The sequence below is a fragment of the Pristiophorus japonicus genome, chromosome 18 (assembly GCF_044704955.1).
Source record: "Pristiophorus japonicus isolate sPriJap1 chromosome 18, sPriJap1.hap1, whole genome shotgun sequence".
In the NCBI taxonomy this organism is placed as follows: Eukaryota; Metazoa; Chordata; class Chondrichthyes; family Pristiophoridae; genus Pristiophorus; species Pristiophorus japonicus.
Window position 1 is genome coordinate 15728966 of NC_091994.1, and position 288358 is coordinate 16017323.

General features: G+C 45.8%; 1 protein-coding gene, 1 non-coding gene and 1 pseudogene across 3 annotated transcripts; 1 reads left to right on the top strand and 2 right to left on the bottom strand.

Moving 5' to 3' along the window:
- Window positions 1-936: 936 nt before the first annotated feature.
- Window positions 937-159124, bottom strand: LOC139228567 (transducin-like enhancer protein 1). Of its 2 annotated transcripts, XM_070859692.1 has the most exons (20): window positions 158593-159124; window positions 150290-150402; window positions 141426-141489; window positions 127981-128025; window positions 83853-83915; window positions 82299-82403; window positions 66784-66982; window positions 64027-64043; window positions 47431-47535; window positions 37634-37687; window positions 35781-35936; window positions 34837-34966; window positions 33216-33391; window positions 25232-25308; window positions 22641-22890; window positions 19111-19358; window positions 13098-13245; window positions 10840-10990; window positions 3153-3229; window positions 937-1069 (listed from the first exon to the last, which is right to left on the bottom strand). In XM_070859692.1, the coding sequence occupies exons 1-20, from the start codon at window positions 158614-158616 to the stop codon at window positions 962-964; spliced, it is 2310 nt and encodes a 769-aa protein (XP_070715793.1). In that variant the 5' UTR covers window positions 158617-159124; the 3' UTR covers window positions 937-961. The 2 variants fall into 2 exon arrangements, with proteins under 2 accessions (XP_070715793.1, XP_070715794.1); XM_070859693.1 differs by lacking the exon at window positions 82299-82403.
- On the bottom strand, window positions 120932-121166 carry LOC139229423 (U2 spliceosomal RNA; annotated as a pseudogene).
- Window positions 159125-210465: 51341 nt separating the features above from the next.
- LOC139229460 (U2 spliceosomal RNA) lies at window positions 210466-210662 on the top strand. The gene has a single exon (XR_011587721.1). It is a non-coding gene; the product is annotated as a U2 spliceosomal RNA (small nuclear RNA).
- Window positions 210663-288358: the final 77696 nt, after the last annotated feature.

The following is a 288358-nucleotide window of genomic DNA, read 5'->3' on the forward strand; positions in this document are numbered from 1 at the left end:
ATTAAGTGCAATCCCTGTGCTCTCCTCCTGCCTCCTCAAAGATCTCCCTACAGCTTCCAAAAAAAAGATTGCTCTAGAGTCTTATGTTCACACTGCGAGAAAGTTCCTTTTGCACAATGGTGGAAATTACAATCCTTGGCACGGCAGAGAATTACCCATGTCAGTTGTTAGACAAGAGCATTGATCAATGATAAACCTTGAACCAAGAATGGGCCAATAAAACCGGGAGCCAAAATTTCAAAAGCAGGCAACTCCTATATTCACATTTGAACAGCTGCCTATCAAAAGCTAACATATAAACACTAGTTTATATTAATGAGGGGGTGGGGGAGGAATGGTTGGGAAGGAGAGGAGAGTGATGCTTCACACTGTTCTACAAATGAACAGCACACCATAAAAAGACGCAGTTTTATAAATATGGTTTAAAGCTTAATTCGTTGTGAAAATATTAGGATGGAAAGTTCCGTAGCTGCAAGGACCTTCGCCGATCCTGGGGCAACATGCTGTTGAGGAGTTACCACTGCCTTAAAATCAAGCAGCTTCACATTTCTCCCCATCAAATGACCAAACCCAACAGTGGATTTTAAAAGTTACAGATAACAAAAAACTAAAAACAAAAATGTACAATTAATGTGTTACCCTAAACATTAACATCAAATCTGGAGTTAGCTGAGCCATGGAATCTTGAGTAGAGAAACCCTTCTTCCTCAGGTGAACATCCGCCGCTTTGGTCTACTCGTGTATCCTCTTGTCAAAGCAAAGTCAAAGTTTAAATTTCAACATCCAAGTCAAGGCCACATCTGATAGTCTTCCAGCGAGGACTCCATTAAACGTGATCCTTGGGCAATATGGCAATACGGGTTCAAGGTATCTGTTAAAAGGCTCCCCTCCTCCCTTCCCTCCCACCACCCCCCCCCCATCCCACCCCCCCTTATCTCCCCCCCAAGAAAGAATTGAATTCTCAGTAAATTACTTCATACACCGTGGCCTTCTTGTCCCCTGAGCCAGTAACAACATATTGGTCGTCAACGGAGATGTCACAGCATAGCACAGACGATGATTCTTTGGACTGAAAGAAGAAGAAAAAAAAAAAGTAGTGACCACCAGGAATAAATAAAATCGAATACAACAAAGGAACGTGAAGCAGAAGTGGAGTACAGTATTTATACTTTTTATTGTAACGGAATGAGTGTGTGTGGTATAACCAACTGAACAGCTAGCTCTCCTCTCCTGAAGGAGCCGACTCTTAACAAGGGTATGGTTCCACAGGCATCGGCAGCCATCGCTGAAACACCCACTTTTCCATGAGCGAGCCCATACTGTGCATTGTCGGGCTATTCAATCCAAGGACGGTCTCGCCTCAGCTGAAACCTGCCATGCCTTTTCCATCAGAAACCAAATGATTACAAAAATCAGGACTGGGAGAGCTCTTGCCTGATTTTTTTCCTACCCTCCCTAATCTATCGGTCGATGAGACAAATTGCAGCAGCACAAGGATTCCTTCAACCGAGATCAGTTAACTCAAGTTACTGCTCTTTCAAAGAGCCAGCACGGGCACGGTGGGCCAAATGGCCTCCTTCTGTGCAGTATAAGCCTCCATGAACTCAGCACAAACCATGGACCAAATCTGGGGTCCTGTGTGAACAGCTTGGTGTCACTTGGAGCTGTGCATGTATACTCCCATCCTGGAGTCACATACTAATATTAATCTACAATTTAAGGAAAAAGTTACACCTTACCCGCCCTCCCCTCCCATTCTTTCCGACTGCTATTCTGGAAGGAAGTGGTGACATGCTCCTTGGTACTGCCTGTAAGTGGCTATACACCCATGGCAAGCCTGGATAACCATCAACAAGGTGTTCAACCAATGGAGAGCCAAGCCCCCTACACCACCCACTCTCAACAGAGGGTCATTGGATAGCAATCAAAAGCGTCAATCTTGGCGAAGGACACAAAAGGCGATTGTGGCAATCCCCGACCCCCCCAGCCACCTTGATTGAGGTCAGCCAACAGAGAACCGAATGGAGAGAGAAGCTGGAACCTCCTTGGAACGTATGGCTCGCTCAAGTGAGTATACGCATCACACGGTGTGGCAGTCATTGGATGAGCTCAAGTTACACATTGAAACCTTTGTTCTTGAAAGAACATCTTTAAAAGCAGGCAGAAAGCACAGCAAATCTTGCATTGCTGTTTTGCTGAGAGTGTGAAGCAGACACATTATCAGCAGGCCCCAAGCAAGAGAACTGCAATAAGCGTATGTTTGTATGATGGCACTTCGGGAATTTAAGAAAATATATCCCCTCATAGATCACAACACAATTTTTTTTTTCCAAAACATATGAAATATTCTTTAGGGACCGAAGAGAACCAGCAGTGCAGCTTACGTAAAATGTGCTATACAAGGTGGGTAATCTCACAGCACAAGTGTAGATATGCAATCATCCTGGCGATTGCCCACAAGGGGAGAGTTCCTCATCTCAGCAGAGTTATTGAGGGGGGGGGGGGGGGGGGGAGAAAGAGTAAAGAGTGGGAGGGAAGAAATCAGTGAGTAAGGATAAGGCTGGACAAGGATATGTTAACAGAGGACACACTTGCACATCTAACATGGTTCAAGAGCAACATCACCACAAGAAATCTGGTCAAACCTTTGATTAATAAGTATTTGCCAAACTCTCCTGAAGGTGGTGGCCCTTAAAGTGACAGTGCCCACAAGTTTTGATTTTCTCTTCAATCCCTCACCTCGTACAAATCAGTTGGCAGACATTCTCAACCAGGACACACTGATGTAAATAGTACAGGTTGGACCTCCCTTTGTCCAGGACTCCCTTATCCGGCACCACCCCTCGTCCGGCATGATTCCGGCGGCACATGTGCAGAACGCAGCTGATCTCCACCCCGACTCTGGGGCCGTGCCGGCACTTTGGGCCTACCTAGGAGGCTGACCTCCTTTCTCTCCCTACCACCACCCACCACCCCCCCCCCGACCTCGGGCCACTGACCTCCCCTCATCCAACAAAATCCCTTATTTGGCACAGGCCAGGTCCTGAGGATGTCAGATAAAGGAGGTTCAACCTGTATCTAAAACCGTCAGACACATGACGCCCGGCTGACATCCACTCCCAGTTAAAATCCCCCTCGTGGTGGTTTCCTACCTGGAATATACTTGCTCCATACGGTACTCTCCATGCATTTAGCAGGTTGTCTTTTCCAGTGCTTACAAACCATTTACCTGCAACGGACACAGTCAGCACACAAACGGTTTTACTTTGAACAGAACAGCAATAGCCCCGAGAGCCTCACCATTAACACTTTCGTGAATCACAGAGTAACTCAGTATCTCTGTCCTTCCCCACCCCCGGCTCAGACTTTGTTTTCTCTCGTTTAAAACCAATAACCTTGGCCGAGAGGAGTCACAAAGCCAGACAGTATGAAGCAGTTGAACATCAGCAGAGATGGTCATTAACCCAGGTCATTACAACACTGCCCGTGTTCATTCACCTTCCTCGCAATCTCAAGCTAAGTAATTTCTCCAAGTAATCCACAGTCTTCAGTTTACATTTAACTGCTTGATGGAAAAACATTTAATTGATGCTAACTTGATTCTTAAAAGCAGTCCCCATGGTAATGATGCTTTTATTTCTCCCCCCATCCCCAACCTCACAACGGTCCCTTTTTGGTGATCCCTGGTTTCATTCATCATCATCATAGGCGGTCCCTCGAAACGAGGATGATTTGCTTCCACGCTAAAAAGGGATGAGTTCACAGGTGTTTCAATGACGGACCCAATGGGCCCAAGTTTCCACATGATTTTTTAGGAGCAACTGGTGGAGAACGGACTATCTTAGAATTCGCAATTCTCCACATTTTTTTTTCTGCAGTTCTAGTCAGGTAGAACAGTTCTACTTTGGAACAGAATTTTTTCTTCAAAAGGGGGCGTGTCCGGCCACTGACGCCTGATTTGAAAGTTTCCACAGTGAAAACGTACTCCAAACTAAAGTAGAATGGAGCAAGTGAAGATTTTTGTAGAACTGAAAAAACCTGTTCTACACATTAAAAAATCAGGCGCAGGTTACAAATTAGGCGTCCAGAACGAGGTGGGGGGGTGGGGGGGGTGGTGAAGGGAACTCATTAAATTCTACAATCAATCCTTATACAAATAAATCCAACCTGAATAAACATTTATAAGCAAAGAAAAGATTAAATAAACCATCTTCCTACCTGTGTGAAAGTGCTTCAGCCAGGGAGAATGGTGCAGCAAGCCTCACAAAACGAGGGAGCCGACCGAACGCGGGCGGGGGCAGAGGGAAGGGAAGGGAGCCGACGAACGCGGGGGGGGGGGGGGGGAAAGAGAGCCGACTGAACGCAGGGGAGGGAGCCGACCGAACGTGGGCAGGCGCCTACCAAACGTGCCGGGGGGGGGGGGGGGGGGGGGAATGGAGCCGTTCCAGACGGCTGGCGGGAAAGAGAGAAGGCTGCAGGAAGCCTCAGAAATTGAGGAGCCATTTCCCGACGGCAAAAGGGGGAGGTCGTCGGGAAACGGCTGCCTCAACTTTCTGAGGCTTCCTGCAGCCTTCTCACTGCTACAAGAAGCCTCTGTGCTGATGGCAATGTACTTTTATTAAAAAATGTTCAAAAACTAAACAGCTACAAAGAACTACAAAAATGGCCGAGTGCCAATGTTTTTTTTCCACACTGAGCATGCGCGAACGCTCCAACGCGCATGTGCAGCGTTGCCGGCAGGAAAAAAACTAATTTAAATAGTACCCGCCCCCTCCCACTTACAAAATCGGCACGAGTGTAGGCTCCGCCCCCCTGGGCGCCACGCCAAGCAGACAAGAAGCTGCAAAGCGCTCCAGAATCGCTCGTTTTAGGCCCGAAAAACGGGCGCCCAGCTCGGAGGGGCGCCCGTTTTTTATCATGTGGAAACTTGGGCCCAATATTCCAGATCCCGAACTACATCTTGAATGGATTTTTTAAAAAAACGTGGGGTGCCATTGCACACCAGCCACCCCACCCCAAGGCGACTAGAGACCAGCTCTGCTGCACAGACCTAGTGCGCACACATATCGCAGTGTGTGCTGGCCCGTGCTGCTCCTGGGCCCCTGGCCCCGATCACGTCCCTCTACAGTCTCTCGCCGCTCCTGCTGTATCTGCCCACGCTCCAATCATCGACCTGGATCTCGAGGACATCACTCTGCACAGCCGTCGCCCTCCTGCACCAGCTTGCATTGTACCTTGAAGTGACATGCCCCCCCACATTGCTCCTGGGTCTCCGCAGGTCGCTCCTTTTATGGCCCCGACCTGCTGCTGATGTTCCCTCACAGGTCGGGGCCTCCCCATGAACCTTGCTGTCTCACACAATGTAAAGCCGTTGGCACCGCCTACCCGGCCATGCTCCTCCTTGCTGAAGCCAGCCCGAGACCTCCATCGCCTCACCAGATATGCCCTGCCCATCCGAGCGTGTCTCACCTTCTAGCTCCTTGCTCAGCCTGAGCCCACCTAGCAGCACCTTTCAACTCCGCATAGGCGGCCCCATTATTAACCAAGGGAGGGACAGTAATACAATTTACTGCCAGGCTTTACAAATGGCACCCAAGTAACATTGAACAAATCCCAATGAGCCTCATTTCCCTTCCGCCTAGTGGAGCCAAACAGTGGAAAACTGAAGTCACCACAACATATCAAAGCATCGCTGGTCTATCCAGTGGCACTGTTCTGATCAAGAGAGCGTCTAGTGCGGTTAAACAATTAAAGCTGAATCAAGCAATTGTTGCTCAGACTGCAATATAAAAATAGCTGATCTCTTGCAGCATTGCGTATAGTGGGACAATCTTTTTAAGAGGATTATTAAAAGGCTCAGTTTGGGGTGGTCACGTAATGTTAGCAATTGGGCCATTATACTCCAGTCACAATGTGTTCACAGCATCATCTACAGGATCCCAAGACCACCAAATTGTTTTTAATGTACAATAGATCGATTGAGCCAGAATGGACAGCCTGAGAAAAGGCCCCCCATCCTACTCCCTTTGTTCAGTCTTACTCCTGGACCAGCCAGCTGCCTGCACTCCATCACTCCGCAAGCCCTGGCCCCACGTCTCAGCAACGACTGACTCATTTGAAGCTCAGCTTGGAAAATGCAATATTTTAAAAAAAAAATTTTTTTTTTTTTTAAACTCTACACAGTAAAACTAAGCAGTCCATGTGTCAGCTTCGCAGAATTTGGGGCAAAAAGTGAGGATTTTGACCGATTAGATTCCCAATACCCCCGATCGGACGCAACTCACAGCTGCTCTTCCTCCACAACGGTGGAAGAAAATCGGCAACTGCAACATTTACTCTTAATTTTTTGGTATAATTTATCGAACTGCCGCCGACATCAGCTGCAGCGAGGTAAAGCAACGCTTCTGCTTCCAGAGGCCCAACAGCACCACAAGAGATCTGGCTTATGTGGATCTTCCTCAGCCAATGGGGAATCTTCCTCTGACTATGGTCACTTGTCCACTCCCCCACCTTCAACCAGCACTGACTATCAAGCCTTCAGCCCGCCCCCTGGAATTCCCTCACTAAACCCCTCGGCCTTTCCATCTCTTGAAACCCACCTCACTGACTAAGCTTTCGCTCACTCCCACTTCCTTTTAATCGGCACATCATCGATTTCCTCCCTTCGGTCTCTCCGCAGCGACTTGGGAAGGTTTTGCCGGCCGCAAAGGCTCTACACAAATGCGAGTGGTTGTTATTGTGCAGCAGGTAGCTACGATGCTGTGCACCCACGCAGGACGCCAATTTTCAAACATGTTTTGCAGAGATCTCTGCGCTCCTCCAATTCTGGCCTCCTGCCCATTCCCAATTTTTAAAAAATCGCCCCGCCATTGGCGGCCTTGGCCCTAAATGCTGGAATTCCCTACCTCAACCTCTCCATCCCTCACTACACCGCTCTCCTCCTTGGAGACGCTTCTTAAAACCTACCGCTGACCAAGATTTCGGTCACCTGTCCCAATAGCTCCTGCATGGCTTGACGTCAAATTATGTTCGATTAGGCTCTTGTGCCACGCTTTACTACGTAAAAGGCACTATATAAATGCAAGTGGTTGTTGTTGTAATTAGGTGCTGGCTGCTGAGGGAATGAAAGTGCAAACAAGACACAGTGAGCACTGCTTGCCTGTTAAGATGCACCCTCCTCGGAAACTGCGTTCCTATGTAATAGAAATGCATCACTGGTGCCTACCCATGTTAGCAGTATCAACGCCCCCAGACCGTATGTCTGAGCCATTGAATACAAAGCTCAAAACAACCCATTGTTTGTACACTGACACTTCCAAACAGCCTCCTCCCCAAACGCAATCTGAAACACAATTAGCGGGGGCAGGGCATTTTCCAAACAAAGTTTACAGTAAAAAAAATAGACTGAGTAATTTAAGAGAAATGTAAAAAAAAAACACAAAGCTTGCTGCTGCTGACGGAATGTGAACGTGGCACTTTAGAAATTGTATCTTTCGACAGCAAGGTCTCTTTGAAATAAAGCTTTCAAAATGTCTCGGTGCCGAACAATCTCAATCTTGTTAACTGCAAGATTTATGGCAAATAACCTCTATCAAAAAATATATTAGCTTGCAAGGAGAGCGCGGAGGTGGCAACCAATTTCGGAACAGGCTGAGGATTCAATTGGTAAAGCTGCTTTAAAAAGTTGCAATTGGTTAGGCACTGAAGCTCAGTGTCTGGAATGAGCCTCAGAATTCTGTAGCAGAATGTGGGGGAGGGGAGTGGGGGGGGGAGGGGGGAGGGAGAAGAGGAGACGGAGGTGGTGGATGGAAGGTAAGCCAGAAAGTGAAGCAATTCTGCAAACGTAATTTTATATAATTAATTAACCGCTGAAGTGTGCAATCAATTAAATTACTGGGCCATGCATAGTCTTTGGCCCGTAGCAATTTTAAAACCAGTGACTTTTTTTTTTAAAGTGACAATCGGAAACAAAATTGCTTCACACAAATGGAATAATAAAGCCAGCACGGCAAACACATAATTGCCCAACACAAGAATTAACCACAAATAATTTGTGGGGCAACTCAGTTAAGAATCAGACTACAAGCAAGACACCCAATCCCTCATTTTACGTGGCAGAATCAGCTTTTGTGAAGCGGAAGTTCCCTCTAGTGGCAGAAAGCTAGTACTTCAATTCGCTCAGCACATGTTCTACAGATTTTAGCTCTCCTCCTTGGCTTGGACAGAAGGCCAATACACAATTTTAACAAAAAAAAGGCTTGCATTTATATAGCACCTTTCACAACCACCAGACGTCCCAAAGCACTTTATAGCCAATGAAGTACTTTTGAAGTGTAGCCCCTGTTGTAATGTGGGAAACGTGGCAGCCAATGTGCGCACAGCAAGCTCCCACAAACAGCAATGTGATAATGACCAGATAATCTGGTTTTTTTGCTGATTAAGGGATAAATATTGGCCTGGACACCTGGGATAACTGCCCTGCTCTTCAAAATAGTGCCATGGGATCTTTTAAGTTCACCCGAGAGCACAGACTGGGCAATAGCCAAACCGTAGCATGCACAACTGTAGGACTGAGTTTGTCACTTTATAAACCTTGCTGCATACAAGCAACTTATTTTGAATAGGTGAAAGCCTCCTTTAAAGTAGCAAGCTAAAGCAGCAAGCATGCGTATGCTGGCATCCCGTGGGATAAATTCAGAGCCATTGTATTTAATGTGCAAATAAATATCATAATCCCTTTGCCTTCTGAATAAAAACTATCATTGATGTGCATCATGGCCACATTTTTCTACATGTTCAGTACATGCAGCGGTCATTTAAAGCTTCGGGACAACAAACATGCATAATGCTTCCATCCAAATGTTGTACAGCACGGGAGGGGGGATACGTTTGCTCCAGCTCAGACCATTCTGGTTTATAGGCGATCTGTTCTGTTCTTTTGATGCTCAGCCCATTCATTAGTACAATTTTGTTGGTGTACAAGGAATAAAATTCTGAAGTTGCCTTATTTTTTTTTTACTGCTTCAAATCTCTTTTGGCTATTTCTCTCCCCCCCACCCCCGCCAGCCATTGCACCATAGCTTTGCTTTTATTTTGGAAGGAGCGAGGAGAGAACTGGTGTAATTCAGCAGCAATGCACAGTGATTACATTGTGACATTACGGAGGAGCGCTGTTCTTTTACTCCATTGTCCTCAAGTACCACTTCTCAAATCACTGGTCACAGCAAGTTACAATGCCCGCTTAAGGCCAATGGTGAGAACCGAGGAATACTCAGAGCATTAGAATTGGCTCTAATCCGGTACTCACCCAGAGTGCGTTAGTGCATGAATGAGCCTGTCAGGCCACCTATAGCCCAACCCCGCATCCACCCTGTCATTCCAAATGGGCATAAATAGAATAGCAGGAATTAATCAATAGAAAACAAACTGGTAGGGGGCCATACTGGAACACGTCTTGCACCCAATGTTCCCTCTAAGCTGCGTGCGTGTGGCTGCGTAATAATCTGCAAGGTCCCTTGTAGGCCGCTCGTAAGCTTTTACACTGAGTATTGCGCATGCGTAGACATTTAAAGGGACCGCACATTGAAAGAAACAGGCTGTGCAGAACAAAGTGCAGCTTACAGGCAGCATTGTTTGCATCTACATTTTTTTTTTTTTACAAACACCCATTTTCAAATCCTTCTTTGGCTGTAAATAGCACAAATTCTGAAAATTGGAGGCACCACTATATCGCCGACAGTGGCCCAACTATAGTTAACAACCCAGGCCCAACCAAGCACAGAACCCCCTGCCGCCCAACCACAAGTAGTTCTAGAATTTTCACCTGCAATAAGCAGTTCTGCATCACTCCAGAAAGATTAATTTGGGAGAGTGGGGGGGGGGCGTCGGTGGAGGGTTGGAATACGGAGAAACCAGTTGTAATTTTCAGAATAATAAAACTAAGGCAGCAAGCAATAGGATGTATATTTTAAAAAGCTTTCCTGCCTCCAGACTGCTGGAGAAAGATCGAGTGAGTGAATTACCAGCAAAAAGAACGAAGGAGTGCTTTTATCCAATGTCTATGCCACATCCACCTTCCTACTGCTTGGACATTATAAGCAGGTCAGTTAAAATCAGCAGGAATGGTCTCACATGTACAGAGTTACAACAGTAAATGAAGGCCAGGCTTGGAGGCTCCGGCCCACAGATGTTAGAACCGTTCTTGAAGCTGCATTCAGTTCCAGGCACTGCAGCCCAGAAAGGATATATCGGTCTTGGAGGTGGAAGAGGGGAGGGGTGCAGTGCAGATTTACCAGAATGATACCTGGGCTAAAAAGGTAAAATTATGAGGACAGGCTACAAAAGGCTTGTATACCCTTGTACACAGAAGATTATGGGGTGGTCTAATTGAGGTGTTTAAGATGAAGAGAGTTGATGGAATAGGTGGAAACTATTTCCTCCGAACCTATTCCCACATTACAACAGTGACTACACTCCAAAAGTGGCTGTAGAGCACTTTGAGACGTTCGGCGGTCTTGAAAGAAGCTATATAAATGTGTCCTTCTGATTTGGGGGGGGGGGGGGGTGCAGGGAGAGTCAGAACAAGGGGTCAGAAGCTTAAAATTAGAGCTAGGCCATTCAGGGGTGATGTCAGGAAGCATTTTTTCCCCACACAAAGGGTAGTGGAAATCTGGAACAGTCTCCCCCAAAATGCTGTTGAGGTTAGGTCAATTGAAAAGCTTAGGTAAGGGTATTAAAGGTCACGAAACCAAGGTGGGTAGATGGAGTTACGATACAGATCAGCCATGATCTAACTGAAACAGGCTCACTATGTTCCTAAACCGCAAAGTTTGTTCTTACCACAATAGGCAAATTTGAGCGACAGAACACAACTCTCGTGAAGGTGAAGTTGATATTTATCCGGTTTGTTGACGTGTAAAACCTCTACATTGCTGCTCTCTGTGCCGACGGCTAGCCATCCCCCTGTTGGGCAGCATCCTAGTGCAAAGATCTGTGAGGGAAAAAGAAGTGTGTGTAAAAAGTTGGATTTTACTTTGTGTTCTGGTATCTCACACAATACTTTATCCACATGCAAGGCTAGATGCATATTGACGGGAACGGACAGGGAGAGTCCGAGTGAACTATAAACCAGACCACGGAGGTATTATCAAAGTACAAACGAGAAAAAGCAGAGGCCTGTATCTGATCTCAGAAATAGTCAGCATTAATGAAATAATTGTGCAACAACCATTTCAGAGCGGCTGTACCTTCATGTTTGTAGATTAAGAGATTTGTTTCCATGTAGACATCATCTAGAACACCTCATTAGTTCTAAAGACCTAATTGGACCAGAATACCAGGATTCTTGGGCGTATAAAAATAACTCATGACTGGATTAGAAAGAAGACTTGGAAAGTGGAGGCAGGGTCTGAAGAATTTGCTGTAAATAGTATATTTGCAACTATCATTTACATCCAAGAATAGCCTCTTGGTCATCATAGCTGTTCATCACAATGTTTTTTAAGCTGACCAGATGAATGAATTCATAATCAGTGGTTTCCAATGCCAGTTCACCTCAAATAGCATGAATTAGTTGGGGCCAAACATTTTAAAGACAGCATTAATTACAGAGTAAAAATACTACCTCTGTATAAAGCAACAAAATATAGCTGTATTCCCAATGTCATGGGACTGTCACTTACTACGGTCAGCTATAGGATTACAAGAAAATCATGGAGAGGAATAAACTTCAGTTGGCTTATAATACGTTGTTGTTTTTTTTTCTGCTTGTAGCTTCTAATTACTACCAATGTCTTATTAAAACAATCTGGCACAAGAACAATTCCAAATCTTTAGGCAGCCAACAGACCTTGAGTTTGGTTACATATGAAAGCCAAATCTCATGAACCCATGAGTGAGAGTGGTGTTGTTGACATCTTTGAATGTCTAGGCAGTGAAAGATCTCAATGACTACAAGGAATTAGCAGAGCTAGAGTCCTAGGATGGGGATTCCCACTAAAGACTACCATATGGCGAGTTCCTAATCTCCATGGCAATCATCAGAATCAGACACTGCTAACCATGACACAGGAATAATTGGCAGAGTGTCTACTGACACCAGTGCTTTAGCCAATGAGTTGCACTGTGTCAGCTGATGAGTTGGAGGCGGGGCAGAGCTTACAGCAAGATTCCCAACAAACAGTCCATTTTATAACCAAGTCTATGTACTCAGCAAACAGAGTCTATTTAAATAGTGCACTACAGCAAAGAGTCTACAGAGGCTAGTTAGAAAAAAAAGTGTGTCTCTGCAAACTATAGCAAACAGAACTCATGACTGAGGCAGGGCGATTACACCTCCCGTTTAACGCAGGGTGATTTCTCCAGCATAATTAGAATTACCCAATCATCTCCATTCTTGGCGGAATGGGGGTGGGGGGAGGGGGAACTGCACACTAAGCCCATTTTACAGACTTAGCAAGATACCCACCTGCCCTGTAGACCAGAAATATCAAAAACATGAGAAAACTCAAATTAGAAGATGGGCAGAATATTACCCCTTCTTAATTACTCTGTGCACATTGGGAACAGAAATCTAAGGTGGGGCTGAAAAAGAAAGGTCACTGAAGGTACCTCAAGATAGAAACCAATCTATAGGCATTCAATCCAATCCATTGTATTTATCCTAGTACTAGCAACACTTAATCCACTTGGACAAATGACTACCATTAAGGAGGAGAGCGAAGGTGCTCGTGAATATGGCAGCTTTACTCCAATTCATCGTGCTGCTTGAACACGGGATCATATTCACAACTCAACATTCTCCAGGTTTCTGATCTCAACTGTCCCTCAAGCTGAAGGCACGGACCAGAATACAGTCACTTCCATAAAAGGTGATAACTCAAGGGCGAGGAAGAGGCCTAATCGCCCTAGGCTTCTGCACCTCCGAGCAACCTATCCAGGGCAGAGCAGAGAGAGATTTAGTATTCCTGAGACAGGAAATGATGCATGGCTCGAGGAACCTGGGGGAGGGGGGAATTAAAGATGATATATTAGATGGGGGAAAGATGGAGTAGAGACGCTGGTGACAAGCTCACTATTAGCCAGTGGACATGGTGTACCTGTGATGCAAAATCATGTTGATGCACCTGACGCCCCTCCCTCAGGTCCCAGCACCTGACTGTGTTGTCCAGTGCTCCAGTCCATAACTTGGTCCCATCATTCGAAATGTCAGTGCAGCTGACACCATCAGAGTGGCCTTGGAACTGCCTAAGTTTAAAAATAAGAGAAGAGGTACAGTTTATGCAACGTTTAATTGTTAACATAGATTATAAAAGTGCACAATTTCACAACATTGATGTAGAGCATTTCTAAAGCTACTAAATACTACCCCACACCACAAAAATAAAAACACTCCACTTAAGTTATTGAAAATCAATGATCCCAGACCAAAAGTATGCCCTGCAAATACCATTAGTTTAAAGAATGTAAAATAAGAGGCAGAAATGTATTTGTCCTAATCCTACCTTAATAAATCAGAAGGCTCTCAGCAGGCATTCTTTAAAACACCTAATGACTCGATCTTAAAAGGGTCTTCCTCAAAGTCTTTGGATTATTGCCCCCAAGGCAGTGTTTGCAGATACTTTAGTGTTCAGTTTAGCATCTCCAGCTCACCAAGAACCATCAGATTTACAACAAAAAAAACGAGATCAAAGATGCCTGGTCAAATCTATTTTTGTTTAGCCCGCTTTAGGGAATCTGCCCACAATTGTTACAACAACGCTACTCTTACTCGAACCACTAGGAGGTGCAAGTGCACATTGCAGGAAAATTGCCCCTTCCCACTGCAAGGAACGTGCCTGATCTCACCCATCACCTTCCTGCTGACAGCACGATAAGAGATCAGGTGGGGGTGGAATTTATGAAGCAACGCATAACTGTATTGGACTGGCCATTTGGAACCTGCAGTATTGAACACAAACTTGGTGACCTGAAAAACTCTTGGACAGTGTGTACAAGCAACATTGCACTGTGCCAACTCAGGAATTTGGAAAAATATGAAGTTTTTAAAAAGATGAGAAGTTAAAATAGCAGAAGAGCGAGATGCAGTGTGGGGTGGGGGGGGGGGGGGGGAAATAGGGGGGAATGTTTTGGCATTAGTGTACAATTTAGAAAAATAATTCCCAACTCATCTTGTTTGGAAAAATTCCAAAAAGGAAAAGTAAGTTGTTGAATTAACCAATTGCCTCATGCAATTTCTGGCAAGTTCCATATTTAGAATAATATGCCCATCAGCCTCTACTCTTTCACCAGGTCCTTTCTAACTGTCTTTGGCCAGTGTGGGTTATTGTGTACACATGCCTCCATTGATTTCCCCATTAGAGCTAACTTGAGAAAAGGAAACTTTAATTAAATTGGATAATTTCAACAGCACCTCCCAAACCCGCGACCTCTAGCACCTAGAAGGACAAGGGCAGCAGGCGCGTGGGAACACCACCACCTTCACGTTCCCCTCCAAGTCACACACCGTCCTGACTTGGAAATATATCACCGTTCCTTCATTGGCGCTGGGTCAAAATCCAGGAACACCCTCCCTAACAGCACTGTGGGAGCACCTTCACCACACGAACTGCAGCGGTTCACCACCACCTTCGAGGGCAATAAATGCCGGCCTTGCCGACAACACCCACATCCCGTGAAGAAATATAAATAAATAAGAGGTATGGCCTATCAGAGGTACATGGTGATCATGCATAATGTGAATTGATTTATTTCAGCGAGTTGTGTATTTGCAGTTCACTGGGTTCCCAAAGATGGGACAGAACTCTAATCGGGCATGTCCACTTGGGTAGCAATCAGAACGCTACCTAACTGGCAGGAAAACCAAAAATACGGGGGCAAAGAAAATAAGTGTGCAAGCAGCAGGACATAACCCGATGACAACTAGCTTATGGATTTAGTGTTATGGCAGCCAAGAGCATAGATACATAGAAAATAGGTGCAGGAGTAGGCCATTCGGCCCTTCTAGCCTGCACCGCCATTCAATGAGTTCATGGCTGAACATTCAACTTCAGTACCTGCTTTCTCGCCATACCCCTTGATCCCCCTAGTAGTAAGGACCTCATCTAACTCCTTTTTGAATATATTTAGTGAATTGGCCTCAACAACTTTCTGTGGTAGAGAATTCCACAGGTTCACCACTCTCTGGGTGAAGAAGTTCCTCCGCATCTCGGTCCTAAATGGCTTACCCCTTATCCTTAGACTGTGACCTCTATTTCTGGACTTCCCCAACATTGGGAACATTCTTCCTGCATCTAACCTGTCTAACCCCGTCAGAATTTTAAATGTTTCTATGAGGTCCCCTCTCATTCTTCTGAACTCCAGTGAATACAAGCCCAGTTGATCCAGTCTTTCTTGATAGGTCAGTCCCGCCATCCCGGGAATCAGTCTGGTGAACCTTCGCTGCACTCCCTCAATAGCAAGAATGTCCTTCCTCAGGTTAGGAGACCAAAACTGTACACAATACTCCAGGTGTGGCCTCACCAATGCCCTTTACAACTGTAGCAACACCTCCCTGCCCCTGTACTCAAATCCCCTTGCTATGAAGGCCAACATGCCATTTGCTTTCTTAACCGCCTGCTGCACCTGCATGCCAACCTTCAATGACTGATGTACCACTACACCCAGGTCTCTTTGCACCTCCCCTTTTCCTAATCTGTCACCATTCAGATAATAGTCTGTCTCTCTGTTTTTACTACCAAAGTGGATAACCTCACATTTATCCACATTATACTTCATCTGCCATGCATTTGGCCACTCACCTAACCTATCCAAGTCGCTCTGCAGCCTCACAGCATCCTCCTCGCAGCTCACACTGCCACCCAACTTAGTGTCATCCGCAAATTTGGAGATACTACATTTAATCCCCTCGTCTAAATCATTAATGTACAGTGTAAACAGCTGGGGCCCCAGCACAGAACCTTGCGGTACCCCACTAGTCACTGCCTGCCATTCTGAAAAGTACCCATTTACTCCTACTCTTTGCTTCCTGTCTGACAACCAGTTCTCAATCCATGTCAGCACACTACCCCCAATCCCATGTGCTCTAACTTTGCACATCAATCTCTTGTGTGGGACCTTGTCGAACGCCTTCTGAAAGTCCAAATATACCACATCAACTGGCTCTCCCTTGTCCTCTCTACTGGAAACATCCTCAAAAAATTCCAGAAGATTTGTCAAGCATGATTTCCCTTTCACAAATCCATGCTGACTTGGACCTATCATGTCACCTCTTTCCAAATGCACTGCTATGACATCCTTAATAATTGATTCCATCATTTTACCCACTACCGATGTCAGGCTGACCGGTCTATAATTCCCTGTTTTTTCTCTCTCCCTTCTTTTTTAAAAAGTGGGGTTACATTGGCTACCCTCCACTCTATAGGAACTGATACAACAGAAAATACTTTTGAGTAACAAAGGTCTTGCATGTGCAAGGAGGAGTGCTTTTGTTCCTCTCCAGCTATTGATTAAGATTTTAAAATGCCTGTGTCAAGACACAAACACAACACATTATGGCTATTGCCAGTGTATAGAGGTCTCAAAAATCAACTCCATAGATCTACTCGGATACTGATGCTTTTATAGCGGCAGATTAGCAATCTCCAAGACGCATTGGGGGGGGAGGGGGGGAGTTGAGGCCCAGGTAACTTGGGGAAAGGAAATGAGCCAGAAAATATTGGTCTAGTCCAATCAGGATCAGCCATTTTTCTAGTCATACTGTATTAATGAATAAATAGGAAGCATAACATCCTCTTTTACAACAAACAGGAATCCCATTTCTCTGCACAACTTCTAGTACAGAAGCAACAATAGCGTCTGGAATAAATCACCACCTCCCCCCCACCTTAAAAACACGCTTAATATAGGGTTCAAAATTCATGATTTGCTCCGATTGCTCTGGTGGAAAAGTTATATCAATTTACGCAATAGAGTTCACAGATGATCAATTCTCCCATCTGGATTTTAGGATTACCTACAAGTTTGTTTTTCCCAAAATTGAGAAATGCCAGCCAAAGCCCTTGGTGCAGCACAGCACTAAGGTTGAAGACAGTAGGAGAGAAAAAAAAAGATTCGATAAATCCAGCAGCATTGGTTAGGTGACGTCCAGCATGGCTATTAAACACCTGCCCATTGCAAGGGGGCGGCAAACTGGAGGTGAATTTACAGCGAGATCGGCAAGGGGATGAAGTGATAAACCAGGAAACCGAAAGGCGGATCTCTCTCTCTCTCTCTCTCTCTCTCCCGCTCGCCCCCCCTCCCCCTTTCTCTCTCTTCCCCCGCAAAATACAAATTGTGTCACCTTTAAAGCACCCACCAGGTGTTGCGATTCAACTTTAGCTAGGGTGCAAAACGGGGCGTGGCAAATCCATTACAGAAGGGGGGAGAAATCAGGTGGGGTGTACAATAGATCTGTTTGTGCACCCCAATCTACAATCTCTTTTATTTTTAATGTGCGTGGATTACAAGATAGTCTGTGGTGCAAAAATAAATAAATTCACAAACTTTAGAAGGGTTTATAAAAAGACGCAAAAACAAAGTTTGGAGCAGACAGTTCCAGGGGCGGTCGTTGCTTCAACAGGACCCAGAGCCTGATGAAAAGCCACTCAAGTTCAGAGAACATTTAAAGCATTGCAGTTATTGCAGGGTTTGATATTTATAGACGATTTGATGAGAAGTGGTTAGCATGTCTAGCTTTCAAAAAAATGGACGGAGGGTTGGAAATTAATAGCAATTCAAATTTTCATGTTTTAGGATTTGGACAATTTTTCTCAGAAAGGGTTTGGAAGAGGATAGTGTTACATTTAAGAGTTTTGTTTTTAAAATAAAATGTATTCACGCAAGGTTCTTTATTTTGTTTAAAAAGGGCACTTAGATAAGGTGGTCAAAATGCTCTCGAGTTACATACGGAAGCGGTTTTCCAATGCAATGTAAACAATAAACAATTCGTTAATCTGTCTCGGTAATCGATAAACACCTCACACGCATTGTGTCAGGAGGTCCTTGGTCCCAAGAAGCTCAGAAGGGGCTGTCTGGCGTAGGCCCTCTGCTTGCGAGCACAGAGCAGTAAAGGACAGGGACAGAGACGCGTGCTTGCAGTCAAGACCAACAGCAGCGAGAAGCTTAGAAATGATTTTAAATCAAGTAAGGTGACCCAGTGATGTGGAGAAGCAGAATGTGTTCATTATGTTGGATTATAATGCACAGGCAAGTTGTATTGATTGATTTGAGTGAGTCGGATCATAGCTTGCTCTATATGTTGACTTTCTGCCTGTGAAATAAAGCAGCTGAATAATTTGCACTGAGCCTTGTTTCACCAAGTGCTTTCACGGACCACCTTTAAGACTGGAGAAGCACATTTGATGGCATGCGCAAAAGACCCTCACTCTATCCAGTTTGTAGGTCAAGTCATATTGTAGCATCTTCCAGTTTATGCTCTCTTCCGAGTGGATAAGGAGCAGCAATAGATCAGTTAAACACTAAAGTGTGATGGAGAAAAGCGACCCCAGGAAATAAAAACTTCCAGGAAAGTGCTTAAACAACTTGTATTTATATAGCGCCTTCAACGTAGTGAAACGTCCCAAGGCGCTTCACAGGAGTATTGAGACAGAAATTGTGACACCGAGCCACATGAGGAGAAATTCAGGCAGGTTGGTCGAAGAGGTAGGTTTGAAGGAGCGTCTTGAAGGAGGAAAGAGGGGTAGAGAGGCGGAGGGGTTTAGGCAGGGAGTTCCAGAGCTTGGGGCCCAGGCAACAGAAGGCACGGCCACCAATGGTTGAGCGATTATAATCAGGGATGCTCAAGAGGGCAGTATTAGAGAGCAGATATCTTGGGGGCTTGTGGGGCTGGAGGAGATTACAGAGATAAGGAGGGGCGAGGCCATGAAGGGATTTGAAAACAAGGAAGAGAATTTTGAAAAAAACCAGGGGCCAATGTAGGTCAGCAAGATATTTGCTAATACTTGGGAGTATAAACTATCGAGCCAATGTTCACAGCCACATGGAGTCACCACAGATTGAAACTCCCCTTCCCCTCTCTGCCACCACTTGCATTAGATCTTCAAACAAACTCACCTAATGAGTGTCTCGTTATGCAAATCCCAGACAAAAATGCTTCCATCGCTGCAGCAGGAGAAACAGACTTTAGCGTCTGGGCTGATAGCCAGCGCGTAGCATGCGGGGGCCGACGACGTCAGCTCGGCTTTTATCCGGGGGCTTGGAGCCGCGAGATCCCAGATGGAAATGGTGTTGGCTTCTCCACCCACAATCAGACTGCGGCCGTCCGGGAAGAGTTTACAGGTACGGATATAATTATCTCTGTTCTGGAGAAAGATTACATGCAACAGTTAGTCAACTGCCCTTTCGAGGGCACAGTAGTACATTCTATCACTAAAAACTACTCGCCATAAAGGTTTTAAAAATAAAATAAAAAAAATAAAAAAATCGCCCACAGTTGCAGAATGCTTCAATCGAACACAGTACGATGTTAAGAATAAACTACAAAGTGTCAACAAAAAATTGGGGTTGTCAAAATGACATATGCCACAAGATATTAATCGGGGTCCATTGGCTTTTCCTGGTGAGTAGCATTCTTACCCGAGTCAGAATGTTGTGGGTCAAGGCCCACTGCAGAGACTTGAGCACCAAATCTAGGCGGACACTCCAGTGCAGTGCTGAGGGAGTGCTGCACTGTCAGAGGTGGTGTCTTTCAGATGTGACATTAAACCAAGGCCCTATCTACCCCCTCAAGTGGGCATAAAAGATCCCACAGCTCTACTCGAGTAGGGGAGTTATCCCCAGTATCCTGGCCAATATTTATTCCTCAATCAACAAAAAAAAAGATTATCTGGTCATTATCACATTGCTGTTTGTGGGAGCTTGCTGTGTGCAAATTGGCTGCCGCGTTTCCCACGTTACAACAGTGACTACACTGGCTTCATTGGCTGTAAAGCACTGAGACACCCAGTGTTCATGAATGGTGCTATAGAAATGCAAGTCTTTTTTTAAATATATAAAAAGGCCAAAACCACACTTGTCTCCCCATGTATCACTTTTAAGTTTGACCTGCTGGCCAGATTTGGGCACTTTGCCCATTCGTCGTCTGGCTCCAATCACCAGGTCAAAGCCGCGCGGGCGGCCACGAATAATTTCACCTGGAACATTGCGACTGGTCAGCTGACTGTCCTGTTGGCTAGCTCAGTGTCGGCAGCTCGACAGTAAAGCCTAAACTTGGGCTGGAGTCCGAAAAATCCGCCTTTAGATCGGTTTACTATCTGGTGGTCCTCCTCCAGGGCTGAGCAGTCCACGGTGCTGACCAAACCCAACATCGGCACATTGAACTCGAGTTCGCCTAGCTCCAGGCAAAACATTTGGGAGGGCTAGATTACTGGGATCATTTACCAAAACGGTAAATACCCAAATAAATTAAACAGCGGAGCCTAGATTTGCTATTCTAATACTTAAGGTGATTAACGGACTGGGCTGGCTGCCAAAAAACCAATGGCATTATTAGGTGCAGTAATAGCTCCTGATAGCGTCTGGGGGCGGGTGCAAGGAATGAAGAGGAACCAAGCACTCTATAACAATGCAATCAAACATGACAAGATATTAAGTTCAAGCAGTTAGAAGCAAAGGACTCGCTTGTAAAATTGGGTTTTGCTCCTTTGCCCATAGCTTTAGATCTGCAGCCAGTCGCCAGAAAAGCTTTCAATTGTACAATGGAGCCATTTACAGGGACCGTCGCTTGGGTTTAAAAGCTTCCAACTTCCTCCCCCAACTCAAGCTGGTTCCTTCCCCCTCCCGAACGTGTTGTTGCCGGTTACTGGGGGCACTGTGGCCATTGACATCGATTGTCAGTGGGCCGACACGTCAAGCGCGCCCCAGGAGGGCAGAGGAAACGTTTCAAAGACACCTTCAAAGTGCAACCCCACAGGTAACTGGGAATTCCTAGCCCATGGCCGCTCCAAGTGGCGGAAAAGCATCCGGGCTGGCGCCAAACACTCGAGTCTCGTCGCCAGCAGCAGGTGGAAGCCAATAGCAGAAGGAGCGCGTGTCAACCCAGGCTCCTCACTCGCCCGTCCCTTCAACCACTACCTGCCCCACCTGTAACAGAGACTGTAGGGCCCCACGTTGGTCTCAATCACCTGAAAACTCAGTGTGGAAGCAAGTAAATCTCGACTCCGAGGGACTGCCTAAGAAGAAGCAGCTGTCAGCCAAGTCCAATCCCATCTCCACTTGGCATCCACCCTCAGCAGGACCTGCAGAGTGGTCATCAGGAACAGGAGCCTTGTCCCCCTATCCCAGGGGTGCGGAGACCACCTCGAGGATACCCACTGCCACCCTGGCGGAGGAGATCAGCTAGTGGGACAGGCTGGGGACTAAAGCTGGGCTGTTCTTGGTCTGCAGGTTCAGGGACTGACTGGTAAACTCAAGAGTCATCAAGGAGCCAAGCTCTCGCTTCTTGACCGGGATTGCCTGTGTTGCAAAGCGAGACACACGTGTGGCTGGCGTGCATTTGCCACTTGCCTCTGCTGGGGTAAATGCACCAGCTATCCGGTACCGTGTCCAAGCGACCACTTCATCGGATTCAAGCCATTTATTGCAAAATGATGATTCAACAGCATTGGGGTTAAAGGGTGGGCGGGTGAAACTTGGCTGAGCCCAATTCCATTCTCACCAACACCCACACATGTACTTTCCATAAGGAGTTACTCAGCAGTGAGGAGGAGGAGTGCCTGACTGATTTTTCTGCTCCTGGCATCACTTGGGTGAAGTACGACACAGGAACACAAGAAATAGAAGGCCCTTTGGCCCCTCGAGCCTGCTCCGCTATTCAATGAGATCACGGCTGATCTTCTCACTCAACTCCACTTTCCTTACTGAAGGATGACAGATGTCGATGAAACTATTCACCACAGAGTCAGTACTGGGGGGAGGGGCGGGGGTGGAAAGAGATGGACAAGGGGTGAAGATGATAAGGACATCTTGTGGATGCCAGCCAGATGGGCCTCTTGTTTTGGAACATCCCCCTCAGGAAGGGAAGGCAACTCCTCCAGTAATTCAGCGGATTTGTCCGGTGCAAAGGCCCCTCCCCACTGCTCCAACCTGAAACCAGCCAACTTAGCACATACGAGGGATCAATCTGAAAACTGTGCTCATTTCTCTCCCCCCCACTCCCTCGAGGGAGAAGGGAGTGGAGCAAAATGGAGGACCACCACTTTAACCCAAGGCAAGCTACTGAATTTGCTCACAGCCAGTTCATGGACTTGCCCTGTACAAAATCACCATTTGCTGCAGACAACCCTGCTTCAAACTGAATGCAACCTTTTCAGGGCTGGGAAAGCACATATCCAAGGCCAAGCCTGGGCTATGTGAAGTCTGTAAGCTGCCACTGAGCAGGAATGCACTGTAAACAAGCATTGGGGAGCTCTGCTGGGATATCCTGTATATATATATATATAACCTAAATAAACCTACCCTGCATGAGTAATGTTTATATGTACAAGGGCACAGTTTTATTCCTGCACTGTGCCCTCGCTCAGAGACGCTGCGCGACCCTTAGCAAGCTTAAAAAGAAAAAAAGATAAATAAGGACACTGTTTTACCAGACAATCCAGCTGCGAGACCGGGCTCCTGTTTCCTGGCTGGCTGATATCCCACACCTTCACGCAGCCTTTTCCCCCTGTGTACACGTGCTTTGTGAAGTTACTGACAGCCACAGCGCACACCACCTCGCCGTGGGGAAGGTTGTTGATCTGCCGAGCATGCCGTGGGATGCCCGGGCCTGTAAGAGCATCAGTCGGGAAAGCAACGGGTTGCATCTGTCTGTCTGCTCCAACGTGGAAGGAGTAGGCACTGTTAAAAGAAGACGGGAGGGGAGAAATAAAAGTCACGAGCAATGTTCCCTCCAATTTCTTTTTGCGCGCACAGCACCTTTAACGGCCCAAAAGCTCTGCGCATGCGCATTCTTTTCCCGTTTAAACACTGGTGAGCAGTCGCACAGCTCAACGGGAACATTGGCCAGAATAATCTTTCGATACTGGAAATGACCATTTGACCCAGAGAGCCTCCCGATAGATCTGAACGCCATTTACCCACTTTCACATGATTGCCCTCCCCCGCCACCAATCAATTCCTTCTCTCTCCAGAAAACAGATCCTATTAAATCTTGTTCCCACTCCCAATAGCAAACCCATCCTGATATCATTGACCCTGAACATCAAGGAATTCAAGTGAGATCAGACAAGAGGGCAAACATTTTGAATAACCATTTAACTATAGTTGCAGCGGCATCAGGCTTACTTATTCGACAACAATTACCCCTCTGTGTTTAAAACTGCCACACGACGTCTTAATTCTATGTTGGATGAGCTGCAATTTCCCCCTCCCAGTTAAATATTGGGAAGACCGAAGCTATCGGCCTAGAAATTGGGCCGGATAGCATCACACTGGCTCTATGACAATGTTTGAGGTCCAGTGTTTACCCAGCATCCCCCTGTTCGCCCAAAATTGGTCCTTCCCAAATTCCTTGCCCATCAGCTTTGGCTCTCACCAGAAACTCCATTTTCGTCACTGATTCCAGCCCTCTCCCTCAGTCACGGTCTCTGCGAACCGGATTGCTCGAAACCTCGGCCTCCTATTCAACTCGGAGCAGAGCTGCCAACCCCATATCCTCTCTCAAAGATTTCCCACTCTATCATCGCCTATCCCAGCCACCAGGTCAGCCCACCTGTTGCTGAAACTTCCATCGATGCATGTGTCACTGAACTTCAGCTCGTCCACAAACCCACTTCGCTGCCTGCATCCTATCCTGCCGTCCCATCGCTCCTCACCTTGCTGACCTACATTAGCCCCTGATTCTCCAACACCTCCAGTTTAAAATTCTCATCCTCAAAGAACATAAGAAATAGGAGCAGGAGTAGACCTAACGGCCCCTTGAGCCTGCTCCACCATTCAATAAGATCATGGTTGATCATCGATCGCAACTCCACTTTCCTGCCTGATCTCCATATTCCTTGGTTCCCTGAGACTCCAAAAATCAATCTATCTCAGCCTTGACTATATTCAGAGACTCATCATCCACAGCCTTCTGGGGCAGAGAATTCCAAAGGTTCACAACCCTCCGAGTGAAGAAATTCTTCCTCATCTCAGTCTTAAATGGCCGGCCCCTTATCCTGAGACTGTGCCACCTAGTTCCAGCAAGGGAAAACAGTCTCTCAGCATCTACCCTGTCAATCCCCTTCAGAATCTTGTATGTTTCAATGAGATCAACTCTCATTCTAAAGTCCAGAACCCTCATATTTAAAAAGGCCTTGTCCCTCCCCATCTCCGAAACCTCCTCTAATCCTCTCTGCCAATTCTGGCATCCTCCTTCAGCAGACAATTGATGGCTATGCCTTCAAAGTCCAGGACCCAAGCTGTGGAATTTTCTCCCCACATTCCTCCACCTCCCTCTCCCTCTCCTCCATGGTCACATCTCAAGTCATTGTTGTTGTTCTAACTTCAGACTCTTATCTGGCCTCCTCAAAGTCCCTTCTATTCGAGTAATCACAGAGATAAATAGATTTTTGTTAGGCAAAAGGTATTCAGGGCAAGAGTCAAGGCAGGTAGATGGAGTTGAGATACTGGCAGAACAGGCCAGGTCTCTTTTCCCTTGAAATAAGGCAGCTGAGGGAAGACCTAATATAGAGATCTTTAAAATTATGAAAGGTTTTGAAAGAGTGCATACAGAGAGAATGTTTCCACTTGTGAGGAAGAGCATAACTAGAGGCCACCAATAGAAGAGTCACCAAGAAATCCAATAGGGAATTCAGAAGAAACTTCTTTACCCAGAGAGTGGTGAGAATGTGGAACTCACCACATGGAGTGGTTGAAGCGAATAGCGTAGATGCATTTAAGGGGCTGCTAGACAAGCACACAAAGGAGAAGGGAATAGAGGGTTATGCTGATAGATTATGAGGAAAGACTGGAGGAGGCTCGAGTGGAGCATAAACACCGGCGTGGACCGGTTGGGCCGAATGGATATATGCACAGAAACAAACCAAGTAAATCCTGTGCAACAGGCTCAAGGGACTGAATGGCTAACAGAGGGTTCCAAATTCTATGTAAAAGCAAGCACAACTTTTAGCTACAGTTCTTGTAAGATACAAAGCCGCACTCGCGAACTGTATTCTAATTTTATTCTCTCGGTACTCACGGTTTTCCTGCAGTTGCTGCCGATAGGCTTCCGGAAAGTCCTGGGCCTCGTTTGTGAGAGTGAGGCTCAAACCCAGCCTAGGCCCAAAACAAGAGATAAACAGGACGCTTTAGATTAGAAAATGCAGGCCAATTTGTTTTTCTTTCAAATGTAGATAGACAGTTGAGGGAAAAAAAAAGGAATTTATACATAATATTGTAGTTCTGCTTTACATGTGACTAATAATCTCAGGAGTGGTTGACAAGTCAGTCAGTTCTTGGAGGGAAAGATCTTGCCTCTTTCCCCACTTCACCTCAATAGGCACAAAATTCACAATAAAGAGAAACATTTATCAGCAAATAATTCTTCGACTTGAATCTTCCTCCTCCCCCCTTCCTTCCAGTAGGTTTGACGATTCCAATGCTCTCACGGTCAGTCTCCCATCTTACACTTGAGCTCATCCAATATTTTTTCTCGTATCCTAACTCGCATCAAGTCCTGTTCACCCACATTGCTGAGCTATATTGGGTCCCAGTCCGGCAACACCTCGTTTCAAAAAAAAATTCTCATGTTTGTTTTCAAATCCCTACGTGGCCTCACCCCCTCCCTATCTCTAGCCTCCTCCAGCCCGGCAACCCTCAGAAAATCGCTGCACTCCTCCAATTCTGGCCCCTTGTGCATCTCTTCAGTGCCTGGGCCCCAAGCTCTGGAATTCCCTCTAAACACCTCTGCCCCCCTCTCCTCCTTAAAACCTACCTTTTTGACCAAAGCCTTTGGTCACCTGTCCAAATATTTCTTACTGGCTCTGTGTCTTGTTTAATAACTGCTCCTGCGAAGCACCTTGGGACATTTTACTTCCTTAAAGATGCTAAGTTGTTATGTCGTGGCAACTGCAAAATACATTTGCAGGTTTGGAACGTTGTTTTGTACGGTCTTAAGAAATTTTTTTTTGTTGGAAACCCAGACCGAATCCAACAAAAAAAAACAGCTTGCCACAAATGAGCACGAGTCAAGGGAAAAAAAAAAAAAAAAAGAGACCCTCTGCTGATACCCACAGCTATTAAATTGCTCAGCAACTAGAACACTGTCTGGCCTGGGTTTGCAAACGAGACACTCTGCTTTCTGTTCAAAGGCAGACCCAGGCACGTGGGAAAGGTGAGTGAACGCAAGACTGAATTAATTAGTGGGGTTCACAAGTATTTAATGTTCCTCTCGCCCCCCCTCCACCTATTTCTCAAAGGGAACTGGGCGCATAATGCACCGAGGTCTCCTGTGCATTGAGCAAGATGCCCAATAGTTTAAATAGCTCAGTTAGTAAACATTTCAGACACATACACAGAAGCGTCAGAAGTTCGAGAAACCAACTTTGATCCCATACGCGAGGAATCATTCCGTTCAATAATAAAAACACACCGCACATAAATCACGGCCTTTTGTGGAATGTGCTGGGCCAGTCTTGGGTCCCAAGTGATGGAAGCCCAGAGAAGAAAACGGCTTTGAATTTGGAATTAATTGGCAATCTCACTCAGCGGTCACAGTATGGCTGGTGAAGGAAATGAAAAAAAAATGTGTTACTCCTGCTCTACTGCATTAATGTATGAGCTTTTTTCCTTTCGTGAGCCACAGTGATGCATGCCACGGAACCTCAGGGGCTCCATAAAGTTAAAAGCCAGACTCCCATTAATTTGCATATCTCGACATTTGCGGATACCAGCAGATCTTGGGTTTTCTGATTTAAGATTTGTCAATGAGGCAACACAGCCCCTTTTCACATTTTCCGGCACAGAATATTGCAACAGGATAAACCAGCAAGTAAGAAGAAGCAGAAGCATAAACCAGGACAGACTTGACAAAGCATCGAAGGCCAGATTGCTGGGCCTTGGTCCGCTGTATGTTGGGGGTGCTTGGAGGCTGGGGTCAAAACCCATCATTAGAGCAGACTGGGAAATGCTTCACTCTGCATCACAAGGTATACACGACCTGGGGGGTGCTCGATGGCAACACCAGTCATGTATGTATGCTTGGGGTTACTCGCCATCAGGGGGCGCCACTGTTGGAGGTCATTGGGCTGTACACACGTGTGCGCGGGCCAGGTATATAAAGCAAGCCACCATGTAATGTGGGCACTTTGGGACCGAATAAAGTTGAGCCAGGTTTGCACTTGAGTGAGTTTACAGTATTCCGTCTATAGAGTTATTACATACAATATTATCTGAATGGAGGCAGATTAGGTAAAGGGGAGGTGCAACGAGACCTGGGTGTCATGGTTCATCAGTCATTGAAAGTTGGCATACAGGTACAGCAGGCGGTGAAAGCAGCAAATGGTATATTGGCCTTCATAGCTAGGGGATGTGAGTATAGGAGCAGGGAGGTCTTACTGCAGTTGTACAGAGCCTTGGTGAGGCCTCACCTGGAATAGTGTGTTCAGTTTTGGTCTCCTAATCGGAGGAAGGACGTTCTTGCTATTGAGGGAGCGCAGTGAAGGTTCACCAGATTGATTCCCAGGATGTCAGGATTGACATATGAGGAGACTGGATCAATTGGGCCTTTAGACATTGGAGTTTAGAAGGATGAGGGGGCATCTCATAGAAACACAAGATTCTGACAGGACAGGTTAGATGCGGGGAGAATGTTGCCGATGTTGGAGAAGTCCAGAACCAGAGGACACAGTCTTAGGATAAGGGGTAGGCCATTAAGGACTGAGATGAGGAGAAACTTCTTCAGAGTTGTTAACCTGAGGAATTCCCTGCTGCAGAGAGTTTGTTGATGCCAGTCGTTGGATATATTCAAGAGGGAGTTAGATATGGCCCTTACGGCTAAGGGGATCAAAGGGTATGGAGAGAAAGTAGGAAAGGGATAGAGGTGAATGATCAGCCATGATCTTATTGAATGGTGGTGCAGGCTCGAAGGGCTGAATAGCCTACTCCTGCACCTATTTTCTATGTTTCTATGTAACATTTGGCGACGAGGTAACTCAAGAACCTTCGCATGCAAAATGAGCATCATTGGAATTCTGGAGAGATTTGTGGAGGGAGGGGATTGGTCGGATTTTATCCATCGCCTGGACCAGTACTTCGTGGCCAAAAAAAATGGATGAAGCTACTGGCGCAGTTAGGCGCAGGGCGGTTTTCCTCACGGTTTGCAGTCCGAAAAACTATGATCTCAAAAAATCTCCTCTCGCCTGCACGTCCAACGGACAAGGACTATGAGGAATTGTGCGCTCTGGTACGTGACCATCTCAAAATCAAAAGGCGGCATCATCTCACGCTATCGATTCTACATGCATGTTCGTTCTGAGGGCCAGGATGTGTCAGAATTCGTCACCGACCTAAGACGTCTTGCTGGGCCACGCAAGTTCAAAGATGCGTTGGGAGACATGCTGCGAGATTGTGTCATAAAAGTTATTGGCTGCATAGATGCTGGATTTGAGCAAGGCCATCACAATTGCCCAAGCATGCATGACGACGGATGATAATTTAAGGCAGATATCAAAGAGTCGGTGCTCCACGGCAAGTAGTGTAAACAAGATTGCGTCGTCGTAGGGCAGAGCTGCTTATGGCAGGGCCTACTCGACCGCGTATGCGAAACCTGTAGCTGCTCAAAGTCCGCCAATGGGTACGAATCAGATTTCACCCTGTTGGCGTTGTGGGGGCAATTATCGACATCATCAGTGTTGTTTTAAGCAGTACATCTGTAAAGGTGGTTCGAAAAATGGGGCACCTTCAGCGAATGTGTCCACAACTGAGCAAGTGTGCTGCAACTCACCACTCGGATGATGACGACCAGTCCAGCGCGGACCTGGATATGCAACCCAAGATATCCGAGGAGGAAGTGTATGGACTGCATTCGTTCCTGACAGAGCCAACCGATAATGATTAATGTGAAACTCAATGGCGTGCCGGTATCGATGGAATTGGACACTGGTGCGAGTGAGTCGATAATGAGCCAAAAGGACATTCGACAAGCTGTGAGACACTAAGGCAGTAAAGCCTAAGCTGAGTCCAGTCAATGCCAAGTTGCGTACTTTCACTAAAGAACTCATACCGGTGATTGGCAGTGCAGTCGTCAAGGTGTCGTATGATGGTGTGGTTCATGATCGACCGTTCTGGATCGTTCCAGGAAATGTTTCAACGCTGTTTGGCAGGAATTGGCTCGAAAAAAATTAAATGGAATTACATAGAAAATAGTTGCAGGAGTAGGCCATTCGGCTCTTCGAGCCTGCACTGCCATTCAATGAGTTCATGGCTGAACATGCAACTTCAGTACCCTATTCCTGCTTTCTCGCCATACCCCTTGATCCCCCTAGTAGTAAGGACTACATCTAACTCCTTTTTGAATATATTTAGTGAATTGGCCTCAACTACTTTCTGTGGTAGAGAATTCCACAGGTTCACCACTCTCTGGGTGAAGAAGTTTCTCCTCATCTCGGTCCTAAATGACTTACCCCTTATCCTTAGACTGTGACCCCTGGTTCTGGACTTCCCCAACATTGGGAACATTCTTCCTGCATCTAACCTGTCTGAACCCATCAGAATTTTAAACGTTTCTATGAGATCCCCTCTCATTCTTCTGAACTCCAGGAATTGGAACGACATCAAAGCGCCGTCATCGGTGGATGACACTTCGTGTGCTCAGGTGCTGAACAAGTTTCCCTCGCTGTTTGAACCGGGCATTGGCAATTTCATGGGAGCCAAGGTGCAGATTCACCTGGACTCTGGTGCAAGACCCGTCCATCACAAAGCTCGGGCTGTTCCGTACATGATGAGGGAGAAGATCGAAATTGAGCTGGACAGACTCCAACGTGAAGGGGTCATATCACCGGTCGAATTTAACGAATGGGCCAGTCCCATTGTCACTGTGTTGAAGAGTGATGGCACGGTCAGGATTTGTGGAGACTACAAGGTTACGATCAACTGATTTTCGAAACAGGATCAGTACCAGTTACCGAAGGCTGATGACCTGTTTGCAACGCTAGCCGGTGGGAAGTCCTTCACTAAACTCGATCTGACATTGGCCTATATGACACAGGAGCTCGTCGACATGGTGAAGAAACTTAAGTGTATCAACACTCAAAGGACTGTTTATCAACAATGGGTGTCCTTTTGGAATTCGCTTGGCTGCAGCCATATTTCAGAGGAACATGGAGAGTTTACTGAAGTCCGTCCCTAGAACCAGTGTTTCAAGATGACATTCTGGTCACAGGTCATGACACTGCCAAACACCTGAACAACCTTGAAGAGGTTCTACATCATCTGGATAGTGGAACTTAGGCTGAAACGTTCGAAGTGTGTCTTCATGGCACCAGAAGTTGAATTTCTGGGGAGGAAGATTGCTGCTGATGGCATCAGGCCTACGAACTCGAAAAACAAGGCCATCAAAAATGCACCCAGGCCTCAGAATGTGATGGAGCTGCGTTCATTCCTTGGTCTACTCAACTACTTCGGTAATTTCTTACCTAGGAATTGAGCACTTTATTAGAGCCACTGCACATACTGCTCAGAAAAGACGACAACTGGGTTTGGGGTGTGTCTCAAGATATAGAGCTTTCGAGAAAGCTACAAATCTGCTTTGCTCTAACAAGTTGCTGGTACATTATGATCCGTGTAAGCATCTAGTATTGACCTGTGATGCTTCATCATATGGGGTTGGCTGCATGCTCCAACAAGCTAATGAGTTGGGTAAACTACAACCTGTTGCGTATGCTTCGAAAAGTTTGTCAAAAGCGGAAAGAGCCGACAGCATGGTAGAAAAAGCAGCTTTAGCCTGAGTGTATGGGGTTAAAAAGATGCACCAGTACCTGTTTGGTCTTCGGTTTGAACTCAAAACGGATCACAAGCCACTCATTTCATTGTTTTCGGAAAACAAATGCATCAATACCAATGCATCAGCTCGCATCCAGAGGTGGGTGCTGACATTATCTGTCTATGATTACGTCATTCGCCATAGACCTGGCACCGAGAATTGTGCCGATGCACTGAACCGTTTGCCTTTGCCCACACCAGAGGTGGAGACGCCACAACCTGCAGATCTACTGTTAGTTTATGGATGTTTTTAAGAGTGAAGGAGCTCCTGTCACTGCTCAACAAGTTAGGACCTGGACCAGACAGGACCTGATTTTATCGATTGTAAAACGTTACATCCTTAATGGTGATTGGTCTGCTATACCTATGGAAGTGTGTGATGAGACCAAACCTTACAACCGTCGCAAAGACAAACTATCCATTCAGTCAGATTGTTTACTGTGGGGTAATCGTGTTGCTATGCCTAAGAAAGGCAGAGAGAAATTTGTACGTGATCTACACAGCACTCATCCCAGTATTGTCATGATGAAAGCCATCGCCAAGTCTCACGTATGGTGGCCTGGAATTGACTGATCTGGATTTGTGTGTGTATCAGTGCAACACTTGCATGCAGCTAAGCAAAGTACCAGCGGCATCTCCGTTGAGTCGGTGGTCGTGGCCATCCAAACCACGGTCAAGGATCCACATTGCGGTTCCCTTCCTGGGCAAGATGCTTTTAGTTGTGGTGGATGCATATTCCAAGTGGATAGAGTGTATAATCATGTCATCCAGTACATCCACAGCTACCATGGAGAGCTTTCGTGTCATGTTTGCTACTCAGTCTGCCTGACATCGTTGAGCGACAACGGATCTTGCTTCACAAATCTGGAGTTTCAAGAGTTCATGAAATGCAATGGTATTAAACATGAGGTCAGCACCATTCAAACCTGCTTCAATGGTTAAGCAGAGCGTGCTGTCCAACCAATCAAGCAGAGTATGTAACTCGGTTCACTGCAGACTCGCTGGTCATGCATATTGCTTAGTTATAGGACAAGACCCCACATGCTTACCAGGGTCTCCCCTGCTGAACTATTGATGGAGGTCTCAAGACCAAGCTCTCTCGTGTCTATCCTGACTTGAACGATCGTGTTGCAGACGTCAAAATCTGCAGTGGTATCATGGTCGTGCTGCTGTGTCACGCGACATCTCTTAACAATCCTGTGCATGTGCTAAATTATGGTCAAAGTCCCAAGTGGGTCGCCGGTACTGTTACAGCCAAGGAGGGTAACAGAGTGCTTATTGTCATGCTCAAGAATGGGCAAACATGCAGGAAACATGTGGCACACGGAGAAATTGGAACAAGTTGAGGCAGATACAATCAGTGACCAACCAACCTATATTCATTCATCAGAGGACTCTGCCATCATCAATGAATCTGGACTTTCAATCTGACATGGTCATTGCCACTCCCATCAGATCGGCCACCCAGCCTCCAGGTCATAACTGACTCAGAACGCTCGCCCACAACTGCAGTTGAACTGAGACGATCAGTTAGTGAGCGGAAAGCCCCGGACTGTCTTAACTTGTAAAAAGACTGATACTAAAGATCTTGAAGGGGGATGTGGTCATGTATGTATGCTTGGGGTTACTAGCCACCAGGGGCACCACTGTGGGAGGTCATTGGGCTGTACACACGTGTGCAGGCCAGGTATATAAAAGCAAGCCACCATGTAATGTGGGCACTTTGGGACCGAATAAAGTTGAGCCAGGTTTGCACCTGAGCAGTATTCAGTCTATCGAGTTATTATATATGTAACACTGATGCCCAAAGTGGAAAGTCACAGTGCCAGCAAGAGCATTCTTTACCTCAATGGGCACAAACTTCACAAAACAAATGGGAGCATTTAAGAACACAAGAAATAGGAGCAGGCATAGCTCCGCCATTCAATGAGATCATACCTCAACTCCACTTTTCGGCCCCATCCCATATTCCCCGATTCCCTTAAAGTCCAAAAATCCATTGGTCTCAGTCTTGAATATGCTCATCGACTGAGCATCCACATTATAATAAAAATCATAATTAAAGGAACATCAGGCCAACAATCTTTGGATGTTTATCTTCCCCTCTCTCTTCCTTCTCGTGGGGCTGAGGTACATTTCCAGGTTGTGAGTTTTGTCTTAAGAACTGTCCGGAGAGCAAGAAAAAAAAAAAATGCACAGCTTACCACGGATGAGCGTCCGAATGTGGAGGCCGAGGCTCCACCATTGAGTTGCGGGGAGGCGAAGTGTAAGCCCGCGTAGGCATTAGCTCCAGCAATCCCCCCGTTGACAGCGGTGTGGACCATCCCGAACGGGACAGGGAAAGCACCCTGTACAGACAGGGGCGTTTTTAAGCCCAAGGCTAAAAGGAGAAAGTGTAAAATTAGTTCTGTACAGTTGCTTCATCCAAGCACACAATTTGTTGTGATATTTGATTTGTTTCTGCAGAACTTTAACGCAACAGTAAATTACACACGTGTTTTCTACGGCACTAAGATTTTTTTTTAAAAAGCAGCAAATATCCGTTCCCTACAAATCTAATCCAATTCAATTTAATTTAATGGTTAACCTATTGGAGGACTGTTTGAAACAAGGCAGTTTTTTGAGCAGAGTTATGCAGCAGGGGAAGATCAGCACAGTGGAGGAATGATATTTAGAGTAATTCTATAGAACAGGGCAGTGGGACTAATTGGATAACTCTTTCAAAGAGCCAGCACAGGCATGATGGGCTATAAATGGCTTTCTTCTGCGCTGTATCATTCTATGGTAAGTACAGAAATCATAAGTACCTGTTTTAATGGTATTGAATGAACTCAGAGGGGAAGAATTTTCTCTTCATATAAAAGACTTGGATTTATACAGCGTCTTTCATAACCACCGGACGTCTCAAAGCGCTTTACAGCCAATGAAGTACCTTTGAAGTGTAGTCACTGTTGTAATGTGGGAAACACAGCAGCCAATTTGCACACAGCAAGCTCCCACAAAAAAGATAATCTGTTTTGGTGATGTTGATTGGAGGGATAAATATTGGCCAGGACACCAGGGCTAACTCCCCTGCTCTCCTTCAAAATAGTGTCATGGGATCTTTTACATCCACCTAAGAGGTGCACTGGAGTGTCAGCCTAGATTTGTGTGTTCAAGTCCCTGGAGTGGGACTTGATCTTCAGAATTATGTCAGTGGGCAGCTTTGTAGAATCACCATGTGGGGCGATTCAGGATCCGTTCCTCCTTGCGCCTGGTTTGAGTCATGTTAAAGGTGCAATCGTCAGGCAAAGAGGAAATATAGATATTAAAATAGGACGCCCATGGCAACCACAAGTTGGCCAAAAAGGGCGGAGGGCTGGAGGCAGGCTACCCAACCTCCGGCCTGCTTGACCGCTGTTACAAGGGGGATGACAAGGCCTCAAAACAGAACAGGGAGCTCTTAAATTGCACACCCTTGCTTAAAAAAAAAAACTTGTGGATACAGAGCTTATTAAAAATATCAGAAATAATAGCTGTAATGTATTTGCTTCATGGGTTCTTTACTTAAGAATTCATAGGAACACATTGCTATTACGAACTAGTTGGTTTATTAGCAAAAGGTTTATCACACTACACATTAGCAGTTCATCCACCAGGCTCACAACTACCTGCCTTATCGTGGATACCCGAACACAACTGGCTGGGGTTTTGTTGAGTCTTTTGAACATCACATGACTGGCTGAGCCACTCCCAACTCAACAGTTCTACAAACCTGTGCGCATTCCTCACGGGTGCATACATTACACTAGGCATCAGATCAATAAATAATAAAGCTCAGATTACCCAGAGGATCAGCCCCCGCTTTGCCAGAAGCTGAGCAGAGCTGCGATGTGCCACTGGTGCTGGGGGTCGCAGAATCGCTCCGTGACGCTGGTATATTGGATTTCAGGCCAGGTGTAGTGCATTTCTCGCTCTGCCATAGAGAACACAAACAGCAGTTACAGTTTTTAAACTTGTATTTATTTAGCATGCAATCGTGCTCTCGGCCCATCAAAGTGCATCACATCCAATGAATTATTTTAATGGAAGTGCAAAGAAGGAAATTGCATTTATATCATACCGGTCACAACTTCAGAATGTCCCAAAACAGTTTACAGCCAACTAACTAAGAGCTACTGTTTTTAAGGAAATGCAGCAGCCAAATTGTGCACAGCAAGCTCCCACAAACAGCAATGAGATAAATCACCAGATAATTTGTTGGTTGAAGGCTAAATATTGGCCAGGACACCGGGGAGAACTGCTCTGCTCTTCTTCAAACTAGTGCAATGGGATTTTTTTTACGTCCACCTGAGGGGGCAGACAGGATCTCGATTTAACGTCTCATCCGAAAGATGGCACCTCCGACGGTGCAGCACTCCCTCAGCACCGCACTGGAGTGTCAGCCTAGATTACGAGCTCAAGTTACTATTGTTGAATAGGCAAACACAGCAGACAGTTTGCACACAGCAAAGTCCCACAAACAAGTGAGATGAATGATCAGTTAATCTGTTGGGAATTAGTTGAAAGAGGAATGTTGACTAGAATATCAGCGAGCGAGACAGCGAGAGCCCCGACTGATTTGAAAACACACCTTGCAGTTGAGCCGACAATGTATTTCAGATGAACCTATGGTCATTTACATTCAGCCACCTAGATGCTCGGGGAGTGGGGGGGGCGGGGGGGGGGGGGGGGGGGAAGAGCAGGGGATGTGGGCAACTGAGGAGATAGAAAGGGGAAGAAAGACTTACCACAACTGGGTCTTTACTTTTTAGAGGAGGAGGCGTGCTACTGGTGGAAACCAAGGATGTGGGACTATTGACTTGGTTCTTTCTCCTCACGTGCAATTTGTCCAATCCGTTCTCATGTGCGGCTTGGGAAGGGCTACTGTGAGGCGATGAAGGCTCCTGTAAGATGCAACACCGTGTCATCAATCAAGAGTGAGAAGAATGTCCGAACAACAAAAGTACCCTCGCTCTCCAGTCTGCACTGAGTTAGTTGACCCTAGCTGGGCCAGTGGTGGAAATGCTACAATTGGTCTCAATGTATGTAGACTTTGAGTGGGTGGGAAGGGGTTTGGCTAATGGGGGAAAAGGGAAAGAAAAAAAAAAAGGGGAAAACAGACTGATTCCTACTCCTGAACCCCCAATGCAAAGCACCTGCGTGGGGGACCATGGGGGAAGGAGCGGGTATGGCTCTACTGTGATGCTCCCCGTGGTTGAATAGCCAGTTGCCACTCACCATCAATTTTTGAGAGGTGACAGGCACGCGTGGAAACAAATCCCAGCACATGTCGGTGTCTCCGCCCGTGCAGCGAAGGGCAAGAAATCGGAGGGGGTCATTTGACAGCAACCTTTACTTCCCTCGCTTCAGCAGCAAGAGATCTACAACGGATTGACATTCGTGTCTGTACACAAGTTCACATTTCATTACGTAATCAGATATAGCCGCCAGGCAGTGAAGACCGACTGCCAAGGTTGCGCTTTAAGGTTGCATTTCCATCAACACTACAGAGAAAAAAAAAAACTGCTGGCAAGCATGTATCGCATTGACAGTCTGTGGATCAACAGACTCCAAGAACCACCACCTTCAAGCTGGGGCTAGACTCCATTTGGCTTTACAAGTTCGAAAGGCAGTCAGCCCCACTTCTGAATTTTTGCAAAATTTAACTATGAAAGGAAAATTAAAAAGACTTGGATTTACATAGCGCCTTTCACGACCACCAGACATTTCAAAGGCACTTTTGGAGTGTAGTCACTGTTGAAATTTGTACACAAGCAAGCTCCCACAAACAGCAATGTGATAATGACCAGATAATCTGTTTTTTTTTTTGTTACGCTGATTGGAGGGATAAATATTGGCCAGACACCATGGATAACTCCCCTGTTCTTCTTTGAAGTGCCATAGGATCTTTCATTACCATCAGAGGGGGCAACGGGGCCTCGGTTTACCACCTCCCTAAGCACTGCCAGTCTCGATTTATGTGCTCAAGTCTCTGGGGTAGAAATGGAGCGCAGCAGGCCAGGAATAGGGAACGGTATTGTGGTCTAGGCCGGGCCTACAAAGGGCTTGTCTGGGTGGTGAGTGAGGCAGACCATGTGATTGTGGCATTGCTCAGGACTGAAGGTGCGATGTTAGCTACACAAGAAACACAGTCAGCGGCCCTGGAGCCAACTTGACAAAAGGTTCAGCTTCAATAAACGCAGTTCTCACAGGAATGAGACAATTTTATGAGCAAGGTTTAAGTGAAAAATGTCAAAGCCTTTAGGTTTATGTTATAAATTGTACATTAACCTGTATTAATAGCTGGCAGACTGAATGGAAAAAAATTTGCAGTCAAAATAATTTGGGAAAAATTATGATGATTTGAGTTTGTTTTTATTGGTAGATTTTCTTCATTGCTCATGGTTAAGATTTCTGATTTGTCGTTTTAGGAACACACAATTTGAGTCACTCAACAGAGAGCGATGCCAGAACGTGACAACGTTTTAATATTTGTATGAAAGATGATGGACAAGTGGTCTACAACAGTGATGACAAAGCTTTGACCAATTCTAAAATGACAAAACCTGGTTTTACAAACATGTAACAAAATTGTACTGACCTCGTTGGAAACATCAACTACAAGATTATCATCACTCTTGTCTTCATCACTGTCCTGTTTAAAAGGGGAGGAAAAAAAAAAAGTGTTAGAATGCCTTCAGGAAGTGCTAGGGTGATGCTCCTGTCAATTCTATGATGGAGCGAACCATTAACTTTCAGCACGTTGTCCAATACAAAATACATCAATAATTGACCTGAGTCTTCGGTCATCAGCAGCAAACAGTACAATGGTTATATTTAAACGACATGGATAAATAAGCCACTGGTCAGCCACGGAAGCCAAGAAGGCCCGAGGCTTGCTTCTGCTGCATCTGACCCAAAGAGTGCAGTCCTATTTTTGGCAGCCATCTCATTACTCAAGTGTAAAAATTCATGTGTACATTGGGGAAGGAGATGGGTCATGCTCAGCTATGATGGTCCCCATGGTCAATGAGCCTGCTGACCAGAGTCTTTGCTCAGACAAGCATGGCCACTGAATAGATCCTCGGCCGCCTGAGGAAGTGTGTTTGAAAACCAGGCGCTCAAAACTGCCACCAAGCTCATGGTCTACAGGGCTGTAGTAATACCCGCCCTCCCTGTATGGCTCAGAGACATGGACCATGTACAGTAGACACCTCAAGCTGCTGGAGAAATACCAACGCTGTCTCTGCAAGATCCTACAAATCCCCTGGGAGGACAGGCACACAAACATCAGCGCCCTCGTCCAGGCCAACATCCCCAGCATTGAAGCACTGACCACACTATCAGCTCCGCTAGGCAGGCCACATAGTCTGCATGCCAGACACGAGACTCCCAGAGCAAGTGCTCTACTCGGAGCTCCTTCATGGCAAACAAGCCAAAGGTGGGCAGCAGAAACGCTACAAGGACACCCTCAAAGCCTCCCTGCTAAAGTGCGACATCCCCACTGACACCTGGGAGTCCCTGGCCCAAGACCGCCCTAAGTTGAGGAAGTGCATCAGAGAGGGCGCCAAGCACCTCGAGTCTCAACGCCGGAGAGCATGCAGAAATCAAGTGCAGACAGCGGAAAGAGCGTGCGGCAAACCAGTCCCACACACCCCTTCCCTCAACGACTATCTGTCCCACCTGCGAGAGTCTGTGGCTCTCGTATTGGATTGTTCAGCCACCAAAGAACTCACTTCAGGAGTGGAAGCAAGTCTTCCTCGATTCCGAGGGACTATGATGATGATGATTGTTAGCTGTGGAATTGTCACGTTATATGGAACAACATTTTCAGAAGAGGAGCGATGGAAATGGGTGGGTATGGGGTGGAAGACATGTAATTGAAGGATGGATAATCTAATTAGGGCAGTTGTCTGAACAGATTGGAACAATGTGCAGCTGCACAAAGGCATCCAACTGCACAAATTAGCAGCTCAACCAGATACAACCCAAGCAATTATCATTGCAGTGCAAAATGAGGAAGGAAATACATGGGAGGGGGGATTTAAAACTAGGAGACTATCGATAACCAACAAAAAGCTTCTAATCCATCAACAGAATTTATTTCATAAAAACAGAAAATGGTGGAAACACTCAGCGGGTCAGGCAGCATCTGTGGAGAAACAGAGTAAACGTTTCAGGTCGATGACCCGTCGTCAGATTTCCAGCATCGCAGTATTTTGCTTTTGTATCATTTCTGACGAAGGGTCATCGACCTGAAACGTTTACTCTGTTTCTCTCTTCACAGATGCTGCCCGACCTGCTGAGTGGTTCCAGCACTTTGTTTTTATTTCAGATTTCCAGCATCCACAGTATTTTGCTTTTGTAATAGAATTTTTTTTTTTTATTAGTCTGTCCTATGCCCACTTGGCAATAGTTTACGAGAATGATTCCAGGGATGAGGGACTTCAGTTACGTGGACAGACTGGAGAAGCTGGGGTTGTTCTCCTTAGAGCAGAGAAGATTTGATAGCGGTGTTCAAAATCATGCGAGGTCTAGACAGTAGATACCCATTGGCAGAAAGGTCAAGGACCAGAGGACACAGATTTAAGGTGATTTGCAGAAGAAACTTTTTTTTTTTTTAAAAACACAGCGAGTGGTTGGGATCTGGAACGCGCTGCCTGAAAGGGTGATGGAGGCAGATTCAATCGTGGCTTTCAAAAGGGAGTTGGATAAGTACCTGACAGAAAAAAAATTGCAGGGCTGAGGAAAGGGCAGGGGAGTGGGACTAGCTGAGGTGCTCTTGCAGAGAGCCGGCACGGGCTCGACGGGCCGAATGGCCGCCTTCCGTGCTGTAACTATTCTATGATTCTATAATGCTAGTTGGCATAATGCACAACCTCTGAAAACGACGCAACTAGCATGTGCTCTGCTTGCCAGTCACCATCAATACCTTTTAATGGTAGTGTATCCAATATACAAAATCACAATTTACAACAATTTCAGTGATCCTATATGGAATGTCCTTTCTCCACCCGCCTCCATTTTCTTTCCCCTCGAGTGAACTCTTATTGTTCCACAAACACCAACAGCTCACTGGTAGGATTGTCAATGCAGCTTTTTTCCATGTACATGCCTGGACAACAAGTATCACCTGGCTCAGAGACCACAGGGGCCATCACACAGAGGAGCCCAATCCAATACCCATGCATGTATACACAGACAGTAATGGTGCAGGGGGGGGGGGGACCCCACTAGATAGCAGAACCCGCTGGGCGTTTTCTCCAATCCTCAGACAGAAGCCAATTTTAGCCCACTGCTGCCACTTTGACCGGATCAGCATCAACCAGGAACCGAACCTGGAGCTTTGTTGCACTGCACGGCTCAGCTACTTTCTGCCTTAACCAGTCAAGCGATCAGGACAAGGCGAGGCCCTGAGAGTCAAGCCATCTCGAGTCACCCAGACACAAACCAACACTCCTTCCATTCCACCCCAACTTGCCTTAATCCCAGCCACAGAAGATCATCATCATAGGCAGTCCCTCAGAATCGAGGAAGACTTGCTTCCACTCTTAAAATAAGAGTCCTTAGGTGGCTGAACAGTACAATACGAGAGCCACAGTCCCAGTCACGGGTGGGACAGAGAGTCGTTGAGGGAAAGGGAGGGCGGGACAGGTTTGCCGCATGCTTTTTCCGCTGCCTGCACTTGATTTCTGCATGCTCTCGGCGATGAGACTCGAGGTGCTCAGCGCCCTCCCGGATGCACTTCCTCCACTTAGGGCGGTCTTTGGCCAGGGACTGTCGATGAGGATGTTGCACTTTATCAGGGAGGCTTTGAGGGTATGTCTCTGTCGTAGCGCTAGCTTAGTCTTCGTCTGACACCAAGCCACGCTCGCGTCCTCTTGGAGTGAGATGGCCGACGTTTGAGCCAAAAGTGTCGACAGTTTGATGCTGTTGCTCCACACACACACACACAGGGGCGTCACATCAAAATGTTTAAACTGATTTCACAGTGTCCTTGGGCACATCATACCAGCCTGGGCTGGATTGAAGAATTACTTCCCGAGGTGGAAGTGCACTGAAGCACTTGGTGTTTATTTGCAAGTTTAAACATTTATTAAAATCATTGTGGTCGAGCTGCAACACCTACAATAAAAATCAATGCATTGTAATACTTGCTCGCACACTACTGGGACTCAATACTAGCTAGGTTTTTTTTTATATCTAAAAATAGAAAAGAAAATCAAAATATTCGCCATTTTAACTGAACACTGCAGTGAACCATTCTGCAAATTAATAAACTAAGTTGATGTCTGAGTCCAGACAATTTAATTCTGATGAAACAAAAGCCGAGCGCCACACTTAGTGCTGCGGAGGGGTTGGGAAGGAGAGAATGGAATATACGTGTCCAAAAAGAGGGAAGGATTGGAGACAGTAAACACTGAACTATTTTTTCTTTAATAAATCAGTAACTGGGGGTTCAAACACAAGGGTTAGTAATCAAAGCAGTGAGGGGCTGGGAGTAAAACAGGAAAGGCTAGAAAATAATTTCTTCATCCAAGGGGTTGTTAGATTTTTTTTTTTGCAAAATAATCTCAAGTGGCTGTTGAAGCTGAAAAGCAATGAGGCACATACTTGAATGTGGGGACAGAGTGGGAAAATGTGATTGGAAGAGAGCGGTGTTGTTGATGGGCCAATTGGCCTTCTGTTCGGTCGTTTGGCATGCCGGGGTGAGGTGGGCAAAACACTACAACAACTTGCATTTATATAGTGCCCTTAACCTAGTAAGACGTTCCAAGGTGCTGCACAGGAGTGATTATCAAAATTTGACGCCGGAGCCTTATGTGGCTCGAGTCAGAAGGTTTTGGGTTCAAGTCTCACTCCAGGGACTTGAGCACGTAAGTCAAGGCTGACACTTCCAGTGCAGTGCTGAGGGAGTGCTGCACTGTCCGAGGTGCCATCTTTCGGATGAGATGTTAAAACCGAGTATGCTCTCTCAGATGGTTGTAAAAGATCCCATGGCACTATTTTGAAGAGCAGGGGAGTTACCCCTGGTGTCCTGGTCAATATTTATCCCTCAAATCAACATCACAAAAACAGATTATCTGGTCATGGTCACATTGCAGTTTGAGAGAGCTAGCGGTGTGCAAATTGGCTGCCGCGTTTCCCACATTACAACAGGGACTACATTCCAAAAGTACTTAATTGGCTGTAAAGCGCTTTCAGACGTCCAGTGGTCGTGATGGGCGCTATATAAATGCAAGTTTTTCTTCTCTTTTCTCTGTTAAAATATGCCACATATGAATCGGAGCTCACATTGGCACCGAGAATAAGGGGAGAGAATTAAAATAGCGGATTGCAAAATGAAGGACGAAAGCAAATTTCAAACAAAATAGCGTTTATAAAAGAGGAAAGCAGTTGGAGGAAGGAGCACGATATTGAAGGCCATTCCAAATTTCCCATCGGTGATCGATGCACCAGACTTCAAGTGAGCTTACAGCAGGTTTTACACAAGATGGCAGTGCAGAACTATTTACTTCGAGGCAGATAACCGCACAGCAGAGTTTGTATTCATGAGCAGCACCATTAGAACGCTGCAGGTAAATACATGACACCATTTACTTTTTAATGTTTTTACTCTAACCTCAGCTGCAGGTTTCTCGCGCCCCTTTCTCCAAACGCGACTAGTCTGTAAAAGCAGATACGTGATGACGTCACTTTTCCACCACACGGCTGAAGTAACACTGATGGGCAAACACTCTGCCCGAAACAACAAGACACAAGCAAGGTCAGACCCATTTAGAGACGGACTCTACCACTGAATTAGAGAAATGTTTCTCCAAGGTCACAGCACTCAGGGGTTGGGGGGGGGGGGGGGGGCGGGAAGGAGAGGGGGTTTTGGGCGTGGGGCTGGGACACAGGTTCCTTCCCACAGGCTCAGCCCCAGGGTTGTCAACCCTCCAGGATTGGCCTGCAGTCTCCAGCAATTAAAAGATTCATCTCCAAGACTCTGCCGCGAGCAAACACAGGAGAAAAATCGGGGGGGGGGGGGGAAAATCTCAAAAATTGTACGTCGTTGTAATTCTGCACGAGCACTTTGGTTGTAAAAACATTTTTGAGATGGGAAAATTGGCTGATCAAATCTGCTCACTTTTCTCTTGGTACGGGAAGGCGGTGTGTCGCAAGGCTCTACGTCGGGTGGCCAGTGGTGGGAGTGTGGGGGTGGGGCTAGTGAGAGGCGAGAGATCATGTGATTGAAACCTCCAAAAATTCACAGGGCAGTGGTGAAGGAGCGGGGGGGGGGGGCGGGATTAATCAGATAGCTCTACCAGTATTACGACACAGGCACGACGGGCCAAGTGGCTTCCTTCTGTGCTGTATCATTCTATGATTCAATGACTCCATCCAACCAGAGCTGGCAAACCTACTCGGCCCTTTTATTGAAAGCAGCCTCCATACCGGGTTTACTGGGGTGCCGTGCTGACTCCAGATGTGTGGGTCGTCGCAAGATGTAGTTCGGGATCTAGAATATTAGGTCCTTCATTGAAACACCGGAGATCCCTTTTTGGCGTGGAAGCAAGTCATCCTTGTTTCGAGGGACTGTCTATGATGATGATGGGGTCGCACACAGCCAGTAGTAGAATGCAAAATAGTACCTCGAATCATAAATCTTACAGCACAGGAGGCCATTTATCCCATTGTGCCTGTGCCGACACTGTCCAATGAGTCCCACACTTTATTTTTTCCCCCATAACCCTGCAAATGAATCCTCTTCAATGCATGTCCAATTGACTTTTGAAAGTTCCAGTGATTATCTCAGAGCACATTTGCCAGTTGACTAAGATTACTTTTTATTGATAAATGTCAGTCGTTGGCATGGACATCTCCATTGAACACAATATAAAAGCTGCCGTAGAGGGGAAAAAGTCTCATATAAGCCACCCTGGGCTGCTCTCTCACACCTCCTAGTGAAGGAATGTCAGCAATGACCTATCAACTTGGTATAGAAATAAAATTAAGAGAGCTCCACATTAAATTGCAATTTCTTGTTTTGGGTGTTAAGATCCAGAATTATTTAAAGGGATACTTCAGGCATGGCTCACAATATGGAGTTTCTCATGCCCTCCCCGGAGGGGTGTTGACTCCTTACTGGGGGGAGGGGGGAGGGGGGGGGGGCAGTGCAAGAGCAGAGGGAACTGGGGGTGCATATTCACAAATCTTTGATGGCAGCAGGGCAAGTTGATAAGGTATTTAAGGAAGCTTATGGGATACTTGGCTTTGTAAATAGGGGCATTGAATACAAAAAGCAAGGTACTTGTGCCAAACCTTTACAGATAACTGGTTGGGCTTCAGCTGGAGTATTGTGTACAATTCTGAATACTACACCAACACAAGAACGTGAATAGGAGCAGGAGACGGCCATTCGGCCCCTCGAGCCTGCTCCGCCATTCAATGAGATCATGACTGAACTTCTACCTCAACTCCACCTTCCCGCACTATTCCCCATATCCCTTAATTTAACATCTGTTTTGAATACACTCACTGGGGTAGAGAATTCCAAAGACTCACAACCCAACCCTTTGAGTGAAGACATTTCTCCTCATCTCAGTCCTAAATAGCCAACCCCTTATTCTGAGACTGTGACTCTGTTCTAGATTCCCCAGCTCGGGGAAACATTTTCTCAGCATTAACCCAGTCAAGAATTTTGTGTTTCAATTAGATCACCCCTCATTCTTCTAAACTCTAGGGAATATAAGCCTAGTCGACTCGCTCTCTTCTCATAAGGTAATCCCCTCATCCCAGGAACCAGTCTAGTGACCCTTCATTACACTCCCTCCAAGGCAAGTATGTCTTTCCTTGGGTAAGGAGACCAGAACTGCACACAGTACTCCAGGTGTGGCCTCACCAATGCCCTGTATAATTGTAGTAAGACTTCTTTACTCTTGTACCCTTTTAGTAACAAAAGCTAACACATCATTTAAGCAAGGATGTCAAAGAGGAAGTTTACCGGGATCATACCAGAGGTAAGAGACTTCAGTATGTGGAGCGATGGGAGAAGCTGGACTTGTTCTCCTTGGAGCAGAGAAGGTTAAGGGGAGACCCAATAGAGATATTCAAAATTATGAGGGGTTTTGAGAGAAAATAGGGAGAAATGGTTTCTTCTGGAAAGTGGGTTGATAATCAGGAGGTCATGGATTTAAAATAATGGGCAAAAAACTTAAGTGGAGACGAGAAGAAATATTTTCAGAGAGGGTTGTTAGAACCTGGAATGCACTACCTGAAAGGATGGTGGATGCAGAATCTATAGGAACTTTCAAAAGGCAATTGGACATGTGCTTGATGACTAATTTGCAGGATTATGGGGAAGATAGGGTGCAGGAGTAAGGTGGTCAGCTCTTTCAAAGAGCCAGCACAGACACGAGGGGATAAATGGCCTCCTTCTGTGCTGCAAAATTATATGATTCTAGGCACTATTTCATATTCTGCCCAATATCTCAGCCAGGCAACTGTTATTCAATTCAGAGCTGTGAGGGGGAGGGATGCTGTGTGTTTTTTTTATTCGTTCCAGGATATGGGGTGTCACTGGCAAGGTCTGCATTTATTGCCCATCCCCAATTGCCCTCGAGAAGGTGGTGGTGAGCCGCCGCCTTGAACTGCTGCAGTCCCGTGTGGTGAAGGTGCTCCCACATTGCTGTTGGGGAGGGAGTTCCAAGATGTTGATCCAGCAACGATGAAGGAACGGCGATATACTTCGAAGTCAGGATGGTGTGTAATTTGGAGGGGAATTTGCAGGTGGTGATGCTCCTGTGCACCTGCTGCCCTTGTCCTTCTAGGTGGTAGAGGTCACGGGTTTGGGAGGGGTTGCTGGTACACACTGCAGCCACGGTGTGCCAGTGGTGGAGGGAATGAATGCTTAAGTTGGTGGATGGAGTGATCAACTTTGAGGAATTGCAATTCGCCAGGTTCAGTCCTTACCAAACACATTTAGAACTGTATCTAAATATAGATATCGCACATACACACAAATAGTCTTAGCCGAGGTCAGCAGACAGCAATCAAGAGCAGGAAATGTTGGACACCAAGGGACGGTCCAAAATTAAATTTCTGAGGGTCATAAATTGAGTTTCCTTTCCTTTCACAAAACAGAGAATTGGGTAAACAATGAACAAAGTACAAATTGGAAATGATTCTACCATTTGGCAGCACAGGGAAACAGGTACAGTAAAAAGACCAAGTAAAATGGACATTACGGCCATTTCCAGGTCACACGGTTCAAGTACACAGCAGAAAGCTGAAAGTCAGGAGCAAAGACAGGAAAATGGGACTGTGTTGAAGATCGGCCATGATCTTATTGAATGGCGGAGCAGGCTAGAAGGCCGTATGACCTACTCCTGCTCCTAATTCTTCAATCAGAGGTGCCAGAATTCAGCATAAGAAAACAGGAACGTTCCCTCTCAGTCTTGTTTCTATGTTTTTTAAACATCCTGACAAAATGAGAAAGCCTCCTCAAGGAGAGGGACAGTGAATAGATTGTACTGAGTTACTCAAAGGGCAACATGAGAATCTGGTGGTTTATGGGCTTTCCGATATTGCAAATGAAATTATTTTCCATTCATCATATCACTGAGTCACATTCCTGTGTCTAATCAGTTCAGTGGGGGAAAAAAAAAAAAAATGTGCAGCAACGGTGTCGTAAGATTTACTTTTCACATCACGCTGACGGCAATCTATTACCTTATTAAACGCGACAGATAAATATTGCGCCAACATTTTTATTATATGCTTGCAAGCTATTTAACTGTGATGCTTCTTGCAGTGCTGGGATGGAATGTAAACTGACCACTGCATGGTTAACACCTTGCTGGATCAAACTCCAACCTCACTGCTCCCAGGTTGGTTAAGATAACATGAGGTGTAGGGCAATAAATTCAAATACTCATGACCTCTGGTAAACAGAGGTGGTGGGATGCACTCTTATTTCGTAGGTGGAGAGGGGGGGGGGGCGAGGGATAAGAGGAGAAAAAGAAACAAAAGGAAAATGATAATACTCACTGTTTAGGACACATGCAACATAGAAAAAGTGGTGAGTGGAGCCGGTATATTTAAATAGGATACAGCACCTCATTCATTCCAATTGTGTTGGGGCAGGGGAACATAACATACAATGACGAACGGGTACAGACCCTCTGGTCCATCGAGCCTGTCCCACACAATTGCGTCGCCTTGCACATCACAATATATAGACTCCGCACCCCACTCGAAACCACACGATCGCCTGGGAGAGACGAAAAACCCGATAAAAGTTCAGGCCAATTCTGGGAGGGGGGAATTTTTGGGAAATACGTCTTTGACTCTGCTGTTCCCCACCCCAGCACGATGGGTCAGAGAAAGACCCAAAATACCAAACACTAGACCTACGTAGTCGTTCACAGAGTCTCGCTCCTCAGTCTTCTTCTTCTTGAGATGGTTGGGGTATTCCGTAGAGTTTCTGGGTTTGTCCCCATTGGACGAGTGCACGGAACTCTGCAAAAGGCAAAACAAACAAATCCGGTTTAAACATTTGTGGGGGGGAAAACAGTCTGCTCAAACTCTGGCTGCGAATCAAGCAAAGAATTTAAAAAGGTCAAAGATTCCTTCAGCGCTTCAGACCACAGATAGCAGCAAAATGCGCACAGGCCCCTCCGGGCTGTGCAGGCAACAAGTTGGTAAGTTTTACAACGGATGCAAGTGGAAGAAACCGGTTTGCAATTTCACCCTGGTGATTCAGAAATTTTACCTGCAATTTTACCTGCCCCTTCCAATTGATCGCCTCTCAGAATCGTCAGTCTTACAGCACAGATGGAGGCCATTCGGCCCATCAAGCCTGTGCCAGCTCTTTGAAAGGGCTACTGAATTAGTCGCACTCCCCTGCTCTTACCTCTTAGCCTGCAAATTTCCCCCCTTCAAGTATATATCTAATTCCCTTTTGAAAGTGGCCAATGAATCTGCTTCCAGGCAGTGCATTGCAAATCCTAACAACCCCCGAATACAATGCTGGGCTGTTCGCCTGCAATGTTGGCAGCCCTCCCGTACCAGGAACAGGTTTGTTTTCACACCACACGGGCTAGATTTTCAGGCCGCTGACTATAAATGGGCAGAAAAATTGAGCCCCAAGTATTATGTTATCCAACTATGGGAGGCATCACAACTGAGACTGATCTCTGCTCCCAGCCAATGTCCTTGCACGTAGACTTTCCAGTCAAGTCACGAGAAAGCAATCACGAGCTGAACCCAGACTAACTGACCAGTTCGTCCATTTTTGGTCATGTTGGTTGAGGATGTGGGGGGGGGGGCCGGGGGGGTAGGCAGTGGTGGCAGGAAAATGGAAAATGCCTTGCTTTTTTTTTGGATAGTGCCTTGGGATTTTTGATGTCCACCCTTGAGGGGAAAATGGGTCCCCAACTAAACGATAGGGTCCTGCAACAACGCAGCCTCCCCTCAGCGTAATAGTGTCAATCTAAATGATGGGCTCAAGGTCACAACCTTCTGGCCCAGAGGCAAGAATGCAACCTGCCTGGGTTAAGTCAACAAAAGTCAGGCAGCTCCCTGGTTTGTAAGACTTGGCTCCATACCAAGCAGTGCATAAAGCAACTGAGCCACTGGGCTATCTCCCACCAAATGTCATCGCCTCAGGATAGTGGGATTGGAGAGATTTCTCCTCTCATACAACCATTTGAGAGTCTTGTAGCATAGAAGGAGGTCATTCGAGTCATTGAGCCTGTGCCGGTTCTTTGAGAAAGTTGTTCAATTAGTCGCACTGCCCTGCTCTTCCTCCATAGTGCTGCAACTTTTTCCCCTTCCAGGATATATCCAATTCCCTTTTGAAAGGGACTATTGAATCGGAGATAATAAAACGATTTCAGATTAGCTATCTATTTATTCATTATAGCATTTGTACTTTGGTCACCGTTTATAGGGGTTGGCACCAATACAAGAGAAAAAAAAAAGAGGTCGAACATTGGAGGGGAGGACAACAAAATTCATTTATTAAAACGCCAACCAACTCTAAACAACCAATCAGCAAATAGACACTGGAAACAAAACCCACTTAAACTGGGATTTCCAATTTGGATCAGAAGCAAACCCTCCAAAAGACTATTTAACAGCGCAAATTGTTCAAGTTACAAATGTTGAACTGGTGCCCAATAGGTTGCAAAGCCATATGACTTGTAGGTACAGAATTTCCATTCCCCATTAAATGTGATAGATGAATTCACTGTGTATATAGAAAAGGAGAACAAAAATAACCGCTCCAGCAGTGTAATCAAATTAAATATATATATGAGCAGCAACTTCATTCAATTCACTCGCATGGTTTCCAACTGGGCCTCGGTATAAACAGAACATTAAATAGGTCTGGTTAACTGCATTCCACTGATCCAAATATTCCTTATAGATGCAGGACTACGGCTGCGCTCATTAGTAGCCAGAGTGAAACCACTCGGCCATGACAGGATAAAAAGCAAGTGGCTGCTTTTAGCATCTCCCCTCACCACAAGACTGCTCCCACCACTGAGACGATCAGAGGGCAATGCACCCATGCAATGAGAATCGTGGTGAAGTATGATTGTGGAGGCCCGCTGGCACAGGACTAAGGCAGCTTTGGTTGAGTGCCCTCCAAGAGGGCCTTGGTTTGGGGGGGGGGGGGGGGGGGGGGGAAATCAGTGTTAAAATCTGTCCCCCACCCCTAAAATGCATTTCTATTCCCCCTACCCACCCCGAACCCAGAGAACCTTTGAATGAGCAAGTCGCTGACAAGTTTCCTTCAGTAACCACAGCCCCTTAATCGGATTCCAGAATTACAGACCAGGCCAGATTTGTAGCTACCCTTTCCTTTACCCCGGCGCATGTTCGCTTGTTGCACAACCTGCATTTTAAAAGCAGAGCAGCTGCCATTTACAAGACTCGAGTTCCCTTTCAAGAGCCGCGCACAGCCACTGAACTAGACGTCTGTACATTGTGCTGACTGCCGTTGTGCGATGTTGCTGGGAAATAGACCTTTATTGTCGCACAGAGACTCCTGGAAGGGCCACAGGCCCGATTTACAGCCAACAGCATCCTGGATTCACTCCAGTCACACCGTCAGTGGGAGGCATTAAGCGTTTAACTCTGTAAATCCAGAGTCAAGTCATCCGGCGTTCACACAGGGGCTCGAGTCACGCAGCAGAATCAATGCCAGGTGCGCCAGAGTTGCAAACCCTCCGAATAAATGGAGCTGTGAGAGAGTTATCACGACAAAAAAAAACCTCTGCAGAAAGTTAAGTGAAGTGATTCAGACGGAGTTAAATATTTTATGGTTTGGCTGGAGGAAGTGGATTCATCTGCATGTGTAAGCGATCCTGGAGGCCTAGGCCGTCTGTCAGATTCCTCACTGCTAGGGCACTCTGCCAGTCAGCGACCCATTGGTTTTCAGTAGTTGGAAATCACCGAGCTTAGAAAATCACTTGGTCCTCCTGTGAGGTCTCAAGACAGCTTCTCGCTGCCAATTGCTGCTTGGAGGCTTTAAAAAAAAAACTAGGCCACAGCCACAGAACAAAATCTTAATTCACGATAAATTAAATGCGCTGTGCTACCAGCTTCAGGTGAATTGTGCATGACTGTAATGCAACCCGATCTGCCAGGACCTCTGGCCTAACCTTTCAAGGCTGGCCTGCTGCCAAACCCTGAAAAAGCAGCTCGGCACTAACTTGGTCAACACAGGCTATATTAAAACACATTTCTCTCCTTCACTCACAGACACCGTCCTTTCTAAAGAATGGATAATGGTTTATGGGGACAAAACCTAACTGAGCTGGATGCTCTCTTCACATAGTAGATTAACCTTTTAAACACTCCAAAATCAAAACAGGACTTCTGGTTGCTCCTGCGCATTAAACACCGTCACGCAATAGAGAAAGCAAATGTAACGTGAAAAATAGACGCCAAATTAATCACTTAGCTTAGTACATTCTTGGGTGCACTCTACCCGTGCATGTGTCGGGCAACAGGCTATTGCACCCAGATTTTAAACTAACCCCGCCGGAAGCCCAACGCCGCCTGGGACGGGCTTTATCAGTGTGAAAATCCACACGTGCGCGGAACGTTGAACGGGCTGCGCAGCCGGTTAAAAATGAACGCGCACCCTCGTTTATAATGAGGGGGAACGCTGCCGAAGACACCTGGCCGGTTTGGGGTTGGACGCCCGATTCACAACCCGCCCAGTTTTACCGATTAGTTTGGACTGCCCCAGTAAAGGGCTGGTGCAGACAGGCTCAGCCAAGCTTGCAGTGCAGCCCTTCTGCACTGCAAACATCAATGGCTCCATTCTACAAAAAGATCATGCAAGAGTTATTGTTTTAAAATATCGGTCCTCTGTGACAAGGCTGCAGCAGCACACATGTCAACTGACTGACTGGCCAGGTCACATAGGAACTGAGTGCATGATGTGGTGCAGAAAACTCCCCCAAAACCAGAAGTGGCTGCGGTGGTAGACAATGCTTACTTCCTCATAGGGAGCGAGGAAGGAAGCGAGAGAGAGACTGAGCCAACCACTGGCTGGAAGCACAGTTATTGCTGGAATAGATTATCGGTTACAATATAGTGACCAGTTTTCACTATTATTTAGGGTATCAGAACTCCTCAGTTTTACTACAACTGACAAAATACACCCGGTGAAGTAATAGTTTAGAGACTTGGGAAATGAAGAGGATTGCAGTTACACATGAAGCATGACTCAGTTACACGGTTAAGCAACAGGACAACTAATGACTTGTTCAAAGAAAGTGATCGACATTTCAGAGTATCACATGTCTGCAAGAAAATGTCCCCTTCCCTCTTTCCATTGGGTTTTTGTAGGTGGTGGAGGGACCTAATGTAAAAAAAACTGGCATTGGATATGAAGCCCCCCCACCGGGCAGGAGGGGAGGGGGGGGTTAGGGGTTTAAATTGTCAAATGCGCAAAACATGCCTCTAACCCGCCGAGCACGTTGGCTGTTTCCACGACGACATGTTTTGTGGTGTCAGAGTGTCCCGCTGCAGCAGTGCTCCCCCTGGCCCCTCAAGTTAGCCTTCAGCCTGCCCTTCTGCCAATCGCGGCCTCTCTTTCCTTTCTCCTCCCACCACCCCCCCCCCCACACCCACGATGGCAGACCTCTTCCACCCACCACCCCCTCCCAATGATTGCCAGAGACCATCCCGAAGGGTCCGCGGCTGCTGCCACCAGTTATCCCTCCCGGCCACCGACAGACTGTCAAGCCGGGTGGGAAACGATCTATAAAAAAAAAAGATAACGAGGCTCTTCCGTGAAGTTGGTCAGGAGCTCCGCATCCTGGGCCTTGCCGAGATCTCTGGTCGTTTTCGGCCTTCCCCGCAAATATCAGGGAGGCTCTGACTTCTTAAAAAAACACACACTCCTGCATCATTTTTTCCATTTAAAAGCCATACACTGCTCAGTGCTCACACTCCCTTCATCAGCTTCGAACAGAAAATTGTTAATGGTTCCTCACTGGCATGACTCACACAACTATTAAACAGCAGGAGCGGCATAATGTATCAAAACGGTGATATGTTTATTGGATCCTATTATACCTCACTGCAGCTCATTCAAAATCACAGCCCCTGGAGTGCTGTAACATAAATTGATGTGGGGGGAGGGAAGGGGGAAAATGATCAGGAAAAGGTTCAGTTCCTGCGTGTGTGAGAGTGTAGATTGAAGAGTAACCGGCGACAGATATACACGCTCGCTTCTATAGCAATGCTTAAATAAATGAAGGCTTTCGAAATCGGATCGCGAAAATTGGGAAGGGAGATGAACATTAATTTTAAGTTATGCAGCATAACAGCATGCAGGGGAAAAGCGAGGATAATTGATGTCTCATTTAATTGACATTGGGTGCCGACCAGAAGCGCAAACGACCTAAATGAACTTATAACTGGGATGCTCGGGCCTGCTCCACAGCATGTCTCATTTTGCTCCTTAATTGTGAAATTACTCAGGCCAACAAAAAAAAATGGTTCATTTATTCTTAATCAATTCTCTGTATAGTCAGTTCATGGTCTGAAAGTTTTGCTATTGCTCGGTTTTGTCAATTTAAAATATGTATTTCCCACCCTCCCCTTGCCCCCCACACACTTCTAAGGAAGGTAGCGATACCGGGGTGGGGGAACCATGTTCAATTGGGAGCCATTTTGGATTTTGAGAATCAGACAGCCGGCAGACACAATGGGCCGAATGGTCTTGTGCTGTGAACTTCTGTGGCTCCTTTCCTCCCAGCATCCCCCACCCTTAAATTTAATTCCCTCCTCTGCTGAAGAATGAACACAGAGGTCAGAAATTTGCCAACTGTAATGATGGCAAGGAGGAATGCAGGGATTAGATTCAGCACCCCAGAAAGGCTAGGCCAAGTTTGGGTGGGCCCTGAGCGTGTGGAGGCCGCTTCCCAAAGAATCTAACGCACAGAGGCAAAGGGATGAACATTTCTCAGAATCCCAGATTAAAAATAGTCACCGAATCCTCGGCTGATTTGACTATGCTTCACTTGGTTGAAACTTCATCATCTAAATCTCTTCACCGCTGCTCCATCAGAGTCTGTTGGTTCATGTTCTACCCCCAATGAGCCTAATCGGACAAGGAAACACAGCAACATTGGGGAAGCATGGGGAGGCTGGGGGGCAGGACAGATGCTATGTCTAAAAAAAAAAATTGCCTTCAACTTTACAAAGTACAAAGGCCCCAAGCAGTATTCCTAAATTTGAAAAAAATATTCAAATTACAAGAGTTGAGATACATTAAGTTTGGTATGTGTCCAATTTGTTTAATTCCCTCCCCATTCACCGACACTCACTTTTCAAGTCAGAAGGCTCAACAAAACATTAGTAAGCGATAGCGGATTTGAGAAATATGTGAGTGCAAGTGGTGTGTGGGGGGTGGGGGGGGGGAACAAATTAATACCAGATGAGAACATCCTTAGGTTTGGATTTGAGTGTCTATAGAAATGCATTAAACTTATTAAAGCACGTGAATATTCACAGAACAGGTGGGGGTAAATGAAAAAAAAAATTGTGGCCCTCATCAAGGCTAAAAAAAAAAAGTGACAGGTTCCAGAATGCTCACTCAAAACACCAGCCAGTGAACCGGTGGTTTGCAGCCACAGAGTGATGCAGATGATGAAATATCTGCCAAGAATTCCAAGTGCAGCTGTTGATTGAACATCACTTCTGGCATTACCGAGGGCAGTACATAAACAGGTCTTTACATGCCCAGCCGGGAACGCAAGCCAAAGTCTGTCGAGGAGGGATGTTTTGTCGAAGGCTACACAAGTATTTTAAGGTTAGTAAGGTATCAAAAATCAGTGCTTTGGAGACAGATCGACAGGGCTCCACAACACACACACTTCTGGGAACGTGAATATGAAGAAGAGTCCTGTTGGAAATGCTCGTCAATGGCAGTGTTTAAAACTGAAACAGCTGCTCAAAACCATAGAACCACTGCAGCTTATTGCTGCTTCCGGCCTCAGTATCTCTGGGCTTGGAAGGAGGGACAAATTATAGGGTTCCTACTCTCGGAACGGTGTGTGGAAATCAGGTCAGGAATGTGGCTCAGTGGGTAGCACCCTCCCCTCGGTGTCAGAAGGTTGTGGGTTCAAGTCCAGCTCCAGGATTCTTGAGCACATGAATCTAGGCTGACACGCCAGTGCAGTGCTGAGGGAGTGTTGCACTGTCGGAGGTGCTGTCTTTCGGATGAGATCCCAGAGGCCCCATCTGCCCTCAGGTGGACGTACAAGATCCCACGGCACTACTTCGAAGAAGAGCAGGGGAATTCTCCCCGGTGTCCTGGCCAATATTTATCCCTCAATCAACATAACATTAAAAAAAGAGAGATTTTTTCTGGTCACCACCACATTGCTGTTCGTGGGAGTTTGCTGTGCGCAAATTGGCTGCCTCGTTTCCCACATTACAACAGTGGCTACACTCCAAAAGTACTTCATTGACTATAAAGTGGTTTGAGATGTCCGGTGGTTGTGAAAGGCGCTATATAAATGCAAGTCTTTCTTTCGAATGCTGCTCACCCCCTCCTCAGAGTCAAAGAGCCGACTGACATTCAGCATCTGGACTGGCACAGCTTCTTGGGCGAGGTACCAGAGAAAATCCACCCCTCTGTTGAACGGTATTTACCACGGCACAAGCTGGTGCCTCGAGTAAGAAGGGCAATATTTTTTTTTTAAACTGGGAACGCTAGTGAAACTAAGGATGGGGTTGCTTAAAGAGATGCACAGCAGTTTAACACTCAACAGGGGAGAGCTGAAGGACTGCTGTCTGAGACGTCATGAAGTCTAATATACTACAAGACATGTTTGGACTATTAAATGTGCACAAGAATTTTCCTATACTTATAATTCTATTAAAGTCCATTACCAGGGAGTCTGCTGACAATCATCATTTTGACAAAGTCATTCATGAAGCCGTCGCCACTACAGTAAATGGAACATTTATTGAGTCCATTCAAAACTAAAGCTTACTGCAAAAATCTCAAATAGTCCAAGCTGTTCAACATATTGACCATGCGGTTATCCAAAACCTGTGGCTGTCTGTCAATAGGTGATCCAAGGCCTTTAACCTCAGGAGAATACCAGACCAAGCGAGACAGTTTAAGTGCCTATTACTCCACTTCACATGCTGCGCTACTGATGCTTCACCCCTCCCCCAACAATAAATCTTTAATTAGTCTGGAAGGGTCACAATCACAGAAAACCCATCAATCAGCAGAATTTTGTTCATTTGAAAGGTCGGTCGCAAAATTCACACAAAAGCAATTGATGGGCATGGATAGATAGATATACAATCTCACACTGCAATTTCAGACCAATTATTGAACTTACTGTCATTTACTCAAAATAAGTGCATTCCCAGTGTGGCTTAGAGACAATAATCACCATCTCTGAACCACAACGATCAGAAGACCACCCCCATATTCTCTCTCTCTCTCTCTTCCTTTCCCCCCCCCCCCCCAGCCTCTCCCACCCACACACAAAGTTCAACCCCCAGTCTGTGCTGAATTGACGGATCTCAGACAGTGAAGCAGCACTACAAATAGACTTGGGTTAAGCAAGGCCAAGGAATAGATTACGATGGATTCCATTCCTGAAAGGGGAAAATTTGCGGGACTAGGGAAAAGAGGAGGAGTGGGACTAATTGGATTGCTCTTTCAAAGTCCCAGCACACACACGATGGGCCGAATGGCCTCGTTCTGTGCTACAAGATTTTATACCTCCCCTAAGAGCAGCATAGAAAAAAATAATTTATATAGCGCCTTTCACGACCATCAGATGGCTCAAAGCGCTTTAGAGCCAATTAAGTATTTCTGAAGTGTAGTCACTGTTGTAATGTGGGAAATGCAGCAGTCAATTTGCACACAGCCATCGCCCACAAACAGCAATGTGATAATGACCAGATCATCTGTTTTTGTTCTGTTGATTGAGGGATAAATATTGGCTAGAACACCAGGGATAACTCCCCTGCTCATCTTCAAAACAGTGCCATGGGATCTTTTACATCCACCCGAGGGGGCAACCAGGGCCTCGGTTTAACACCTCATCCTCCGACAGTGCAGCACTCCCTCATCACTGCACTGGAATGGCAGCCTAGATTTATGTGCTCAAGACTCTGGAATGGGACTTAAACACACAACCTTCTGACTCAGAGGCAAGTGTGCTACCCACTGAACCACAGCTGAACGGCAGTTGCAGGCATTATTAACTCTTAAGCTGACAGTTCAATACCAGATACTAATACTGAAGGGCTGCATCAGGGCTGGAGGTTTAGGAACTAGCTGCCCCAGTGAGACAGACCATCATTTCATTGAACTGCAAGGGTTAAAAGCTTCGTCTGCATAGACAGAAGAGGGTTAAAAAATTTTATGCAACATTAGGGTTCGGGGACATTAAACTAAATGCCCATACCACAGCAGCTGTAAATTCATTTTCCCCTTTTCTGGTCCCATGATCATTGTGTACATTGAGGCAGCTAATTATTAATAAGGAAGGCAAGCATGCGTGACAGATGCACTACATCTCTGTCAACACATTCCCTGTGGGCAAAAAGACACCGTTTTGGCTGTTGTAGCTATTGTCAGGTCAAACATGATGGATCTCCAGTCTTTTGATTACATTCAAAGAGATCATTTTACCTTCAGCCCACAGTACTGTTATTTGCAAGGACAGAGGAATTCGGTACACAGGAGGAGGGAGCTACAGAGTTTAATCATTCTCAAAAAGTGACATGACCCAGTCACGTGCGATTTTCAACTTTATCCCAATTCCTTGGGTTCACATCAATCCGATTTCCAGTCAGTCTACATAGTTCAGTCCCACACAGCTTTTGTTTTCTTTTTAAAACTAAACATACACTCATCAGCTGGAAGCATTCCAGTCCGGGAGGAATGAGACACACTTGTACTTTGTACTAGCATCAACCAATCCCAGGTCACTGGGAGCCTTTTGAAGACAATCTCCGGTTGCCTGCTTATTGAATTCCTCTTTCCACACTTTCTACCCTCGGGCACTTGAGAGAATAACTGCAGCATGGCAGTTTGAGATGGATTGTGTATCCATTGGAATTTGGATTCCATATACCAAGGGCCTTTAGTCAATGGAAAGTGACTTTCAACCCTTTAGCTTGGGTAAGACTTCAATTATGAACCTGAAGTTGAAGATAATACAGCTTCAATACACCTGAACACAGGTTTTCTATAGGCACACATACACATTGAATACTTTGCAACATCAACACCCAAGTCTAGTTAGACAATTTAGTTTAAGCAAAGAGCCAGAGGCAACTGGAGGAGAATTCATTTTGCTCTGAGAGTTATGATGCTCTGGGATGCACTGCCTGAAAGCGTAATAGAAGCAGATTCAATAGTAACTTTCGAAAAGGAATTGGATATATACTTGGAACAGAAGAACATTTTCAGGACTATGGGGATAAAGCAGGGGAATGGGACTAATTGGATAGCTCTTTCAAAGAGCTGGTACAGGCACAATGGGCCGAATGGCCTTCTCTGCTGCACGATTCGAAGATTCCAAGTTCAAGTGTGCTCGGCATTAGAAAGCTGGTGTTGTTAAGCGTTATCTTTAATTTTAAAAAGCTGTTCAATAAAGTGTAGTGTGAAGTTTGCAAAGAAAGATGAGGGGGGGGGGGGGGGGGAAAGCAATGTTACTTTAAAACATTCATTTCATTAACACCGACTAAAATTCTACCACTAACCATTCTGGCAAATTAAACTACTTCAAATACAGTCTACTCCCAATAACAACGCAGCTATTTATGCTAAAAAAAAAATCTCTAATCATTTGAATGTAAATAACAGTTGAAAATCACATGGGAATTCAAAACTAAAAAAAAAAGTGAATTATCAGACAATTTAAAATTAAGGCACTTTTTCCAATCAAGAAGTTAGGTCCTAACTGGGCCAAGGAAGTGGGAACTCCTCATGTAGGGAGTCCCCACCCAAGGGACTGTCCCCGACATCATGGGCCTTGTAAAGAACATAAGTAGGAGGAGGAGTAAGCTATTTGGCTCCTCGAGTCTGCTCTGCCATTCAATAAGATCATGGACTCAGCTCCACTTCCCTGCCCGCTCTCCGTAACCCTTTACTCCCTTATCGCTCAAAAATCTATCCCTGCCTTAAAATATATTCAATGCCCCAGCCTCCACAGCTCTCTGGGACAGAGAATTCCACAGATTTACAACCAAGAGAAGAAATCCCTCCAGATCAGTTTTACATGGGCAGCCCCTTATTCTAAGGCTATGTCCCCTAGTTTTAGTTTCCCTTATGAGTGGAAATATCCTCTCTACATCCACTTTGTCGAGCCCCACATTATATCTTACATGTTTCAATAAGATCACCTCTCATTTTTCTGAACTCCAATGAGTAAAGGCCCAACCTGCTCAACCTTTCTTCATGTCAACCCCCTCATCTCCAGAATCAACCTAGGGAACCTTCTCTGAATAGCCTCCAATGCAAGTATATCCTTCCTTAAATACAGAGACCAAAACTGTTCGCAGAGGTATCTGTCTTACAAGATCATCCGGGAAATCCCCCAAAACAGAGGACACCCAGAGCAATCCATCAAAATTCCAGGCTTAAATATTCAAATTTATAGGGAGCATTTAGTGTGCAGCTACCAGTCGAAAACTATTAAACTTGTCGTACAAGTACGCCCTAATTAATTGAGCTTCTCATTGTGCACAGCAAGGTTCCACAAACAGCAATGGGATGGATGACCAGATAATCGGCTGTCGGTGGTGCTGGTCAAGAGAAAGATGGCGAGGACACTGGAGAATTCCCTGGTCTTCTTCAAATAGTGCCACTGGATCTCTTCCATCTTCCTCAACAGGGAGATGGGGCTTCGCTTCAAAGTCTAATCCAAAAGAAGTTTCTGAAATTCCACAGTCCACCCTCCGCTCCCCAACCCCAGGCTAGAGGGGCACTGCTCTGACTCTGAAGTTGTAGGCCTAGTTCTTGCCAACAGTAATAGCTTTAAAAACCAAATCAAGATGAGGGCGAGGAAGCCTCATCCCAATGTCATAGCGCTCTCGCCTGTGAATTTGAAGTGGTGGTTTAAGCTTTAATCCAGAACATGAGCACAAAATGTAGACAGCCAATACAGGGCTGATGGATTGTTGCGTTGTAAACGGCACCATCTTTCAGATGAGATTTTAAAGCGGCTCCCTATTCGTGTGGGTGTAAAAGGCGCCATGACATTATTGAAAAGGACAAAAAATGGAATTCTTCCAATGCCCTGGCTAACAAGCGTCCATAATGAGAGAAAATAATTTGGCTATTTACCTCATCCCTGTCTGTGGATTCTTGCTGTGCACAAACTGACTGCCAGATTTTACCGACATGACAGTGACTACACTCCAAAAGTAATTCATTGAATGTGAAGCACTTTGCGATGTCGCACTCCATTGGCTACTTTTACGACTATATTTGAGAGCAGCTCCTTGCCTGCAATTAGAATTCCATTACCATTGCTCACAGAATGCTGGATGAATAATGGGAGCGATTCTGGGAAGATTGCTCAGCTGTGGTTTTTAAAATGAATGCAATGGTCATAAACTATGCCAAGGGGCTCTTGTACACTCTCCCATCAGCCACAAATTGGAGAACGATTGCACAAGTACAGATAGTCCTTTTCGACCAGATCTTCACTGAACCAAAGATAGCTCAGGTCAGAAAAGCTTAGCGCTTGCCTGTACGGGAAATGCATTTGATCCACAATAAAGCACAGAAGCTGAAGCTTTTAGAAACGGAAAAAGGAATGCAGAATATTGCAGGCTTTTTGGAGCAAAAAAGATGTTTTGGCCACTGATTGTTCTCACAGGTTATTATAAATATGAAGCTTTATATGGTCGGAAACTCCACTACTTGCACGCAGTTTTACATAACATATGAGCAGGAGTAGGCCATACTGCCCTCCGAGCCTACTCCACAATATCATGGATGATCTGATCATGGACTCAGCTCCACTTCCCTGCCCACTCACCATAATCCCTTCTCAAAAATCTGTATGTTCGCCTTAAATATATTCAATGACCCAGCCTCCACAGCTCTTTAGGGCAGAAAATTCCATAGAGTTAAAACCCTCAGAAGAAATTCCTCCTCATCTCAGTTTTAAATGGGCAGACCCTTATTCTGAGACTATGTTCCCTAGTTTTAGTTTCCCCTGCATCCTCCTTGTCGAGCCCCCTTATCATATGTTTTGATAAGATCACTTCTCATTCTTCTGAACTCCAATGAGTATAGACCCAACCTACCTTCATAAGTCAACCCCCCTCATCTCCAGAATCAACCTAGTGAACCTTCTCTGAACAGCCTCCAATGCAAGTATATCATTCTTTAAATCCAGAGACCAAAACTATACACAGTGCTCCAGGAGTGGCCTCACCAATACCCTGTACAGTGTAGGACTTCGCTGCTTTTATACTCTACCCCCCTTCCATTTGTCTTCCTGATTACTTGCTGTACCTGCATACTCACGTTTTGTGTTTCATGCACAAGGACCCCCCAGATCCTTCTGTACTGCAGCACTTTGCAATTTTTCTCCATTTAATTTTTTTTTTACTGCCAAAGTGAATACCTCACAGTTACACACTAGTTGCCAGGAAGTTTTACTCTTCCACCTCAAGTGGTAACCAGAGCAACCACAATCACCTTGATCAAGTTACTGGTGTGTCACATTAGGTCTCGATGATCAATACAAATGAATTGATCAGCTGTCGGAATGCTCCTACTATCCACCGTTAAAAAGGAAGTCCACTTCGATAGACCCTCACATCAAGTCTAAAAGCCACGTGAACTCAGTCTCCAGAATTCAATTACAAGTTGGGGAACACCCAAACATAATTTGGACATCTAGGGCTGGATGTTCGCTGCATTGCCGCCTCTGTTCACGCCACAGTGTGGCGGTAATGGAGGCAGCAATGGTTTCTGGGTGCAAATGTTACCACCCCGAAATGAGCAGAATCGAAAATCCAGCCCTTAAATCTCCACTATACTTTTCTCGGAGCCTGTGTTGAACAAGGCACATGTCATCACTTCCATGAAGTGGCCAAGTTGCTGAAAATTTTCACCAAGTGGCATTGCTGAATTGTAACATCTGAAGTTTCATAGAAATGCAGCCATCAACCTGCTTATTAGGACCTTCCATGCTCCAGACACATGGTGGGGGGGGGGGGGGGGGGGGGTAGTAATTTAATCTAACACCACAGGGATCAAGTGGAACAGGGGTTTTACACTCCGACCAATATTATTCCCCATTGACTTCAATGTACAGTAAAATATATGAGTGCTCAAAACCAGCATTGAACCCAATCCTGTCAGTGTCCCAATGGGCGGCTTAGGTTCAAATTGTCCCCGTTATGTCAGGACTGATCATTTAAAAACAGAGCTGCCCTGCAGACTAAAGGTGTGCATTTCTATCCAGTTACAGTTGAACCCCACTCTCCCAGGCAATGTGCAGCGGAATTTTAAGTATGATAGTGAGCCCTAACCAGGATTGGGTAGAGAGAGTGTGAGAGATGGAGGCTAACTGGATTGAAGGATTCAGTTTTAAATATGTACATGTGAAGAACGGATATCTCCATTAGGGACAAGGACATGTTAGAATCCCAATAAAGCAGGAAACTACTGCCGGGGTAGTGCAAGAGAGACAATGTACAGGTGGCCTTTCACCAACCTGGACTTTGCAGGGTGAAATTGCGCAACTTGTGAATTTCATAACGAGTTTCCATTGGTCATGTTACTGGATTTTCTTTCAAGTTATTACAACATAAATATTCAGTGTAGCAAGCTTTATAGCTTCCAACCGATAGTCCTTGGATCACATGCACCTCCTGCCCCCACCCAGAGTCCTGCCATTCTGGCTTCGAAGTCAAGCAATTCAGTCTTACTCATGCTGAAATTTCACTTTTGTGGCCCTATATTTGAAAAGGGTTGTTTTTAAAGCACTCTTGCCTCATTACTTGATAAATCCTAAATCAAAGCACCCATTAAAATAAGTTAGAAATATATGCAAGTTAATGGGAACATGGATTTAAATATTACGTGGGCCCCAAGTCGCCACAGTGCACACGTATGTGGCCCCTGAAGACTAAAGCTTGGAGAACCCTGCTTTAAAGCCCTTGTGGAATTGTTATTCTCACATCCGATACAAAAATCAGAATTCTGTTGGAAGAGTATTGTGAACCCTTCATTGGCAAGGTAAAGCATTCTGCTGTACCTTCCTCAGAATATCTATTGCGCGGGGATCTTTCTGCTTGCAATAAAATAAGACTGGAAATCCATACGACGACTACAATGTAGTAAACGTTCCAAGACTCTTCACAGGAGCGTTATCAAACATGTGGCACTGTGCCACAAGCAGGTGACCAAAAGCCTGATCAGAGATAAAATCAGAAATTTACAGTACAGAAAGAGGCCATTCGATTCATTGCGTCTGTGCCAGCCGACAAAGAGCTATCTGGACCGACATGGCGGGAGCTGCCTGTCTTTTACCAGGAAATCATCAGGGTCCTGGTAAAAGACAGGACCCTGATGAGGTCGCCTCCAAGCGCAGTTCTCCCCGGTCTGAAGCGGCGACTGTCCTTTGAGAGCCGCTGCTCAGGAATCCATACCTCCACGAGCGTGGTTTTAGTTGGCAGGCGGACGAAAGGGCTGTGTTTGGCAAGGTGACCAGGGTCAGGGACCTGCTGGATGGCAGAGGAACGGGCTGGATGGCATTGGAAGAGCTGGCACAGCGCCTATCCTGAGCCAACGTCTGGCACGCGGCCAATGCCACAGAGTCGCTAAAAACAGCACTGGGCCAAAAAAAAGCTATTCAGCCTAATCCCACTTTCCAGCTCTTGGTCTGTAACCCTGTTGGTTATAGCACCAAGAGATAGTTTTAAAAAAAAAACTCATACCAAGGGGAATTTAATTTTTATTTTATTTATAAAAAAAAAACTCCTAGGGGAATATTAATGAAGCAAATTTTAAATTCCTGCCTCGGGAGAGGAACCAGTCTACGCATTAGACCTCAATGCGGACCAGTATCCTATTGAGGGGCAACATTTATGGCGATCTTTGACTTTGAATGCCAAGCTACCATCTCATGTGCCAACAGGAGTTACAAAGCATTAGCTAAACATTTGATTCAGCTTCCATAAGCCTTTCAGGCCATTTGCCAAACGCCAGCTCACACTCCCCCCTCCAAAAGACGACATTTGAAAATAATTTTGATACCATTTCCCACGTTTGTTACACACGGCACACTGAATGCAGCTTTTTAAATTCTCTGCCGATTTACATTTCAAACACCATCGTACCTTGGCATAGCTCCAACCTAGCAACAAGAGGAGCCACCAACCCTTCATTATTCATTTATGGGAACAATCGTGTTGTTTGACCTCCCAAGTTTCCTTCATAAAATGGATAGCAACAAAAACGTGACTACTTACTGAGCCTTGATCTCTGTCTGACTCCGTTGAAAGTACGCCAGACCATGAGGGACACAAGAGGAACAAAAACCAAGTTAGTCATTTGCCCTTCAGTATACACATCATGTAAAACACAATCCATTCACTTTGTTTCATGATTACACAACAGAGGAAATGGCAAGCACAAAATCAGGCCAATTCAGCCCTCTTGTACTCCATCTCCCACTGCAACATCCAGCTGAATTTTTAAATGTTATGAGGTAACATTAGGGGTGCGGTAGCATAGTGATCATGTTACTGGACTAGTAAGTCAGAGACCTGGAGCAATAATCTGGAGATGAGTGTTCAAATCCCACCATGGCAGCTGGGGAATTTAAATTAATTTAATTAAATAAATCTGGAATAAAAAGTTAGTGCCAGTAATGGTGACTACAAAACTACCGAATTATCGTAAAAACTCATCTGGTTCACTAAAGGCCTTTAGGGAAGGAAATCTGCCGCCCTTACCCGGTCTGGTGACTCCAGACCCACAGCAATGTAGTTGACCTTTAACTGCCCTCTGCGGTTCAAGGCAGCAGCTCACCACCACCTTCTCGGGGATAATTAGGGATGGCAATAAATGCCAGCCTTGCCAGCGACACCCACATCCCATGATGGGAATCCCAATAAGGGAATTAAGGGTTACGGGGAGCGGGCGGGTAAGTGGAGCCGAGTCCACGGCCAGATCAGCCATGATCTTGTTGAATGGCAGAGCAGGCTCGAGGGGCTCGATGGCCAACTCCTGTTCCTAATTCTTATGTTCTTATGAATGAATTTAAAAATATATATATATTGAGGCTTGTGACAGCAGCAGACAAACACGCCTCACACACAACCTCGCTGCCTGGCATCCCAATGAATGCATCGACCTGCTAACTTCAAAACTGGTCAATGCCCTCACCAACAGCACCCGCACTGCACAGAGCAAGCTTCTTCCACTATCACGCCTGAAATTATTCTAAACCTTTAATCGCCCCTTTGAATAAAGAGGGTCATCCTCAATTTAAATAATGCCGCAGTCTCCCGCCTTATAGTAAACCCTGAATATTTTTTAAAATATCATTTAACGCAATATAATCAGAAGTCCCCACTTCACTCTGAACTGTACAATTTGATTTCCTCTAATCTTTCCTCATAGATCATCTTTCTCACACTTAGGATCAGTCTTCCCTCTAATACTCCGTATTACCGTAAAAAAAAAATTTTTTAAGTGGTTGGAAATGATCAATGGACAGGGTAATTATGTAATTGTGTTCAATGGGGTGAATATCTACCTCATTGAATTTTTCCATCTATGACTGATGTCACCTTTCCTCACCAATCTTGCCTACTTTGTTCCTTCCCCTTGAACCCCTTGTAGACTGCCACAGAAACGGGCCATTCAGCCCATCAAAAGCTGTTCCTCTACATGAGCCACCCTGTCAATATTCCTCTTTCAAGTAACTATCTAATTCACTTAAAAAATAAAATAAATATCTTCATTTTAAACAAAGGTTTACTGCGGAGAACTTCACATTCTAACCACCCTTCTGTGTCAACAATTTGTTTTTAACCTCAAGCTTAATTCTTACATTTGTGCCAGTTCATAACTGCCTCGTGTCCAGTGGAAATAAAGCGATCACTATTTACCTGATCAGAACCCTTCCATCACCTTGAAGTATCCAGTCATTTCTTAGCCTCAGTTGTAGTGAAACAAACCCCAACTTCTCAGGTGCCTCTTAACTGCAACCCCCTCATCCCTGGTAACATCTTTGTGAATCTGTGCTGTGCCTTCCATTGCTTTTGCACTTGTATTATACTGAGGTACATAATGCTGCAACTGGGGCCCCAAGGACTTGGACAGGTTCAACATTACCTTCTTGCTTTTGTATTTTATGTCTTGTAGTCTTACCCACTTGTCCTGCCAAATCTAGTGACCTATTTGTTTGCACGCCAAGATCCCTCCGCTCCTCTAGTCCCTTTAAAACCGTACAATTTAAGGTGCATTTCTTTCCCTGGCCTTCCTTCCAAAATGTTGGGACTTCACGTTTGTCTATAAATCGAGCTGTAGCTGCCAAATGGCACTTTTCCGAAGGGATGTTGTTAACCAAGTCCGAACGGACGTAGGGAACCTGGGCCGAGAATCTTTTGTTGTCAAGCAGCCAACCCCTTCCTGGAAAATGTGCCCAAGGGGTTATCTTGAGAACATTGGGGCTTACTTGCCAGAGAGGTTGAGTTCTCAGGGCTCATGTGGTTGGGAGCCATTTTCTGCAACTTTATCTTTTGTCAGCTACTCCGTAAAGCCACAGACATCGGAGGAGCCCAAAGCTACTTTCAACTTTATGCTACAAGGTCAGTGAAGTCCCACGCTGGGAATTTTCCAGTGATTTCTCCTGATCATCCGCGGAAACAGTGGCAGATCAGCGGAAACCCGGTCTATGCAGTTTATCAGACGTTACAACTGATCTCCCGCCAAAGATATGGTGGCGATTGGCAGAACATGACACTTGAGCGCGGGTGCTAACAGCACGACAAAGGACAGAGCGTCACACCTCACACAGGCATCACGTTAAAATCCCCCCACCTAGAGAGTAGCAATAACAAGAATTAAGAGCAGGAGTCGACCATTTGGTCCTTCGAGCCTGCTCCGCCATGCAATGAGATCGTGGCTGATCTGATCTTGGTCTCAACTCCACTTCCCCGCCCGCTCCCCAATCTCTCAACAGTTAGACTGCAGCTAAATAGGCAGGATGAGTTTACCTCTACGATGCTCCGCATCTTGATGATTCTTATCTTCTTTAAGCGCAAACTGAGGGTGAGCTGCAAGAGCGTTGGACAGGGCCAGGAGGCCCGAGCTTGCCCCGATTGAAGACATGGCAGGGAGCTGCAGTCCCGATGGATGAAGAGCGAGCGGGAATGGCGACGCATGATGGGAGAGCTGTTGGGGTTGGAAGTGGTGCTGTTCCAGACGGAGGGAGCAGGAAGGAAAAAACCATTAGAAATTAAACTCCACACACATTTATGCCCAACTTGCACAGCAAATCAAACCATCAACCACCCCCCCCACAAGTAGAATAGCATCCTAGAAATTTACAGCACAGGAGGTGGCCATTTAGCCCATCGTGTCCACGGCGGCCAACAAAGAGCTATCCAGCCTAATCCCACTTTCCAGCTCTTGGTCCATAGCCCTGTAGGTTACAGCACTTCAAGTGCACATCCAAGTACTTTTGAAAATGTGGTAAAGGTTTTTGCTTCTACCGCCCTTTCAGGCAGTGAGTTCCAGACCCCCACCACCCTCCGGGTGAAGAAATTTCCCCTCAAATTCCCTCTAAACCTTCTACCAATTACTTTAAAGCTGGTTGCTGACCCCGCGAACAGAAATAGGTATGTCCTATCCGCTCTACTAGGCCTCTCCATTTTACACATCAATAAAATTGAGGGGCCAGATAATAAAACGTGTTTGCATCAAGAATGATTGAATTTTATAATTTATAGTATCTAGCACTGCTGTCTCACAAGATCAGTAATTCTATCTGAGCAAAAGCAATATTATATAATTGGAGACAATATAAAATAAAATGGCATCTGCCCCAATGCAGGGACCCCTGTATCCCAAGTGATCTGGGGGGTGGGGGGCCACAATTACCATTTCTGATGATCAATCATAAGGTTTTGCACTTACCACACCATCACCAGTCAATACTGGATTACCTTGGTTGCCAGACTAAGATTTTATATATTTCAAAACGTTATTAAGGCTACAGTAAATGATCCACCAAGTTTTTAAATCATGAATGCAATAGCGACCTAATTAATGAAGACAGCTTAAGCTGGGGGCTTTCAATGGGCCTGCACCACCCCCAGCGTAAAACCGGCTGGCTTCTTCCTGACAGATGTTAATACATTGTTCAAAAGAGGCCATTCCTCAACACTTTAAGGCAAACATTTTAATGCTGTTTTCTTAATATGGTCCCTTAAGAGTTCAGAACACATTTGACAACTTTTAGGTGAAGTTAAATAGACCGCATCCACCATGCTGAGCACTGAAGAGAAGTCTGGGTAACATTTCTGATTGATTGAGATTATTTAGAGTGTTATCCCAGGAAAATTTATATAGGAGACAGCAGAGTGCGGAGCGAGCGAGAGAAAAAAAAAGAGTTATGGGGAGAAAGGCGATGATTTGGTTGGTACACTGGAATCTATGCTTGGATTACACATCGATTCAGAGTTCAATGGATTTCAACTTTTGTTATTTTGACCCATGTCAATCACCCACTGGGCTAAAGTCTGCTTTTAATTATTTTTAGGAAGCCCATTTAAAATGAGGCCTCGCTAGCCCCAGGCTTTTAGACGCCATTCTTTTCTCTTGTATACAGTCCCCTTACTTACAGCAGCTCCAGCACCAAGGCTGCCATCAACACTCCCTCAAGATGATGGATGTGATCCAGATGTTTGAAACCATGTCAAAGTGAAAACAAGCTTCATTTGGGGGGGGGGGGGGGGGGGGGGGGTGGCCGGCGGGAGAAGAGAGAAGAAATCCAACCACAGTCAGTAGGCCAGAAAATAATTACAATGACAACTCAGCTGAACTAGAACAGCAATGGAAATATGCAGACAAAAGGAGAATCTGGGTCAAATGTTGTGGTCTCGAACCAACCGTTTACCAATTACTACAACACTCTGCTTCAACTCATTCACAAAAGGAAGCCCGGTTAATCCCAAACTTTGGCAGCTGCCCACAAAGGAAATATGGAATGACGATCACAGAACCCTAGTCCGGTGATGTGTTTCTCGCTTATCTTCTTGCATCAGTAAATAGATTTTGATCTTTAAGCTCCCCTGCGCAATGTATGGTTTCTACAGTCCCGACGATAACCAGTGCACCATGTCACAAAGCCAAATCCATTGCAGTCTCAACACAAGTTTAGCAAAGGATTGTGATTTGATAGTCATGGTTGTTTAACAGGAACGGCCATACTAGTGGTAAATTAAAAAAAAGGGTGAAATGAAACACTTGATATCAGTGCAATTGAATGGTTGGCCAAAATCAGTCAGAAAACAGGCCACCAATATATTTGGTGCATTTTTAGCAAACTTTTACACAAACTGGAAAAACTCAGTCACATCTGATGTTAAGGGAAAAAAAAATAGCAGCTTTCACAACCACTTGATGTCTCGAAGTGCTTTACAGCTAATGAAGTACATTTGGAGTGTCGTCACTGTTGCCAATTTGCACACAGCAAGCTCCCGCAAACAGCAATGTGATAATGACCAGATACACTGTTTGTGTGTTTTGTTGATTGAAGGATAAATATCAGCAAGGACACCGAGAATAACTCCCCTGCTCTTCTAAATAGTGCCGTGGGATCTTTTACATCCACCCGAGGGCAGATGGGGCCTCGGCTGAACATCTCCTCCAAAAGACAGCACTCCCTCAGCATAGATTTGTGCCCCCACGTCCCTGGAGTGGAGCTTGAACCCACCACCTTCTGACTCAGAGGCAAGTGTGCTACCCACTGAGCCACAGCTGATAGAAGATTTGACGGGGATTCTCTGCCTTGTATGACTATCCTAGAAGTATTAGAATGAAGCAAATTTAGAAAAGCCATATACCTGTGAATATTAGAAAACTGGCCATTAATTCAAGCATTTACCACTTCAAATTCCAAATACAAAAAAGGTGTAAATCTGAAGGCTCACCCTCACATGGCAAGACAAAGATTTATTTTTAATTTTCAACTATTGAGATATCTTAAATATTACATTAACAGAGCCTTTTGAGGGTGGGGGTTATGCAAGCAACACTTAGTCTAACTGTTACAAAATATGCGTTAAATTAGAAAGGTTGTATTTTCAAAGACCACGAGTCGAACACCATGCATTTGCCAAAAGTAGCGTAGGGTGCATTCACCCATAACTTGCATTTCTATAGCACCATTAACCTTGTAAAACATCCCAAGGCACTTAAAGGTAGCTACAAAGTGGTTGCTGAGACGTTGAAAGATGGCATGTAAACAGGGCCAAAAGGCAGATAGATCTCCAGGCTCTTGCACTTGTATTCCTGGAGTATAGAAGCTCGAGGGGTGAGGCGTTTTAAGATTATTAAAAGGATGTGAGAGAGAGAGAGAGAGAGAGAGAGAGAGAGAGAGAGAGAGAGAGTACTTCCTTTGGTGAGGGACAAGGGGGCGTAACCTTAAAATTAGAGCTAGGCCGTTCAGGGGTGATGTCAGGAAGTACTTCACACAAACTCCCTCCCCCAAAAAGCTGTTGATGCTGGAGGTCAATAGAAAATGTCAAAACTGAGTGAAAGATGTGTGTTAGGTAAGGGTATTAATGGATATGGAATGAAGGCTGGTAAATTGAGTGAAGATACAGGTCAGCAATGATCTAATTGAATGGTGGAACAGGTTGGAGAGGCTGAATGGCCTCCTCCTGCTCCCAAATTGGCGAACCAAACAAACAGTTGGGAGCCTCATTATCCAATGCAAATCAGGATGCTATGACATGAATAGGATCCAAAACGCACCCATCGCCCCCGTGCTGACTGACCCACATTGGCTTCCAGTTAAACAACGCCTTAATTTCAAAATTCTCATCCTAATTTTCAAATCCCTCCATGGCCTCGCCCCTCCCCATCTCTAATCTCCTCCAGCGACCCCCCACCCCCCTCCCAACACAACCCCACCCAAAGATATCCGTGCTCTGCTAACTCGGCCCTCTTCCATCCCGGATTATAAAATCGCTCAACCATTGGTGGCCGTGCCTTCTGCAGCCTGGGCCCCAAGCTCGAACTCCCTGCCTAAACCTCTCAGCCTCTTTCCTCCTTCAACATGCTCCTTAAAACCTACCTCTTTGACCAAGCTTTTGGTCATCTGCCCTCATTTCTACTTATGCGGCTCGGTGTCAAATTTTCTCTCATAATATGCCTGTGGAACACCTTGTGACATTTCACTACGTTAAAGGCGCTATATAAATACAAGTACAAATACCTGTAGTTGGTGTTGTAGGGCCCCGATGCACCTTTGAAGTACCACTGTGCACGCTCCAACCATTGGTACTTGGCGCCGAACAACCCAATCAGGGGTCACTTAAAGGGACAGCTGCAGGCCAGTCTTTTTAAAAAAAACGACTTGTAAATTATTTTTATGGGGACACAAAAAAAAGCACCCCATCTCCCATTCCCTCCCTGATGAGTGAGCTTCTGTGGTCCTCCCTCATGATTCTCACCTATGCCCCCTGCCTTTAACTGCGCCGGCTGGCCCCCGTGGTTTGCCGTCAGATTTTTGGCCCTCTTCTCCCAACACAGGAGCAGGCTCTCTGCCGGAACGGCAGCGAGGCCCGACCACGAAAGGGAGAGTTCACACAGCATCATCACAGATGTATCCTGACCTGCAAGGCAGCAAGACATCCAAAGACATAAATACGCAAACAGCTCCCAGCTCTGATCGCAGCTCGTGGCAAAAGGTTATTCTGGCATCCCTGAAGTTAGAGGAGAATGAAAGGCCGTGTTCGTCTCTCAGGTCGGGTGGTTTAGGTAGTGAAGGCAGACAAAGATAGGGATAGCAAGCAAAACAAATAAATAAAGGACCTTAACAGATTGCGCAGAAAATGAACGTTTTACCCGACTGAGGCATAGTTTTAAAGCACATAAATCTCTCATTCCTCTTCGCACTAATCATACAATACAGAAGGAGGTCCTTCGGCCCATCATGCCTTTGGGAGAGTGATCCAATTAGTCCCACTCCCCTATTTCCCCATAGCCCCGCAAATTTGAGTGCGTCTTATGTTATGTTCAGCATTTTAAAAGACTGTTTAAAGTGAGACTGCGTTGCCACCTGGGGGAAATCTGCATCGTGGCTGCCTCGGATGGAGTATCTGTGTGGACCTTATACAGCAGACACCTCAAAGCACTGGAGAAATAACACCAACGCTGCCTCCGCAAGATCCTGCAGATCCACTGGGAGAATAGACGCACCGTCATGATCTCGATCAGGCCAACTCCTCAGCATCAAAGCACTGACCACACTCGACCAGCTCTGTTGGGCGTCCGCATGCCCGACACGAGACTCCCAAAGCAAGCGCTCTACTCGGAACTCAGACACCGCAAACGAGCCCCAGGTGGGCAGAGGAAATGTTTCAAGGACACCCTCAAAGCCTCCTTGATAAAGTGCAACATCCCCACCGGCACCTGGGAATCCCTGGCCCAAGACCGCCGAAAGTGGAGGAAGAGCATCCGGGAGGGCGCTGAGCACCTCGAGTCTTGTCGCCAAGAGCATGCAGCAAACCAATCCCACCCACCCTTTCCTCCAACCACTGTCTGTCCCACCTGTGAGACTGCAATTCCCGTATTGGACTGTTCAGTCACCTGAGAACACTGAGTGGAAGCAAGTCTTCCTCGATTTTGAGGGACTGCCTACGATGATGATGGGTCAGAGTTACACAACTCCCGCTCTCTACAATTAATCCGTTCTCTTCTGATGGGCATCACCAGAGTGCCTGAGCAGGGAGGGCAAGCCGACTGGAAACTAAACGTGTAAAAAAAAAAAATCAAGAAATTTCACAGAAGAGTATTTCCTAATATAGGACCCAGCTCCCTCCCCCTCCACCCTATGCAAATCACTGTCATTCTTTCTAATGGATGCCACCGGAGTGCCTGAGCAGAGATGACGGCTGAACATCAAATCTCATCACTGTTCAATCAAGATTAATGAAACAAATTGGCCTGTTAGATTGCTGAGATTTTAGATTGCAGAAGTAATTAAAAGACTAAATATTACACTTTACTCAAACAGGTCGTCATAGTATTACAGGAAACACCAGAGGGTTACACAAGATATATGGCACAGAAACAGGCCATTCAGCCCAACCAGTCCATGCCCGCATTTATGCTCCATTCGAGCCTCCTCCAGTCTTTCATCTAAATCTATCAGGATGACCCTTTATTCCCTTCCCCCTCGCATGCTTGTCCAGCCTCCCCTTAAATGCATCGATACTATTCACTTCAACCAGTCCCTATAGTAGCGAGCTCCACATTCTCACCACTCTTTGGGTTAAAAAGTTTCTTCTGAATTCCTTATTGGATTTCTTGGTGACTATCTTATATTGATGGCCTCTAGTTATGCTCTTCCCCACAAGTGGAAACATTCTTTTTGTATCCACGCTTTCAAAAACCTTTCATAATTTTAAAAACCATCATCATAGGCAGTCCCTCGGAATCGAGGAAGACTTGCTTCCACTTCTGAAGTGAGTTCTTTGGTGGCTGAACAGTCCAATACGAGAGCCGCAGACCCAGTCACAGGTGGGACAGACATTAGTCGAGGGAAGGGGTGGGTGGGACTGGTTTGCCGCACGCTCCTTCCGCTGCCTGCGCTTGGCCTCTTCATGCGCTCGGTGTTGAGATTCGAAGAGCTCAACGCCCTCCCGGATGCACTCTCTCCACCTAGGGCGATCTGCATCTGCGCACATTCTAAGGCTGAACTCCAGGATATGATCAACGTATTCACTGAGGCATATGAAAGCATGGGTCTTCCGCTTAACATCTAAGACAATGGTCCTCCACCAGCCTGTACTCGCCACACAGCACTGCCCCCGCAGTCATCAAGATTCACGGCGCGGCCCTCGACAACGTGGACCATTTCCCATACCTCGGGAGCCTCGTCAATAAAAGCAGACATTGTTGTGGAGATTCAACATCGCCTCCAGTGTGCCAGTGCTGCCTTCGGCTGCCTGAGGTAAAGAGTGCGAAGACCAGGCCCTAACATCTACCACTTAAAGACCATAATTATATTTCCCCCCCCCTGAAAAAAATAATGGATTGAAGGAAGTCTAACTTATTTTTCATATTATTATGCATAAAATCATATCATGGAAAGAAAAAATGCTAAATTACTGTAATGAAAGCAAGATGGAGATTCGTAAGAAACCTGGAAGCAGAAAAGAATAAATTGCCCTCAAGATTGTATCAAGTCAAAACTTCCCCTCAACTTGCCCTCACACTACTGGGACCATCAGTCCAGGTCCCACTTGCTGGCAACAAAGTCGTCCCGAAGAAACATAGAAACAAAGAAAATAGGTGCAGGAATAGGCCATTTGGCCCTTCGAGCCTGCACTACCATTCAATGTGATCATGGCTGATCATTCACCTCAGTACCCCTTTCCTGCTTTCTCCCCATACCCCTTGATCCCCTTAACCGTAAGGGCCATTTCTAACTTCATCTTGAATATATCCAATGAACTGGCATCAACAACTCTCTGCGGTAGGGAATTCCACAGGTTAACAACTCTGAGTGAAGAAGCTTCTCCTCATCTCAGTCCTAAATGGCTTACCACTTATCCTTAGACTGTGTCCCGTTTCTGGACTTGCCAAACAAACATCGGGAACATTCTTCCTGCATCTAACCTGTCCAGTCCCGTCAGAATTTTATATTTTTCTATGAGATCCCCTCTCATCCTTCTAAACTCCAGTGAATATAGGCCCAGTCGATCCAGTCTCTCATCAGTTCTCCCATCCCGGGAATCAGTCTGGTGAACATTCACTGCACTCCCTCAATAGCAAGAACATCCTTCCTTAGATTGAGACACCAAAACTGAACACAATATTCCAAGCCCTGTACAACTGCAGTAAGACCTCCCTGCTCCTATACTCAAATCCCCTAGCTATGAAGGCCACCATACCATTTGCCTTCACCGCCTGCTCTAACTGCATGCCAACTTTCAATGACTGATGTACCATGACACCCAGGTCTTGTTGCACCTCCCCTTTTCCTAATCTGCCATCATTCAGATAATATTCTGCCTTCGTGTTTTTGCCACCAAAGTGGATAACCTCACATTTATCCACATTATACTGCATCTGCTCACTCACCTAATCTGTCAGTCACCCTGCAGCCTCTTGGTATTCACTTCACAGCTCACACCGCCACCCAGCTTAGCATCATCTGCAAACTTGGAGATATTACACTCAATTCCTTCATCTAAATCATTAATGTATATTGTAAAGAGCTGGGGTCCCAGCACTGAGCCCTGCGGTACTCCACTAGTCACTGCCTGCCATTCTGAAAAGGACCAGTTTATCCCGACTCTCTGCTTCATGTCTGCCAACCAGTTCTCTATCCACGTCAGTACATTATCCCCAATACCATGTGCTTTAATTTTGCACACCAATCTCTTGTGTGGGACCTTGTCAAAAGCCTTTTGAAAGTCCAAATGCACCACTTCCACTGGTTCTCCCTTGTCCACTACTAGTTACATCCTCAAAAAATTCCAGAAGATTTGTCAAGCATGATTTCTCTTCCATAAATCCATGCTGACTTGGACTGATCCTGTCACTGCTTTCCAAATGCGCTGCTATTTCATCTTTAATAAATGATTCCAACATTTTCCCCCACTACTGATGTCATCCAAACACAAGGACCAGAGACCAGAACCTTATACTTAATAAAGATCTCATATACAAGTGTTACAAATAAAAAATTAATGTGATCAAATTTTGCCATCCCTGGCTATAATTACCAGTTTTCTCTCTCCCTCCTTTGTTACATTAGCTACCCTCCAGTCCATAGGAACTGATCCAGAGTCGATAGACTGTTGGAAAATGATCAATGCATCCACTATTTCTAGGGCCACTTCCTTAAGTACTCTGGGATGCAGACTATCAGGCCCTGGGGATTTATCAGCCTTCAATCCCATCAATTTCCCACCCAATAAGGATTTCCTTCAGCTCCTCCTCCTTAGACCCTCGGTCCTCTAGTATTTCCGGAAGGGTATTTGTGTCTTCCTTCGTGAAGGCAGAAGGAAAGTATTGGTTCAACTGGTCTGCCATTTCTTTGTTCCCTATTATAAATTCACCTGAATCTGACTGCAAGGGACCTACGTTTCTCTTCACTAATCTTTTTCTCTTCGCATATCTATAGAAGCTTTTGTAGTCAGTTTTTATGTTCCCAGCAAGCTTCCTCTCGTATTCTTATTGTCCCCCTCCTAATTAAACCCTTGATCCTCCTCTGCTGAATTATAAATTTCTTCCAGTCCTCAGGTTTGCTGCTTTTTCTGGCCAATTTATATGCCTCTTCCTTGGATTTAACACTATCCTTAATTTCTCATTAGCCATGGTTGAGCCACCTTCCCAGTTTTATTTTTACTCCAGACAAGGATGTACAATGGTTGAAGTTCATCCGTGTGATCTTTAAATGTTTGCCATTGCCTATCTGCCGTCAACCCTTTAAGTATCATTCACCAGTCTATTCTAGCCAATTCACGTCTCATACCATTGAAGTTACCTTTCCTTAAGTTCAGGACCCTAGTCTCGGAATTAACTGTCACTCTCCATCTTAAGAATCATAAGAACATAAGAATTAGGAACAGGAGTAGGCCATCTAGCCCCTCGAGCCTGCCCCGCCATTCAATAAGATCATGGCTGATCTGGTCGTGGACTCAGCTCCACTTACCCGCCCTCTCCCCGTAACCCTTAATTCCCTTATTGGTGAAAAATCTATCTATCTATCTTACCATATTATGGTCACTCTTCCCCAAGGGGCCTCACACAAGATTGCTAATTAGTCCTTTCTCATTACACATCACCCAGTCTAAGATGGCCAGCCCTCTAGTTGGTTCCTCGACATATTGGTCTAGAAAATCATCTCTAATACACTCCAGGAAATCCTCCTCCACCGTATTGCTACCAGTTTGGTTAGCCCAATCTATATGTAGATTAAAGTCGCCCACAATAACTGCTGTACCTTTATTGCACGCATCCCTAATTTCTTGTTTGCTGTCATCCCCAACCTCACTACTACTGTTTGGTGTTCTGTACACAACTCCCACTAGCGTATTCTGCCTTTTGGTATTCCGCAGCTCCACCCATACAGATTCTACATCATCCAAGCTAATGTCCATCCTTACTATTGCATTAATTTCCTCTTTAACCAGCAAGCTTATCAACCCCACCTCAGGTCCACGCACAATTACTCAATCATGCATTTCTCCCCCTCACCACCCATGGATCCACTATTTTAAAGCTAAATTCATTTCCCACCACCGCCCCACACCCCATAAATATGCAAGCAGTGCTAGAACAACAGAAAATGCTGGAAATACTCAGCAGGTCAGGCAGCGTCTGTGGAGAGGGAAACAGAGTTACTGTTTCAGGCCGATGTCCCTTCGTCAGAACTGGAAATGTAACAGATTTTTAAGCAAGTGCAGGGACAGGGAAAGCAGAAGAACGAACAAAAGGGAAGGTCTAGGAGGGGGTGGAAAGCAGGAGTGATTAAGTGACAAACGGAATGATGGTGCAAGGCTAAAGAAGGTGGTAATGGTACAAGTTAACAAAAGATGAGTCTAGATAGGGTGTAAATGGAGGTGGCAGAATCATCAACAGCTGCTGTAGGAAAGAGGGGGGGAAAAAAACACGGGCAGAGTTTATGGTTTGACATTGTTGAACTCGATGTCAAATCCAGAAGGCTGTAAAGTGCCTAAACGAAAGATGAGGTGCTGTTCCTCGAGCTGATGTTGAGCTTCACTGAAACAAACAGTGCTACATTCAACTTTAGTGGGTGTACTGCTCAGTCAGACTAATGCAGACCATGTCGGCAACTTGGAAAGAAGTCATCTGGTTCACAAGTCTCTGCTGCACTTTCTACTAGCGGAGGAGCAGGGTAGCGAGCGCCCCAAGCAACCTCGAAAGCAGCATCAATTTGCGAAGGAGGAGAGCGGCATGCGTTAGAGTGAAAAGGAAGTATGCAAATAAAAAAAAACTTGAACCATCAGAAACAAGGCTCAACCACCAGACATCTGTCCTTGAGACACGGAGACCAAACCCCAAAAGCTGCACGTTGGGAGATATAGAATGCTTTTTGTAGATACATTATAACCGCAAATACCAACTGCCATGCAAATTAAAGTCAGAATGAAATGGTTAGAGAGGAATCCTTGAAATGGGACTGCATGTTACAACTCCTGCCTCGCCACCATCGCAAAGCAAAGCACCACCAGGCTCCTCATTCATGAAATCTACCACAAACCCAGCATTACCATTGTACTGAGCATTTCACTCAATTTAAAAAGCCACATTCAGGGAGTCGTAATAAGCTGCATGCAATGGTAAATTCCCACACCATTTCCATTTGCAAGACATTAGCAAATATTGCTGGGACTGTTGCAGAAAGGCTCCATCTGTTGAACACGGGCAGGGTTCTGCACATTTTGTAATTTGAAACAGACCCAGTTAGAAAGCGCAGCTTGTGAGAGAGAGAAGGGGTCAAAACGTTTCTTCCCTTTCCTTCTCCCATCTGCCCCACTCCTTGCTGGGCCATGCATCAACTGTGGGAGAAGGGTAACTATTCTGCTTCTTGGCCTCTTCCCAACACCATCGCGCAGGACACGGGACTGCAAAAGGTTGGTGTCCACTAGTCAATTTCAGAGGCACCTCACCATCTCCGGACAACCACCCAGCTGAGATCATGAACTTGAAAGGGAGAGGAGGTGGGAAACAGAATTATATCTCCCACCAAATGGCCTATTAAAAGCCGCACTCTCTCAGGATGCAGCATTTCAAAAGATTTTTTTAAAAATAAACATTCCTTTCATACTTTCTACTTCCTTGTCCCCAGGAGGAAGAAATGCAGAGAGACATGCAAACAGAAACAACAGAGTGAATGCCAAGCACTGGGAGATTAACAGCGGTTAAGGACCCAGAATACAAAATCAGTTCAGTTTAATTGGATGACTCCACGACAATGGCATTGGATTTCCATTCCAACGCCCCAGTTTTATTGCAAGTAAATATTTGCAAGCAGTAACCTAGACCTGCAAGTTACAAACTACACCAGCACTCGGTCATCCACTGTCAAGCTGTGGCTCAGTGGGTAGCATTCTCGCCTCCAAGTCAGAAAGTCGTGGGTTCAAGTCCCACTCCAGACATTTGAACACAAAAAACTAGGCCAATAGTGCAGTGCTGAGGGAGTGCTGCACTGTTGGAGGTGCAGCCTTTCGGATGAGATGTTAAACCGAGGCCCCGTCTGCCCTCAGGTGGATGTAAAAGATCCCATCGCACTATTTCGAAGAGCAGGGGAGTTATCCTTGGCGCTCTGGCCAATATTTATCCTTCAATCAACATAACAAAAAAAAATTATTTGGTCATGATCACATTGCTGTTTGTGGGAGTTTGCTGTGTGCAAATTGGCTGCCGTGTTTCCCACATTACAACAGTGACTACACTCCAAAAGTACTTCATTGGCTGTAAAGCACTTCGAGACATCGTATATGAAGGTATACTAAGTGTTTAAGGCACAGCATTTGTTTTGTCGAGGGGCCATGGTTTGCAAGTAATCCAAACGTGGACATTATTTGTGCATTTTACTCGCGCTTTGGAGTCGACAATGAATCTGCCAATTCAATCCATTACCCCAATGTCCCCACCTCAAACCCTCTCCACAATCCTCCAAGGTAATCATGAATAATAGAACATTAACAAAAATAGAAATTTAAAATATTAAAAGCAGTGATTAAAATTTCATAGCTCAATTAATTTGTGTTTTCAGAAAAAGAAACCTTAAAGTTTTAAAAAAAAAACACAATTTAAAATATGTGACCCCATTGCTCTTTTTAAAATCTTTCAATTTTTTAATTAAATGTTGACATATTCTAATATATCATGTTAATTTAAAAGTTAAAAAAAATGACGGCACACTAAAGAGATATACACAAGTATTTTCTTTCCAATGTTAAATTGTTTCAGTTATTTGCTGAAGTATTGTCGACCAGGAGTGGACGGGACGAGTATTGGGGGGGCGGTTTGGGATTTTCCTTCTCCCCACTACTCCGTGTGGTCACAGCTCGCAGAGGAAGCAGGCGTCTCGCTCCGGCTAGAAGCAGCTCCAGGGCAGGTGATGGTCGAGGGCTTCCCCAGTCTCACAGCGGAGCCAGCCAAGTCCCAGCGGAGCGCTTACTGATCACGAGCTACATCACCGCTGCCCCATGCCCTCATTTCAAAAGACACGGTTCCTGCATCGCGAACACTTGGCGATTGGAGGGAGTGTTTCTCTGCATTTGAAGCAGCCTACATTCCCAGCTAACCCCAAGCTCACTCTCAGATACAAGAGGCACATCTGACACTGGCAAAAGTTACAAGCTACATACATATGCTCTTTTATATACAATTTACAACTATTCCCTGAACACCAAAGAGCTGACAAGCGTAACCATACATCAAAGCAACTTTGAAGCTGTACCCTCAGCCTTACTTACAAACCGAACAGAGGAAGTCCATTCCTTAATTTCACTTCCAACTGTCCCTCCAAACCCAGGAGCCACCCGAGAGCAGCGTATGCACAGTGCAAGGACTGCCTCAAGGAACAGCACATATAAACAAAGACAGGGTGGACGCTCAGAAGTTTCAGTGGCAGCTCGACAGAGACTGAAGTACAAACTTGTTTCTTGAACACATTTATTCTCCAGTTCAGTGACCAAGTGCATGCATTTCTGGGGAGAGAAGACATTTAGGGCCAACAGAAACGTGCATTTATATAGTGCCTTTCACATAGAAAAGTGCTCCAAGGCACTTCACAGACAAAAATAGTCACCATGCCAAAAAAGGAGATATTAGGTGGGGTGATCAAAAGCTTTGAAGAGTTGGGTTTTAATCAGGTTCTCAGAAGTCAAGGCGAAGCTGGGTACGTGGGATTAATCCACGAAAAAAAGAAGAACAAGCTAGCCGTTGATGGATTGTGTGTTCATCAAAGTGATCGACAGCATTGGGAATGGATAACTATCCATTCGGATTACCCGGCACTCCTGGCTATAGGTGCTTTATAGATTTCATGATTTGTTGTTGCCACCAGCTCCAGATCTGCAACATACAGCAAGTGAGAAACAGCGAGTGGGACGGACCAGACTTGGCGAGTCCCGTTGCTGGGGAGGAGCGAGGAACAAAAAAAAAACAAGCCGTCCCAGCAAGTTTACTTTGAGGTTGCTGCCAGCTGTGACAACACGTCAGGAGCCAGCAGCACTGCATCGCTGCTAAACTCAACATAGTGATTAGAGTCTCCCTCTCCTGTGCCCCCAAAACATAGCTCGACATGAAGGAGAATGGTCTTTACTTTTATATATATAAAAAAAAAAACAGGAAAAACTGCAGCTTGGAATAAATATACAAAACACACATGCAAGTTCACGAGTCCTCAAAAGTTAAACAGAGCTGCCAGTGAGGCGTTGGCTAGGCGAAGGGTGAGCAGTTTGCGGAGCAGGGTCGAGAGGCCATGTGCCCTATGCCTGCTCCTATTTCTTATCTTATGTGGGCTCCAGAGTGGAGAATGGGAAGGTTAGAGTTCAGGCTGCTCAGACCCATTCCATTCCTCTGCACATGGTTTGGATTTGACGAACTAAGATGACTTTGCACTGCCCCCTCGCAAATGGTCTCCGAGGTTTCTGTGCATGCTGACTGCCCCCCCCCACACAATCTCAAAATGGAGGATGCAAGGAAAAACTTAGTCTTGGGTTTGCACATTCCCTCCTTCCCCTATCCGCACCACCAAAAAGCACCTTAGTGGAATCATTTACATTGAGATTTTCTTCATGAAATGCACCAACAGAGCCAGGAAATGTTGAGCTTTCCACAGAACCAAGTGGGACGGCTGCTTTATCTGAGAGATGAGACAGCAGCACATTACACCCTTGAATAATGCAGCAGGATCGCCCAGTGTAGCCTGGGTGTCGACACAATCACTGTGCTGCATTGGTTTCTGTACTGAACGGACCCAACACAGCTTGCAGCTAGTGTACAAGCAAGGTTCTAAACTTCTCATTTTATTAGAAAAGAGGTGTTCCTAAATGGATCAGATAAAATGGTATCTGACTGCAGGAGAATTTTTTGGGAAGCAGATTTTGTGTCATAGTCCAGCCGTATGAAATGATTCAGGCTCAAATGATTCAGGGGGGGGGCGTCACCATTATTGGGAGGGAATCTCATCATCTCTTCTGAGGAGGGGGCGGCTCAACATTAAGGAAATCTCACCATCTCAGGGGAGTCTCACCATCATCTCCTCTCTAAGGGGGAGGGGAAGAGAGAGCGAGAGCGAGAACAGTCTCACCAGCTTTCTAAAGACGGGAGTTTCGTTATCTTTCTAGTGGTCGTCTCACCATCATCTCCTTTCTGGAGAGGTTGGGGGGGGGGGGGGGGGGGGGGAAGAGGGGGTGTCGTCTCATGCAAGAGGTGCCAGTTATGCAAAGCCTACAGCGCCCAAGTAAAAAAAGTCCATTGGAATAAAAGTCACAGGTATACATACTGGGGGTGGTAGAATAGGAAGTCCTCGGACCCCAATGGCAGCATTTAACTCGCCCATGGTCACTTGCTTTGCACGTTCTATGGTCTGGATTACCTGTTGTTGATGCTGGAAAGGTACCAAAAGGAAGACTGGTAAAATTGGATGGAATAAACCAATTCAATATATGCATTCGAAGTCTAGTAATAGGGTTAAGTCACCCTCAACAACTTGTATTTATATAACGCCTTTAACGTAGTGAAACGTCTCAAGGTGCTTCACAGGAGTACTGGAGACACAAAATTTGACACCGAGCCACACAAGGAGAAATTAGGACAGGTGACCAAATGCTTGGTCAAAGAGGTAGGTTTTAAGAAGCATCTTGAAGGAGAAAGAGAGTTAGAGAGGCAGAGAGATGGAGGCAGGGAATTCCAGAGCTTAGGGCCTAGGCAACAGAAGACACGGCCACCGATAGTTGAGCGATTATAATCAGAGATGCTCAGGAGGGCAGAATTAGAGGAGCACAGACATCTTGTGGGGTTGCGGGGCTGGAGGAGATTACGAGATAGGGAGGGGAGAGGCCATGGAGGGATTTGAAAATGAGGATGAGAAGTTTGAAATCGAGGTGTTGCTTAACCGGGAGCCAATGTAGGTCAGCGAGCACAGGGGTGATGGATGAGCAGGACTTGGTGCAAGTTAGGACACGGGCAGCCGAGTTTGCGATCATCTCTTGTTTATGTAGGGTAGAATGTGGGACGCCAGCCAGGAGAATGCTGGAATAGTCAAGTCTAGAGATAAAAAAGGCATGGATGAGGGCTTCAGCAGCAGATGAGCTGAGGCAAGAGCATAGGCAGGCGACGTTAAGAGTTGGAAACAGGCAGTCTTAGTTATGCTGCAATATGCGGTCGAAAGCACATTTCAGTGTCAAATATATCACCAAGTTTGCGAACAGTGTGGTTCATCCTCAGACAGAAGTTCAAAGAGCAACAGTCCAGGAGTGGCCATTACCATAATGCAGTTGTTTTAAAACTACTTCTGAAATATTGACACCCTCCTGGAGTCTTCATGTCCCAATATTTGAAATATAGTGCTAGCTACCCTACATTACAACTTCATTGGCTGTAAAGCGTTTTGCAGCATCCAAAGGTCATGAAAGGCACTATATAAATGCAAGTCTTTCTTCCGCCCCAAAAGATAAAAGTGTGAACACTACTCTGGTTTATTTCTGTTGTTGTATACCAAGATAGCATGCCAATAAATATGGAAAGATCCAAAAATCTTGGCTACAAACATACAGAAAAGGGTTATGACCTCATGGACTCCCTCGTAGTCCGTGACAACTTGGTCCAGGAACCCGATTTGAAACCTTGGCCAACACACTCCTTTCCTTTCACTAGCCCAAAACATGTGACCATTGCTTTTGTGTTAAGTATTAATTTAACTACTCCATAAACTGTAACAAACACAAACGAGGAAAGCGAAAACAAACTAGAGACTGTCTGGAAAGAGAGAATTTTAACGGATTTATATTTTTAAAAAAATAGAATAAATTTCACGGCTGTAAGAAGTCATACTTACTTCCTGTGATAAGTAAGGAAGGAGCTGGGCACAGATCACATTCAGTCTCTTCGCTATTTCAGTCTAGGAAGAAAAGGAATGGGTTTTAAACAAAAATATTCTAATACAGAGTTGTGAACATGAACTCATGCACATTAGTGCAACAAATGGATTTGCTTTTGCTCCAAAAAGGGAAGCAAGTATTGTTCTACATTTGCATCTTGCATGTTATTATACACTTGGAACAGAAGAGATATGTTGAAGACTCTGCTAACTAGTTCAGTGTGTGATCCAACAGCTTCCAATACGCTGGAATAGGGAACCTACATCTAATTAACATACTTTCAGACGAGATGTTAAACCGAGGCCCCGTCTGCCCTCAGGTGAAGAGAGCCCATGGCACTATTTCGAAGAGGAGCAGGGGAGTTATCCCTGGTATCCTGGCCAATATTTATTCCTCAAATCATCATCACTAAAATAGATTATCTGGTCATTATCACATTGCTGTCTGTGGGAGCTTGCTGTGTGCAAACTGGCTGCCGCGTTTCCTACATTACAACAGTGACTACACTCCAAAAAGTACTTCATTGGCTGCAAAGCGCTTTGGGATGTCCTGTCATGAAAGGCGCTATATAAATGCAAGTCCTTTTATTTGGTAGCTCGTGTAGCCGTTACATGGGCAAGTGCACCTCGACGCTTCGCTGAACAAAGAGAGTTCCAGTACGTTAAATTGTGTGTCCATACTCCTCCCTCAAGCACCCCTCTTGGGAGACCAAAATTGGCCAATGGCTGAGGACATGATAAATACAGCTGGTTTTAAACTTCATGTATTGGGACTGAATTAGAAGAGCTACTACCAAACTAAAAGAAACAAAATGCTTCATTTCTGTCAGATTTTTAAAAATAAGGTAAAGAAATGTATTTAGGATTAACGCATTATTTTTTTTAAAGACAGACAAAAAGGAGGAGATTCAAACCCTGGCAACAGTGGAGGCTCCAGCTTTTAATTAGGATTTGACGCTGAAGGGTAAATGCAAAGTACAGGAGACAGAGAAAGGCCTGGGAGACAGTGTACATACTCCAGAATTTCTCTGCCGCAGAACCAGTCAGGCTGACAAACTCATCAAGCACACATAAAGCAGAGAAGATAAAAACTGAAGCAATTTAATGCGACTTGCACTGGAAGGGAGACAAGAGAAAGAAAAAAAAAATCCTACAGTGCATGTGTAGCCAAAATAAACTCTTTAAATTAAAGTTATTTCCCCCCCCCCCCCCCCCCCCCAACCCAGTCTGCTCCCCTCACAAAAACAAAAATCAGGAAATTGAGATAATCAAGTTTCAGGTTAAAATGTCAATAAAACGAAGTGGAAAAAAAATGGTCGGGTACCACAGAAAACACTAACTGAAAAGAATCACACACACTGCGAATGTATGCTATTTTAGATTTCCAGTAATGGTGGTAACAACATCTCGTAAACCGGACTGTCAGCAGGTCTGTACAAAGATGGCCCTCCTTTGTGCCGGTACCCAGGCAGACTCGAGGGCCGTCAGCAATCACACACTGTGCAGTCTGCAGAGAGAGGTGAGTGGTAATTAGCAGCCGGCTCGAGCACTATAGATAAGGAGAGCCGACATACCCTGTATGATAAAGAGGAGTGAATTAAGCGGTCACGGTGCACTTTAAGATATAGTTACCTCCATTAGATTCTTGCTACCTATTGAATTTCAGAAGGCTCACAGAATATAGATTAACTCCTTAATAGTTAGTGACAGCTTCGTAAATGAGATTTTGTTTAAAAAAGATAACCTAATGAGTGAAGCTGGAAACTGAACAAATACAGAGAACGATTGCAAGGGAGCAATCCAAGCTAATGTGTGGGCGATGGCACCAACATCTAATCCATTGTATCCACCCCCTTCCCTCAGCATTAGCCGAGGTTTGTTTTTCCCCTGGGTTTTTTTAAAATCTGGTTTTTGTCTCTCCCAGGAGATCACATGGTTCCGGTTGGGGTGGAATGTAGAATGTTTTAGTGTAAGGGGTGTCGAAGTTGTGTGGAGCGGACTGGTTGGGCCGGGTGCTCTTTACCTTTCCGCCATTGTTCATTGGTTTATATGTAACCTTCAGGGCTGCTGACCGAGGGCCGTGGGGCTCTTTGTTGGCCGATGCGGACACGATGGGCCGAAATGGCCTCCTTCCGCACTGTATGTTTCCATGTTAAATCACAAAAATGCCACAGGAGGACATTCAGCCTATCGTGTCCATGTCGGTCGAAAAAGAGCTACCCAGCCTAATCCCATCTTCCAGCATGAGGTCAGTAGGTCATAGCTCTTTTTAAAAAAGTGCACATCCAAGTACTTTTTAAATGTGATGAGGGTTTCAGGCAGAGAGTTCCAGACCCCCACCACCATCACTGAAATTTCTTGTCCCCCTCATCTCCCCTTCCTCAGTCAGCTTCCAGTGCCTCAGTCAAGTGACCCATTCTTCATTCACAAGCTTAGATAGCGAGTGCCAGCGGGCTGCTTAACTGTGGGGAGCATCACAGCAAAGCCCAATCCCTCCTTGTGGGACTGATTTGCCGCACGCTCCTTCCGCTGCTTGTGCTTGGTTTCTGCATGCTCTCAGCGACAAGACTCGAGGAGCTCAGTACCCTTCCGGATTCACTTCCTCCACTTAGGGAGGTCTTTGGCCAGGGATTCCCAGGTGCTTACTTCATTTTTAAAGCCGAGTAAATCCGGGGTTAAATTAGCTCAAAAATTAAAACAAATTACTTCCAACCGGGATTTAAAGCGAGAGAGGGGTAAACGCTACTTCACATAATGACACAGGAGCACAGCGTACTTAAAGCAATTTACACCAAAATAAAACTGATGGCGTTAAAGATTACATTTTGTTTTTAAATTGCTTCATACCACAAAATCCACAGTGGTAGACGGGTCAATGTGAGACACTTCGCACACGAGTGAGCCAAGCAGAAGAGCTCTGTTGTTACTTGTGTGAGCCAGAGTTATTGGGTTGTATTCAGTCAGGGGACAAATGCAAACAAGGATCTGCCATGTATACTTCACAGAATCAATAGTGAGCCAGCAGTGAAACCCCCAGCGAGTCTGTTCTTAGAGACACTGTCGTAATGAGATGCGATGCGAATATTTCAAGGGCTCTGTGCTTTGAAAAGAACCCAACATACACACACCCTCAAAACCCTAGTCACGTGAAATTATTGCTTGGAATGTACAATAGCTAGGTAACCCTTGCCACTGGACCAAGACCTAACTCTGTCAAGCCCGTGTGGTGGCTGGTGTGCAACGGTCACCACACGTTAAAAAAATCCACGCACAGGCATCTTCCACCCTTCAGGATGTAGTTCGGGACCTGGAATATCAGGTCCCTCATTGGAACACCCGTGAACTTATCCTTTTTTGGCATGGAAGCCAGTCATTCTCGATATGAGGGACTGCCTATGATGGAGCTAGGGGATGCTACATTTGACGATTTTCCAGAATGAATACTGTAAATAAGTAATAAAAACGGAAAATGCTGGCTCTCAGCGGGTCAGGCAGCATCTGTGGACAGAGAAACAAAGTTAATGTTTCAAACGTTAACTCTCTCTCTCTCTCCACAGATGCTGCCTGATCTGCTGAGTATTTCCAGTATTTTTGATTTTTATTTCAGATTCCAGCACACGCAGTATTTTGCTTTTGTACTGCAAGTAGTAATTTAAAAAGTGGGAGTTTAACAACTGCACCACTCAGTGATGCAAGCTCCTATTTACTACAGGTAAAAATCGCAAATCCGGCAAACTTGGGACCGAGACCATGCCGGTTTTGGATTTTTCTGGATTTCAGACAAGAAAATCAGTAGCTTATCTTCAGCTTATTTGAATGGATAAGCCTAACAAGGAAGAGAGAAACTGTTCAGTTTTCGGACAAAAATTCCAAATTTTATTTTACTGAATATCAATTGGGATTCTCTCAAATGTCTGGTTTTCGGACAGCGGAATTGAGACGTTGTACCTGTACCTCCATACAGCCCATCACATGTGCTCAGCCGTATCTATCAAAACTCAGGTGGCACCCCTTTTCATGTCACGCAGACACCGGACTGGCTCAAGTTTTATATTCGTTAAATATAACAACCACAACTAAACAGGTGAAGGAATGCAGCAATCAGCAAGCAGGAATGAAAGTACCATTCACCGGGTTAAAGATAAAAAGGTCAGCAACAGCTACCAATTAAAGAACAAACCCAATTTAAAAACTAGTTTCCAAATTCTCAGTGGAAATGTACAGCCCGCCCCCATTTTCACACCCGGACACTCATCCCTTGCAACAACGCAATTTCTAATCCACCAGGAGCAACACCTCAAAATATCCATCAGTCTATTGGAAGTGTTGAGTCACACGGAGAGAGGAAAAAATAATCTGGAAAAAAAATACCCGGCATTTCTTCGTGACGTCTGAAAGCTACAAGAATTTTACGGACTTCTAACTGAGCAAAGGAATTTACAAGCACCTACCTGGATTCCCAGGGGAGGACTTGAGCGATGGCCTTAAGCTGGTCAGATAAGCCGCTAAACACCACAACCATGCTCGAGACCCCAGGTTGTGTGTGTAAAATGCCATTTTTGTAGAAAATCCTACAAAACTGGTCCCATCTACTCAAATACAGCAACATGCATTGATGAGGTTTTCTGGATATGCATCACTCCCCTCCCACTCTGCACGACAAGCCTACGCAACACCTCTAAACATTCTTCCTCTTCAACTAATCTCCCACAGCTTGTCTCACTAACATGGTCAACAACTTGTATTTATATAGTACCATTAACGTTCCAAGGCACTTCACAGCAGTATTACAAGACAAGAAGTTTGACAACGAGCCACGCAAGAAATTAAGGCAGGTGACCAAAAGCTTGGTCAGAGAGGTAGGTTTTAAAGAGCGTCTTGAAGGAGGAAAGAGAGGTAGAGAGGCAAAGGGGTTTAGGCAAGAAGTTCCAGAGCTTGGGGCCTAGGCAACAGAAGGCACAGGCACCAATGGTTGCTCGATTATTGCAAGGAGAGAATAATGAGCGCACCAAACTTTCACTGTACATCATTTCCCTTCCCTTAAATCGCTACACTGGACTATGGCTCTATAGGTGCTGCAGCCCACTAGTGGCCCACCCACCTGGCCATTCTTCATGCACAAAGTTACACAGCAAGTTGTTCCAACGGTGAGAATTTTTGAATTCAATCCTGACCCTCAGTGTTGCCACAAATCTAACTTCACAATTGTAGCAGCACCACCTGCCCCCCCCACCACCCCCACCCCCAAAATGCTGCTCAGTTAAGATCTGCTAATGTAGACCAGGGAGTGAACCTGGGACTTTTCTGTCCTTACAGTTCACACCACAATCCGCAGTGCATTTATCAGCTGGGTCAGTGGGACTGGGTTCTGTAGATTTGCTATGGGTGTAGAATTTAAAAAAAAAATCTTGCTATGGAGTCCAAAATATAGCAACGGCCAGATATGGCCAGAGAGCTAAACGGGAGAAAGGCAAAGAGCAGCAATAATTCCACAACACCTTGAAAGAAAAAGTTCCACATAAATAGCTATGCTATCATTTGTGTGCTTTTACTTTGCTCTGGGTCTGGATCTGGATCTCAGGACAGCAACCGACAAATTCCGCTCCCCTGTGCCGAGACTAAAGTGGAGCAGGCATCCATGCAGCCTAGCTCCCAAAAACATGAATTCCTTCTGCTGGCATGTTTGAGCGCCGACATGCTGCAGGCGAACTGGTCCAGAAATCAAATGCAGAACTGGCTCGGAGCAATGATGTGGTTGCAGCACCACAGGTTCCCAAGATCTCCGAAGGAACTCAGATTTCCAGAACAAGGGGTCGTAACCTTACAATTACAACTTGGCCATTTCGGGGGTGATGTCAGGAAGCAGGTCACGCAAAGGGGTAGCGGAAATCTCAAATCTTTCCCCCAAACAACGGTTAAGGCTGGTGGGCAAATTATAGATTGTGTTAGCCAGGGGTATTAAGGGATTATGGAAGCAAGGCGACTAAATGGAGCGGAGATATAGATCAGCCAAGATCTAACTGAATGGCAGTACAGGTGCGAGGGTTTGAATGGCCTCCTCCTGTTATGTGATAGATCAGGAAGCCCAGGAAAAACTGGCACAGTTGCTCCAAGTTGGATCGATATACATCATAGCGTCATCAACTGCATGTCAGGACTCAATACATCTTTAGTTATTTAAAAGCACCTTAAGCAATTGCTTTCAGGGTGGGGAAGAGAAGGAAGAGGAAAAAATACTTGCACTTCTATAAAGCCTTTTCATGACCACCGGACATCTCAAAGCGCTTTACAGCTAATTAATTACTTTGAGTGTAGTCACTGTTGTAATGCGGGAAACGCGGCAGCCAATTTGCGCACAGCAAGCTCCCACAAACAGCAATGTGACAATGACCAAATAATCTGTTTTAGTGATGTTGGCTAAAGGATAAATATTGGTCATAACTTCCCTGCTCCTCTTCAAAATAGTGCCATGGGATCTTTTACACCCAGCTGAGTGCACAGACAGAGCCTCGGTTTAACGTCTCATCTGAAAGACGGCACCTCCAACAGTGCAGCACTCCCTCAGCACTGCACTGGAGTGTCAGCCTAGATTTGTGTGCTCGGGTCCCTGGAGTGGGACTTGAACCCACAACCTTCCGACTCAGAGGAGAACGCGCTACTCACGGAGCCATAGCTGAAAAGGTGCCCATTGCTGTATTCGAGTAGATGGGACCAGTTTTGTCAGATTCTCTCCACGGTGGCGGTTAAGGGTTAAATAGCATATACATGTGGGATGTGGGCCAGGAAGACAGTTTGCCAACACCTCTGAATTTAAAGCTTCCGATCACTGAAGAGATAATTCAGAATTTGGCAGCATTTAACAAGGCGTTATTTACCGTCCCCAAGGACTGACGATGATGGATTTCCTACATTTGTCCTGTGTAAGGCAGCAGCACTTTTGGGCCACAGTTCCTGCTGCACTTACACTCATTAATAAATCATTCACAGGCTATTTGTGCTCACCATGGGAAATCAAAAATTCTCCACAATATCACAAATGGATTATTTGCAAGCTAATTTGTCTTTATTGTTTTTGCAGTCGGGCAGACAGTTAAATGGTTTTTGCATTATTAGAATCTCAAAGTTCAAGGCCAAAAAAAAATGATTCATAAAAATGGTATTTTCCTCTTTGTGGGAGGGAACAGCAGGTTTGGGCCACAATCAATCACTCATTAAAATCAACCATCCGAATTTGAACTCAGTCATTCCTTTCTATAATCACCACCACCATCATCATAGGCAGTCCCTCGGAATCGAGGAAGACTTGCTTCCACTCTTAGCAGGAGTCCTTAGGTGGCTGAACAGTCCAATACGGGAACCACAGTCCCTGTCACAGGTGGGACAGATAGTCGCTGAGGGAAAGGGAGGGTGGGACTGGTTTGCCGCACGCTCCTTTCACTGCCTGCGCTTGGTTTCTGCATGCTCTCGGCAACGAGACTCTCTGTGCTCAGCGCCCTCCTGGATGCACTTCCTCCACTTAGGGCGGTCTTTGGTCAGGGACTCCCAGGTGTCAGTGGGGATGTTGCACTTTATCAGGGAGGCTTTGAGGGTGTCCTTGTAACATTTCCTCTGCCCACCTTTGACTTGTTTGCTGTGAAGGAGTTCCAAGTAGAGCACTTGCTTTGGGAGTCTCGTGTCTGGTTTGCAGACAATGTGGCCTGCCCAGTGGAGCTGATCAAGTGTGGTCAATGCTTCAATGCTGGGGGTGTTGGCCTGGACGAGGGCACTAACCTTGGTGCGTCTGTCCTCCCAGGGGGTTTGTAGGATCTTGGAGACATCATTGGTGGTATTTCTCCAGCGACCGGAGGTGTCTACTGTACATGGTCCACGTCTGAGCCACTTTGCCCACCACCTCCATCACCACACCCTCTGCACTCACTTCGATTCTTGCATCATCATCATCATTACATCCGGTTTTGGGATGGCAACCACCATGCACCACTCTCCCACTTTTATTTTTGGAAAAGGAAGCCAGTCTCAGTCACGCTGGGCTGGATTTATATAGAGCTCCAAGCTGACCAAATGCACAGGCCCAGCTCTCATCCCAAAGCGCATCACAGCCAATGCAGTACTTTTGGAGTGCAGCCACTGTTGTAATGTGGGAAACGTGGCAGGCAAAGTGCACACAGGAAGTTCCCACAAACAGCAATGTGATAACGACCAGATAATCTGTTTTAGTGATGCTGGTTGAGAGAGAAATATTGCCTCAGGACACTGGGGATAACACCTCTGCTCTTCTTCAAAATAGCATCATGGGATCTTTCACATCCAGCTGAGGGCAGACTCGGTTTAAACATCGCATCCAAAAGTCGGCACCTCAGATAGTGTAGCACTCCCTCAATTACCCACTGAGCCACAGCTGAGGCAGTTGGTTCTTCAATCGTAGAGTTGTTCATACTATGACTCGAGGGAGCTTTGCCTGTCCACAGTTAGTTGCACTCCTATAGAGTAATAGTGCTTAAAATCTCGAGATTATTAAATACGGACACAACTAATTACCATTTAGCATGACATCCAGTTACCCAGTTTAAAAAAACATACAAATAGACTATGCAATTAAAAAATCGAGGAATCACCACTTCCTGGAGGCCAAGAGATGCCCTCAATTATTCATTTGCAAGCAGTTGTCACTTTTTACCAAGACCAGGACCTCAGCAGAATCCTGAGCTGTAGCCCCTCCTTTACAGGTGAATTCAAAGGCAGACAAGTAGCAATGCTATATGCAAGGAATGTGACCAGCGCCATTGGGGCATAACACACATTTCAAGGATGGGAGTTTGGGGGGGGGGGAACGACGTTAACAAGCACTTTCCATCACGGTGCTAATTAGTTGCTTAGCAACCAATTAGCACCGACAGGATCAGGCAGGTTATCTCAATATCTTTCAGGAGCTGAGACTCAGTAAAAAGCATCGCCAGGCTCAGCTATTTTAAACTCAGCCGTGTAAAGAAGCGCTCTCGTTGCATTTCACATGGCGCTTCAACATGTCCCCCAGAACACATCTCAAAAGTGAAGTGCGGTGGTTGCTATGTAGACAAAGTTTGGATGGGTGACCATGCCAGGTACCTTGGCTCCAAGAGGAACACTGTAGCAATACGCAGTCATTCCTAAATCCATGCAGTTATTACATTTGGGTCATTAGTCCTTGCCCAGAGAAGAGCAGAATTTGCCGAATTAAGCATCACACTAATTACCAACAGCACCTGATCCTCTGGCTTCTCCGCGCCCTTGGGAATGGACGTGGCGATGGCTAAATGGCTGGAGACCGAGGGTCTCACTTGCCATTTTGTTGTGGTGCACAGGCCGGCACGGAGGTTCTGGCCCAAGCAGTGCAAAAACATTTTTAAAGTGTGGGAAGAACAAACAACAACAACCGAGAGCAGCACAAACAAAACCCCAAAGTAAGCTCAGACGACAGCAAGTGACAAATCTGAGCACAGCCACTCCTCCCCATCTTTGTTGCCACTCTTTTGCTCAGTCAGGGAAGCCAGCCAGAAAAGTACCATGGGGCCAGGGGGGGGAACATCTGGTGTATAGGAAGTCTGGTCGTAACAGGAGAGCAACGAATCTCTCCGAATGTTAACAGCTGAGAAATGTGCGAGGCTGTTCCAGGACAACCTTCACCTTGGGTAGAAAGTCAACGGTCTGCTCGAGTTCAAGATCATAATGCGAACTGGGGGAAGAAACAATTTCGGATTTGAATCAAGACGAACTGTTTAAAGCGGTGTCGCTATTTATACAACCTGGAGCGCAATATACCAAAGACTTTTTTTTTAAATAAATGTGGGGAGTGGGGGAAAACAGAAGAAATTATTATAGGCCCCGAATTTGCAGGTCGGAGGTTTCCCGCAGGGAAATGCCTCCGATCCGCAAATAAGATGCCCGCGTACCTGGTGGTCCGGGAAGTATGGAGATTCACGGTCCTGGGTCTCTCCGGGTCCCCATGGGTCGAGGCCCACGTAGCTAAGGGATGCAGGCGGTTGGTAAACATCCCTGGGATCACATGGGCCAGCCCAACAAAAGATAGAAGGGAATCCCCATAGCAAGAATGAGAATACCCCCCAAAATACGTGTACACAAACAAAAACAAATTTAAAAAAAAACACATTTAAAATGCCATTTAAAACAAGTTCAATTTGAAAAATAAATTTAAATGTTTAAAATAACCTTACATTATTGTACAGCTTTTTAAGTGATAAAAATGCTATGTTTAAAAACTTTTACGTTGGTAAAAGCAGGCCTTTACCGGGCAGAAGAATTTCACGTTCGGTCCCAGATTTATAAAATAAATAGATCAGCCCTCTGCTCGCGGATGCACTTTTCCCAGGGATGCGTTGGATCGGTCAAGAAGATGAGAGCGCGAAAGTTCTGGATTTTCGCAGATACGCTTTGCGCATGAAAACCCGGAACTTGCACGGCCCTTATGGGCACGCACACTCGTAGGAGCCGCAAATTATAGGCCATTCTGTGAATAGAACACACCTGCAAATAAAGGAGTTCAGCAAAAGGAGTCATTATGGCTACTCCATTTACCAGGTGGCAATGCTGAAGTATCACCTCAAGCCAAAATAAAAATCAGTATGTTGGTCAAACAGCAAGGTTCTCTCAATCTGCAAATGTATCGTTTGCCCGAGTAGTCCCAACTATAGGAGAAGGTAGCAATTTTTTTTTTTCTCTGGCTTCTGGGCGACACTGGCCAATTTATTGCCCATCCCGACTTGCCCCGGAGGTGGTGGCTGGCCTACTCCATGAACCGCTGCGGTCCTTACGGTGATCGCCACCCCCCCAATGGTATTACGTAGCCCACACTGCGATGTGCGTGCACTGGGTCCGTGCAGCAGAGCTGGTCTCCAGTCGCCTTGGTTAATCCTTGCCACTGGACCAAGACCTAACTCGGTCAAGCCCGTGTGGTGGCTGGTGAGCAACGGCCATCCCACGTTAAAAAAATAAATCCATCCACAGGCATCTTCCACCCTTCAAGATGTAGTTCGGGATCCGGAATATTAGGTCCTTCATTGAAACACCTGTGAACTCATCACTTCTCAGCGTGGAAGCAAGTCATCCTCGTTTCAAGGGACTGCCTATGATGATGATGATGATGATGATGGAGGTAGAGATTATCAGGAATGTTAAACCAGCGATGGTGAAAGGGCAGCGATAGATGCCCAAGTCAGATTGGAGTGCTTTTTGGGAGGTGATGAGTGTCCCAACATTGGTGCTCTTGTTCAGCTTGGTGGTAGGCGGTTTAACAGTATGGGGGGAAACCCTCCATTTTCACAGACTTTTGTTGGGTAGTTCCTTTCTCCATTAACAGAGATACTACAGAAACCAAACCCACTCACTGCTTCAGCAGCTTCTTTCTGCGATGTTGCCACTTGTGAACCATGTATATTTTAGAACGCTTCCATTTGGCTATCTAGTTCACATTCTCTACTATTAAACAGGGATGAAGATCCACATCGACAGACTACATGAGCACTGGAAACAGGAATCTTTTTTAGATACTCCTCAATGTAAGCGATGTTAAGTGCTTGGAAATGGAACTCTTCATTTCAGGCACCCAGTGTCAGCGTCAAGAACTCCCAGGTCAGGTATAGCACAGCCAAATGCAGTGTAATGTATGCAATTTGCCTCAGCCCCAATCTCAAGTGTACCCTCTACTGCATTAGAAACATAGAAAATAGGTGCAGGAGCAGGCCATTCGGCCCTTTGAACCTGCACCACCATTCAATACAATCATGGCCGATCAGTGCAATATTTCTCGATTTCCCGCACCAGCCATTTGGAACGGCATTGTCAATTAGTGTCGAATCAGTAGCAGGTTTGATGTGTAGGCCCATATGCACCAGAAACTGGATCGCAACTGCCCAAACTCATTTCACACAGGATCCTTGCAACCTACAGACAGAAGAGGCTTTCTTCCCATCAGTCTCTACTGAACTTGAATCCAGATCCCCGAGGAGAATTAAATCACTTCAAAAGCAACAAAAAATAAAATCTGCTTTCCTCAGCCCTTCTCTCAATGACCGGTGAACTGATCATCTTTAACATGCCAACACCAACCACACCACTAGTCCTCCACAGCCAGTGAGCCCCAGGTGGGCAGAGGAAACGTTTCAAGAACACCCTCAAAGCCTCCTTGATAAATTGAAACATCCCCACCGACACCTGGGAGCCCCTGGCCAAAGACCGCCCGAAGTGGAGGAAGAGCATCCGGGAGGGCCCTGAGCACCTCGAATCTCGTTGCCGAGAGTATGCAAAAATCAAGCGCAGGCAGTTGAAGGAGCGTGCGGCACCCACCCACCCTTTCCTTCAACGACTGTCTGTCCCACCTGTGACAGAGACTGTAATTCCCGTATTGGACTGTACAGTCACCCAAGAACTCACTTTTAGTGGAAGCAAGTCTTCCTCGATTTCGAGGGACAGCCCATGATGACACCAAACGAAATCAGGTCTGAATTCTAAGAAATTTCGACTTCAGTTAAGACAAATTCAAGCTGCACTGGAAACTGCATTTACATCTTGGGGCGAGGCCTCGGCCTCAAGCCAAGCAAAACGAAATACAAGAGAATGCAATGTTAAAATCACAGCCGGCAGCACAGGTGGACATCTCTTGGCACAGGCAGGGCTGTGGTCTGATGCAACTAAACCAGTTCCGACAAAACCGTAGCTCAATTTCCAAAACAAAGCTCGTCTTTCCCCTTCAGTGAAAGGATAGGAACAGATCCCACAAATAAAAAAAAAAAGTCTATACAACCACTGGAGGATACAAAGAGAGCATCAAGGTATTCACACACTGACTCCAATGACTGAAGTCATTATTATTGCCTTGTGAAGTTACTAATGGACTGTATAATATTGCATAAGCCCACTTAATTCTATACACCAAGGATCTGTCATATTAACTTGACAACATTTTGGCCACCGTTCACAGTTAAAAAGACAACTTCATTCACCAATACAGTATGCTTGAGCTTTACCTGGATAAAGGCCAGTTCCTGTGAGGTTGTTGAGAATCACAGGTGAATTAACTTGGCAGTTTTTAAACCTTGGTTCCTTTAGACATGGGCAGAGATTGCTTTATAAATCTGGGACTGAACATGAAACTTGCTGGTCTCAAGATTGGCTTGGTTGGTAACAGATGTAAAACGTCAAACCGACAAGGTTGGTTGAGAGAAGGAAAAAAAAAGGCAGCGCTGCTCAAGAGCCAGAAAGTGTCATTCCAAAATCTCGGAAGTCTGGAACGATTTTACTCTCACCTTGCCTGGGCTGAGTTGGAGTGCTGTGAGCACTCCAAACGAAAAGGTGATACATTTGTAGAATCACTTCAGCTCTCAGGAAATTTCACAGGAACATGGCACACACTTGACACAAGGCACAAGATTACTGAACAGCAGTTAAACTGCATAATCAGGGCACATTATGCATCAACACATCTCTGCCCTTGAAATGCTTAGTATTCCACTACACATGGCAGTGTTTAGATCCATCCCGAAACCTGGAATTCTTTTGCACCGCAAACATGGAATCCAATCCCGCTCAGAATTGGCACGCAAATTAAACGTGAGCCACCGAGAGAGTCATGTCTACTTATAAGAACATAAGAAATAGGTACAGAAGTAGGCCATACAGCCACTCGAGCCTGCTCTGCCATTCAATATCATGGCTGATCTGATCATGGACGATCTGATCATGGACTCAGCTCCACTTCCCCGCCCGCTCCCCGTAACCCCTTATCGTTTAAAGAAACTGTCTATTTCTGTCTTAAGTTTATTCAATGTCCCAGCTTCCACAGCTGAGGCAGCGAATTCCACAGATTCACAACCCTAAGAAATTTCTCCTCATCTCTGATTTAAATGGGCAGCCTCCATCAAGGAGTAGAGTAGAAGTTGGCAGATTAGATTCGCCTCCCGTGACCTCACCATCATTCTTTTTCCCCCGCCTCGCTCACTTCCACATGCTAAAAATAACACTTTGTATCAGTGAACACATACAACAAATGTTTCCTTTTAGCCAAGGGGCCAGTGGTCTAAGGAAGTGGGTTGTGGCAGGGGCGAGGAAAACAAGGACTCTTTGGTGGCCCAGGAAGCATCAACTTTGAACGCCAACCCCCGGCTGCAACTCAGTATTATAGGAGCTCATTTTACTTTCAAAATGTTTGACCCAGAAGATCGAGGCAGTGCAGGACCCTTCTACAAACTGGGAGAAGCCATGACTTTTATACAGGACAGAAGATGAAGAATTTAATGGCCTTTCCCATATTGAAAATCAGTTGCCTGCAAAGTAAAGCAGTCGAGGTAGGCCTGCTTGTACATTGTTGGTGGTAGCTGGGGGAACAACAACAGTGGCACCAGGAAGTTTCTTTATGGGACTCACATTCCTAGTCAGTCAGTCAACAGGAAAACACGAGATTCATTAATGCTATGCTACATCACCTCGGAGAAAAAAAAGAGAAAGTTTTGCATTTATATAGCGCCTTTTACGACCACCAGACATCTCAAAGTGCTTTACAGCCAATAAATGTAGTCACTGTTGTAATGTAGGAAACGCAGCAGCCAATTTGCACACAGCAAGCTCCTACAAACAGCAATGTGACCACGACCAGATAATCTGCTTTTGATATGTTGACTGAGCGATAAATATTGGCCAGGACACCAGGGATAACTCCCCTGCTCTTCTTTGAAATAATGCCATGTGATGATCTACGTCTACCCGAAGGCAGACGGAGCCTCTGTTTAAGGTCTCCTCTGAAAGATGGCACCTCTGACAGTGCAGCACTCCCTCAGTGTCAACCTAGATTTTGTGTGCCCAAGTCCCTGGAGTGGGATTTGAACTCTCAACCTTCAGACTCAGCAGTGTGTGCGACCCACTGAGCCACTGGCTGACTCAGCTTCAAAGCTAAGTAGGGCAAAGTTGAAAATGCTAAAAGCCTTGGCAGTCCTTTCACTCACTTCCTTTAGACTCAGAGTGGTTTCCTGCATTTAACCAAACGCTGAAATCCCAGGTCGTTAAACACCTGAAGAGCTCTTTCCCCCACCAACCATTGCCCGATGTGGCACAACCATTGTGCAATATCTACCTGCTCAACAACAGAACTCATTTCGCAAGCAAGACAGAAGTTGAACTCCTGCGAAGAGATTGGTGTTTTTGTTGGTCCTGTTTGAACACCCAACTTCGTTCAGCAGGAATGTTAAAAATGTTTCCACTTCAGTAGATTTGCAATTAAAATTTTATTTAACCGGTTCCAAGGGTGAGGTTTCAAAGTCTGCCAGCTTGCAATTGATGTACTAACAGGTTCAATGGGAACTAACTAACAGCAGGGAGCACTTGAAATTCATCACACGCCCCACTAACCCCTTCAGCCATTTCTCTTATTAGACTGGCGTACATCAATTATTCAAATCATTATTTATTAAAAGGCAAACACTAAGTGTATGAATTAGGGAGCTCATATTAGTTAATGTGTTCCATGCATTCTCCTTAGGCCAAGCAACCGGGGAACACTAACTTTTACACCGCTCGCACCACGTGATGCTACATGGTTTCTAAAGCAATTTTATTGGAGACCAGTCAAAATGGCGACGGCAGCAGTTTTATCCCCTGTAGATTAAGACCATGGTTACTCGTTACAATTCATGCTCAGGAAAACAGGGTTTTTAAACATAATATAGGTTGTAAATCAAGCAAAGGATCTCAACATGTATTTATATAGCACCTTTAACGTAGTGAAACATCCCAAGGCGCTTCACAGGAGTATTATGCGATAATAAATATGACACTGAGCCACATTAAAGTAGAAATTAGCACAGGTGATCAAAAGCTTGGTCAAAGTGGTAGGTTTTAAGGAGTGCCTTGGAGGAAAGAGGAGGTAGCGAGACAGAGGGGTTTAGGAAGGAAGTTCCAGAGCTTGGGGCCTAGGCAACAGAAGGCACGGCCACCAATGGTTGAGCAATTATAATCAGGGATGCTCAAGAGGGCAGAATTAGAGGTGCACAGACATCTCAGGGGGAGGTGGTTGTGGGGCTGGAGGAGATTAGCGATAGGGAGGGGCGAGGCCATGGAGGGATTTGAAAATAAAGAATTTTGAAATTGAGGCGTTGCTTAACCGGAAGCTAATGTAGGTCAGCAAGCACAGGGGTGATGGGCGAGCGGGACTTGGTGCGAGTTAGGACACGGACAGCCAAGTTTTGGATCACTTCTCGTTTACATAGGCTAGAATGTGGGAGGCCAGCCAGGAGTGGGTTGGAATAGTCAAGTCTAGGAGACAACAAAGGCATGGATGAGGGCTTCAGCAGTGGATGACGTGAGGCAAGGGCGAAGACGGGTGATGTTACGGAGGTGGAAACGGGCGCTCTTAGTTATGCTGCGGATGTGTGGTCGAAAGCTCATTTCAGGGTCAAATATGACACCAAGGTTGTGAACAGTCTGGTTCAGCCTCAGACAGAGGTTGTGGTGAGGGATAGTCAGTGGCCAGGGACTACAGGAAAAGGGTACATGTAGGCAGAGCTCATGAAGAAGCTTCTTTGTAATCGCCATTAGAGGGGGGACAACATGCATCCATTGAAATATGCAGAAGCACTGGAGCCTACCAGTCCACGTCAGCGTTTACCCTCTATGCCAACAAATGGTCCCAATCATCCAGAATGGCATATGAGGTACTTCTGAAGCTGGGATTGTTCTCCTTCGAGCAGAGAAGCTTGAGGGGAGATTTAAGAGAGGTGTTCAAAATTGAGGTTTTGATAGAGTAACTAGGGAGAAACTGTTTCCACTGGCAGGAGGGTCGATAACCAGATGAGACAGATTTGTAAGAAACTCGGGGGAAGGGGAGAAAAAAAAAAGAGAAAAAGAGATGAGGGCAGTTTAAAAAAATGTTTTTTTACGCAGCGAGTTATGATGATCAGGAATGCACTGCCTGAAAGGATGGTGGGAGCAAATTCAACAGCAACTTTCATTAGGGAATTGGATAACTACTTGAAAAGGAAAACTGTGCAGGACTATGGGGAGTGAGACTAATTGGATCGCTCTTCAAAGAGTCGGCACAGGCAGAGTGGGCCGAATGGCCCCCTTCTTTGCTGTATGATTCTATGATTTACCTGCCCTGTTCCTATATCCCTTTATCCCTTATCTAATCTTTAAAATGGACAACTTCTGACGCACCCACCAAGTCCACAATCTCACATGTGAAAGAACAAAGTTTCTCTTGCTCTCCAATCTAAATTTCTTGCATTTAATCTGGAATGTATTATCCCTCACTCTAGGGGCTAGAAATTCACTTTTTGGCAATATCTTTTTTTTCCCCCCCGTCATTTTTCAGGAAAAAAAAACCCATTAAAAACATAGCCATTAAGAGGGTAAAATTGGCAAAATGCAAAATTGGCGTTGCACGAGGATTCGTGTGGCTCTCGCCAACATTAGCCCGAGGACCATCACCGTCAAAAATACAGGCCCTGGGGAGGGGAGAGAACACAAAAAAAATTGCAAAAATATATATATAAAAAAAAAAATCTGAAAAAATTCACTTAACTAATGAATCGCTAAAAAAGAATTAAAAAGGATAAAAACTTCAACTTAGCTTTTTTGTAGGTCTTCATACCCAACACTGTTTCTGGGGCTTCAACGCAGGCTTTTCTCAGGTGTTTTTTTCCACCCAGAATATGGGTTTGCCAAACGGCCAATTTTAGGCGGTCGCTTTTTTTTGGTGATGCACGTTGTCGATCCGCTTTGCCGATATTTCAAAACTGCCAGTCGTTAACTTTAGCCAATTTAGGAGTACCTTTTACCGGCAAAAAAACGTGCACAAGGCTGGCCAATTTCTCACCCGTATCTCCCATCTACTGAGAACTAACTGTCTGCTTCTACCTAATCTGTCCTACTCATTCACAAATTAAACACTTCCACCATAGCACCCTGTAATTTACATTGTTCCAATGAAAAAAAAAAGTCCAAATTTTCAAGACTTTGTATTTGCAATTCCTCATACCAGGCAGCATCCTTGTGAATCTGCATTGCATCCTTTCTAAAGCCTCCATTATTCCCAGTGTGAAGCCCAATACTGCCCAAAGTACACTAACTGAAGTTTTATTTAGGCTCATTATTTCTTGGCTTTTGTGTTCTATTCCTCTTGCAATAAAACTTAGAATTCTATTATTTTATTCATAATCACTGCTCCAGTTTCCTCCTCCTCCTCCTCCCCCCCCCCCACCCCACCCCAGACAGCAGGTGCTAGTAATGATTCTGCTGTTGAAAATTACACCTCCTCTAGACCCATTGTGTTTCTTCACTTGTCCCATTACCATCTCCTTTCACTCATCGCTTTTGTCCTTTAATCACTCCTGCAATCCACCACATCACAGACCTTCCCTTTTATTCCTTCTGTAATGTATACACCCATGAGGATGTTCATTGGTTTGTAGAGCTGTTGTACAGTGAGTGGCTTAGCCAGTCACGTGATGTTCACAAGACTCAATAAAACCCCAGCCAGTTGGGTCTAGGTCATCCACGATAAGGTATGCAGTTGAGAGCCTAGTGGATGAACTGGTAATATGTAGAGTGATTGTTAAACCTTTGTTAATAAACCAACTGGTTCTTAATAGCAATGTGTTGCTATGAATTCTTAACTAAAGAACCCATGAAGCAAATACATTCAACTTTCCTCCCCCTCTTTCCCTGCCTCTGTACTTGTTTAAAACCAATTACATCTCTTTACAGCACTGATGAAGGGTCATCGACCGGAAACGTTAACTCTATTTCTCTCTCCACAGATGCTGCCTGACCTGCTGAGTATTTCCAGCATTCGGTTTTTATTTCAGATTCCCAGCATTTTGCTTTTGTACTCTAATTCTATTCACTTATGACCTTATCAACCAGACGTGCTGCCTTTAATGCTGTGAGCCTCTCCCCCAAATCTCTGTTTGTCTGCAGCATCAAGCCAACTTCCATTCAGAACAAAATCGGTACTTTTTTTTTTTCAAGAAAGCAAAATGTTTCACGTCCCACTCACTTTGAATTCCACTCGTCACTTTTTAAACCCATTCCATCTCATCACTATTCGCTTGCAGTTAATTTTTTAGTCTTATGAATTAACTATATTCCCTATTTTGGCATCATCTGCAAATTTTGACAGCACGCACTCTAGGCCGATATCCAAATCATTGTACACTGAACAGAAGTGGCCTTATAAAAAGGAACTCTGGGTCACCACAACCCACTTGTGAAAATCTACCCTCAACGCCTACTTGGTTTTCTCTGTTCATTCGCCCGGATTTCAAAATTCTCATTCTTGCTTTCAACTCCCTCCATGGCCTCGCCACTCCCCATCTCTGATCTCCTTCATTCCTACAAACCCCCCCCCCCACCAGATATCTGCGCTCCTCTAATTCTATCGTTTTCAGTGTCCCCAATTATAAAATCGCTCAACCATTGGTGGCCGTGCCCTCTGTTACCTCGGCCCCAAGCTCAAACTCCTTGCTTAAACCTCTTTCCTCCTTTAAGACGCTCCTTAAAACCTACCTTTTTAAACAAAGCTTCTGGTCACCTGCCCCAATTTCTCCTTATGTGGCTTGGTGTCAAATTTTGTGTCTTATAATACTTCTGTGAAGGGCCTTGGGACATTGAAAGGCACTATATAAATACAAGATGTTGTTCTAACCAATCTTAATCCAGTTTGCTATCTTCCCTCGAATTATAATCAGGGACACGGCAAGTGAACCCCAGATGGACCAAGGAAACACTTCAAGGACACCCTCAAGGCCTCCTTGGAAAAAGTGCATCATCCCCACCGACACCTGGGAATCCCTGGCCCAAGACCACTCAAAGTGGAGAAGCATCCGGGAAGGCGCCAAACACAGTCTCTTTGCCGGGAGCAAGCAGAAGCCAAGCGCGCACAGCAATCCAAGCACCCCACCAATCCATCCCTTCAACCACCATCCGCCCCACCTGTAACAGAGACTGTAGATCCCGCATTGGACTCAGTCACCGGAGAACTCCGTGTGGAAGCAAGTCATCCTCGATTCTGAGGGACTGCCAAGAATTTCATACCCCTTAGTCTTCTCTAATAATCTGCTATGTGATACCTTGCTAAAAAAATTTCTAAAGTACATCTACACTAGATCCACTGCATCTTCCATGTCTGTTATCGCCTCAAAGAATTCTATGATGTCAAAGCATGATCATGTCTTTTGAAACGATTCTCTCATTTACAATCGAGATACGGGCTAATTTCATTGTTAGACGCTCTCATTTTCCTGAGTGACAGATGTTAAACTAACTGGCCTGTAATTAGCTCGATGTCCTTTTATAAGCATGGGTACTGCATTGATCACTCTGCAGTCCTCCAGCACACATCCACACTCCACAAGAGCCCTAGAGGGCCTTCGCTATTTCCTCCCTCATGATCCTCGGCTGTATCCTGCCAAGCCCTGGCACTTTATCCTCCTTGAGCTGTCAGCTGTGGCTCAGTGGGTACCACAGTCGCCTCAGAATCAGACGGTTGTGGGTTCAAGACCCACTCCAGGGACTTGAGCACATAAATCTAGGCTGACACGCGAGTGCAGTGCTGAGGGAGTGCTGCACTCTCTTCTTTCAGATGAAACGTTAAACCGTGGCCCCGTCTGCTCTCTGGTGGACATAAAAGATCCCATGGCACTATTTCAAAGAAGAGCAGGGGAGTTATCCCTGGGTGTCCTGGCCAATATTTATCCCTCAATCAACATCACAAAAGCAGATTACCTGGTCATTATCACATTGCTGTTTGTGAGAGCTTGCTGTGCACAAATTACAACAGTGACTACACTCCAAAAGTACTTCATTGGCTGTAAAGCGCTTTGAGGCGCCTGGTGGTCGTGAAAGGTGCTATACAAATCTTTCTTTCGCCCATTTCTGATTTAAAAACAAAAGGGAGATACATTCATTAGGCTATCCTCTGGATTTACACTAGAGGTGAACCAGTAGTGCAAACACACTTAGAGCTAAGGCCTAATCTGATTCTGGAAAGAAGAGGAGAAAGGCTCCCTCCTACAATAAATCTCTGCTGTGCTCGAATGTCTGATCTCAGGATTTAAGCTACATTTATACTCTAACCAGAGTCGGGGTAAAGCAAAACCACTTTGCACGGACACTACAGTAGTAGTTTAAATGCACCCTTTAACATGGAAAAGTATTTCCCAGACCTTATGGACAGTTTTGTTTGCGCATGAAGGAATGCTGTTATTTGATGCCACCCCATCGGGCCTCGTGCATTGCTCTCCCCTCTACATTTGGCATTAGACAGGAGCAACCATTGCAATGTCATTTAAAAACCTAGAGTACAAATGTGCAAAACCAACTTCCCACTCTTACTTTCCAGGAACATGCAGCTTTCAGCCAAAGACAGAATCACAGGCCCACATTTTGTTTGTCACCATCAGTTCCCTGCAGGTCCTGCTGTTTAGATTTGTGCACGCAGTTAACAGCAGGAGAACAATCATCAGTCACACTTCTAGAATGTCAACTCGTCTTGGTTAACCCTTGCCACTGGACCAAGCCCTTAAGCTTGGAGGGGAGCAACGGCAATCGTCATGCCTACAGGATGTTGTATGGGAGCATGTGTCAGAGTTACAGAGTCATGATCGCCAAACGCATGTTCACTGCCCCCATGGCTCCCCGATGGAATGCAGCATTGAGAGATTATCCTTACAGGTAAAAATCAGTTAACTGAACCTTGCATAGATTATCACACTACATGGCAAGAACATAATAGGAGCAGGAGTTGTCCATTTGGCTCCTCGAGCCTGCTCCGCCATTCAATAAGATCATGGCTGATCATCTACCTCAACTCCACTTTCCTGCATTATCCCCATATCCTGGATTCCCTTAATATCCAAAAATCTATCGATCTCGGTCTTGAGTATACAACAACTGAGCTTCCACAGCCCTCTGGGGTAGAGAATGCCAATGATTCACCACCCTCTGAAGAAATTTCTCCTCATCGCAGTCTTAAATGGCCGACCCCTTATTCGGAGACTGTGACCCCTGGTTCCAGACTCCCCAGCCAGAGGAAACATCCTCCCTGCATCTACCCGGTCAGAATTTTGTATGTTTCAATGAGATCACCTCTCATTCTTCTAAACTCTGGAGAATAAAGGCCTAGTCTACTCAATCTCCCCTCATAGGACAATTCCCCCCCCATCCCAGGAATCAGTCTGGTGAACCTTCATTGTACTCCCTCTATGGTGAGTATATCCGTCCTTGGATAAGGAGACCAAAACTGTACACAATACTCCAGGGTGTGATCTCACCAGGGCCCTATATAATTGCAGCAAAATGTAATGCACTTAGCCACCAAATAGCTCACGAGGAAATTCATTTTCTTCTTCCTCTAATATTTTCCCTTACTCACTTGAAAATGCTGAGAAAGTTGTCGAGACATTGGAGCCACAATCAAGCAACAACCACCTGCATTTATATAGCACCTTTAACGTAGCAAAATGTTTCAAGGCGCTTCACAAAATTTGACACCAAGCCACACGAGATACAAGAACATAAGAACATACAAACAGGCTTGGTCACAGAGGTAGTTTTAAGGAGTGTCTTAAAAGGAGGAGAGAGGGGTAGAGATGTTTAGGGAGGGATTTCCAGAGCTTAGGGCTGAGGCAGCTGAAGGCACGGGCATCAATGGTGGAGCGATTAAATCAGGGAATGGGCAACAAGAGGCCAGAATTGGGGGATCGCAGAGATCTCGGTCTGGGGCTGAAGGGAGAGTAGAGAAATTGGGAGGGTTGAGCAAACAAGAATGCTGAACTTTTACTTCCAAAAATCAGTAGCCCACAAGTCAGAGGATGCCACACTGAAACTGTACAGTGCTCTCGTCAGAGTCTCAAGGCAATTTGAGCCTCATCTTCAGTCTCTGGGATGAGAACTGGACGAGATATCCCAGCCCGGAGGGAAATGCAAGTCAGAGACAACAGGCCAATTCCCAGCATCAGAGAACTGAGTCACCAGGAAGGACTGGAGAATCTTGGGCTGAGTGGGCCTGGGGGAGGTACATAAAAAAATTAAAAAGGCACAGCAGCATACCACCGGGTCACCCATGGCAACACAGAGCAGAGACTGACCCTGAAACTTCCCAGTCTGTATGGTTCAGCAATACACCAAAATGGAGGATGGGAGCATTATTTTTGAATTCCCACAATATACAAGTTACTTTTATTACCAACACCATATCCACTACGGTGCAAGACTCCAGACTGTGAAAACTGCCACATCAACTCATCGTTCCCAGGGAAATTTAAACTTCCACTTTTTTAATAAAAGCTAATGAACCTTTCTGAAAATATAATCTATGATGATGAGGCAGGGAGGTGTTTGTCTTTTAAAATAATACACTTTGGTTCCTTGTCACAGCACAGTTATAAAACAAGTTTAGCAGTGGCTGCAGTCGCCCTTTCGTGCATCGCTTTAGGATAAAATAAACACATCCCTTACGAAGCAGGTTTCAACCCAAATATCAGCTGCTCTTGGAACCGGTTCGCTCTGGTTCGGCCGCAAGGAACGAGCTCAGACTCCAGGGGTGCTCTGCAATTACAAGGTTACAGCGCGGACACCGAGACCAGTGCCTGGCAGCATCTGGTCTGATGGAGTGTGGTCTGGAACACAAAACAATATTCCTCAGGGGCTTTCTGTATAGGCCCACTGCAGCTGTGGCTCAGTGGGTAGCACACTTGCCTTGGAGTCAGAAGGCTGTGGGTTCAAGTCCCACTCCAGGAACTTGAGCACATAAATCTAGGTGGACACTCCCAGAGCAGTACTGAGGGAGCGCTGCACTGTCGAATGTGCCATCTTTTGGATGAGATGTTAAACCGAGGCCCCGTTTGCCCTCAGGTGGACGTAAAAGATCTCATGGCACTATTTCAAAGAAGAGCAGGGGAGTTATCCCCAGTATCCTGGCCAATATTTATCCCTCAATCAACACAACAACAAAAAAAAAAAAAAATTCAGGTCATTATCACATTGCAGTTTGTGGGAACTTGCTGTGTGCAAATTGGCTGCTGCATTTCCTACATTGCAACAGTGACTGCACTTCAAAAGTACTTCATTGGCTATAAAGCACTTTGAGACGTCCGGTGGTCGTGAAAGGCGCTATATAAATGCAAGTCAGTCTTTCTTTCCAAACATACAAAATATGTTAGTCTTGGACAACTTTAACCTAACTGATAACAATAACTCATTGCTTCTGTAGTTATTAAAAAAGGACCATTTTTGTGCCCGCCACGGCCATCAATCCAGAAGCTAACTCTCAGCAAATTTCATGTCCTTGGTGTACAAGGACAGTGATGCAGGGACCACCAAATGTGCCTTCATTACCAGCAGTGTAATATCCGGCTGTGATTACTGGACAGTTTGCTGTGCGCAAATTGGCTACTGTGTTCCCCACATTATAACAGCGAGTAAACTGCAAAAGTACTTCATTGGCTATAAAGTGCTTTGGGAAGTCCGGTGGTGAAAGGCGCTATATAAATGCAAGTCTTTAACAGCCTTTTGTACCACCACCCCCCTCCCCACTATAATTAGTTCTAAAATTAGCTAGAGTTGCATGCTCTGGTTTGGAGGGGGGGGGGGGGCGTTGGGGGGCAGAACGTCCCTGAAATCGCAGTTCATCTCACTTTACACTGCAGGGCAGAATTGAGTCACAAAAGAACAACTTGGCACGTTCAAGCAGGCATGCGATATGCAGAGTTGTTTAAAAAAAAAAAGTCCCCATTTTTTCTGGTAGGGAGGGGAGTGGGGAGATCCACACATGCTTGAAGTGTGGTCGCTAGTCTCTAATGGGAAGAGCGAGCCCTCGGCCCACCTACAGCCGGAAGAGAAGACAGCTGCCTGCAGCAGCTCACGTGTCGAGCTATCAATTCCTTTCCTGGCAGTGACAGAGTTGGATGGAGGAGAAAAAAAAAAGGAACAGAGGCACAAAACAAACCACACACTGCATTTTGAGAGTCACAAGTGGTAGAAATTGTCCTGCAATCTGACCTCTATTTGCTTTTTATAGACTAGCTGAAGTCTCCAGTTTGTACTCATTACCAGCAATCAATGGGACCCACCTTAGCCGCAGAAATCACCTGCAGCAGTTCTGGACAGCTGCCAACATAAACTGGGACACACCCAACCCACTAGTGCTGGGAGAGGGAGAGAGCGAGCAAGCAAAAAAGAAAGAGAAAGCGAGCGGGGGTGGGGAGGGAGAAAGAAAGGGAGAAGGAAGGAAGGAAATACCTCGCAACTAAAAATATACACTTCTTGAATCCAGCTGTGCGGAGCCTGCGATTGCAGCAGGTTTTAGTGGTGCTGTGGTGGATAACATTGATGGATGGTTTTTCCTCAGGGTTGAGACGACAGTTTAAAAAAGGGTCACGGAGGTCATCGTAGATCTTCTAACCCGGGGAAACAGAGGTGAATCCTCAGCCAAATGTCAAATGTGCGCTGTGTATGCAAATTTGCTCCAAGCTCAGTGGCTGCTGAGGACCCCAGAAACTTTGGGTCATCACCTTGCCTATAATTTATTCTGTTTGGTACCAAATATCCAGGCAAAGTCATCAAAGTGAATAGTAGCAATGAAGTATCTCTTGCATAGGGCGTGCACCTCCGATCCACAAGCTTTATTTCCATCAACTTTTTGGTCACACTTTGTTTTCAGCCAACATTGACCATTCAAGCTTTCAGTCACAATGCCAAATATGGTGGGTGGGCCTGGGTCCGCGGCCGGATCGGCCATGGTCTTGTTGGGTGGCGGAGCGGGCCCGGGGGGCTGGATGGCCTACTCCTATTCCTAATTCTTGTGTTCTTGTGTTCTTATTAATGTTGGGGATGTCCAGAACCAAGGGTCACAGTCTAAGGATAAGGGATAAGCCGCTTAGGACCGAAATGAGGAGCGACCTCTTCACCCAGAGAGTGGTGAACCTGTGGAATTCTCTGCCACAGAAAGTTGTTGAGGCCAATTCACTAAATATATTCAAAAAGGAGTTAGATGTAGTCCTTACTACTAGGGGGATCAAAGGGTATGGCGAGAAAGCAGGAATGGGGTACTGAAGTTGCATGTTCAGCCATGAACTCATTGAATGGCGGTGCAGGCTCGAAGGGCCGAATGGCCTACTCCTGCACCTATTTTCTATGTTTCTATGTTTCGATGTTTCTATCTCCTCCTTTGGCTCAACGTTCATTTTTGGCTCAATTATTGCCTCCGTAAAACACCTTGGGATATGGTTCTACGTTGAGGCTCAATGAGTAGCACTGTCGCCTCCGAGTCAGAAGGTTGTGGATTCAAGTCCCACTCCAGGAACTTGAGCACAAATCTAGGCTGACACTCCAGCGCAGTGCTGAGGGAGTGCTGCACTGTCAGAGGTGCCGTCTTTCCGATGAGACATCTGCCCTCTCGGGTGGGCATAAAAGATCCCATGGCACTGTTTCGAAGAGCAGGGGAGTTATCCCTGGTGCCCTAGCCAATATTTATCCCTCAATCCACATAACAGAACACAGATTATCTGATTATCACATTGCTGTTTGTGGGAACTTGCTATGCGCAAGTTGGCTGCCGCGTTTCCCACATTACAACAGTGACTACACTCCAAAAGGACCTAATTGTCTCAGTGCTTTACAGCCATCGAGCGGTCGTGAAAGGCGCTATAGTCTTTATCTCTTTACATAAACACTTTATTGGTGTTGTAGTAAAGTGCTTTGTCTACTTTTTACACTGTTTTCCAATGTTCCTGGTCACAACAAAGTTGCAGGCTCTGTAGAGTTTAAAAAATATTTATTCTCAGGATTCAGCAACACTGGCATCCATTACCCATCCCTAGTTGTGCTAAGGAGTTGGCAGGCCTTTCCCTTGAAACACCGCAGTCCGTGTGGTGAAGGTGCTCCCACAATGGTGTTGGGTAGGAACTCCAGGATGCCGACCCAGCGGCGATGAGGGAACGGTGATAAATGTCCAACTCAAGATGATGGGCGACAAGGAGAGGAACTCGGAGGTGATGGGTGTTCTGATGACATCGCTGCTCGTCTTTCGGTGGCAGAGGTCGCAGGGGAGGAAGGAGATAGCGGGCAAATTTGGTGAATTGCAATCTGTAGATTGGGAATTACTGGAACACCGGAGACTAAAGGGGATGGATATTGCCTCTGGGAAACAAATGTAGTGCTTGCTCAGTCCTGGATCGTGTGAGCATCTTGAATGTGGTGGTAGTTGTACCCGTTCCAGGTGCACGCTGTGCATTCGATCACACGCTTTGCTGAGATGGTGGAGGGGCTTTAAAAGGATTCCTGCAGTTCAGCCCTACATTGCAGAGCACCCAGCCTGTCCTGGTCTTTCGAGTTTCTGAAGTCCCTCTACCAACTCAACAACCACCTTGTATATTTAAAAAAATAGCCACAGGACATCTATAAGCGACAAAAAAAAAATGCAGAGGATGGGTCGAAACGAGGACATCAGCTTAAAATTGGAAGATTGGTAATGTGTGTGCTGGCAGAAACAAAGTCCATAAGTTTGTTGGCAATTTTGAGGGCCTGGTCTTCAAACACTCTTCCTCAGGCAGCCGAAGGCTGCACTGGAGGTGGTGTTGGATCCCTTAATCAATGCCTGCTCTTGTTGATAGGAGGCTCCCGAGTTTTGAGAAATGGTCCACATGGTCCAGGGCCGCGCCGTGGATCTTGATAACTGTGGGGAGGGGGGGGGGGGGGGCAGTGCTGTGGGGACAGGCATGGTCTACAGGGCTGTAGTGATACCTGCCCTCCTGTATGGCTCAGAAACAAGGACCATGTACAGTAGACACCTCAAGTCGCTGGAGAAATAGCACCAATGATGTCTCCGCAAGATCATACAAATCCCCTGGGAGGACAGACGCACCGACGTTAGCGTCCTCGACCAGGCCAAAATCCCCAGCATCGAAGCACTAACCACACTTGATCAGCTCCGCTGGGCAGGCTACATAGTTTGCATGCCAGACACGAGACTCCCAAAGCAAGCGTTCTACTCGGAACCCCTTCACGGCAAACGAGCCAAAGGAGGGCAGCGGAAACGTTACAAGGACACCCTCAAAGCCTCCCTGACAACATCCCCACTGACAACCTGGGAGACCCTGGCCAAAGACCGCCCCAAGTGGAGGAAGTGCATCCGGGAGGGCGCTGAGCTCAGAGTCTCGTTGAGAGCATGCAGAAATCAAGCGCAGACAGCGGAAAGAGCGTGCGGCAAACCAGTCCCACCCACCCCTTCCCTCAACTACTATCTGTCCCCACCTGTGACAGGGACTGTGGTTCTCATATTGGACTGCTCAGCCACCTAAGAATGCATGCTAAGAGTGGAAGCAAGTCTTCCTCGATTCCAAAGGACTGCCTATGATAAATGAAATAAAGTCTCTAGAGCAGGACTTGAACCCCTCACACAACCTTCTGACACACCAACTGAGCCACTGGCGGACACATCTAGGGCAAGGCAGAGGAGGGACCGAACACAGTTCAGTCGACACCAATCTTGACTTTTTCTTTTCTCCTCTCCCCCCTAACAAGGACCTTTTAGTTTGAATGTCTCAGTGCCAGAATAGCTGTACAACCACACCTTCCAGATTATTAAACCCACTTGCTGTCTCTTACTGGAGAATGTATGATTCTAGACCTTCACCCCTTATCCATTCCTGCCTTTCCTGGTTTTGTTCCCAATATTCCTCCCACAGTTGAAGGATAGAAGTTCCTACGAAGGCAGGTCAGGGCCTTGGTTACTGAGCATCCACGTCCTAGTTGTTCAACTGTCGCTGAACACCTCGTGGTCTCACCTGGCTTTTCCACCCAAGGAAGAGACACAAATCATCGGCAGTCCATCGAAACGAGGATGACTTGCTTCCACGCCAAAAAAAGGATGAGTTCACAGGTGGGACCCGAACTACATCCTCAAGGGTGGAAGATGCCTGTGCGTGGATTTTTTATTTTTTTTTAAAACCTGGGGTGGCCATTGCACAACAGCCACCACACGGGCTTGACAGAGCTAGGTCTTGGTCCAGTGGCGAGGACTCCCAAGACGACTGGAGACCAGCTCTGCTGCACGCTGCTCCCAGACCGCTCACCTCTGCTCCTTTTATGGCCCGGACCTGCGTGAGAACACCAGCAGGTCAGGGCCATAAAAGGAGCAGAGGTGAGCGGCCCAAGAGTGAGACAACTAGATGCTAAGCGACAACGAGGTGTTCAGGAACAGATAAATCAACACCTGGTGCATCGATGCCGAAATGTTCCTGAATCCAAACGATATTGGATGACAACGATCTTCAAATCCCTATTGATTTGCAGCATGAAAAAAAAAATTCCATGCATTTCACACCACCCGCTAAACAGAGTGCTCTGCAAATGAAGTGTGCAAGATGTGAAATGCATGGGGATTAACAAGCAGCAAATTAATGAGCATTAGAAATAGCTGTCAATTGACTGTATTCAGACTCAACACCAGGTTGCATTTCAGTACTTTGAACACAATTACAGAAAGAGAGGCAAAACAACCACACGGGAATAAAACAGCAGGGAGAGAGATTTGCGCTGGAGGCAAAACTCCACAGTTCTTTCCGCAACCACAGTATTACGGTGCATAAGAGACCCCAATTATTGCTAAAAGTCAAATCCAGCATGGTGGTCTTCATTATTCATCAGGACTTCCAATGAAGCTCTGCTCAATTGGCCTTTTGATCCACAGTTCAGTGCATCCATGTGATCATTGGTTAGGCAAGGGCATGGGTAGTAAGGAACATGGAACTAAGGCAGGTAAATGAAGTTAAGATCCGTATCAGCACTGTTCTGGCGGAACAGGCTCAAGGGGTTGGATGGCCGACTCCTTTTTCCTGTGCATCATGTGCAACCTCAAATCAGGAGCTACCTGGATTCAAATGCTCCAAAGCACTTGGAAATACAACATCGGAGCAGGAGTAGGCCGTATAGCCCCCTCAAGCCTGTTCCCTCAATGCCCCAAAATCTATCGATCTGTCTTGAATATACTCAAAGACGGAGCATCCACAGCCCTCTAGAGCAGAGAATTCCAAAGATTCACAAACCTCAGTGAAAATGTCTCCTCTTCTCCGCCCTGAATGGCCAACCCCTTATCCCGAGACTATAGCCCCTAGTTCTAGACTCTCCAGCTAGGGGAAAGAGCCTCTCAGCCCAGTCAGGCTTTCGAAGAACTTTACAGGCTCTTCTAAATTCCAGATAATATAGACCTATTCTACTCAATCTCTCCTTAAGACAACCCTCACCCTTGGGAATCAATCCAGTGAACCTTCGTTGCACCGCTTCCAAAGGAATTACAGGTGCAGCGTCAAATATGCAGAGTTCCGGAATGTTCCAGAATCGGGACTCTGGACCGATCGATGGCAAGGTCGTCCGGAATCTGTAAAATGTTCCGGAATCCGGACCCGTCGAACTCGGGGCCCCACCACTGCCCGACTTCGGGCCTCCCCTGCCCTTACCTCGGGGCCTCCTCAGCGGGTCTCCCCTGACCCCGCTCTTCGAACGTTCCGGAAATACCCAAACCTGGGCTCGGGTGTTTCTGGATTCATGACATCCGAAAGGCAACCAAAAGTCTGGAAAAGCCCGTAATTTGGACCGGCCTCGATCCCGAGGGTTCCGTATTCTAGACTCTGCACCTGTATAATCCTTCCTGAAGTTGAACAAAACTGTACACAATACTCTAGGTCTGGTCTCACCAAACCCTATGTAATTGCAAGACTCATTTACCCTTACACTCCAACCCCCTTGCAATAAAAAGGGGAATGGAACATTTTGCAGCACTCCCCTGAATCGGTCAGTTTCAGACACCTTCTCAAGCTACCTCTGCACCAGTACTCATCATATCGTAGGCCTGTGAGCTGATGTAATCTCCCCTTCCTTGTGTGTGTTTCAGTCCCATTAAAAAAAAAGGCTTCCCAATTCCAACAAAGCACCCCCAGCCAAAAACATGAACTGGCTTTCTCTCATTTCCAATGTTGGTTGACCAGCTATCTTATTTCCAGGACAGATTGAAAGAACACAAACTATGAAAGCAGTCACTGACAGGATTTGCCCTCAAACACGCCACACTTTCCATAGCTTCACATCCAGCAATCCAGATAACCTTTTTGTGTCTTGCCATAGGCCATCCCTTTGAAGAACAGTGTTATTTTTAGGAACGGTATCATAATATAGGTACAAATCATAGTCTAGCATAAAATACTCTACTAGGAAATGAAATGCAAACATAAAATTTGCAACAAAAAAAAAGTACATAGTACTCTCTGGCCCAGAAGTCAGAAATGCATCACAGCACATTTATAGTGGACTTGGTCTTGTCCCAGCAATTGGGTAAACCAAACAAACTGAGCCTGCCAGGTCCCAAACATGGTAACACACATTTATTTTTCTTTGTCTGGACAAACAAACAGATAATCTTGTCTGGAAAACCAAACTCCACACATGACCTTTTGTCCAAATCTCAAGTTTCAATCTCCTGCCCAACCTTTTCCAAGTGCTCTCTGTCTGAGGCTTTGGATCCAGTTCCTCCCAGCTTTTCCAAACATTTGACTCGATACCTTATGATCCGAGACAGTACTTTTTTGGGGGAGAAAAGAGAGTATGGAAATGGCTGGTCTACAACACATAGACCAATTTGTAAAGTTTGCACAATCGATATAACTAGATTATACAATTATTATACCACTCTAGCTAGGCCACAGAAATTATACCTTACAATATACAAAATCAACTCGTTACACGCGACTTGTTCCTCAATATTTTATGGTTGCAAAAAATCTAAAGAGCACGCTCACATGATTCCCAAAAGGTACTTTTGATCAAATAGTCTCGAGGCAGCTACGGCATCCGTTAGAGTCAAACAGTCTGTAATTTACAGCATTAGTTGCTGCCGGTGCTAAATATTGATTAACTCCCTTTCTAAGTGGATTTCCAATACAGATTACACTGGAGAAAACTGATTGCTTCACTCAGAGAACCACAATCAATAGTTACTGTCAACCGAGGTGATGCGATTGTCAGAAGGTTGGTTGGGGAAGGGCTGGGAAGACTAATTTCATCACATTCCTACTGACATTTGATCTCCGTGCACACAGACCATCCAGAGATTGGGAAAACCGGCAAGATCAGGGGAAAAAAAAAAAAGATACGAGGCAAGTTTTTTTTTTAAAAAAAAGAAACTCGAGAAGATCCTTCCCTGGGAAAACTTGGAATGGGTGGGGGAAGATACAGGCCAATCCATTCAGGAGTTAACAGATAACTCATTTGGTCGACATATCATTTTTTACAAAATGTTTTACAGCCAATTAAGTGTTCTTGAAGTGTTGTCATCGCTGTATTTGTAGGGAAATGCGGCAGCCAATATGTACATCGCAGGATCACACAAATAGCATGAGATTAATGAGATAGCCTTTTCAATAGTGATGAAGGTTGAGGGATAACCCAGCACACCACGAACCACCACCACATGCCCCACATCCTCCTCGTCCATCTTCAAAGTAGTGCCATGTGATCTTTTACACACACCGTTCTCGGTTTAACATTGCATTCAAAAAGCTGCACCTCCCAACAGTGCAGCACTCAGACACTGAAAAACCATCCTCTATGCACTCAAGTCCAGGAGTGGGGTTTGAACCCCCGAGGTAAGGAGCGCTGCCACTGAGCCAAGGCAGACATCAGACGCTCACCATTTTAGAAGAAGATGACCAAATCAATCTTCGTGGGACATGAAAGAACAATTATTAAATGATTCACCTAGAGTGCAGGTTCCTACATTACAACAACTTGTATTTATATAGCACCTTTAACGCAGTAAAAGGTCCCATGGCGCTTCACAGGACTGTTGAAAAACAAAACAAATAAATCTGGCACTGAGCCACACAAGAAATTAGCGCAGGTGACCAGAAGCTTGGTCAAAGAGGTAGGTTTTAAGGAGCGTCTTGAAGGAGAAAAGAGAGCTAGAGAGGAGACTAGGTTTAGGCAGAGAGTTCCAGAGGTTGGGGCCTAGGTCGCTGAAGGCACGTCCACCAATGGTTGAGCAGTTATAAATCAGGGATGCTGCACAGGGCAGAATTTGAGGAGCGCAGACATCTTGGCAGGGAGGGGGTTGAGGTTGAAGGAGATTGCAGAGATAGAGAGGGTCAAGGCCATAGAGGGATTTGTAAACAAGGATGAGAATTTTGAAAATCGAGGCATTGCTTCACCGGGAGCCAATGTAGGTCAGCGAGCACAGGGGTGATGGGTGAGCAGGACTTGATGCGAGTTAGGACACGGGCTGCTAAGCTTTGGATCACCTCTAGTTTACGTAGGGTAGAATGTGGGAGGCCAGCCAGGAGTGGGTTGGAATAGTCGTCTAGAGGTAACAAAGGCTTAGATGAAGGCATTACAGCCCTTCAAATGTACTGCTTTGAAAGCGCTTTGACACACCCAGAGGTCATGAAAGGCGCTGTATAACTGCAGGTTTTTCCTTTTTCGATGAAATCTCTACTGAGATGAAAAATGTTGCCTTTGTCGTCAAAAAAAAAACCCCCACTTCACTCTGGATGTTCAGTTCTCAGAGTCTGTACTGTTCAGGAAATTTACCAGTCACAATTCCTGTATTTACCTGTGAGCGATGAGGTCACTGAGGCCAGTGTGACAAAGGTTTCACCACATAAAAAACCTCCCGTGAACCCTTGTACTGCGTCAAAGGAAAGTCAAAACGACTTTAACGCCCTGGCATCACACACTGTTTTTCCGAAACAAATGTGTTCCTATAACCTGAAAATAGGAAAGGTTAAAAATAATGCAAGCAGAAAGTACTTCAGTCTTTCCAGTAATGAAGTTTTGGGGTGGGGGGGGGGGGGAATGCCGGATTCATTGCCTCAACATGCATTGCAATTTCCACGTATACAACTAATTTTGAAACCAAGCCCAGAGAGCTGTAGAGAGAATTAAATAAGGAAACTTATTCATCAGGGTTACTTCCCAAACCATTCCCCACCCAGTTTTAACTCTACACTGACTTCACTGATTGCATTCAGGAAAAGAAAGCTTTCCCATCAATTGCTGCAATAAAAATGAGTTTACTTATTTGAAAGCTTCAACTAAGACACTCAGTGGGTAGCACGTTCGCCTGACTGAGAAGGTTGTGGGTTCAATCCCCACCCCAGAGACTGCAGCACAAAAATCAAGGCTGACATTCCAGAACAGTGCTGCACTGTCGGAGGGGACATCTTTCGGATGAGGCGTTAAACCGGGGACCTGTCTGCCCTCTCAGGTGGATGTAAAAGATCCCATGGCACTATTTCGAAGAGCAGGGATGATCATCTCGGTGTCTTGGTCAATATTTATCCATCCACCAACATTGCTAAAACAGATTATCTTCATATTGATGTTTTAGGGACCATGCGGTGTACAAATTGGCAGCCATGTTTCCTACATTACAACAGTGACTACACTTCAAAAGTACTTCACTGGCTGTAAAGCACTTTGGCATGTCCTGAAAGGTGCTATATAAATGCAGGTTTTGTCTTTCTTTACTACTGCCCCTTACGCCTCTGCCTCCCAACTACTATAGTCCAGCAGAGATCAATGAACTTGGGAATGATAGTGGCCTACATGGTTTATATGCTCAATACCATACAACTGTGCAGTAATCCATCGAACAGCCAGCCACTATTAGAATTTTACAGGACAGAAGGAGGCCATTCGGCCTATTGTCTGTGCTGGCTCTTTGAAAATGCGATCCAATTATACTATACCTTCTCCGATGCTTTGGCATTTTTTCCACTTTAAAAATATAAATCACAGCCTGGGAATCTGTTGCCAAAATACTTCCAGATACAATTCAAAATTGTATCTGGAATAGATTAAATCTCCCCCCACCCCTGTAAAGATGCCGCTGCCATGGTACATGTGACTGCCAGACATGGGCAAGAATATGGGAGGAAAAAAAAAAGAAGAAAATAGCTGACAAGAGTTTACGGCAGGAATTCTATCTTGTGGTTTTGGCAAGGCACATAACAATTCAGAACTGCTGTCAGAACCATTCAATCGAATCACTGTCCTTATTGCTAGCTATTTATTATGTTACATATTAGGACAGTTAACCCATACCCTGCTGAATACATGTGAATGTGGGAACAACTTGCATCTGGACTGTTGGAGACAGCTCTAGCAGTCATTGCAAAAATTGAAAACCACCACTAGACAGCAAAATAAAGTTTGTTTTCCCCAATTAACAATTTCACACATTTCCCTTGCTCCCTCAGGGACTCAAGTCCTGCTGTGATATTCCCAGCTCGGTAACATCGCCTGTCTCCACCCTTGTCTCAGCTCATCCGCTGCTGAAACCCTCATCCATGCCTTTGTTACCTCTAGACTGGATTATTCAAACGCACTCCTGGCTGGTCTCCCACATTCTACCCTACGTAAATTTGAGGTGATCCACAACTTGGCTGGCCACGTCATAATTCGTACCAAGTCCCACTCACCCATCAACCCTGTGCTCAACCCTGTGCTCGCTGACCTACATTGGCTCCCGGTTAAGCAACGACTAGAATTCAAAATTCACATCCTGGTTTTCAAATCCCTCTATGGCCTTGCCCCTCCCCATCTTTGTAATCTCCTTCAGTCCCACAACCATCAACGCCCCAACCCCGCCAGAGATATCTGCGCTCCTCTAATTCTGCACTCATGAACATCCCTGATTATAAATCGCTCCACCATTGGTGGCCGTGCCTCATGTTGCCTAGGCCCCAAGCACTGGAATTCCCTGCCGAAACCTCTCTTTCCTCCTTCAAGATGCCCCTTAAAACATACCTCTTTAACCAAGCTTTTGGTCACCTGCCCCAATTTCTCCTTATGTGGCCAATTGCATCACCTCTTGCATTTTCACATTAAAAATAGAATCACATAGCCTGGGAATCTGTTGCCAAAATATATGCAGAGATCATCTAACTCAATGCAGACAAGAGACTGATCTGCGAAGTGTCCTGGTCTAGATGGCTCAGCTTCACACCATAAACGTCAAGACAAAAGCACTTTGCATGACCTCAGGATGTCCTAAAGCACTACAGCCAAATTGTAGTTACTTGTAATGTAGCAAACTTGGCAGCCAATTTGCTGTTTGTGGGACCTTGCTGTCTGTAATAGGATAAAGACCAGATTGTTAAATTCAAAATAACTCCACGAGACTGTATTGGAAACGCAAACCATTGTGACCTTGGTCTCTTTAATAGAACTCCAAAGTGAGGCAGCAGCATGGTGGACTGCCTTTTCTACCTGCTTGTCCCAGGGTACACAGGTGACCCTTAGGTCTCCCACAGGTGTGCCCCCCCCCCCCCCCAGGGCAAGTCTTACACAGTGAGGTTTGCATGTATAACAGATAATCTGGGGTTAATTAAAAAAACTAACCAACATCTTCAGATCAAAAAAAAGACAGACAGTCTCTTTTCCCCCCCTCCCCCCCCCGCCTCCCCCATAGAGGTTGGCACCTCTAGGATGGTTCTGATTCTAAACCTATGATATGTGAAAACATAGAATTACACCAGCCTTGTGAAGCTGTAGGCATACCCAATATTCCTTCACTTGCACATGAAGGAAGTATATGAAAACCCAAAGATAAAATCCAAATGTTGAAGGCACAAAATTAGTGGCGCATTGCTGGGGGTTCCAAGAGAAAAAAAATAGAATGTTTGCATGATGCTTCCTTGGCTAATTTCAATTTCACAATTGATTATTTAGTGGCATTTAGATTACCAACAGACTAAACCAGATTATTAGTTCCTCTAAAATTAAATGGTCACTCACCCACAATCAAAATCCTCCCCCAATTCACAAAGACACTATCCGTAGAATCGCATAGCAGTTACATGACGGGAAGATGGTCCAGTGTTTTTTTTTTTTTTTTTAAATTCGTAGCCAATCGTTCCAATTCTTTGTCAAATCACAAACGCCAGAGGTCACCTTGCACATGCCAAGGATCACTCTGCGCCAATGCTCTTAGCCAAAAGGCCTAGAGCCACTGCACCGTTCCTGGAAGTACTGCAATACCAGGTTCGTGCCATGGAGGTGGATGGGTCAGGTCCCCCACACACCTCCGTGGAGGTGGATGGGTCAACCCTCCCCACCCACCTCCTGTTTCCAAAAATGCAAGCATATACCTTCCTGACCAGGGAGAAACCACCCGGAGGTCATGGTGGCTGGTCAGAAACGGTACTACACTTGATCTTAGCCAAAAGGCCGAGAAGATGGTCCAGTGTTGGTGTTTCTCCTCCACATGACTAGTTCTAATCCCATGCACACTGTGCCTATATCCCTTTTTCTTCAACCACCCATGTAACCTATTCCTCAATGTTGTCATGGTCTTTGCTTCAGTTACTAACTCAGTCCAAAGTCTCAGAGCCCAGCCCTCGGTTAAAAAAAGTGTACTCTTGCCTTTGTCGTAAATATTTATCTATCTAATGAAACAGAGTCTCATGTCCCCTTGATCATCGGCACAATATTAATTTCACGTCACGGAGTCCCGCTTTGGCTACACAGCCTGGCAGCAGAACCATGGTAGGAAGCATCAACGGGGCAGAAGAAACCAGTGGCAAGTTTGAAACATTTGCTTCAGTTTAAAAACTCCTCGTGGGGCTGGAGGAGCAAGAGCTCTCCCCTCAGGAGACCTTGGGCCTCCTCAGCCCCGGCCTCTGCCAATCGCGTTGAAATGTTCCACCAATAACCTGCAGCCCCACTGTCTCCAGGCCCCACCTCCCACTGATTGCCAGGGTTGGTTCCCACAGGTCCCTGGCGCCAAATTCCCACTCCCGCTCCCGGTAGTGAATCTGGTCGCTGTCGGACAGGATTCTGCTAACTTGTACTTTAAACGAGGCCCTGCTGTCGAGACCCGCATTGAGGTTCCCACACACCGTTTCCACTCAGCTTTTAAAATCGGCACCATGATTTCAGTGAGTGAGTGGTAAATCCATGCAACTGGCACCAGAGAGAAACGAGAGAAGCAGAAAATGTTTTGAAACACAAATTAAGCAAGAAAATTATAATAATTTGGGATTATAGCATACAGGTAATTTGAGACAGTGTACATCAAGAGTCATCATCACAGGCAGTCCCTCGAAATCGAGGAAGACTTGCTTCCACTCAAAGTGCGTTCTCAGGTGACAGTACAGTCCAATATGGGAATTACAGTCTCTATCACAGGTGGGACAGACAGTGGTAGAGGGAAAGGGTGGGTGGGACAGGTTTGCTGCATGCTCCTTCCGCTGCCTGCGCTTGTTTTCTGCATGCTCTCGGCGACGAGACTTGAGGATGCTTACTAGGAACGGGTGACTTTGGAGCTATGAGTCCCGACGCTTTTCACCACAGGGGGCGTTTCCCCACGCCTTGTGTAGACTAATTAAAAGAGATTGATTGCCACGATTAAACAACAACTCCATTATCAATGTACCATGCCACCACCAGGATGGCAGACAGTGAACTAGATGGACCATGGTCTTATCGTCTAGCAATTCACATGTTCTTGCATCAAGAACTGAAGCTGTAAGCACTTAACACGCAATGGGCAAAGTGAGAAAGTACCAGGGACAGGAAGGGGGGCGAATAAAGCTTCAATTATTAAGGTCATGCAGTTAAGAGCTCATATTAGCTTCATGGTTCATTTGAGGTTCTGATGGCCCTTTAAAAATGATCACTTAAGGAACTTTAAAGATGGCATCAAATTACCACTGCAGCTTAAATGATACAATAGGGAGTATTAAAGTGCCCCAAGTGTTAATAATCACCATTAAAAAGTAGTTTACAAATATTTTAATATGCAGTACAAAAACAATGAATAATTAATTTGTCATACTGAATAGCTGGTGTTCATGCAAATGCAAAAATTCAATAGATCCAACAAGAGCAGCAACTGACCGTATGTAGTTAGGTACGCAATAGGCTCATGCAGTCCAAGATATTATCGAGATCTGCACTGACATCTCAGTCACCAATCGGAGGATTCAGACCTGCAGGTCTGTGGCCACTCGAGATTATAACTTTTACCTTCACTCTGACATTCTCCAGTTTCACGCGCTGGGCACAAATTAAAAACAAAAAAGACTTGCATTTATATAGCGCCTTTGACAACCTCAGGCCGTCCCAAAGCGCTTTACAGCCAAAGTAATACTTTTTGAAGTGTAATGTAGGAAACACAGCAACCAATTCTGCACACAGCAAGCTCCCACAAACAGCAAAGTGATAATGACCAGATAATCTGTTTTAGCAATGTTGATTGAGGGGTAAATATTGGCCAGGATATCAGGGAAAACTGCCCTTCTCTATACTGCCATGGGATCTTTTACATCTGCCCGAGCTGTTTAATGTCTCATCAGAAAGACGGCACCTCAGACAGTGCAGCAGTCCCTCAGCACTGCACTGGTCAGCTTAGATTTTTGGGTTCAGGACCCTGGAGTGTAAAAGATCCCATGGCACTATCTCGAAGAGGAGCAGGGGAGTTATCCCCAGTGTCCTGGCCAATATTTATCCCTCAATCATCATAACAAAAACAGATTATCTGGTCATTATCACATTGCTGTTTGTGGGAGCTTGCTGTGCGTAAGTTGGCTGCCGCATTTCCTACATTACAAGGTGACTACACTCCAAAAATATTTCATTGGCTGTAAGAAGCTTGTAGACATCTGGTGGTTGTGAAAGGTGCTATATAAATGCAAGTCTTACTTTTCTTTCTTTTTATGACTTATTTCCTTGTAGGCCATGATCAACTAGGCTCAGTGGAGCACGACGAGCAAGTTTATTAAAAAAAAGCAGAAGCATATAGAAACCAGAAAGAATGGAAACGTTAATAAATGTGCAGATACGTGAAGCTTAAATCCCTTAGGACATAGCAATTTAGGTGAACAGTTTTCTCCCTATATTGCAGCAGGCACTGCAGCTGTTGTGTCCATACAATCTGCAAGGTAACCTTTATTAAACACGTTTTCTGCCTACTTGTAATTTTTTTTCCCCCAATACTCCAGCAAATTTGATCCGCATGCACAAAATATAACAGCAGAACCCCCTTGGCAATTGGCACCGTAGGGTCACTGACAACACACGTCACATCCGTTTTATTTACATGCAGAACATTTGATTAATAGGCCTCAAGTGGGTTGGAATGACTCATTGCAGGGCGCTGCAGTACAGCGTCACATTTCTTAGATCATCATCAGCACTCTCATCTCAGCATCAGGTCACGAGTTCAAACCTCAATAAGGGACCGAATCTAAACCAGTACTTCCCAACGCAACACCGAGTACTACACTGACGGAGGTGGTGTGTTGTGGAGGAGTCAGAGGCACCATTTCCCTCTTCCAGTGAGCATCAACAAGCCCAAGACACTATTTGAACAGAGAGTTGTCCCAGTATCATGGTCAACATTCTGACCACAAATGAAGCAGAATATTGGGTTACTCATCTCAGTTTCTGGAATTTTACCGAACTCAAAAGTGTCACATTCACCTACAGAACAAGACACTGCAGCAAAGTCATTCTTTGAAGCTAAAATGCGTTGGGACATTTCTAAGGGACGTGATAAGGCACGAGAAGACGATGACTTGCATTTATATAGCAGCTTTCACGGCCACCAAACGTCTCTCAGCCATTTTTTGGGGTGTAGTCACTGCCATGTTTCCTACATCGTATCAGTGATTACACTTGCAAAAAAAAAAAGACTTCATTTGGCTGTCCCAAGGTTGGGAAAAAAAACACATTTTCTTCCAATCTCCCCTCGCTGTCGTTGGGTACCTCACTTCCAACATCACCACAGTGCTGGGCACCGCCATTCACTGCAGTGCGAAATTGTGCCAATCTCCAAATGGTGTGTGAGGCATCTGTACCCAGCAGAGGTGGCAACCTCCAGAGGCAGCAACCTACTGAGCTCATCATCGTAGGTAGGCCCTCGAAATCAAGGAAGACTTGCTTCCACTCTATAAATGAGTTCTTGGGTGACTGAACAGTCCAATATGGGCATTTACAGTCCCTGTCACAGGTGGGACAGACAGTCGTTGAGGGAAAGGGTCGGTGGGACAGGTTTGCCGCATGCTCTTTCCGCTGCATGCGCTTGTTTTCTGCATGCTCTCGGCAACAAGACTCGAGGTGCTCAGCACCAGCTACCGGAGGAAGAAAGGGTTTTAAAAGAGAGAATTGCCTGGAGACCATCCCTCAGCTGAAAAACGGATAACCAGCAGCTGACGATCAGAAGGGAGCATTGGCAGCCCCAGACACCCAAAAGGCTCAGGCAGGCTGTAAATGAGGGAGCCACCTACCCTCCTGAAACCAGCGGAAGGCTGCTTGAATGTGCAATTGTTGGAAACAGATTGTAGTCTTCAGGGACAAACTGGTGGTGTGTGACCCATACACGCTCCATCCAGTTGTGCCATGTGTAACAAACAAACCAGCGGTCCTTAAATAGGGTCCACTCAAAAACATCCTGTGCCCCACCACCCTAAAAAAAACTCCGACCCGCTGCCGGCCTGGACAAGGCAGAATTTCTTGCTTTTCTTTATATAAAAAAAAAGTAAAAAGTCATGGGCTCTTTTATATCCACCTGAACAGGCAGGCAGGGCCTCAGTTTAGCACCTTGCTCTTTTATTTTTAAACAACTGCATCGTCAAAGAGCACCCGCTACGGAACTGAAGTGCCAGCCTAGATTACGTGCTCCAGACCTCAGACTTGAATCCATCACGCTGCAGCTTGGAAGTGGGAGTGCTCCTGACTGAACTCAATGAACACACGGCAGCTGACCCCATGCCAACAGATGATGTTGCCAAGAGGAGGCATGTAGAAAAGGCAGCTTAGTTCTTCTGGTTGGGGCGTCAGTGATGGGATGTCAGTAACATCAAATTGTCACCAAAGAGCAAGTCGAGCGGTTAGGAGAAATGTCTTTACACGGAACGGTTGTTGAAGCATGGATAGTTTGAACACTGGGGTGGTAGGGAGATAAGGCAAAGGCCATTACCTCTTTCAAGGGAAAATTGGGATAAATATTTGTTGGACTGTAGGGGAGTTGAGGGTTATCAGGAACAGGCAGGAAAGTGGAGTTGAGACCAAGATCTGATATGATCTTATTGAATGGCAGAGCAGGCTCGGGGGGGGGGGGGGGGGGCATATGGCCTACTCCTGCTCCTATTTCTTATGTTCTTGGGTTCTCAAACAGAGGAAGATACAAGGTTATGACCACAGGCACCATTCCTCTGGTACAGAAATTATGGCACATAGCCTCCTTCCCTGGCTCTAGAGAAACTACAACGCAAGACAGACTGGATTTGGTAATGGAGATTGGAGCAAACAGGAAGATCAACAATGGAATCTGCATTTACAGCTGTAAACGTAGAATTTTAAAATAGTTAAAATATTAGTTTGGGAACCCAAGATAGTGGACCATCACATGCTGAGGGCTGTTTGAACCCAACAAGGAGAGCAGGGATACACATGCCCAGAGCGCTTAAAGGAAATATCATACGACTTGTAGCATAAGGAAAACAAAATGCCATGAGGTTTCAGGTCCTCAGCACAAAACTGGTACTAGGTGGTGAATTAAACCACACAAGCCCCTAGGTTCGATTCTGGTCTATGCTGAGGAAACAGATCGCAGGTGAGTTAGCGAGAGAAAAGCGAGGGGAGAGAATGGAAGACGATTGCACTAAATAATGTTCATAGAATCTAGAATTATAGAAATTTACAGCACGGTAGGAGGCCATTTTGGCCCATTGTATCCACGCCGGCCAACAAACAGCTATCCAGCCTAATCCCACTTTCCAGCTTTTGGTCCGTAGCTCTGTAGATTATGGCACTTCAAGTGCACATCCAAGTACTTTTTAAATGCTATGAGAGTTTCTGCCTCGACCACCCTTTCAGACAGTGAGTTCCAGACCCCCACCACTGGGTGAAGAAAATTCCCCCCTCTAAACCGACCAATCACTTTAAATCATTGGCCCCTGGGTTGTTGACCCCTCTGTTATGGGAAATAGGTCCTTCCTATGTTCAAAGTGTCCGAGCTGGGATCCTACTCTTCATTAGTAGCCATACGCATCCAGCAGGGGTTCCTGGATATCAAGTGAGCGGATTTTGCTCGGTAAGGATGGCCCGTCAACATATGCCATGTTGAGTTATGCAAGAAGAATGGCGATGGCTAGATGGGGGAGGTAACCGAAGACACCTGGGAAACCATTCCCACCTTCAGAGAAGGAAGAACACTGGAAGACAACATAAGTCAGTCTTCACTAGATTTTACACAAACAGTACATCATCATAGGCAGTCTCTTGAAACAAGGATGACTTGCTTCCACGCCAAAAAAAGGATAAATTCTCACGTGTTTCTATGAAGGACCTAATATTCCAGGTCCTGAACTACATCCTGAAGGATGGAAGATGCCTGTGCGTGGATTTTTAAAATATTTTTAACGTGGGGTGCCGTTGCACACCAGCCACCACACGGGCTTGACAGAGCTAGGTCTTGGTCCAGTGGCAAGGGTTATCCAAGATGACTGGAGACCTGTTCTGCTGCACGGATCTCGTGCGCACACATATCACAGTGTGGGCTGGCTCGTGCTGCCCCTAGGCCCTCGCCTCTTCTGGGCCCAGTACATGCATGCACTAACCACATGATCAAATAAAGCCATTTTAGAAGTAATATGAATTTTACATTTAAAATGTCCAGCAAGTAGCAAACAGATTATCTCACCATCTCCCCCTTAAAATTGAAGGGTCTGCTGACTGCAATTTGCTGACTGCAATTTGCTGACTTGAGTCTCTCGCTTTCCACCCCACTCCCTCCCATCTGTTCTATAATTACCAGAAAAACTGTTTCCTATCATTACAAAAACACAATTCTTCCAAAATGAATGTGAAACAGCCATCTGCCAACGTCTAGGCCTTGCAGGCCAAGCTTTGGAGGAGGAATTGCAAAACCAAATACTGATTTACATTCATGCTACCCACATATCCTTGGTTTCGTGTGTGAACTGCAGATGACAGGCAATTATTCCATTCATTAACCTCATCAAAGGCTTTCATTTCCTCTTGTACTTACTTGTTTATGCATCTCAAGATTGAGGCCATATGACATCTCATAGTACTGAAATAAAACAAAACCACACATTAGCAGAGCAACAAACATTCAAAAGTAAAAGCCACAAATACTGGTTTTAATGCAACACAAAGGAGGTAATCTGCAAACCGTGAATGGAGGGATTTTAACCACTGGTCAACCCATTTAATTCAGAAGACATCACACGAGTTCAGCAACATTTTCAAATTCACACAACTCTAAGGAGTTTATTGCAAACAGAGATGAACATAACGAGAATTGTTAGATTAAGCAATCAGACTTGGGACTGAGGTTCTGACTCATATCGTAGTTCAGCTCAGTTTCAGACGTCCTCCTAGCTCTCCAGTGTGTCGCCTAAATTGCCAAGTAAAAAAACACACACACGCCTGGACATTGAGGGGCTGAAATTGCCCCTTTCCACCGGAAACTGGCGGCCATGCTGCGGAGAGCAATGGCCGCCATTATCAAAATTCCGCTCCTGTGGTATCCCAGCGATGACCCGCTCCCCCCTCACCCTTACCGCTCCGCTGCTGCCGATCCATCCTAAATACGTCAGCTGAGTGCACACCACCGATGTAATTCCACCGGAGAAAATGTTCCTCCCAATGGGCGCTGCCAAAAGCTGCTTTTCTCAGGCGGTCCAGTGAGGCTGTGGCCTTCTAAAATGGCGGTGCGGCTCCCATTAAAGGGGAGGGCGCACTCCCGCTGCCATGTTTTTTTTTTGTTGGCCGACTTCCATGACTGGGCCGACAATTGTGCCCCCGGGTTTGGCCGGGCCACCAACAGGCAGCCTGGCACACCCTCTTGGGTGCCAGGCCGCTGGCCCAGCCGAAACCCTCCCTGGTGGCCCAGTGGACTGAACTTTTAAAATCGCGCAGGCTCTCCCCTTTAAGTGAAGGGGAGAGCCGCGGTGACGCGATGCCGATGATGATGTCATCAGCGCTACACTGATGACTGACAGCAGCAGACACGACACTACCCCCAACTTCCGCCCCGCCCCTCTAGTGTCCTCACCGCCGCACGACAGGCCCCTTTATGAGCGACGTCCGGACCGCCGGAGGAAAAAAAAAGCCAATGAGCGGAACCTCGCTCAATAGGCCACTGCATCCACAGCACGGTTAAAAACACTAGAAAGGGGATGAGTGTGCCTCATTTCCAGCGATGCACAATTTTGGCACCCGCCCCCCCCCTCCCCCAAGCATCATCAGGAGGTTTGTCCGGCGTGGGATTTCCTCTTGTACCAAAACCTCCGCCCCCAAAATCCTATCCTCATGCTCACTCGTCAATAATAGACAACAACCATAGCCAGGCATAAAGACTGGAAGGCTGGAGTTTGGCTCACTTTAACAGCACTAAAAACACAAGCAGACAATGAAAGAAGTAGATTGTCCCTTCTTGGTGGAGCCAGAATGTGGGAGGTAGAAGATGTAAGCAATTATTTCAAATATTTGGTTCCCGGAAACAGAGCGTGTCCAACTCCACTTCCACGCAAAGTCCAGGGTCACATTTTTCCAAGTTTAAATTTACTTTTTAAAATAAAAACCTCATTTTTGGCTTCTGTGTTTCAGAATACCCCCAGAGCCCCCATGTCCCAAGAGTGCCTTGATAGCTAGGTCAAATTAAAGGGCATGGGTCAGGTAACACAGCCCATGGTTCCATCCTGCGTCTCCAAGAGAGCCGCCTTGCCTTTGGAATGCGGCAGACTTCATTTTAGGCTTTAACAACAATTTGTATTTATATAGCACCTTTAGTGAAGGGGACGTCATGTTTGACAAATTTGCTGGAATTCTTTGAGGATGTAACAAACAGGGTGGAAAAAGGGGAACCAGCCGATGTGGTGTATTTGGACTTCCAGAAGGCATTTGACAAGGTGCCACATAAAAGGTTACTGCACAAGATAAAAGTTCACGGGGTTGGTGGTAATATATTAGCATGGATAGAGGATTGGCTAACTAACAGAACAGAGAGTCGGGATAAACGGTTCATTCTCTGGTTGGCAACCAGTAACTAGTGGGGTGCCGCAGGGATCAGTGCTGGGACCCCAACTATTTACAATCTATATTAACAACTTGGAAGAAGGGACCGAGTGTAATGTAGCCAAGTTTGCTGACAATACAAAGATGGGAAGAAAAGCAATGTGTTAGGTCGCAAAAAATCTGCAAAAGGACAGACAGGCTAAGTGAGTGGGCAAAAATTTGGCAGATGGAGTATAATGTTGGAAAGTGTCATGCACTTGTGCAGAAAAAAAAATTCTGAGTAAGTTATTATTGAAATGGAGAAAGATTGTGCAAAGTGCTGCAGTACATCAGGACCTGGGGGGTACTTGTGCATGAAACACAAAAGGATAGTATGCGGGTACAGCAAGTGATCAGGAAGGCAAATGGTATCTTGGCCTTTATTGCAAAGGGGATGGAGTATAAAAGCAGGGAAGTCTTGCTACAGCTATACAAGGTATCGGTGAGGCCACACCTGGAATACTGCGCACAGTTTTGGTTTCCATATTTACGAAAGGATATACTTGCTTTGGAGGCAGTTCAGAGAAGGTTCACTAGGTTGATTCCGGGGATCAGAGGGTTGACTTATGAGGAAAGGTTAAGTAGGTTGGGCCTCGACTCATTGGCATTCAGAAGAATGAGAGGTGATCATATCGAAATGTATAAGATTATGAGGGGGCTTGACAAGGTGGATGCAGAGAGGATGTTTCCACTGATGGGGGAGACTAGAACTAGAGGGCATGATCTTAGAATAGGGGGCCGCCCATTTAAAACTGAGATGAGGAGAAATTTCCTCTGAGGGTTGTGAATCTGTGGAACTTGCTGCCTCAGAGAGCTGTGGAAGCTGGGACATTGAATAAATTTAAGACAGAAATAGACAGTTTCTTAAAAGATAATGGGATAAGGGGAGCGGGCGGGGAAGCAGAGCCCACGATCAGATCAGCCATGATCTTACTGAATGGCGGAGCAGGCTCGAGGGGCCATATGGCCTACTCCTGTTCCTATTTATGTTTTTATGTTCACAGTGGAATGTCCCAAGGCACTTCACAGGAGTATTAGGAGATAAAATATTTGACACCGAGCCGCACAAGTAGAAATTAGGGCTGGAGACCAAAAGCTTAGTCAAAGAGGTATGTTTTAAGGAGCATCTTGAAGGAGGAAAGCAAGGTAGAGAGGCAGAGAGGCTTAGGCAGAGAGTTCCAGAGCTTGGGGCCCAGGCAACAGAAGGCAGGGCCACCAATGGTTGAGCGATTATAATCAGCGATGGTCAAGAGGGCAGAAGTAGAGGAGTGCAGACACCACTGAGATGGGGGGGGGGATTATAGAGATAGGGAGGGGCGAGGCCATGGAGGGATTTGAAAATGATGAGAATTGTCAAATGTATTAAGCACCAAGAACAATTTTTACAATAGACATTATCTAAAAAATAATTATTTGCAATTCCTATGCTGAACAAGATTAATTTTCTGGCATAGTGGTCCTTTTCTCATCAACTATGGAAGTTATCTGGCTTAACTGTTTGATGCATCACTACAATCACATCATGAGATTATGGAACACACAGATAGATATACTATTGAAATTAAAAGTAGGACCTTACTTTCCCAGTGATGATAGGCCCCAATTTGAATCTTAAATAGACTCAGAATGATTACACCACGGAAGGCAGCCATTCAAACCCGTGCCAACTCTCAGCTAGTCCCAGTCCCCCGTCCTTTCCCTGTAGCCCTGCAAATTTATTTTCCTTCAGATACTTATCCAACTCACTTTTGAAAGATAAAATTGAGTCCGTCTCCACCACCCTTTCAGGCAGTGCATTCCAGAACTTAACCACTCGCTGCATAAAAGAGTTCCCTCTTAGGTCACCTTTGGTTCTTTTGCCAATCACCTTAAATCTGTGTCCTCTGGTTCGCAACCCTTCTGCCAATGGGAACAGTTTCTCTCTATCTACTCTGTCCCGGCCCCTCATGATTTTGAGCACCTCGAACAAATCTCCTCTGCTCCAAGGAGAACAGCCCCAGCTTCTCCAGTCCATCAATGTAACTGAAATCGCAATCTTTTCTGCTCTTGAAGACCTCACATCCTTCCTGAAATGTGGTGCCCAGAACTGGACATGGTACTCTCGTTGCCTCACCATTGCAGAGCACCTTTCAAACAATGAACTTCTTCAAATTGGAGTGTTAGAAAGGAAAACTTAAGCATTCTTCTCAATGAATGATCAATCAACTCGTTTTATTTATTGGTTTTGGTTGAGAGAAGCACGTTAGGCAGGACACTAAGAATTCCCTACTCTTCTTCAAATAGTGTGATTGTTAATCTTCACCTGAAATGGGAGCAAGGGGATGGGACCCTGGGTATAAAGGGATAGAGTTTCTGCTTTGGGCGCAATTGACAATCCGGACACAATTTGCACTAGTTTTCCCGAGGTGCAGTTACGGTTCAAGTTGCCACTCAAATTATTTGCATAATCACAAACTTAAAACTGTTCATGCACCAGTGCAATCGGGCAGTGTTTTACAACGTAGTGTTTATTTTTTTCCCCTCCCTTGCATTAAAAAAATATTCCGTTTATATTTAAGAGTGGTAACCCAGTGCAGTCTTAAGAGCTGAAAACAGGTAGATCACAAAAAAATATGCATTTTTAATAAAAGAGTGTCCAATCCACCACCTGAGTGTAACTGGAATAACCAGAACCATTTACTAGTTTCATTAGTGTACACGAGTCAGTGTTAGTAAATTAAATTTCATATTTAAAGACAAGTGCCCTTGTGCCTAAAAAAAAAAACAATTTAATTTTAAGAGCCTCCTCGAAGGGCTGGAAATGGGGCAATTAGGAGAAACTCGCCATGCTAATGGATTTGATCTGTAGCCGTGCTAGTTTTGTGGGTAGGGCCGGCTTCCATAAACTTTTACATCAGCACAAAAAAATCGCGGCAACTCTATTTACGTTGGACGCAATGTGCGCATGAAATTCCTCGAAGCTTTTGCGCTGGTTTAGGGTGAAGTACGCTGGAAAAACCAGCGCAACCTATTGCAAACTTTACCCCAAAGTCTTATTTAAAAGGCAGCACCTTCAACAATGCAGCATTTCCTCAGCCGCACTGGAGTGTCAGCCTTGAACATGAGCACACCGTGTTGGGACTTGATCTTCTGGAGCAAGTGGTGAGAATACCACCAACTGAGCCAAGTAGGGCATTAAAGCAAATTAACGTGCGTCTATACCTTCAAGCTTCAAAACACAAATGGAAGCTGAGCCAACAATTACGTGACTTGAGCATAACCTCAGTCCAAGAAAGTCCCACGCAAACTTCCCCGTCATTTTTTGGGTGCCTTTAACTGGTTGCGCGGCCCAATCAAATTTTTTGCACACGTGCAGTTATTCCAGTTGAAAAGTCTGAGCGGCCTGCATGGGATTTCCGCATTGCTGCGTAGCCATGCAGCTTAGCCGGAACATTACTCCAAAGTGTACTTTTTCCCTATTTCCTCCATCTACCTCAAAATTGCATTAATCAAATTTGAATACTTTAGGACTCCAACATTTAACCCACTCAATTCATTGCCTATAGACCCTAACTTCCAATCCATCCCACCCCCAGACTCAACATCCCCTCCTACCACTACAAGCATTTATATATAGCACCTTTAACGTAGTAAAACATTCAAAAGGTACCTTAAGAGCGTAATCAGGCAAAATGGACACCAAGCCAAAGGAGACAACATTAAGGCAAAATGCTGGTGACCAAAGTCTGACAAAAAAGTCATCAGCCTACAATGTCAATTCTGTCTCCCCAACCCCCCCGCTCTCTCTATGCTGCCTAACCTGTTGAGTATATCCAGCATTTTGTGGTCAAAGCAGCAGGTTTTAAGCACTTAAAGGTGGAGAGGTGAAGAGGTTTGGGGATAGAATTCCCGAGGGCCTAGACAGCTGAAGGCACAATGGTGTGACAAAAGAAGTGGGAGGTTCCACAAGGGGCCAGAGCTGAAGGAATGCAGGCTTCACAGCGGCCTGTAGGAGGTTACAGAGATAGGGAGGGGCAAGGTCATGGCAGGATTTGAACAGTTTCCTTTCTAATCCCTACTGTATGCCAGTTATCCTACAAGGGACCCAGTCACCGTTTCCAGGGAATGAGCATTACCTGCTACAGCAGCCTCTGAATTGGCCACTGGAGAAAACGATAAAAATCGCTATAAAACTGCTCCAGCGCAAACTACTGCAATTTATTTTTTTGGCACTGGCAGACAACTTTCAAATTGGGTTTTAATAAAAAGTACAACATGCTGTACTTTGATGCGTCATTGCACACCTCTGTTTACAAGTCTGGCAGTGTGCCAAGTGTCAACATCCTAAGGAGAATACTTGCCTTTTAAAGCCATCTAAGCTCTTGGCTCAGGACCCCCTCCTTTAACAAATACTTATCTAACTTTGACTTGTGCGTCAATCATTATCGGGTGGGAGATGGACTTAGCCCAGCTTTTTTTGAACCCTTTGGAGAAGAGTATCTGCCAAAAAACACCACAAGAGATTGTTGCTGCCACATCTTTCAGTCATGCTTTACTTTATCCAAAGCAAACAGCAGTATGCTTAAGAAAATTACCATATCTCCCTCTCGAACTTCCAAAAATAGCTGAAACTTCAGGAGACACTTTTTTCCCCCCCCAAATAGGGAAAAATTGTTTTAATTCGTAGGTGGTTTACATGCTGAATTTCTATGGAAAACTTGGGAATTCCTTCATGAGCTGAAGGCTACTGGAAGCCGTTCAAGTGACACTGCACCCTTGTTCCAGGGCCAGCTAGCCTACTTTTTCCAATCACACTTTGCCACGCGTCTGTCCCCACACATTAATTCCGGCTCTCCCGACAATTTCAGCCTTCAGTTCAGAAGCACTAGGTACAAGGCCGAATTTTAGGCCCGGGGTTTGGGGGAGGGTGTTCATTGTGCTGTCTAAACAGTTCCCTCACAGTCTCAGGCACCCACCTGTGTATTTTGTTTTCTGGCAGAAGTTAGCACAGGTCGGTTGACTGAAGGTGCAGGGTTATCAGAGCTCGGTGCATGAAGGATCCACCAGCCACGAACGTTCAATAAATAAACCCTCCCCTCTCTTCTTCCCTCCCCCCCCCCCCCAAATAAAAGCTGGAAACACAAGTCAGGCAGCATCTGTGGAGGGAACCGACAATTTGACATTTCAAGTATGAACCCAGCCATCAAAACTCGAGTTGGTTCAATACCTGAAATGTCAACATGTCTCCAGATACTGCCTAACCTGCCGAGTGTTTCTAGTGCTTTTTCCCCCTCCAGATTTACAGTTCCTCGTTTGTACCAGCTAATTTTTGATGCAAAGGGCTATGTCCATCTTGCCTCTTTATAACTTCCTATGAATTTGTATTTTAAACATAGAAGTTCTCTGGTGGTCGAATGGACAGCGTTAACACTTTTGGCTGGAGTTGTACCTCAGCAAGCTTAAAGCTGTGCAAGACAACCTCTTGGGAGGGTTTAAAAAAAAAAACCACACTGCTTGGCTTTGACGTGCTCGGATTTCGAGATAGGAACGAGCCACCTGGATTTCTACTCACTTTCTGCATAACGATGCAGGTCCAAACCAAGCTTACTTCAACAACCCAGTTGACCTCTGCCACCGAGAGGTGCAAGAGCAGCATTATCATCATGGGAACACGCTCACCGACAAGTTCTCTGCAAAGTCACACACCATCCAGACTTGGGCATATATTCCAGGATGCACCTTTTGGCTAAGATCATGCGTAACTGACCTGACAGGGGAGTAACCATGACCCCAACGTGGTTCTCCCTGGATCAGGAAGGTGATTCTCCTATGCTTTTTGGAAATGGGAGGTGGGTGGGGTGGCTTGACCCATCCACCTCCACGGAGGTGTGTGGGGGGCCTGACCCATCCACCTCCATGGCACGAACTTGGTATTGCAGTACTTCCAGGAACGGTGCAGTGGCTCTAGGCCTTTTGGCTAAGAGCATTGGCGCAGAGTGATCCTTGATGTGTGCAAGGTGACCTCTGGCGTTTGTGATTTGACAAAGAATTGGAAAGATTGGCAACGAATAAAAAAAATATATATATTCCAGGATGACCATATTTTCTAAACTGAATCCGGGGACACACAGGGTGGGAGCATAGCAAAGTAGCCAGGACGGAAAATGGAGGTTGTGCTGCCGAGTGAAATAGCAGCCTATATTTTAACAATTGCACATACATACTACAAATGTGCATATCATTACCGCAGATTTGACGTCACACTATTGAGGCACATTCAGATACCTGATATTCCACGCCACCCCCCCCCCCAGTGTCTAGGAGTAGTTTACCCCCCCCCCCCCCCCACAGTGACCAGGCCCCCCATGGCCTCTCCCTAACCCACACCGTTTGCCACACTCCCAGGAACTTCTGGCACGGACAATCCAGCAGCACGAGCCCTGCCAGAAGCTCAAACAACCGGCACATGCGGAGAAAAGATCGCCCAGTTGGGCATGCCAAGCAAGTCACTCTGGCTGTTTACTTGCTGTTTAGCCTTAGAGCCGCAAACCAATAGCTCGGATGGGGGGGGGGGGGGGGGGGGCGGTTACCGCCCAGGGGTGAGTTTTGTGAAGCCGGGAATCATCAAGGGTCATTGTTTGCCCGGTGACACAGTACCTCATCAGGAGACTGTCCCCGGAAAACAGGAACATATGGTCACCCTAATATAATCCTATCCCTTTATTGTCGCAGAATCTAAATCCTGGAATTCCCCAATACCAGCATAGGAGCACGTCATAAGAGAACTGCAGCAGTTCAAGGTGATGGCCTGCCACTATCTTTTTGGGCAATCCGCTCATGTCCTACATTGGCTCCCAGTTAAGCAACACCTCGATTTCAAAATTCTCATCCTAGTTTCCAAATCTTTCCATGGCCTCACCCCTCTCCATCTCTAATCTCCTTCTGACTCAACTCCTTTCCCCCCCACCCCAGATGTTTGCACTCCTCAAATTCTGCCCTCGAGCATCCCTGCTCAACCATTGGTGGCCGTACCTTCAGCTGCCTGGGCCCCAAGCTCTAACTCCCTCCCTAAACTTCTCCGCCTCTCTTTCCTCCTTCACGACACTCCTTAAAACCGACCTCTTTGACCAAGCTTTTGGTCAGCTGCTGTAATTTCATCTTATGTGGCACGGAGTCAAATTTATTGTTTTGTCTTATAACACCCCTGTGAAGTGCCTGGGATGTTTTACTACCTTAAATGCGTTATATAAATACGTCGTTGTTGTTGTCCACTGAACACACTTTTTTTTTTTAAAAAACACTTTGCAAGAGAGCAGTTTAAGTTATTTTCTTCTGGGTCCATTGCCTTATGTTTATGGGCAAGGCCCTGCTTTCAGACTCTGGACAAGTTATAGCACACTGATTCTCTATGGGCGACAGTAGACATGGCCCACCATTCAGATATTATGTTCAGTGCTCCATAAAGTGTGATTCCTGGGCATTTTCTTCATGTAGGCCTTATTTATTTATTTTTAATATTACCATACATCACAACCACAGCACAATAAATGGTCATGAATCATGTTAAATTAGATGAATTTACAACCAAGATGTCCATAAGTTTACACCAACTTAAACTCCTTTGACCCCCATCTTTAATTGCTCTCTAATTTCAAGCTGGTATCCAAAGCCTCGCCTAGTCACCATGATATAGCACAAGACCGCTGCAGTGGACTGCCCATGTATTGCTCATTATTCTGCAGAAGGAACTATTTGGTCAAGTTGCAAATGTTCAAACGGAAGGAAAAGACAGGGTTTTCCACTTCTGAACCTCGCAATCACCGGTCAAAAAGAAATGCAGATGACATCTTGGGGGGTGGTGGGGGGAAAAGGTCATGTACCCAAATAATGTGCTCAACCATTTTCCTGAGAAAAACACATGGCCCAATTTCCCACACCAACTGTGCCATCGTCCTTCCAGAGGCAGAGTCCAATTAAATACACATCATGAGCAATTACGACAGGAGTGTCCAAGCATTTTGGCCTCGGCTGCCAATTAGCTGCACACCATGGAGACTCCTAAACCACACACGAAAAGTTTAAAATGAATGTTCCTATTAATTTGCATGTATCCCAACCTGCCAATACCAACAGATGTGATGTTCCCATTTAGAATTTGGCCATCAGTGAAGCAATGGCATTAAGAACAGCCCTTTCCAAACATTCAGGCCCATAAAATTCATACAGGGCAAACCAGCCAGGAAGAAATACCGAAATAGATGGAGTTGCCTGAGCTTTGTAGCCCAAATTGCCAAGGGCTTATGGGCTCTAGTTTAAAGAACCCAATGTTTAAATCCACTCCATACAGATTGCCCATTTTCCTGCAAACTGTTACCAAGGAAAACAAGATTCATGCCAGCAATCTCGTTCAATTTGAAGCCAGGAGATGGAGCTTAAAGAATATTTCAACTGGTTCACAATACCCAATATAATTCAGTCCTAACACAAGAGACCAGCTCGAGAGAGTTGTGTACATTTACGCCAGTAATGCGTTCACGTGGATTTGCTCCCCTCCCCCACAGAAAGACCAGGCATCTAGAATGGGCAAACCCCGCTTCTGCATAATAACGGAAGAGGAGCTGCAGACAAGAGAGGCTCGGAGAGAGAGAGGGGTCAACAGCCCACTTATTGTTACCCCCATCGCTGGTGATGCATTGGATCTATTGGGCAATAGCAGATGAATGTTTAATACTTTACTCAATGGGGAGGAGGTTAACTCACCTTGCAGATGGAGAGGCTGTTTGCCCTCGTGGGGGAATCTAAAACTAGGGGGCATAGTTTCAGAATCAGGGGGTGCCCATTTAAAATGGAGCTGGAGGAATTTCTTCTCTGAGGGTCGTAAATCTTTGGAATTCTTTACCCCCAAGAGCTGTGGAGGCTGGGTCATTGAATTTATTTAAGGTGGAGGTGCAGATTTTTAAACTGCAAGGAAGTCAAGGGTTATGGGGAACAGGCAGGAAAGTGGAGTTGAGGCCAAGATCAGATCAGCCATGATCTTATTGAATGGCAGAGCTGGCTCGAGGGGCCAAATGGCCTACTCCTGCTCCTACTTCTTATGTTCTTTAAAATTAGGTTAACCTCTTAAAAATAGCAGACAGAAGGCTATCCTACAAGCTTGCTTCGCATTCGTCTATCATTATCAACGGCAATTTCCAGCCTCATATTAAAAAAAGTTGTTTGAAATGCACCAATTAACATCTGAAAGAAGAAAAGGCAGAGGGAAAAGACGTGACCCATCAGAACTCAGTCTTAAGGGTTCTGTGTAAATGACATGGGCTCATCCTTATTCGTCCTGTTGTTGGGCATACCAGCAGCTTAGCCAATCACTTTCAGTCTAACTTTTTTTTTTTATGTGGCACAAGGTTTATATTTGGCTTATCAAATTTTCTGGGCCTGCAAAGTTATTTATTTACAGTAGTTAAATCAGCACACCTGCATTTCATGTAATCCCACACCTGCTCCTGGGCTGCTCTAGGGTCAGGCTCAGACAGTGAACCACTTCAGTTAGTGGCCGTAGAATGCACGGCTGTTTGGATAATTGTATGATGGATTATTGTATGTATGTGTTCACAAATGATATAGCTGGGGTCAGATTTCCTGCACCCTGCAAAGTTGTACTGAAGTCCTGGCAACTATATTTATTTTCGTATTTAAAATACCTGCCAATGATTCCAAGAGAAATTATTTTTGGCTTGAATGTCTGAACTACAGTACAGCAACCACTTGTATTTATATAGCACCTAGAACGTGGAAAAACATTTCAAGGCACTTCAGAGGCACAAGACAAAGTGGCTGACGAGCCAAAGGGAGATATACGTTAAGAAGGTTGATCAAAAGCTTGGTCAAAAAAAAGTTGGCTTGAAGATGGTTTAAAAAAAAAGGAGAAGAGGGGTGGGGGGGGGGGGGGGGGGGGGAAGGGGGAGAGGTAGAAGATTTCAGAGAGGTCATTCCAGAGCCTGGGGCCTATGTAACTGAAGCCATGGCTGCCAATGGTGAGGGCGAAGGGAGGGGGGGAATTACACAAGAGGCCCGAGTCAGAGTTCTGGAGCAGGTTCTAGAAGTAGGGAACTGCAAGGCCGTGAAGGGACGAGAATTTTAAATTGAAGGAGTGGGAGGCAATGTAAGCCAGCAAGGACAGGAGTGCTGGGTAAGCAGGACTTCGTGTGGGATAGGATACAGGCTGCAGAGTAGGCTCAAAAATGTCGGTAAACCGCACCAAATAAAGTGTCAAAATGTTTTGGGAATGGTTCCAGAGTCACCCGTGGAAATAAATCTCATGCCTTCAGCACTCCATTCAATAATCAGCAAGCTCCAATTCTATCATTGCTGCAAACTGCTCTTTGGTGTACTTTAGAATTTTTTTCCCCTCTAATAAAGCGATGCAACATTGGGTAGATCTACAACTTAAATCACGACAAGCCTGTGTCCACTGCACTCAGTTGAACTCTTCATTTTCACTGGTTGTGGGACGGTTTCTGGTGGTCTTACTGTTTGCTCAGTGGTCAGTTTTTAATGTTGGCTTGTATGTGGTGAATCTGAAGAAATAGTACGGGGCCAAAATTGCCCCTTTCTTTAAGAGCATTGACCGCCTCAAAGAGACAGCCACGGGTTGGTATGGGCTCGCTGCTCAGTCGGTGCAGAGTCACCGGCAGTTCTGAAATTGCCCTCCATTTCCCCCCCCCCCCCCCACGCTGCCGCCCCAACAGCTCCCTTTCGGCCCCGCGGGAAATTGCCCCGTGGAGGCGGATCGGCCCCGCTCGGTGCCCCCGACAGCTTTCCCCTGCGGACCGCTGTCCCGACCAAAACCCTCCCTGGTGGCCCAGTGGGTGCCACTACCATGGCTGCAGAGTTTGCAGCGGCGCTCCCCTTTAACTGAAGGGGCGGGACGTTGTGACTAGTCAGCGCGATGCGACACGTACATGGATTGGGGCGGAGGAAAGAAAACAGTAGGTGCTCAACTTTTTAAGTTGGGGAACAATTTCAGCCCCAGTACATCTTTTAGTTGCGTTCATTATAATGGGCCAAAAATGCAGACAGACCTAAACAACCCATACTACAGTGCCAGCAGTGGCTGGAGGACTGAATAGCAAGTGTTAATGTTTGCTAAGTCATAGGAGGTACAGTGTTACCATTCCATTTTACACATTAGCAACGTCACATGGCGTTACTGAATTGTGAAAGAGACATGAAATGGACATGACAAACAGGAAGTCTTATAGATATATCTGTTACAAGCCCGTTGTACCAGTAACCTTATTACTATATTTAATTAGAAGAGAGATCAAGACATTGTTCAGTCATTTCGTTTTCAACTTTTGCCTTAATATGCCATTTTATGAATTGGTGCAACACAATGCTACATTGTACAACTCTTACAGAAGGTCTTGTGCTCACCATCACGTAATGTCGCTGCATCTCGGTCTTTTCACTGGCCAGTTTTTCACATTCCATCTTAAGGCTTGAAAATAAGGAAAGGAATGTCAGAAAACATTTTAAATGGTTTCCCTACACCCACTCCCCCCAAAAAACACTTTCTCTACCCCCAGCGCCCCCTCTCTTTCTCTCTCCCCCCCCCCCCCCCCCAATTTTGTAAGGGATAAAATTGATATGCAAGACATTTTCAGCACTACCACCTCAAAATCATTATACATCCTTCACACTTCTGGACAGCAGACAAGAAAACCCTTTCCTTACCTCGAGGCTCTAATCTCAACTGCTCATCAATACTACCCACAGTGGTTGCTCTTGAACCTTCTTTATTCCCTCGAGCTCCCAATCTGCAATCTCAAGAGCTTTCAGCCTCTATTTCCTCAAGACTCATTGTCCTATCTTGTACTGCCTCCCCAGGATCTTAACTGGAGAGAAAATCCTCCCCTCCCCCTTCACTCTACAATCTACATGCTTGCAATAACCAGAGGATGCCGATTTAAGGTAATTGACAAAAGGGGGGGGGGGGGGGAAGAGGAGAGGAAAGATGAGAATTTAAAACAAATAAAAAGTGAGTTTATGATCTGGAATGCACTACCCAAAAGGGTAGCAGAAAGATTCAATAGTAACTTTCATTGGGGAATTGGATGCATACTTGAAAAAGGAAAAATTTGCAGAGCTATGGGGAAAGGGCAGGGGAGTTGGGACAAATTGGATCGCTCTTTCAAAGAGCCAGCACAGGCACGATGGGCCGAATGGTGGCCTCCTGTGCTGCAAGATTCTGTGGCATTCAAGGTCAGCAAACTAAGCCTAATGTCGTCAAATCGTTACTTCAGCATTCAGCTGCCCTTCCTAATCTATTCAACCTTGGCTTGGATACCCTTCACCCAAATTTATCTATTAATTTTTTTTTTTTTATAAAACACCCAGCCCTATTAGCTTGCCTTAAACAATAAAGTCCATGAGGAAATTTGAATGCGGGGCCGACAATCCCTGCTTTCAGCAGCAAGGATCTCATGACATTACCAAAATTAAAACACAAAAGGAGACAGATTTTGTTCATCAAGCCCACGTCTCCATCGGAGTATTTTAAATGCTAGTCACTGCAATTGATGCTCCTTGGTTCTCTCCCTCACCTCCTTGTCCCAGCTTTCAGGGCTAAAAAGGTTAATGAGGCTTCATAGAAAGCCATTAAGCTTAGGCAGTTTGTTCACTCAAAGGCAGCAGCAGGTGGAATAGATTCACTGCAAGAAACTGTTCACTATTAAAATGGAACCTTTGATATCAGAGCCAGATTTCAAAAATAAATCAGTACGGATTATTTAACAAAGAGACAACATCGTTCTACATCTCTTTCCTTCTCCCCACAGGTAAATGAACCATATAACAAAGATCTAATCCATTCAGACCCAGGAGAACCTAGGTCTAGGCCCCAGTCTGTCCTAAATTACGCTCAGTCTAGACAACAGCCGAGCTGTCAAGAGAAATATTAGGAGTGAGATTTAAAATGACCAGAAAGAGCAAGACAGATTTCAGACCCCTTAAATAAATGAAGTGGTGTTTATTTTACTTTTCAGTGAGAGGCAACTTAAAGCACACAGCAGCTTAAAGCCAAAATGAGTGGAATTAAACAGGTCCAAGAGCGTGGTCTTCGTCTCTGGGCCCATTGAGCGGGTGAGGGGAGGGAGGGGAAAGAGAATACCAGGATTCTCAACAACAACTTATATTTATATAGTGCCTTTAACGTAGTAAAACATCCCAAAACGCTTCACAAGAGACAAAAAATACATTTGTCAGAGCCAAAGAAGAAATTACAGCAGATGACTAAAAGCTTGGTCAAAGAGGTAGGTTTTAAGGAGCGTTTTGAAGGGGGGGAAAAGAGAGGTAGAGAAGCGGAGAGGTTTAGGGAGGGAGTTCCAGAGTTTAGAGCCCGGGCAGCTGAAATCACGGCCACCGACGGTTGAGCAGTTATAATCAGGGATGTTCAAGGGGAAAGAATTTGAGGAGCGCAGATATCCTGGGGGTGGGGCTGAAGGGGATTACAGAGATAGGGAGGGGCAAGGCTATGGAGGGATTTGTAAACAAGGACGAGAATTTTGAAATCGAGCCATTGCTTAACTGGCAGCCAATGTGGGTCAGCGAGCACAGGGGTGATGGGTGAGCAGGACTTGGTGCGAGTTAGGGCACAGGCAGCCAAGTTTTGGATGACTTCAAGTTCGTGTAGGGTAGAATGTGGGAGGCCAGCCAGGAGTGCGTTGGAGTAGTCAAGTCGAGAGGCAACAAAGGCATGGATGAAAGTTTCTAACCAACTTCCAGCGACACTCGCTGGAGATAGAGGCATGTAGACAGGACACTGGCTCGATTTCTAAATTCTCATCCTGGTTTTCGCTGGATAGTCTGCCAGGACTTGCTGCCCAGGCTTGTATCTGAATAATGGCCACATGGAAGGGAGCCAAAAGCAATTCTACCTAAACAGGACTTGCCACATTCAGGAAAGGTGCGTGAGTGGGCGGTGCGGTTGTGCTGAGCGCCAACGTTCACACTACAGCACATGGACCAATTGTAGCCTGGAACGCCTGACATTCTGGCCCTGGCGACAGTCTCCATTTCTCACGACACTGTTTCATGCACTAGGGTTTCTGTGCTGCTTGATTACCTCTAGACCCGACTATTCCAATACACTCCTGGCTGGATTCCCACATTCTACCCTCCATAAACTAGAGGTGAGCCAAAACTTGGCTGCCCATGTCCTAACTCGCACCAAGTCCCGCTCACCTATCACCCCAGTGCTCGCTGGCCTACATAGGCTTCCGGTTAAGTAACAGCTCAATTTCAAAATTCTCATCCTGGTTTTCAAATCCCTCCATGGCCTCGCCCCCATCTCTAATGTCCACCAGTTCCATAACCCCGCCCCCCCCCGCCTGAGATGTCTGCACTCCTAATTCTGTTCACTGGAGCATCCCAGATTATAAAATCGCTCAACTATTGGTGGCCGTGCCTTTGGTTGCCTAGGCCCCAAGCTCGGGACTTCCCTGCATAAACACGTCTGCCCTCCTTCAAGACATTCCTTAAAACATACCTCTTTGACCAAGCTTTTGGTCACCTGCACTAATTTATATTTATGCAGCTCAGTGTCAAATTTTTTCTCTCATAATACTTCTGTGAAGAGCCTTGGGACGTTTCCCTACGTTAAAGGCGCTATATAAATGCAATTGTTGTTGTTGCTGATTTGTCTGGGTTTTTAGGACCTAGCAGTTTGGAAAGCAGCATAAAAACATAGGAAACAGGAGCAGGAGTAGGCCATTTGGCCACTCGAGCCTGCTCTGCCATTTAATATTATGACTGATCTGATCATGGACTCAGCTCCACTTTCCTGCCCGCTCCACATAACCCTTTATTCCCTCATCGCTCAAAAATCTGTATCTCCACCTTCAATGTTCCAGCCTCCACCGCTCTCTGATGCAGAGAATTCCGTAGATCTACAACCCTCAGACAAAATTCCTCCTCATCTCAGTTTTAAATGCACAGCCCCTTATTCTGAGACTACGTCTTCTAGTTTTAGTTTCCCCCATGAGTGGAAATATACTCTCTGCATCCACCTTGTCGAGCCCCCTCATTATCTTATGTTTTGACAAGATCACCTGAACTCCAATGATTATAGGCCCAACCTACAATCCCCTCATCTCTGGAATCAACCTAGTGAACCTTCTCTGAACAGCCTCCAATGCAAGTATATCCTTCCTTAAATATGGAGACCAAAACTGTACACAGTACTTGTGTACCCTGTACAGTTGTAGCAGGACGTCTCTGCTTTTGTACTCCATAGGTCTCGGGCTTCAATGTTTGAAGTGGGTTTCTGGTACTAGATGCATCAGTGCGTGCTGTATCCATCGAGTCTGCAATGCTTGGCCAGCATCCCTTGAAAATTGCTCTGCAGCCAATTCCGCGCGCCTCCCCCCAACCCCCCTCCAAAAACAAATTGAAGGCGTTGAGATAAAACTGGCACATTCTACATTCTGTCTTTAGATTATCAGAAGGCCAGTGCAGCGATCAAATCTCAACATCACATCGTGATCAACTGTAAAATCCCACGGGGTCATGTCTTCTTGAAAAAGATGGACTGGAAGGGATTGGTTTCAATTTTCAGCTGCAGGTAATGTCCTCAAATTCTGATGACCTCATTTAATTCAGACGAGATAGCAAGCACAGGGAACCTGGGTTTACATTTCTGTTTCTTTAAAAAAAAAGTGCGCTTTTTTTTTTATAAACTGCTCATCAGAGAGAGGGGTCGTGAGCTTTCGGGAATGAAATTTTCATTTCAGGCATCCAGCAACTTCAAGCAATCGCAGGTCACAATACAGTATAGCACCTAATCGAACAGAAACCCACTTCAAACACTGAAGCCAGTGCCCTATAATTTATAGCGGGCTCATCATGCTTGTAAAAGTTCCCTCTACGCTGCCCCCAAAGATATGCTTCTTCTCAGAAAAGCACTCACTAACTATCTGTCTCTCGGCCAAGCCATCCTGTGGCCTCTCTGACTGAGCTTATGAATTTACTGCTAAACTCTGGGCAGTTCAGTGCTGTGGGCCTATGGATTGAGACTGCCCCAGGTAATTTCACACTCCTGACGAGACTTTCATCTAGTTAGTCTGGGATGAATTTGAACCCAGTGCCCCACAGGTGAAAGGCCAGCGTCTGACTCCACAGATTCACATCTGCCCACACCACTGCTGGAAATAGTAACATGAATAGGAGATGCACAAAATCACTTCTGGAACTCCAAGAGTAATGAAGGCCAAGAATGTCAAATAATGAGATTTTCTTTTCCTCCCCCCCCCACCCCAGCCTAGTAGGTAAAGGCACTGGCGGGTGTGGGTCCCAGGTCAAAGTTTGCTGATCTCAGGCAAGGCAGTCACACACCTCTGGACTGGGGGCAGGGGCGAAGAAAATAAAAAAGGAAACAGATGAAAAAACAAAGCAGCATACCATCATAGAACGGTTACACCACAGGAGGCCATTTGGCCCATGCCAGCTCTCCAAGGGCAACTCAGCTAGTCCCACTTCCCCACCCTTGCACCATTACTCCTCCTCCTCCTCCTCCTCCATGTGTTTAGAGCAGTCATAGCAGCCCATGACCCCACCCCCACCCTTCTGGCTGAGATCCACAAACTCAGCACAGAGCCAAGACTCTGGTACTGTGCACTGAAATGTTGGAAAAGGGTTGCATTCCCTTACTCCCATCTTCCCTCCACCACCGGCGCACCATGACTGCAGTGTGTACCATCTACAAGATGCACTGCAGCAACTCGCCAAGGCTTCGTCAACAGTACCTCCCAAACCCGTGACCTCTACCACCTAGAAGGACATGGGTCGCAGGCGCGTGGGAGCACCATCAACTACAAGTCACACACACCGTCCTGACTTGGAAATATATCGCCGTTCCTTCATTGTCTCTGGGTCAAAATCCTGGAACTCCCTCCCCAACACTGTGGGAGTTACTTCACCTCACAGACTGCAGTGGTTCAAGAAGGTGGCTCACCACCACCTTCTCAAGGGCAATAAATGTTGGTCTTGCCAGCGATGCCCACATCCCATGAACCAATTTTTTTTTTTTTTTAATCTTGGCGACCACATCAGTACTGCTGTGGAGGCACCAAATGGAGGCAGAGATCATCCTGCCGGGCCAAAAGCAGACGCATCACCAAAGCACCATGGTAAATTGTGTAAGGCTCAGCAGCCCCCCCACCCAACAGAGTGTGTCTCTAGACAGAAGGTGGTCAGAGACAGGGCTGCAATAAGAGAGGGTGTATTCTGCAAACCACACACCCAGCTAGCGAGGATCTGGGCGGAGAGTGGAGGCTGGCAACATTTACCATGATGCCCCAGCCAGCTCAAAAGGTAGCATTGGCAGAGGTCTGGAAATTGCCTTAGATGCAAGGGCCCGGAGGAAGGTCTGAAGTGGAGAAAAGACGACAATATACCTGATGGGGAATGGTTAGGGGATTGACAGGGTAGTTGCTGAGGTTGTTTCCCCTGGCTGGAGTGTCTAGAACTAGGGGGCAGTGTCTCAGGATAAGGGGTCAGCCATTTAAGACAGATGAGGAATTTCTTCATTCAAAGGGTTGTGAATCTTTGGAATTCTCTGCCCCAGAGGACTGTGGATGCCGATATATAGAGATAGATTTTTGGAGTCATGGGAAAATCAAGAGACATGGAGATCGAGCGGGAAAGTGGAGTGGAGGTCGATGATCAGCCATGATCTTATTGAATGGCAGAGCAGGCTCGAGGGGCCGTATGGCCGACTCCTGCTCCTGCTCTTATTTCTTATGTTGGACCATTGGATTTTGAAATCAGTGGGCTTCACATTGCATCAGAATAATCAAAAACAAGAGGCCATTTGGATTGTCAAAGATCTCCCACAGGTACCTCCACAACTCTCCCAGGATAGTGTCCACTGCATTTTGAATGCCCCAGACAAATATTTAGCATCCTTTAAGTTTTTAAAAGCACCCCAACGTCGGTTTTGAGTTTGCTGTTCACCCTTTTCCGAGCAGTGGACTCTCGACCAGTTTGAGTCAAGGTCGACTCTTCCATCAGCAGCCAAGTGCACCCCCTTATTGAAGCAGATGCTGACATCTGTGGAAATATCAGCAACATTTTGCTTTTATTCACAATTCTTCCCCAGCCAAACAAAAACACACAGCCCATTGGCAAAAGGGATGGATTTGTTGAATGGCCTCTATACCCACACAAAGTGCAGCCGACAGTCGTGGTCAGCTGCACAAATGGAAATTTAAAAAGAAAAATCAAAATTACCGGCCAGATAATGAACGGTTCAATTTTGGAAGGACACTCATGGTTTGGATTTTAAACATTTTTGTTGGAAGGGCAGGAATAGAATCAGACTATCTGCAGAGAGGCCTAATTCAAAGATAAATAAGTATTTACAGAGCTCCAGAACCACTTGTCCGAAATGTGCAACCATAATCAGCGGAGCTACCGTACAATGTACTCAAGCAGGCTCAGTTACAGCACAGCACCATCCAAATGTTTCTCTCCCCCTGCCCCCCCCCCCCCCCCCCCCCCGCCCGCTGCAACATCGCTCCGCCCTTTCTCCACACTTCCCCGTCACCAACACCGACTTGACCACCTTTCTGGGCATTCCGACAGATTTATGTTATAATATACACAAATCCCCTCCCTTCCCACCTGCCATTTACATTTGCGTAATTGAAATCTTAAATGTTCCCCTAATCTCCATTTACCGTATGGCCTCACTGCTAGCTCAGGAAGAAGAAAAAAAATAGATGAATCAATTATGAAATTGACCTGCAACTGACGATGAGGTCCACCCCCCTCCCCCACATGCATTAGCTCCTCTTTTCCGTTTATAGTTACTGACTGACCTGCTGTGCACTGCAGCATATTCTGCTTTTATTTATTTCTTGACAAGCGAACAGAAAAAAAGTGGTGGGGGGGAAAAGGGGAAAATAGCAATTCTGAACGGGTTGCTGTTCCTCTGTCCTCTCAATCATTACACGAGCTGTTTCAAATCCCAGACCTCTCGTCTAATATTTTAAGTTGTTGACACACTAGCCTTCCAGTTGACGCTAAATGGAGGAGCTTTAATTGAGTGTGATGTACAAAATGTTTACAGCATGGCAAATTAATGCACATCAAGCCATTAAATTATAATACGCCTTCCTAGAGCCGCACTAATTATATGCTAATGATGCTCTGATCTGCTGACGTCACTGGTTTATTATGTACATAGTAATAGCAAGCAGCTGCCGAAGGAGCAACACTATCTTAAGGAAGCGAGAGGGGCACGTCAAACGCCTGCTGGACACATCAGTCGAGTCCAAATTATGGGAAGATGTGTCAAGACAGGAACAATTCCACCCGAACCCCGGACAGGAGCAGTGTGCAGTCAAGGGCAGCCTCCAGTCTACATCTGTCTGTATTTTGACAAAGCGTAGCTTGGGATCGTTTTCCCAAAGACAGTCATTAAGTGAGATCAGTGAGCGTCATTAATTGTTTACGAGAGAATATTACCCAACTCATGAACCTTGAGAAGCACAATTCATTCCTTCTGCCACACACCCTCTCCTCACTATCTCCCAGCCCCCGCCAAAAAACCTCTCCTCGTTATCTTCCCCCCCCCCCCCCCCTCAAACAAACAAAGAAAATATGGAAACAGTGGCGAAGGCACTTTTGCAGCCTACAGATAAACCCCTCGAGACCTGCATCAGTTCCACCACGTGCAATAACTAGCATCCAGGAATTAAACACACACACACACACACACACACACACGGGCTGAGTCACAAGATATGCGCTGTATACATTCAAACAATGCCAAACCTACATTTCCTTCCTCCTCTGAGCTTTTAAAAAAAAGACTGACACATGATCCCTTAAAGGCCCTTTTAAATGTGAGGATTAATGACGACCTAAAATAGAATGGAACAGCACAGATTTTTTTTTCCCCCCAAACAAGTTGCAAGCGTCCAAGAACATCAGAGACTGTGGGCTCTAATCTGATGCAACAATAATACATTGATTTGCTCTCAAAAGCCACATGGGCAAGGTGGGGAGGGAGGAGGGAAGCAAGAACTGCATCGGTCTTCACGTTTTGCCTTACTTAAGTACAGATTTCATCTTGTAATTAAATGGTTTCCAAGCCACTAAAAAGAAGCCACAGCATGTGAAAACAGTGCCCCCTTGTGTCGAAGTGACGTATAGGCACTTAAACTGCAGGGGATTCCAGCAAACATAGATAGATGGTTGACAGTTTCAGCTGGGAAGGATCATCCATCCATCCATACCTGTGGTACTGTGCCTGCAGAAACTGGAATTCTTCTTTAATCCGATCCAATGTTTCTGGGAAGGTGAATTTTAACGTTTGGGACGCTGCAGCTGGGGTGGCGGATGGTGGTACCTAGGAGAGAAAGAGAGTGGGATTTATTCAAGAAGCACATCACCCGCCGGAGATCACAATGAATGGTAAAGAAGCTCGGAAAATTTAATAAAGCAACTAAATCGTTATACAGTGGCACCATTTTTTTTTGTTAAATCAAGATTTCTAGCAAAATTCCTGAATGGAAACCTGCTGGCAGACTACAGGATATCTATGAACATCCCTGCTATTTGGAACCATTTCCATGTGTTTCTTATATTGGTTTAGCAGGTAGGCCACCATGGTAACTCAGCAGTCACATCTGACCAGCATGTAGTTAAACGTAACCATGAAGGCAGTCATGGTAAATAGGTCAGTTCAGAAGGTACCTACCATTTGTGCACATGCAGCAGATGGAGGACCCCAGCCAAATCAGTAGAACTAGGAGGAGTTCTCACCTCAGGAACCTAGTAATAGCATCCATGGGAGTTTGGCCACTCTAAAACATTAGCCTTAAACAGTGACTACACTTCAAAAGTACTTTATTGGCTGTAAAGCGCTTTGAGACGTCCAGTGGTCATGAAAGGCGCTATATAAATCCAAGTATTTCTTTCACCACACCGCATCTCTAGATGCCCCTCTTAAAAAAGGGCCAACCGTTCACTTCTTACCGTTTTAAAGCATGACCTTCAATGACTTGATGGTGCATCCTACTTAGCACCAACCTGGATCCCATCAATATTATATAGAAACATAGAAACATAGAAACAAACGCCATTCGGCCCTTCGAGCCTGCACCACCATTCAATAAGATCATGGCTGATCATTCACCTCAGTACCCCTTTCCTGCTTTCTCTCCATACCCCTTGATCCCTTTAGCCGTAAGGGCCATATCTAACTCCCTCTCGAATATAGCCAATGAACTTGCATCAACAACTCTGCGGTAGGGAATTCCACAGGTTCACCACTCTCTGGGTGACGAAGTTTCTCCTCATCTCAGTCCTAAATGGCTTACCCCTTATCCTTAGACTGTGTCCCCTGGCTCTGGACTTCCCCAACATCGGGAACATTCTTTCTGCATCTAACCTGTCCAGTCCCGTCAGAATATTATATGTTTCTACGAGATCCCCTCTCATCCTTCTAAACTCCAGTGAATACAGGCCCAGTCGATCCAGTCTCTCCTCATATGCACCCGATTGGTATGGAACAGCCATGCAGGAAGATCCCAGGCTCAATACCCCTCTGTCAGTGACGAGTTCAGGGGGCTCCCCCCAGGATGTTAATTGGCGGAGGGAGAGAGGAAAGAAGGGGTTAAACAAAAGAGAAAGGAAGTGGAAGGTAGCCAAAGCTCTGATTCCTCATCTCCATCCAGTGGCCCTTATTGGCATCCCGACAGACATCTAGCCAGGATGGGCTCAGCTGTGATGCCCCACCCAAATAACTCAACAACTCGTGCCGTCTATACTCGCGTCTGGTGTACAGCCACTTACCAGAATGCTGCAGCATGAAATTAGGGGAAAATTAATTGAGGAAGATTCAGTTACAGTTGAAATAAATCAAATCTTCATTTCACTTGTTTCGTATATTGTACTCAAGGGAAGTTCCCATCCTGACCCGTGGAGAGGCCATTAAATTAAAAATAAGTCGAAAAACTGTACTACCAGTAACGCAGTGCGGCAAGACAATTGCTTCATGTCACTCAAGGCATTGCTTTAAATCCCATCAGTAGCTAGCTTTTAAACTCGTCCCACAACATTGTCAAGAGTCCCAATTCTTTTCACACGGATTGCCTACAAGCAGAAGGAAAAACGCATCATCTTTTCACCCTATAAAAACTATACTCGCCAATTGTGTTGGGCGGAAGACTGGCGTCAAAAGACTGGAGGATGCTTGGGGTATGCTCATCTGTCTTCCCAGCAACTGCTGAATGGACGGATAGGTTGCTATAGGTATAGGTATGAGCAGCAACAAGGGCAAGAAAGCCAAGAAATACCTGAAACCCCAATCAATCAAAACTGGTACAGCTTGGGTATTAATATTGTTCCACCAACACAGCTGTGTCACTATGTAAATATCTATATTTATGTAAATGTAAATGTAAATCTCTAAAACAGATATATATCTAAATCATTCTGACTTTAGAATTAACCTAGATTTGGCTAGGATGAAATGGGCCCAGGAAACTAATTTAAGCTGCGGCAATCAGTCTGAAGTGACTGCACAACAGACACAGCAATGTAGACAGACAAATCCAATCCAAGTTTAGGTACAGATGGCACTAGACTGCTTTTTCAAAAGGCAGCCAAATTGCTTGATCAAAAGCACTGCGAAGTGGAGAGATGCAGGCCTGAAACATCACCACAATGTTAAGGAAACTTTCATTCTACCTTCAGTTCCAGATTGACAGATTACAACGCTGCACTCAATTCAACATCCATCCCTTCCCAGTCAAAACAAAATCAACAAGCAAAATACAGCCAGACCTCTGCTATTCTAGCAGCTACTCAGAGATGCAAGACAGAGGCACAGACCTCTCCTCTCTCAAGTCTGGACACCAAGTATCATTAGTATACAAATCAGCAACTTGAGATGGCAGCTTCTCAAGGCTCCAGGGCGCTCATCTATGTAGCCCACAAAGATAGAAACATTAGACACTCTTGCTATAGCTGGTCTTGGGATCTGTGGATTCTGGAACCAGTCAGGAGCATCCCTCATCGGTGATGGCAGCAATAATAAGATAGGCTCGAGGCCTTGCTTTAACAGCCAGTCGACTGCAAATCAATTTGTGCAGTGCAAGGTCCCACAGACGGACAATGAGCTGAACAGTTGGCCAGTCTATCTTCAGCAGCACTGGCAGAGGTGATGATTCAGGGAGCAATGTTGCCAAGGACACTGGGATTACTCCCTGTTCCTGGAAATAGGGCCACACGGGACCATTCAAGCCTGCCGGGACAGCCAGACTAGACACCAGTTTAATGTGTCACTTGACAGGCAACACCTCCAAACAATGTCACACCTCCTCAGTACGGCACTGAAACATCAAGCCGAGTTTATGTGCTCATTTCCTTCAACAGGGCTCAAGTCTATGGGCTTCTGACTAAAAGGAAAGTTCTACCACTGAGCCAAGCTGACACTATCCCACAACATTGAAAAAATCTGATGCCAATTTATTTTTTTGAATTACTTTAAGCTATGCCTAAGCAAGTCTGAGAAGACAACACAACTTGTATTTATATAGCGCCTTTAACATAGTAAAACGTCCCAAGGTGTTTCACAGGAGTGTTACAAGACAAAACAAATAAATTTGACTCCGAGCCACAAGAAGAAATTACAGCAGATGAAGGTCAAAGAGGTATGTTTTAAGGAGCGTCTTAAAAGGAGGAAAGACAGATAGAGGGGTAGAGAGGTGGAGAGGTTTCGGCAGGGAGTTCCAGACCTTGGGGCCCAGGCAGCTGAAGGCACGGCCACCAATGGTTGAGCAATTGATAATCAGGGAAGCTCAAGAGGGCAGAATTAGAGGAGCGCAGACATCTCGGAGAGGGGAGGTTGTGGGGCTGAAGGAGATTACAGAGATAGGGAGGGGCGAGGCCATGGAGGGATTTGTAAACAAGGATAAGAATTTTGAAAAATCGCAGCATTGCTTAACCGGTAGCCAATGTAGGTCAGTGAGCACAGGGGTGATGGTGAGTGGGACTTGGTGCGAGTTAGGCATTTATTAAAGATACACATAAACAAGCAAGATAAGGCCATTATTTGGACCATACCTAATGTGCAGCCACTGATTCCAATGGTCACTTACAAGTAGTGAGGAGATTTTCTCATCCCTCATCACTAAATGCAAGCCTGCTGCTAAGTGAGTGTAAACCTGACCCATTGAGCTCCAAATCACTGGATTTACTGTACTGGTTTCTAAGAAATCTAATCAGCAGCCATTACAAAAAGAGTTACAGTAGCTGGTTAATGACATGCAAATGAGACTTATCACTTTTGTGTCAAGTGCTTCATCTGCTAATCCAATAAAGGATCAGTTGTGGTGCTGCCATTGCACAATATCAAGTAGCAACCCTTATTGCTATAAGCCAGTATTGCTATTACAATGTATGGTGGGTTGGAGGCAGGGGGAGAGATGGTGGAACTGCTCCTCCAATAGCTTTAGGGTGTAAGTGTATCCTGCGGTGTGCTAATAAACTATATGAAGGTCCCAGGTTCGATCCCAGGTCTGTGCTCACTTTGTGGGTATCAGTAACTGGCACTTTGACCCTGGGCTTGGGAGATAGATTAAAAAGCTGCTAGGCTTCCCACTTCTGATTACTATCGAGCGACCCCTGCTGTAACGTGCAGGTGTAGACCAGACCAACTCAACAGTGACATCCTCAACAGCTGTATAGTAGGCTATTGCCTGCTATATAGGCTTACACATGATGAAAGGCAATTTGTACAAGGCATGGCTGCCACCACCCAGCAGGGGTCAATGACTCAGAATTGGGGGAGGGGAGGGGGGGGGGTGAAAGACAAAGAGAAAATAGGAGTAACATAAATATACAGAGATCTAGATCAAGAAGAAAAAACTTCTTAAAACTATAGGGGAAAAATGATGCAAGGAGATGGTGGTTTTGAAAAGTTATTTGAGGGGGGAGAAATATGGGGCAAGGGAAAGCTACTGAAAGCTCTTCAGCAGTTAGAAGGCTGAAGACTGAGAGTTTAAGGGGGAACACAGGAGGCAGAGACACTTTGGGGATGACCTCATTTGAGCTGAACGACAAAGACCTGCGCTGATAACTCACAAAATGGTGACCACCATGGATTAAATTGGGAAAGGGGAGAAATAGTGGGCCAAATTGTTCAACAAGTTATAGAGGGGGGGCTGATACAGGTCTGGGAGCTTGGCAGGGGAGCAACAGTCTGATGTGGAGAATTCTTTAAGACACAGAAAGAGAAACATAAGACTTTTATCCATTCTAGCACTGCACTAAGCATGGGATTAATTCAACTGTGCACAAGAGAATTTCCCAGTAAAACCACATTAATGAAACAGATTCTAATCAAACTTCATTTTCCTTTACATACAAGGGCAAATTCACAAGTTTCATCCAAATACATCTACTCCACCCAGTTGGTCACTGTTGACATAACAATTCCAGAGTAGACAGCCATTCACAAGCATTCGGCTTCTTGTGTACGCAGCACGTGCACAGAATGCAAACGACTGGGTTGACTGAGCTCGTCCATCAACAAATAGCCCATGCACAGCAAATGGCACGATACACTATGGGATTCATAACCTAGCAAACCATCGTCAAGTATGTTTGGGACAGACACCCGGCAGCCTTGAGGCAGCCTACTTTTTAAACCACATCTTTAGTCAAACTCTGTGCCTGGCCCAGAAACTATATAGTCTCTGCTACCAGAAAGAGTGAGCAAGTGAAAAGGCCGAGGAACACTATAATCACAATGACATGTTTCAACACAATTTAAGTTACTGCTTGGAGTGCTTGGCAAATAAAAAGGTTATGTCCCCATTACACTTTCAATGTCACTTTGTAGCAAGAACGACCTCCAACACACCCAACAGCAGCTCTACGGAGACGATACCGTTCGCATACGATAGGGACTGAACTCCAGAATGAGCACGGCTGATCTGTACCTCAACTCCATTTACCAATCTTGGTTTTAAAATTCTCATCCTGGTTTTCAAATCCCTCCACCGCTTCGTCGGTCCCCATCTCCGGAACCGCCTCTGGCCTCCAGCCTACAACCATCTAAGATCTCTGCGGTCCTCCAATTCTGGCTCTTGCGCATCCCCAATTGGTGGCTGTGCCTTCAGCTGCCCGACCCCCCACCGCCACTCTCTCTCTCTCTCTCTCTCTCTCTCTCCCCCCCACCCACCCCAAGCTAGAATTCCCTCCCTAAACCTCTCCGTCCCCCTCTCCTCCTTCAAGACACTCTGAAAGCTACTTTTTCTTTGACCAAGCCCTTTGGACACCTGTCGCAATATCTCTATGCGGTGCGCTGTCAAATTTTGTTTGACAACACTGCTGTGAAGCACCTTGGGACATCTTACAAGTTATTGTACATTGTTGTGTACATACCTTTAGCTAACAAAAGATTCATGTCAGTCTTGAAAATCTCAATTGACCCAGCATCCACAGCCTTTTAGGGGACTAAGTCACAAATTTCCACCACCCTTCGTGTGAAAACTTGGCAGTATCCTTATACTTCCCAACCTTCCTCCCCACCTCAAGAAGGAAAGCTCATACACCACACAAGGGTGAAACTCCCCTCTCCAGCTATTGCATTCATACTTTCCACCACTGGGGGTTTTCCTTGCCTCATGCCTGGGGGCAGTTATACACTAATTGACAGAGATTGATTGCCTATGATTAGTCAACAACTCCATTATCATTGCATCATGTGACTACCAGGATGGTAGGTGGTGAACTAGAGTGGCCTTAGCTTTTTAATCTCGCAATGCCTCTGTTCTTGTGTACTGGTATCAGAATATAAACCAGAAACACTCAACCTGCAGGCCAGAGGTGGAACATTAATCATTTTGCCACCCAATTCACAGTTGGAACATAGCTATGTCCCAAAAGGTACACATGAATTCAAACATGTATCATCACAGGAGACTGAAAATGCAGTTTAAAATATTACAAACATCTCCAAGCCAACAAGACCAGGAATACCTCAGGTTTCAAAAAAAATTAAACCAGCTGATAACAGGCAAATGAGGAGAATCTTTTTAAACTCAATGAGTTATGATGACCTGGAATGTACTTCCTGAAAAAGGTATTGATGCCAATTCAACAGTAACTTTCAAAAAGGGAACTGGATAAATACTTGAAAAGGAAAAATCCATAGTGCCATGAGGAAAGAGCAGGGCCATGGGACTAATTGAATAGTTCTTTAAAAGAGCCAGCACAGACACAATGGGCCAAATGGCCTCTTTCTGTCCCGTCATAATTCTATGAATGAGGAAGGCCGTTGTGATTCTATGAATGAGAAAGGCCATTTTGCCCATTTGAGCTCACCCAGTCACAAAGATCCCACAGTCTCGCCCTTACAATCCCAGTTAGACCGATCTTGGCTGGGGCAACAATACTACAAATGTGGAACCCCAGGTTTTTTTTTTGGGGGGGGGGGGGGGGGTGGAAACAGACACACAAGCAGGGCCCCTTGCTCAGTAACCAGTGTTGAAAATGCATCTTTATGGAGGGCAGCTACTGCACTGTCCACAAAACTAATGTCCCAGTCAGGAAGTCAATGCCTTCAGATTTAAAAAAAAAAGCAATATTCGCCATTGCCCTGATATAAATGGTAGCCGACACACCATTTAAGGAGTGGTGGTGTGATTCTCCAAAGATTAGTAGGAGGGGGAGAAAATAAACTCCCAATATATTTAAAAAAAATAAACAAATCATTATGACAGTCAGCTCTCCCGTATACCCTTAGCTAACAAGGGAATGCTGGGGGGGGGGGGGTCGTCACTGTACAGACAGCACTGTGACATGCACCCAGAATTATCTGACCCCCTGTCACCCCCAGATGCCAATGTAAACAACCGGCTGTAATTCGAGAATGCCTTTCCTTGTGGCCCCACACGTGTGGGGCACATGCCCCCTCGGATTAAAGTGAAAGGCGTTGTAAAACAGTGGGAGAGGTCCCTTTTTAAAAAAAAAAGTCCCAAATTGATTTACCATACGGTATAAACAAAAAACTAATTCACTTTTTTTGTGTTTCTTCCCCGGAGTCCGCTAGCCTCTCTATTTGGTGCCCGGCGCCTTTCTCGCCCTCCCCACACACAGTGACAAGGCATCTCCATTTTCTCCACTTCTGACTTGTGGGGAGTTTCTGAGTTCCAAGAGCCCAGGACAATGCAACAACAACACACACAGAAAAAATGACCCAGCCGACAAGGAAAGGCGCTGTTCCACACAGAAAAAATAACCCCCCCCCCCCCCCCCACACCATGGTGCTGCGAAGTATTAGCATACCAAACGCGGCTCACAAAGGACTATTAGAGGCTCGCACGCCGAGTTAATCATCTATTAGCATTTTCCCCCCGTGTCGGTATCACTTTAGCCTCATCTGCGGGGAGGGAGCGAGAACGCGGGAGACAGAGAGAGAGAGAGAGAGAGAAAAATAGGCCACAATATAACAAGACAGTCGCAATGTACGGAAGCAGCGGCTCAGTATATCCTTCCATTTAGGAGCAAGATCAAAGGCACTTACCGACGTGCGGTTGTGAGGAAACATTTTGTTGCTGTTGTTGGGGGAAGCAAATTCTCCAGGTAGCTGCGATCTTTAGAAATTAGAAGACCAGAGCTCCCCCCCACCACCGCCCCCCCCCAAAAAAAAAATAGCAGCGATCAAACACAGTGTAATACAATGTTGTACATCCCCGGATCCCTTTGTTCAAATGGGCTAATTCAAACAAGCACTTCTTCTCTGCCGGGATCAAACCATGTAGCCTTCAGGCGATGGTTCGCAATTGGCTCATAAATCTGTCAGTAACGTCGGATACTTTTTTTTCTCCTCTCGCTCCGAGTCCTGGCTGATGTGCAAGAAAGGCAGATTAATAAATCACACGCGATCCGTGCAACAGAAGGGGAGGAGAGGAGGTGGGGGGGGGGGGGGAACAAAAAAAAAGGTGCAGGGAAGGAAAGAGAGAGAAAATAGAAATGGTAAATTAATATTTTTTTTTCTCTCCTCTTTCCCTCCCCCTCCCCACTACCCCAACTAAGACAGGACCGGCCGAAGACTTTGCACTGGCAAAGATCAGGGACACGCGGTTTCCTGGAGTGAAATTTAATGTTTTCACCGCAACTAGTCAATTACCAGCGCCCCGCCGACCAATGGCGACGCCGCTTGCCCGACCCAACCCACGTGGGGGCCTCGCCACTCTCCGCCTCCCATTGGCTACATTTGGGTTCCAACGTATTGGATACATTTTTAGGCTTGTAGCCTTTTTTTCAAACATTAAAAATGTATTTATTTCATTTATAGTTGAAGTTCCAAATAGGTTGCCTCTTCCCCACCCCCCACCCCAAAATAAAACATGTATCGGTGTAAACAAATGCAAGAAATTAAAGCCAAGCAAGTATAAATGCAAAAAAATTTTTAGTTAAAAACAAATGAAGCTGTTAAATTTGTTTTAGTGTGTTTTTTTTTAAGTGGTCATTTGCTAAATTGTTCTTTTTGCTTTCTTAGGGGCAAACTCATCAAATAGCCAAATTTAGTGGAGTGACGCTGATCACAGAGCAGATTTATACACCTTTGTTGCATTCACATGAACAGAACCTGTGTCAGCTTTTAATCCAGAGGAAAGCACTGGAGGTGAAGCTAGCCCTGGTGAAGCAACTTAAATTTGTTTTGGAAATGGGCAAACTCCTTTCGCTTATGATCACAACATTGGCAGGGCTTGTTGGAAATGTATATTTTATATAAAATATTTGAGGTACATTATTCCTTATTATATGGAAATCATGCCAGAATATTCAACCTCCTCCCTTCCCGCCCTCCTGGAGTATGGTTCTTCATGTGCTATGCTCGACTCCCAGTGAATAAAGTGGCATTTGTTAAGAAACGATACTTACCTGGCTCTGTGTAATCTTCAACATCACCTTTGTAATCCTTTGTACTGTTAACGCTTGCCGTTTTGGTCATTGATTGTTTACATTTGTTGGCAGATTTTGCAGTGTTATGACAGTCTGATTATAGAAATAAAGAAAGATTTACATTTATATAGTACCTTCCACGACCTCAGGATGTCTCAAAGCACTTTACAGCCAATTAAGTACTTTTGAAGTGTAGTCACTGTTATAATGTAGGAAACGCAGCAAGCTCCCACAAGCAGCAATGTGATAATGATCAGATAATCTGTTTTTGTTATGTTGATTGAGGGCTAAATATTGGCCAAGACACTGGGGATAGCTCCACTACTCTTCTTCGAAATAGTGCATTGGGATCTTTTATGTCCACCTGAGAGAGCAGACGGGGCCTCAGTTTAATGTCTCATCTGAAAGACGGCACCTCCAACAGTGCAGTACTTCCACAGCACTGCACTTGTGCTTAAGTCTCTGGAGTGAAACTTGAATCCACAACCTTCGAACTGAGAGGTAGAGAGTGCTACCCATTAAGCCACGGCTGACACAGATTGCATAAAAGCTTGCGTTTATTCTACCGAATGGTCAAATAATGAAAGTTTTGTTTTATATGCCATACAATGCAAAAGTGACAGTAAATAGGAGGAAATATATTGATTGGTCCTTCAATACCACTCTCATCATCATAGACAGTTCCTCCACTCTAAAAATGAGTCCTTAGGTGGCTGAACAGTCCAATACGAGAACCACAGTCCCTGTCACTGGTGGGACAGATAGTCGTTGAGGGAAAGGGTGGATGGGACTGGTTTGCCGTACGCTCTTTCCGCTGTCTGCGCTTGATTTCTGCATGCTCTCGGCAATGAGACTCGAGGTGTTCAGCACCCTCCTGGATGCATTTCTTCCACTCAGGGCGGTCTTCGGCCAGGGACTCCCAGGTGTCAGTGGGGATGTTGCACTTTATCAGGAAGGCTTTGAGGGTGTCCTTGTAATGTTTCCTCTGCTCACCTTTGGCTCATTTGCTGTGATGGAGTTCTGAGTAGAACGCTTGCTTTGGGAGTCTCATGTCTGGCATGCAAAAAATGTGGCCTGCCCAGCGGAGCTGATCAAGTGTGGTCAGTGCTTCAATGCTGGGGATGTTGACCTGGTCGAGGACGCTAATGTTGGTGCATCTGTCCTCCCAGGGGATTTTCAGGATCTTGCAGAGACATCGTTGGTGGTATTTCTCCAGCAATTTGAGGTGTCTACTGTACATGGTCCATGTCTCTCTATGCATCTGATAACTATGGTATCACCAATAGTGCATAATAAATACCTAAAAAGTCAACACAGTGTTCAAAATTCAACTACATTTATAAGAATTTAATACATCCCACTCCCTCTTGCTAGAGAGATAACTTATTTTAAACTTCAATAAGTACATGCAATAAATACATTTTTATGTAAGAAGACCTACAAAAATGTAGCCAAAACATTGGAACCTAAATATCACCAATGGGCGGCAGACACTGTCAAGGCCCAAATATGGGCTGGGTCGGGCGAGGGGTGTCGCCATTGGTCGGCGAGGTGCTGTAATTGACTAGTTGTGGTGAAAACATTATGCAATTAATATGCTGTTAATATTTCAGTGGAAGCGTAGGAATGGACAATGATAACAGCAGCCTGGAAATGGAGGAGTAGGAATTCAAGGAGGGGATCCTGACCAACTCATTTACTTGATGTTAAAGCTGCAAGGGAATGGGTCCAGGACCAGGCTGAAGCAGTGAGAAAGAGCAGTGGGAGCTTAACTTGAGGCCAGAGGCACCAGGGGGAAAAAAAGAAAGACGTGCATTTATATAACATCTTTCATGACCACTGGTTCTCTCAAAGCGCTTTACAGACAATGAAGTACTTTTGGAGTGTAGTCACAATTGTAATGTGGGAAACATGGCAGCCAATTTGCACACAGCAATCCCCCACAAACAGCAATGTGATAATGACTAGATAATCTTTTTTTTTAATATTGATTGAGGAATAAATATTGGCTAGGACACCAGGATAACTCGCTTGCTCTTCTTCAAAATACAGCCATGGGATCTTTGATGTTCACCTGAGAGGGCAGACGGGGCCTTGGTTTCATGTCTCATCTGAGAGACGACACTTCTGACAGTGCAGCACTCCCTCAGCACTGCACGAGAGTGTCAGCTTAGATTTATGTGTTCAAATTCCTGGAGTGGGTCTTGAACCCACAACCTTCTGACTCAAAGGTGAGTGCGTTACCCACTGAGCCACTAGCTGGCACATTACTAGGGAGACTAGGACTGGGATCAGGCAATGGGTGGCACAGAGGAGCAGGACCAAGACTAGGCCTTGAGCAACAAGGGAGTGCGGAGCTGGGATCAGACATGGACAGCAAGGTGGAGTGGATGTGGGAGTTGGCCATGGACGGTGGCAGAGACTGGCAGAGTTAGACATTTCTGAACGTGGACCCAATCGCTGAGATTTATCTTTTACGAGGGCCCCACAAAGAAAATTTGATTTTTGATGCTTCGTTTGGTACATTTTCCAACATTTGAGCCTTTATCATCTGTAACTGAAAGATTTTCAAATAAATGTTTGGCTTGAAATCTTAATGTAGCATTCTTTATTTTTAATCATTAAAATCACTCAGCCACCGTGCCTTTCTCTAGTAATATTTCTTTATCTAACTGTTCTCCACTTCTTTCTCTCTTCTCTGTTTCCTCTCTATCTCTTTGCGCCTTTTTGTTCCCTCAAGGTTGTGCCTTTTATTTCCCCGTCAGCCTCTGTCCCTATCTTTCTCTTCCTTTTCCTCCTCTCTGTCTGCTCTGTGCCACTTCTGTCCATGGTACCATTTACTAGCTGGGTCTTTTTCTTGAGAAAAGAAGACTGTGGGATGACCGAATAGAGGTCTTTAAAATGATGAAAGATTTTGATAGAGTGGATATGGAGAGAATGTTTCCACTTGTGGAAAAGAGCATAACTAGAGGCCATCAATATAAGATAGTCACCAAGAACTCCAACAGGGAATTCAGAAGAAACTTCTTTACTCAAAGAATGGTGAGAATGTGGAACTCGCTTTCACAGGGAGTGGTTGAAGCGAATAGTATCGATGCATTTAGGGGGAGGCTGGACAAGCATATGAGGGAGGAGGGAATAGAGGGTTATGCTGATAGATTTAGGTGAGGAAAGATGGGAGGAGGCTCGAGTGGAGCATAGACACTGGCATGGACTGGTTGGGCTGAATGGCCTGTTTCTGTGCCGTATATCCTATGTGATCCTATGTAGCTTTGGAACCCAGCTGATGCCAGGAATCTCACAGTTACCCCCTTCCCATCACATGGAGATTTTCTGTCTGCCAGCATGAGTATGGGGTTCGGGTCCCAAATGCTAGACTGGGGCATCCTCTTGTCATTGATGTTTTTCTCAGCCCCCAGATGATTTGGGTCACTTGATTCATAAAAAAACTCCCAACACTTACACAGAAGGGAAAATAAAGTACTTAAATAAAACCAAAGTATTGAAATAAAAGCTACCAGTACCTGCAGTGGTAGCCCACCACTGCCATCGATAAGACTTGGGATTGGGACCTGGTCATCAGCAATGCTGAGGAGCAGGATTGACGTAAAACCTCAGTGACACCAGAAACTATCGAAGCACAATAACAAAATGTTCTTACCCACTTTAACTAATGCACTTTCCAGAATCACGCTTAAGTCACCATTTTTCATATGTAAGCCTAGATAATCAGTCTCAGCAGGCTATTCAGCCATGGGGGAAGGCCAGTACCCGACATCCGCAGGCGTACATTTTCTTGGAGGAGCCACTTGTTAGCGATCATCCTCCATGCTCCGTAAAAGTCAGCTTATCCTACCCTGCTGCTCATATCCGATCCCACCCCATCTTGCTCAGCCTGACCTTCCGGACCTACATTAGCTTTGGGTTCCCCCAAGACCTGCCGTTTAAAATGTTCATCCTCATGTTTAATTCCTTCATGGCCTTGCCCCTTTATATCTCTGTAAGCTCCTCCAGCCCTACTCCCTTCCCGGAACTCTTTGTTCCTCCAACAACTTGTGCATCATCCCGCTCTCTTCACTCCTCCATTGGTGACCATGCTGTCAACCGTCTAGGCAACATGCTCTGTAATTCTCTCTGTAAACCCTTCCACTTCTTCACCTCCATCTTCTCCTTTAACACACAGAGACAATGAAAGAACCAAATGTAATGTGTGCGGTGTTGAGGAGCAGAGTCAGCCTGTGAGAAAGTCCCTATGTGTCAGCTGTGACTCAGTGGGTAGCACACTTGCCTCTGAGTCGGAATGTTGTGAGTTCAGGAACTTGAGCACGTAAATCTAGGCTGACACTCCAGTGCAGTGCTGAGGAAGTGTCGGAACTGCTGTCTTTTGGAAGAGACGTTAAACTGAGGCCCCGTCTGCCCTCTCAGGTAGATGTAAAAGATCCTGTGGCAGTATTTTGAAGAAGAGCAGGGGAGTTATCCCCAATGTCCTGGACAATATTTATCGCTGAATCAATATAACAAAAAATTTTTGGTCATTATCACATTGCTGTTTGTGGGAGCTTGCTGTACGCAAATTGACTGCCGCGTTTCCCACATTACGACAGTGACTACACTCCAAAAGTACTTCATTGGCTATAAATGCAAGTCTTTCTTTTAAGACCCTTAAAACCTGCCTCTTTGACCAAGCTTTTTGCACCCTGCTAATACCTCCTTCTTTGGTTCTGCATCCATTTTTTGTCTGATTACGGCTCTGTGAAACGCCTTGGAATGTCTTTCTACATTGAAAGCGCAATATAGATGAAAGTTGTTCATTTGTTGTAGGAGCCCTGCTTGACATAATCCCTCCCTAGCCCAAGGGTGCTGGGGACCATTGCAGTGCCTGAAGAACACCCCAGGCAAACAATGCCTAACTCAGCAGAGACCACGAATTGAAACTGGGACCTTTCGGATTGGCGTGACCCAGTGTAACACTTAACCATCAAGGGAGCTCCAAAATAGCATGCTGAAATCACACATCCTGATAGCTTTTTACACATACTGAGCCAACACCCATTTTTCACAATAGGATTAAAAAAAAACAATTTTAATACATTGTACAAAATAACTCATGTTCAAGGTATGAACTACAAGCATGTATATTTTGATTTTGGGTCTTGTATATACACTTCTGGCTGTGCATTGTGTCTATAATTCAAGCCTGGCACTTGATAAGTACACAATATACACAACATACTTCAAAAGTGCACTGTTATAATGTGGAATATTTTGGCAACAGGCTATAATAAGTTTTTTGTCTCACCTCTTCCTGTCATGTGATGGGGCCTTGTGATGAATGGGCACAAATAACAAAACACTGGGGCGGCCTTCCTATCAGTGGCAGTGTAAGAAGCAAACCAGAGCAGCAAAACCTGCCAACAGTAGCAGAACAGACAAGTCCTAGCAGCAACAGAAGGTTGTATATATATATATATAAAAAACAGATGGCTTGGATAGCGTGTTACAATACCGTCATCCAACTTTGGGGTTCAGATAACTTTATACACAGCTCAAGCTTTGCTTTGTGGTTTATGACATCACCTGAACTTTGAGTTTGTGGTTCTGCCTTGTAACACACACTGAACAACTTGCACTCATTTGTAATAACTACCCTGGTGCCAACTTGTGAAACATTGTTTCCTGTCACTTGCAAAGCTGACATCAGATATTCAGTTCTTTTGGTAGTTTTTGAGAGGATACAGGTCTCCTGATTTTCTTCGCCCCCGCCCCACCATGATTCCCAGTGGGTCACATACCACCTGTGGGTGACGGGGTGGGGGACCTGTTCCGTGCCCTCTGTCAATATCGTTTTGAGCTCATGCCAACCGAACATCAACGCAGTTGAGGTAGAGAACTCAGTGAAGCAGTTGGACCATATCGGCATCCCAGCACTCCCTGTCATTATGTGTTTGTTGCTCCAACTTGCTGCATCAGCTCACGGCCAATCTCACACAGCCACGACGACACCGAGTTTGCTTTAGAGGGTCTCCCGTGGCATTGCTCCTGGCTAGTTAGATATCTGGCACATAACTGAGTGGTGCTGAGGAACTCTCACTCTGCCATTGTTGCTGTGGCAGAGTGAGATCACAGATATTCAGCCCTAAGGTCTTTACATCACATTACAGGCAAGATGTGATTGCACTAGAGAGGGTACAGAGGAGATTTACGAGGATGTTGCCTGAACTGGAGAATTTTAGCTATGAGGAAAGATTAGATAGGCTGGGTTTGTTTTCTTTGGAGCAGATGAGGCTGAGAGGATACCTTTATTGAGGTGTATAAAATGATGAGGGGCAGAGATAGAGTGGATGGGAAGGACCTATTTCCCTTCGCGGTGGGGTCAACAACCAGGGGGCATAGATTTAAAATCATTGCTTTAGAGGAGATTTGAGGGGAAATTTCTCCACCAAGAGGGTGGTGGGGATCTGGAACTCACTACTTCAAAGGATGGTAGAGGCAGAAATCCTCACACATTTAAAGGGTACTTGGACATGCACTTGAAGTACCATAACCTACAGGGCTATGGACCAAGAGCTGGAAAGTGGGATTAGGCTGGATAACTCTTTGTTGACCGGCACGGACACGATGGGCCGAAATGGCCCCCTTCCATGCTGTAATTTGCTATAATTCTATAATTCTATATACAGTAATGTATCTCAAGCAACATTGTCAATGTTGACTCACGGGGCGGGATGGGGGTGAGGCAGGGGGAGGGGGGGAATGGGTGGTGGGGGAAGGGGAGGATTGTTTGGTTGTGGAAGTGAAGGAGCGGTGCACATTTGAAGTTGAAGAAAGTGGAAAGAAATTAGTAAGAATTCTGCCCAGAGAGAATGAAGCAAATGTGCTTTGATTGGTTCCTAAAAAAAAATAATTAACACTTTTCTTATGCACTAAAGCTAGATTAATAAATACATACCACAGATCCATAAATCAATCATTAGTTTTGAATTCTCTGTATATAAAAAAAGATAGGTGCAAGCATTTAGTTTCACCCTCTCTCTGGTTTGTGTCCGCTTTTCTGTCTCTGTCTTTGCCTCTCTCTTTTTCCCAGTTAGCCTCTCTCAGTCTCTCTCCTAAAGCTAAAATACGCACTTGAAAATAGTTTTCTAGTCAATCATCATTTCAGTCTAAGTTGAAACTTCATGGCCCGGCTTGTTTTGAAATTGTTTGAGAAAACAAATTCAAAGTTACTGTTTTATTCCTCAATCTGATTGGCTAAGGAGCTACATAGTTGCTTGCCCTGTTCACTCAGGTCCCAGATGTCCTGTTTCCCTCGCTGCGACGTTACCAGCTCACAGATTGCCATGCAAAAAATGTAAAAACCTAAATGTGCAAGGGCAAGTCTAACTAATGGCAGAAAGTTATGAGATCTTTTATGCAATTAAGCATTTAAGGTTAATTCTGGCGGTGGTTTCCATTCCATTCATAATTTTCCTGGGGGGTAGATTCCTCTTTTGCCCACGCCAGGTATATTGTGGCAACGATTTGAGAACATGGAGGACATCACAGCTGAGCTGAATTAAAGTATATACACACACACACACACACACACACACACACGCACACTCTCTCTGTGCTGTCACACTGCTTGTCCAACATCCAGTTTTTGATGAATCTTAGCTGTCTCCAGCTGAGCACTGGGAAGACAAAAGCCGTCTCCTTTGGCCCTCTGCCTCTCTTCTGACTCCAACCCCTCCCTGCGCACTCTCTCAGGCTGAACCAGACTGGTGATGTTCTTGGTGTCCGTTTCTACCCCGGACTTTCTGTCTCCCATATCTTCTCCATCACAAAGGCTGCCTCCGTTCACCTCTATAACATTGGTCACCTCACCCCCCCCACCTCAGCTCATCCATTGCTGAAACTCTCCTGAATGCCAGGGTGATCTCCTGGACTAGTTTCGATCGCCTGGATGGGTCAGAGAGGAATTTTCCCAGATTTTTTTCCCCAGTTGACCTGGGTTTTTTAATCTACAACACTCGTGAACTCTCAGTTCCTCTAACTCAGGCCTCTTGTGCCTTCCCCTTTCCCTTCACCCTCCTTAAGACCCACCTCTTTGACCAAGTTTTCTAATCTCTCATTCTTTTGCAAAGCATCCATTTTCCTCGTGATTCCGTAAAGCACCTTGGGGCTTTTATTAAAGTTAAGGGCACTATATAAATGCAAGTTTCTGCTATTCAGTACTGCTCACTGTTTGCACGCTGGTTCATGTCTTATCTGCTCAGTGAAGGTCACTCTGCACACTACTCATAGAATCATAGCATGAAACAGCACAGAATGAGGCCATTGGGCCCATTGTCGACCCAACTGTGCCGGCTCTTTGGTAAAGCTATCCGACTAGTCCCACTGCCCCGCTCTTTCCCCATCGCACTGAATTTTTTCCCCCTCAAGCATTTATCCAATTCCCTTTTGAATGTTACTATTGAATCTGCTTCCACCACCCTTTCAGGTACTGCATTCCAGATCATAACAACTCGCTGTATAAAAAAATGTTCCTCATGTCGTCTCTGCTTCTTTAGCCAATTACCCTCTGTATACTGCCCCTTCTGCCACCAGAAACAGTTTCTCCTTATTTACTCTATTAAAACCGTTCACGACATTGAGCATTTCTATCAAATCTCCTCAACCTTCTCTGTTCCAAGAAGAACAACCCCAGTTTCTCCAGGTAACTGAAGTCCCTCATCCCCAGTACCGTTCGAGTAAACCTCTTCTGCGCCCTCTCTAAGGCAGGACATATAAAGCGGCTGAGAGGAACTAGAATGGGAGTGGCAGGCAATACGTGTAAGAGCGTGATCTGACAATCTTATCTTTCAAATAGGATTTTTAAAATATACTTAGGGAGCAATGAGTCACAGTGCTAATCATTTTAACTAGTTCCATGGCAAACTGGTAAAGTAAAATGTAAATTTTGGGGTGGGGACGGGGAAATAGGACTTTTAGAAAACCCGATGCATAAATCAGTCTTTGATGCAGGTTTTTATGACCCTGGGCCTGTAAAGTAACCACAGCAGCAATTGTTTGGCTGCCAACTGGCGCTGATGACAAGGCATAAGTGATTATGTCAGTGGCGTGACATATATATTGGATTTTAAGGCAGTTGCTGAGACTGAGGAATAGACAGAAAATCCAGGTCATAGTACTAATAATTGTAGAATTTTTTTTTTTAAACAATCATCTCCATGGGTTACTGGCCACACCCAGAGTTTAACAGCGTTCATGTTAAGCATAATACATCTTACATCTATTAAATGTTGATATTGCGGCAATCCTCTTCAAACAATGAGCATAGGTTGAAGTCACCAGGTTAGAGGACAATATTTAAACAGGGATTTAGAAGGAGGTAAAACGCTCCATAAATGTAACGATCAGAATGTGGCGTGAGGAAAGTGGGGGTGGGACTGTTGTTTTTGTCGGTTCCACCGCCCAACTGAATCATTTTAAATGGCCCAACATTAAACAAGACATTAACAACCCTGGAGAAATTGTTACTTGTGCCCTTTCCTTTTCTGCCCGAGTACTTCTGGGGTCATGTGCTAGCTTCGGATGAAGAACAACCTTCAGCCCATCTAATCTCGTTCTTCCAGAATGCCAACCCTACCATCTTACCATTGTGGCATCTAGCTGTTTCTCGAATCAGACCAGTGCTCGGCCCTCAACCCCTCTTCCTGGCAGCCCGTTCCAGATTTAGTCAGAATTTCATCTTGTGGTACCTGTTGTTGACGAATGGACCAATCCAGTATGTATTTGGTCTTCATTGCCCGGAGCTTCTTCATTTACATCATCCTTTTCTCTAACAGAATGTCGGTTGCACTTCTTTCCACTTCCCTCCTCTTTTCATGGTTGGGGACAATTCCAGTGTTCTGCCCAAATGGACATTCTCCATTTCATGAGCAGTTGCAGTGCATTTTTTATAGGCTGCAAGAACTGTTACTGGCTGTGTATTGCAAACCTATACATGGCTGACCTGTGCATTGTCGGCCTGTGCCTTGCTGGTCTATTTATTCCTCTAGACTTTGACTATTCCAATGCACTCCTGGCTGGCCTCCCACATTCTACCCTACGTAAACTAGAGGTGATCCAAAACTCGGCTACCCGTGTCCTAACTCACACCAAGTCCCGCTCACTCACCACCCCGGTGCTCGCTGACCTACATTGGCTCCCGGTTAAGCAACGCCTTGATTTCAAAATTCTCATCCTTGTTTACAAATACCTCCATGGCCTCGTCCCTCCCTATCTCTAATCTCCTCCAGCCCCACAGCTCCCCCAAGATGTCTGCACTCCTCGAATCTGTCCTCTTGAGCATCTTGATTATAATCGCTCAACCATTGATGGCCGTGTCTTCAGCTGCCTGGGCCCCAAGCTCAGGAACTCCCTCCCTACACCTCTCCACCTCTCTACCTCTCTTTCCTCCTTCAAGACACTTGGTCACCTGCGCTACTTTCTACTTATGCAGATCGGTGTCAAATTTTTATCACATAATACCCCTGTGAAGCGCCTTGGGATGTTTCACTACATTATAAAGGCACTATATAAATACAAGTTGTTGTTGTTACCGTTGTTGTTGCTGACCCTGTGCATTGCTGGCCTGTGAATTGTTGGCCTGTCCATCGTTGACTGTGCATTGCTGACTTGTGCTTTGCTGGCCTGTGTATTGCTGCCTGTGTATTGCTGCCTGTGTATTGCTGCCTGTTTATTGCTGCTTGTATATTGTTGCCTGTGTATTGCTGCCTGTGTACTTCTGGCCTGTGTATTGTTGGCCTGTCCATTGATGATTTTCACCAACCATTGGGCAGGTCTGTGGCCAGAAAACAAAGGTAATGATTGTGCATGCGCAGTTGTTTAAAGCTCACGAGCTTGCACATGTGCAGTTGTTTATATCTCTTGCCATCAGTGTTGTGCAACCTCTGGGCGATGTAAAGGGAATAGACTTGAGAAATCCAGCAGCTGGAACATACAAGAACCTTTCAGTTTGAAGCAGTTCAATGTAACAAAGAACCTCAATTTTTAGCACTCTTGATCACCCTTCAGAATTATCCAAAAAAAAACGCAAGGACTGCCAGAGATGTTTGCGGAAATTCAGGTTTAAGGGCAGGAGACCAGTAATAATTAGGCTGCCAGAATTTGTGAACAAAAATTAAAATAAACATTTTCTGTTTAAGAGAAAACTGATATGTTCACAAAGTTGTTTTAAGAGGAGATTTTGGGGACTCTCAATTATCTGCCTATTTCAAATACCTACCAAGTACGACCCTCCCATTATGGGGGATAATCAAGGTGACAAGTCTTTCATCACCTGATGAGGAAGCTACCTATGAATCATCAACATATACGAAGCTAGGGTTTGTTCGCCTTTTAAAATGAATCTTCTTCCACTCATAAAGGTGGCCATTAACACGGAGGTGTGTGGGGGGCTTGACCCATCCACCTCCATGGCACGAACCTGGTATTGCAGTACTTCCAGGAACGGTGCAGTGGCTCTAGGTCTTTTGGCTAAGAGCATTGGCGCAGAGTGATCCTTGGCGTGTGCAAGGTGACCTCTGGCGTTTGTGATTTGACAAAGAATTGGAACGATTGGCTACGAATTTCAAAAAAAAATTTTAAAAAATTAACACACATAATTTGTCCTTAATTTATGCACCAACAGAAGACAATCTATTATCTCAAACAAGCAAGCTGCTGTAGATGCTGGAAATCTGAAATAAAAACAGAAAATGCTGGAAATACTCAGCGGGTTAGACAGCATCTGTGGCAAGAGAAAAAAGGAAAGACTTACATTTATATAGCGCCTTTCACAATCACCGGACATCTCAAAGTGCTTTACAGCCAATGAAGTACTTTTGGAGTGTAGCCACTGTTGCAGTGTAGGAAACACAGCAGCAAGTTCCCACAAACAGCAATGTGATAACGACCAGATAATCTGTTTTTTGTTATGTTGATTGAGGGATCAATATTGGCCAGGACACCAGGGATAACTCCCCTGCTCTTCTTTGAAATAGTGCCATGGGATTTTTTTACGTCCACCTGAGAGGGCAGACAGAGCTCTCAGTTTAACATCTCATCCGAAAGACGGCAGCTCTGACAGTGCATCACTCCCTCAGCACTGCACAGGAGTATCAGCCTCGACTTTGTGCTCAAGTCTCGGAAGTGGGACTTGAACCTGAACCCACAACCTTCTGACTCAGAGATGAGTGTGCTACCCATTGAGCCACAGCAACAGAGTTAACGTTTCAGGTCGATGAACTTTCGTCAGAACTGGAATCTATTATCTATAATATATTACAAGTGTTGAACTGGTAATACCGCTGTCCCCTCAGTAAATTTAAGTCAATCACTGAAAGCAAACATTAAAGCAAAGGATCATATTCTTACTTGCTCCAGAAGTGGTGTTACAACCGCTCTTAACTTGTTACAACAAGCTCTGCTCCAACCAACATTGAGCCAGGCCGTGGGAGATTTTATAAATGTGTCTTTCTTCCATCTAACCTACATTCATTATCCTCCCGACGTTACACTTCAAAGAGCCATACTTTGTTACAGATGCAAAACAAATGTTTAAAAAAGAAAGAAAATAAGTCAGCTTATGCTGAGATCTTCTAAGCCAGAGCCAGAAACGCACAAGTAGTTACAACGACCTGGATTTGCCCATTTAGACCCTTTTGGCACAGGGGATGCTTGGGTAGCGCTCTTAAAGTAATGGACCAGGTTAAACATCTCAATCAAGCTGCAGGCTACCTGTGAGCAATGCCACGGGAGATCCACTAGTTCTGTGTGAATTGTTTAAATAGCAAAGCTATTATGTGCGGTATTTCTATTTTCCTCTGTATTTCAGCCAGCAATAGGCAGGCTTGAGTGCTCCCATCATTACCTGCCGATAAAAGGTTCTAGGCATTCTTTGCATGGCAGTTAATGACTCCTGCCAAGTAAGTGAAAACATAGTTAGAAAGCTGTTTTATCATCTAGATAAAATGATAAAATAAATGAGTGTTATAGACTCAGCATTAGAGGAGTATTGTGCATACTAAATATACATTGACAGAGGTCTGGAATTGTCCATTAACGCTGCATTATCTTATGCATGTGCAGTTCTTTTAATGTGTCAATCAGACAGTATATGAAGATTTGTTGATGTAAACAGGGCCTCATATTAAGCCCGTGGAAGAGCAGCCAGAACCAAACTGATAGGTAAGCACTGTGAGTGCCAATACTTTCAATCACCTAGTGTGTCTTTTAAGCCACCACGAATGCTTTGTAAATCAAGAAGGTTTTATGTACTTTTGGATGGTGACTTGTGAGTCTAGATTTTCTGCTATTGGTGCAGTGCAGACCTGAATCGTTAATGGTGGGTCTTAAACAGACTCAAATGGATATTTCTGATGAAAGGTCGTCGACCTGAAACATTAACTCTGTTTCTCTCTCCAGTCGCTGCCTGACCTACTGAGTATTTTCAGCATTTTCTGTTTTTGTTTCAAATATGTAATGTATTTGCTTCATGGGTTCTTTGCTTAAGAATTCATAGCAACACATTGCTATTAAGAACTAGTTGGTTTATTCACAAAGGTTTCACAATCACACTAAACATTACCAGTTCATCCACTAGGCTCACAACTGCATACCTCATTGCGGATGACCTAGACCCAACTGGCTGGGGTTTTATTGAGTCTTGTGAACATCACGTGACTGGCTAAACCACTCACAATGCAGCAGCTCTACAAACCTGTGAGCATACTTACAGGAACACATATTACAAAATAGACACCCAATTTTCTGAGTTTAGATTATCTTTTATAATTTTGAGCGTAGATTTGGATAGATGCAGGGAGCACATTAGGGGCGTAGCTCTTGACTTTGTTGTGATAGTGTAAAATGAGTCGGGAGAGGTGTAAAACGGGCTGCCGACTCACCATCACACTCGCACACAAAGTCACAATCTACGGCAAGTGGAAGGAGCTGAAAATTGAAAATAAAAAGAAAGATTTGCATTTATATAGCTCCTTTCACAACCACCAGATGTCCCAATGCTCTTTACAGCCAATGAAGTACTGCATGGAAGTGACAAGAGTCGTGCCAAAATAGAGGGACAAACATCCTGAAAGCACTTGGAAATGATCAGATGGGCATCTCGATCCATTTTACAAGCCTGAAGAGAGGAGGGGTCTAAGAAGGGATATATAAATATGAAGGGCAAGGAAACCGATGCCGGCAATTTTGTGTTTCAGCAGGGGGAAAAAATGGGAAACAGTTAAGAAATAGACAAATAAACGAACTGTGTCCTTTCTATCAGCTTCTGTGTACTTATCGCTGCTGAGTTTATCCGGGAACCCATTTCACATTGGATGAGTTACATCTGACATACTGAAGCCAGTGCAGTGGGAAATGGAGTGCAGGAGGGGACATCCCCCTGAATTATATAGCGCCTTTCACGACCACCGGACGTCTGAAAGCGCTTTACAGCCAATGAAATACTTTTGGAGTGTAGTCACTGTTGTAATGTAGGAAACACGGCAGCCAGCTTGCGCACAGCAAGCTCCCACAAACAGCAATGTGATAATGACCAGATAATCTGTTTTTTGTTATGTTGATTGAGGGATAAATATTGGCCAGGACACCGGGGATAACTTCCCTGCTCTTCTTCGAAATAGTGCCATGGAATCTTTTACGTCCACCTGACAGAGCACGTGAGGGGCCTCGGTTTAATGTCTCATCCGAAAGACGGCACCTCTGACAGTGCAGCACTCCCTCAGCACTGCAATGAAGTGTCAGCCTAGATTTTTGTGCTCAAGCCCCTGGAGTGGGAACTTGATAAATAAACTAATATTCAATGTTTAAATGAAAAGCTTGCTTGTTGGAGTGAGTGCTCCCGATGACCCTGGACCTCGCCCCAAAAACTACACCACAGCAGAATAGAATTCCTGCCAATTTTTGGTTTTATTTGCCCCAGTAGAATGAAAGCTTGCAAGTGAAAAATCAGAGCAGGGCAATTGTAACGTTCCCCATACTATCCAATTTTCTTCCCCTCATAAAGTTGCTGGCTCATGCTGGGTACGGTTCGATGGGTGTCCCGTGCCTTCTATTGGCTTGCCGAAATGGAGGAGGGCGCTCCATAATCCCTCACGGTTGACAGTGTCAAAGGTCTTTGTGAGGTCAAAGAAGGCCATGTACAAGGGTTAGTGCTGTTCCCTGCGTTTCTCTTGTAGTTGTCACGTGGTGAAGATCATGTCCGTTGTGCCCCTTAGTGGACGGAATCCGCATTGCAATTCTGGGAGGAGCTCTTCAGCCACGGGGAGAAGATGATTGAGGAGGATTCTGGCGATGACTTTCCCTGTGGCTGACAGCAGGGAGGTTCCTCTGTAGTTACCGCAGTTGGACTTGTCCCCTTTTTTGAAGATGGTCACGATTATGGGCATCCCTGAGATCTCCTGGCATGCTCTCCAACTTCCAGATAAGAGAAATGTCAATGGTGCCAATAGTGCTTCTCTGCCATGCTTTAGTGCTTCGGTGGGAATTCCATCTGCTCCTGTTGCCTTGTTAATTTTGAGCTGACGGATGGCCTTTTCTACCTTTTGTCGGGCTGGGGTTGTGCTGAGATAGTGGCGGGTAACATGCTGCGGGATGGAGTCGAGTACACTCGCGTTGAAGAAGAGTATCCGGGTGGGTGCTGAGCACCTCGAGTCCCATCGCCGAGAACAAGCAAAAACCAAGTGTAGCCAGCGAAAGGAGCGTGCGTCAATCTAGGCTTCCCACCCATCCTTTCCTTCAAACATGTCTGCCCCACCTGTGACAGAGACTGTAGGTCCCGCATTTGACTCCGCAGTCATCTGAGAACTCACTTTAAGAGTGGAAGCAAGTCATCTTCGACTCTGAGAGACTGCCTATGATGATGAGTTGGTGAGAGGGGAGCGACCTGTCAAAAGCCCAGCGGGAGATCCAGCCAGCGGCAGTTGGTGAGAGGGGAGCGACCTGTCAAAAGCCCAGCGGGAGATCCAGCCAGCGGCAGTTGGTGAGAGGGGAGCGACCTGTCAAAAGCCCAGCGGGAGATCCAGCCAGCGGCAGTTGGTGAGAGGGGAGCGACCTGTCAAAAGCCCAGCGGGAGATCGAGAGCCAGCGGCAGTTGGTGAGAGGGGAGCGACCTGTCAAAAGCCCAGCGGGAGATCGAGAGCCAGCGGCAGTTGGTGAGAGGTGGGAGCGGCCTATAAAAGGCGTACCGGTGCAGCTACAGCGGGAGAGAAAGCAAAATAGAAGTAGAAAGTAATCAAAAAGTGACGTAACAGCCAATGGGGTAAGTGATTGGCTGGTGTTGGGTGAGTAGCTTTTCTTTTATTTTTTATATCAGTAAGTGAACTATAACATTGTTATTACCAATTTAAGGGTATCTAAGGTTAAGACATGGCAGGAGAGCTCAGTCATGTGATATGCTCCTCCTGTACCATGTGGGAACTCGGGGACACTTCCGGTGTCCCTGACGACTACGTGTGTGGGAAGTGTATCCGCCTCGAGCTCTTGACGGTCCGCGTTGCAGAATTGGAGCTGAAGGTGGATTCACTCTGGAGCATCCACGATGCTGAGAATGACGTGAGTATCACGTGTAGTGAGTTGGTCTTACCGCAGGAGAAGGGTCCACAGCCAGATAGGGAATGGAAGACCAACAGGAAGAGCAGTGCAAGAAAGATAGTGCAGGAGTCCCCTGTGGTCATCCCCCTGCAAAACAGATACACTGCTTTGAGTACTGTTGGGGAGGATGACTCATCAGGGGAGGGCAGCAGCAGCCAAGTTCATGGCACCGTAGGTGGCTCTGCTGCAAAGGAGGGCAGGAAAAAGAGTGGGAGCGCGATAGTGATAGGGGATTCGATGGTGAGGGGAATAGATAGGCGTTTCTGCGGACGCAACCGAGACTCCAGGATGGTATGTTGCCTCCCTGGTGCAAGGGTCAAGGATGTCTCGGAGCGGGTGCAGGACATTCTGAAATGGGAGGGAGAACAGCCAGTTGTCGTGGTGCACATTGGTACCAACGACATAGGTAAAAAAAGGGATGAGGTCCTACGAAAAGAATTTAAGGAACTAGGAGCTAAATTAAAAAGTAGGACCTCAAAAGTAGTAATCTCGGGATTGCTACCAGTGCCACGTGCTAGTCAGAGTAGGAATCGCAGGATAGCGCAGATGAATACATGGCTTGAGCAGTGGTGCAGCAGGGAGGGATTCAAATTCTTGGGGCATTGGAACCGGTTCTGGGGGAGGTGGGACCAGTACAAACCGGACGGTCTGCACCTGGGCAGGTCCGGAACCAATGTCCTAGGGGGAGTGTTTGCTAGTGCTGTTGGGGAGGAGTTAAACTAATATTGCAGGGGGATGGGAACTTATACAGGGAGACAGAGGGAGACAAAAAGGAAGCAAAAGCAAAAGACAGAAAGGAGATGAGGAAAAGTGGAGGGCAGAGAAACCCAAGGCAAAGAACAAAAAGGGCCACTGTACAGCAAAATTCTAAAAGGACAAAGGGTGTTAAAAAAACAAGCCTGAAGGCTTTGTGTCTTAATGCAAGGAGTATCCGCAATAAGGTGGATGAATTAATTGTGCAAATAGATGTTAACAAATATGATGTGATTGGGATTACGGAGACGTGGCTCCAGGATGATCAGGGCTGGGAACTCAACATCCAGGGGTATTCAACATTCAGGAAGGATAGAATAAAAGGAAAAGGAGGTGGGGTAGCATTACTGGTTAAAGAGGAGATTAATGCAATAGTTAGGAAAGACATTAGCTTGGATGATGTGGAATCTATATGGGTGGAGCTGCAGAACACTAAAGGGCAAAAATCGTTAGTGGGAGTTGTGTACAGACCTCCAAACAGTAGTAGTGATGTTGGGGAGGGCATCAAACAGGAAATTAGGAGTGCATGCAATAAAGGTGCAGCAGTTATAATGGGTGACTTTAATATGCACATAGATTGGGCTAGCCAAACTGGAAGCAATACGGTGGAGGAGGATTTCCTGGAATGCATAAGGGATGGTTTTCTAGACCAATATGTCGAGGAACCAACTAGGGGGGAGGCCATCTTAGACTGGGTGTTGTGTAATGAGAGAGGATTAATTAGCAATCTCATTGTGCGAGGCCCCTTGGGGAAGAGTGACCATAATATGGTGGAATTCTGCATTAGGATGGAGAATGAAACAGTTAATTCAGAGACCATGGTCCAGAACTTAAAGAAGGGTAACTTTGAAGGTATGAGGCATGAATTGGCTAAGATAGATTGGCTAATGATACTTAAGGGGTTGACTGTGGATGGGCAATGGCAGACATTTAGAGAACGCATGGATGAATTACAACAATTGTACATTCCTGTCTGGCGTAAAAATAAAAAAGGGAAGGTGGCTCAACCGTGGCTATCTAGGGAAATCAGGGATAGTATTAAAGCCAAGGAAGTGGCATACAAATTGGCCAGAAATAGCAGCGAACCTGAGGACTGGGAGAAATTTAGAACTCAGCAGAGGAGGACAAAGGGTTTGATTAGGGCAGGGAAAATGGAGTACGAGAAGAAGCTTGCAGGGAACATTAAGGCGGATTGCAAAAGTTTCTATAGGTATGTAAAGAGAAAGAGGTTAGTAAAAACAAACGTAGGTCCCCTGCAGTCAGAATCAGGGGAAGTCATAACGGGGAACAAAGAAATGGCAGACCAATTGAACAAGTACTTTGGTTCAGTATTCACTAAGGAGGACACAAACAACCTTCCGGATATAAAAGTGGTCAGAGGGTCTATTAAAGAGGAGGAACTGAGGGAAATCTTTATTAGTCGGGAAATTGTGTTGGGGAAATTGATGGGATTGAAGGCCGATAAATCCCCAGGGCCTGATGGACTGCATCCCAGAGTACTTAAGGAGGTGGCCTTGGAAATAGCGAATGCATTGACAGTCATTTTCCAACATTCCATTGACTCTGGATCAGTTCCTATCGAGTGGAGGGTAGCCAATGTAACCCCACTTTTTAAAAAAGGAGGGAGAGAGAAAGCAGGGAATTATAGACCGGTCAGTCTGACCTCAGTAGTGGGTAAAATGATGGAATCAATTATTAAGGATGTCATAGCAGCGCATTTGGAAAATGGTGACATGATAGGTCCAAGTCAGCATGGATTTGTAAAAGGGAGATCATGCTTGACAAATCTTCTGGAATTTTTTGAGGATGTTTCCAATAAAGTGGACAAAGGAGTACCAGTTGATGTGGTGTATTTGGACTTTCAGAAGGCTTTCGACAAGGTCCCACACAGGAGATTAATGTGCAAAGTTAAAGCACATGGGATTGGGGGTAGTGTGCTGACGTGGATTGAGAACTGGTTGTCAGACAGGAAGCAAAGAGTAGGAGTAAATGGGTACTTTTCGGAATGGCAGGCAGTGACTAGTGGGGTACCGCAGGGTTCTGTGCTGGGGCCCCAGCTGTTTACATTATACATTAATGATTTAGACGAAGGGATTAAATGTAGTATCTCCAAATTTGCGGATGACACTAAGTTGGGTGGCAGTGTGAGCTGCGAGGAGGATGCTATGAGGCTACAGAGTGACTTGGATAGGTTAGGTGAGTGGGCAAATGCGTGGCAGATGAAGTATAATGTGGATAAATGTGAGGTTATCCACTTTGGTGGTAAAAACAGAGAGACAGACTATTATCTGAATGGTGACAGATTAGGAAAAGGGGAGGTGCAACGAGACCTGGGTGTCATGGTACATCAGTCATTGAAGGTTGGCATGCAGGTACAGCAGGCGGTTAAGAAAGCAAATGGCATGTTGGCCTTCATAGCGAGGGGATTTGAGTACAGGGGCAGGGAGGTGTTGCTACAGTTGTACAGGGCTTTGGTGAGGCCACACCTGGAGTATTGTGTACAGTTTTGGTCTCCTAACTTGAGGAAGGACATACTTGCTGTTGAGGGAGTGCAGCGAAGATTCACCAGACTGATTCCCGGGATGGTGGGACTGACCTATCAAGAAAGACTGAATCAACTGGGCTTGTATTCACTGGAGTTCAGAAGAGTGAGAGGGGACCTCATAGAAACGTTTAAAATTCTGACGGGTTTGGACAGGTTGGATGCAGGAAGAATGTTCCCAATGTTGGGGAAGTCCAGAAGCAGGGGTCACAGTCTAAGGATAAGGGGTAAGCCATTTAGGACCGAGATAAGGAGAAACTTCTTCACCCAGAGAGTGGTGAACCTGTGGAATTCTCTACCACAGGAAGTAGTTGAGGCCAATTCACTAAATATATTCAAAAGGGAGTTAGATGAAGTCCTTAGTACTCGGGGGATCAAGGGGTATGGCGTGAAAGCAGGAAGTGGGTACTGAAGTTTCATGTTCAGCCATGAACTCGTTGAATGGCGGTGCAGGCTAGAAGGGCTGAATGGCCTGCTCCTGCACCTATTTTCTATGTTTCTATGTCTATGTTTCTATGATGATTGGCTTGCGCAAGTGGGTTCTTGGGTCTGTATGGCTTGGTTTCAGACTGGGCAGCGTATGGAGCCTTTGGGAGAGTCCAATACAGCAGTATAACTAAGCAATTTGTAGTACAAGAAAAGTACCAATGAAAAGTTAGTCAATTTAACAATCAACATTTAAATCTATTAGAAAATCTCAATTAGGGAGATGGCAGCATAATGGTTGTTACTGGACTCAAAATGTAGACGCCTGGACTAATGATCTGGAGACATGAGTTTAAATCCCACCACTGCAGCTGGGGAATTTAAATTCAGTTAATTAAATAAATCTGGAATAAAAACCTAGTACCTATATCAATAATGGTGACCATGAGACTATCGGATTGTCAGAAAAACACAACTGGTTCACAAATGTCCTTTCGGGAAGGAAATCTGTTGTCCTTACTCAAACTGGCCTTCTCTTAACTGCCTTCTGAAAATGCTGAGCAAATCACTTACTCAAGGCGTCTCGAGGGCAATAAGCGATGGGCAATAAATGCTGACCTTGCCAGCAACGCCCACATCCCATCAACGAATAAAGAAAAAATCACATTGGTGCAGAAATCCCGGTCGGCAGCTTCGCACTGGTGATGGGGTAAAAAACTTTAACAAAATGCGCACTTACCTTATCCTGCTGCACCCATGCGAGTTCCCGGTCCTGAGGTCTCCACTGACTGCACGTCGGAACATGCGCAGGCCTGGAGCTGCAGTCACATGGCTCTGGGCAGCCAATCAGGTAAAGTATATTCTCATTCAAAATAATGGGAACTCCGTAAGTTGGAGTTCCCATTATTATGAATGAGGAAACAGCCCCCAAAACACACAAAACCAATAAGGAAAAATAGAAAAAATACACAACATATTTTTATTAATTTAAATTAAAGGTATTTATGTATTTAAAAAATTTATATTTTTCCGATTTAAAAAAAGTATTTTTTATTATGGTTTGAATTAAACTTACTGTAGTGGGGAGGGTTTTTAACAATAAAATGTGTTTTTATAATTTTATTTTAAAATGTTTTTGTGTATTTTAAAACTCTTATGACTAAAAGTAAGCTATGCGCCTGCTTTTATTAGGCGCAAGCGTTTTGAGGACATTTACTGGGCAAGATATGGGTAAATACTGCAATCTTGCCCTTGTAAATGTGCTCGCTCCCGAGATACGGAGGATCTATCATGCTCCAGTTTGACAGATCGGAAAAGCCATTTTAGGCGCATGCGCATTGTGCGCTGAAAACCGGCTTTTGCGATGCCTTCCCGGGTCCATAGACATTCCGTACGGATCCGGGAAGTCCGGAATTTCTGCCCCATTATCACTGAAAAACACATGTAAATAGGAATGGGAAGCTCCTGGGTTGGGAAGGGAAGAGGAAACATGAGTTCAACAGAGTTCACATTACAATAATCTGACCTGTGTTGAAAAAAAACGGGAGATGGAATGTTAGTGAAACCTCAGGGACTTTGCTAGACAGTGGAATTTTGGCAATTTGATCATTCCAACATCAGCCAAAATTACTGATGATTAACCAACATCTGGTTTCCCATTCATGAATGGTAAAGTATTGTAATGCAAATGGAGTATGAGATCCCATTTCAAGGTAGTTAAATTGTTGTAACAAGGAATTAACATGTGCCGTACACATATCCCTGGTTCAAGCTGGAGACACAAAGAGATTTGCCAGTACAAATCTGTCATCAAATTAAAGGCCCATTGCCTTCATGCAAAAAGTGTTTAGCAAACCTTTCATTGTGTATTTTGCAAAATCCTTGTGTTGCTTTCATCACAATGATACACGGTTTCAATATGTTATAAATCATTGCATAATGGGGTACAGTTTGTGATGCCCTACATGGTCTCACATTGCCCTCAATTTTCTGGCTGCTTGCACAGTCCTGCCAGTGGCTCAGGGCAGTGGGTGCTCACAAAATTTACCTTTAATATGTTTTCAAACGACTGAAATAAGGAGACATTACACAAACTAAGGTTGTATTCCCTGGAATTTAGACGGTTAAATAGCGATTTGATCGAAGTTTTCAAGATATTAAAGGTAATAGATAGGGTAGATAGAGAGAAACGATTTTTGCTGTCTAGGACTAGGGGGAACAGTCTAAATTACACATTACAACAGTGACTACACTCCAAAAGTACTTCATTGACTGTAAAGTGCTTTGAGACGCTCGGTGGTCGTGATCATCATCATCATAGGCAGTGCCTCGAAATCGAGGAAGACTTGCTTCCACTTCAAAAGTGAGTTCTCAGGTGACTGAACAGTCCAATATGGGAATTACAGTCTCTGTCACAGGTGGGACAGACAGTCGTTGGAGGAAAGGGTGGGTGGGGAGTCTGGTTTGCCGCATGTTACTTCCGCTGCCTGCATTTGTTTTCAGCATGCTCTCGGCAACGAGACTCGAGGTGCTCAGCGCCCTCCCGGATGCTCTTCCTCCATTTAGGGCGGTCTTTGGCGAAGGACTCCCAGGTGTCGGTGGGGATGTTGCACTTTATCAAAGAGACTTTGAGGGTGTCCTTGAAATGTTTCCTCTGTCCACCTGGGGCTCGGTTGCCGTGTAGGAGTTCTGAGTAGAGCGTTTGCTTTGGGAGTCTTGTGTCAGGCATATGGACAATGTGGCCCGCCCAATGGAGCTGGTTGAGTATGGTCAGTGCTTTGATGCTGGGAATGTTGGCCTGATTAAGAATACTGATGTTGATGCGTCTGTCCTCCCTGGGGATTTGCAGGATCTTGCGGGGGCATCGCTGGTGGTATTTCTCCAGCGATTTGAGGTGTCTACTGTATATGGTCCACGTTTCCGAGCCATATAGGAGGGCGGGTATCACTACAGCCCTGTAGACCATAAGCTTGGTGCCAGATTTGAGGGCCTGATCTTCGAACACTTTCTTCCTCAGGCAGCCGAAGGCCGCGCTGGTGCACTGGTCGCGAAAGGCGCTCTATAAATGCAAGTCTTTCTTTCTTTCTAAAAAAAAGAGCCAGACCTTTCAGGAGTGAAATTAAGAAACACTTCTACACACAAAGGGTGATGGAAGTTTGGAACTCACTTCCACAAACGGCAATTGAAGCTAGATCAATTGTTAATTTTAAATCGGAGATTGATAGATTTTTGTTAACCAAAGCTTTTAAGGGATATGAGGCAAAGATGGGTAAATGGAGTTAGGTCGCAGATCCGCCTTGATCTCACTGAATGGTGGAATAGGCTCGAGGGGCTAAATGGCCTACTCCTGTTCCTGAGCTCTTATGTTGTCCCTTTAACAGTCTCCAGTATAAACCTTTAATCTGTGCTAAAGGGCATCCGTTCAAGTCCAGTATAAATATTCCTTCCTCCTGGCTTGTTCCCCTTCCTCCCACCCCTCCCCCCCACCTCCATCCTTCTCCAAACAGACCCCTGCATCAATCCTGGTTTATACCAGGATAACACCGATATACACTGGTGAGAAGATTAGTGTTGGGATAAATTTTGCCACATTGCTGCCATCAGCAGGTCTTGCTGAAAGGAGAAATCAGCAGGGAGTCGGAAATAAGGCAATGTGCACAGGCTCACATTACGAGCTCCTTCAAGGTGTTTCGCATCATTTCCAATTGAATAATGCCGGAACATGTTTCCCAGATGCACTGTTCTTTTAAAAAAAATGAAATTATTATTAGTCTGTTTTGGAACTTGATTTTGAAACCAGTATTAAAAGGGGCCGTATCATCAAGATCTGATGACTGCAAGGATTCTTTAATTTGGTTATAAACAGAGGCGGGCATATTACTGCAATCAGTACATCACTCCTAATTTATGATTTTGATCTTAATTTTGATAGAAATTGTGGCTAAGTTAAAGTAGGAATAGTGAAAAATTTAGCAAAATGGCTTCATTTTAAGAGCAAGATTACCTAATCTAAAATCTTCTCAGGAATGCCCCTTTAATTTACTTGAGAGTGAAGTGACTGGGACTAAATTGTGAATTTTCCAATATTGTGATCAGCTTCCAGCAAGCTTTCTCATTTCCTGTAAGTTATTTTTTTTGTGCATGCATATTTGACCTTAATTTGCTGGAATTTTGTTTCTTAGCACAGCCCCATTTACGCAAACAGGGCAGTTGGGAATTAGGCTGACTGTTATGTTGAATGGTTGGGGATTGAACCTCCATGACCCCGCCCCTCCCTATCTCTGTAATCTCCAGCCCGACAACTGATGTTACCGCTAAGGCGCGCCTGCGCGTGGCAGATGCAATAATCTGTGAGATCTCGTGCAGGCCACTCACCGGCTGTTACACTGTAAACACCGCGCATACGCAGAAATTTAAAGGGACCACGCATCAAAAAGAAACAGAACGTGCAGAACAAAGCGCAGCTTACAGGGAACATCAACCCCGACCCCCAACCCCCGAGATGACTGCGCTCTGCAAATTCTGGCCTCTTGAGCATCCCTGATTTTAATCGCTCCACCATTGGTGGCCGTGCCTAGGCCCTAAGCTCAGGAATTCCCTCCCTCAACCTTTCCGCCTCTCTATCCTCCTTTAAGACACTCCTTAAAACCTAGATCTTTGACCAGGCTTTTGGTCATTTCGCCTAATATCTCCTTATGTGGATCACTGTTAAATTCGCAGTTAGATTTTGTTTGAAAACAGTCCTGTGGAGTGCCTTGGGAGGGTTGGTATTGGCATCAGTACACCTTCCCTAGATGGAACAAAAAATCAGCTAGGTTTCTCACTCTTGATCATGATCCAGCAACTCATCTTGGAAAGGCTATGTGTGTGAATGCATGGGTTTGTCAGTGATGCCCCCTCCCTCCCACCGCCCTTACCCCTTAGTTGAATAACCTGCTAACATTGACTGTCTAAACTCACACGGAGAAGAATGACCAGAGGGCTGTATCTTTAAACACTGTAGCTTTGCATGAACCCCATCTGCAGCAATGCAAATTGGAAGGACGGAGAACCGATAAAGTTTGAACAGACGATGTTCTGGGATAAAACGATGCCACCTCATGTTCCCAACCAATCCAAAATGTCGCACCGTGAATAAAATAATTTGTTATCCAATTGGGAGAACAAAAATGAACAGCAAGGGTGTCGCGATTGTAAACTAGCGTTATTATTCCACTCAGAGAGAGACATCGGGAAAATCAGCATTAACTAAAGAAAGAAAGCCTTGCATTTAAATAGCGCCTTTCATGACCACTGGGTGTCTCAAAGCACTTTACAGCCAATGAAGTACTTTTGAAGTGCAGTTACTGTTGTAATGTGGGAAACGCGACAGCCAATTTGTGCACAGCAAGCTCCCACAAACAGCAATGTGATAATGATCAAATCATCTGTTATTTTGTTATGTTGATTGAGGGATAAATATTGGCCAGGACACCAGGGATAATGATATGCCCTTACTATACAGTATAAATGCACACAAGGCCCATGCTTGAGAGAAGGTCACTCTGTGACTAGTTAACTTTATTACTCAAGAGACAGACAGTGGGTGGAGCTTCCCCTTTTATATCAGAAAGTCCAGGTTAGGAGTGTCTCCCACAAGTTCGGCCCCTTGTGGTCAGTGTTCTCAAGGTATACAACTTAAGTCAGCTTACAGATGAGTTACAATGACAGTTGAATACATGATAGATAACTCCCCTGCTCTTCTTCGAAATAGTGTCATGGGATCGTTAACGTCCACCTGACAGAGCAGACGGGGCCTCAGTTTAACGTCTCATCTGAAAGCTGGTACCTCCAACAGTGCAGCGCTCCCTCAGCACTGCACTAGAGTGTCAGCCCAGATTTTAGTGCTCAAGTCGCTGGCGTGGGACTTGAACCCATAACCTTCTCACTCAGAGACGAGAGTGCTACCCACTGAGCCACAGCTGACACTGTAAAAGTTTGTTATTTTCAGTGACATTGGTATTGATATTTCAAGCACTGAATATCACCGCACTTGAAGGGCGGGGGAGTGACCTCTTTTTAACATTCAGGTCACCTGATACCGTCGCAATTTGCATCTGGCCAAATTGATTGCTTCCGTGCTTGATTGTTCAATTTGCTTCAGGCCGGTGATAAATTATTAATGAGCAGGAGAGCTCGTTGTTGCGGTGAGCATTTCCAATCAAAGTGCCTGATTAAAGCTGCTGAATCAAGAAGTATTGCCCCAGCAGCTCGCGTGCACGCAAAAAAAAATCCTGTCATTTGATCAAAAATAAATCCCTGCAGTCACCTAATGGTAGGTCAACGCAGTCAGTTTCATTTAAGTAAAAACAGCTGAATGGCATTACCGGAGTACTGCAGTGAACGTAATGCTGCAAACAAAAACTGTCCCACTACCCGATAAATTGACCTCTTGTCTAGGAAGACCACTAAACCTCAGCACATCAGAGGTTTTCCCATTATTGTAAATGAGACAATAAACAAAATGCATTTTTTATGTGTGTGGTGAGGGCCACCAGCGTAATAGCCATCTACCGCAACCAGCGGATGAGTCTGGGAGTTGTACTGAATGCTGACTCGCCCTACTTTGTTTTTATTAAAATTCATTCACGGGATGTGGGCGTCGCTGGCAAGACCAACATTTATTGCCTATCCCTAATTGCCCTTAACTGAGTGTCTCGCTAGGCCATTTTAAAGGGCACTTAAGAGTCAACCACATCACTGTGTGTCTGGAGTCACATATAGGCCAGACCGGGTAAGGACGGCAGATTTCCTTCCCTAAAGGACATTAGTGAACCAGATGGGATTGTATGACATTTCAGTCATTCCATGGTCACCATTACTGATACTAGCTTTTTAATTCCACATTTATTTAATTAACTGAATTAAAATTCCCCAGCTGTTGTGGTGGGATTTGAACTCATGTCTCTGGATCATTGGTCCAAGCCTCTGGATTACTAGTCCAGTAACATATCCACTATGCGACCATTCTCTGTGCTGAACGGAAAAAGGCACTGTGACTCAGGCATTGAGGCACTGCCATTGGCCTCAGTGCCCTTGGACGAGAGAGGGTTAAAATCAGCCAGGATTACTGCTCCGGTTCGCTGACCAGTGACCACCGCTGCAAGGTATGGTACAGATGTTGGGCGGAAGCAGGACCGGGCTCCGCTGGGGCTGCCCTCCACAGTTAAATAGCATGCTCTTAATTTAGGCTCACACATGAAAAATGAGCACTTTGGCAAGGTATAGAGTGCCTATTGAACCATACTCCACCAAGGATCGGTGCTTGCAGCATGGGGGAGAAAAAAAGTGAAAATTGGAGAAATAAAAGAAAAAAGTAGGAGCACACCCTTTTGAAGTCGAAAGGGGTCTTGTATAGCATCATCATCATCATCAGTTGGCTCGTTTGCCGTGAAGTAGTTCCGAGTAGAGAGCTTGCTTTATATAGCACGGCATGAAGCACTCCCAGATCAGCGTTGGCACAGCTAGATGCTATGTAAAGCTCCCTCTATTCTGCCACAACAATGGACCTGAGCCTCACCTTCAGAAGAATACCCACTACTGCACCGGTATAGCATTTATTCAATTTCCCTCACAAACTATCACTCATCATCATCATAGGCAGTCCCTCGGAATCGAGGAAGACTTGCTTCCACTCTTAGCATGAGTTCTTAGGTGGCTGAACAGTCCAATACGAGAACCACAGTCCCTGTCACAAGTGGGACAGACAGTGGTTGAGGGGAAGGGTGGGCGGGGAGTCTGGTTTGCCACATGCTCCTTCCGCTGCCTGCGCTTGATTTCTGTATGCTCTCGGCGATGATACTCGAGGAGCTCAGCGCCCTCCCGGATGCACTTCCTCTACTTAGGGCGGTCTTTGACCAGGGACTCCCACGTGTCGGTGGGGATGTCGCACTTTATCAGGGAGGCTTTGAGGGTGTCCTTGTAACGTTTCCGCTGCCCATCTTTGGCTCATTTGCTGTGGACGAGTTCCGAGTAGAGCGCTTGCTTTGTGAGTCTCACGTCTGGCATGCAAACTATGTGGCCTGCCCACCTGACTGCCCACTATCACTAGGATGTGCCTGTCCGCCTGAGTGACAATTCTAATAAGGGCCAAATTTGTGCTACATATCGGCTCATGTCCAATAGGAACTTTCCATTCTTGTTTCACATAGCACCCATACCAGCACACAGAGACTTTCATCCCATTAGTGTGGGCTTGATTTGAACTAAGGTACCTGATATGAAAAGCCAATGTCTAATCTACTGTGCAACCCCTTCCCACCCTTCAATTGGTGGGTTAGCTACACTGATGATTCTCTCAGTGTATCTTGGGGGTCGCTTTGACCTTGTTCGATTTGTGTGAAATGGGTGACAGTGAATCGGCAGCCGTTTCACATCAGGGGAAATGTAAAATGGGCCGACAACTCACTATCACCCATATTACAGTATCGCACAAAGTCAAAATGAACCCCGCCTCTGTGTGTATATTTCACTGTACTGCATATCAGTCTGTATTGAAATAATGTTTAATGCAACACAGAATTACAAACTCATCCCAATGGGATTCCCGAACTTCTCGGATAAACAATGTTGGACTGTGGTATACTTAAACGCAGATTCTAAGCTGAAGAAAAATAATACTGAAGATCGATTTAAATAAAAGATACATGTTGCATTTGCAATTTACACTTCATGATGGACAAAACTATTTGCTCCGATATTCTTATTTGCTTTTACTTATAAGTCTGGATAATATGAGCCCCGCTGATGGTTTGATGATTAATACATCACTTGGTGTGGTAGTATGGCACATACAAGAATAACTTGCATTTATGTCGCGCCTTTCACAACCTCAGGACATCCCAAAGCACTTTGCAAGCAATTAAATACTTTTTGAAATGTAGCACTGTTGAAATATAGGAAATGCGGCAGCCAATTTACGCACAGCAAGCTCCCACAAACAGCAATGTGATAATGACCAGATAATCTGTTTTTTTAGACATGTTGATTGAGGGATAAATATTAGCTAGAACGCTGGGGAGAACTCCCCTGCGTTGTGTCAAAATAGTGCCGTGGGATCTTTTACGTCCACCTGAGAGGGCAGATGGGGCCTCGGTTTACCAGCTCATCCGAAAAATGACATCTCGACAGTGTTGCACTCCTTTAGTACTGCACTGGAGAGTTGGCCTAGATTTTGTGCTCAAGTCTCAGGAGTGGGACTCAAACTCACAACTTTTTGACTCGGCGACGAGGAACTTAGCCAGAGTGGCAATGGAACACTGTGGCTGGAATTTTTCTGGAGCTGAGAGGACAGGATAGGAGGCAGGCCAGCTGCGAAATTTGAAATGATTGACAGCGGGTCAGGACCCGCCTCCATGCTCGTCTCCCAGGTGTCAGGTCTGCCAGCGCTGAACAGATCCGACACCAAGTGGCGGGGGAGGCAATTTAGATTATTAAGAGCTTGTTAATAAGCACTTAAAAGCTATTTTAAGCTCAGCTTTAGAGAGTTTGCCAACGTCTTCCCTGCTTCTCGGGATCATGTCCGGTAAGGAGGTCGGATGTTGTGTCAGCATGGGATAATCTCATAAATTGACAGCAGCAAATAGTCTATAAAAGTTCTCATTTCAGAGGTGTTCACATTCCAAAGTTAGAAGCTGTTGCTTGCTGCATTTGTAAGACAGATTGAGCTTTATGCAGCTTGCAAATGTTTGGAGCAAACTCTCTATCCAGCGTCACCTCATTGGAACAACCTCTCTCACCACTGACAGATCGCTTCTGTCATTTCAACCTCACCTGCCATCTAATCAATCAGCATCAGTGCCCTTGAAAAAATTTCACCTTGGTCCTCAGAATCCCCACCATGATCATCCTCAACACCAGTATCACCAGGCACACCAGCAGCACCAACAACAACACCAACCTTCTCCGCAATCAACTGATGCTGCACAGGACAGAGGGCATCAGCACCCGACCACATTGCTGCCTGGGATGCCAGGAATGGCCTCACCATGGCCAGATTTACTTCACTTGATGCTGTACATCCTGGCTGCCATATGATGCGCCAGGTTGGACCCACCCCTCACCAACACCATAAAGCAGCCCTATAATGCCTAAGCCTTTCCTCCCAAGCATGTGGAGGGAGTCATAGGAGAGTCTGGGTGCAGTTGTGCACTTTTGTATAGTCCTTGTCAGTGTTTGCAGTACCTCAATGCTTTAGAACAGCGCAACTGCCAAAATCAATGTGGACATGGTCCCTTTAAGGAAACCGTCTGATGACGCGTCATCAAATGACATCATCAGACCCGCTTCCTTTTAGTTGGCCGGGCAGCTCGCTGGGCGGGCTTAACAAGCCCAATCATCGCAAAATCACTTGTACAGAGCAGGATGGAGCCGGCAGCGGGTTGGAACCCCACTACCAACCCTGGCCGCACCGAACCTGCCTCTGCAGGCGAAATCGCAGCCTATCTTGGGCTAAGGGAAGGAAAAATCAGCCAAGATTCCCGTTCCTGATTGCCATCCAATAAGCACTGCTGGAGAGCACAGATGGACCAATCACTGATGCTGCCGTATTGAAATAATGTATTGGCATCCAATGCCCAGGCTTACATGAGAGAATTGCTTGCTTGTTGAGGTATTGAGAGGTTGCTGGTGTACCCCACAATCAGACAGCAAAGGGAGAATAACACTGGAAGGAAAATCAATCTGGATATTTGCTCAGTGATTTCTGTCTGTGCTGTATTTTCTTTTCTTTGGCCCATTTGATTGCAGAGATAATTCGATATGAGGAATGGGTTGCTTCGCTCTGATTCTGAACTTTCAAGGACAGTCAGGTGTTCAAAAGGATCTCATCAATTTCAACTTCAACAGATTCAAATATTTCTGTGTGAAATCTCACGATAATGAGAAAATAATACTTGATAGTAATTTGTATTTTTTTTAAAGTAATCAAAAAGGGGACTGGATAGTGCATTGGGTTAGGCGTCGGCCTTTAATATCTGATACCTAAGTTCAAATCCAGTCCAAATTGATGAGATGTAATGTAAAGGTTTTTTTAATTTGTTCATGGGATGTGGGCATCACTGGCAATGCCAGCATTTATTGCCCATCCCTAATTGTCCATCCCATTTGCCCTTGAGAAGGTGGTGGTGAGCCGCCTTCTTGAACCACTGTAGTCCGCATGGTGACGGTACTCCCACAGTGCTGACTTTGTCGTCATGGTTTGATACAACGCTTGCTAAGCCATTTCAGAGGGCAGTTAAGAGTCAACCACATTGTGGGTCTGGAGTCACATATAGGCCAGACTGGGTGAGGAAGGCAGATTTCCTTCCTTAAAGGATATTTGTAAACGTTTGTTTCGACAATCCGGTAGTTTCATGGTTGCCATTACTAGCGTTTTAATTCCAGATTTATTTAATGAACTGAATTTAAATTCCCCAGATGCCGTGATGAGATTTGGACTCACGTCGGCATATTACTCGTCCAGTAGCATAACCACTATGCGACCGTTCCCATCTTCTCTATTTGCTAGCTATGAATACATTTAAGGGATTCTTCATCTAGCCTTTAGTGCAAGTGGGCCAACAGCACAAAACCACCCCTAATTTAGCACAAATACTAAACGTACCCAGAAAAACCACAGTGTGGCAGGATGTGGGAAATGGAAAACTGTGACACTGCTGCAGTGTTCCACAGGGTAGACTTTTGATGTTGAGGCTGAGGCACGCTGTTGGGAACGCAACGATTTTATATCTGAGTGCTTTCCTGCTGGTCTTGGATATGGGAAAAATCCCCTTCCCCACAGCTCACGTCTCTCACACAAAATTCACAAAGAAAGGCGGCTAAAAAGGAGTTGTCCTGCCCAAAAGCACAATGTGTTTCATCGGCATCTCTGAATCCATTCGCAGTAATTATCCTACACTCCCCACCGCTTCCAGCACGTGGGCTTGTATTCACACGATTTGCTCGCGATACGCAGTGGCCAATTAAACCACAACCGCTCCTCATTTCGATCTCAGTGTTAAGCCTCCTTGTTCCGTTGCTCTAACACACATGAAGCGAGCTGGCGTGTTCTCGACAGGCTGAAATCACACAATGTTCAGGGGCTAAAGATTAAATGGCAGCCTATGAATTCACGGCCAGTTTTGATGCTGTGTTTCTCTCGGCCCGTCCTTTATGGCTCCATTTTGGTGCCTTTGATGACTTCAATTACCAAGACAAAGGGGCGATTTCACAAAATACCGAGGATTAACGAGATGCACGTTTATTGAGGAACCAACTGAATTGTCCAAAACAGCCGACAAGCTTAAAATGTTATAAATGGCACCTTTGTAATTGACTCCTTCGGTACTGGAAAATGGTTTGCGCTATTTGCCCATAATACACGTCTGCCTATGATAAGCTTGAAACATAGAAACATAGAAAATAGGTGCAGGAGCAGGCCATTCGGCCCTTCGAACCTGCATCACCATTCAATATGATCATGGCTGATCATGCAACTTCAGTACCCACTTCCTGCCTTCTCTCCATACCCCCTGATCCCTTTAGCTGTAAGAGCCATACCTTATTCCCTTTTGAATATATCCAACGAACTACTTTCTGTGGTAGAGAATTCCATAAGGTTCACAATTTTTTGGGTGAAAAAGTTTCTCCTCATCTCGGTCCTAAATGGCTTACCCTTTATCCTTAGACTGTGATCCCTGGTTCTGGACTTCCCCAACATCGGGAATATTCTTCCTGCATCTAACCTGTCCAATCCCGTCAGAATTGTATATGTTTCTATGAGATCCCCTCTCATTCTTCTAAATTCCAGTGAATATAAGCCTAGTCAATCCAGTCTTTCTTCATATGTCAGTCCTGCCATCCCGGGAATCAGTCTGGTGAACTTTTGCTGCACTCCCTCAATAGCAAGAATGTCCTTCCTCAGATTAAGAGACCAAAACTGCATACAATACTCAAGGTGTGGTCTCACCAAGGCCCTGTACAACTGCAGCAAGACCTCCCTGCTCCTATACTCACACCCTCTCGCTATGAAGACCAACATGCCATTTGCTTTCTTTACTGCCTGTTGTACCTGCATGCCTACTTTCAATGACTGATGTACCATGACACCCAGGTCTCGTTGCACCTCCCCTTTTACTAATCTGTCACCATTCAGATAATAATCTGCCTTAGTGTTTTTTCTACCAAAGTGAATAACCTCACACTTATCGACATTATACTGCATCTGCTATGCATTTGCTCACTCACCTAAACTGTCCAAGTCACCCTGCAGCCTCTTAGCATCCTCCTCACAGCTCACACTGCCACCCAACTTAGTGTCATCTGCAAACTTGGAGATGTTACATTAAATTCCTTTGTCTAAATCATTAATGTATATTGTAAATAGCTGGGGTCCCAGCACTGAGCCTTGCGGTACCCCAGTAGTCACTGCCTGCCATTCTGAAAAGGATCCGTTTAGTCCCACTCTTTGCTTCCTGTCTGCCAATGTTCTCTATCCACGTCAATACATTATCCCCAATCCCATGTGCCTTAATTTTGCACACTAATCTCTTGTGTGGGGCCTTGTCAAAAGCCTTTTGAAAGTCCAAATACACCACATTCACTGGTTCTCCCTTAACCACTCTACTAGTTACATTCTCAAAAAATTCTAGAAGATTTGTCAAGCATGATTTCCCTTTCATAAATCCATGCTGACTTGGACCGATCCTGTCACTGCTTTCCAAATGCACTGCTATTACATCTTTAATTGATTCCAACATTTTCCCCATTACTGATGTCAGGCTAACCGGTCTATAATTCCCTGTTTTCTCTCTCCCTCCTTTTTTTAAAAGTGGGGTTACATTAGCTACCCTCCAATCCATAGGAACTGATCCATAGACTATAGAATGTTGAAAAATGACCACCAATGCATCTACTATTTCTAGGCCACTTCCTTAAGTACTCTGGGATGCAGACTATCAGGCCCTGGGGATTTATCGGCCTTCAATCCCAGCAATTTCCCTAACACCATTTCCTGACTAAGGATTTCCCTCAGTTCCTCCTTCTCGCTAGACCCTCGGTCCCCTAGTATTTTCAGGACATTATTCGTGTCTTCCTTAATGACGACAGAACCAAAGATTTTGTTCAATTAGTCTTCCATTTCCTTGTTCCCCATTATGAATTCACCTGATTCTGGCTGCAAGGGACCTACATTAGTCTTCACTAATCTTTTTCTCTTCACATATCTATAGACACTTTTGCAGTCAGTTTTTATGTTACCTGCAAGCTTACTCTCATACTCTATTTGCCCCCTCCTAATTAAACCCTTAGTCCTCCTCTGCTGAATTCTAAGTTTCTCCCAGTCCTCAGGTTTGCTGCTTTTTCTGGCCAATTTATATGCCTCTTCCTTGGATTTAACACTATCCTGAATTTCCCTTGTTAGCCACGGTTGAGCCACCTTCCCCGTTTTATTTGTTCGCCCAACAGGGATGTACAATTGTTGTAGTTCATCCATGTAATCTTTAAATGTCTGCCATTGCCTATCTGCCGTCAACCCTTTAAGTATCACTCGCCAGTCTATCCTAGCCAATTCACATCTCATACCATCGAAATTACCTTTCTTTAAGTTCAGGACCCTAGTCTCTGAATTAACTGTGTCACTCTCCATCTTAATGAAGAATTCTACCATATTATGGTCATCCTTCCCCAAGGTGCCTTGCATGACAAGATTGCTAATTAATCCTCTTTCATTACACAAGACCCAGTCTAGGATGGCCTGCTCTCTAGTTGTTTCCTTGACATATTGGTCTAGAAAACCATCCCTTATACACTCCAGGAAATCCTCCTCCACAGTATTGCTACTAGTTTGGTTAGCCCAATCTATATGTAGATTAAAGTCACCCATGATAACTGCAGTACCTTTATTGCACGCATCTCTAATTTCCTGTTTGATGCCATCCCCAACCTCATTACTACTGTTTGGTGGTCTGTACACAACTTTCACTAACGGTTTCTGTCCTTTGGTGTTTCGCAGCTCTACCCATATAGATTCCACATCATCCAGGCTAATGTCCTTCCTTACTATTGCATTAATCACCTCTTTAACCAGTAATGCTACCCCACCTCCTTTTCCTTTCTGTCTATCCTTCCTGAATATTGAATACCCCTGGATGTTGAGTTCCCAGCCTTGGTCACCCTAGAGCCATGTCTCCGTAATCCCAATTACATCATATCCATTAACAGCTATCTGCGCAGTTAATTCATCCACCTTATTACGAATGCTCCTCGCATTGAGACTCAGAGCCTTCAGGCTTGTTTTTTTTAACACTCTTTGTCCTTTTAGAATTATGTTGTAATGTGGCCCTTTTTGATTTTTGCCCTTGATTTCTCTGCCCTCCACTCTTACTTTTCTCCTTCCTACCTTTTGTTTCTGCCCCCTTTTTACTTCCTTCTGCCTCCTTGCATAGATTCCCATCCCCCTGCCATATTAGTTTAAACCCTCCCCAATAGCACTTGCAAACACTCCTGGGACATTGGTTCCGGTCCTGCCCAGGTGCAGACTGTCCGGTTTGTACTGGTCCCATCTCCCTCAGTACCGGTTCCAATGTCTCAGGAATTTGAATCCCTCCCCCTTGCACCATTCCTCAAGCCATGTATTCATCTCAACTCTCCTGCTATTCCTACTCTGACTAGCACGTGGCACTGGTAGCAATCCTGAGATTACTACCTTTGAGGTCCTACTTTTTAATTTAACTCCTAGCTCCCTAAATTCAGCTTGTAGAACCTCATCCCATTTTTTATCTATATCGTTGATACCTATATGCACCACGACAGCTGGCTGTTCACCTGCCCCCTGCAGAATGCCCTGCATCCGCTCCAAGACATCCTTGACCCTTGCACCAGGGAGGCAACATACCATCCTGGAGTCTCGTTTGTGGCTGCAGAAATGCCTATCTATTCCCCTTACAATAGAATCCCCTATCACTATAGCTCTCCCACTCTTTTTCATGCCTCCTGTGCAGCAGAGTCACCCCTGGTGCCATGAACTTGGCTGCTGCTGCCTTCCCCTGATGAGCCACCTCAATCAACAGTATCCAAAACGGTATATCTGTTTTGGAGGGAGGAGACCGCAGGGGACCCCTCCACTATCTTCCTTTCCGTGCTCTTCCTGATGGCCACCCATTCCCTATCTGCCTGTGTAACCTTTACCTGCGGTGTGACTAACTCACTAAACGTGCTATCCACGATGTCCTCAGCATCACGGACGCTCCAGAGTGAATCCATGCACAGCTCCAGTGCCGCAATGCATTCTGACAGGAGCTGCAGCTGGACACACTTCCCGCACACATAGTGGTCAGGGACATCCTATATAGCACAGGAGGAGCATGACACAGCTCTGGGCTCTCCTGCCATGACTTAAACCTTATAGATTAACTTAATTTGGCAACAATGCCAAAGGTTTCCTACTAATAAGAAAAGAAAAACAAAAAGAAAAAGAAAAAATACTCACCAACCAACCAATCACTTACCCACTTAGCTGTGACGTCACACTTCGATTTCTTTTTACTTACATTTTACTTTTTGAATGGTGTAAGTGACGTGGACTGTGATTTAAAACACCAAATAAAAACAGATAAGTGGGACTCAGAAATGATAATCACTTTCACACCACCTTTTGTCAATGTACCTGGAGATAACTTTACATTTAAGGGCAACTTTTATGAATTAGTGCTCCTGAAATGGAGCCTTACATGTTGGAAGCACATATTGGGTTTGAAAGGAAGACTTGCATTTATATAGTGCTTTTCATGACCACCGGACATCTCAAAGTGCTTTACAGCCAATGAAGTGCTGTCGTCACTGTTGTAATGTAGGAAACACAGCAGCCAATTTGCACACAAGCAAGCTCCCACAAACAGCAATGTGATGATGACCAGATAATCTGTTTTTGTTATGTTGATTGAGGGATAAATATTGGCCAGAACACCAGGGATAACTCCCCTGCTCTTCTTCGAAATAGTGTCATGGGATTTTTTATGTCCACTTGAGAGGGTAGACAGGGCCTTGGTTTAACATTTCATTCGAAAGACAGCACCTCTGACAATGCAGCGCTCCCTCAGTACTACACTGGAGTATCAGCCTTGATTTTTGTCCTCAAGTGACTGGAGTGGGATTTGAACCCACAACCTCCTGACTCACAGGCGAGAGTGCTCCCCACTGAGCCACAGCTGACACTGAAAGTTAGTTGGCCCACAGGATGTTCTGTACATTAGTGACTTCCATAGCAAATTCCCAATATGTACATGCTGGAAGCGCGATTTCATAACATTTCTGGATTAACTTTCAAAACTGACAACAACAGATTTTTGTTAGTTAACCGTTTCACGGGATATGGGGATATAGCGAGTTAATGGAGTTGAGGTACAGATCAGCCATGATCTTATTGAATGGCGGAGCAGGCTCGAGGGCCGTACTCCTGCTCCTATGTGTAAATGCGTTGTCAGGTATGGTGCTGAGCTATACAGACCTGCTAGGTTCCAGGATCTTTGCAGAATTAACTGATTTAAGGTGGTGCGCTAATTCAAGTGTTTTAATTTAACAAACGCCGGCATGGACTGGTTGGGCTGGATGGCCTGTTTCTGTGCTGTACATCCTATGTAATCGTATGTAATTCTATGTAATTGGCCTCAGTGCCTCTGAACTGTATGGCGAGCGGGGAGCAATCAGCCAACATTATCACTTCTAAATGGTATCCAGGGTAATCGGCTGGAAAGTGGATCTGTTTGGGCATTGGGTAAGGACAGCATGAGATTTAGCTGTGATGCCTTTCACGGTACGTACCCTGGACTCACTTATGAAGAATGAAGATGAGGTCCCAGCGGGTGGCAGGCAGCTGTAGAACTGTGGAACTGTACCCAGACAAGAGAGAGTGACTCCAGGTGAGGAGGGGAGAGAATTCAGCAGAATTATCAATGGAAAAGACACACTTCTTTTCCTTTAGAAGTTCTGTGGTGAATTGGTGCAGTTAACAAGTTGTGGATAAATACTTTTTCAGACTGGGACTTCTATTACTCTGCTGTAGCCCTCTTCACATTGCTAAAAATTGATCACATAAAACGTAATGTTTTTCACCTGCAGTAATTAGCCCAACATCAGCAGGTTGAAGCCCGTAATTTATTATCTAGCTGAAGTTTTACTAAGACTGTCAGGCAGATCACCACTTCCCGAAAATTTACCGACCTTGCCTACTGACCTCTCTGGTCATTTATTAGCCTTCCGCCTGTAAAACTATTCATAGTGTAATGCCAGTGAAATTCTGTATTACATCCCCATGCTGTGTGTGTGTATCGAGCTTGTGAATATAAGGGTCAATTCATATTCTTTCGTAAATAGATGGTGTCAGCCTTGGCTCACAGACAGCACTCTGAGTCAGAAAGTTGTGGTTTCGAGTCCCACTCCAGAGACTTGAGCACGAAATCTAGGCTGACACTCCAATGCAGTGCGGAGGGAACGTTGCACTGTCAGAGGTGGTCTTTCAGATGAGACTTTAAAACCGAGGCCCCGTCTGCTCTCTCAGGGGGATGTAAAAGATCCGGTGGCACTATTTGAAGAAGAGCAGGGGAGTTCTCCACAGTGTCCTGGCCAATATTTATCCCTTTTCCAACATAACTAATATAAATTATCTGGTCATGATCACATTGCTGTTGTGGGAGCTTGCTGTGCGCAAATGGCTGCCACATTTGCTACATGACAACAGTGACTACATTTCAAAAGTACCTCATTGGCTGTAAAAGTGCTTTGGGAAATCCTGAAAGGCACTATATAAATGCAAGTCTTTCTTTTTTCTTTCAGATGCATTTCATAAAGAGGATCGACAATACGATGCCATTTTTTTTACATAACAATGCAAGGCAGTGAGCTTGGTTCCATGGGCACATTCTTCTGACATTACCTGGCTCTTCTCCATATGCCAGCAGCGGCGATCTCAGCGGCTTACTGAATGACGATGAGGCACCACATCCTGTCCTCATCCAACATATTCTTACAGGTCTTGACAGGGTAAATGCAGGGAGGATGTTTCCTCTAGCTGGGGAGTCTCGAACCAGGAGTCACAGTCTCAGAATAAGGGTTCGGCCATTTAGGACTGAGATGAGGAGAAATTTCTTCACTCAGAGGGTAGTGAATCTTTGGAGTTCTCTGCCACAGAGATCTGTGGAGGCTCAATCGTTGAGTATATCCAAGACAGGGATCGATAGATTTTTGGATATTTAGGGAATCAAGGGGTATGGGGATAGTGTCGGAAGGTGGAGTTGAGGTAGAAGATCAGCCATGATCTTATTGAATAGCGGAGCAGGCTCGAGGGGACAAATGGCCTACTCCTGTTCCTAATTCTTATGTAACATCCACACATCCCACTTGATAGCAGTGGGGGAACCCTAGCTGAGTCGCCCCTTTCCAGTTTGCAGACGGCGATATGAATTGCAGCCCTTCCACTGCTGTCTTGCCGGAGATTAGTTAGCACAGCGCAGACATACTTGGTCTGAATGGGTTAGTACCAAACCGGGGAATGCAATTTACCCACTACGCCACTCGACCTGGTCAGATTAGCAGCACTGGGAAAGTAAAATCATTAATCAAACGCATACTAATTGCCTCTGCTGCTTATCTGATGAAAGTGCCCAGTTACCTCAACAATTTTATGGACTATAACGGGATTCATTTGTGTTAAATCTGTACAAAGTTAAATCTCCAGTGTGAGTAATTATTCTTAGGATGATATCAGATGTGCTATGAAATGAGATGTGTGCCCTTGCTACGTTTCAAATGGTCCCCATGAGATGTAATATCATACCAGTGGGATGCCTTCTTAGTGCATTAATAACTTTTAATGACCTTATTATATTGTCCCACAGTCCACCGGATGGAGGGCTTGGTGGAGAGGGGGCGGGGGGGGGGGGGGGGTGGGGGCGCGGAGTTGTATTAATCCTAGAAAGATCACAGCATACACCCTTGAATGAGTTAGACTTTTTTCACTACCTCCACATCTAGCTGTTGTCCCATAAAGGACTTTTAAAGAAAAGTCGTAGGAAATATGATGACATTTGCAAATTCATAGGGCTACAAATTCAGTGGCATCTAGATTCGGGCATTGCAATGTATTTGCTTCAAGGGTTCTTTGCTTAAGGTTTCATAGCAGCACATTGCTATTAAGAACTAGTTGGTTTGTTAACAAAAGGTTTAACAATCACACTGCACATTACCAGTTCATCCACCAGGCTCACAACCACCTGCCTCATCCTGAACCCAACTGCCTGGGGTTTTATTGAGTCTTGTGAACATCATGTGATGGGCTAAGCCACTCCCAACTCAACAGCTCAACAAATCTGTGGGGCGTACTCACAGGTGCATAGCATCATCATCATAGGCAGTCCCTTGTATCGAGGATGACTTGCTTCCACGCCAAAAAGGGATGAGTTCACAGGTGTTTCAATGAAGGACCTAATATTCCAGGTCCTGAACTACATGTTGAAGGGTGGAAGATGCCAGTGCGTGGATTTTTTTAACGTGTGATGGCCGTTGCACTCCAGCCACCACACGGACTTGACAGAGCTCGGTCTTGGTCCAGTGGCAAGGATTAACCAAGACAACTGGAGATCAGCTCTGCTGCATGGACCTAGTGCGCACACATATCGCAGTGTGGGCTGGCCCCTGCTGCCCTTGGTCCCCTGGCGTCAAGGCAGCGAGGTGGTTGCAACGTGCCGCCGAACTCTAAGGCCAGAAATTGGGGCCGCAGGCCTCGGTCCTGGTAATTGGGCCAACTAATGCCATCTGTCGTGTCTTCACAGGCAGCTCGCCCACTTCCGCTCGCCTCACCCCGGCTGATGGTAAGTCCCGGGAGGCAGGGGGTGTGGAGCAGCAACATTGTGAGGAGGGTGGGAGTGGTGTAATTGGTATATGGTGGAGTCGGGAGAGCACTGCTGCTCTTCCTGGCACCACAGCAATGATTTACCTTTACCTTGATGGTTTTAAACAAGCACATACCCAGTGAACGCTTAAGAATCCCGTGCAGAGCGAACATTAGTTAGCCGGCCTAAAATAGGCCGTAGGCTCCTAATTTACATATGTAAGGGGCCTAACACCTTATTTAGGGGACCACCAGGGACGCCTGAAAAATAGTCTGACCCAACATCGGGTCGGACATCTTTCAGGCATCCTTTGGGCATGGGACATTAGTCCACAAACTTGTTGTTGTCCCATTTACCGCCCCTAAAATGGCCGCAGTGAGGTACAATTTCTACTCCATAATATCAGTCTGTAAACAGATGCACTACTGGTTAATAAAAGCAACCTAAAGATGATGTAGTGACCTTAAAATTATCTCGTGTTGGGCTCCTCCACTGGCTCAGGCTTTGATTGCACAGCCCAGTCACTAGGTCACGTGGTCTATGCTGAGTTAGCTGATCTCAGATAGGGCAGAGGTAGGAGCGCTGGTCAATGAGTGGAAGCTGAGCCAGCGTTCATGCTTCTCGAGTGAACCTGTTGGAAAGTGTTGGTATACGGGCACCAGGAGAGGACACGGTCAGGCTCTGCTGCAATGGCCCTCCATTAGTCTTAAACCCCACCTAAACATCATCAAAAGGTGTTAGCCGTGACGCATTAGTGGCGGCTCTCGCCTCAGAGTCAGGAGGTCGTGGGTTCAAGTCCCACTCCAGAGACTTGAGCACAAAATCTAGGCTGACACTCCAGTGCAGTGCTGAGGGAGTGCTGCACTGTCGGAGGTGCCGTCTTTCGAATGAGACATTAAAGTGAGTCTGCCCTCTCAGGTGGATATAAAAGATGCCATGGCATGTGGGGTTTGCTCCGGTGTCCTGGCCAATATTTATCCCTCAACCAACATCACTAAAACAGATTAAATAGTCATTACCGCATTGCTGTTTGTGGGAGCTTGCTGTGCGGAAATTGGGTGCCACGTTTCCTACATTGCAACAGTGACTACACTCCAAAAGTTCTTAATCGGCTCTAACGTGCTCATGGGACATTCTGGGGCTGTGAAAGGCGCTATATAAATGCAAGTTCTTTCTTTCCGTGAGGAGTAGAGGTAAAGTCATCTCAAGCCGGAACTGAAGAGGGAGGGGTCAGGGCTGGGTGAGATGGCGAATTGAATTCTCCTCATTGAAAACTTGAACAGCTAATACTTTCACATCAGGTGACACAGAGGTACTTGGAAACATGAGAAAGCCACCATTTAGCCTTCTCCACCATTTTGTTAGCCATGGCAGCATGTTTTCTTTTTAATCCCAATTTCCTTAAGGGATATAGTAACTGGAAACAAGTGGAACTTTATGTTAAAAATCAGACTTTGGTTTTCCGGTTTACATTTTTGGAGATTTCCTGACTTGCCACTCAAAAGCCAGAATGTCCGGTCCAAAATTGGACGGGTTGCAACCATAAGTGGAGGAGAAAATAAAAATGAAATGAAGTACAAAGTAAGGGCAGTGTGTTATAAATAAACAAATGCCCAACTACAACAGGATACAAATATTTACAGTTTCTAAATGAGAATTTATAACTTTGCTTCCTTTAAAAGCCAAACTGTTGGCTTGGCTACATTTTCTGTTGTGACACTTGGCTGCGGTCCGTAGCAGCAAAGTTTCCATTTTTTTGCAACAGCAATGGTCAGACAGATACATTTCCAAAGGAGCAGGGACTGTCGTACACACCCCAGCCTCTGCTGAGCTGGGACAAAGAAGTGTGTCACCTTAAAAGAAAGAACGTGTATTTGTATAGCGCCTTTCACAACCTCAGGACATCCCAAAGCGTTGTACAGCCCATGAACTACTTTCTCAAGTGTGGTCACAGTTTTACTGTAGGGACCCACGGCATCCAATTTGTGCACAGCAAGCTTCCACCAATGGCAATGTGATAATGAGCAGATTAATCTGGGTTTTGTTTTAGGTGATGTTGGTCAAGGGATAAATATTGACCAGGGCACCAGGGAGAACACCCTTGCTTCCCTTCAAAATAGTGCCATGGGATCTTTTACGTCCAACCTGAGAAGGCAAACGGAGGCCTCGGTTTAACGTCTCATCTAAAAGACTGCACCTCCGACAGTGCAGCACTCCCTCAGCACTGCACTGGAGTGTCAGCCTGGATTTTGTGCTCAGATCTCTGGAGCGGGACTTGAACCCACAACCTTCTGACTGCGTGGCGCAATGGCTACCACCAATCCCCGACCAGGCATTCCTAGCGACATTAGCGCTGATTTCAGCAATGAATGCTGGGAGTTGTAGTTCATTCCAGCATGAACGCCTTTTGGCCGAGATATTGGGTATCGCCCCGTTTGGGGGGTGGCAAAATTCGTGGGGTGAGGGCTCAAGACCTAGCGCCAGGCGCAGAAGTCTCGCCCCCTCGATAAATTTGGATTACCACCCGCGGAAGTAAGTGGACCACTCAAGCGTTCCACTTCCTACCTGGGCGGAGGTAACGGGACGCACGCCTCAGCAGTGCTACGCACTGGACCGCGCAACGCTGCCGCCGCGTCTGAGGGGCTCCTGCCTCAATTAATGGGAAGGGCCCGCGCTGCCGACTCTGGAAAAGAAACAGGCACCTACCCGGACCACCATGGAGTGGGGGTGCTGCGCGATCAAGCAGAGTTGGCCGGGCTGAGCGATCGCGGCCAAGACCCCGCGGAAAAAATGCCTCAGGAGCGGCAACGAAAAGGTACGTTTTTTTTCTGCACCAGGCCACCTCCCCTTTAATTTTTGCCCCGGCAGCGGCCGGCCGCCCGATGCGCGTCCCCTGAAGCTATTGCTGTTATCGCCCGGCGCTGTTGCAGGTGGCAAAAGCCAATTTCAGGGACAGGCCGCTAACGGGGTGATGCGCGTGGTGATGATGTCACGATCTTCATAGCGCCGACGCTAAACCCTCGCCCGATCGCAAACTCATTTGCGCCGTGTTAGCGCTCCCCGCCCCGGTGACATCAACGGGAGATGCAAAGTAGCCCAATTTTGCCCCCATTTTGTTTTGTCTTGCTGGAAGCTAGCAATGGCTGATCAATAGCTTCAAAAACAGCAGAACACAGTCTTAGAAAAACTGACAGCTCAAAAAACAGCTCTTGCTGGAGATGTTATGACACATGAAGAAGATAGGAATTGGCCTTAAAGTGAGGCGGGACCTGGGCTTGTCATAACTTAAACTGTGGGTATACCTCACATTCCATCATTTTTATTGCCAGGAAAAAAAAAACTGAAGTACACAACTGCACAGTTTGTAGCTTTGGTGAGTTTAGACATTTCTGAAAGCTGGGTGTGAGCGCTGCAGGCAAGAGATTTATTTTCTCAGAGCTTGCTCTCCTTCCCCCTCCCAGATAATTACAATTTATGGCACTATATTTGGTGCATTTTCCCCTATTATGAGCCCGACTGTAATACTGTCTCTGAAGCCAAAATTGATTTCTCCTAAGTGGGTTGGAGACAGCTTAAGCATGTAAATAAAAGGAGCTGTACAGGCTTTAGTACGACTTTGCAGGTTCCATTCCTTTCACTGGAAACTTAACCTTAGATACAATCTGTAACCCGAGGCCATTTTACAACCCTCTGCTGAAATCGTCCCAAACTGGCCGTGCGTTCTACATTTGCAAGACAGAACTGGTGCATTATCGCTCCTATCCCTGTCCTGGTGCCCAGAGGCAGGCGTGGACATTCAGATTTAACGAGTTTGATTTTGAAATAGCGCCGTGAGGGATAAAGGCAGGGTAAATATCAATGCAGCAGGTTCTGAGAGCTGAGTTCTGCTGAAGGATCACGCCCAAACATTAACCTGGCTTTCCCTCTGTTAAAGCCTCATTAACCTGCTGTGCATTTCAAATATTTTCTGTCTATAAAGCTTTCCAAAAAAAAGAGGAATCTCCCTGTTGTCAGCCACTGGGAAAGTCATTGCTAGAATCCTCCACAACTGTCTTCTCCCTGTGGCTGAGGAGCTCCTCCCGGAGTCACAGTGTGGATTCCGTCCACTACGGGGTACAACGGACATGATCTTTACGGCGAGACAACTGCACGAGAAATGCAGAGAACAGCACCAGCCCTTGTACATGGCCTTCTTGACCTTACAAAGGCCTTCGTCATTGTTAACCGCGAGGGACTATGGAGCGTCCTCCTCCAGTTCAGCTGCCCCCAAAAGTTTGTCACCATCCTCCGCCTGCTCCATGACGACATGCAAGCTGTGATCCTGACCAATGGATCCACTACAGACCCAATCCACGTCCGGACTGGGGTCAAGCAGGGCTGCATCAACGCAACAACCCTCTTCTCGATCTTCCTCGCTGCAATGCTCCACTTCACGCTCAACAAGCTCCCCGCTAGATTGGAACTAAACTATAGAACCAGTGGGAACCTGTTCAACCTTCGCCACCAAGGCCAGATCCAAAACCGTCCCATCCTCTATCGTCGAACTCCAGTACGCGGACGATGCTTGTGTCTGCGCACATTCAGTGGCTGAACTCCAAGTCATCGTCAACATCATCACCGAGGCGTACAAAAGCATGGACCTTACATAGAAAATAGGAGCAGTAGTAGGCCATTCGGCCCTTCGAGTCTGCACCGCCATTCAATATGATCATGGCTGGCTGATCCTCTATTTCAACACCATTTCCCGCTTTTTCCCCATATCCCTTGATATCTTTTGTGTCTAGAAATCTATCTATCTCCCTCTTAAATATATTCAGTGACTTGGCCTCCAAAGCTTCTGTGATAGAGAATTCCACAGGTTCACCACCCTTTGAGTGAAAAAATTTCTCCTCATCACGGTCTTAAATTTCCTATCCCGTATCCTGAGACTGTGACCCCTTGTTCTAGACTTCCCTGACAGGGGAAACATCCTCCCCGCATCCAGTCTGTTCAACCCCGTCAGAATTTTATACGTTTCAATGAGATCCCCTCTCATTCTTCTAAACTCTAGTGAATACAGGCCTACACTAAATATCCATAAGACAAAGGTCCTCCACCAACCTGACTCCGCCACACAGCACTGCCCCCCAGTCATCAAGATCCACGGCGCAGCCCTGGACAACGTGGACCACTTTCCATACCTTGGGAGCCTATTATCAGCAAGGGCAAACATCGACGACGAGGTTCAACACTGCCTCCAGTGCACCAGCGCAGCCTTTAGCCGCCTGAGGAAGAGAGTGTTCGAAGATCAGGACCTCAAATCTGGCACCAAGCTCATGGTCTACAGGGCTGTAGTGATACCCGCCCTCCTGTATGGCGCAGAGATGTGGACCATGTACAATAGACACCTCAAATCGCTGGAGGAATATCACCAACGATGTCGCCGCAAATCCCCTGGGAGCACAGATGCACCAACGTCAGTGTTCTCGATCAGGCCAACAACCCCATCATCGAAGCACTGACCACACTCAACCAGCTACGTTGGGCGGGCCACATTGTTCGCATGCCCGACACGAGACTCCCAAAGCAAGCGCTCTACACGGATCTCCTTCATGGCAAGCGAGCCCCAGGTGGGCAGAGGAAATGTTTCAAGGACACCCTCAAAGCCTCCTTGATAAAGTGCAACATCCCCATCAGCACCTGGGAGTCCCTGGCCAAAGACCGCCCAAAGTGGAGGAAGAGCATCCAGGAGGGCGCTGAGCACCTCGAGTCTCGTCGCCGAGAGCATGCAGAAAACAAGCGCAGGCAGCGGAAGGAGTGTGCGGCAAACCAGACTCCCCACCCAACCTTTCCTTCAATGACTGTCTGTCCCACCTGTGACAGAGACTGTAATTCCCGTATTGGACTGTTCAGTCACCTGAGAACTCACTTTTAGAGTGGAAGCAAGTCTTCCTCGATTCCGAGGGACTGCCTATGATGATGATGCATTTCAAATATTTTCTGTCTCTAAAGCTTTAAAAAAAAGCCAGAAAATGTTCCTGAAAAAGCCGATGATTGTTTCATACTTTTTTATCTAATTCCTCTGTCCATTATTTTATTGGAGCAGTTAACCCATATATATATTAACATTTTTGGAGGCTTGTTTTTCTTGCCTATGTGTTGCTGTTATGGTGTAGTGATGCTTTTCTGACATGGGAAAGATTTTCCAACTTGGCGCATTGGCATAAAACTGCCACTTCGCATCACCCCGACGGCCATTTTAGAAACGGGCCGATTTTCATTTCCATTTGAAATTAAGCTCGCGAGTATTTTGGAATTGGGGGCACATTCCTACCCCTCCTAGTTCCACAGGAATTATTTTAGAATTTTTAAAAAAGTACTTTTTATTGGCGGCCATTGCTTAGGCCGCTGAAGAATCCCAAGCGGAGCAGGTCCAAAGTCTACTGGGCTCATTGCAATCCAATCAAACTTACGTTAGGCCCCTCATTTACATATATAAGGTGCCTAAAACAGACATTAGTACCCTCATTTACATATGTAAGGGTTCTAAGACAGACATTAGGCCCTGTATTTACATATGTAAGGTGCCTAAGACAGACATTAGGCTCTTTATTTACATATGGAAAGGGCCTAAGACAGATGTTAGACCCCTCATTTACATATGTAAGGGGCCTAATGCCTGTTTTAGGTGGCTGCCAGAGATGCCTGAGAAAGGGCCCGACCCAATATCAGCCAAGAGAGTCGATGCTTTCATACCAGGGAGAGTTCTCGGCAACTCAAAATAACAACTGTGATCAATCTTGAAGAAAATATACCACTAAAGACAACAACCTGGCATGGCCCAGAACGTTTGATTGAGGAAAATAAAAGTTTACACAAAAAGCTACAATTTAACCGCACATTTGATCGTATACAATGGCTCGAAAATTCCTTGCGATGAAATCCTGGTGGCTACACCAGTATCACGCCAGCTGCTGTCTTCCGACACTGACCCCGCCAGGGGTTGTGGGTTCAGTGGGAGGGCACCCACGTAGCGTGGGGATGGCTGGGCACAAGATCCAATCTCCAGTGCTGGCCTGACCTTGGAAACTTTGGTGCCTGCCCACCAGTGGGTAGGTTGCCCAAGCCCTGCCCCTTCGATCCGGGCCACATTCCTCTCAACCCTCTGAGCAAGGTGGCAGGATGCGATGGCCATTGATGAGACTGAATTTCCAATATGCGCCCCCAGCAGGCATGACTCCTCACTGGGAGTGTGAAGTCAAGGAATTAGCCCTCTGACATGTTTGAATTATCGGTCCTGTTCATTTTGTTAATAAATCTCACCACTAACATTGTCTTGATGTTGCTGGCTCTGCGTTTCTACATGTTAATTTGTTTTTTTTTAAACGTAGATATCAGACAGTTAACAAACCTTCTATGGAGTAACATAGCTTCTCTGAATACCTGGAATTGCTTTGCCAGCTGTCTTTGATTTCTTGAACCATTTTAAGCAGTTGCCAAATGTTACACAATCAGTGGGCAACAACAGCCTTAAATTCATGTAAACATCACCCATACTACGTACACCAACAGAAATAATTGCCCAGAAGGTCTGTAATATACAACAACAACAACTTGTATTTATATAGTGCCTTTAACGCAGTAAGACATTCCAAGGTGCTTCGCAGAAGTATTATAAGACTAAACAATTTGACACCGAGCCACATAAGGAGAAATTTGGGCAGATGACCAAAAGCTTGGTAAAAGAGGTAGGTTTTAAGGAGTGTCTTGAAGGAAGAGAGAGAGAGTTAAAGAGGTGGAAAGGTTTAGGCAGGGATTTCCAGAGCTTAGGACCTAGGCAACAGAATGGTGGGGTGATTATAATCAGGAATGCTCAAGAGGGAAGAACTAGAGGAGCGCAGATACCTCAGGGGGCTGTGGGGCTGGAGGAGATTACAGAGATAGGGAAGGATGAGGCCATGGAGGGATTTGAAAACAAGGATGAGAATTTTGAAATTGAGGCGTTGCTTAACTGGGAGCCAATGTAGGTCAGCGAGCACAGAGGTGATGGGTGAGTGGGACTTGGTGCATAAAATAACATTAAATATTTAAGTTGTGAAGTGGAATTGAAGGCTATACAGATACTTAACAATACTTCTTTTTTTTTTTCCCCAGTAGAGGTTGGGGAAGGATAACAGTATTCCCTGAACTAGGGTCATCAACAGAAGGTGTAGGGGGTAGCCCACAGTATATTGTGGATGGAGTGGGTTAGTGGGTTAGTTTGGCCAAATGGCCTTTTCTCACTAAAGATTTTGTTACATTCTTCTATTCTTAAAAAGACTACTACCGTTGTCCCGACATGGTCAATGTAGATGGATTTATAGCTTGGTAGCAGGTATTAAAAGAACCATTGAAATATTTAAAAAAAAATATGGGAGGAACACCACTTTTTTTTGAAGGCCAGTTTTCAGTGTACTTAACACTCCCTTCACCCTCCCAAAGATTGATAACAATCTTTTTTAAATCAAATACCTCATCCCATTTGGGTGCAGTCCAAAATTAACTTCAAGGATCGGTATGCTTTCTGGACCTGGATGCTAGCATTGGAATCTTTCAAATTGAGAAACGTAAGTGAAGACGACATTCAGGGTGAGAGGAAACACAGTCAATTAAGAACTAATCCTTCGGTGATGTGAAACTTGCGTTTTGAAAAACCAGCAGATGACGGGGAAAAAGGAAAGACTGAGGGGCAAGAAATTCCACAGTTTTGAGGCCCTGTGAAGAACAAGTGGGATGGGCAATGGGGTAGATTTTGTTCTGGGCTGGCCCAAACTGAGAGGCCCCAAGCATTGATGTAAATTGGTCCTCGGGCCTTAACAACAACAACTCGTATTTATATAGCACCTTTAACGTAGTGAAATGAGTATCATGAGATTAAATAATTGACACCGAGCGCATAAGTAGAAATTAGTGCAGGTGACCAAAAGCTTGGCCAAAGAGGTAGGTTTTAAGGAGCGTCTTGAAACAGAAACATAGAAACATAGAAAATAGGTGCAGGAGTAGGCCATTCGGCCTTTGAGCTTGCACCACCATTCAATAAGATCATGGCTGATCATTCACCTCAGTACCCCTTTCCTACTTTCTCTCCATATCCCTTGATCCTTGAAGGAAGAAAGAGAGGTAGAGAGGTTTAGGCGGGGAGTTCCAGAGTTTGGGGCCGAGGCAGCAGAAAGCACGGCCACCTATGGTTGAGCAATTATAATTAGGGATAATCGCTTCTCGGCCTTTTGGCTAAGATCATGCGTAACTGACCTGACAGGGGAGTAACCATGACCCCAACATGGTTCTCCCTGGATCAGGAAGGTGGTTCTCCTATGCTTTTTGGAAATAGGAGGTGGGTTGGGTGGCTTGACCCATCCACCTCCACGGAGGTGTGTGGGGTTGCTGACCCATCCACCTCCATGGCACGAACCTGGTATTGCAGTACTTCCAGGAACAGTGCTTGGGCTCTAGGCCTTTTGGCTAAGAGCATTAGCGCAGGGTGATCCTTGATGTGTGCAAGGTGACCTCTGGCGTTTGTGATCTGACAAAGAATTGGAAAGATTGGCTACGAAAAAAAAAATTATAATTAGGGATGCTCAAGAGGGCAGAATTAGAGGAGCGCAGACATCTCGGGGGGTTGTGAGGCTGGAGGAGATTACAGAGATAGGGAGGAGTGAGGCCATGGAGGGATTTGAAAATGAGGATGAGAAGTTTGAAATCGAGGTGTTGCTTAACTGGAAGCCAAAGTAGGTCAGCGAGCACAGGGATGATGGATGAGCGGGACTTGGTGTGACTTAGGACATTTTATCAGCACATTTAAATTAGTCCTCGTGCCTTATCAACACATTTAGCACAATGCTAGTTGCCCGAGTGAAGAGATCAATGTTAGGCCACCTGCCTCAGCGGGGGTGGGGGAATGGTGGAATTGGAGTAGGCAATGGGGATGGGGTACGACTCCTGTGAACTGGGAGGGGTACTCCTGCTCCTTTTGGCTCTACAGGAACGTTTAAAAAAAAAATATGGTTACTTTGCTTTGGGAGCGCTGAAGAATCCTGAGCTTGTTAGATGCGACGCCTGCTCCCCCTCATCGGCAACTAATTTCTGGATGGGATCCTCCAAGTGTCAGCCATGACTCAGTGGGTAGCACACTCCTCTCTGAGTCAGAAGATTGTGAGTTCAAGTCCCACTCCAGGAACCTGAGTACATAAATCTAGGCTGAGATTCCAATGGAGTGCTGCACTGTCGGAGGTGCCGTCTTTTGGATGAGATGTTAAACCGAGGCCCCGTCTGCTCTCTCAGGTGGACATAAAAAATCCCATGGCACTATTTGAAGAAGAGCAGGGGAGTTATCCCCGGTGTCTTGGCCAATAATTATCCCTCAATCAACATAACAAAAGCAGATTGTCATATTGCTGTTTGTGGGAGCTTGCTGTATGCAAATTGACTGCCGTGTTTCCCACATTACAACTGTGACTAGACTCCAAAATTAATTAATTGGCTGTAAAGCGCTTTGAGACGTCCAGGGCTCGTGAAAGGCGCTATATAAATGTCTTTGTTTCTTTCAACGAGTGAATAGGCCTATAATTTACATATATAAGGGCCCTGCAAATTTAGCAATGGGACCAACGCTTGTGTAGATTAGGCGTATGCAGCCCCACTGCTAAATTGGTCTGTGCCCGTTGTACACCTGAAAAATGGGTGCAATGCTTACCAATTTCTACTCCAGTGAGTCTTCATTTCAACCCATTGAGAATGCAAGGAGGAGGAAGAGGATGTAGGATATTGTGTGTGGAGCTCAGAAGGAACAAGAGAAAGCTCAGAGCAACAATGACCTTATCGATAAAAATAGAGCGAGACACACACAGGAAAAGTTGTAAAGGAGAGGTAGAGAAGGTGTGTGACCAGAAGGTCTCCTGTCCAGAAAGAAAGAAAGACTTGGATTTATATAACGCCTTCCATGACCACCGGACGTCCCAAAGCCTTTTACAGCCAATGAAGTACTTTTGAAGTGTAGTCATTGTTGTTATAAAGGAAATGCGGCAGCCAATTTGCACACGGCAACTCTCACAAACAGCACTGTGATAATGATCAAATAATCTGCTTTTTTTGTTATGTTGATTGAGGGTTAAATATTGGCCAGGACACCAGGGATAACTCCAGGAATAGTGCCATGGGATCCTTTACGGCAATTAACTGAGAGAGCAGGCTGGGCCTCGGTTTAATATCTCACCTGAAAGACGCATCTCCAACAGTGCAGTGCTCCCTCAGCATTGCATTGCAGTGTTAGCCTAGACTATTTGTGCTCAAGTCCCTGGAGTAGGACTTGAACCCACAACCTTCTGACTCACAGGAGCAGGTGCCACCCACTGAGCCACACTGACACTGGCGAAGTATAGGAGAGGTGGTCTCCTCCAGCATGGCGGCGATCTTCACGTTCTGAATAAACTTTGGCAAATCAACCGGTACCAAGCTTTGGAGTTAGACCCGAGGGCGGGAACCAGCTTCAGGAGTGGGAAAGGTATCAAAGCCTTTTCGCCTCCAATGACAGCTGCCAAGAGTTGGACTTCACTGATATGTCATCCAAATGTCTTTTCTTTCTGTCTGGGAGACCTGACATGACAGATATGCACAAAGCTGCCGCTGAATTGGAAGCGATGGGAGGGGATGTATCCCGCATGTAAAAAAAATAAATAGGCTTTGTACCAGAAGAATTGCATTTGCTGCCTGATGGATATTCCACTTCAGTGATATCTCATAGGGGTAGGATCACAGATCCTGACACCCAGTGCAAAAAAAATAGTCGGAGCTATAACTAACATTGTCCCTCTTATACTTGGGTTGTGGCTGTGTTTGTTCTTTCTACAGATACACTGAGAACATGCTGTAGATTGCCACTAGTGACATTTTAATATAGTTTTGACAGAGTAGATGCTTCTCCTATATCTAACACTAACATCATGACTGTGCCCAAAGATGACCTTAAATGAATATTGCTAAATTGGGTGGCAAACAAATCTATTGTGTCTCAACACTTTGTTTCTATAATAATTGCAAATTCAGGAACAGCATCTGAACATTCAAATCCTGTGTTGTGTCTCTATTTGTCACAGCCTTGTTTGTTTCACACTAATATTGCTGTTTTCAAACTGATAAAAAGGTTTTTGCTGATCTCCACACATTCTCCTCCACACCGCTAAATAGTAGCCATCATTTCAACTCTTGGTAACATTTTTCTAATGGTCAACACAAGGTCTATTAAACTGTGTCGACTTTCCAGGAGGTGTGCGATGAATTTAGTGTCTCATTTTGTCATTTATTAGCAATTAACATATTCAAACATGTTTCAAATATTTGCAGGGTATGTGTTATGGCTCCATTTACACGGCACTTATAAATTGGTGTTTTTTTTCTCCACCGAATGAATGGCTTTTCGCATCCATTTTTAAAATGGTGCAGAAGAATTTTAATTCTGATCGTGAAGACCCCTTACTTCATTATGGAGCAGCCTTGACTTGTTTATATTTTTAGACTGTCGCACCAGCAAGTGAGCCTGATGCGAATTGAGCCTCGCTTTCACATGCTATACTTCTCCTTAGTCAATTTGTGACCGCTATTTATCTCCCTTTGCCTCTGCTCCAGAAGGCATCGATTCCTTGTTGGGATGTGGCTCCGTAGCCTTACTCTGGATTCTGGTCCAAGTGGCCATTATTCACGTGTGAAGGTTCACCAGACTGATTCCCGGGATGAGAGGACTAACATCTGAAGAAAGACTGGATCGACTAGACTTGTTTTCAATGGAATTTAGAAGAATGAGAGGGGATCTCATTGAAACATATAAAATTCTGACAGGATTGGACAGGTTAGATTCAGGAAGAATGTTCCCGATGTTGGGGAAGTCCAGAACCAGGGGTCACAATCTAAGGATAAGGGGTAAGCCATTTAGCACCGAGATGAGGAGAAATTTCTTCACTCAGAGAGTTGTGGGCATGTGGAATTCTCTACCACAGAAAATTGTTGGGGCCAGTTCGTTAGATATATTCAAAAGGGAGTTAGATGTGGCCCTTAGAGCTAAAGGGATCAAGGGGTATGGAGAGAAAGCAGGAATGGGCGACTGAAGTTGCATGATCAGCCATGATCTTATTGAATGGCGGTGCAGGCTCGAAGGGCCGAATGGCCTACTCCTGCACCTATTTTCTATGTTTCTATGACCCTTGACAGCGAATGTAAACAGGCTCCTAGATTGCAAGGAGCATCACTTTTGCATTCAGTCCTGTCCTCCTTCAATTTCCATACATGTGCTTCCCAGCAGGGGTTGCTGCCTTACCCCTGTCCTGTGTGGGCCACAGTGTTGTAATCTCAGCTCACTCAACACTTCTGTGCGGGCAGGTTTAAGTAAAGCTGCTTGATTCAGCCCACTGGATCTCAGCAGGAAACTCCACAGGTGCAATCAGAAAAAATCTTTCCTCGCAATGAATAGTGTGCACATGCATAAATCAGACACTTCGCACAGATCCAAAGTAAAGGTACATCTCCAGATAGTTCATGCCAGGCTGTGTTTGCACTCGTAGGTCAGGCCTAAGTAGGTCAGGTCAGTGTCAGCTGTGGCTCAGTGGGCAGCACTCTTGCCTCTGAGTCAGAAGTTTGTGGGTTCACTCCAAGGACTGGAGCACCAAAAAATCTAGGCTGATGCTCCAATGCAGTGCTGAAAGAACAGTGCACTGTCGGAGGTGCCGTCTTTGGGATGAAACGTTAGACCGACGCCCCATCTGTTCTCGCAAGTGGATGTCAAAGATCCCATGGCACTATTTCGAAAATGAGCAGGGGAGTTAACCCTGGTGTCCTGGCCATTATTTATTCCTCAATCAACATAACAAAAAAACAGATTATCTGGTCATTATCTCATTGCTGTTTGTGGGAGCTTGCTTGTGCGCAAATTGGCTGCCACATTTCCCACATTACAACAGTGACTACACTCCAAAAGTACTTCATTGGCTCTAAAGCGCTTTGAGACAACCGGTGGTTGTGAAAAGCGCTATATAAATCCAAGTGTCTGCCAGGCTCTGTAGGGACCTACCTACCTATAATGCTTTCTCCATATCTCCTGGTGGCCGTAATGGCAAACAAACAGCACAGAGATGGGCAGTATAGATTTAGATCTGCTAGGGACAACAGAGTGGTTATAGTCATAGTTGCTCAGGCTGTGAAATCCCCTTTAAGGAATAGTGAGGGAATGTTACATTGTTGGAGGCGCCATATTTTGGATAAGATGTCAAACTGAGCCGATGTCTGTCTGTTCAGGTGGACATGAAAAATCCCATGGCACTTTTCCAAAACAGTCCACTCGGTATCCTGGCCAACATTCATCCTTCAAGCAGCACCATCAAAAGAGATTAATTGATCATTCATCTCCTTGTCATCTGTGTGACCTTGCTCTGTGCTACTTGGCGACGCTTGTCTACCTACGCAAGAATAGTGACTGCAGTTCAAAATTAACTCATTGCTTGTGAAGCCCTTTGGGACATTCCAAAATTGTGAAAGGCTAGATATATAAATGCCAGTTCTTTCTTTCATTTCCTGCAAAAAAAGGATTTCGTTGAAAGGAGGACCAATTCAGATGTGGACTTCGCACCAGTAATTGGAGAGAATCTCCAAAGAGTTTCCTTGGGGTTTCCCCGATCAGATGCGGAGGAAGACTTGCAGAAACTCCGTTCACACGTGGATCTGGGGATTCTGCTGATCTTCCGCTGAAGTTGCGGCGACTGATTGGGAGAAACCTCACGGAAATTCCCGGCATATAGTTTTTTGCGGGTTTAGATTTCAAAAACAGACCTCTGCTTTCTGGTGTAATATCTTGTTTACGCTCAAACTTGAAGCTGTAATTGAATCTGAACATTGAGATGACGGTCTGCAGGTTCCTAACATTTCCTGCTAATACAGCATGGCAAACCAGGCAATCTAAATAAACACAACAACTGGTGTCCAACTGTTTCACACCTTCCAAATCTGGCTTGCCCTCCCTCACAGCATACTCCCTGACATACCCGGGCCACTGTTTCTCTCTCACCAATCTGAAAGCGAGCTTAAAATAAAGCGAGAGGGAGAAAAAAAGAATGTGGCCAACACTTAAGCACGCATCAATACAATGTGTCCATGGGCATAATATGTGTATTTACAGAGCACACGCTCGTACACGCAGAGGGAGGGCAAGGGTTGCAGCTGTCCTGCTGGGACATTGTAAATTCCTCAGAGCAATCTCGAGACGAGAGTCTGGAGAGACATCTGGAGAGCCTGGAGAAGTTTGGATTGTTCTCCTCGGAGCAGGGAAGGTCGAGGGGAGATTTAATAGAGGTGTTCAAAATGATAAAGGCTTTTGATAGAGTAAATAAGGAGAAACTGCTTCCACTGGCAGGGGGGGTCGGTAACCAGAGGACACAGATTTAAGATCATTGGCAAATGAACCAGAGGTGGGGGGATGAGGAGATTTTTTTTTTACGCAGCGAGTTGCTATGATCTGGAATGCACTGCCTGAAAGGATGCTGGGAGTAGATTTAACAGTAGGGGAACTGGTTAAAGGAAAAATTTGCAAGGACTATGGGGAAAGAGCAGGGGTGTAGGACGTATTTCAAAGAGCCATTACAGGCACGATGGGCCGAATGGCCTCCTTCTGTGCAGTATGATTCTATGAGTCCGTCAGATTTGACATGCCTCCTAGTTGTCCCAGTGAAAGGTGGCTTCCTTTGACTTTTGTTTGGCAGTTTCCGCTTCGAGTCGAATGAATGGAGACTCCTATTTTTTTCCTTCCAATGTTATTCTCCCACCCCCCCCCTCCCTCCCCACCCCCCCGCCCTGAAGCCTTTGGCTTTTGCCGGGATGGGTTTCCACACGCATTAGCAGGCCTCCAGTATCTCGTCTCTGCAGCCATTGCAAGTCCAGACAGTCAGTGAATGCAGGCGCTGACACCATGGGAAGCACTGCAGCCGAGTCTGATCATGTTCTCACCTCAGGTTCAAATCCAGAATTCCCCATCGAGAGTCACTGGGAGTAGAAGTGTTTGCTGGATTTGCCTCTGCCTAACTCTAGGGTGCTGAAACCAACTGCTACCCTTGGCTGTGATCAGCTAACTTAGCATAGAATAGGAATAGACGCAGGGACCTCCTGCTCTATATACAAGAACTACTTCATAGACATTTACGGCACAGAAGGAGGCCATTCGGCCCATCGTGTCGGTGCCAGATTGCATTTATTTAGCGCCTTTCACGACCTCAGGACATGGAAAAAGGCTTTACAGCCAATTAAATACTTTTGAAGTAATGTTGTAATGTAGGAAACGCAGTGGCCAATTTGCGCACAGCAAGCTCCCACAAAAAGCACTGTGATAATGATCAGTTTTAGTGATGTTAGTTGAGGGATTTCTACGCTGCGAATCTCAACGCTGCGAGCGTGAAGAGGTCAAGCGCAGGCAGCGGAAGGAGCTTGCGGCAAATCAGTCCAACCCCTCCTCCTTCCCCCGACGAATGTCTATACCACCTGTAACAGGGTCTGTGGCTCTCGAGTTGATCTGTTCAGCCACTAAAGAACTCACTTTAGTAGTGGAAGCAAGTCTTCCTCGATTCCGAGGGACTGCCTATGATGATGATTGGCCAGGACACTGGGGAGAACTCCCCTGCTCTTTTTGGAAATAGTGCTGTGGGATCTTTTACATCCACCTGAGAGGGCAGATGCGGCCACAGTTTAGTGTCTCATCCGAAAGATGACACCTCCGACAGTGCAGCACTCCCTGAGTACTGCACTAGAGTGTCTGCGTAGATTTTGTGCTCAACTCTCTGTGGAGTGGGACTCGAACCCACAAGCTTTCTGACTCGGAGCCAAGAGTGCTACCACGAATATCCACGGCTGACACCTAGAACACAGTGTCACACCAGACAGGATCTTCAAGCACAATCAACATTCAGCGACAACCTTGGGAGATGCCCTGATACAATTGGGGTCTTCCACAAATGGGGCCAATGAGACAGAGTTTTTTTTAAAATCAGGTACAATTTCCATAATAAAAGGTATTGTAAATTTGCTTTCGCCTGGTACTTTTTTTCCCTGGGTGAAGAAACATGAAGTGTTATGTTGCAATTCAAATTCAATTTGGATCAACACAAGACTTCTATCAAATTACCATATCCCACATGTGTAAGAGGGCACAGCTTCAAAGGACTGACATTCCTTCCATACAAACAAGTCTCCTGTGAATAGACCCAGACATGGCATTAGATCCAATAACCATGGAGGAATCTTAATCTGTTTGAGGAATGACAGGAGAAGCTGTGGAAAGGAACGACTTGGGAGCAGAGTTTCAATCCAACCCAGACTAACGGGATGAAGATCTCTCTCCCTCTCTCGACAGTTCATGGTTATTTAAGTGAACTGAGGCGGCATCAATAGTTTCCAGCGGGCATGAATCCACAGCGCAGGCACATCCTCCTAATTGGCAGGAAAAAGCCGAGGAATGAATAGAGAGTGTAAGAAATTAATAGCACACTGGTACAGTAAGGTTGTTGCTACAGCCGCTGTTCTTTTGAAGTTGAGAGTAACATAATCAGCTGTACTGGAGACGTTATGCTGGTATAAATGGAGTTTCTCAAATTTCTAGTGCGAATGGTCCTGATTAAACCACACTGGCACAAAATTGGTATAAGTACACAGCCTGCAGGCTACTGGTTTTATATGTCTGATACTCCTATTAAACTCAAATTTAATACGAGAACCCCCCCACCCCCCCACACCCCCCATGGCTCAATGGATAAACAGACTGCCAGATGTGGTATTCACCAGAATATCCCAGGTTTGATCCCGAGCCTGTGCCGCATTAGCCAAGCTCAGCTTGTGAGGCAGTGGAAGTGCTGCAATTAGCCTCAGCACCTCTGAGCTAGGCAGGGAACCGATAACCTCGGATTCCTGTACTTTTCCCCCTGCTGGAAAGTGCGCATGTATCGATGTTGGCTGGGGACAGGGCCAGGCTTTGCAGTGATGCCTCCTGTGGGGGAATAGCCCTTTGACACTCCGCCGCAGACTTTCCGTTCAGCGTTATTTTCAATGACAGCGGCAACGTGGAGTTACAGTAGCGCTGATCAGAAAATCAAGGCCAAGGCTCATGAAGAATGTCTTACTGGGTGAGGGACTGAGGGAAAACAAGGCCCATGAAACTGTACCCAACAAAAGTCAGTGCCTTCAGGAGAGGAATGGAGGAGGGGGGAAAACAACAACAACTTGTATTTATATAGCGCCTTTAACGTAGTGAAAAGTCCCAAGGCGCTTCACAGGAGTATTATGAGATACAACATTTGACACCGAGCCACATAAAAAGAAATTAGGGCAGGTGAAGAGGTTGGTTTTAAGGAGCTTCCTAAATGAGGAAAGAGAGGTAGAGAGGAGGAGAGGTTTTGGCATGGAGTTCCAGAGCTTGGGGCCTAGACAACGGAAGGCACAGCCACCAATGGTTGAGCGATTATAATCAGGGATGCTCAAGATGGCAGAATTAAAGGAGCACAGAAATCTCGGGGAAGTGGAGGTGGGTTTGTGGGGCTGGAGGAGATTACAAAGATAGGGAGGGGCGAGGCCATGGAGGGATTTGAAAACAAGGATGAGAATTTTGAAATCAAGGCGTTGCTTAACCGGGAGCCAATGTACGTCAGCGAGTGATGGGTGAGCGGGAGTTGATGCGAGTTAGGACACGGGCAGCCGAGTTTTGGATCACCCCAAATTTATGTCGGGTAGAATGTGGGAAGCCAGCCAGGAGTGTATTGGAATAGTCAAGTCTAGAGATAACAAAGGCATGGATGAGGGTTTCAGCAGTGGATGAGCTGAGGCAAGGACAGAGATGGCCGATGTTACGGAGGTTGAAATAGACGGTCTTAGTTATGCTGCGGATATGTGGTCGCAAGCTCATTTCAGAGTGAAATATGGCACCAAGGTTGCAAACAGTGTGGTTCAGCCTCAGGCAGAAGTTGGGGAGAGGGATGGAGTCAGTGGCTAGGGAACGGAGTTTGTGGTGGGGACAGAAAACAATGGCTTTGGTCTTCCCGATATTTAATTGGAGAAAATTCCTGCTCATTCAGAACTGGATGTCGGACAAGCCGTCTGACAATTTAGAGATTGTGGAGGTGTCGAGAGAAGTGGTAGTGAGGTAGAGCTGGGTGTCATCAGCGAACATGTGTTTTCGGATGATGTCGCCAAGGGACAACATGTAGATAAGAAATCGGAGGGGTCCAAGGACAGATCCTTGGGGGACACCAGAGGTATCGATGCAGGGGCGGGAAGAGAAGCCGGTGCAGGTGATTCTCTGGCTACGAAGGATAGATAAGAGTGTAACCAGACGAGTACAGTCCCACTGCTGGACGCCAGTGGAGAGGCGTTGGACAGGGTACCATAAAACCACCCTTAGAGTCACAACTTGCTTTAAGCTTAGCTTTTAGTAATAGAACTGCAGCGAGATGTGCTGCAATCCAAGAATAAAGGTTAGGTAGAACAACACCGGTCCCTCCTAACTATCTTTGTACTTTGTCTCCCAAGGCAGCTCCTGTGGCAGATCCACAAGACATTTAAAAAGGGGCTTCTCCAATGGCTTAGTTGGTAAAGGTATTGCCTAGTCTGGAACTGAGCCATACAGATCCTTTACCTATGCTGAGTTCACTGATCGGAGTCAGGATGAAGGTAGGTGCACTTCACTTGGCCTCAGCTCCTCTGAGTTGGGCTGGGCTAGGGAGAGGAGGGGTATGATGGGAAATCAGCCATAGTTTTTGTACCTGATCGCTATACAATGTCTCCTGTTGAAAAATGCACGTGCACGGTTATCGAGGGAACGTGGGATCGAGCTAATTTATGATACTATCTGAATGGTGACAGATTAGGAAAAGGGGAGGTGCAACGAGACCTGGGTGTCATGGTACATCAGTCATTGAAAATCGGCATGCAGGTAGAGCAGGTGGTGAAGAAGGCAAATAGCATGTTGGCCTTCATAGCGAGAGGATTTGAGTATAGGAGCAGGGAGGTCTTACTGCAGTTGTACAGGGTCTTAGTGAGGCCACAACTTGAATATTGTGTACAGTTTTGGTCTCCTAATCTGAGGAAGGACATTCTTGTCATTGAGGGAGTGCAGCGAAGGTTCACCAGACTGATTCCCGGGATGGCAGGACTGACATATGAAGAAAGACTGGATCGACTAGGCTTATATTCACTGGAGTTTAGAAGAATGAGAGGGGATCTCATAGAAGCATATAAAATTCTGATGGAATTGGACAGGTTAGATGCAGGAAGAATGTTCCCGATGTTGGGGAAGTCCAGAACCAGGGATCACAGTCTAAGGATAAGGAGTAAGCCATGATGACCGAGATGAGGAGAAACTTCTTCACTCAGAGAATTGTGAAATTGTGGAATTCTCTACCACAGAAAGTCGTTGAGGCCAGTTCATTAGATATATTCAAAAGGGAGTTAGATGTGGCCCTTACGGTTAAAGGGATCAAGGGGTATGGAAAGAAAGCAGGAATGGGCTACGGGCTACTGAAGTTGCATGATCAGCCATGATCATATTGAATGGTGGTGCAGGCTCAAAGTGCCGAATGGCCTACTCCTGCACCTATTTTCTATGTTTCTATGTGACCCACATGGGGAAATTGCCTGCCAACAGCCTCCCTCCAATGCTCACATGTGCAGAATGGATAAGCAAGGCACTGGAGGGCAGCCAATGAGCAGTCCACACCTGCAGGGGAAGAGAGGAGAACATTAGAAAGTGAAGGAGAAGCATAGGCAACAATAAAAGTGACCATTTTATTCAGGGAAGAAGGTCTCCAGATCCTTGAATATAAATACTACTAAACTCTGCCAAGAGCAACACTGTTACAGTTGGGTGTTTGGATGAGAAGTACCGAGAACCTGCAGCCAAACATTAATGGCCCCATCTCACTTCCTCGATTTTGCTACCAATAAACAGCCCCTACCTGGCACCCAACAGGGGCGAGTAATTACAAAATTGGCAAGTTGATCACAGCTGGCATAAATGGCCTGTGATGCATTATACCACAGTGACACCTACTGAAACACACACTGCGATCCTAGCAGCAGGCTGTGCCCAGCCTGTCTCTGCAGCCAGTTAAAAATCAGGGAGATTCAAAAAGCACTTTTCCATTCTCGTAAGGGGTCTTGCAGGAAGCAGCTCTCACAATCTAAACGTGCTCTTCAGTGCTTACCTTTTATTCCTGTGCCCGCTCCAAATTAAGGACTGGAGATCCATGATTCTGTGGCTAAAAAAGAAAGACTTGCATTTATAAAGCACCTTTCATGAGCACCAGACGTCTCAAAGCGCGTTACAGCCAATGAAGGCAGCGGTAAATCAGTGCCCTCCCCCCACCCCTTCGCCCGACAAATATCTGTCCCACCTGTGACAGGGTCTGTGGCTCTCGTGTTGGACTGTTCAGCCACCAAATAACTCATTTTAGGAGTGGAAGCAAGTCTTCCTCGATTCCGAGGGACTGCCTATGATGATGATGACTTTTTGGAGTGTAGTCACTGTTGTATTGCAGGAAATGCGGCAGCTAATTTGCGCACAGCAAGCTCTCACAAACAGCAATGTGATAATGACCAGATAATCTGTTTTTTTTTGTTATGGTGTTTGAGAGATAAATATTGGCCAGGACACTGGGGATAACTCCCAGTGCCATAGGATCTTTTACATCCACCTGAGAGAGCAGACGGGGCCTCGGTTTAACCTCTCTTCCGAAAGACGGCACCTCCGACAGTGCGGCACTCCCTGAGCACTGCACTGGAGTGTCAGCCTAGATTTTTTGTGCTCAAGTGCCTGGAGTGGGACTTGAACCCTCAGCCTTCTCCCTCAGAGGTGAGTGTGCTGCCCACTGAGTCACAGCTGACACACAAGAGAGGAAGTTTGGCTGCACAGGTTGTAAAAGGCGATCAATGGCAGGTTGTGGGACCCACGGAAATGCCCAGGTCTGTGGTGAGCACCGGGACCTTTATGTTAAAGAGGTCTGTTGTGGCCTTCCATCAATGCAGAAGCGACCTACACTTCCACCCAATGGATAAAATGGTTTAGAGCAGCAAGGCATAAATGGCAATATTTGCATTGCGATGTATACTGATTATGACACAAATATGAGTTCGCAGGTGACTGATGAGTCCAATGTGGGACCTACAGTCTCTGTCACAGGTGGGGCAGATGGTAGTTGGAGGGACGGGCGAGTGGGATGCTTGGGTTGTCGTACGCTCCTTCCAGTGTTTGCGCTTAGCTTCCGTGTGCTCCCGGCGAAGAGACTCGAAGCGATCGGCGCCTTCCCGAATGTTTCTCCTCCACTATGAGCAGTCTTGGGCCAGGGATTCCCAGGTGTCGGTGGGGATCTTGCACTTTTTCAAGGAGGCTTTGAGAGTGTCCTTGAAGCTTTCCCTCTGCCCTCCTGGGGCTCGCTTGCCATGTCGGAGCTCTGAGTAGAGCGCTTGTTTTGGGAGTCTAGTGTCGGGCATGCAGACGATGTGGCCCGTCCAGCGGAGCTGATTGAGCGTGGTCAATGCTTCGGTGTTGGGGATGTTGGCCTGAGCGAGAACACTGACGTTAGTGCATCTATCTTGCCAATAGATTTGCAGGATCTTGAGGAGGTAGCGTTGGTGGTACTTCTTCGGTGCTTTGAGGTGCCTGCTGTACATGGTCCTATATATGCCTCAGCTCTCCTCTGCATCAGGGGAGCACTGCGAGAACCAGCCCCCACCTGCCATTGCAGCTCATGTTAGTGCACTCTCTAGACTTGTCCTTCTTCATGCACGGCAGTGCTGCACCCACACTGGCCTGAATTCCCAGGACAACATTTCATAGAAACATAGAAACATAGAAAATAGGTGCAGGAGCAGGCCATTCAGCCCTTCTGGCCTGCACCGCCATTCAATGAGTTCATGGCTGAACATGAAACTTCAGTACCCCCTTCCTGCTTTCTCGCCATAACCCTTGATCCCCCGAGTAGTAAGGACTTCATCTAACTCCCTTTTGAATATATTTAGTGAATTGGCCTCAACTACTTTCTGTGGTAGAGAATTCCACAGGTTCACCACTCTCTGGGTGAAGAAGTTTCTCCTCATCTCGGTCCTAAATGGCTTACCCCTTATCCTCAGACTGTGACCCCTGGTTCTGGACCTCCCCAACATTGGGAACATTCTTTCTGCATCTAACCTGTCTAAACCCGTCAGAATTTTAAACGTTTCTATGAGGTCCCCTCTCATTCTTCTGAACTCCAGTGAATACAAGCCCAATTGATCCAATCTTTCTTGATAGGTCAGTCCCGCCATCTCGCCCACTGTCAGAACACTGGAGGGAGACAACTGAACTGGGAGGCAGAGCATTGGAACAACCCCAGAATATTAGTGAGTGTGTCATATTGCTGCTCGATGATGGCCGAGTGAAAATTGACCCTCCCTCGTCATCATCCCCATCATCTTTATTTTACGTCCCAACAACTTTCCTTCCCCTGAGGAGCAGAGACCCAGCACAGGGAATTTGAAGCCAATTGTAGAATCGCTGCTGCCTCCCCAGCCCAGATCAGCTCATTCTGCACAGCATTGAACGTTGGACTCTTTGTGTGTGTGGGTGGCTTAATTTCACACTGGCTAGTCAAGTTGGCAAGTGAACCTTTGGGTTGGCCCTACCCATTATTGTTCCCTTGATAAGTGCACACACACACGCACACACATCCACGCACACACACACATCCGTGTGCGCACACACATTCACGTGTACACACTCACACACATCCGCGCGCGCGCGCACACACACATCCGCGCATGCACACACATCCACATCCGCGTGTACACACATACATCCGCGCGCGCACACATGAAAGAATTCAAAAGTTAAACTGAGTGAGAGAGGAGATTCCATTCAAAATCAAACACTGAGCACTGTCATGTGCTCCCTTGATAAGCGCACGGACACACACATCCGCTCATGCACACGCACGTACAAGCACACACACACACACACACTCGTGCACACGTAAAAATTCAACGGTTAAACGGGGTGGGAGAGGATATGCAATTCAAAATCATACACTGAGCCCATAAATTAGGTCCAAATCTGCCGAGACCTCTTTAAATCAAATTCTGTGTTTGGGAGTCATAGTTATTTCTTTGGTCAGCAAGCATCCAGGCTTTTCCTCCGAAATACATCACGATAATTTTTATTTTTTGTGTGTGCCAGAGGCAGGCAACAAAATATGTGACTGCTGCGAGGCCCTGGGCTATCTGGAGCTGCACTTGGCGTGAAATGAAGCATATCTAAAGGGAGAGCACTCCACACCATAAAACCTAATAACAAATACACCTCCAACCAGCTCACGCAATGATTAATGAAAAAGCATCTGAAGACTGAAGGCCGCTCTTCCATTATATCGAAGATGAGGGAGAGATTCTCAAGAGTGATGTTCTCTCAAAACTAATTTCCTTTACTGCTTTAGTTGGCAGGTGTGGGAAGCAGAGGCATAAGAGTTCAGGCATAAAGGTTTGCCACTGTGAACGTAATGTCTCTGAATTGTGATTACTGAATTGGTGCCAGTATAAACTGGACCCACCTCAGGAATCGGCTCCATACGAGGCATTGTTTCAGATACATGCCAGTATAACCTGGCCACTGCGCTTGCTGAATGATCCTCGTCTGCCCACGGTGTTCCTCACTGAATCGTGTGTCGCAGCCCCCAGGCTCAGCCTGGTTCCAAGTCTGCTCCTGTTCAGTTTACGCAACGCTGCGCTCTGGTGCAGCAGCTTTTAAATAGGAACAAAATGAGTGCTGTATTTTGAAGGGGCCGCACACCCAAAATAAGTTAAAGGGAACATTGTTCCTGATGCACGCTTAGATGCACATTGTCCGCATGCCCGACACGAGACTCCCAAAGCAAGCACTCTACTCGGAACTCCTACACGGCAAGCGATCTCCAGGTGGGCAGAGGAAACGTTTCAAGGACACCTTCAAAGCCTCCTTGATAATCTTAACCAATAAGGGATTAAGGGGTTATGGGGAGCGGGCAGGGAAGTGGACCTGAGTCCATGATCGGATCAGCCATGATCGTATTAAATGGCGGAGCAGGCTCGAGGGGCCGTATGGCCTACTCCTGCTCCTATTTCTTATGTACTTATGTTCTTCTAAAGTGTAACATCCCCACCAACACCTGGGAATCCCTGGCAAAGACCGCCCTAAGTGGAGGAAGAGCATCTGGGAGGGCACTGAGCACCTCGAGTCTTGTCGCCGAGAGCATGCAGAAACAAAGTGCAGGCAGCGGAAGTAGCATGTAGCAAACCAGACTCCCCACCCACCCTTTCCTCCAACCACTGTCTGTCCCACCTGTGACAGAGACTGTCATTCCCGTATTGGATTGCACAGTCACCTGAGAACTCATTTTGAGAGTGGAAGAAAGTCTTCCTCGATTTCGAGGGACTGCCTATGATATTGATGAAGATGATTTAGAAAAATAGAATCTATCCTTGGCCCCCTCCTATTTCTCATCTACATGTTGCCCCTTGGTAATATCGTCGGAAAACACAGCGTCAGTTTCCACATGCACACTGATGACACCCAGCTCTACCTCACCACCCCTTCTGTCGACCCCTCCATGGTCTCTAAATTGTCAGACTGCTTGCCCGACATCCAGTTCTGGATGAGCAGAAATTTTCTCCAATTGAATATTGGGAAGACCAAAGCCATTGTTTTCGGTCCCCCCCCACAAACTCTGTTCCCTAGCCACTGACTCCTTCCCTCTCCCAACTTCTGTCTGAGGCTGAACCAGACTGTTTGTAACCTTGGTGTCATAGTTGACCCTGAAATTAGCTTTCGACCACATATCCACAGTATATCTAAGACCGCCTATTGCCACCTCCATAACATCGCCTGTCTCCACCCTTGCCTCAGCTCATCCACTGCTGAAACCCTCATCCATGCCTTTGTTACCTGTAAACTTGACTATTCAAATGCACTCCCAGCTGGCCTCCCACATTCTACCCTATGTAAACGAGAGGTGATCCAAAACCCAGCTGCCCATGTCCTACCTCGCACCAAGTCCCATTCACCCATCACCCCTGTGCTCACTGACCTACATTGGCTCCCGGCTGAGCAATGCCTTGAATCGCCCAATTCTGAAGCAGGGTCCCACCTGAAACATGAACCTTTCTTTTTTCTAGCTGCTGATCAACCTTCCGTGTATTTCCAGAAGATTCTGTTGTTGTTTTTTTTTGCCAGAAATATTGATAGTTATTGATATTTAACCCTGGCCAACTCTAATTCTCTTGAGCATCCCTGATTTTAATTGCTCCACCATTGGTGGCCATGCAGCAGGGATTGTGAATGCATTGGTTGTAATTTACCAAAATTTCCTGGATTCTGGGGAGGTCCCAGCAGATTGGAAAACTGCAAATGTAATGCCCCTATTTAAAAAAGGAGGCAGACAAAAAGTAGGAAACTATAGACCAGTTAGCCGAACATCTGTGGTTGGGAACATGTTGGAGTCCATTATTAAAGAAGCAGTAGCAGGACATTTGGAAAAGCAAAATTCGATCAGGCAGAGTCAGCATGGATTTATGAAGGGGAAGTCATGTTTGACAAATTTGCTGGAATTCTTTGAGGATGTAACGAACAGGGTGGATAAAGGGGAACCAGTGGATGTGGTGTATTTGGACTTCCAGAAGGCATTTGACAAGGTCCACATAAAAGGTTACTGCACAAGATAAAAGTTCATGGGGTTGGGGGTAATATATTAGCATGGATAGAGGATTGGCTAACTAACAGAAAACAGAGAGTCGGGATAAATGGTTCATTCTCGGGTTGGCAATCAGTAACAATTGAGGTGCAGCAGGGACCCCAACTATTTACAATCTACATTAACGGCTTGGAGGAAGGGACCGAGTGTAACATAGCCAAGTTTGCTGATGATACAAAGATGGGAGGAAAAGCAATGTGTGAGGAGGACACAAAAAATCTGCAAAAGGACATAGACAGGCTAAGTGAGTGGGAAAAAATTTGGCAGATGGAGTATAATGTTGAAAAGTGTGAGGTCATGCACTTTGGCAGAAAAAAAATGAAAGAGCAAGTTATTATTTAAATGGAGAAAGATTGCAAAGTGCTGCAGTACAGCGGGACCTGGGGGTACTTGTGCATGAAACACAAAAGTTTAGTATGCAGGTACAGCAAGTGATCAGGAAGGCCAATGGTATCTTGGCCTTTATTGCAAAAGGGATGGAGTATAAAGGCAGTGAAGTCTTGCTACAGTTATACAGGGTATTGGTGAGGCCACACCTGGAATACTGCGTGCAGTTTTGGTTTCCATATTTACGAAAGGATATACTTGTTTTGGAGGCAGTTCAGAGAAGGTTCACAAGGTTGATTCCGGAGATGAGGGGGTTGACTTATGAGAAAAGGTTGCGTAGATTTAGCCTCTACTCATTGGAATTCAGAAGAATGAGAGGTGATCTTATCGAAATGTATAAGATTATGAGGGGGCTTGACAGGGTGGATGCAGAGAGGATGTTTCCACTGATAGGGGAGACTAGAACTAGAGGGCATAATCTTAGAATAAGGGGCCACCCATTTAAAACTGAGATGAGGAGAAATTTCTTCTCTCAGAGGGTTGTGGATCTATGGAATTCGCTGCCTCAGAGAGCTGTGGTAGCTGGGACATTGAATAAATTTAAGACAGAAATAGACAGTTTCTTAATCGATAAGCGAATAAGGGGTAAGAGGGTGAGGGGCAAAAAGGAAAATCAGCCTGGGTTGCCCATGTTGCTTTCTTCTTCTTCAAAACCCTCCGCAAAACCTACCCCTTTGGCCATGCTTTCAGTCACCTCCCTAACATTTCTCACCCCATCAATGCCCAATGTCTGGTCACCACCTCTGTGAAAGGCTTTAGGATGTTTTATTAGGTTAAAGAAAGAAAGACTTGCATTTATATAGCACCTGTCACAACCTCAGAACAACCCAAAGCGCTTTACAGCTAGTGAATAACTTTTATTTTGAAGTGTAGTCACTGCTGTAATGTAGGAAACATGGCTACCAATTGCACACTGCAAGCTCCCACAAACAGCAATGTAATAATGACCAGATAATCTGTTTTAGTGATGTTGATTGTGGGATAAATATTGACCAGGACACCTCCCTTGCTCTTCTGAAATATTGCTATGGGATCTTTTGCATCCACATGAGAGGGCAAACAGTGTCTCAGTGTAACGTCTCAGCTGAAAGACAGCACCTCCTATAGTGTCAGCATAGATTTCTGTGCTCAAGTCTCTTGGAGTGGGACTTGAACCTTCAACCTTCTGATTCTGAGACAAGAGTGCTACCCACTGAGCCACGGCTGACATAAGCAGCACTGTACAAATGCAAGTTGTTGTATTTGGTGCAAAAGCCAAATAGGAAGGGAAGAATTGAATTACCGTCACACTCTTTATAAGTGACCTGCAGTCCAGAGACCCCCTGCTGGAATGTGCTAATTTTTTGCATGTGGCACGAGGACAGGAGTGAACTCGGCTGTGATGTATTCCATGGTGGAACAGCCGGTTGACACTCATTCTGTGCTCAATCCTGAAGAATGGCAAATTGGATTCAGCGTGGGAGGGCTGCCAGGGCCTGTGCATCTTTGTCTCTCAGGGAGATAAGGGGAGTAAAGCAGCAGACAAAAAAATTCATTAAAAAAATAAAGTCCACGAATAAGTTCCTTGTTCTTCAGTCATCTGGGTGTGATGACATCACACGAGCCGCTACACCACACAGCTGTAGTAATAACGTACAAGTAGTAATTTCAAATAGAGAGGAGCAACATTGTCGAATTATAAATTAAAATAACTTCAAAATCGCTGTAATTATGATTGTAGCATTTGGGAGACTGTACCTCTAAGCATTGGCTGACAATCTATAGCCAAATGATCCTTCAGTAAATCCAGCTCACAAGGCAATAATACTGTCCTTTAATAATTGTGCCTATTGTTTAATACAGTGGAACAAATGCTCTTTTTGAAGGACCCGCAAAAACAAAGTTGGCATTAGGACAGCTATAGCAGCTTAGCACGACACCCTCAATTATAAGGAATTTGTTAAATTACATATAATAAAAAAAAACAAAGAGTAAAGGCGTATTTTCAGGTTAGCCGTATCAGATCTGGTGAAAGAACAGCGTGGGAAAGGTAAGGGAATTCTTTGTTCATACAGGCAATTGGAAGCAATTCAGAATGATGTCAATTGAATTCCAGCTGACAGTGCAGATCTGCAGTAATCATATGGCCCAGGGGCTCTCATGGCCCACTTCCCCCTCACCCCTGGCCCAGCAAAGAGCAAAAGAAAAGGAGTCTGACAGAATTTAAATGCTGGTAGAAAGTATATCAATGTAAATGTTTGAAAAAAAAAGAATCAACATTTGGAGTTGCTCGAAATAGATCTGTGAGAGCAGCCTTCAAGCAAATCACTGCCCAGGATTATCGTCCTTGACACAAAGTTAGCAAGAACCCTGAGTGTAGATAGTGGAATTTATGCCACAAAATAACACCCATGAGATACAAGGGCAGAAATGAGAAGTACCACAGCTGGCGTGGAGCCTTGCTAGACTGGAGCCAGGGCCACAGAATTGTTGTGTCAGTCAACAGCGCTTAATCACTTCCTCAAATCAGAAAAATAAATTACTTGGATCACATAAACCACAGAACATTAGCAGCCGAAATTGTCCCTATTTATAGCCACGTTAGCGCCCCCGGAGGGGCTAACGGGGCGCAATGGCATTTTCGCCCGGGGAGGGGGGCCTCTGGGGAAATTACCCCAGAGGTTTAGGAGGGGGCGCTGTCCCGGCAGCACAGCGCCCCGTGATTAGCGCCCCAGATTAGCGCGCAACCCGTCGATGATGTCATTGCCATGCGCGCCGAACCCGCAGCGACCCATTTGCGCTCCATGGGGGAAATTACCCCACAGGTCGTGAAACTTGCGGACATCCGCCACCAGGGCACCCCTTAAAGGGAAGGATGTTAGCGCCCCAACCGGCCATTTTTATTTGCCAGCCGACTCTAGCGTGGGCCCGACAATGATGTCCCTTGCGTTGACCAGGCTGCCATCGTGCAGCTTGGCACTCTGTTTTGGGTGCCAGGCCACCGGCCCGTTCGATCACATCCCCGGTGGCCCAGTGGCGGCCAACAAAGGGCCTGCAGAGTGCGCATCGGCCTCCCCTTTAATTGAAGGGGAGGGGCGTGTAGCGCGTCAGCGAGTGCTGGCCTCCTCCACGCGATGCTGGACTCAGCGCCACGCTGCCGCCCCAGGAACGCACCTCCAAGGAAGCGGAGTGCCGGAGACAGCGCCGGAGACAGCGCTCCGTTTCCGTTGAGGGGCGCACGGCCCAGTTCTGCATTGGGCGCGGGACCTCTGGACCGGGCGCAGGAAGTCCTGGCCCCAGACGGTTACCGCCCCCAATCGGGGGCGAAGGACAATTTTCAGCCCTTAATCTTTTATTTGGAAGGAAGGGGGTAGAATTTCCACAGAGGCTCTCTGACTCCCTGCCGCTACCTTGGTGGCTTCCGCCATTTCTCCTGGTTTCTGCCAATCTTCGGCTGAAGTTACGGCGGAGAATTGGGAGAATCCCCGCAGAAACGCTACGCAAGGGACTTGGGTGCCACAGATACTGGCCTTTCATCTTTAGCCTCAATGGAGTGGGATGCAAATTTTCTCTGGCTATTGGCGGTAAATAGTGAAATGCGTTTGCACAGTCTCAACCTTGGTTCCGGTAAGCATAGACCCACAGCACAAAATTGCTCCTAATTTCGCTCATTCTTAATATTAGTATTAGAATGACCTACCATCGAGACTTACATATAATTTGGTTGAGACACTAGAGGACACCTGGCACATGTGGAGCCATGCATCATCATGGACATAAGCGGGTAGAAATTACACTGCGTTCCGTTTGGGGGCGGTAACCTCCGGGAGACGGGACATTCTGCGGCAGTCACTCAAGTCCCGCCGTGCTCGAAAAATTCAGCAAAATAACGCGCTCCACTTCCTTCCTGGGGCTGCAGACAGGTCGGGGCGCTAACGGGAGATGCAAGCGACCCGTATTTCTAGGCTATTGTCTTCATTTGTGGAGCAATACCTCACTTAGGACCCACCTCCTTCTGAAAAGAAAGCAGAGAAAATTGGCAAGGAAAATAATCATTGAATAAGATGTTTCAAACAGAGTTTTTTTTAATTTCAAAATATACTTTATTCATATAAAAATGTGCACAATACAATCGAAAGCAGCCCAGCACATTTGGATGCGGTCAGCAATTCCATACATTACCTTTGGATGCTTGACCGCAGTTCCGTTCAATACATTTCTTTACTTTACATTTCAAGGTACGATTCATACAATCCAGGATACATTGTGGTACGTTCATCAAGTTACATTACATGTGTCACCATACAGTACACAGTGAGGGTACAATTACATTTGTTTCCAACATGCATTACGCAACAGAACTTGCATTATACATGGCACTACATAGGTGTTTGCAGATCATGGTGCTCCATGTATACGAAAGGTTTACCATTGCAGCCCGTGGTGAGTTTTATTCTGATTCCCGCCCCTGGGTTTACCGTGGCGGAAGGGCTTTAAACTGTGGCTCTTCCCCACCGTGCCTTTGCGGCAACTGCACCAATTTTAAGTGCGTCCCTCAGCACGTAGTCCTGGATCTTGGATTGCGCCAGTCTGCAACACGCAGACGTGGACATCTCCTTGCTCTGGAAGACCAGCAAGTTTCGGCAAGACCAAAGTGCGTCTTTCACCGAGTTGATGGCCCTCCAGCAGCAGGTGATGTCTGTCTCGGTGTGTGTCCCTAGGAACAGCCTGTGGAGCACAGAGTCCTGTGTTACGGAGCTGCTCGGGATGAACCTCGACAGCAACCACTGCATCTCTTTCCAGACCTGCCTTGCGAAGGCACAATCTTGAAGGAGATGAGTGACAGTCTCGTCCGCCCCGCAGCCGGCTCGGGGGCACCGTGCCGTGCTGCTGAGACGCCGGCTGTGCATGAACGCTCTGACGGGTAGGGCCCTCCTCACCGCCAACCAAGCTACATCTTGGTGCGTGTGTGAAAGCTCTGGCGATGAGACGTTCTGCCAAACGAGCTTGACAGTCTGCTCAGAGAGCCACCCGACAGGGTCCATCCTCTCCTTCTTTCGTAGGGCGTCCAGGACCTTACGTGCTGACCACTGTTTTATGGGTTTGTGGTCAAAGGGGTTTTTTGTGAAAAACTTTTCCACGAAGGACAGGTGGACAGGCATGGTCCAGCTGGTGGGGCCGTTTCGCGGCAGCATGGCCAGGCCTATCCTTCGCAACACCGGGGACAGGTAGAACCTCAGCACGTAGTGACACTTGGTGTTTGCGTACCGGGGGTCTGTGCACAGCTTGATGCAGCCGCACACAAAGGTGGCCTTCAGGATGAGGGCCACGTTCGGAACATCCTTTCCTCCACTGTCCAGAGATTTGTACATTGTGTCTCTGCAGACACGGTCCATTTTGGACCTCCAGACAAAGTGGAAGGCAGCCCGGGTGACTGCCGCGGCACAGGAGCGAAAGATGGGCCAGACCTGTGCCACGTGCAGCAACCCCGAGAGCACCTCACTGCTGATGACCAGGTTCTTTCCTGCCATGGAGAGGAAGCACAGCTTCCACCATCCCAGTTTTTGCTTCACTTTGGCGATACGCTCTTCCCAGTTTTTGGTGCACGCCCCGTCCGCTCCGAACCATATTCCCAACACCTTCAGGTAATCTGGCTTAACGGTGAAGGGAATAAAGGATCGGTCAGCCCAGTTGCCAAAGAACATGGCCTCGCTTTTGCTGCGATTGACCTTCGCTCCTGAGGCCAGTTCAAACTGGTCGCAGATTGTGAGCAATCTGCGGACCGACTGCGGATCCGAGCAAAAGATGGCCACGTCGTCCATGTACAGGGAGGTCCTGACCTGAGCGCTTCCGTTGCCTGGGATCGTCACCCCTCTAATGCCCGCATCCATCCTGATGGACCCGGCAAAGGGCTCGATACAACACACAAACAAGACAGTCGAGAGAGGACAGCCTTGCCTGACTCGAGGAGGTGCGTGGAGAGGCGTGAGTTCCGGGGTCGGCGAGAGGCCTATAAAGGCCCAACGTGGCGGCAGTCGGGAGCAGCGTCGAGGAGGTGCGTGAGTTCCGGGGTCGGTGAGAGGCCTATAAAGGCCCAACGCGGCGGCAGTCGGGAGCAGCGTCGAGGAGGTGCGTGGAGAGGTGTGAGTTCCGGGGTCGGCGAGAGGCCTATAAAGGCCCAACGCGGCGGCAGTCGGGAGCAGCGTCGGAGGTGCGTGGAGAGGCGTGAGTTCCGGGGTCGGCGAGAGGCGTACTTGTGCAGCTACAGGGAGAAGGCAAAAAAGAAGTAGAAAGAAACAGAAAGGTGACGTCACAGCCAAGGGGGTAAGTGATTGGCTGGTGATTGGTGAGTAGTTTTTCTTTTTTCTCTTATACAACAGTGAGTAAACTTTAGCATTGTTGTTGCTTATCAAAGGGTTAAGTCATGGCAGGACAGCTTGGTCACGTGTTATGCTCCTCCTGTACCATGTGGGAACTCAGGGACGACACCAGTGTTCCTGACGACTACATGTGCGGGAAGTGCATCCGCCTCCAGCTCCTGACGGACCGCGTTGCGGAATTGGAGCTGAGGGTGGATTCACTCTGGAGCATCCACGATGCTGAGAATGACGTGAGTAGCACGTGTAGCGAGTTGGTCGTATCGCAGGGAAAGGGTCCACAGCCAGATAGGGAATGGAAGACCAGCAGGAAGAGCAGTGCAAGGAAGGTAGTGCAGGGGTCCCCTGTGGTCATCCCCCTGCAAAACAGATACACTGCTTTGGGTACTGTTGGGGGGGATGACTCATCAGGGGAGGGCAGCAGCAGCCAAGTTCATGGCACCGTGACTGGCTCTGTTGCACAGGAGGGCAGGAAAAAGAGTGGGAGAGCGATAGTGATAGGGGATTCAATCATAAGGGGAATAGATAGGCGTTTCTGCGGCCGCAATCGAGACTCCAGGATGGTATGTTGCCTCCCTGGTGCAAGGGTCAAGGATGTCTCGGAGCGGGTGCAGGACATTCTAAAAAGAGAGGGAGAACAGCCAGTTGTCATGGTGCACATTGGTACCAACGACATAGGTAAAAAAAGGGATGAGGTCCTACGAAATGAATTTAAGGAGCTAGGAGCTAAATTGAAAAGTAGGACCTCAAAAGTAGTAATCTCGGGATTGCTACCAGTGCCACGTGCTAGTCAGAGTAGGAATCGCATGATAGTGCAGATGAATACGTGGCTTGAGCAGTGGTGCAGCAGGGAGGGATTCAAATTCCTGGGGCATTGGAACAGGTTCTGGGGGAAGGTGGGACCAGTACAAACCGGACGGTCTGCACCTGGGCAGGACCGGAACCAATGGCCTAGGGGGAGTGTTTGCTAGTGCTGTTGGGGAGGAGTTAAACTAATATGGCAGGAGGATGGGAACCAATGCAGGGAGACAGAGAGAAACAAAAAGGAGACAAAAGCAAAAGACAGAAAGGAGATGAGGAAAAGTGGAGGGCAGAGAAACCCAAGGCAAAGAACAAAAAGGGCCACTGTACAGCAAAATTCTAAAAGGACAAAGGGTGTTAAAAAAACAAGCCTGAAGGCTTTGTGTCTTAATGCAAGGAGTATCTGTAATAAGGTGGATGAATTAACTGTGCAAATAGATGTTAACAAATATGATGTGATTGGGATTACAGAGACGTGGCTCCAGGATGATCAGGGCTGGGAACTCAACATCCAGGGGTATTCAACATTCAGGAAGGATAGAATAAAAAGAAAAGGAGGTGGGGTAGCATTGCTGGTTAAGGAGGAGATTAATGCAATAGTTAGGAAGGACATTAGCTTGGATGATGTGGAATCTATATGGGTAGAGCTGCAGAACACCAAAGGGCAAAAAACGTTAGTGTGAGTTGTGTACAGACCTCCAAACAGTCGTAGTGATTTTGGGGAGGGCATCAAACAGGAAATTAGGGGTGCATGCAATAAAGGTGTAGCAGTTATAATGGGTGACTTTAATATGCACATAGATTGGGCTAACTAAACTGGAAGCAATACGGTGGAGGAGGATTTCCTGGAGTGCATAAGGGATGGTTTTCTAGACCAATATGTCGAGGAACCAACTAGGGGGGAGGCCATCTTAGACTGGGTGTTGTGTAATGAGAGAGGATTAATTAGCAATCTCGTTGTGTGAGGCCCCTTGGGGAAGAGTGACCATAATATGGTGGAATTCTGCATTAGGATGGAGAATGAAACAGTTAATTCAGAGACCATGGTCCAGAACATAAAGAAGGCTAACTTTGAAGGTATGAGGTGTGAATTGGCTAGGATAGATTGGTGAATGATACTTAAGGGGTTGACTGTGGATAGGCAATGGCAGACATTTAGAGACCGCATGGATGAACTACAACAATTGTGCATTCCTGTCTGGCGTAAAAATAAAAAAGGGAAGGTGGCTCAACCGTGGCTATCAAGGGAAATCAGGGATAGTATTAAAGCCAAGGAAGTAGCATATAAATTGGCCAGAAATAGCAGCGAACCCGGGGACTGGGAGAAATTTAGAACTCAGCAGAGGAGGACAAAGGGTTTGATTAGGGCAGGGAAAATGGAGTACGAGAAGAAGCTTGCAGGGAACATTAAGACGGATTGCAAAAGTTTCTATAGATATGTAAAGAAAAAAAGGTTAGTAAAGACAAACGTAGGTCCCCTGCAGTCAGAATCAGGGGAAGTCATAACGGGGAACAAAGAAATGGCGGACCAATTGAACAAGTACTTTGGTTCGGTATTCACTAAGGAGGACACAAACAACCTTCCGGATATAAAAGGGGTCAGAGGGTCTAGTAAGGAGGAGGAACTGAGGGAAATCCTTATTAGTCGGGAAATTGTGTTGGGGAAATTGATGGGATTGAAGGCCAATAAATCCCCAGGGCCTGATGGACTGCATCCCAGAGTACTTAAGGAGGTGGCCTTGGAAATAGCAGATGCATTGACAGTCATTTTCCAACATTCCATTGACTCTGGATCAGTTCCTATCGAGTGGAGGGTAGCCAATGTAACCCCACTTTTTAAAAAAGGAGGGAGAGAGAAAACAGGAAATTATAGACCGGTCAACCTGACATCGGTGGTGGGTAAAGTGATGGAATCAATTATTAAGGATGTCATAGCAGCGCATTTGGAAAGAGGTGACATGATAGGTCCAAGTCAGCATGGATTTGTGAAAGGGAAATCATGCTTGACAAATCTTCTGGAATTTTTTGAGGATGTTTCCAGTAGAGTGGACAAGGGAGAACCAGTTGATGTGGTATATTTGAACTTTCAGAAGGCTTTCGACAAAGTCCCACACAAGAGATTAATGTGCAAAGTTAAAGCACATGGGATTGGAGGTAGTGTGCTGACATAGATTGAGAACTGGTTGTCAGACAGGAAGCAAAGAGTAGGAGTAAATGGGTACTTTTCAGAATGGCAGGCAGTGACTAGTGCTGTACCGCAAGGTTCTGTGCTGGGGCCCCAGCTGTTTACACTGTACATTAATGATTTAGACGAGGGGATTAAATGTAGTATCTCCAAATTTGCGGATGACACTAAGTTGGGTGGCAGTGTGAGCTGCGAGGAGGATGCTATGAGGCTGCAGAGCGACTTGGATAGGTTAGGTGAGTGGGCAAATGCATGGCAGATGAAGTATAATGTGGATAAATGTGAGGTTATCCACTTTGGTGGTAAAAACAGAGAGACAGACTATTATCTGAATGGTGACAGATTAGGAAAAGGGGAGGTGCAACGAGACCTGGGTGTCATGGTACATCAGTCATTGAAGGTTGGCATGGAGGTACAGCAGGCGGTTAAGAAAGCAAATAGCATGTTGGCCTTCATAGCGAGGGGATTTGAGTACAGGGGCAGGCAGGTGTTGCTACAGTTGTACAGGACCTTGGTGAGGCCACACCTGGAGTATTGTGTACAGTTTTGGTCTCCTAACCTGAGGAAGGACATTCTTGCTATTGAGGGAGTGCAGCGAAGGTTCACCAGACTGATTCCCGGGATGGCGGGACTGACCTATCAAGAAAGACTGGATCAACTGGGCTTGTATTCACTGGAGTTCAGAAGAATGAGAGCGGACCTCATAGAAACGTTTAAAATTCTGATGGGTTTAGACAGGTTAGATGCAGGAAGAATGTTCCCAATGTTGGGGAAGTCCAGAACCAGGGGTCACAGTCTAAGGATAAGGGGTAAGCCATTTAGGACCTAAATGAGGAGAAACTTCTTCACCCAGAGAGTGGTGAACCTGTGGAAAGTTGTTGAGGCCAATTCACTAAATATATTCAAAAAGGAGTTAGATGAAGTCGTTACTACTCGGGGGATAAAGGGGTATGGCGAGAAAGCAGGAATGGGGTACTGAAGTTGCATGTTCAGCCATGAACTCATTGAATGGCGGTGCAGGCTAGAAGGGCCGAATGGCCTACTCCTGCACCTATTTTCTATGTTTTTATGTTTCTATGACTCCAGATCTGATCGGAAAGCTTTCAGTTTCCCACCCGTTGATTAGAACTGCGCTACTGATGTCTCTGTTGAGCAGTTGGATCCAATTGCAGATACCCTCCCCAAACCCCATTTTGGAGAGCACATCCATCAGGTACGTGTGCGATATCCTGTCAAAGGCCTTCTCCTGGTCTAAGCTGATTAAGCAGGTGTCCAAAATGGACCATGTCCGCAGAGACACAACGTACAAATCTCTGGACAGTGGAGGAAAGGATGCTCCGAACGTGGCCCTCACCCTGATGGCCACCTTTGTGTGCGGCTGCATCAAGCTGTGCACAGACCCCCGGTACGCAAACGCCAAGTGTCACTACGTGCTGAGTTTCTACCTGTCCCCATTGTTGCGAAGGATGGGCCTGTCCACGCTGCCACGAAATGCCTCCACCAGTTGGACCATGCCTGTCCACCTGTCCTTCGTGGTCCTTCGTCGTCCATCAGGAAGGATGCGGGCATTAGAGGGGTGACAATCCCAGGCAGCGGAGGCGCTCAGGTCAGGACCTCCCTGTACATGGACGACGTGGCCATCTTTTGCTCGGATCCGCAGTCGGTCCGCAGATTGCTCACAATCTGCAACCAGTTCGAACTGGCCTCGGGAGCGAAGGTCAATCGCTGCAAAAGCGAGGCCATGTTCTTTGGCAACTGGGCCGACCGATCCTTTATTCCCTTCACCGTTAAGCCAGATTACCTGAAGGTGTTGGGAATATGGTTCGGAGCGGACAGGGCGTGTGCCCTTTCAAGCAGAGTGTGCAAGGTTCACACTGAAATTGGATATCAATGTTCTGCCCCCAGTCCTATAGTTACTCGGTCAATCATTTGTTATCACACATTGTTTAGTAGACGTGGGCAACTCACACTTAATCACAACAAGTAGCCAGCTTCCTGGTCAACATTCCTCCCTCTGTCACCCCCACCAAAAACAAATGAACCGGTCATTTGTCTCATTGTCATTTGTGGGATCAAGTTTTATGCAAAATGCAAAATTTGCCACATAATGACCATCACTCCACTTTAAAGTAACTCATCATATGAGAAGCACATTGAAATGTTTCCGCTAAGACACTACATAAATGTAAGTCTTCCTTTCTTTGACAGTTAATGCACTTTTAAGGTAATTTATTGAGGGAAGTGCTTAGAGGCGTTTCAGTGTGATGTGGTTCCATATAATTTGAAGTATTATATTAAATTTCTTCATACCCTAAGCTAAAAATATTAACACAATTCACTTCAGTGTTTTTCATTAATGTATTGTCAAGAGGCGTATTCCCAAACTGAGCCTTGCTCGAGGGTTCGTCTCAGTTATGTTTCAACACACTGTGGCATAGAGCGATGGGACATGGATCTGGACTTGCGGTTTCCCACATGTGCTCTGGTTAATTACTGAGTGAAAGCCAGGCTCTTCCTCATGGGTAGGACTGTCAGCATTGGTATTTTCATTAAAATAAACCTCTTATTTCAATAGAGCCTTTTCAATTGCTCTATCTGTGCAGGGGCAGCTGGCTCATACAAGGGCAAGGTACCAGAGGGTGAACTGTATCTGTGCAACAGTACTCCAGCATAAACCGCTGCTTTCAGGAAAGAAGGAGATAAAATGAGAAAAACCATCAATAAGGAGAATTGACACTAAATTGCATCATAGAATCGTTACAACAGAATAGGAGGCCATTTGGTCCGTCGAGCGCCTCAACAAGTCCCACTCTCCCGTCCTTTCCCCGTAGTCCTGCAATTTTTTTTCCTTCAGGTACTTATCCAATTCTATTTTGAAAGCCATGATTGAATCTGCCTCCACCACCCTTTCAGTCAGTACACTCCAGATCCTAACCACTCGCTGCATAAAAAAGTTTTTCCTCATCTCGCCTTTGGTTCTTCTGCCAATCTGTGTCCTCTGGGTCTTGACCCTTCCACCAATGGGAACAGTTTCTCTCTATCTACTCTGTCTAGACCCCTCATGAATTTGAACCCCTCTATCAAATCTCCCCTCAGCCTTCTCTGCTCATAGGAGAACAACCCCAGGCTCTCCAGTCTATCAACGTAACTGAAGTCCCTCATCCCTGGAACCATTCTTGTAAATCTTTCCCGCATCCTCTCCAAAGCCTTCACATCCTTCCTAAAGTGCGGTGCTCAGAATTGGACACAATACTCCAGTTGTGGCCGAACGAGTGTTTTATAAAGGTGTATGCGTAATCTTTCCTCCCTTCTCCCTTAAATCCAATTCAAATTTGGATTTGACCCGAGTCACTATTGGAAGCCTTGGAGAGGGTGCAGATGAGATTTACTATAATGATACCAGGGATCAGGGACTTCAGTTATGAGGAGTAATGCAGAAGCTGGGATTGTTCTTTTCAGATTAGAGAAGGTTCAGGGCAGATTTAATAGAGGTGTTCAAATTCATGAAGGGTTTCGATAGAGTAAATAGGGACAAACTGTTTCTACTGGGAGAAGGTCAGTAACCAGAAGACACAGATTTAAGATACTTGGCTAAAGAACCAGGGGAGATGAGGAGCAGTTTTTTTACGCAGCGGGTTATGATCTGGAATGCACTGTCTGAAAGGATGATGGGAACAGATTCAATAGTAACCTTCAAAATAGAATTGGAGATATACTTAAAAAGGAAAAGAATTGCAGGGCTATGGCAGAAGAGTTGGGAAGTGGGAGTAAGTGGACAGCTCTGTCAAAAGAGAAGGCACAGGCACGATGGGCTGAATGACCTCCTTCAGTTCGGTAATATTCTCGGATTGTGTGTCAGCTTGGTTCAGTTAGTACAATTATCACCATATCATGGATTTGAATCCCACACCAAGAAAGCATAGATGTAGGTTAATGGGCTCAATTTTCCTGGGTCATTTGCGCCATTTTTTCTAGCGTAATTATAGAAACATAGAAACTTAGAAAATAGGTGCAGGAGTAGGCCATCTGGCCCTTCGAGCCTGCACCGCCATTCAATAAGATCATGGCTGATCATTCGTTCAGTGCCCCGTTCCTGCTTTCTCTCCATACCCCTTGATCCCTTTAGCCGCAAAGGCCATCTCTAACTCCCTCTTGAATATATCCAATGAACTGGCATCAACAACTCTCTGCGGTAGGGAATTCCATAGGTTAACAACTCTCTGAGTGAAGAAGTTCCTCCTCATCTCAGTCCTAAATGGCTTACCCCTTATCCTAAGACTATGTCCCCTGGTTCTGGACTTCCCCAACATCGGGAACATTCTTCCTGCATCTAACCTGTCCAATCCCGTCAGAATTTTATATGTTTCTATGAGATCCCCTCTCATCCTTCTAAACTCCAGTGAATAGAGACCCAGTCGATCCAGTCTCTCCTCATATGTCAGTCCAGCCATCCCAGGAATCAGTCTGGTGAACCTCCGCTGCACTCCCTCAATAGCAAGAACGTCCTTCCTCAGATTAGGAGACCAAAACTGAACAGAATATTCCAGGTGGGGCCTCACCAAGGCCCTGTACAACTACAGTAAGACCTCCCTGCTCCTATACTCAAATCCCCTTGCTATGAAGGCCAACATACCATTTGCCTTCTTCACCGCCTGCTGTACTTGCATGCCAACCTTCAATGACTGATGAATCATGACACCCAGGTCTCGCTGCATCTCCCCTTTTCCTAATTATTAAATTCAAAGTTTCCCCCTGGAATCTGCGCCGGCGTAACTGGTTTAGTTACGATTTTTCTAGGTTAAGATTTTTGGCGTTCCCTCATGTCTGCGCCAGTTTGCAGCATTTTTTGCAGTTTGTCCCAAATTTTTTTATCCTCGGCCTAGGTCGGTGTATCTGGCCACCCCCGAAAAACCTTGTGGTGAGTTAACAGAAAGCAGCGCACATTGAAAAATTGGCGCTGAACTAATCCATTATTTTTCAACAAAGTTTTGGAGGGAGTCTAACACTTGAAATATCCATAATAAAGTTCAACTCTTTTTACTTTTCAACGGAGTACGTGGAAGTTTCTTGGATTTCTGAAGTTTTCATTTTTATTTACTCACATGCCATCTCCGAACGTCTTCAAGCAGGGCTGGAGGGGGGTCATAGCGTTGACCGCCAGAATCGACCCCGCGCCCGGACACAGGGGCTCGGGGCTCGGCTGGAAAACAAGCCTGGTGGGGGTGGGGGGTGGGAGAGTTGCCGATCGGAAGGCTTCTGTACTGAGCCCGTGGAGGGAGGTGACAATCGGAAGGCTGCTGCATTAGGCACAAGACTACAATGAGTTGTGGGGGGGTGGTGGTGAGGAGAAGTCACAAGACAGGTTTATGTCTCAAATAAAGCAATGTGACTGAGTACTGTAGACTTTAGTGAGTGCGACCTTAGTCCCTTTATTCTGACTCCAGAGTGCTGGCACAGCATGGGAGGCCTCTTTATATGCAGTGCTCCCAAGGGATGCTGGGATCCCTTGGGACTCCAAAAGATGCACCCTCTGGTGGCGGTAGAATGCTGGTTACAAGGTGTTGCACACATAACATCACTCCCCGCCCAAAGTCAATAGCACACTTACTTATAGGATGAGACGATCTGGGGTTTTCCGCTCCCTAGTTGATTGTCTCGGTACAAACACAGGTGCAGGTGAGTTGGTTTGCCCTTCGCTGGGCTGCTGCGCAGCTGGCCTTGCTGGGCTGCTGGGGATGATGAGGTTAGCTTCATGGTCAACCTTGATGTCGGCTGCCACTTGTGTGTGTATCGGAGGGTCGAAGTTGGTGGTGTCCTCTTCAGGTTGCTCGTGGCTGTCTGTGAATCGCAGTTTGGTTTGGTCCAAATGCTTTCTGCAAGTTAGTCCATTTGAAAGTTTGACCTCAAACACCCTACACCCTTCTTTGGCCACGACAGTGCCAGCAAGCCATTTTGGACCATTTCCATAGTTGAGTACAAATACAGGGTCATTGACTTCAATTTCACGTGACAAATTTGCGTGATCATGGTACATGCTTTGTTGATGCCGCCTGCCATCAACATGATCATGGAGATCAGGGTGGACTAGAGAGAGCCTTGTTTTGAGTGCCCTTTTCATGAGCAGTTCGGCGGGGGAACGCTGGTGAGCGAGTGGGGTCTTGTGCGGGACTCAGGACAGGCGGGTCTGCAGGGAGCCTTCCGACACACGTTTCAAGCTTTGCTTGATGGTTTGGACTGCCTATTCTGCCTGGCCGTTAGATGCGGGCTTGAACGGGGCAGATGTGATGTGCTTGATCCCATTGCGGGTCATGAATTCTTGAATTCAGCACTGATGAAGCATGGCCCGTTGTCGCTGACAAGGACATCAGGCAGGCCGTGCGTGGCAAACATGGCTCGTGGACTTTCGATGGTGGCAGTGGATGTGCTTACAGACATTATTACACATTCAATCCATTTTGAATAAGCATCCACAACAACCAAAAATATTTTGCCTACAAACGGGCCAGCGAAATCAATGTGGATCCTAGACCACGGTTTGGAGGGCCATGACCACAAACTTAGCGGTGCCTCCCTGGGTGCATTGCTCATTTGAGAGCAAGTGTTGCATTGGCGCACGCAAGACTCCAAATCTGAGTCGATGCCGGGCCACCACACATGGAATCTGGCTATAGCTTTCATTATTACTATGCCTGGGTGGGTACTGTGTAGGCCGTGTATGAACCTTTCCCTACCTTTCTTAGGCAAAACCACGCGATTATCCCACAAGAGACAGTCCACCTGTATGGACATTTCATCTTTGAGCCGCTGAAACGGCTTGATCTCTTCATGCATCTCCACTGGGATGCTGGACCAGCTCCCATGGAGGACACAGTTTTTTACAAGGGACAGTAAAGGATCCTGGCTGGTCCAGGTCCTGATCTGGCGGGCCGTAACGGGTGACTTTTCATTTTCAAATGCATCCATCACCAAGAGCAAGTCTGCAGGATGTGCCATTTCCATCCCGGTGGTGGGCAAAGGTAGTCGACTGAGAGCATCAGCGCAGTTCTCTGTGCCTGGCCTGTTGCGAATTACATAGTTATATGCAGACAGCGTGAGCACCCATCTTTGGATGCAAGCAGAGGCATTGGTATTAATCCCTTTGTTCTCTCAGAATAGCGATATGAGCGGCTTATGGTCAGTTTCTAACTCGAACTTAAGCCCAAACAGATACTGGTGCATTTTTTTTCACCCCGTAAACGCATGCCAGAGCTTCTTTTTCAATCATGCTGTAGGCCCTTTCGGCCTTGGACAAACTCCTGGAGGCATAAGCGACCGGTTGCAATGTTCCCGATTCGTTTGCTTGTTGTAACACACACCCGACACCGTACGAAAACGCATCGCAAGCTAGCACTAAATATTTACATTAGTCATTACAGAACAAGCAGTTTGTTGGAACATAACAGATTTCTGGCTTTCTCAAAAACAGTCTCTTGTGATTTCCCCCATACCCAGTTATCGCCCTTGCTTAGCAACACGTGTAGAGGTTCTAGCAAGGTGCTTAACCCAGGTAGGAAATGACCAAAATAATTTAGGAGTCCCAGGAACGACCGCAGCTCCGTCACGTTCTGTGGTCTCGGCGCGTTCTTGATGGCCTCCGTCTTGGCGTCGGTGGATCTGATGCCGTCTGCTGCGATTCTTCTCCCAAAGAACTCGACCTCTGGCGCCAGGAAAACACACTTCGAGCGTTTTAACCTGAGTCCCACGCGATCTAGCCGACTTAGAACTTCTTCCAGGTTCTGCAAGTGTTCGATGGTGTCCCGACTTGTGATTAATATGGCGTCCTGGAAAACCACGGTGCGCGGAACTGACTTTAGCAGACTCTCCATGTTCCTTTGAAAAATTGCCGCAGCCGATCGAATCCCATACGGGCATCTGTTGTAGATGAACAGACCTTTGTGCCTGTTGATGCAGGTGAGGCCTTTTGAAGATTCCGCCAGCTCCTGCGTCATGTAGGCCGAGGTCAGGTCCAACTTGGTGAATGTCTTCCCTCCTGCCAGCGTCGCAAATCGGTCGTCTGCCTTGGGTAGCGGGTACTGGTCCTGCAGCGAAAAACGGTTAATCGTTACTTTATAGTCCCCATAAATTCTGACCGTGCCATCGTCCTTGAGATCCGGAACAATCAGACTGGCCCACTCGTTGAACTCAACCGGTGCGATGATGCCCTCTCGTTCCAGACTGCCCAGCTCGATCTCCACTTTCTCTCACATCATATATGGCACCACATGTGCCTTGTGGTGGATGGGTCGTGTACCGGGAACCAAGTGGATCTGCACTTTCGCCCCAGAGAAATTTCTGATGCCTGGCTCAAACGATGGAAACTTGCTCAAAACCTGGGCACATGCGGCGTCGTCGACGGACGAGAGCGCTCGGATGTCGTCCCAGTTCCAGCGGATTTTTCCCAGCCAGCTTCTGCCAAACAGTGTGGGGCCATCGCCTGGTACAATCCATAGTGGGAGTTCATGCACTGCTCCATCATAGGAGACTTTTACTGCTGCGCTGCTAATTACAGTGATCAGCTCTTTAGTGTAAGTTCTAAGTTTGGTATGAATAGGGCTCAGCTTGGGCCTTTGTGCCTTGTTGCACCACAGCCTCTCGAAGGCCTTTTTGCTCATGATAAACTGACTCGCACCCGTGTCCAATTCCATGGATACTGGAATTCCGTTCTGTTCCACTTTTAACATGATCGGTGGACATTTTGTGGTGAAGGTGTGTACCCCATACACTTCTGCCTCCTCGGTTCAAGTCTCTAGTTCAGTTTGATCCGCCATGGATCGGTCTTCCTCTGCAATGTGGTGGTTTGCAGGGTTTGCAGCTCGTCTACACATTCGCTGGAGGTGTCCCATTGTTCCACAGCCTTTGCACACATAGTGTTTGAAGCGACATTGATGGGCTCGTTAATTACCTCCGCAGCGCCAACAAGTTGTTAATTGCCTCGCATTAACGTTTGATGGCGGATTCTGAATCATCTGAGGTCGTGCAGCTGCAGGCGTGTGCGTTCTGCCATATGCATTCCTGCCTGAAAACGACGTTACTTTGTGTACAGTACTTACCGATGCATCTTTATGCTGTGAAATTTGTTTGGTGTTATCACTGGTGGACATAAATGCCTGGGCTATCGTTATGGCTTTGCTCAGGTTCGGTGTTTCAACAGTCAATAGTTTGCGAAAGATAACCTCATGCCAATGCCAAGCACAAAAAAGTCTCTTAGCATTTGCTCCAGGAATCCACCGAATTCTCAATGTCCTGCAAAGTGCCTTAGTTCGGCGACGTAGCTCACCACTTCCTGACTTTCAGACCGTTGACATGTATAAAACCGATACCTTGCCATCAGAACGCTCTCCTTCGGCTTTAGGTGCTCCCGGACCAACGTATGCAGTTCTTCATATGGTTTGGTTGTTGGTTTCACTGGAGCAAGAAGATTCTTCATGAGGCCATAGGTTGTTGCCCCGCAGACGGTGAGGAGGATCGCCCTTTGTTTGGCAGTGTTCTCATTCCCTTCCAGCCCATTGGCCTCGAAGTATTGGTCGAGTCGCTCCACGAAGGCTTCCCAAGTGTCACCTTCTGAAAATTTCTCCAGGTTACCAACAGTTCTCTGCATTTTCGCGTGATGGTTCGTTATCTATTACTCGTCGCCAGTTGTTATGTCTCAAATAAAGCAATGTGACTGAGTACTATAGACTTGAGTCAGTGTGACCTTAGTCTCTTTATTCTGACTCCAGATTGCCGGCACAGCATGGGAGGCCTGCTTATATGCAGTGCTCCTAAGGGATGCTGGATCCTTTGGGACTCCTCTGGTGGCGGAAGAATGCTGGTTACAAGGAGTTGCATAACAATAGGGGTGTGGTCCGTCAATACAGACCTTGGGGAGAGAGAACAAAGAACCTGTCCTGCCTGTTAATAATGGAACAAATAATGAAAATGATTCAGATTTTATGTAAAATATATTTTATTCAAAAGTTTAACAAATAGTTCTTTGTACTTAACTTTAATAAAATGATTCTTGTATCAAATTTTAAAGTTTTCAGTTACAATCACTTACAAACTTTAAGATCTCTTACTAACTTTTAAACTTGTAAATTTACATAACTTACAAAAAACCTTTTAATTTGAGAACAACAGTTACAACAGTAACAATAATAATAACAACAACAGCAGCAGTAGCAAAAAGGCTGCACCCATCTCTCCTCCACCTTATTCTAAGACGGCCCGCCGCGCATGTTCTGGGTGCCTCCACCATCCCTGCCCGCAGGCGGTGGCGCAAAGTTTCTGGGGTTGGTACCAAGCTTCTTCTTTCTAAGATCTCGGGTAGTGCGCACCTATTGAGGGGGGGGAGGGGGCGGCAGGTGGCAATGTGGAGGTGCACCCCGCCACTGGGACCCGCAGCCTTGGACGTTAGAAAACCATGGAATGTCCCACCAACACTCAAACTACTAGTCACGGAAGGGGCCTCAATGAAGCACCTCAATGAGCGGCACCTACACCTCCATCAAAGTCAGTAAAACAATGGAGGTTTCATCCATCTCCATCCCCTCCCCCTCCCCCTCACCCCCATGCTCTTGGTCTGGAGGCTGGGATTGGAAGATGTTTTCTTCTTCAGGCTTGTCCTCGTCTGAATCTTCTTCTGCATCGTCAGGATTGGCCTCAAGTTGTGCAAAATATAACAGAACACAGACAAATGGCTAGCAGCAGAGGAGGGGGCAGGGTGGGTGGCATGAGTAGGCTCACACAGCGCAGGCAGCAGGCTGATTTGAAGGACCACAATGAATGACAGCACATTGCATCAACCACAGTGTAGCTGATGGAGGCATCCCCAGGAACCGTGCAGTACTTGACAATTAACAAAGCCAGACTGTGGAATTTGCAGGACTTATCATAAGAACATAAGAAATCGGAGCAGGAGTAGGCCATTTGGCTCCTCGAGCCTGCTCTGCCATTTAATAAGATCATGGCTGATCTGATCTTGGCCTCAGCTCCAGTTCCCTACCCGCTCCTCATAACCCTTTACTCCCTTATCGCTCAAAAATCTGTCTATCTCCGCCTTAAATATATTCAATGACCCAGCCTCCACAGCTGTCTGGGGCAGAGAATTCCACAGATTTACAACCCTAAGAGAAGAAATTCCTCCTCATCTCAGTTTTAAATGGGCGGCCCCTTATTCGGAGACTATGTCCCCTAGTTTTACTTTCCCCTATGAGTGGAAATATCCTCTCTGCATCCACCTTGTCGAGCCCCCTCATTATCTTATATGTTTTGATAAGATCATCTCTCATTCTTCTGATCTCCAATGAGTATAGGTCCAACCTACTCAACTTATCTTCATAAGTCAACCCCCCTCACCTCCGGAATCAACCTAGTGAACCTTCTCTGAACAGCCTCCAATGCAAGTATACCCTTCCTTAAATACGGAGACCAAAACTGTATGCAGTACTCTAGGTGTGGCCTGTACAGTTGTAGCAGGACTTCTCTGCTTTTATACTCCATCCCCCTCTCCCTCGAGTGTGGGCCCAGCTTGTGCAGTGGTGGTTGCTTTTCTCCAGGCAGGACCCATCAAAGCAGTGACCCTCTCTTCCAAGGGTGTCAGTGCCTGCAGATTTGCCAGGCTGCCTCCTGTTCGAGTTCTTTCCCTTTTATTATGTGCCACCTTCCTCTGCAAAGATGAAAATGCAACTTTTTAGAGAGGGTGTCTTTCTGCTGGGTGGGACATGTACAGCTGGTCACATTTACAATTGTAATTCCATCGAATAAATGAAAATATTACTTACACTAACCACTTGACCAAGGTCCTGACATTTCTTTTTATGCTGGCCTCCAGATCTTGTGGTGGTCACCATTGTGCAGTAATCTTCTGCAAGTTGGTTACAGCATTTCTTAATTTCTTTGGGTGGAACTTTTATGTGACCTCTGCTGATGTCCAGCTCCTGCCATCTGGCCTCAATCACAGTAAGTAATGCCTCCACTTAATGCTGTAAGAAATTCTTGGTCCTTGCACCGCGTTGCATATTGTATTGCTGCAGATCTGATTTTTCCAATGCTCTCACACAGCACTCCTTCTCACACAACTGGCTCTTTAAAAATGGCCGATTGCTAACCTGGAGCTGTACTGCGCATGCGCGTCCATTGAAATAATGTCAAAAACGTCACTTCTTTTGTCGCGTATGCGTAGAAGGTGCGGCATCGTTTTTTCGGCGCAGACAGCAGGCTCCACTCCCCAAGGCGACTGGACACGCTGCGCGGCACCAAATTTGAATTATACATCAGGGGAACTTTGGCAAAATATTTCTGCCGCATTTCTGGCCGAGAAAAACAGGCGGAACTCTGGCAATACGCCAGAAAACAGGCTTGGGCAAAATTGAGCCTAATGAGTGGAGGGAGCAATTGTATGACACCTGCCTGTTTGGATAGACATTAAAAATTCCATGATTCTATTTCAAAGAAGACGAGTTGGGACTTCTCTAGGTGTCTTTTCCACCATTCCTTCCTCAACCAATACCACCACAAAAAAAAATCCAGATTAACTGGTCATTTATCTCATTGCGGTTCGTGGGACTTTGCTGGCAGATTGCCTGCTGTGTGTGCCAAAATACCAACACGTACTGCACTCTAAATGTAATTTACTGCACAAAGTGCTCGGGGATGCTTCAAGGTGATAAGGAGCTATATAAATTTAAGTATTTTTAGAACTGCTTAGCTAATATGTTATTAGTGCATTGAAATTTTGAAAACCTTGTTCCTGCTTACAAATCCTTCCTCTGTCACAACATGTTCTAGTTTGCACTCCCTGCTCTCCCATTGGTTTACAGTGCATTCCCCACTTTCTTTACTCTACATTGATGACAAAGCCTTCAGAGACCATTCCCCTTCCCGGTGCAATTCTCTTCCTAAACCCTGTAATGTCAGCATCTGTGAGTATGCTCACAGGTTTGTAGAGCTGTTGCTGCCGTCCGGACACGCCATGGCGCACCATCTTGCCGTCCGGAGGAGGCGGGGATCCCCGATGGAGTGCACTCTACGCGGGAGTCCTCCTATTATTTATTGGGGACTTGGCCTGGAGGGTGGTGCATGGAGCAGTCCCGTGCAATAAATTTTAAAGTCGGTTCACGGGCTCCCAGGCTGCCTGCAATTTCTGTGGTCTGGAAGAGTCCGTATTCCATGTTTTTATCGAATGCACGAGGTTGCAGCCCCTATTCCATTATTTGAAAGGATTGCTCCTCAAATTCTGGTTGCACTTCAGTCCCACACTCCTGATCTTTGGGCACCCTGTGCGGAGGGGAGTGGGTAGGTTCGAAGGCCTCCTCGTAGGATTGCTCCTTGGCATGGCCAAGGAGGCCATCAGCCAGTCCAGGCAGCGGGCGGTCGAGGGGATCGTTCAGCCCGACTGCATGCCTCTCTTCTGCGGTTACATCCAAGCCAGGGTGTCCCTGGAGATGGAGCACGCGGTGTCCACCGGTACACTCGCGGCCTTCTGCGAGAGGTGGGCACCGGAGGGACTGGAGTGCATCATCACCCCCAGCAACCAAATTTTAATTTGATTTTATATGTTTTAAGTTAATTGGTTTATTGTGCCGGGTTTTAGTGTCCCCCTCCCCTTTTAGCCAGGAGGCACTTGTATAATTTGTGATTTTAGTGCCCAAAAAAACGCCACAAACCTACCCCCGCACAAAAAAAACAAAAAAAGGCACTTGAAAACTGTTTGGAGTGTCCCCCCCTTTAATCAGGGGGCACATGATTTAATGTTTGTTTTGTTTGCAACAAAATAGTTGTAGAGCTGTTGCTGGCCAAGGTGGCCATTAACCAGCCCAGGCAGCAGGCGGTCGAGGGGGTCGTTCAGCCTGTCTCTCTTCCATGGTTACGTTCGCGCCAAGGTGTCCCTGGAGATGGAGCACGCGGTGTCCACTGGTACGCTCATGGCCTTCCGCGAGAGGTGGGCACCAGAGGGACTGGAGTGCATCATCACCCCCGGAACAGAATTTTAACTTAATTTGACTGTTTGAAATTCCCTGTTAATTTGGAAATTTGTGGGTTCTAGTGCCCTTACTATACTTGCCAGGCCACACTGCAATGTGTGCGCACTAGGTCCATGCAGCAGAGTTGGTCTCCAGTCGTCTTGGGTAATCCTTGCCACTGGACCAAGACCTAGCTCTGTCATGCCCGTGTGGTGGCTGGTGTACAACCACCACTACACGTTAAAAAAATCCACGCACAGGCATCTTCCACCTTTCAGGATGTAGTTCGGGTCCTTCATTGAGGCACCTGTGAACTCATCCTTTTTTGGCATGGAAGCAAGTCATCCTCGTTTCGGGGGACAGCCTATGATGATGACTAAAAGGGGGTACTTGATTTTAAAGTTCTATCCAAAATAGTGTAGAGCTGTTGCATTGTGAGTGGCTTAGCCAGTCACGTGATGTTCACAAAACTCAATAAAACCCCAGTCAGTTGGGTCTAGGTCATCCACCTATGAGTTGTGAGCAGTTGTGAGCCTAGTGGATGAACTGGTAATGTATACTGTGATTGTGAAACCTTTGTTAATAAAGCAACTAGTTCTTAATAGCAATGTGTTGCTATGAATTCTTAAGCAAAGAACCCATGAAGCAAATACATTACAAACCCCATCAATTTGCTCAATTTCTCTCACTCTTCAAAAGCCTCCCGCTTCAACTAGTTACTTCCCTAATTCTTCTCTTAATTCCTGATTGCTATCCCTGCCTTTTCTGAAACTCCATGGAACATTTTGCTACCTTAGAAACAAATTACATCCTTTGTGACTGTGACAAAGGTAAACCATCCCTCCTCATCCTTCTCGACTTTCTCTCAGCCTTTGACATGGTCGGCCACTCCATCCTTCTCCAATGCCTCTCCACTGTTGTCCAGCTGGATGGGACTGCACTTGCCTGGTTCCATTCTTATTTATCTAATCGTAGCCAAAGAATCACCTGCAATGGCTTATCATTCCCTCCCCGCATCATTACCTCTTGTGTCCCCCAAGGATCTATCCTTGGCCCCCTCCTATTTCTCATCTTGGCGGCATCATCTGAAAACACAGCGTCAGTTTCCACATGTACGCTGATGACACCCAACTCTACCTCACCACCACTTCTCTTGACCCCTCCACGGTCTCTAAATTGTCAGACTGCTTGTCTGACATCCATTACTGGATGAGCAGAAATGTTTTCCAATTAACTATTGGGAAGACCAAAGCCATCGTTTTCAATCTCCGCCTCAAATTCCATTCCCTAGCCACTGACTCCATCATTCTTCCTAGCATCTGTCTGAGGCTGAACCACACTATTTACAACCTTGGTGACATATTTGAGCCTGAAATGAACTTCCGATCACATATCCACAGCTAAACTAAGACCGCCTATTTCCACCTCTGTAACATCGCTCGTCTCCGCCCTTGCCTCAGCTCATCTACTGCTGAAACCTCTAGACTTGACTATTCAAACACACTCCTGGCTGGCCTCCCACATTCTACCCTTTGTAAGCTTGAGGTCATCCAAAACTCGGCTGTCCATGTCCTAACTCGCACCAAGTCCCGCTCACCCATCATCCCTTTGCTCGCTGACCTACATTGGCTCCCAGTGAAGCAATGCCTCAATTTCAAAATTCTCATCCTTGTTTTCCAATCGCTCCATGGCCTCATCCCGCCCTATCTCTGTAATCTCCTCCAGCCCCACAACCCCCCCTCCTCCCCTCCCCCAAGATGTCTACACTCTTCTAATTCTGCCCTCTTGAGTTCCCTGATTATAATTGCTCAACCATTGGCGGCCATGCCTTCTGTTGCATAGGCCCTAAGCTCTGGAATTCCCTCCCTAAACCTCTCCGCCTGTCTACCTCTCTCTCCTCTTTTAAGATGCTCCTTAAAACATACCTCTTTGACCAAGCTTTTGAACATCTGCCCTAACTTCTCCTTATAGTTGTTGACTGAAAACATTTCCTCTGTCATTACACTACTTTCAGCAAAACTGCAGCAGATTGCTTGGTGCTTGGTTTAAATTTGTTTTCTTTTAACACTCCGGCCTTGGGATGTGCTTCTTTGCTAAAGATGCTATATAAATACAAGTTGTTGTTGTTATATAAATGCACGTAGCACACATGCTGAAATCTCAGGATTGTACTGTTAAAGACACAGGCAAGGGAGTCCAAGGTTTATCATGGCATTTATATTGCAATATACTTGTCGGGGTAAAGTTCTGAGGGAGCAAAACCCCAAGTGATGGAAGCAGATTTATTAGTAACTTTCCTAAAGGAATTGGCTATGTATTTCTTGAAAAGAAAACATTTGCAGAGATATGGGAAAAGAACCAGGGTGTGGGACTAAGCGGATAACTCTTTCTAAGAGCTGGCACAGGCACGATGGGCCGAATGGCCTCTTTCTGTGTTGTAAGTGCAGAAAGCTGAGGAAAATTAGCAACTGCAAAATCAGTTGGTAGCTTAGTGGTTATGTTACTGAACTAGTTATCTAGAGCCCTGGACTAATGATCCTGCAACATGAATTCAAATCCCACCAGGGCAGCTGTGGAATTTAAATTCAATTAAATAAATTAATATCAATAATAATAAGCATCAGTAATGGTGATCATGAAGCTGCCGGATTGTTCTAAAAACTCACCTGGTTCACTAATCCCCTTTAGGGAAGGAAATCTGCCGCCCTTACCCGGTCTGGCCTATATGTGACTCCAGACCCACAGCAAGCTGGTTGACTCTTAACTGCCCTCTGAAATGGCCTAGCAAGCCATTCAATTGTGTCCAAGAAGGCGGCTCACCACTGCCTCCTGCCGGTGACGTCCACATCCTGTGAATGAATAAAAACAAAATGATCCTGCGCCCTTTTATTAGAGAAGAGAGAACTACAGCATGTTATTAAACCGTGCCAAAAATCTGGCAATCTGCTGCAGTTTCGCTGAAAGTTGTGTAATGACAGAGGAGATGTTTTCAGTCAACAACTATATATCTTTTTTGATGAGTAGAATAAATGTATACAGTTCTATTGGCAAAGAAGAATGTCAGGAGATTTAACATGCTGATGGTAGACAGGCATGTTGAAGCTTGTGTGAGTGAAGCAGTTTCTTTGTTTTTACAGTGTTTATTTTGAAATGATTAACTATTTCTGGGAACTTGAGCCCATAATTCTAGGCTGACACTCCAGTGGAGTCCTGAGGGAGTGCTACACTGTCGGAGGTGCAGTCTTTCGGATGGGACGTTAAACCGAGGCCCCATCTGACCTCTCAGGTGGACGTAAAAGATCCTATGGCCACTATTTCGAAGAAGAGCAGGGGAATTATCCCCGGTGTCCTGGCCAATATTTATCCCTCAATCAACATCACAAAAACAGATTATCTGGTCATTATCACATTGCTGTTTGTGGGAGCTTGCTGTGTGCAAATTGTCTGTCGCGTTTCCCACGTTACAACAGTGACTACACTCCAAAAAAAAAAGTACTTCATTGGCTGTAAAGCGCTTTTGAAACGTCCGGTGGTCATGAAAGGTGCTATATAAATGCAATTCTTTCTTTTTTTCTTTGTTAATGCATAACTGAATGGGGTTAAAGAGTTAGAAAGATTATAAAGATTTACATAATGTGGGAATTAAAAAAGTGCAAGTACCATAATCAGGTTTTAATTGTTTAATTGAAATGGCTGTTTGACTAAAGCATCCCTGCTCTACTTAATCAACTATTAATCATAAGCTCCTTCAAATGTGCTCGCTGTGTTTCACTGTAGCTTGTCACAAATCCAGAACTATATCTTGTTCTGTAAACTAATTAGCTGCATTCAGCACCATTTCTTGCATGCAAATTGAGGAAAATTAGTCATTAATTTCATGCCACCTGGTTATCTTGCTCGGGAGCTAGCTGTCTTAAAACAAAAGTGCTTCTGATTCAATATTCCGCAGGGGTAACAGGCTGTTGGAGTGCAGTTGGTGGACTAACACCACAGCTCCCCCACATGGCCGGCTGGATAAATCCACCCGCGCCTTCGACGACCCTTTCAGCTTACATAAGAAATAGGAGCAGGAGTCGGCCATTTGGCCCCTCGAGCCTGCTCCGCCATTTAATATCATGGCTGATTTGATCTTGGCCTCAACTCCACTTCCCTGCCCGCTCCCCATAGCCCTTGACTCCCTTATTGTTCAAAAATCCGTCAATCTCTACCTTAAATATATTCAATAACCCAGCCTCAACAGCTCTCTGAGGTAGAGAATTCCAAAGGTTCATGAGAGAATCATGAGAGAACCTCTGAGAGAAGAAATTCCTCCTCATCTCTGTTTTAAATGGGCAGCCCCTTATTCTGAAACTATGTCCCCTAGTTCTAGATTCCCCCACAAGGGGAAACATCCTCTCTGCATCTACCTAATCCAGCCCCCTCAGAATCTTGTATGTTTCAATAAATTCACCTCTCATTCTTCTAAACTCTAATGAGTACAGGTCCAACCTGCTCAACCTTTCTTTATAAGGCAATCTCTTCATCTCATGAATCAACCTAGTGAACCTTCTCTGAACAGCCTCCAATGCAAGTATATCCATCCTTAAATAAAGAGACCAAAACTGTACGCAGTACTCTAGGTGTGGTCTCACTAACACCCTGTACAGTTGTAGCAGGACTTCCCTACTTTTATACTCCAACCCCCATGCAATAAAGGCCAACATTCCATTTGCCTTCCTAATTACTTGCTGTACCTGCATGCACTCTTTTGTGTTTCATGTACAAGGACCCCCAGATCCCTCTGTACCGCAGCATTTTGTAGTCTCTTCTTTTTATTCTTCCAACCAAAATGGATAACCTCACATTTTCCCACATTATACTTCATCTGTGAAATTTTTGCCCACTCACTTAACCTCTCTATATCTCTTTGCAGATTTTTTGTGTGTTCTTCACATTTTGCTTTCCCATCATCAGAAAATTTGGCTTCATTACACTCGGTCCCTTCTTCCAAGTCTCTGACAGAGGTAGCTCTCCTCAGCTCCATTAGCAGTAGGGGCGCGAGATGCTACTGGATATGCATAGTGGTTATGTTACTGGACTAGTAATCCAGAAACCTGGACTAACGATCCGGAGACGTGAGTTCAAATCCCACCACGGTAGCTGGGGAATTTAAATTCAGTTAGTTAAAAAAATCTGGAAGTTAAAAAAAGCTAGTATCATCATCATCATAGACAGTCCCTCGGAATCAAGGAAGATATGCTTCCACTCTTAGCATGAGTTCTTAGCTGACTGTACAGTCCAATACGAGAACCACAGTCTCTGCAACAGATGGGACAAACAGTGGTTGAGGGGAAGGGTGGGTGGGGAGCCTGGTTTGCCGCACGCTCCTTTCGCTGCCTGCGCTTGATTTCTGCACGCTCTCGGCGACGATACGCGAGGAGCTCAGCGCCCTCCCGGATGCACTTCCACCACTTAGGGCGGTCTTTGGCCAGGGACTCCCAGGTGTCAGTGGGGATGTTGCATTTTATCAGGCAGGCTTTGAGGGTGTCCTTGTAACATTTCCTCGGCCCACCTTTGGCTCATTGGCCGTGGGCGAGTTCTGAGTAGAGCGCTTGCTTTGGGAGTCCCGTGTCTGGCATGCAAACTATGTGGCCTGTCCAATGGAGCTGATGAAGTGTGGTCAGTGCTTCAACACAGGGGATGTTGGCCTGGACGAGGACGCTAACGTTGGTGTGTCTGTCCTCCCAGGGGATTTGTAGGATCTTGCAGAGACATCGCTGGTGGTATTTCTCGAGCGACTTGAGGTGTCTATTGTACATGGTCCATGTCTCTGAGCTATACAGGAGGGCGGGTATTACAACGGCCTTGTAGACATGAGCTTGGTGACAATTTTGAGGGCCTGGTCTTCAAACATTCTTTTCCTCAGGCGGCCGAAGGCTGCACTGGCGCACTGGAGGTGGTGTTGGATCTCGTCGTCAATGCCTGCTTTTGTTGATAGGAGGCTCCCGAGATAAGGGAAGTGGTTCACGTTGTCTAGGGCCGCGCCATGGATTTTGATGTCTGGGGGGCAGTGCTGTGCGGCGAGGACTGGTGGAGGACCTTTGTCTTACGGATGTTTAGCGTAAGGCCCATGCTTTCATACGCCTCGGTAAATACATTGACTATGTCCTGGAGTTCAGCCTCTGTGTGCACAGAGATGCAGGCCTCGTCCACGTACTGTAGCTCAATGACAGAGATTGGGGTGGTCTTGGACCTAGCCTGGAGACGGAGCAGGTTGAACAGCTTCCACTGGTTCTGTTGTTTAGTTCCACTCCAACGGGGAGCTTGTTGACTGTGAGGTGGAGCATGGCAACGAGGAAGATTGAGAAGAGGGTTGGGGCGATGATGCAACCCTGCTTGACCCCGGTCCGGACGTGGATTGGGTCTGTGATGGATCCATTGGTAAGGATCACGGCCTGCATGTTGTCATGGAGCAGGCGGAGGATGGTGACGTACTTTTGGGGGCATCCGAAACGGAGGAGGACGCTCCATAGGCCCTCGCGGTTGACAGTGTCAAAGACCTTTGTAAGGTCAAAGAAGGCCATGTATAAGGGCTGGCGCTATTCCCTGCATTTTTTCTGCAGCTGTCGCATTGCAAAAATCATGTCCATTGTGTCCCGGAGGGGACGAAATCTGCACTGCGACTCCGGGAGGAGCTCCTCGGCCACGGGGAGAAGACGGTTGAGGACAACTTTCCCAGTGGCTGATAGCAGGGAGATTCCTCTGTAATTGCCGCAGTCGCTTTTTTAAAAAGGTGGTCGCAATCACTGCATCTAAGATCCAGAGACGTGAGTTCAAATCACACCACGGCAGCTGAGGAATTTAAATACAGTTAGTTAAAAAAAATCTGGAATTTAAAAAATAGCTAGCATCAGTAATGGACCATAAAACTACCGGATTGTCGTAAAAACCCATCTGGTTCACTAATGTCCTTTAGGGAAGGAACTCTGCTGTCCTTACCCCGTCTGCCCTATATGTGACTTCAGACCCACAGCAATGTGGTTGTCTCTTAACTGCTCTCTACGGTTCAAGAAGGCGGCCCAAGGGCAATTGGGGGCAATTGGGGGATGGGCAATAAATGCTGGCCTTGTTGGCGACGCCCACATCCCGTGACCTCTCCTGCTCTTTCCCCTGCACTTGACTGGAGAAGGGAAAAATCAGTCAAGTTCCTACCATTGCTTGCTATTTGGACATGTGTGTGTGTGTGTGTGTGTGTGTGTGAATGCCTGGAGGAGAGGAAGGGAGAAAATTGGAAGTGAAGACCTCTCCTGCTCTCCCTGGCCCACACGGAAACGTAAAAATAAAATGTAATTACCTACCGGGGCCTCCTGTAGTCTCCCTGCCCCCCGCCCTCCGGCAGGGATGGCCTGATGTGGAAGCCGTCACTGCTTCTCAGCTCAGGACTCTGAACAAAAATTGCAGATTGGGTCCCAATGAAGTAATTGAGCTCCGATCTGCATATTAAAGTGGATGTCCTGCGCGTGTCTCTCTCGCCTGGTCACATCGAGACATGGCGGGAAGGTAGCGGAATCAGAGTGGGGTAAGTGACTGACCTCAATTAATAACACCCCCCCCCCCCACAACCAGGCCCCCCTTCCACTCACCCCACCCCACCCCGGCCTGGTTTCCGCCAGATGGGGGTAGTTAAAATCGGGGCCAGAGACAAGAGTGCTGCTACCACTGAGTCAAACACGTAGAATTAAAAGTAGATCTTTCAAAAAAAAAAAAATTGTGAAATAAACGGTCGATAAAGTTAGCGATTGAATATTTAACTTGTTCGTACGGAACTTCTCTGTCTGCTCTTTAAAATAAAGAAGGTAATGCCTTCGATAAAATGGTAAGCAGAAGAATGCCATCCGAATGCGCCAGGCTCTGCTCATGTCGGCAGCAGTCATTTCTAGCTTAATAAACACGCAAACAATTTGCCTGGCTTAAAGCCTCATGACAGGGTCAGTGTAGATTTACCGCCCCATTAGTGGCCGGCTCCATTTTAAGAGGGGCCTACCGCCCATTGTCCTAAGTGTCTGCTTGCTTCAGGCTATAGGACCTTTTTAATACAGAAATTGGGGGTGCTGTGAGGTAAATAGGACCCCGATTGCCATTTTCGGTCGGAGCTGGTCGCGGTGCAGGCCCGGGTCAGTTCCACGGGCGACGGAACAGAAGGTGCCTGCCAAAAGTAAATTCAATTATTTTTGTGGGCCCCGGAGTAGCATGAGTGCTCCTCCGGGACCCACAAAAATACCCTGCACCCCCACCCTCTGTGATTGCGACACCAAAGCCCCTCCCCTACACCTCCTTCTCTCCCTAATCTTCTTGGTGACGTCAGCTCCGGCCCGATTTTCAGGCTTCAATCTGGTGAGCTGCGTCAAGAAGCTGTTTGGAGGCCCGCAGATTGCCTGCCGAATTTAAATGAGGCCGGAGCCTTAGAATGACAGGGGCCTCTTCTCCACTGCCCAAAATGTACCCCAATTACCTTTTTCCCACAATTTTCCTCAGCGCTCCTCCCTTCCCCCTGTGAATTTCACCTGGATTTGGTTTTTTTGTCAAGCTGAAAAATTCTAGAAATTAATATAATTGAAAACAATAACAATAGTCACTGCGCTTTAAGGTGGGCAGAGGAAACATTACAAGGACACCCTCAAAGATTCCCTGATAAAGTGCAACATCCCCACTGACACCTGGGAGTCCCTGGCCCAAGACCGCCCAAAGTGGAGGAAGTGCATCCGGGAGGGCGCTGAGCACCTCGAGTCTCATTGCCGAGAGCATGCAGAAATCAAGCGCAGGCAGCGGAAGGAGCGTGCGGCAAACCAGACTCCCCGCCCACCCTTTCCCTCAACGACTATCTGTCCCACATGTGACAGGGACTGTGGTTCTCGTATTAGACTGTACAGTCACCTAAGGACTCATTTTAAGAGTGGAAGCAAGTCTTCCTCGATTCTGAGGGACTGCCTATGATGATGATGTATATAATGCTTGAGACTTTTCTGAGTCATATAATGAGGAAAGAACAGGGGAGTGGGACTAATTGGATAACTCTACCAAAGAACCGGCACAGGCACGATGGGCCGAATGGCCTCCTTCTGTGCTGTATCATTCTCTGATTCGATAATAAGGTGCTATATAAATGCAAGTTCTTATTTAATGGTCGGCTGAGTTTTGCTATATTCAGCTTGGCCACTAGATGGCATGTTCTACTGAAGAAAGACTGAGTGCCCCGTCCCATCTTGTAAGAAGAAAGCTCTTTGCTGCTTGAGATGTGGAACCTGTATAAGGACCATTCGCATTATACTATGGGGGTGAAAATTCCTCAGAGCTTCTCCTGCTCTGCAGTAATAACTTCCATGGAAGTTTGGCAGAAACCCAATTTCTGCAGGTAAATAAGGTTCCTGTCGAACTTCCACAGATGTTGTGGCAGTGGAGTGGGAATACTCTGAGGAAATTCACCCACGACGTTTAAAATAAAGCTTTCTTAAAACCCCGGTTATATAATCAATGCTTAGACAAATTCACAACATTTTTTTTAGTCCTTTTGCCATCATTGAGACCTTAGTTTGGCTGAGTTGGTGGTGTTCTCATCAGAGTCAGAAGGTTATAAGGAAAGACCTGCATTTATATAGCGCCTTTCACGACCACCAGACATCCCAAAGCACTTTACAGCCAATGAAGTACTCTTGGAGTATAGTCACTGTTGTAATGTAGGAAACGTGGCAGCCAATTTGCGCACAGCAAGCTCCCACAAACAGCAACGTGATAATGACCAGATGATGTTTTTTTTTTGTGATGTTGATTGAGGGATAAATATTGGCCAGGACACCATGGGATCTTTTACATCCACCTGAGAGAGCAGACGGGGCCTTGGTTTAACGTCTCATTCAAAAGACGGCACCTCCGACAGTGCAGCACTCCTTCAGCACTGCACTGGGAGTGTCAGCCTAGATTTTTTGTTGTGCTCAGGTCCCTAGAGTGGGATTTGAACCTAGTTCTGACTGAGAGGCAAGAGGGCTGCCCACTGAGCCTCAGGTGAATTTAGTATAATCTGCAAACCTGGATATGCAACTCCCTTCATCTAAATCGGGATGTGTGTGGTGAAAAATTGAGGCCCCAGAACAGACCTCTGGGGAGCACCACTTGCCGCCAATCAGAGTACGTGCCCTTTATCCGCACTCTCCAACTCTGACCTCCCAGACAATTTGTAACCCAAGACAAGGTTTTTCATATTCTTTGGGCTCTCATTTTTGCTAATAATCTCTTGTGTGGAAGTCCATATCGATAACATCCGTAGGCACTCCCTTAACTACCCATTTAACGACCTCCACAAAAGAGCTGCCTCTCTCTGATCAGCCCATATTTGTTCAAGTGCTCCATCACTCTATCCCTAATGACAGATTTCAGCAGCTTCCCCACAACTGACAGGCCTGTCGTTACCTCATGTCTTTTCTTTAATAATGGAGTGACGTTAACAAGCGAATGGTACAATTCCTGAATTAAAAGACATTTGAAAGATTATGACCAACGATTCTATAATTACCTCACCTATTTCTTTCAGGATGTGACTGTTGCCAATGAACCAGAAGTGATTGCGCATGCGCACTTCCGATGCATCTACGAAGTTGAGCACACACCCTGCTTAGATGAGAGGCAAGATCTTTTAAAAAAAAAACAGAGAAACATATTAAACCTGAGATAAAGTTGAGCCTGGATTGCTGATGGGATAATGATGTACGTTTTAAATTTTATTTGCATTTCTTTACAATAAAATTGTTTCCAACAAGGGAAAAACCCACTGTAAGACACCTTTAAATAACAAGGGTGTTTATCGAGCCAATCCAACAGGAATGTTATGATATTTGTTCCTCTTGCCTGTGCTTATTCTCCAATTGGAGTCTCCACAGAACTACAAACCTCGAGGCCGCATTTGATGAAGGCCTCTGCCCACCCAAGTACCGAATGGTACTTTCAGCGGGGTTTTCATCACCGAGGTCCCTCGAAGGTCGGCGGGCGGCAAATCAACGACCGCCGCCGCCAATCTGGGCGGCAGCCGACGGGAGCTCTCATTCTCGGCGGCAGAGGCGCTCGTTCGAGGATGGAGTCGGGCCCACGGAGGGTCGAAGCACTAAAACTAAAAATCATCCAACAACAAAAAGGAAACATCTGAGGACGTTCAGGGAACCCACAGGTGAGTACCTGTAAAGAAATAAATGTAAAAAAATGTCACTAACCTGCTTTACCCCCCCCCCCCCCCATCTTCACACTTACCGTTGAGGACAGAGCGGCCTCCATGTAGCGGTCTACCACCGCCCTGCCGCCCGCGCCAATCTGGCATCTCAGCGGGCGGGAGTCTACTTACACTCATCGGCCGTCCGCTGACGTCGGCGGGCGCTTCCCAGCGGCTCTCCCCTCCCGCCCGCTCTCGGCCGCGTCGAAAGTGGCACTGGGCGGCTCGAGCAGAGGAATGTCGGCCCCCTTAACTGTAAGGGTGGAAGATATTACCAATAATAAATGGTTTTGATCATCAAAAGCAAATAAGAGTTGGCATTTACGCAGACCTCCGTCTGTTGTGAACGTTGTTCTTTACATTTCGGACCTTCCGGTTCGTTGGCAGGAGTCATGCCGTTTCTTTTAATACCTTCGGGCAGAAACCATCAGCTCCTGGAGATTTATCTATCCTAAGTTGCATTAATTTCTCTGTCACCATTAAAAAAAACTTATATTGAATCCGATAATTTCCTCCCCTGAATTTATTTTTAGTGTCCCTTCTATCACTGGAACTTTATCATCTTCCTCTACTGTGAAAGGGACACAAAGAACTTGTTTAATAAATCTATCGTTACCCTGCATCACCGCGTCTGTCTTTAATGGGCCAACATCTTCCATCGCCACTCTCTTACTCTTAATACATTTATAAAAACTTATACTATTGTATTACCCTTTGTATTACTTGCAAGGTTTTTTTCATCATCTTCCCTTTTTGCAGCTCTTAATATTTTCTTTGTGTCCCTTTGTTGCTTTCTATATTTCTCCCAGTCCGCTTGGCATTTTCCTTGGGATTTGCGTAAGCCATTTCCTTTTGCTTTATAATGCATCTCATGTGTTGACTACGGTTCCTTGACTGTACAAGTGGAAATTTTGCTCTTGAGGTGGAGGTACTGGTCTCGTATTGTACTAAATATTTCTTTGAACAACCCACTGCTTTTTGTAGCTTTATCAGTTAACAGCTCAGCCCAGTTTAAGGAGTTCAACTTGCGTCTCGTTCCTTCGAAGTCATCCTTACTTAAGTTTAAAATCTTTCTCCTCCTCAAACTTAATTGTCAAACTTCATCATGTTATGGTCACTGTTGACAAGAGACCATATCAACAACAACAACTCGCATCAACACAGTAAAACGTCCCAAGGTGCTTCACGGGAGCGTTAGCAAACAACATTTTACACTGAGGCATGTAAGGAGCTATTGGAACAGGCTTGGTCAATGAGGTAGGTTTTAAGGAGCGTCTTGAAGGAGGAAAGATAGAAATAGAGAGACAAAGAGGTTTAGGGAGGGAATTCTAGAGCTGAGGGCCGAGGCAGCTAAAGGCACGGCCGCCGATGGTGGAGTGATGAAAGTTGGGTACGTGCAGGAGGCCAGAATTGGAGGAGTGCAGAGATCTCAGAGGGTTGTAGGAGGAGGTTGCAGAGATGGAGAGGGGCGAGGCCATGGAGGGATTTGAAAACAAGTCTGAGAATTTTAAACAAAAACAAATGGAGGCATTGCGGACTTGGAGCCAATATAGGTCAGCAAGCACAGAGGTGATGGGTGAACGGGACTTGCTGCCAGTTAGGATATGGGCAGCGGGGTTTTGGATGAGCTCAAATTTACGAAAGGATGCATGGTCAACATGAGGTAAGACGCAGTAAGCCGAGAATAAAATTTTTGCTGTCACTGCTGCCATTGACACTTAGGGCACTTAGTTAAAGGAGTCTCTTTCTCTACAGGAGGGGAATGGTTCAGAGATTGTGCAGAAAGAGCAGGAAAGGCGGGCTCTACCCAAGGCGGAAAACACAGCTGATTGCTCGCATGCAGCCCATGGGGCCCTCAGCTGCGGGTCGCAGCACAGTGCTGCAGCTGTAGAAAGGGACGATAAGGTGGCTTCCTCTCAACACAGCTTCCCACTCCAGCCAGCCCCCACCTGACAGCAAGCAGGATCTGGCAGCCACTGTGTTGGCGCATGTGGCCTCAGCTGTTGCAGAGACAACTGGAGGATCGGCCCAAAATGGTGGATCACAGCCACAACCATCCCAGGAGCCTCTCAACACCCCGACTCTCTCTCTCCGCCACCACAGTTGCTGCATCCCACAGGAACAGAATGTCATCACACAGTGCAAGATTAGAAAATCTATCTCCCACACCTTGATGAGTCACTAAGGAAAAGCACAGCAGTCGGAAGTTGAGAAGGTCACTTGTAAATAAATAAGTAACGAAACATTCTTTGCATTTGTTCATTCAGTATTGTTTGGAAAGCTGAAGGCTGCAAGTGTGGGCAATGGTAGACAAGCTTCCAGATCAGCTTGGGAATCAGGAATGTGCTATTTGTGTAACCTCCACTGCATTGGGTTATCATACAGTTAGGCAATGGAAGGATTTGAAAACAATGATGAGAATTAAAAAAAAAATAAACCAAGGCGTTGCCGGACAGGGTGCCAATATAGGTCAGCCAGCACAGGGGTGATGTTAGTGTCCTCGATCAAGCCAACATCCCCAGCATCGAAGCACTGACCACACTCGACCAGCTCCGCTGGTTGGGCCACATTGTCCGCATGCCCGACATGAGACTCCCAAAGCAAGCGCTCTACTTGGAACTCCTACACGGCAAGCAAGCCCCAGGTGGGCAGAGAAAATGTTTCAAGGGCACCCTCAAAGCCTCCTTGATAAAATGCAACATCTCCAACGACAGCTGGGAGTCCCTGGCCAAAGACCGCTCTAAGTGGGGCGCTGAGCACCTCGAGTCTCGTCGCCGAGAGCATACAGAAACCAAGCGCAGTCAGCGGAAGGAGCGTGCGGCAAACCAGACTCCCCACCCACCCTTTCCTTCAACCACTGTCTGTCCCACCTGTGACAGAGACTGTAATTCCCGTATTGGACTGTTCAATCACCTGAGAACTCACTTTTAGAGTGGAAGCAAGTCTTCCTCGATTCCGAGGGACTGCCTATAGTGATGATGATGATGATGATGGGTGAACGGGACTTGGAGCGAGTTAGAGTACGGGCAGCAGAGTTTTGGATAAGCTCCAATTTGCTGGACAGAAGGTAGGTTTTATGGAAACTTTACTTGAAATAGTACCGAATGACAACATTTTGGGACCACTCCCCATTCTTACCATTGAAACCCTGCTCTTGCCCCATGGCCCCTCTCACCCAGCACCAGGAGTGCTGACCAAGCAAAGCCCACCCTTCCATTATTTAGATTGCTGCAGATCTTTGACATTACAACCAATGAGAACTGTGCACAAGGGCAGCACCAGGGATCCCTCATGATCTATGTACCTTGAGGAATGCAAACCCTTAAGAGCCAAAACAATCTGAACTGAACATGCAGCCAAAGAAATCAGGTGCATCATTGTTTTAAATTTTCCAGGTTAATAATGTGGGCGGAGCCTTGCCCAAACATGGAAATTTCTGCTAGCCTCATTTGAATATTTAAAGGAGGCCCACATGTGTCGGTGGAAGGTCAAACAGAAATGGCGTTACTTGCCGGTCTGAACATTGGGCAAAAAGCTTTAGAACCTTTCCCTGCAGTGTCCAAGGCTGTTGTTTATTTGAACACAGAAAATGTGTCCACAAACTTCTGGAACAGTTTTACCTAATAAATTCCTTGGGTTTTGTCTGCATCATATAGACTGAATCAAACATTTTTCGTCAGCTAAGTTTTTTTTTAAAGCACATATATATGTTTTTTAATTGGGTTCTCAGAAGTTACATTCACATCTTGCGAAGCTGATTTACAAATAAGAACATAAGAACTTAAGAATTAGGAACAGGAGTAGGCCATTTAGCCCCTCGAGCCTGCTCCGCCATTCAATAAGATCATGGCTGATCTGGTCGTGGACTCAGCTCCACTTACCTGCCCTCTCCCCGTAACCCTTAATTCCCTTATTGGTTAAAAATCTATCTATCTGTGACTTGAATACATTCAATGAGCCAGCCTCAACTGCTTCCTTGGGCAGAGAATTCCACAGATTCACAACCCTCTGGGAGAAGAAATTCTTTCTCAACTCAGTTTTAAATTGGCTCCCCCGTATTTTGAGGCTGTGCCCCCTAGTTCTAGTCTCCCCTACCAGTGGAAACAACCTCTCTGCCTCTATCTTGTCTATCCCTTTCATGATTTTAAATGTTTCTATAAGATCACCCCTCATCCTTCTGAACTCCAACGAGTAAAGACCCAGTCTACTCAATCTATCATCATAAGGTAACCCCCTCATTTCTGGAATCAGCCTAGTGAATCGTCTCTGTACCCCTTCCAAAGCTAGTATATCCTTCCTTTAGTAAGGTGACCAAAACTGCACGCAGTACTCCAGGTGTGGCCTTACCAATACCTTATACAGTTGCAGCAAGACCTCCCTGCTTTTGTACTCCATCCCTCTCGCAATGAAGGCCAACATTCCATTCGCCTTCCTGATTACCTGCTGTACCTGAAAACTAACTTTTTGGGATTCATGCACAAGGACCCCCAGGTCCCTCTGCACCACAGCATGTGTAATTTCTTCCCATTCAAATAATATTCCCTTTTACTGTTTTTTTTCCCAAGGTGGATGACCTCACACTTTCCGACATTGTATTCCATCTGCCAAACCTTAGCCCATTCGCTTAACCTATCCAAATCTCCTTGCAGCCTCTGTGTCCTCTACACAACCCGCTTTCCCACTAATCTTAGTGTCATCTGCAAATTTTGTTGCACTACACTCTGTCCCTTCTTCTAGGTCATCTATGTATATTGTAAACAGTTGTGGTCCCAGCACTGATCCCTGTGGCACACCACTAACCACTGATTTCCAACCGGAAAAGGACCCATTTATCCCGACTCTCTGCTTTCTGTTCGCCAGCCAATTCTCTATCCATGCTAATACATTTCCTCTGACTCCGCGTACCTTTATCTTCTGCAGTAACCTTTTGTGTGGCACCTTATCGAATACCTTTTGGAAATCTAAATACACCACATCCATCGGTACACCTCTATCTACCATGCTCGTTATATCCTCAAAGAATTCCAGTAAGTTAGTTAAACATGATTTCCCTTTCATGAATCCATGCTGCGTCTGCTTGATTGCACTATTCCTATCCAGATGTCCCACTATTTCTTCCTTAATGATAGTTTCAAGCATTTTCCCCACTACAGATGTTAAACTAACCGGCCTATAGTTACCTGCCTTTTGCCTGCCCCCTTTTTTAAACAGAGGCGTTACATTAGCTGCTTTCCAATCCGCTGGTACCTCCCCAGAGTCCAGAGAATTTTGGTAGATTATAACGAATGCATCTGCTATAACTTCCACCATCTCTTGTAATACCCTGGGATGCATTTCATCAGGACCAGGGGACTTGTCTACCTTCAGTCCCATTAGCCTGTCCAGCACTACCCCCCTAGTGATAGTGATTGTTTCAAGGTCCTCCCTTCCCACATTCTTGTGGCCTGCAAATTTTGGCATGGTTTTTGTGTCTTCCACTGTGAAGACGAAAGCAAAATAATTGTTTAAGGTCTCAGCCATTTCCACATTTCCCATTATTAAATCCCCCTTTTCATCTTCTGAGGGACCAACATTTACTTTAGTCACTCTTTTCCGTTTTATATATCGGTAAAAGCTTTTACTGTCTGTTTTTATGTTTTGCGCAAGTTTACCTTCGTAATCTATCTTCCCTTTCTTTATTGCTTTTTTAGTCATTCTTTGCTGTTGCTTAAAATTTTCCCAATCCTCTAGTTTCCCACTAACCTTGGCCACCTTATACACATTGGTCTTTGATTTGATACTTTCCTTTATTTCCTTGGTTATCCACGGCTGGTTATCCCTTCTCTTGCCGCCCTTCTTTTTCACTGGAATATATTTTTGTTGCGCACTATGAAAGAGCTCCTTAAAAGTCCTCCACTGTTCCTCAATTGTGCCACCGTTTAGTCCTGGTTTCCAGTCTACTTTAGCCAACTCTGCCCTCATCCCACTGTAGTCCCCTTTGTTTAAGCATAGTACGCTCGTTTCTGACACAACTTCCTCATCCTCAATCTGTATTACAAATTCAACCATATTGTGATCACTCATTCCGAGAGGATCTTTTACTAGGAGATCGTTTATTTTTCCTGTCTCATTACACAGGACCAGATCTAAGATGGCTTGCTCCCTTGTAGGTTCTGTTACATACTGTTCTAAGAAACAATCCCGTATGCATTCTATGAATTCCTCCTCCAGGCTACCCCATGCGATTTGATTTGACCAATCGATATGTAGGTTAAAATCCCCCATAACTACTGCCGTTCCTTTTTCACATGCCTCCATTATTCCCTTGATTATTGCCCGCCCCATCGTGAAGTTATTATTTGGGGGCCTATAAACTACGCCGACCAGTGACTTTTTCCCCTTACTATCTCTAATCGCCACCCACAATGATTCAACATTTTGTTCATTGGAGCCAATATCATCCCTCACAACTGCCCTGATATCATCCTTTATTAACAGAGCTACCCCACCTCCTTTCCCTTCTTGCCTATCTTTCTGAATCGTCAGATACCCCTGTATGTTTAATTCCCAGTCTTGGCCACCTTGCAACCATATTTCTGTAATGACCACCAAATGATACCCATTTGTAATGATTTGTGCCGTCAACTCATTTACTTTATTTCAAATGCTGCGTGCATTTAGGTAGAGTGTTTTCATCCTAGTTTTTAAACCATGATTTTTAGTTTTGACCCCTCCTGCAGCCCTTTTATATTCAGTGGCCCTTTTTGTTTCTTGCCTTTGGTTTCTCTGCCCTCCACTTTTACTCATCTCTTTTCTGTCTTTTGTTTTTGTCTCCTTTTTGTTTCCCTCTGTCTTCCTGTATTGGTTCCCATCCCCCTTCCATATTAGTTTAACTCCTCCCCAACAGCACTAGAAAACACTCCCCCTAGGACATTGGTTCCGGTCCTGCCTAAGTGCAGACCGTCCAGTTTGTACTCGTCCCACCTCCCCCAGAACCTGTTCAAATGCCTCACGAATTTGAATACCTCCCTGCTGCACCACTGCTCAAGCCATGTATTCATCTGTGCTATCCTGCGATTCCTACTCTGACTAGCACGTGGCACTGGTAGCAATCCCGAGATTACTACTTTTGAGGTCCTACTTTTTCATTTAGCTCCTAGCTCCTTAAATTTGTCTCGTAGGACCTCATCCCTTTTTTTTACCTATGTCGTTGGTACCAATGTGCACCACGACAACTGGCTGTTCTCCCTCCCTTTTTAGAATGTCCTGCACTCGCTCGGAGACATCCTTGACCCTTGCACCAGGGAGGCAACATACCATCCTGGAGTCTCGGTTGCGGCCGCAGAAATGCCTATCTATTCCCCTTATGATTGAATCCCCTATCACTATCGCTCTCCCACTCTTTTTCATGCCCTTCTGTACAACAAATAGATCTACATTCACATATTTTAAGAATCGTCAGCCAATTTTGAAGATTTGTTTAATAAGGGATGGAAATTTAGGAGAATTTTTTATTTTATTTTGCAGTGTGTTGTTAGGACATGGAATGCCCAACAGTGTTAGAAGCAGTATCCATAATGGCACAGACTTTGTGGTCAGTGGCAAAGTGATGGCACTCGTTGCTGACCTCAAAGAAAGCAGGCCATAAAGTTTTAGTGGGCTCACTGCTATCGATTTCCCTTTTTCCGACCTGACTTTCCATCTGGCACCATCTATAGGGGATCTCTGGTGTCCAGCTACAGTGATGACATCAAGCAGGCTGAGCAGCCAATCACATTGAAACATTCTCAGAGACAGCAAACCAGGAAGTAAAAAGCAAGTTTCATTATTCACTTTTAACTAATTTTACAGAAAGCAAAATCAAGATCGGGACATGCACTTGGATTAAGGTAGAAGCTGAAATATTCTAAACTTAAAAAAAACATTAAAATTTAAAAAAAAAATCTATGGATTTTTTTTGTCATGAATGGAAGGAATGACACTCCACACATTTGTTTTTCAGGGTCACAGAGGTTGTTCAGCAGTAATTATGACTTAGTATGCTATTAAAAACAAAATTACACCTTATTCAACAAGGCTTAACTTTTTCAAAGGTTTTTACAATGAGAATAGTGCCCAAAAAGTTGAATTTCATGGCAAATCAGTGACTTCTAATTGATTGTATCTGCGGACACTACAACAGCGCATCCTGTGGAGGAGCAGGGTATCACTGACAGCAACTTCCGGATTTCCGGATTTAACTGCGCATGAGCGACGCCAGAGGTTGTTCCCAGTTTTATCCAGTAATGACGCGAGCGCTGACAGTTTCGCCATCATTACAACCGTAAATTTTGGGCCAATAGCTTTGAAATTGGAACTGGATAAGTATTTAAAAAAGAAAAAGAAAATTAAAAGGCTCAGGCGAATGGAACTGTGGATACTTTTTCAGAGAGCTGGCACAGGCTGAACAATCTTCTTCAGTGCTGTAAAATTTTGATTCCATAACTAGATGAGAGAATTCATCTTGGATTCGAGCTTGTTGAAATTATACCAACTTCACTGTGTGCCAGCACATTGACCTGATTCTAGCCACCTGTTTCACTTGCTCACTTTCTAGTCATGGTCACTAGATAAAGATCAGAAGCAGGAATCCTGGCTGATTTGTACCTCGATCCTTCCAAACCCACAAAGGCATTATGGTCATAGTGGCCTCCTATTGCTTGGGCTGAGATCAACTGGCTCATCAGAGACCAGTGTAAACTATGGGAATTTGCTACTCTGTGTGACTCAGCATTAACTGTCCATCCATCAGAAGTAACTGTAGTCCTTGATGGGATTTGCGAAATCAGTGGCCAGAGAATCAGCATTGACTTTGTTTCCCTTTACAATGGTTGAACTGTGGAATTGCTGTTTTGCAGTACTCAGTATTGGCCAGCTTTACACTGGGATGTAGAACCTGTGAGTCATTTGAGCATGGCTTCAGTTCCAGGAGTGCAAGGCGTTAACGGTGGAGCGCTCAGGCTGACATTGTCCTGTTCCTTGGCGCCATTTTGTCTCAACTGTTGGTGTAAACGGGATCATTTTACCAGAAGGAGAAATTCAAAACTATAAACTAGTGGGCCGGGCTATGCACCAGTGTTATTAGTGCCCCCATGAGTTACTTAAATGAAGGGACCTCTTGCTGAGTCCACCAATGTTGGCAGGGTGAGTGCCAGAGGTCCTAGGTGGACACTTTAATGCCAGGGTGTCAGCCCCCCTGGGCTCTACGGCCCCAAAAGTCATTTCAGAGCAAGTTACTCAGTACAGCTCGAGGAGTTGACAGAACTTGGCTGTTCCTTTACAAGGAAATTCTGTCCATTTCAAAATATTATTTATGGCTGCTTCAACTGAAATCAATTTATTTTCATGAGTCAATGCATAAAGTAAAGTGAAAAGAGCTTTGAAGGTTTTTCATCTCTTAAACGTGCCCTTATTGGGTGTTGGGGGTCAGGGGTGGTGGGGGGGGGGGGTAGGGATCATACAGTACAGCACTGCCCCTAGCACGACACATCTTCCCAAGGCACGGGCCCTCACATTGAGGGTCCTCAACTATTCATTTAAGCATAAACTGTACCATAAAAGGAACAAATGTGCATTCTAGAACTTAAAGCATCTGTGGCTGTTCAGTTTATTCAGGCATGATTTGGCAGTAAAGATACGAGGAATGGTACAGAGAGGATTAGCTCAAGCTTTCAAAAGGATACCACGTCTCAACGGATTGTCATTGCGCAGCTGACTGGAAAGTAGTTCCCGACACAGACTGGATGATTTGCTCTCGGACCCGCTCCTGCTCCGTCATCGTAACTTCTCCAGAGATGCGTTGGAAACGGCGGCAGAGCAGGACAAGATCCGAGGAAATTCAGCCCCTATATCAATCCTGAAAGCACCTGTTACTTAAAGCTATGTAGCAAGAAAGACTTGCCTTTATATAGCACCTTTCAGCATCTCAGGACGTCCCAAAGCGCTTTTACAGCCATTGAAGTACTTCTTTTGCAATGTAGTCACTGTTGTTATGTCGGAAATGCGACAAGTCAATTTGGCCACAGCAAGCTCCCACAAACAGCAATGTGATAATGACGAAATCATCTGTTTTTAGGTGCTGGTTGAGGGACACATATTGACCAGGCCACCGGGAAGAACTCGCCTGCTCTTCTTCAAAATAGTGCCGTGGGATCTTTCACGTCCACCTGAGAGAGCAGACGGGGCCTCGGTTTAACGTCTCACCTAAAAGACGACACCTCCAACAGTGCAGCACTCCCTCAGCATTACACTGGAGTGTCAGCCGAAAATTAGCACTGAACCTGAATGGAAAGTAACTCCCCAGCAACAGTTCAGGCTGTATCCATTCTGTTTGATACCCTGAGAGCTACACTATTTTGTTGCAATGAAACGGCACTATGCTCATTACTGTTGTAATATAGTTCCACCTGGTGGACTACTGTGATAATGCAACTGCTGATGTATATACAATAAAAGGGTCACGTGGCAAGAATTGGTACATCTCGACAAGTTGCATGATTTTCCACCGGAGAAGTCGAAGATAGAGCTGCGAGGCTACTCTGAAGAGCAAATCCCTGTGGTGAGACGTATCACTGTACCGGTGAAATACAAGGATCAGTTTTAGAACTTGCCTCTCTTAGTAGTGTCAGGAGACAAGCCAGCCTTGATAGGTAGAAATTGGTTGGGATCACTGAAGCTGAATTGTAATGAGATTTTTCGTGTTGAAATGAGATTTGCATCAAAAGATGATATCAAGCAGTATCCGAAGGTGTTCCATGAAACAGGAAGTCTGATCCAAGGCTTCGAGGCGAGTGTCAGAAGGACGCTAGACCAGTTTACTGCAAGCCACGTCCCGTACCATACGCACTCAAGGAGAAAGTTGAGTAAGAACTCAAAAGACTAGAAACTGAGAACATTATCTCTAAGATAGATCTAAGTAATTGGGCTACACCCATTGCTGATGCACCTAATTCAGATGGTAATGCTGATGCTATGCCCAGGTTGCCAACCCCATCACAAGTTACACCCAATAGGGAAGGAGTGTTCTATTTTTCATACATTGATGAGCTGCCAGTCACAGCTGAAGACATTGGAGAGCAACCAAACGTGACCCAGTTATGTCAAAGGTGTATGATTACAAAGCAAATGGCTGGCCAAACCAAGTATCAGAGGAAGATATTCAACCATACGTCAATCATAGGACTGAATTATCAGTGGATAAAGATTGTATGATGTGGGGTGCAAGAGTAGTTAACCCAAATAAGTTCAGGTCCAAATTATTAGGAAATCTTCATGACCAGCTCCTAGGAATGTGCTTGACCAAAAGTTTTACACGCATGGTGGCCATATGGTGGATAAAGATATAGAGTACATCGTTCGTCAGCATACAACATGTCAATCGGTGAGCAACAAACCACCATCAGTACCATTACAGCCATGGAAATGGCCTCCCAGGGTGTGGCAAAGGTTACATGTATATTTTGCTGAGCTAGAAGGACAACAATTGTTCGTTGTGATTGATAGCCATTCAAAGTGGGTAGAGATGTTTCCGATGAGAAAAATAACAAGTATAACACTGGACAATTTGTAAAGATTGTTTTCTTCATATGGCCTCCCAGAAGAAATTGTGTCTGTTAATGGGCCGCAATTTTGTTCAGAAGAATTTACATAGTTCACAAGCAGAAATGGTGTTAAACATATCCAGGTTTCACTGTACCACCCTGCTTCAAATGGTGCAGCAGAGCGTACAGTACAAATTGTAAAACGTGCCCTCATCAAGCAAATGTTGGATCCAAATCCAAGGAAACGGCAGTTGTCGTTGGACCACAAACTAGCAAATTTTCTAATTTGTAATACTCATATAACTACTGGTAGAACACCAGCAGAGTTGTTTCTCAAATGACAGCCAAGAATCAGGTTCTCGTTGTTAAAGCCAAACCTGGCACAGTCAGTAGAAGCGAAACAATTAAGACCGAAAGAGAATCATGATAGAGGTAGAGTAAGAGAGAGAAGTGTGAAATTAAATCAGAAAGTTAGAGTGAAGAACCATCACCATAAATGGTTGAAGTTGTTACCAGGAAGAATAGTGAAGATATGTGGTCCTCGCACATATTTGGTCAAGATGTTTGATCATGGCAGGTTAGGTTTGTTCACATTGATCATATTTTACCTGCAGATGTGGAAGGAGTTGAAAGTTGGAATGATTTGATTATTTCTGATGAGTCAGATAGTCTTGTTACAAGTAGAGTAACAGTGGCAAATCCTACATCAGATGTACTGGAAACAAGTCCAAGAGAAAGTCAGAACTTAAGTCTGAGTCCGAGTCAGGCAGGCAAACAGTCTGAAGTTGTAGAGAGTCAAAATGTAGATCAAGGGCATCCCTTGGAGGAAAATTCTCCTCAGACTCAACCTAGAATGAGTCTAAGTTCGACACCAAGTCTGGAAAGTTCTGTTCAAGAGCGAAGGTATCCTCTCCAAAACAGAAAACAAGTGATTAAGTTTGATTTGTAAATATGGCAAAATAAGTCCATATCTTTTGTTGTGTATAATCATGTACGTTATGTATGATGATTATGTTGTTATGATTACTTCTTCATTAAGGGGGAAGATGTGTAATATAGCTCCACCTAGTGGACTACTGTTCCACCTAGTGGACTACTGTAGTAATGCAACTGCTGAAATATATACAATAAAAAGGTCACATGACAAATCAGAGCTACCTTGTGTGCACAGTGTGTTTGTGATGTAAAGAATATATTACAACTGTCACTATTCATAAAAGGCTATGGCGATTCTATCCAAAGTAGGAATGCTAATACTGCCTCAGTGGTTATCGGAAGGAAGAGAATGTGGGCAGTCATCAATTGGAAGATTGTTCCCATGATGAATTTCAAAGCATGGCACAATCATGTTAAACAATTCTAGTTGTGTTTACAACAGAGGTTCCCATACTTTACTTACTTACCTCTTCTAGATCTACCAGCTGCCCGCTTACCCTTACCAGCAAACAGATTTAATATTTTAACCACTTTAATGCTGAAACATTGTACAAAGTGTACAAATTATAATATATAAACAATTTAAAATCGACCATTAGACTATTTCTCCCACGTACCCCCCAGAGATGGCAAGACTGACATATGAAGAAAGACTGGATCGACTAGGCTTATATTCACTGGAATTTAGAAGAATGAGAGAGAATCTCATAAAAATATATAAAATTCTGATGGGATTGGACAGGTTAGATGCAGGAAGAATGTTCCCGATGTTGGCGAAGTCCAGAACCAGAGGTCACAGTCTAAGGATAAGGGGTAAGCCATTTAGGACCGAGATTAGGAGAAACTTCTTCACTCAGAGAATTGTGAACCTGTGGAATTCTCTACCACAGAAAGTTGTTGAGGCCAGTTCATCAGATATATTCAAAAGGGAGTTAGATGTGACTTTTACGGCTAAAGGAATCAAGGGGTATGGAGAGAAAGCAGGAAAGGGGTACTGAAGTTGCACGATCAGCCATGATCATATTGAATGGTGGTGCAGGCTCGAAGGGCCGAATGGCCTACTCCTGCACCTATTTTCTATGTTTCTATGTCTCCCCCCATAGCACTATTTGGGAACCCCTGGTCTATAACATAGCAAAGCAAGCTCCTCCATTGGCCCAGCTGGCATAAGCCAGCGAGTAGTTGAATCATACAGGCCGGAATGATTGTAGGTTCAAGCCCCAGTCTGTACTGAGTTTGCTGGCATCACCCGAGGCAGTGGTAAGAACATGTCAAGTGGCCTCAGAACTGCTGGGCTAGGGATAGAGTAAATCAGCAAGGGTTGAGTCACCACCAAGTGTCCCCCTACCGGAATTGCATGTGTGTGAACATCCGATGTGATTCCCCTATGTAGAATAGCCTGCCCTCACTGTAGCATCAAACATGAAAAAGACCAGCTGGATGAGGTGGCAGATGTAATGTATTTGCTTCATGGGTTCTTTGCTTAAGAATTCATAGCAACACATTGCTATTAAGAACTAGTTGGTTTATTAGCAAAGGTTTAACAATCACATGACACATTACCAGTTCATCCACTAGGCTCACAACCACCTGCCTCATCGTGGATCCCCTGAACCCAACTGGCTGGGGTTTTATTGAGTTTTGTGAACATCACGTGACTGGCTAAGCCACTCACAACTCAACAGCTCTACAAACCTGTGAGCATACTCACAGGTCCATACATTACACCAATGAAAAGGGTTAACAACTTCAGAGGGAAGAGGGAGGAAAATAAAGTGACAAACAAAGGAAGGAGAAAAGGGAGAAAAATGAAACGTTGTTTGGCTCATATTTTAACATAGAAGTGGGAGTAAATCAATCAAGCTGATGGACATTGATGATTAGTCTTATGTTTGCTTCACCAGCACGTATAGTAAAACTGGAACATACACAGCTGATTAGCTTGAATCCTGAACAAGTACTGAAGTTTTCCACATTGCAAGCATCAGCTCCCTCAAACTTTCCATCTTCAATCTTTCTGTCATCTCCAATCATTGTTCTATCGCCTACCTCCTTTTCCACTCCAAACAGTACTTAAACACATCACCACCCAGCTCCACAGCCGCCTCTTGAATCCCTTTAGCTCATTTTCTGCCAGCCCACAGCACTGAGACTTGGGCAGAAAATGAGCCGAAGGGACTCAAACAGAAAGAGGTGGGCGTGGAGCTGAGTGATGTCAACATGTTCAAGGACCTCAGGGAGGAGAGGGAGGTTGGAGATAGGACTGTATTTTGGAGATGGCAGAGAGATTGAAGACGGCCTCTGAGGGGTTTGATGACGGCAATGTGGAAAAACTTCACAAATGCACATGCCATTCTTGTTCAGGTGCCAAGCTGTGTATTGTTCCAGTTTCAGAATATGATTGAAGTCACCAGCAGTGTGACTGTGATCGTGCGGCGTTATTGTTCCTTGTCCTCCTCGAATTCTTCAATGGCCTTCAACACAACCATCTCTCCCTTGAGGCTGACTTATTGATTGTGAGTGGGAATAGATCAAATTTCCATTTCACAGCATGGGATTTTTCAGAATTGTTACTGGTGTATTGCTGATCATTTACTGCAATTTCATCCATTTTGTCATGAAAACTACAAATCAGTATCCACGGTGTCCTGAGGGGGATGGATGGGGTAGATGCAGAGAGGATGTTTTCCCCTTGAGGGGGAATCTAGAACTAGGGGGCATAGTTTCAGAATAAGGGATCACCCATTTAAAACGGTGATGAGGAGGAATTTCTTCTCTCAGAGGGTCGTGAAGCTTTGGAATTCCCCGCCCCAGGGAGCTGTGGAGGCTGGGTTATTGAATATATTTAAGGTGGAGGTAGACAGATTTTTTGAACGATTGAGAAGTCAAGGGTTATGGGGAATGGGCAGGGAAATGGAGTTGAGGCCAAGTTCAGATCAGCCATGATCTTATTGAATGGCGGAGTAAGCTCGAGGGGCTGAATGGCTCACTCCTGCTCCTATTTCTTATGTTCTTATGTGACAACCAGGCACATAGAGAAAACATTAGGGCCATTGAAAATGCAGTTGGGGCCTTACATGTGAGAGTTAAGGTGTGAAAAGGCAAAGCTTTGATGGGCCCTTTTATCTTCACCTTGGTGTCCCATATGTCTCATGTCTGATCGTGGCCTCTTATAATTTTTAAAATTCAACGCGCCACTTCTTCATTTTTCTCCTACTCTTTTTCAGTCTTGGCAGTAGCCTGCACAGAGGGCCTTGGCCCATCACCTGAGCGACTCAATTAGAAAGGAAAACCAGGCTATTTGCCATCTTAGTTTTCTCGACTGACCTCTTTGTTCTTCATTTCATTTCGTCCATGACCACATTTAACATTTTTTTCTAACCTTCTCCATCTTCGCCCGCCGTTCTGAATACTCCCTGGAGGAGTTCCAAACCACAAATTGTGGGACACAAGCTGGAGAGGATACTTTAGCAATGAGTAATAATGTTGTTCTGTAATTATTCCACAACTCCAGGGAACTCATGAATGGGGCTCTTTGTTCGAAATGTTGAAATTATTATTGGAACTAGGGATGAACTTTCAATCACTCTGTCAAAGTCGTATGTGCTTAAGAAATAATTAAGTTTTTTTTTGCATTTGAACTTGTTATATGAACATTCCCTTTTAAAAAAAAAATTGGGAAAAAAGGCACCCAGGTCCATCTGTGCTCACCTTATCCAATAGACAGTCCAACCTTATGCTCACACTCCCAACTGCCAATCAATGTTAGTTGCTGGGGCAGGCACAAAAACAGTACAACATGTGGCCATTTCCAGGATAACTCTGGGCCATTCCTCTCCGACTCAACAGCAACTTGCATTTATATAGCGCCTTTAACATAGTAAAATGTCCCAAGGTGCTTCATAGAAACATTAGCAGCAAAATTTGACACCGAATCACATAAGGAGATATTAAGATAGGTGAGCAAAAGTCATAATTAAATAACACCCTTCCCCCATCTGTTCCAATTTCCTTAGGAACATAACAACAACTTGTATTTATATAGCACCTTTAACATAGTGAACCTCCCAAGGCGCTTCACAGGAGTATTATGAGATAAAAAATTTGACACCGAGCCGCTTAGGGAGAAATTAGTGTGCTTGGTCAAAGAAGTAGGTTTTAAGGAACGTCTTGAAGGAGGAAAGAGAGGTAGAGAGGCAGAGAGGTTTAGGGAGGAAGTTCCAGAGCTTAGGGCCTAGGCAACAAAAGGCACGGCCACCAATGGTTGAGCGATTATAATCAGGGATGCTCAAGAGGACAGAATTAGAGGAGCGCAGACATCTCGGGGGCTGGGAGAAATAGGGAAGGGCGAGGCTGTGGGGGGATTTGAAAACAAGGATGAGAATAGCAATATATTGGACCAGAAATGACCATCCTTATCCATTAAGCCAGGCCAAAGATCACAGACTTTTTTTTTACCTCAGATTACCTCCGATACCCTTCAATAGTGCCAAGTGTCAAAAGCTTACATCTCACTCATAGCTGTGTCAGTCGTGGCTCGGTGGATAGTGCTCTCGCCTGAGTCAGAAGGATGAGGGTTCAAGTTCCACTCCAGAGATTTGAGCACATAATCTAGGGTGACACTCCCAGTGCAGTACTAAGGGAGTGCCGCACTGCTGGAGGTGCCGTCTTTTGGATGAGACGTTAAACTGAGGCCCTGTCTGCCCGTTCAGTTGGATGTAAAATATTCCATGGCACTATTTCAAAGAAGAGCAGGGGATTTATCCTGGCCAATATTTATCCCTCAACCACTATCACTAAAACAGATTATCTGGTCACTATCTCAACGCTGCTTGTGGGAGCCTGCTGTACAACCACCCCAAGATGTCTGCGCTCCTCAAATTCTGGCCTCTTGAGCATCCCTGATTATAATCGCTCAACCATCGGTGGCCGTGCCTTCTGTTGCTTAGGCCCTAGCGGTGGAAATCCCTGCTTAAACCTCTCTGCCTCCCTATCTCTCTTTCCTCCTTTAAGGCGCTCCTTAAAACCTACCTCTTTGACCAAGCTGCCCTCATTTCTTATGGGGCTTGGTGTCAATTTGTTTTGTTTTATCACACTCCTGTGAAGCGCCTTGGGATGTTTTACTATGTTAAAGGTGCTATATAAATACAAGTTGTTCTTGTGAGCAAATTGGTTGCAGTGGTTCCTACATTACAACAATGACTATGCTGCAAAAGTACTTCATTGGCTGTAAAGCCTTTTGGGATGTTTTGAGGTTGTGAAAGACGCTATATAAATGCAAGTCTTTCTTTCTTTCTCGTTCCATTGTCCTTCTGTTATGATATAGCATTATACTTTCTTGTACTTATCATTTTGAAGCATAGGTGGGTGGTTTTATCTTCATAGAAATCATAGAAATTTACGGCACTGAAGGAGGCCATTCATCCCATCGTGCCTGCGCCGGCCAAAAAAGAGCTATCCAGCCTTATTCCCCTTTCCAGCTCTTGGCTAGCCTTAATTTAATTTGTTTTCCTAGCTTTATTTAATATATTTTGTCCCTCGGGTCTTCAATGCCTGTGAATTGTGAAGTTGGATTTTTCCCGCGGGCTCCAGACTTGGGTTAGGACGTTCGCGGGGAGGCCGTTTTGTGGGCGGAACGGGGGTGGGGGATCTTCCTCAGCTGAGGTCACCTGACAGCTCAGGATAGGGGTCAGTCTGCATGGCTCAGTTATTCGTTGGACAAACTCGCTGAATTGACAACTTCTCTTCTTAAATCGGGAATAACACTGAGCACACAATAATGATGTGTCACACCAGGCTGCTTCTGCACACCTTACAGTAGCTGGCTCAAGAAAACAAAAAGGATGGCAAAGCCACAGGAGAAAATGTGCCAGCAGCAAAATGTAAATAGATTCAAAACTGTATGTTAGCATTTTTATCTGCCTCCACTGAGCAAGTGATCGACTAGAGCTAGAAGGCATAATCTTAGAATAGGGGCCGTACCATTTAAAACTGAGATGAGGAGGAATTTCTTTTCTCAGAGGTTTGTGAATCTGTGGAATTCGCTGTCTCAGAGAGCCGTGGAAACTGGGACATTGAATAAATTTAAGACAGAGATCGACAGTTTCTTAACCAAAAAGGGAATAAGGGATTATGGGGAGCAGGCAGGGAAGTGGAGCTGAGTCCATGATCGGATCAGCCATGATCCTATTAAATGGCGGAGCAGGCTCGAGGGGCCATATGGCCTACTCCTTCCTGCTCCTATTTCTTATGTTCTTATGTTCTAACTCACACAGATCCATAGGCCGCCGTTTCAGTTCCCAAACCGTGCTGACTATCTGCCAGCAGGTAATGAATGATTCAATTCACCTTAGCAGGGACAGGACTACAATTGGCTTCAGTGCTCTTGGCTGGGTCAGAGACAGGGGTGGGGAAAGCGGAGGGGGGGGGGGCGGCGGGGGTGGGGGATGGGGAAGTAATGAATCAAGCTCCTGATCACAATCTAGTGACCCCTGCTAGTAAATGAACGCAAGCACAATGGGTCAGAACAGGATCAGGCCCAGCTGCTATATCCTTCATGGTCGTTGATGCTCACTGTCCAAGAGCATGGATGAGGAATGGCTACTTCGATGACTGAGCAGAGGTAGAATCATAGAATGGTTACGGCATGGAAGAAGGCCATTTGGCCCGTCGAGCCCGTGCTGACTCTCAGCTTGTCCCACTCCCCTGCCCTTTCTCCGTAGCCCTCCAAATTATTTTCCCCGCGGATACTTATCCAACTCCCTTTTGAAAGATAAAATTGAGTCTGTCTCCACCACCCTTTCAGGCAGTGCATTCCAGATCTTAACCGCTCGCTGCGTAAAAAAGTTTTCCCTGACGTCGCCTTTGGTTCCTTTGCCATTCACCTTAAATCTATCCTCTGGTTCCTGACCCTTCCACCAATGGGAACAGTTTCTCTCTATCTATTCTGTCCAAACCCCTCATAATTTTGAACACCTCTATCAAATCTCCTCTCGATCATCTCTGCTCCAAGAAGAACAACCCTGGCTTCTCCAGGTTATCCACTATCAGGTTGGGTTGCCAACCTTCCAGCTTTGCCCTGGAGTCTCCAGGAACGAAAGATCAATCTCCGCGGAGGACACTCCTGGAAGCGACCCAGAAGATCACAGGGGCACGAAAAATTGTGGGTTTGTAAAAGAAATTCTTTGAACACTTTTGCTTCTTAGTTTTAAAAATATCAGACATGGGGTAAAAGGTTGTTTGACTGACAGTCAAATATCGTCCAATCGGACAATGAAGAGTCTATTCGCTTGCCAATTGGCCTGGGAAGGCGGTGTACCATGAGAATGGACATGTTGGGAGACCAATGGCAGGAGGGTGGGGGGCGGGCCAGTTGGAAGCAGGAGGTCATGTGAGGATACCTCCAGGGATATGTCAAACCAGACTTGGCAACCCTAAGCAGAGGAGATGCCAGTGGCAGCGGGTCTGTATGTTAGGCAGGGCAGGGTGGGGAATAGAAAATTTAGAAAAAATGGGAAGAGAAAAAAAGCAATCTGTGTGGCCTGAGCTGAACTGACCAAATTAATCTTAAAATGTTGGTGGTGGGAGGGAGTAATGCAATCCATTGGTGCACCAGCGAGTGACGCCATGGAATGGCGGTATGAAAGTTGAATTCCGCACTTTGCTGAGGTTGTGCTCTCCACTGTTTCTGCAAGGAGGGGAGATCAGATGGGGACGGGGAGCCTTTAATGTTAATGCATCAAAGCCATGTACAGTAATAAGACTGGGACGTTGTTGGCCCATTAGCTACTAAAACAATTTTCTTGGCAGTGAATCAGTGGACTGAGAACAGATCAGACATTTGAAACCACTCCGAATAATGGAACCTTTCACAGCTGTTGCTGGTGTCTGCGCAGCTCCGAGAGACAGGATTCCCTGCCGGTTTCAGGTGGCTGTTTGATGCCCCTGGACCGCCCGCAGATGTTTGAAAAGGGCATGGATCCCGATTTTAACCCACTCACTTTTAGCCTACCCACTCGGAGCAAATAGGGCAGGTGAGCAGTTACAGTCACAAAAAGCAAATTAGCACCCCGTTCTGGCTGGGTCCCCGACGACCGCCATTTTAACTGCAGCACTGAAACATGTCAAAAAGGTAACCGCCCGAATCCTAATAAAAAGATGCAAATCAGGGTCCCATGACATCATTGGGGCCCCAACACTATGTTAACTGGGCAAGATGGAAGAACTGGCCAGCGGCCAACCCTTTCAGTAAAAACTCAATATTGGCCTCAGAAAGTGACTGACAAAAGCCGCTAAAGAATTTAAAGTGGAACAACTTATTTTTTCGTATGATAGTAGCAAAGCGAATCGAATGTCAGTATCTAAGTTGGATATCCAGGTCAAAGCTTCCGGTGTAACAGTATGGATATCGTGTAGGCTGCCTGTGAATTTCCTCTGAGGTCAGTGCTCAATGATGTGCTCCAGGGTCTGATTAGGAGCTCCACAGTCGCATGATGGGGATGATTTAATCTTCCACCTATGGAGAAAGTGGCAGCATCTACCATGACCGGTTCTGAGGTGGTTGATGGTAGTCCACTGTTTGCGAGGAAGGTTTGATCCTTCAGGTTGTACTGTGGGATCCTCTATAAGGTATGTCACACTTCTTCAAAGCTTTTGGCCATCGGTCATCAAGGCTGAGGGGTGATTGCTGAAGGGGAACTTACTTGGAGCTAGAGGATTGAAGAGAGGCTTATGCCGCACAAGATATTGGTAAGCTCCCACATTATTATTCATTTTTTTCTCACTGTTTGGCGTTGCTCACTGCAACTGAGCGCTCTTTGCTTATCATGGGCGTTAGTGTTGCTTATGTACTCTGGTTGGAGGGGCAGTTGGAGGAAGAGGAGGTCATCATCATCAAAGGCAGTCCCCTGGAATCGAGGAAGACATGCTTCCACTCTTAGAATGAGTCCGTAGGTGGCTGAACAATCCAATACGAGAGCCACAGTCCCTGCCACAGGTGGGATAGACAGTCGTTGAGGGTAAGGGAGATGGGACAGGTTTGCCATGCGTTCCTTATGTTGCCTGCGCTTGTTTTCTGCATGCTCTCGGTGATGAGACTTGAAGCGCTCAGCGCCCTCCCGGGTGCACTTCCTCCACTCAGGGCAGTCTTTGACCAGGGACTCCCAGGTGTCGGTGGGGATGCCGCACTTTATCAGGGAGGCTTTGAGGGTGTCCTTGTAACGTTTCCTCTGTCCACCTTTGGCTCTTTTGCCATGAAGGAGTTCCGAGTAGAGTGCTTGCTTTGGGAGTCTCGTCTCTGGCATGCGGACAATGTGGCCTGCCCAGCGGAGCTGATCAAGTGTGGTCAGTGCTTCAATGCTGGGGATGTTGGCCTGGTCGAGGACGCTAATGTTGGTGCATCTGCCCTCCCAGGAGATTTTCAGGATCTTGCAGAGACATTGTTGGTGGTATTTCTCCAGCAATTTGAGGTGTCTACTGTACATGGTCCATGCCTCTGAGCCATACAGGAGGGCGGGTATTACTACAGCCCTGTAGACCATGAGCTTGGTGACAGTTTTGAGGGCCTGGTCTTCGAACACTCTTTTCCTCAGGTGGCCGAAGGCTGCATTGGCGCACTGGAGGCGGTGTTGAATCTCCTCATCAATGTCTGCTTTTGTTGATAAGGGGCTCCCGAGGTATGGGAAATGGTCCATGTTGTCCAGGGCAACACCGTGGATCTTGATGACTTGAGGAAGAGGAGGTACAGCAGCCTCAGCAATCAGAACGAGCAGAAGCTGGACTTGTTGGAGAACACCAAGTGAGAGAGGCGGCCAAGGAGGCCAGAGATCAGTTATTACAGAAGGCCTCTCTTTAATCTTCTCAAACCACTCCTCTGAAAATTGACCAAAAGGCCTTCTGCATTAATAGGCTTCATTACTCCCTTCATTGTGTGTTAAAGAACAGTGAAACCATTCAGTAAACCTCTAGAACATTGACATCCTGGCAATGCAGACTAACTAGTTGCACTGGAAAAGAGAAATTCCTAATTGTGAAAAAGGTGATGGATTTATTTACAAACAGAATATTGAACTAAAAACTTTTGACACACAAGAGCTCACTCCAGAGCGCTTCTCGTAACAGAGAGTTTCCTCACTCTACTACCCCTAATAGTGGCTTCAGCGGAGCTGGTGGAAGGCTGCTGTTGTTCATAAGAACATAAGAATTTGGAGCAAGAGTAGCCCATTCGGCCCCTCGAGCCTGCTGTGTCATTCAATGAGATCATGGCTGATCATCGACCTCAATTCCACTTTCCTGCACTATTCCCCTATCTCTTGATACCCTTAATATTCAAAAATCTATCGATCTCTGTCTTGAATTTACTCAACGACTGAGCCTCTACAGCCCTATGGGGTAGAGAATTCCAAAGATTCACCACCCTCTGAGTGAAGAGGTTTCTCCTCATCTCAGTCCTAAATGGCTGACCCCTTATTCTGAGACTGTGACCCCAGCTCATGTCGGGGCCGTTGAGATGACCATAGCTGGCCATTCCTGGGTGCTGGGCATTGAGTGGGCTCGGCTAGAGACTGCTGCACTTCTGGCTTCTCCCTGGGTAGTCTGGTCCAGTTGGCTTTCTGGCACTGTTTTGGGTATTGGGTGAAGTTGAGCGAGGGAAAAAAAACAAGCTGACATCTTGGAGAGGACAAAACATGCCATTCCCGCTGCACTACTGCCACTCCCATGAGGCTGGCACTCATCACTTCCACTGATCAGAGTGACTCCTTGAAAGCCCCTACTACTTGCTCCACAATTGCTCCAAGGTGGACCTCTGTCTATCCAAGGCGGAGCAGAGGTTTGAGCCCAGAATCTGCATGGTAGCCATTGGAGCTTTCATCAAAGCTGGGACACATGTATTCCGGTTGTGTAGACCGAGCTGCAGTGTCCCTGGAAGTGGTCATACTCTTCCAGTTAGACTACAGGGTGCTGGTGCCAGGTGAGATGACACCACTCAGGCTGGAAGTGGACTCTTCCACCATTTCAGCCATGGCACTGAAACCCTTTGGCAGGCCTTCCAACACCCGATATAACTGCTTGTGGGAAGCAAACAATTTTCTTCTCATTGGTGGGCTCCTGAATTCCATAACTCCATACTCCTCAGCATAACTGGGAAAGGACATGGTCCTCCAGCAAGCTCTCTCCTGATGTCCCTTCCATGACTACCTGCTCCAATGCACTAGTGGTGGGTGCATCTCCACATGTTGGTCCCTCTGCCTCACTCTCTAACCCAGCCGCCGTGCCAATCTCTATGCTGGAGCCTAGGAGTGATGGAGTGTGTGGCGGTGCCTGCTCAGAAGGATTAATTGGTAAAGGCAACCAATGCATTGCTTATGGGAACTGAACCATTGGTTAAGAGAACCGATCCATTGGTTAATTGAACCAATCCGTTGGTTAAGTGCATTAATCCATTGGTTAGGGGAACTAAGACTCAGACATAATTACAAAATCTTATTATAAGCAAAGGTTAACAATCTTGAGGAAACACTCTTTTGCTAAGATAGAAAGCACAGAAAGAGAGACACAACTGTCTCTCCCTCCCTTCTGCCCTAATTGAAGCAATCGTATAAAAATCATTAGAGAAATCGTGATTATTGGCAGTTGCATTATCTTTTAACGTACCACTAAACCTCACATTACTGCATCAAGGATTATGACAATATTAGTTGTAGATCAAGTTATTATCATAGAATATCAATATAAAGAATATGCTGTTGGTGCAAAGCTGTAACTGAACAAAGCTTTGGCTGTACTCTTATGCTGAAGCCCACAGTAGGACTTGAAGCCACACCATTCTGACTCTAATGCAAGCATGCTACCAACTAAGCTACTGCTGACACTGCAGCTCAGTTTTGCGCAGGGTCCATTTTTTGAAGTTCTGTGACATCAGGAGGACTTCTTTCCCTTTTGTTTAAATGTTTCACAGCGAGCTTGACCTGTGCCTGTCCACAGCACTCTCCCGGGCAAGACTTACAGTTCCAGCCAGGCAGAAACAGGACAATGTGAAAGTAACACTTCCTCACTGGAACTGGCTGGGTTAAAATCCTGAAACTCTCTGTGCAACAGCATCGTAGGAGCACCCTCACCACACTGACTGCAACAGGTCAAGAAAAAATGGACAACTAAGGATGGGCAATAAATGCCAGCCTTGCCAGTGATGGCCACATCCTGAGAATGGACAAAAAACCTTTAATTGCAGCTACCAGCCTCACACCATTAAACGCAGTGAAAATGCACCCTAAAATACTTCTATGCAGCTGATTGGCTCTCCCGATAAATAGCAGATCGGGGACAAAACCATCTATACAACTCGCCAAGGCTTCTTCGGCAGCACCTCCCAAACCCGTGACCTCTACCACCTCAAAGGACAAGGGCAGCAGGCACACTATTACCTACATGTTCCCCTCCAAGTCACACACCATCCTGACTTGGAGATAAGTTGCCGTTCCTTCATTGTCACTGGGTCAAAATCCTGGGACTCCCTTCGTAACATCACCACACGGACTGCAGCAGTTCAAGAAGGCAACTCACCACCATCTTCTCATGGGCAATTAGGGATGGGCAATAAATGCTGGCCTTGCCAGCGACGTCCACAACCCATCAATCCATGAATGAATAAGAAAATACAAAAGGTGCAGCCCATGAGAAACTTCCTGCCCTAGCTGCTGATGTGCTGGGACATGGAGCCGCACAGCATCTAAAGGGGAAATCCCGCTCAAATAAAAAAAGCCTTAAAGGGACATGGCTATCAGTCAATTAAGGCCACAAACTATGGAAAATTGTGAGGGGAGAGGCAGCACAAATGCCAATGTAACCATAGCACACCCTTGTGGAGACCAACAAAGAACTTTATTTTTGGGGCGATGCATTA

Excerpts from the sequence above, each read along its gene's own strand:
- LOC139228567 (XM_070859692.1), bottom strand. The coding sequence starts at position 158,616 with ATGTTTCCTCACAACCGCACGTCG. Across the intron at positions 37,688-47,430 it reads GAGACTCTGTGAACGACTAC|GACAGTGATGAAGACAAGAG; the intron begins GTAGGTCTAGTG and ends CCTTTTAAACAG. Across the intron at positions 10,991-13,097 it reads AACATGATTTTGCATCACAG|ATCTTTGCACTAGGATGCTG; the intron begins GTACACCATGTC and ends TTTCCCTCACAG.